The sequence below is a fragment of the Pan troglodytes genome, chromosome 13 (assembly GCF_028858775.2).
Source record: "Pan troglodytes isolate AG18354 chromosome 13, NHGRI_mPanTro3-v2.0_pri, whole genome shotgun sequence".
Classification (NCBI taxonomy): Eukaryota; Metazoa; Chordata; class Mammalia; order Primates; family Hominidae; genus Pan; species Pan troglodytes.
The window spans coordinates 139,790,096-140,078,453 of NC_072411.2; the positions used below are offsets into that span (position 1 = coordinate 139,790,096).

At 45.5% G+C, this 288,358-nt stretch overlaps 3 protein-coding genes and 1 non-coding gene across 48 annotated transcripts in view; all 4 read left to right on the forward strand.

The window, feature by feature from the left end:
- Positions 1-9,165: 9,165 nt before the first annotated feature.
- On the forward strand, positions 9,166-166,135 carry LRRFIP1 (LRR binding FLII interacting protein 1). Of its 45 annotated transcripts, XM_016950804.2 has the most exons (26): positions 9,166-9,335; positions 94,015-94,101; positions 99,743-99,760; positions 103,277-103,324; positions 105,038-105,082; positions 106,278-106,328; positions 109,038-109,076; positions 113,367-113,426; positions 115,288-115,350; positions 117,841-117,918; positions 119,279-119,323; positions 120,771-120,836; positions 124,708-124,785; positions 134,183-134,218; positions 135,022-135,147; positions 137,012-137,083; positions 139,116-139,286; positions 141,884-141,976; positions 143,249-143,341; positions 144,562-144,654; positions 145,899-146,040; positions 155,763-155,812; positions 157,893-158,010; positions 158,676-158,755; positions 160,173-160,277; positions 165,242-166,135. In XM_016950804.2, the coding sequence occupies exons 1-26, from the start codon at positions 9,246-9,248 to the stop codon at positions 165,350-165,352; spliced, it is 2,058 nt and encodes a 685-aa protein (XP_016806293.2). In that variant the 5' UTR covers positions 9,166-9,245; the 3' UTR covers positions 165,353-166,135. The 45 variants fall into 45 exon arrangements, with proteins under 45 accessions (XP_016806293.2, XP_016806284.1, XP_016806294.2 ...); XM_016950805.2 differs by lacking the exon at positions 119,279-119,323 and having other exon boundaries at positions 9,167-9,335; XM_016950806.2 differs by lacking the exons at positions 143,249-143,341; positions 144,562-144,654 and having other exon boundaries at positions 9,167-9,335.
- A 15,339-nt stretch (positions 166,136-181,474) lies between these two features.
- RBM44 (RNA binding motif protein 44) lies at positions 181,475-228,520 on the forward strand. Its single transcript, XM_054679610.2, has 16 exons — positions 181,475-184,596; positions 199,313-199,403; positions 202,716-204,319; positions 204,609-204,667; positions 205,866-206,042; positions 206,762-206,945; positions 207,036-207,058; positions 207,434-207,518; positions 209,135-209,249; positions 209,986-210,114; positions 212,962-213,041; positions 213,145-213,215; positions 214,929-215,214; positions 219,703-219,848; positions 219,984-220,129; positions 227,556-228,520. The coding sequence occupies exons 2-15, from the start codon at positions 199,328-199,330 to the stop codon at positions 220,105-220,107; spliced, it is 3,159 nt and encodes a 1,052-aa protein (XP_054535585.1). The 5' UTR covers positions 181,475-184,596; positions 199,313-199,327; the 3' UTR covers positions 220,108-220,129; positions 227,556-228,520.
- Positions 228,521-245,295: 16,775 nt separating this feature from the next.
- RAMP1 (receptor activity modifying protein 1) overlaps positions 245,296-288,358 on the forward strand; it is a 51,424-nt gene continuing 8,361 nt past the window's right edge. Inside the window, exons 1-2 of the mRNA XM_516183.8 lie at positions 245,296-245,458; positions 263,231-263,369. Coding sequence (XP_516183.2) covers positions 245,407-245,458; positions 263,231-263,369 — 191 coding nt within the window. The 5' untranslated portion in view covers positions 245,296-245,406. The remainder of the gene's footprint in view (positions 245,459-263,230; positions 263,370-288,358) is intronic.
- Positions 255,602-255,680, forward strand: LOC112208481 (small nucleolar RNA SNORD55/SNORD39). Its single transcript, XR_002942959.1, has one exon. It is a non-coding gene; the product is annotated as a small nucleolar RNA SNORD55/SNORD39 (small nucleolar RNA).

Here is a 288,358-nt window from a genome sequence, read left to right on the forward strand (position 1 = left end):
ACACGTTTTTGAGATTCATTCACATTGCTGCCTGCATTAGGGGTTCATGTTATTGCCACATGGTATGGCATCCATGATTTAGGATAATTTGCTTATCCCCTCACCTGTTAATGGACATTGGATTGTTTTCAGTTTTTGGATATTGTGAATCAGATTTCCACGAGCATCCTTGTACATGTCTGTTTACGGGCATGTTTTCACTTCTCTTGGGTAAATACTTAGGAGTTGAATGACTGGATCATATGGTAGGTTATGTTTCCAAGAAACTCCCAAACAGCATTCCAGGCTGGCTGTGCAATGTTCCACTCCCACCAGCAATGCATGAGTGTTCCAGCTGCCCCGCATCCTCACCAACATTTGGTCTTGTCAGTCTTTTTAACTGTAGACACTCTAGTGGGTGTGAAGTTATATCTTACTGTGGTTCTATTTTGCATATCCCTGATGATAAAGATGGTGAGCACCTTTCTTTATATCTCCTTGGCCATTTGTATATTTCCTTATATGCGGTGTCTGCTCAAGTCTCCAAGTCCTTTGCCCACTGTCTAAATGACTTGTTCATCTTTTTCTTGTTGACTTTCAGGAAGTCTTTATATATTCTGGAGACAAGTGCTTGATCACATCTACATATTGTGGAGATTTTCTCCTGGTTTGTGGCTTATGTTTTCATTTTCATAATGGAGTTTTTTAAAAGGCAGAATTCTAAAATTGTGATGAAATTCAAGTTATCAATTTTGTATTTTCTGGCCGGGCGCAGTGGCTCATGCCTGTAATCCCAGCACTTTGGGAGGCCGAGGCAGACGGATCACCTGAGGTCAGGAGTTTGACACCAGCCTGACTAACATAGTGAAGCTCCGTCTCTAAAAATACAAAAGTTAGCTGGGTGTGGTAGAGGCCCCCTGTAATCCCAGCTACTTGGGAGGCTGAGGCAGGAGAATCACTTGAACCTGGGAGGTGGAGGTTGCAGTGAGCCTAGACCATGCCATTGCACTCCAGCCTGGGCAATAGAGTGAGACTCCGTCTTGGAGAAAAATAAATAAATAAATAGTTGTATTTTATGATTGTGCTTTTTGTTAATTGTCCAAGAAATCTTTGCCTACCTCAAGGTTCCAAAGATATTCTCCTACATATTCTTCCAGAAACTTAATAATTTTTGCTTTTAAGTTTAGGTCTAAACTTAACACTGTACACAATAAGTATCCTGATTTACTTGTTGTGTACAGTGTGGAGTAAGCATCAAAGTTCCTTTTTGTCATATAATGGTCCTGGCTTCATTTACTAAAAAAGACTTTTCTTTCTCCACAGAATTATTTTGGTGCCTTGTCAAAATTCAGTTAACCACTGTGGGATCCTGAATCCCTGGAACCTGTTCTTTTAAAAAATATCGTTTCTTGGCCGGGTGCGGTGGCTCACACCTGTAATCCCAGCACTTTGGGAGGCCAAGGCGGGCGGATCACCTGAGGTCAGGAGTTCAAGACCAGCCTGGCCAACATGGGGAAACCCCGTCTCTACTAAAAATACAAAAAATCAGCTGGGCATGGTGGCGGGCGCCTGTAATCCCAGCTACTCGAGAGGCTGAGGCAGGAGAATCTCTTGAACCCAGGAGGCAGAGGTTGCAGTGAGCCGAGATCACACCATAGCACTCCAGCCTGGGCAACAAGAGTGAAACTTCATCTCAAAAAAAAAAAAATATTGTTTCTCCTGATTTCAACTATTCAGAATTGTGAAAGTTTTTATTTATTTATTTATTTGTTTATTTTTTGAGATGGAGTCTTGCTCTATCACCCAGGCTGGAGTGCAATGGCGCGATCTCAGCTCACTGCAACCTCCGCCTCCTGGACTCAAGTGATTCTCCTGCCTCAGCCTCCTGAGTAGATGGGATTACAGGTGCGTGCCACCATGCCTGGCTAATTTTTGTATTTTTAGTAGAGACAGGGTTTCATCATGTTGGTCAGGCTGGTCTTGAACTCCTGACCTCGTGATCCACCTGCCTCAGCCTCCCAAAGTGCTGGGATTACAGGCATGAGCCACCATGCCCAGCCCCAAAAAATTTTTTAAAGAAAAAAGTTTTCTCCTCTCTGTCCAGTTTGGGTAATTTTTTTGACCAGGCCTCAAGTCCACGGATCCTTTCGTCTACCTTATCTGACCTGTTGTTAATATTATTCAATAAATTTTTCATTTCAAATATTGTAATTTATAGTTCTACAATTTCCACGTTTGCAATTCCCAGATCTCTGCTGACATTCCCTATCTCTTCATCGATTATATCCATCTTTCCTATGGTTATTTTATATGACTTATCTGCTAATTCCAACATCTAGGTCATCTGTGAGTATTTCTCAGTTGACTATTTTTCCTCCTGCCCCAAGTCTCATTTTCCTGATTCTTCTTGTCTAGGAAGTCTCTGCTGTGCTGGACATGGTGGACAACACTTTACAGGGGATCTGGACTCTGGACTCTGTTCTTTTCTTCTGAAGCGTGTTGAATTTGGTTCAAGCAGGCAGTTAATAAATATACCTCCATCATGCATCTTGCCTTGATCTTACTGAGACTTGGTTCTAGGTTTGTGCTCATTTTGTTTTGTTTTGTTTTGTTTTTCTGAGATGGAGTCTAGCCCTTGTCGCCCAGGCTGGAGTGCAATGGTGCGATCTCGGCTCACTGCAACCTCCACCTCCCAGGTTCAAGCGATTCTCCTGCTTCAGCCTCCCAAGTAGCTGGAATTACAGGCGCCTGCCACCACACCTGGCTAATTTTTGTATTTTTTAGCAGAGACAGGATTTCACCATGTTGGCCAGGCTGGTCTTGAACTCCTGACCTCAGGTGATCCACCCACCTTGGCCTCCCAAAGTGCTGGGATTACAGGCATAAGCCACTGCATCCAGGCCCATTTTGGTTTTTCTGTCATAGCCCTTAGTCCTATGTCTCACTATTAAGGCACAGTCTTCTGAGATTTCAATGGAAAGACTCTCTAACTTGGTGGGACTTGAATTCCTGACTTTATCTCCCCAGCACTGGGCTGAAATCTTGAAGTCTCCGCTCAGCTTTTTCAGGCTTCCAGCTGTTGGCTCCTTCTGCATTTCCTGGCATCTCACCTCACACATGCGTAGTTCGGGACTTAGCCATGGATTCTGGATAAGTTAGTATGCAAATCTTGAGGCCCAACCTTCTATGGTCCCTCTTCTCTGGGATCTTCCCACAATTTCCAGCTGCACTTATAGCCCCAGACCCAGACATCTAACTCCTCGGTCCAGTCATTCTCAAGGCCTCCCAATGTGCCTTGCAGGCTGGGGTATGTCCTCTGGGAAAGCAGACGTCTTCTTATTTACTTCTCTTTCTTCAAAGGTTGTGTCCACTCCAGTTCCAGTGTGCATTTGTTTACTCCCCACGGCCTCCAGAGGGCTGTTTTCTAGACTTTGTTTGAGGTTCATGATTGTTGGAAGGAGGGTTAGTTTCCTATAACGTTTATCCCCATTGCTGAAAGTCCTGTAGCTGAAAGTCCTGTCACTTTTTTTCTTAACCAATTGAATTAATAGTTAATAAATCCCACATTAGGTGAAAATTGATTACATTGCTAGTCAATAAGTACCTACATTTGCATCATTACTCTTCCCCAAGTAAAAAGAAAATTGGTTTTCACATCCTGTTTGATATAGTACCTTAAGAAAGGACTCTTCATTCAGTCAAGCCACATTTTCTAAGCATCCAGAATAAGGCTCTCTGAGGGACGAAAAGGCAATCTTGGTCCCAGCTCTCAGGAAGCTACCCTAAGAGAGCTACTCGAAGGTGCTCTAGGGGTTTGGCTACAGAACTGGCACTGTGTGCCAAGGACCCACCACCCTCAGCAAGCTTCCCAGAGGTACACATGGCATGTGATCATCCCAAGCCTGACATCTTCCTACCAGGCACTTTCCTGCTGCGAAATTCCTGGCACCCAGTAGCACTTAGTGAAGGTGAAATTTTATGACAATAACATTTAAAGCAAATAATCTCACAAACTTCAGCACTGTGACTATCACTCATCACAAGCGAACTGATGCATTTCGCACCTGCTTTTACCCTCCAGAACTGCTGCAGCAGCCGCCCTAGAGCCATTCTGCAGTTCTGATGCACAGCATGATGGAAGCGTATTGCAGAAGATTATTCTGGCTTTTGTAGATAGTGGATTAAATTGGGACAGTGTAGAATGGGAATTCAGATAGCCCATGGATGGACTTCAAAATATCACCCTCTAAAATTGGACTCAAATTTCATGTTCAGATGCCCGTTTTCCCCACTGCAAGAGGAATCCAACTTTCATCAGATCCTTGCATCAATTAAACTTTCTTTACTGCAAAAAAAAAAAAAAAAATGAATTCCTGGTCTAGAACCCTTTTTTTTTTTGAGAGGGAGTCTCGCTCTGTCTCCCAGGCTGAGTGCAGTGGCGCAGTATCAGCTCACTGCAAGCTCTGCCTCCTGGGTTCAAGCGATTTTCCTGCCTCAGCCTCCCGAGTAGCTGGGATTACAGGCGTAAGCCATGGCACCTGCCCTTAGAACCCAGATGTTTTTGATAATGGAAATGATCCGCAAGTATTTTTAAACTCCCACAAGTATTTGCATATTTATGTATAAATTATGTTCCTAGTCTATCATCATTAGTTAATACATAAAGGCACAATATCCACTTAGAATGAAGTTAATCATTAAAGATAGGAAATGTAAATTAATGTTTAAATAGTTTTGATGGTTACTAAACGTTCTTATCCTGTCTGATAACCTTATACTGAGGCCAGTGAAGACCTCCTGCCTGAACTAAGAAACGAGTCTCTCATTTTCTTGTTTATTTGTGGCTTTTGGGAATCTTTTAAATCTTTTGAAGCCATTTATCTACTCTTTGAGTTTTAGTTAAAACTAGGTTAGGCAATCCATAAATCCTTTTAACCTGGTCCACCGAAATACATCAAAATATGCGGAAAATGATGTAATGAGAGAGCACGCCACTGCCAGCCCCTGAAATGCCTTGAGTGAGTGACCGCTTGAAATGAGCTTATAGATCAAAAATTAGTAACATTGGATTTCTAATTTTTAGTTGAAGATATATATAACAGAAATTCTATATTTGCTTCCCCTACCCCATAGATTGTCTCAGACACCCTACCCTGAAGACACCAAGTCCAGAAGGTGACTTATGCTAGTAATCCACAGATGAGGGATAAGGGGGACCAGCTGCAGAGCTTGGTGGTATCAGCAAACATGCCAAAGGAGGATCAAAATGATCAGATAGAGATGAAGGAAAAGACCAGCTGGGTATTTGATCAGATTTAGTAGAGAAAGGAGAAAGGATTTCAAAATGGTTCCAAAGTTTTTACTCCAAAAAACATGAAAAAGTTACTGGAAGTGATGGTGTCCTGGGAAGGAAGAGGCATTTATTGGGGCAGGCATCATCCACTGATTTATTTTGGAAGTGCTGTGATTGAGCTACTGAAAGATGCACCTGAAAACGTCCAGCAGGACAAAGGAGACACCATTCACCTCCTGAGCATCACATAGACCCTGACCTCAGCCAGCCCCACTTCTGGGCAGGGTGCTGGCTCCAAGCTCCATGCGCGAGAGATGGCTCTCCTCCACGGGTCCTTCAGCATTCCTGGGGAGGGCTGCAGTTCTCCTGCCCTGCTCCAGCTGTAATCCAAAGCAGGGCTTTCCATCCTCTGGGAACTGGAAGCGCAAGGCTGGAGTGCTGGTGAAAGAGGTTTGAGGTAGGCCCACGCGGATGATGCTCTCAAAGGACCCAGAGTGAGTCATGTTATGTCCCACATCATGGCTCAGATGGCTCTCTGCCTGAGAAGCTCTGAGTCCTCATGCAGACTGGACGCCCCTCCGTAGCTGCTCATCAACTTCCTTTCCCAGCCAGCCCCCAGGGCTTGCCCACTGAGCTCCTGAACCAAGGCAAACCTGCGCTGGGGATGGCACCGCTGTGTGGTTTCCCTTGCCAAGGCTTCCCTGGCTGCCTCCACTTTCTCGTGGAGGCTTCCTGAAGGTGGCATCTGTATTTTTGTGAAGGGACTTGGTACCAGGCTTGGAGATGAACATGTTAATTCTCTGGCCCTGGACGTCAGATCTGTGATATAGTTTCTCAATTTCCTGCTCTGAAGTAAGCCCTGGTGGGTAGTGTCACCATCTGGAACAGGAGAAGGGCTACATGGGAGGGGTCAGTAGTGCTGGTGGCAGAGGCCAGTCTTCTCAGTGGAAACAGGCTCATGCACTTCCACACAGGGAGGGCCGAGGGTCAAGGGTGGAGGAAAAGCCACAATTTTTCGGTGAACCCATGGATCAGCATGATGGAGTCTTGCAGGTCTTTATCTTCCTCCAGGAGGCACCCCAAGCACGGAGAAGACCCACCAAGCTGCCTGATATCTCTGTCTACCTCCCCTCTGCCCAGACAGGAACTGCTGTTCACCATTCATTCCAGACCTGGGCCTTTGAGGACAGGAGCTGTAAGGATGATTGATCGATTGCCTGTGTGTGAAGCCCTGGAAGGGCTCTTGCCTAGAATACTGTCCCTACCCTGACAAGGTAGAGGCCATGGTCTGGATGGCGGTGGCCCCCCCATTCATATGTCGAAACCTAACCCTCAATGCAAGGTGGGGCCTGCAGGTGACCAGGTCCTGAAGCAGAGACCTCATGAACGCGATGAGTGCCCTTACACAAAAGCCTGGAGGGAGCCCGTCTTCCACCATGAGATGACACACAGAAGTCACCATCTGTGAGGAATGGGCCTCAACCAGACACTGATTCTGCTGGAGGCTTGATGCTGGACTTCCCAGCCTCCACAGCTGTGAACAATACATTTCCGTGGTTTTATAAATGACCCTGTCTAAGGCGATCTGTTATAGCAGCACAAAGGAACTAAGACAGTGGGCACCCGTATTTCCATTTAGAGGCGGAAACTGACTCTGAAGTGAGAACCGGTCCACTCTGAGAGCACATCGCCAGGGGAAGAGGACTGTAGCCAGGAAGTTGTTATGTCATGGGGTCATGGGAGGACCCAGCAATGTTGTTTCTGATGATTTCTGAAAGGCGGCTCTTTTCTGGAAGTGGACAGATGATGGGGGAGGGGCAGGAAGCTGAATTCACCACAGTGTCCGAGAACACCGTCTACCAGCGGGAGCTGTTCAGACACACCTCTGGCCAGTCCCCACGGCAGTGAATCTCCTGTCTCTGGACAACAATCCAACAGGGAAAGTGGGGAGGAGGGTTGGGAACTGAACTCTGTTCCACAAGTTCAACCACTGCACTCCACTAAGCAACTGGCACAGCCAGTCCCTGGTGAAGGCTTAAAGATGAGGAAGATGGGGTCAGCGCCTGCCCTCCTGGCCTCAACACATCAGGATGGAGGATTTAGGTGTTAGCAAAAAGTGGCTCAAAGTTCCAATGAAGGACAGGGAGCAAAGGGAGACTTCTTTTAGAAAGGAGACGTTGGAACTTGGATATGGCTTTAGTTAAGGAGCTCCAGGCATCTCAAGTCAGCCCTGAGAGGCAGCGGCCGTGTCTGCCTCTCGGACAGCTATGCCCCAGCCTCCAGCTCAGCAGCTGGCAGGCAGCAGGTGTGGGTGCAGGAATGAGTGAACTCACGGGAACCAGCCTCGGCAAAGACGCACAGTCCCCACAGTGCCCCAGGGGCTGGGAAACAGTGAGCAGCCACCAGCAAGACCAAGGCAGCGCAAGTGGCCATGGCTCAAGGTTTCCCCCAAGGAGGACTATGTCACTTAAGGAGTATGGCCTCTGAAGTAATGTAAATATGGCCTGGAAGATTCAGTCAACGCCTATTTCCTTAGTGCCTACAATGTGCAGGTGCAGTATCTGCTCCCGGAGTTCAGTCATGAACGATGCCACAGTCAGCCCTGCCAACCCACCTGCATCAGCTCAGGCACCCAGAGCAATGTCACCTGGATCTGCCCTCCCTCCCATGTCACTGGACTCGCTGTCTTTTCCCTGCAATGAAACCTCCAACAGCTTTCCCTGCCACTGTGGGTGGAAGGGCCCTCTTCCTCTTCCCACCTTCATACAGCTTCCAGGCCACCTCCTTAAGAATCCAAAGCAATCTGCACACCACTTGGTGGGAAATACACCGAAATGTTAACTGTCCTTATCACTGGGGGAAAAAAATCACAGGTGACTTCAGTACAGCCTCCTCTCCTCTACCATCACTACCCTCCCTCCCATCCTTCCCCAGGTCCAGCCACACTGAAGTTCTCCCCATACCCCAAACACACCAGTAACTTTCCCACCCGGTGCTCCTGCCGTGCCCTGGGCAGGGGCTTTTAACCCCTACCTAATCCTCCGATTTGCTTTACTTTTAAATCCACCTCTAGAGCGTAGACCGTGAGCTTCAGAGAGCACAGGTAAGTTCATTACTTTTTCAACAACTAGGAGAGAGCTGCGACGCACCTGCCGCGATCCTAGAGGCTGGGGACCCACGAGAGAAGTGACAAGTCCTTGATCTCAGGGGGCAGACAGCGGGGAGAAGGATGGATACTAGCACGGAGAACACGCGTGTAAAGACAGAAACGCACACATCCACACCATGCCGCTGTGAAGCCGGCGCCCAGGAGGCTGGCCAAGGTCACAGGAGCGGCGGTGGCGGGCGGATCCGAGCACCTCTCGGCCTGACCCCACAGCCTAGCTCTCACCCCGGCGAGGGACTTCCACCCCGACTCACCGCGGAATGGGGAGCGCCAGGCTGAACCAAATCCTGTGCTCACCCCTCCGTGCAAACCCCTCAAGGCAACCCAGGCCCCTGAAAGCCTTCCTACCCCCAGCTCTCCGCTCAGGTCCCCACTCAACCGGTGCCCACCGCCCTGCCGCGCGTCGCTCCGCGATTACCGGCCCGCCAAACAGTCCCCGCAAAGTCCACCCTCCGGGGCTCCCGGTCCCTCAGGTCCCGCGTGCCCGGCCCTGGGCATCCGCAGCGTCCCCGTGGTATCGGACCCCCATCGTCCCTGACACCTGGCGTCTCCGCCCCCCGCCCCCGTCCCCCGCCCCGCCGTCCCTGGCCCCTGCAGTCCCTGGCCCGCGCTGCGGACCTCCGGCTCTGGCTTCCCCCGGGTCCCCGCGGCCCCCGTCCCCCCGCGTCCCCGCGTCCCCGGCCCAGCGCCCGCTGACGCCATGACGCCGCGGCGGAGGGAGGGGCCGGGGCCGGGGCCGGGCCGGGGCGGCGCGAGCGGCTGGAGCAACGGGCCCCGCGGCAGCTGCGGGCGACGCGGTCGAGGGACATGGGCACCCAGGGATCGGGGCGCAAGCGGCTCCCCAACCGGGAGCGGCTCACGGCGGAGGACGACGCGCTCAACCAGATCGCGCGGGAGGTGAGCGCGCCGGGAGGGCAGCCGGGGGGCGCCGGGCGGGCGCGGGGGCCGGACGGCTGTCAGGGTCTCTCCGGCGTCCGTCTGTCCCGCTGTGCGTCTGTGCCACTGCGCGTCCGGCTCCAGGCGGGTGGGCCGGGCAGGCGCGCGCCGGGGCGCTGATCCCCAGGCGCTGCGCCCCGGCCCCGATCTCGGCGGCCTGCGGACCCCGCACCCGTTCTCCAGCCCCGGGCCCAGCCCGCGACGCTGCGCGCCCTCCCCCACCCCGGCCACCGTCGGCCGCTGCGCCCTCGGGAGAGGAGCCGGGCGCCGCCAGCGCGCGAGGTGGCCCGGGCTGGCCGGGCGGGGGCGAGCGCCCCGCTTTGTTGTGCGGCATGGGAGGAGGCGGGGGCTTAGGCCCGACCTGGAGGCAGTGGACGGTCGCCGGACGCCACATGGCCCTGCTGAAATGGCCGAGTCGCTCAGGTGACCATTTGTCATCCATCCATCGATGTCACTCAAGGTGCAGCTCAGAGATGAACTTGGGGATCACTGTGAATTTTCTTTCAGGACTGAGCCTGGAAACGGGTCCAGGCACACTGAAACGTCTTCATTAAAGTTTCCTGGGCAGAGTTTATTGTAACTAAGATCATGTTTGGTGATGAACTTTACCTGTGACAAATTGAAGGCGCACTAGAATGGGTATTTGTACAAATGCCTTTTTTATTGTAACTAAGATCATGTTTGGTGATGAACTTTACCTGTGACAAATTGAAGGCGCACTAGAATGGGTATTTGTACAAATGCCTTTTTTTTTTTTTCCTTCCGCAAGGATTCTACCTTAAGGCTAAAGAATGTGCATGACATCCAGAAAGCCGTACAGGGACAGAGAGCAGCAGCTTGGGAAAAGGGGAGCCAATAGATTGCGGCCCCAGGGGGACAAAGGAAGCTTAATTTTTGACTGTGTTCCCTTTGTACCATTTGAACTGTGTGCCAGGTGGGTGTATGAATGCAAAGAAAGTCTCTGCCTTGTAACCCGCCTCACAGGTTCTTTTCCGTGTTGGCTTTTCCACATGTGATTCTTCCCACAGGAAACACCTCCAAGCCATTTGGACTGTGGTGTCTGGCTGTACCCGTCAGATATTCTGGGGGAGCTACTCTGTAACCAATCCTTAGGTGTTTGTAGTTGTAAATACCTGATTTTGCTCTTACGGACATGTGGCAGTCACTCAGGATTTGTTGACTACTGAGTGAATAAAGACTTCTGTTTTTCTCTGTATGATACAGAAAAGGGCTTTCCAGGCAAACCTTTATTCATTCCTGGAAGCCCACTGTGACCTCCAGGAGACCTTCCAGACTCAGCCCTCTCACATCGCACCAGGCCTAAGTCTCCCTGGCTCCACGGCCCTCCATGGCATGCCCACACCTGGCATGGCAGTCAGGATACCTTATCATTATTTGTCCACCTGTAGAAGGTGACACCCAGACAGGAAATATCTTACTTTTGTATCCCAAGAGCTCAGCACAGAGCCAGGCACACACTAGGTGTTTGTCTATGTCTGTTACATTAATTAATAAACAAAAGAAGTACAAGGCATTTAAAGGACCTTTGGCTAAATATAGACATTTGCTAAATATAGTAGCTTGAGTATAACTCCCTCCTGTGAAGACAGTCACTTATGTATGCATTTGACCACAGTGCCTAACAAGTGTTCCCTGCAAGGGCCAGAGGTGGCCAGTGAATCGCAAGCCTTGTCTTGATGTCAGTGGTTATGGGGCAGAAGAATGAGAAGAATGAAAATTTCCAGAGTTTGCCTTTTATCCACTGGTGTTTCTTTCTTGTTTGTTTGTTTGTTTGTTTGTTTTTTAACACAGTCTCACTCTGTTGCCCAGGCTGGAGTACAGTGGTATGATCTCGGCTCACTGCAACCTCCACCTCCCAGGCTCAAGAGATCCTCCTGCCTCAGCCTCACCAGTAGCTGGGATTACAGGCACGCACCACCACACCCGGCTAATTTTTGTATTTTTAATAGAGACGGGGTTTCACCATGTTGGCCAGGCTGGTCTCAAACTCCTGGCCTCAAGTGATCTTCCCGCCTTGGCCTCTCAAAGTGCTGGGATTACAGGCGTAAGCCACTGCGCCCAGCCTATCTGCTGGTTTTTATAAAATAGATTGAAAAGGAAGGCAAGGGAACACTCCTTGGGTTGAGAGCCCTGAGGTCCTCCCTCCCACCGAGGGAGATGCAGTTGGAGTTACAGAGATAGGCTTGTGAGTCAGAGCTGGGCTTTGAAATGACATAGTTCTTAGCCAGCTGTGCCATCCTAGGAAGGTGAGTTACTCACTCTCCTCTGGGCCTCTGTTTTCTCGTCTCTAAAATGGAGAAGAAGAAATCTCCCCTGGCTGTCAGAATTAAAGAAAGTGGGTAGCAATGTAAAGTATGTAACTAGACGGTGGGTAAATATGAGAGCTCCTTACACGCCCCTCCCCGTAAAACCCAGCCGTAGGTGCAGCTGTTACTAGTGCTGAGTAGCACAGATTGATAGGGTTGGAGGGAGCAGGTGTGACATCTTATGTTTTAGTACAAATTAACTTCTATTTCTCAACTGTGAAAATGAAAATCACTATTCAAATGGCAAATATCTATTCCTTGAATTCATCGGGGTTCTTATAGAAATTAACAAAATCGTCTTGGGTTCAGTACTTTCTTATTCACTCATTGACTCAACAGATACAAGCCATGGTATCCAAATTCCTGTCCTGGGGAGACTGGAGAGTCAGGGAGGAACCCGACGAGGACCTGCCTACCCTCCAGGAGTTGGGTCAGAAAGGGGTTGACACCTGTAGATCAATAATGCTAACCGAAGACAGGAAGGGATCTGATATAAAAAGGGCGTAGACAGTGTTCTGAAGGTTTGGACATGAGAGAGAAACACAGCTGGCCAGTGGTCTCAGAAGTGGCTTCCTGGAGGAAGTGGCATTTTGAGTTCTTGAAGGCTGTATGTACCAGTCAAGATGCTTTGGCTGCTGGGACAGAAACCCTGACTGGACTGACATTGACAAGGGGAAGTATATTGGCTGGAGCACAGCAAGCCCGGAGGCAGGGCAGGATTCCCCGCCAACCTCACCAGTGGCTCCGGCCTCTTTTTCCCACAGCACCTGCGCAGCTGGTTGGGCTGGGCCATCCTCTGTGGGTGGCCTCATCCTTAGGCTGACTTGCTTCATGGAGGCCAGCTGGCCTTGGCTTTCCCGGGCTGCCACTGTGGAGCCCACACACCGTCTCTTCTGGTGGCTCTCTCCAGAGAGCTAGCAGTATCTCCCTGGTAAACTTCCATGAGTCTGTCTGGCCACTCCTGCACCAAGCTCTTTGACAAGGACCATGGACTTAGGGGCTCAGTGCCTGTGGCAAAGGGGGGTGGGTCTACCCTGTGACCTGTCAGACTCATCCTGGGACTGGGGAGAGCCAGCCTCCCTGAAACACTTGGGAAGGTGGGGGCCTGAATGGAAACTGGGGAGGCTTCAAGGAAGTGGGAGGGAGTGGGCTGCCACTTGGGCCTGGCACCCAAGAACATGCCTTCTGGAGAGTGAGTGGAAAATTCTGGGCTGAGGTCATTGGGAAGCCTGAGTCACCTGGCAGGGACGTGGGTTCCAGTTTGCTGGAGCGAGGGGAAGAGCTAGGCTGCCCTGTGCAGGGCTTTGCACTCTTCTGGGTAGAAGCAGGACTCGTGGCGGGGGCAGCCTTTGGAGGGTGCATTTCTGCTTCTGCAGCCGGTGTCCTGCTTCCATGTGATGGTTTAAACTCTAGGCAAGCGTGTATAGTAAAGGGAGTTATTTGCAAATGCTGTATTATCGCAAGTCGATTATTTCTCACTCTCTTGTTGCAGTGGAATTCAGGCGGGATGTTATCAGGAAAAAGGTTTAGTACGCACTTGCAGAAGCTCATTAGCACCAAAGGCATGACCTGCGCCTCCCACTTCTGGGGAGGGGTGTTTCCAACGCAGATAGATTTTCCTCTCCTACAGCGTTTCACATTCTGCTGGTGCATTTTGGTAGCATCCCAAACTTCTCATTCAGCACTCTGCAGCTGAGTAAAGCGATACTGGTCTCACCATGCAATTCAAAGTATTGCTCTCAAATGAAGAATGTTTTTCCCAACAGGAACAGTCATTTGCGCAGGCTGCATTAGGAACTCACCGTGGGGCCTTGAGACAGTGCGGTGAGCTTATTATCCCCTCGTGGTGCCATAGGTACCCCTTCCTCACCCAGCAGGACGGAGGCCCTCCCCCCATAACTGTTTCTGCAGCTTCCTCTCCAAGCTGGCCCCTCTGTGGCCTGCGGCCTCGGGCCCTGATCCATGGCAGGGGCACTGCTGCCCCACCCGGCTGCTTCACCGGCCCCAAGTTGACTCGTGGGCCTGCGGGTGCTGTCGGTTCAGGCCTCACAGCCACACAGGAGTCCAGTTGTGGAGAAGGGGTCGCACTGCCCCCAAGGAGTCCAGTTGTGGAGAAGGGGTCGCACTGCCCCCAAGGAGTCCAGTTGTGGAGAAGGGGTCACACTGCCCCCAAGGAGTCCAGTTGTGGAGAAGGGGTTGCATTGCCCCCAAGGCAGCCTGCAGCCATCAAGTAACCATTTTGTGAGGTCACAAAATGTCCCCCAGGCTTGTTTCAAGATGCAACCAATTCTGTGGTACGTTTCCTGCTCCGGAGCTCTCTGCGGGCCAGGCTGAGGCCAACTCCTGCTGAGACCACCTTCCTCCCCAGCCCTTCCCTGACTGGCCTGCCCCCCTCATGCCCCTGCTGGGACAGGGCTCACATCCAGTCCTGCCATGGGCTCTGCTTCTGGAACCCAACATAAAGCCATGCCCCTTGTTTCGGGTAGTTCGTAAATATCGGGTCTTTTCATCCTAAGTACCCCTTTCATTCATCTTTTCTCCCTGTCCTTCCCAAATAGCCCTCCTATATCAACCTGTGCGGAGGGAGCCTGTCTCTCTTCTCCTCAAGGCTGTTGGAGAACCAAGCTGGGGATGGGGTGCACGTGTTCTTTTCCAGAACAGCCCAGAAATGGGGTTCAGTGTGGAAACTTCGCTCTACCTCTCTCCAGCACTAACCTGACCTGGCTCCTCTGGGGTGGAGAGTCCAGGACTGAGCCCAGCTGCCAAGATGCAAATCTGGGTCCCCAGTGCAGTCCCTTGCCCTCTGGTGAGGTGACCCTGGGGCCAGAATTCACCTGCACGCAACCAACATGTCAGACTTGTCCCTAGGCCTATTTCACTTGATTTGAAAGTGAATTTCATGACTTTTTTCTCTATGAATTTGCTTTTCTGAGGCTGGCCAGCAGATTGCACACCAACTGAGTGCTGCTGGACACTGGTTTGCCATTGGGGCTGGGCCCTGCCCCTTTGTTCCACAGGAGTTGGGAGAGGTGCGGGGCGTTCAGTGCCCGGCAGGACACAGGACTGTCCAGCCTGAACAACATCCTACCTCCAGCTGGAACCCAGCCGCAGTGGAGTCACTGAGGGCTGTTCTGCAGCTGATTCTCCTAAGCCAAACACCCATCTTGGCAGATCGTCTACAAGGTTTTAGGAATGTGACAAGACTGGTGTTCCAGACGGATTTTTACCAACAGTCTGAGCTGTTGGAGGGCGCGAACAACGTGCCTGTGACCTTGGGCTGTTTGTGCGATTCCCAAAAGATGCTTCTGGGTTTCTGAGTCCACAGAAAACTCAGCTGTGGACAGGCCTGCTGGTCCCCAATGGCCCTGGGCCCCACCCCACAGCTATTTTTGTCAGAGGGCCAGCTGTCTCCCTTCTTCCTTTTCTGGGTGACTCTTGAGCTACTCGTTGGCCTGGTACTCAGGGTTGGGATGTGTGTGTGGAGAACATGAGAGGCGGTGTGGATGAGGGAAATCCAGGACCTGGCTTCTAGCCCTGCCTGTCCCCTGTGAGCCCTGCCCGTCCCCAGTGAGTGTGAGACGGGAAAGGAGAGAGGGGCGAACGGAGGTTGCTTCTAAGACCCGAGGTGTGCCAGGTACTCTGGAAGCTTTACTCCCATAGTTTGTTTAAATCCTGTGAAAAGAGTTCCGAGTCTCTCTGTTTGACAGAGAGAAAACAGACTCAGAGACACCATGGGACATGGCTGAGGCCACCTATTAATTAGGGGCTGCCAGTTCATGGCCCAGGCTGCTTCCTGGATCAGCCCCTCAGCTCCCTCCAAGACCCCATTCAGGCTATGTCCTGCAGGCAAGCCACCTTCTTCCTATCCCTGGCACATGTTGTCCCCCACTGACCTCTGAACCACCAGGGGTGACATTTCAGGAGAGAGAGTCCCATATCTGTCTCTGCCTTACTGTATCTCTCATCTTCTTTTTCCATCCTTTCATCTTTAAAAAATTGATTTTTATTTCATCAGAGTAATATATGTTTTTACCCATATTCTCAGGCCGTTCCCCACACAGTAGGCTGGGCAGTCCTTTTAAAATATGTCAGATCATGCCACTTCTCTGATAAAAACCTTCCAAGGATGTCTTGTATTACTCCGTAAAACCCAAGTCCTTAAACAAGCTACAAGACCCTCGATGATCTGGTAATGATCTCCTTGTTTATAAATAACATACATATGTATTACACATTAGTTTATCAATTGCAGATGCTGTCAGCTGGCTCCTGCATTGAAGGACGGGACTTGGTGTGCATGGGCCCAGTTCAGGCCAGCTCCCTACTTTCCTTCTCTGCATCACACTATAGTTCATTGTAGTGTGGGGCTAAATGAATATTCACTGGCAGGACAGACTGCTTAAGAATATGGGTGCTAGAATCAGATTTCCTGGGTTCAAATCCTGATTCTGTCCCTTATACCATGACTTAGGGCAAGTTACTTATCAACTTTGTGCCTCAGTTCCCCCATAGGTAAGATGGGAAAGTTTTAGGAGTATACTTCACCCAGGGCAGTTATGAGGGTAAATGAGATCTTTCACAAAAAGACCTCTGAACAATGACTGTCACATGGTAAATGCTCAGTAAATGCTGGTGATGATGATGATCTTGCCAGCTATGTAAATAATGTCAATTGCAGAGCCAAGCAGTGTACTATAATCTTTCTTTCCTTATACAACTTTCTGCTTCTTCTAGAGTTAATGATTTATTTTCTTTTTCATTGCTCATCTGCCTACATATATAGCTTATCTATCTATATATCTACATATCTCCATAAAGTTTTCAATAGAACCCATCAAAATGCTATGTTCTATATGATTAAACAAAGCAGATAATCTATCAATTCCATTTTATTCTCCCATGGAAATCTACCCACTAGAGACCTCTGTCCTCTAGATCCAGTCTGGTCTGGATGTTCTCCTCAGGGTTTCCTGCACCTGCCATTCCCTCTGCCACCATTCTGAGAATTTCTTTTACCCCCTTTTTATTGTTGTTGTTAGGTCCCTATTTTCTGGATTCCATATTATCTGCCTTCTTGGATTGCTGTCTTATTTTGCTGTAACACATCCTTCAGTAGCTTTCGGAGCAAGAATGCCTTTTCTAAGTATTCACATGTCTGAAAATGTCTTTATTCTACATTCATACTTGATTGATACTTTGGTTGTGTATAGAGTTCTAGGTTAAAAATAATTTTCCAAAAAATGATGAACTCTGTGTCTTCTTTGACATAATTTCCAGTAAGTATTGTTAATTGGAAAAAGTAATATACAGAAAATAAAGATAGCATGCTGTTCCTTGTGTGAGAAAGGCTGCAATGTTCCTGCATTTGAATAAAAATCACTGCCAGAACACAATGAAAGGAGTGTGGGGATGGAGGTGGAAGCAGGTTGTCAAGTGCCACTCTTCATGCTCTTGATATTTGAACCATGTGACTGTATTAACTAGTCAATAAAATAAACTAATAAATATCAAAAAAGTAAAATTAGGAGCCAGGCATATGGCTCACACCTGTAATTCCAGCAACTCAGGAGGCTAAGGTGAAAGAATAGCTTAGGACCAAGAGTTCAAGTCCAGCTTGGGCAACAAAGTAGGACCCTTCCTTTAAAAATATATTTTTTTAATTTAGCTGGGCATGGTGATGCATGCCTGTAGTCCTAGCTATTTGGGAATCTGAGGCAGGAGCATTGCTTAAGCCCAGGAGTTCAAGACCAGCCTGGGCAACATAGTGAGACCCCCATCTCCACAAAAAAGAAAAGAAAAAGTGACTGGGTGTGGTGGCTCATACCTGTAATTCCAACACTTTGGGAGGGCAGTGAGTGGATCACTTGAGCTCAGGAGTTTGAGACCAGTCTGGGCAACATGGTGAAATCCCTTCTGTACTAAAAATACAAAAATTAGCCAAGCATGATGGCTTGTGCCTATGGTCCCAGCTAGTTGGGAGGCTGAGGTGGGAGGATCACTTGAGCCCAGGGGACAGAGGTTGCAGTGAGCTGAGATCACACCCCTGCACTCCAGCCTGGGTTGACAGAGCAAAACTCTGTCTCAAAAAAAAAAAAAAAAAAAAAAAAAAAATTTAAAAGAAAAAGTTTGGAAACTTTTAGGATCTTCTCTTTATTCTCAGAATTCTGGATTTTCACCCCACTTATTGAGCATTCATTGGGTTCATTCAATCTGGAAACTTGTATCCTAAAATTCTGGGAAATTTTCTTGAATTTTTTCCTAGCCCCATCATTTTTTCTGTTCTGTCTTACAGTAATTTCTGTAAGACAGAACAGAAAAAGAAGTAATTTTTCATTTTCCTTTCTTTTTTTTTTTTTTTTTTTTTTTTTGTCTTTTGGTAATACTTCATGGAAGATTCTTCAACTTTACCTTCCACTCCTTCTACTAAGTTTACCTGTTTTATATTGAATTGCTAAGTTTTTTTATTGTTCTTTATCTCTTCTTTATAGCATCCTTTCTTGACTCACTAATGCAGTACCTTTTCTTACTACTCTAAGGATATTAAGCAAATTCACTTAATTTGGGGGTTTTCCTGAAAATTTTTTTGTTCCCTGCGTCCTGGTCTGTTTCTTTTCCTCCTTTGTGTGTTTTGGCCTCTGTCATCTTGGAGCCTTTCTCAGATGTGTGGTGATCCTCAGCTACCCTTTCATATTTTAGAGGGAGGCACTAAACATGGTGACTACAATTTGAGCAAAGGCCAGGAAGAGAGATGTCACAAAGTGTGAACAGGAAGCCACACAGGGCGGCTGAAGTGTTGGTACCAGACAGTGAGTGGTTCCTCAGGCAGGGGCAAGCAGCTCTGATTTGAACCCAGTCTCTTGACTTTGAGGCCAGTGCCCTTGACCACCATGTCAGTGTTAGGAGGAAACATTGCTTAATATTAACCAGTCAGACTTCTCTAATTTGGTGCCTGCAGGTGGAGTTTTGTTTTTGATTAAGGGACTAGTAAGGCTGGAAAAGAAAGTTGAAAATTAATCTGAGACATACACCAGGGAAGAACGGCTAACCTCTAGTGTCTACACAGCTCAAACAAAGGAACCCATCATTATGGTATTCTTTTACTGAGAGCGAAATAAAATGTCAAATTAGCTGAGCAAATAAAGATAGTAAAACAAAAAAATATGAGATTTTCATAGCTTCAGGCATCAAGAATTGGGCTGGGCATGGTGTCTCATGCCTGTAATCCCAGCACTTTGGGAGACCAAGGTGGGTGGATCACCTGAGGTCAGATGTTTGAGACCAGCCTAACCAATATGGTGAAACCCCATCTCTACTAAAAATACAGAAATTAGCCAGATGTGGTGGCTTGCACCTGTAGTCTCAGCTACTCGGGGGGCTGAGGCAGGAGAATTGCTTGAACCCAGGAGGCAGAGGTTGCAGTGAGCCAAGATCACACCACTGCACGCCATCCTGGGCAATAGAGCGAGACTCCATCTCAAAAAGAGAAAAAGAAAAAGACAAAAAGCAAAGGAATAATTCATTTATTTGCTTGGAAAGTTCTCTAAGATCTGAGATATACTTTCCATAAAGCAAATAAAATACCTGGAGAGTTTAGGTAGGCAGAATGTGATATGGCCTTGGCAGCAGGTAAACTCTTGGATCAGCAAGTCTCTGAGAGCCAGATCTGTTCAGAGCCTCCACTGGCATATTATATTACAAACTCTCCATCCACTCTTGGCTTGGGGAGTGAATGAAAAATCACATAGTGGTCATGATCATATTTAAACATAAAGAAATCAGGAGATCTAAAGTTGTTCATGTATTTTTAACCTCCATCATGTAGGTTTATCAATTTTGCCCTCATTGTCCTTGATTTCTTTCATTTTTATTTTTCACTTTCTTTGATGACATTCCTTAGGCATCTGGGAAGATGTGGGGTTTTCCAGGTTGACACTCACTGGGGTTTCCATGCTGACCAAACAGCTAGCATGGCTCCACCCTGTCTTCCCTAAGACAGCAGCCCCCAATCTTTTTGGCACCAGGGACCAGTTTTGTGGAAGACAACTTTTCCACAGACCAGGGTGTGGGGATGGTTTCGAGATGATTCCAGCACATTACATTTATTGTGCACTTTGTTTCTATTATTGTTACACTGTAATATATAATGAAATAATTATACAATTCACCATAATGTAGAATCAGTGGGAGCCAAGAGCTTATTTTCCTGCAACTACACGGTCCCATCTGGGGGTGATGGGAGACAGTGACAGATCATCAGGAATTAGATTCTAGTAAGGAGCGCACAACCTAGATCCCTCACATGCACAGTTCACAATAGGTTTCGCGCTCTTAAGAGAATCTAATGCTGCTGCTCATCTGACAAGAGGTGGAGCTCAAGTGGGAATGCGAGTGATAGGGAGTGGCTGTAAATACAGATGAAGCTTCGCTCACTCACCCGCCTGCCGCTCACCTCCTGCTGTGCGTCCCAGTTCCTAACAGGCCATGGACTGGTACCAGTCTGTGCCCCAGGGGTAGGGGACCTCTGCCCTAAGATATTGCTTTAAATTACCCCCAGCATATTTTTAAAATACCCAAAGCTGTGCTGTCTATAGGACTCTGTGCTCTGTGTCTGTGCAGTGCACTGTGGTAGCCACTAGCCCTCTGTAATTACTGAGCACTTGAAATGCGGTTAGTACAGTTGAGGATCTGCATGTCAAATTAACTTCACCGCAGTGCATTTAAGTGTAAATAGCCACAGAAGTCTTGGGGCTGCCGTGTTGACCAGTGTAGCTCCGGAGCAATTCCCTTGTGGAAATACATTGCAATAGAGGTATGTTCTGCAATGTGGGATATTTATTGACTGCTTACACATGGGGCTGCATACCACTCATGACCAATGCAGGTGGACTGGACTGATCGATGGACTGATCTATTGCAGGTTGGAACCTTTGTGGGGCTGTGGCCTCAGAGACCTGTGTGTCAGCCTTTTTAAGTTGTGTGACCGTAGGCAAGTGAATGCAGCCCAGTCTTCTTTTTTTTATCTGAGAAAGAGGAATGCTATCGTGTGGGGCAGTCATGGTAAAGAGCTAGAGCCCACAGGCTGCAGGGCGTGCTGCCTGGCACCTGGTAGGTGGCAATTAAATGGTGGTGGTCGTTTGCTACCTTCAGGTGGCTGTGGTTAGCTCTAGAAGGAGGCAGTCGTGTTTCTTGACTGGTTGGGATGTGCCCCAGGGCTGAGATGGGGGTTGGGTGGAGCATGTGAGAAAAATATAGGAAAGATGATCTCCCATGCCCAAGAGGGACACAGACGGCCCTTGGGACTGTTTAAATGAACTCAGAATAAAAGCGCGAATGGCTGTCGCTGTAAATATGTGTGTCTTTAGTGTCAGCGTCCCTGGGGACTTCTTATAAGTTTGAAGCATGTTACCATTCTTGGCATTGAGACAGTCAGTGTCACTTTTACTTCTTGGTCTTGAATTCAAGAATCAAAAGTAAGATACCATCAGATTTTTCAAGCCGCTTCACCATCAAGCAACCTAGCCTTGGTGCCCAGGTCTTTGGTTGGCTTCCCAGAAATAATGGGCCACTTCACCCCAGCCTTGTTCTGCACTGTTTATCTTTGGGCTTATCTGACCTCTTAGAAGCTACTAAATTACCCACCTATTTTTAACCAATGCCTAGAGCCAGCTCCAGAGGAATTGCCACATGAGTTGAGATGAGGTGATGACCACATGGTCTTCCAATTCTTCATTTCAACATCTGAAGTTTTTTCTTTCTTTTGTCTTGTGTTAGGGTTTCTCAATCTGGGCACTACTGACATTTAGGGCTGGGTAATTCTCTGTCCTGGGGGGCGCTGTCCTATGCATTATAGGATTTTGCACAGCATCCCTGGCTTCTGCCCAGTAGGCGCCAGTAGCTCCTCGCTATTCCCAGCTGTGACCACCAAACATGCTTCCAGACATTGTCAAATGGCCCATGGGGAACAAGATACCCAACTGAGGATCTCTGTGTCAGGGTTCCCCTGCCACACTGCTGGGTTTGTACCTTGAGCTCTGAACCACTCCCCTCAGCTAGAGAACTCTGAGTCTGACAGTGACTACGACTGTTTGCCCTCCTGCAAGGAGGGTAAAAAGCCCTAGCTGACCACATTACATTCTTGGCGTTTCCTCCATTTAAACCTCCTGGAAATTAGTACAGAGGGGGCCACATACCCTGGAAGCTGAGATGGGGCCATTTTAGAAGTCGGCTGCAGGCTCAGGGAATGGAGACATGAGCTGCCAATGTGATTACACTTTGCTGGCTTTGGAAGTGTGCTTGAGCTGACAGTGGGGCTGGGGACCGTCTATAACAAGATACCACAGACTGGGGGCTTTAGCATGGAAGTTGATCTCTCCCTATTCTGGAGGCAGGAAGTCCAATATCTAGGTGCCGGCACATTCAGCGCACACCTCTTGTCTGCATCTTCAGATTACTCAAAATCCAGGTGTGGCTGCAGGAGAAGGGACAGGGAAGACCCTCAACTTTAGTCTCACCTGTGGGGGTGGGGCTGGAGACCCAGTCGTCTTTCACCCCCCAGGACCACCCCCCAGATGAGAAGGGGGACTGGATGTTGGACAACAGAAAGGTCAGTGACTGCCACATTTCCACAGGATTAAAACCGTCCCCATATCTCCTGTAAAAGCACATTGCTGAACTTCTTAAAATAGATGACCAGATCATTGTCCTGTTCGGAATCCCTGCTGCATCAGCCCCGGGTCTCCGCAGCTCTCTGCATGATACTCTCCTCATCACCTCTCAACTGATCTCCAGAAAGTACTGTGTGGCCCCCGCCCCTCCACTCCTGTTCCCAGCGAGAGAACCCCGAGAACCTGCAGTCTCTATCCAAAGACTCCCCCTTCCAACCCCTGGGCTCTCTTTTCGCTTGGCCAAAAGGCGTGCATCTCAGCCTGCTGGGATGGGACAGGAAGGGACCATTAACCATGTGAATGTTCCAGCATATTCACCTCTGTGGTTTCTACCTCTTGCTTCTGTTTTTATGTACAATTTGCAAAGGAAAACACACACATACACTGTCCCTCTCACTAATTGAAAATTCAGCTTTAATATTCCGTTTGGTTTCATCAATAATATTCTTTTAAAAAATGGTATTCCTCCCAGCACTTTGGGAGGCTGAGGCAGGAGGATCGCTTGAACCTAGGCGTTTGAGAACAGCCTGGGCAACATAACAAGAACCCATCTCTATTAAAAAAAAAAAAAAAGGCCAGGTGCAGTGGCTTACAACTGTAATCCCAGCACTTTGGGAGGCCAAGGCAACTGAGTCACCTGAGGTTAGGAGTTCAAGACTAGCCTGGCCAACATGGTGAAACCCCATCTCTACTAAAAATACAAAAATTAGCCAGGCATGTTGGCAGGTGCCTCAGGAGGCTGAGGCAGGAGAATCGCTTGAACCCAGGAGGTGGAGGTTGCAATGAGCTGAGATTGTGCCATTGCACTCCAGCCTGGGCAACAAAGTAAGACTCTGTCTCAAAAAAAAAAAAAAAAAAAAAATTGTGTTCCTTTTGGTTTAAGACTTAGTCAATCTTTTCTCCTTGGATTTCTGTTTTTGTGATTGGTGTTAAAATTTCAATCTATTTTTCTTTCCTAAATATCTTTTCCAATTTTTCCCTATATAGAACATGATAGTTAATAAATTATACTGAATATACGTGTGGTGGGAGGACTGCCTTGCAGATCCACAGGTTGCACTCTGTATTACCAATAGCTTGTTTTTTTAAATATGATTTTTTAAAATATGTTAAAGTATACCAGGTGAAAATAACATATAACATGCACAATATATTGTACAGTTTTGTGTCTTGCTTTTAAATTTTTTGAGTTATTTCAGATAAGGATACTCCTGACACTTGGGAGGACTTCCAGGGCGTCGTCTTAGATGGCTGTGTGCTTCCTTTCTTGGGCCCTTGCAGAGTTCGGGTTTCTGTTGGTGTGAAGTTTTCCTCCTAACTCCCATGACTGGAGACACTTCGCATACCCATGAGAGAATCTTTGGGGTACCCAGGGAGAGTGTGGTGTAGAGGGTCAGCATTGGGTGCTGCGGCCAGGCGACCTCCTCAGACAAGCGACAAGCATCTCTGAGTCTCAGTGTTTCCACCTGGCAAGGGGAGGCGATACTGGGTGGCTGTGAGGAGTCTATGAGGCAATGCAGACACGAGGCTTAGGATGGGCCTTCAGGGAATCATGCTGGCCAAGGACCGCGTGTGTGCAGTTGCTGCTGTCTGCCACCTGTGCTCAAAGACTTTCAGACTCAGAGGTCGAGGCCTGGCTTCTGTCCCCAGCTTCACTCCAGGTTCTAGGCTGCACGCCTGGTTCCAGGCTCCAGGCCTCAGGTTCCCAGTCCCAGGTTCTAGGCTGAGGGTTTTGGTTCTGGGTTCCAGGCTCCAGGTTCCAGGCTGAGGGTTTCAGGTTCCGGGTTCCAGGCTGAGGGTTTCAGGTTCCAGGTTCCAGGCTCCAGGTTCCAGGCTGAGGGTTTCAGGTTCCAGGTTCCAGGCTGAGGGTTTCAGGTTCCAGGTTCCAGGTTCCAGGTTCCAGGCTCCAGGTTCTAGGTTAAGGGTTCCCAGTTCCAGGTTTCAGGCTCTAGGATAAGGCCTCCCAGTTCTAGGTTCCAGACTCCAGGCTTCAGGTTCTAGGTTCCATGTTTCAGGTACTAGGCTAATGGTTTTGGTTCCAGGTTCCAGGCTCCAGGCTTCCAGTTCCAGGTTCCAGGCTAAGGGTTTCAGGTTCCAGGTCCCAGGCTAAGGGTTTCAGTTTCCAGGCCCCAGGTTTTAGGCTAAGGGTTCCTATTTCCTGGTTCTAGGCTCCAGGCTTCAGGTTCTGAACTCTAGGTTTTCGATTCTAGGCTCCAGGTTGCAGGGTCTGGACTCATACACCAGCTCCAGGCTACCTGGAGAGGGAAGGAAGGGCTGCAGGGCCAAGTCCGCTTCCGTTTTACCACCTCCTCTATAAGGTGGGATAAATCCGCCTGCTAACCTCACAGAGTTCACATGAGGTCCCGATGAGGAAACATTTGAGATGATGCACATAAAGCCTAAAGGGCTTTGCAGCTGTGAGATGGTGGTGATATTATTGTCAGAAAAGTTTAAAATAAATTCTTAAACACTCAGATGTTTCAGGCTAGTTTGTAACTGCTTCTGAACGTGCAGCAGTGTGCTCATGGGCCACAGGGCCGCCGCGCACTCGCTACACCTCTTTTGGCAGTGCTGTTGCTTTCCTCTCCAATTGGAGGAGAGCTACACCACCCAGAATTTGCTAGAAATGCTGGGTCTTGAGCCCCACCTGTGCTACTGACTCAGAACCTCTGGGGGTGGAGCTGGCCATTTGGGCTTCTGACACACCCCCGGACGATTCTGGCGCACCCTCGCCTTCAGAAGTTCTGCCTTCGGTAGACGGATGCCACTGGTGTATCTGGCTATACAGATGGGAGAATCCATTTACTCTGATGTTCCTGATTAGCAGAGGGTGGCTTTTTCCTGCTCAGATGGCTGAGGAGTGAATGACTTCGGTCATAACTGTTACCATTGCTGTGACCTTCCCGCTGGGCGAAGCTGCTAGTTGAGGATCTGCTCCCTCTCATAGGCCTCCCTCCCTTCTCCCAGGGGAGAGCCTGGCCAGGGCCCCCAGCCCGGTGGGTCTGCACTTGGCACACAGCAGACCCTGGATCACTAGCGTTTAGTGGCAGAAAAGTGAGTGAGTGAATGAATACAGGAACAGATGAATGAATGAATGAATGGATGGACTTAGCTTGACTTCACATAACATTTGGAAATTCTGATTGTTTTCAAACTAGAACAAGATTTGAAAAGGCTTGTCTTACATATACATATACATATACTTATATGTAAGAAATCGCTTACATATAAGTGAAGGTTTAAGGAAGCAGGATTTAATTTGGCCAGGTGTGGGTTCTCAGAAATGTTCTTTTTGATTCCCCTTCACTCTGGCCAGGGTGGTTTGCGACCTTACCCCTCCTTCATGTAATAAGATATAGAGGGGAAAATTAAAGCAAGAAACCAAATCCTTTTCCTGTTTACTCCTACAGTTTTTCCCTCTTTCCAGTTCCTTGTTTTTACGGTTTTTCCTCCCTCGTGTTTCTCCGTTGGCTTTTGTTGCAATGTATGCACTTGGAAAAAATCTTCTGAATGATCCTAGTGATGGGGCTTTGGCCTCATTGGGCGTTGTGTGCACGATCGGGTTGCATTGCACCCTGCCGGCGCGATGAGCTCGCACTCCCTAAAAAGGCAATCATTGTGTCCAGGAAAACTCTGCTAGGTTAATGGCACATGCCCAGGGGCTGAAGTCACTTGGACCAAGGTTTGTAGAACATGCTCCGTGTGGCTTTCCTGTTGGGGCAGGGGGATTGGGCCAGAGGAATTTAGGTGTATTAATACACCCTGCCAGGTGCAATAAATAGCCACCTTTGCCTGACCTTAACCTCACCTAAGCGCCATGCTCCTCAAGAGCCCTGGGCACCCCAGGAGTAACTGAAAACCTCTGGAGGAGAGTTACGCTGGTGTTCTTGGGTTAGAGGCGGGTGGCAGGCTGGAGAATTAGGATGGAAATAAAAATGAGTCAGTGTTGGTGATGCGTTTTGTGAAACCGGAAATCTTAGTTAGAATGATAGAGAATACGTAACCTGTTCTCAGCAACTTTGTTTTAACTGACAACAGGATTTTCCCAGTTTTCCCACTAATGTCTCTTTTCTGTTCTAGGATCCATCTGGGATCCACATTGCATTTTGTCATCAGTTCACCTTGGACTCCTCCAATCCATGACGATTTCTCAGTATTTACTTGTCTTCCCGACCTGGTGCTTTTGAAGAGTAGCTGTTAGGTATCTTGTAGAATTTGGATTTGTCTGATTAGACTGAAGTCTTGGATTTGGGGGAAGAATCGCACAAAGGTGAAGCGCCCTTTCCCTCACATCCTACAGGGACACACGGCACCAATGTGGCTTCTTACTGAGGATGCTGACCTCGATCACCAGCCTGAGGTGGTGTCTGCAGGTTTCTCCTCTATAAAGTTACTGATTCTCCCTCTCCCTGCTCTGGAAGCAAGTCACTAAGTCCAGCCCACATCCAGGGAAATGGACTTAGGCTGCCCATCCTGGCAGGAGGAGGATCAAAGAATTAGTGGTCCTGAGGTTAGAACCATCACCATCATTAGTAAATTTGGAGAGAGATACTCAGAGGCTATGCAGATATCCTGTGTCACCCTGACGTATTCATCCATGGATAGGTCATTCTTCTTTTAGTGTGAGTATCAAAAGCAGGTTATTCAGTGCAACCAGTGAACTTGAGAGCAGGGACTGGGAAGCCCTGGAGTTGTCGTGGCTCAGCCCCGTGCCCCTGGCTGTGTTCCTTCCCTCCTCACTGCCAAGATGCTGCTGAGCCCTGGTCTCACAAACACCTTTGAGTGGTCTGCTCACTGCTGGGGACATGGACTCCGACACCTTCCTACCCCTCACCGTTCCCCTCTCCTCCGACTTGCCACCGCCAAAGCCAGCAGTGACAAAGGAGGTGCCAGGGGCAGCTGCTCCAGCAGGAGCTCTCTCTGTACCCTGGACCCTGACATGGATGAAAACAAGATATGCTTGGGAGATAATTCTGTTAACTTTGTCTTCTTTTGGGAGGTGTGGTGGCTAAATACTTGAATGAAGGTTTTATGATGGGTGGAAAGAGTAACAACTTTCTTCATCCTAACTCAATGTCACTCTTCATGATGTACTCAGTTATTCCCTTTTAGAAATTATCTTAAACAAGGGTGAGCAATGGAATGTGAGAAAGATCAAAGAAATGCAGAGCAGACTAAGAAAGATGAAACATCTGGATTGCAGAGAAGGGTGACCTTTCCCTAGAAAATATCAACACTAAATCTTTACAAAGCCCTGTCCACTGGGTTCTAGGGAGCACTGCAAATGGACTGGTCCCTAAGCTCTGGCCTGCTTCTCCACTCCTGTGAGACAGTTAACTTTTTTCTTTTCCTTAGCTCTGTTCCTCGCCGTGGGGACTCTGGATAACAACAGACAACAACAGAGCCCATGGTAGCAGCAGCGAAGGAGTTAATATGCACCATGTGTCTAAGCCCTTTTCATTTTACTTCTTTATAAATTTTTAACGTATTTATTTAAAACATAAACATCGATATTCTGATTAGTTCACAGGAACAATTATTGTCATTAGGGAAGATGGAAATTTACTAGCTATTTTCCTCCTTTCATTTTTTTAAAAAAATATATATGTATTACATTTTTTTCTTCAACTTTTATTTTAAGTTCAGGCATACATATGCAGGCTGTGCAGGTTTGTTGCACAGGTAAATGTGTGCCAAGGGGGTTTGCTGCACAGATCATCCTATCATCCAGGTATTAAGCCCAGCATCCATTAGCTATTCTTCCTGATGCTCTCCCTCCCCACCCCACCCTCCGACAAGCCCCACTGTGTGTGAGAACATGCGGTGTTTGGTTTTCCTATTCTGCGTTAGTTTGCTGAGGATAATGGAAGCCCTTTCCTTAACTCATTAAATGGGTAAATGTTTGCCCCCACAAGCCCGCATTCGTATTTTGAAGCCCTAACCCCCCGTGTAGCTGTATTTGGAGATGGGGTCTCTAAGAAAGTAATTAAGGTTAAATGAGGTCATAAGGGTGGGGCCCTGATCCAATAGAATTATTGCCCTTGTAAGAAGAGACACCAGAGAGCTCACTCTGCCTCCACATGGGCACACAGTGTGGGCCGTGTGTGCACACAGCGAGAAGGTGGCCGTCTGCAAGCCAGGAACTTGCTGGCACTTTGATCTGGAATGTTCCAGTCTCCAAAGCTCTGAGAACATACATTTCTGTTGTTTAAGCCACCCAGTCTGTGGTGTTTTGTTACAGCAGCCTTAGCAGACTGAGACAGGCAGATACCATCATTCCCATATGAAAATTGAAGAGACTGAATCATAGAAAGGGGTCGCTTGCTGTATTGCTCTGTTGATTTTTCCTTCTAATAGTTTTGCTTTCTACATTTACTGTAATGTTCAGTTCATCAAGGCTCCTGACCATGATGGTTTGTTGTAAACTTCCCCACTTAACAGTATCCTCTGCTTCCTTTTTCCTCATTTGACGTTTTTCACTTTGAATTCTCCTTTCTCCAATGTTAGCATCTGAAACCCTTTGTGTTGGGCAGGATAGGCCAAGTCTGATGCTGTTACAAACATCCTGAAGACCCATAGGCCTACAGTGACCACAGCGTCTCTCTTGGGCACACTGGAGGCCATCGGCGGTGTGCAGGGCCTCTGCTCACTGTAGTCTCAGTCCCTGCCCAATGGGACGTGGCTCTCATGGCTTCTGCTGTCAGCACAGACTCATTCACTGGCTCTTAACACTTCTGCCCAGAAGTGGCACAGATGGTGGAAAGGTGCCAGGTGGGCTCCTCTAGCCAATGTGAGGGCCTTTGTACAAAGGAGAAAAGGGGAAAAAGAGCCCACCCACTGGTGCAGGGCTAGGAGAGTACAGGGTGTCCCTTCCCTCAGATGGGTGCCCCCCCACCCTGCAGCAGGGTTGAGGGAGCAGAAGCGGGGTCCTGCCCTGTTGCCTGGTGGCCGGGCACTCGCTGCAGGCAGGGCGGAGGGATAAGGAGCAGAGTCCTGCCCTGTTGCCCAGTGGCCGGGCAATCACTGCACGCAGGGTGGAGGGAGCAGGAGCAGAGTCCTGCCCTGTCACCCCGTGGCCAGCCACTCACTGCAGGCAGGTGGAGGGAGCAGGGGCAGGGTCACGCCCTGTCGCCCTGTGGCTGGCCACTCACTGCACGCAGGGTTTTGCCGTCTTTATGTCTTCAGGGCATTTCCATGAGAAGTGGGGGCTGCTGCCAAGACAGCATTTCAAACCATTCTTGAAGCAGGAACCACATCTGCGTGTGAATTTTTCCAGAATCTGGGGGAAGAACTTACTTGTTTCTTTGATATTCTAAATAATCAGTACAGCTTCCGACAGTAGTGGCCTCCAAACCTGAAATAGAGGCAGTGTATGAGTCCACGGGTCTTTTTGCTTGGTTTTGCTTTGCTTTCTTTACTTGGATTCTGACACTCCACTCGCGTGTTTCCACATTCAATTCCATTTGAATGACTTTGGTGCTTCTCAGCCAGCTGTGGACCCAGGCAGCCCTGAGCCCTAGCCCTTCCCCTAGCAGCCAACTCAGCACCCGTGTTCTAAGGACGCAGGAGTCTAGAAATAGCTGCGATTCAGAGCATGTTTTCCCGACAACTGCTAATTCTCTCCTGACACCCTAATGCTGCTCTTTCCCTATTTTAGGGATTGTTCTTTGCTGAAATTACGTGGCACACATCAAAAGTGTTTTACCAGTGTCCAGGGTGTTCATTGTAATCTGGTATAACAAGATGCCTCACAGCCAGGTGCCGTTGGCTCCTGCTTGTAATCCCAGCGCTTTGGGAGGCCAAGGTGGGAGGATCCCTTGAGGCCAGGAGTTTGAGACCAGCCTGGTCAATGTAATGAGACCCCCATCTCTACAAGAAAAAAAAAAAGATACCGCAGTTCACGCAGTTCAGGTATTTGTTCTGTGAACTTGGGGAAGTCATATAAACTCAACTTTTCTTTGTCTCTCTTGCCTGTGATGAGTAACAGAAACCATCTTCCCAGAAACTATCACCACCCACCCCCAGCCCAGCCCGAGCAGCCCAGATCCAGGAAGGAGGTCAGAGCCTGCGTGACTGTGTGGCAAGGATCCCCCTCAAAGCAGGCAGTGATCCCCCTCAAAGCAGGCAGTGATGACCAGGCTCCCCAGGGGAAGGAAAAATGGTTGATTACCCCACCTCACTTTCTCAAGTTCCTGAAAGCCTCCCATCTTTTCAGGATGTTTTCCTTCTGCTTCCTTTCTGGGGTGATATTGCAATGCATGTGTCAGTCCCATTGTTCTAGCTGCCTTGAAGGAGTTCCAGAAACAGGCATGGCTGGTGAGAGAGGAGGCGTCCTTGTCACCATCCTTCGTTGCCTCCCATCTGTGGTCAGCACGGAGGCTGCCCTGGGTCTTGGCCGGCCCCTGGAGCTGGAGGAGGTGCTGGGCCATGGTTTGGAAGCTCCCGTGGTCCCAGCCTCAGAGCCCCGTTCGCTGTGACCTGGCTGGGTCAAAGCCTGGCCCCAGAACAGCCCCTCCCTCCCCAACCACAGCTGTGCCCAGCTAAGAACACTGTAGGCCGGGCGTGGTGGCTCACACCTGTAATCCCAGCACTTTGGGAGGCCAGGGCGGGCAGATAACTTGAGGTCAGGAGTTCAAGACCAACCTGGCCAACATAGTGAAACCCCATCTCTACTAAAAACACAAAAAATTAGCCAGGCATAGTGGTGGGTGCCTGTAATCCCAGCTACTGGGGAGGCTGAGGCGGGAGAATTGCTTGAGCCCAGGAGGTGGAGGTTGCAGTGAGCCAAGATTGTGCCATTGCACTCCAGCCTGGGCAACCAAGAGAGATTCTGTCTCAAAAAAAAAAAGAACACTGTGGTGTGAGAGGCAATTGTGGGTCAGCCTGAGGGCACACCCAGTGTAACTTTCACAGGTGTTTTGTTTTTCTGAGAAGGTGACTTTTCCCGGTTGCTGTCCATGCAGACTGTGAGGGATGTTCACATGTCACATTTCTCACCAGAGTCCTCGTCCCATCGCCTCCTCTCTCCCTGCTGCGGTTCGGAAGCTCCACGGGGGCCAGTGTTGTTCAGGCCTCACCAGTCCTTGGTCATGCCACTCGGGCTGAGTTCATTTACCTGCTCATTCATGTATTCACTTTTCCTCCGATTCAACAAAAAAAAATTGATTACCCCCGGCATGTCCTAATATACTGCAGCCTTCGAAAGAGATGTAGTCCTCATCTGAAAGGTCATCCTTTCAAGTGTCCATCCATCCACTGGGCAGATTTTTACTTAGCACATTCCCTGTGCTGGGGACTTCCCCGGGCACTGGGGACACTGTAGTGCACAAACCGAAGTCCCCACGCTCTGTGACCCTGAAGATAAACTGCTGAGCAGACAGCTCTGTAACATGCCAAGTGTTGGAAAGGGCTCCAGAGGAAATAGGGTGGAGAGAGGAACAAGAAGGGCAAATGGGGAGGTTGCTGTTTTCTGTGGGGTGCCAGAGGAGGGCTCCTGGGCAAGGTGATGTTCATGGCAGTGGGAAAGACAGCAGGTGCAACAGTGGAGAAGGATGCCAGCCTGACCTGTCTGACTCTCAGCATGGGGGCTGTTGTGGCTGAGCAGAGAGATCCGAAGGAAGAGTGGGGAGAAATGAGGGAGGGGAGACAGCTGGGGGCGAGACTCCCTGGGGCTGTGTAGGCAGCAGTAAGACTTGGATTTTCCCCCTAGCAAGAGGGGTGGCTATTGGACAGCTCAGACAGAAACCTGGCTGCTCTGGCCTGTGTTAAGAGGATTCTTCCTCGCACTGTGTGGAGGACAGCCCTGGATGGCCGGGCAGGTTACGCACTGCAGAAGCCCTGGGAGCACCCTTCACACTGACTCCTGTGTGAATGACCATCACAGCCTAGGCGGGGCTGGCTGTAGGAGCAGCAGACCAGCAGGGGCAAGAGCAGAAGCCAGAGACCAGGCTGGATGTTGGCACAGTGACCGCAGGAGAGAAGAATGTTGCCAGACCAGAGTGGAGCCAGGGGCTGCAGGGGTGGAGAAGTATTTGCATTCTGCATGCCTTCTGCAAGTAGAGCCTGTGGGGTTTGCTGATGGATTAGAATATGGGATGGGAGAGAGAGGGAGATCAAAGATGGTCCCGGGGTTTTCCCCTGCATGACCAAAGTGGATGTTGAGGATTGACCTGTGCCAGTGTGGGAAGCTGGGTAAATGTCGGGTTCTTGGGGGGAAACCTGGTTGCCTCTGCTGGGCACTCTGCCCTCAGGCCTCCACATCCTCCTTGAAATGCATATCGGGTCACTCTGGGGTAGGGGTTTCTGATTAGGGGAGTTCAGAGGCTTATTCACAGCCCCTAAGGTATAGACTAAAATTAATTTATGTAACATGTATCATACTCTTTAAGTTGGAGGTTTTAAAAATGAATTTTAATTTAAAAATTGTCAAACATACCCCAAATTAGAGAGGCTAGTACGAAGAACACCTATACATCTGTCACCCAGATTCAACAAGGTTTTACCGTATTGCTTTACCTGGCTCTTTCTTTCTTTTTCTGGGTGTCTTTGCTCACAGTATTTTGAAGCACATTCCAGGTGCAGGGTCACCTCGCTCTTCAGTGTGCACGTCTAAAGCAGCACTGTGTTCTCACACAACCACAGTGCTTTCACGTCTAATCAAATTCACTTGAATTCCTTGGTATCATCTAATATCTAAAACATAATAAACTTTTTTCCAATTATGTCAAAAAGTGTCATATTACAATTGGTTGGTTTGAATCAGGATCTAGAGAGTCCACGCATCATGTCTGGGTGTTCTGCCTCCTACACCTCCTTCCATCTGGGAAGCTCCCTCCCTGCCATGTTGCTGTGGAAACCAAGGCACTGGATCAGTAGAGCACCCTACAGTCTGGCTGCTTGCTTCCTTCCAGTGTCATTTCACTTGTTCCTCTCTCCTCTGTATTTCCTGTAAGTGAAAATTAGCTCTAGGACAGTGCTGTTAGAAATGTAATATGAGCCACATATGTAATTTAAAATTTTATATTAGCCACATTTTTAAAAAACGAAATGCGTAAAATCAATTTTAATAATATATTTTATGTAAATTGATAAATCAAAAGAGCATTTCAGCATGTAATCAATATAAAAAATTGTTAATGAGAGATGTTACACTCTTTTTATTGCATTAAGCCTTTGGAATCTGGCATGTACTTTGCACAGGTAGCCTCTCAGCTTTAGTTCACAGGCTTGGGTGCTGCCCGTGGCTGCATTGGGCTGTGCAGCTCCAGCGGCTCCACCCGATTCTGGCGTACCTTTTGCTCCTAGGTGGTGCTGTGTGCTTCCTGTTGTGTGGCACTGGGAGGCCCTCAGTGGTCGTCCCATGTTTAGTGAAAAGTAGGTGCAGGTGGTGACGGCAGATCTTTCCATCATAAACTTGTCCATCATGAAAGCAGTGGCGCCCCCACTCTCTGGATGGAGAAGACTGGAGAGAAGTCAGGGAATTAAAAGCCCCAACTTGCACCTTACCTTTCAAGTTCCTATTTGACATCCACAGGGAAAAATAAACTACACAGTTGGATCTGAGTCTGGAATTCAAGATCTGAGCTGGAGATATAAATTTGGGAGTTGTCAGTGTGTCAATGATGTGAACACGGCTGGATGAGATCACCAAGGGCACCAGGGCCAGTGCTGAGAGGTCACAGAGATGCAGAACCAGCAAAGGGAGTTGGACATTGTCCCAGAGGCCAAGTGAGATGAGAAGTGCCCAATGGATATAAAGGTTACAGCAACCTTGATGAGAGCTGGTTCAGTGGAGTAATGCGGTGAGCACCTGGCTGATGTAGGTTCAAGAGAGGAGATTCCTCAAAAAAGTGAAATAGAATTACCATATAATTTGGCAGTTGTACTTCTGAGTGTTCACCCAAAAGACCTGAAAGCAGTGTCTCAAAGAGGTACTTGTACAGCAGTGTTCATAGCAGCATATACACTAGCAACAAACTATCCAAAAAAGAAATCAAGAAAACAATCTTGGCTGGGCACAGTGGCTCACACCTGTAATCCCAGCATTTGGGGAAGCCAAGGAGAGAGGATTGCCTGATCTCAGGTTGAGAATGCTGTGAGCCATGATCGTGCCACTGCACTCCAGCCTGGGCTACAGAGTGACACCCTGTTATGTGGTTTGGCCCTGTGTCCCCACCCAAATCTCATGTTGAATTATGATCTTTGTGTTGGGGGAGGAGCCTGATGGGAGGTAATTGGATCATGGGGGCAGATTTCTCCCTTTCTATTCTTGTGATAGTTCTCCCGAGATCTGGTTGTTTAAAAGTGTGTAGCACTTCCCCCTTCACTCTCTCTCTCCTGCCGCCATGTGAAGGTGCTTGCTTCCCCTTTACCCTTCCACCATGATTGTAAGTTTCCTGAGACCTCCCCAGCCATGCTTCCTGTATAGCCTGTGGAACTGTAAATCAGTTAAATCTCTTTTCTTCATAAATTACCCAGTCCCAGGTAACTGTTTATATCAGTGTGAGAACAGAGTAATACACCCTGTCTCAAAAAAGAAAAATAAAGAAAAGAATCCCATTTACAATAGCTACAAAAAAAAAGCACTTTAGGATTAAATTTAAACAAGGAGGTGAAGGATCTGTACATTAAGAACTACAAAACATGATGAAAAAAATTGAAAGAGACACAAATAAATGTGAAGATATCCCATGTTCATGGACTGGAAGAATTAATATTGTTAAAATGCCCATGCTACCCAAAGCAATCTACAGATTCAATGCAATCCCTATCAAAACTCCAATGACATTGCTCACAAAAATAGAAAAAATAAAATAAAATTTGTACCAAATCAGAAAAGACTCCAAATAGTCAAAGCAATCTTGAGCAATAAGAACAAAGCTGGAGACATCACACTACCTGATTCCAAAATCTAATGCAAAGCTGTAACCATCAAAACAGCATGGTACTGGCATAAACAGAAACAGGTGGACCAGTGGAAGAATAGCGAGCCCAGAAATAAATCCACGCATTTCCAGTCGATTGTTTTTTGACACAGTTGCCAAGATCACACTATGGGGAAAGGATAATCTCTTCAATAAGTGATGTTGGGGAAAACTGTCCACCTGCAGAAGAATGAAATTAGACCCTCATCTCATTCCATATAAAAAAATCAACTCAAAATGTATTAAAGACTTAAATGTAAGACCTGAAACTATAAAACTAGTAGGAGAAAACATAAGGCGAAAGCTCCATGATATTGTTCCAAAAACAATGATTTTTTTGGATATGACTCAAGAGCACAGGCAACAGAAGAAAAAACAGACAAACGGGATTGCACTAAACTAAAAAGCCTCTGCACAGCAACGGAAACAACAGAGTAAAATGACAACCTAACCTACGGAATGGGAGAAAATATTTGTAAACTGTGCATCTGATAAGGGGTTAATATCCAAAATAAGCAGTAAATATAAACAAATTAATAGCAAGAAAACAAATAACCTGGTTTTAAAATGGACAAAGGACCCAAATAGGCATTTTTCAAAAGAAGACATACAAATGGCCAATAGATACATGAAAAAAAAATGCTTGACATCATTAATCATCAGGGAAATGCAAATTAAAACCACAATGAGATATCATCTCACACCTGTTAGAATGGCTATGATCAAAATGAAAAGAGATAACAAGTGTCACAGGAAATGTGGAGAAAAGGGAACCATCGTACACTGTTGGTGGGAATGTAAATCAGTACAGCCATTGTAGAAAACAGTATGGAAATTCCTCAGAAAATTAAGAAGAAAACTACTATATGATACAGTGATCCCACTTCTGGGTATGTCTCCAAAGGATATGAAATCAGTATGTTGAAAATATTCCTTTTTTTTTTTTTTTTTTTTTTTGAGACAGAATCTCACTCTGTCACCCAGGCTGGAGTGCAATGGCGCAATCTCTGCTCACTGCAACCTCCGCCTCACGGATTCAAGTGATTCTCCTGCCTCAGCCTCCCGAGTAGCTGGGATTACAGGCACCTGCCAGCATGCCTGGCTACTTTTTGTATTTTTAGTAGAGATGGGTTTTCACCATGTTGGCCAGGCTGGTCTCGAACTCCTGACCTCCAGTGATCCCCTGCCTTGGCCTCCCAAAGTGCTGGGATTACAGGCATGAGCCACCACTCCTGGCCTGTTGAAAATATATCTACACTCCCACATTCCCTGCAGCACTATTCACAATAACCAAGATATGGAATCAACCTAAGTGTCTAACAACAGATGAATAGATAAAGAAAATGTGGTATCGAGACACAATGGAGTACTCTTCAGCCTTCAACGTGAAGGAGATCCTGTCATTTTCAACAGCATGGAGGAATCTGGAAGACACTATGATATGTCAAATAAACCAGGCACAGAAAGACGAATACCACGTGATCTCACTTCTATGTGAGATCTAAAAGTCACAAAGAAACAGAGAGTTGAATGGTGATAACCAGAGAATGGGGCGTGGCAGGGTTGGGTAGATGTCAGTCAAACAGCACAAAATCTCAGTTACACAGGAAGAGTGAGTTCAAGAGATCTATTGTACATCATGTTGACCATAATTAATAACAGCGTTATTAATTATAACAATAATTACTATTACTAAATAATTATAACAATTATTATACTTGTATCCTTGAAACTTACTGAGAGTAGATTTTAAATGTTCTCACCACAAAACCGATAAATATGTGAAATGGTGCACATATCAATTAGCTTGATTTAGCCATTCCATGATATATATATATCAAGACATTATGTTGCACACCATAAAAATACATAATTTCTTATTTTTAATTGAAAATAAAAATAAATTATTTTAGAAAATTGAAACCTAGGTCTCAAGGAGATATTTATACTCCAACGTTCATAGTAGTATTATTTGCAATGGCCAAGAAGTAAAAACAACTTGACAGTTCAGATTGTCATCACTGGAGAAGTAGATAAACAAAATGTAGTATATACATACAATGGAACATTATTTTAAGAGACAGGAAATTCTGACACATGCTACAACAACGATAACATTATGCTAAATGAAATAAGCTAATTACAAAAATGCTGCATGATTCTACTTATAGGAGGACCCTAGAGGAGTCAAATTCACAGAGACAGAATGTAGACTGGTGAGTGCCGGGGGCTGGGGGCAGGGAGGGGAATTAGTGTTTTGCAGGGACAGAGTTTCAGTTTGGGGAAGATGAAGAAGTTCTGAAGATGGATGGTGGTGAAGATTGCACAACAATGTGAATGGACTTAATGCCATGGAATTGTACATTTTAAAATAGTTGAGGCCGGGCACAGTGGCTCGCTCACACCTGTATCCCAGCACTTTGGGAGGCCAAGGTGGGTGGATCACGAGGTCAAGAGATGGAGACCATCCTGGCCAACATGGTGAAACCCCGTCTCTACTAAAAATACAAAAATTAGCTGGGCGTGGTGGCGCACACCTGTAGTCTCAGCTATTCGGGAGGCTGAGGCAGGAGAATCACTTGAACCCGGGAGACGGAGGTTGCAGTGAGCCAAGATCGCGCCACTGCACTCCAGCCTGGCAACAGAGTAAGACTCTGTCTCAAAAAAGAAAAAAAAGTAGTTGTGATGGCCAATTTCATGTTATGTGTATTTTACCACAGTTTTTTAAGGGTTGAGGGAAGAGTGGGAAACTGAGGCAGAGTTGAGCTGTAGGGACAAGGTGGAGAGCAGAGTCTGAGTCCCAGATGGGAGATGAGGATGAGGAGCAGGGACCAGAAAAAAATGTGAAAAGGAGAGAAGGGAGGAGTCATGCTGTGAAGAAGTTTAGCTGTACAGGAGATGAAGGGCCAGACATGTAAAAATGTTACACAGTTAAGAAAAGAGCCAGGTGGGGTGGCTCACGCCTGTAATCCCAGCACATTGGGAGGCCGAGGTGGGCAGATCACCAGGTCAGGAGATCGAGACCATCCTGGCTAACATGGTGAAACCCCGTCTCTACTAAAAATACAAAAAAATTAGCTGGGCGTGGTGACAGGCGCCTGTAGTCCCAGCTACTCAGGAGGCTGAGGCAGGAGAATGGCGTGAACCCAGGAGGCGGAGGTTGTAGTGAGCCGAGATTGCACCACTGCACTCCAGCCTGGGTGACAGAGCGAGACTCTGTCTCAAAAAAAAAAAAAAGAAAAGAAAAGAAAGCAATTGTTTTTGGCTACTTCACCATGAACTTGGAGGCCTCAAAAAACTCCAGCAGACTCTTGATACAGTATACCTTTTAGGCAAGGCTGAAAGTACTTCCAGGGAGCAACTCTACAAAACAGATCATACAGAACAGATTACATAAAACAGACACCTTTGGGTGATGGAATGTTCTAAAATTAGATGATGCTGATGGTTGTACTGCTCAGTAAATATACTAAAAATCTTTTAATTATACATTTAAAGCAGATGAATTTTATGGTATGTAAATTATATATACCTCAGTAAAGCTGTACACACACACACACGCATACACACACACACTCCTGCTTCCCTGTAACCCTACTTGTCTCTTACTCACAGTCTCCCTGCCCTCTGCCAGCTGCCCCCATTTCACCATGAAAAGAGCAATTGAAGTGTTGGAGCTGTGTCACTGGCAGCGTCATCTGTTCAGGTCCTGTCATAATTTTGGAACTTGAAAGCATTTTAATCTAGACATGGTGACCTCATCGGAGATGCTCCCCAAGTGGCCCAGGGAGGCTCCGCTGTACTTATGGGATTCCCCCAAGTTAGGGGCCATAAAAGCGACTCCAGCAGATGACAGGATGCCGGCTTCCAGCCACATTCACTGCCTGTTCACTGCCTGGTGGAGCGAGGATGGGAGGGTGGCCTTGTCTCCCCGGGCCCCCGCCTGCCACTCAGGACCATCTTGGGGCTCACATTTCTATGCGGCTGCCCATGTCTTCTGCAGATGGAGGAACAGCTGGCTGTGCCCAGGCTTGAGTCAGCCACTAGGAACTCACACGGCGGCTCTGCCAGCCAAGGGTATGGGCCTTCTCCAGAGGAGGGGCCTTCAGACGCTGTCTGCCTGGAAATAGCTCTGAGCCGGGCTTTTTGTTTTAGATTCACTCATCACCTCATTCCTTTGGATTTTGTCACGCGGCCCGTGGCTGCCATGAGGGTGTGCTGGACTTGGTGGCCTTTATTAAGCGGCACATTCTCAGGGCAGGCATGGCAGAGGCTGTCCCTTCATTTAGATGGGCTGGGGAGGTGGGGGGTGCCGTTTGGGACTGGATGGAGAGCAGCTGTTATCTGCCAGGGTTTGACTCCATGAAAGATCGCACATTAAAAAGGCATCATTGGGCTGTCTGCTGAGATCAACAGGGACAATTGCTAAGTGCTTTCCAAGATTAATAACCTTAAATAGGACAGTCGTAAGGAAATTATTTATCTCTATCCCGTTTCCGTTATTTGAAAATGAGACTCAGATGGGTCTGTGACTTGCCCAAGGTTATACAACTGCTTTGCCAGGACTCAGGCTTGCTCCAAGTCTCCCGGCAGGACATGGGGCAGAGCCGATTTCATACATCTCCGTCCTCAGCCCTCTCGGCCCCACACCCTCTTCCAGATACTTCATTCAGTAGGTTCTTACAATCTGCTGCTCTTTAACTTCAGCAAGTCATGTCTGCTCATTGCAGAGATCATGTACACATTTATAATAAAAGCAACTGAACAATTTTAGGAAATCAATGTATGCTTGTGACTCACAGTGGAAGTAACATCGTTAAGTCTAGAGAGAAGTTGATTGAGATAAAACTGTGTTGGCCCAAATAGACTGTGTTATCCACATCAGTCTAGTAATTTTAGGTATTTAGTTGGTTTTCAGTGTTTACCAGTAACAACTTTTTTAAAATCATGGGTATCTGGCACATAAAAAGCATTTTAAAATGTTAGTCATTATTTTGCAGTGTGAGTCACTTAATTTGAAAAGCAGCAGACTGTGGCTTTGAGACACCGTCCCTCTGGGAGAGTCGCTCCTGGGAACCTCATACTCAGACTGCTTCCTAGGTCTCTCCCATAGGGCTTGAGCATCCGTATGACTGAAAAACATATTCTTACGCACAGATCTCCAGAGGAACTACTATTTTAGGGCAGAACAATCAAACATAATTTTTAAAAAATCACAATTGCGTCTGGGCACGGTGGCTCACGCCTGTAATCCCAGCACTTTGGGAGGCGGAGGAGGGTGGATCATGAGGTCAGGAGATCGAGACCATCCTGGCTAATACAGTGAAACCCCATCTCTACTAAAAATAAAAAATAAAAAAAATTAGCCGGGCATGGTGGCAGACGCCTGTAGTCCCAGCTACTCAGGAGGCTGAGGCAGGAGAATGGCACGAACCCGGGAGGCGGAGCTTGCAGTGAGCCGAGATCGCGCCACTGCACTCCAGCCTGGGCGACAGAGCGAGACTCCATCTCAAAAAAAAAAAAAAAAAAAAAGACTGAAGGCAAACCTTGCCTTCTCAGTGTCACACTTTTTTTTTTTTTTTTTTTTTTTTTTTTTGAGACAGAGTCTCTCTCTGTCGCCCAGGCTGGAGTGCAGTGGCGCGATCTCGGCTCACTGCAAGCTTCGCCTCCCGGGTTCCCACCATTCTCCTGCCTCAGCCTCCCGAGTAGCTGGGACTACAGGCATGCATCACCATGCCCAGCTAATTTTTGTATTTTTTGTAAAGTTGGGTTTCACCGTGTTTGCCGGGCTGGTCTCAAATTCCTGACCTCAAATGATCTGCCCACCTCAGCCTCCCAAAGTGCTGGGATTACAGACATGAGCCACTGCACCCAGCCGTCACTCATCTTCTAATGGAAAGAATTTGCATTTATAAAAGAAGGATTGACATTTGTAATTTTTCTAAGAAATGGAATTTATGGTGCCAATATAGATGACTCTCAAATCTCACATCGCTGAGTGCTAAGTGAACTTCCTGCTGCTGTGAAAGTTAGCTACAAATCTGTCATATTTGAAGTGAGTTAGAAAGCACGTGGGGAAGATTGACTACATCTCCTGAATCCACTAAAGCTGATTTGGGTGCTCGTTTTGTGATTGGATATATATAGGACATCTTTTTAACTCCCTAATATGATATAACCAAAACCAGTTCTCTGTATTCTCTGTAGAAAACAACACGACAGGCCAGTGTTGACTGAAACCCAACCACATGAACAAAAAGGGCAAAGCCCAACGCTGTTAACCCTCAATGGAGATAATTAAAGACAAAACAAGAGAAATACTGCTTTATTTCTTACTAGGCTGCTAATGAAAAAGACTCACAATTCCACAAACAGGGTGGACATCGCTTTCCGGTTTACTCTTATTTTTTGAAATGTGAGTTATTGGTTCCCAGTTTGAGATTTATTCACTGAATCAACTGTCAGTCTTTTCATTGGGGTTATTTTCATTTTGTTTCATTTTGATTTTGACCTTAACTTCTGGAAACTATAATTGGGGAATAAAAGGTAAGGGGTGTCTCCTGATAGGAATTACATATGTAACATAAATATATAGATACATCTATCTATCTATATATAAGGTGGCAATGCATATATGTATTTAAAAACTAAATAAAACAAAACCAAGATTGTCTAGGCAAATCAGTGCTATGTATAGAATTTCTCTTTGGTTATTTGGGATTATAATCTTGTCTTTATGCAATTCAGGATTACACTGAGAAAAATTAAAGAAAATGTCAAAAGCTATTATACTGGGCAGGGGTAGGGCATGAGTTTAAAGATATTTGAGTATTTTCAATATATCCAAATCATATGTATGCATTTGTTTCTGCCCAATTTGTGAAATATATGGTTTATCATGTCTATCGAAATACTTGCTGAGGAAGGTAAGTTAACTAGTATTTACTGAGCAACTGTATAGGCAGGATTTTGTCTCAATTTCCAAGCAGTGGTTCTTGGCTGTGGCCCTGAGCTCTCTCAAGAACATGGTGCCTGGTATTCCTGCGTGCACACTGAGCATTGTCTAGGACAGAGCACCAAATATTTTATGGAATATCCATGTGACTCACGTATGATTATTCATAAATTACACATTAACTACCACAATAGAAGTTAATTCATTGTACAATATAAACAAAAGTAAATTTAAAGAGGCAAAAAATATAATCAGAAGAGCATGCATTTTATTTCAGAGAACTAGACAAAAATTAAATGTGCCTTGTGTCAGTATGTATTTTTACTTTTTAAACATTTGTAAGTACTATTTGTGATTAATAAAATGCAACTGCTCCTAAAAACATTACTGAATTTATATGTCAATGGAAGTTCACTAATATAATGTGACATTCTGTGGAATTTTACAATGTTACGAAGATAACATAATTCATGATAGAAAAACACTGTTCTAAGATTTTCATCTTCATCAAAGTAAACTTACCCATGCAGGGGCATTTTCTGAAAAAGAGCCCCCAAACCCTTGTTTGCAGTGGTGGAAAAAGGCTGGCAGTGGTAGGGGCATCCCTTGTACCATTTTGGTTTCAGTTACAGTGGAGCTGAGGTTGGATGAAGAATCACAGAAACAGGTCAAGTGTGAGGATGCACGTACCAGCCAGGCAGGGGAGCGAAGACAGAAATGGGAAACATGAGCAAAATGAAACAGAAATAAAGAGAGGAAAAAAATTTAACAGTGAGTAGACAGGCAAAGGCAACATATGTAAAATTGGAGTATTCTAAGAGGAAAACCTAAATAAATGGAACAATGAATATTTTTACATATGAATTAATAAGGCATTCCATAAAGAAGAGTCGAATCTCCACCATGCCCCAGAAAACATAGAGATAGTACAGTCACTACTGAAACAGTCTAATCGTGTTTTCAGATGGCCATGATAAAGAGGTTCTTGAGAAGACAGGCAAAAAACAACAACAACAACAAAAAATCAAGATCAAATGGGAAGATATCCAACCTGGCCTCAATTTCTCCGTGGCAACATTCACTATTAGAAGAAAGTTATGGCAATGCCTACAAAGCCTTAAGGAAAGAAAGCGTGACAGAATTGTTCACGCTTCAAACTGTCATTCAAAAATAAAAGAGGAAAAAAAATGTATTTGTTTATATAGGCATATAATTCCCTAGAAGGATATGTAAAAAAATGAAATTCCATTTTTAAAAAATGCAAGGTTTCAGGAATATCGTCCCCATAATTCCTTCTTGAATAAACTATTGAAGACAATGTCTTCCACCTGACATTGTTCCATGGAATCACTGAGATCCTTTATGAACCTGTAGGCTCAAACCACAGCCCATATGAATTAAATTAGAAGCTCGGTGATAGCACTGAAATATCAATACTTTTTTAAACCCCAAGGTTCAGAACGAGTGCAACCAAGAGATAAGTGAAAGAAGTACACAAGAGAACTGGCAATGAGCGTTATTTAATTGTGGGACTAAGACAAGCATGGAAGTCCTAAAACCAAGGAGAACCACCTGAAAAACTGTGACAAACAGTACAAGGATTTCGGAAGGCAGCTGGGTATAAGCTACTGCCCAGAAATCAATAGCCTCCATATATTCATGCAATAACCAGTTAGAAGACAGAATGGAAGAAAAGGCTTCATATCAATAGCTATAAAATATATAAAATACCAAGGAATAAGGTTGGCATGAGTGCAATTTACATAAAGAAATCTTTAAAACACTACTGAGAAACCAAAACTTTCAACAGCAGAAATGGCATACCATGTTCTTGGATAAGATGAGTTAACACTATAAAAATATCAAACTTCACCAAGTTTATCTACATAGTGCAGGTCCCAATAAAAATATTAATAGAATTTCTTTTGGTACCAGATAGCCTGGTTCTAAAACTTGTATGGAAAAATTAACAAGCAGTAATAACCAAGAAATTTTTTCAAAAAGATTAGTAGGGGGCTGTGCATTAATCTGTTTTCGTACGACTATAAAGAACTGCCCAAGACTGGGTAATTTATAAAGGAAAGAGGTTTAACTGGCTCACAGTTCAGCATAGCTGGGGAGGCCTCAGGAAACTTAAAATCATGGCAGAAGATGAAGGGGAACCAAGGCACCTTCTTCACAAGGCGGCAGGAAGGAGGAGTGCCGAGTGAAGGGGGAAGAACCCCTTATAAAACCATCAGATCTTATGAGAACTCACTCACTATCACCAGAACAGCATGCGGGGAACTGCCCTCCTGTTTCAATTACCACCACCTGGTCTCTCCTTTGACATGTGGGGATTACGGGGATTATGGAGATTACAATCCAAGATGAGATTTGGGTGGGGACACAAAGCCTAACCATATCAGTGTGGTTAGCCTGAAGGTATGAAAATATTATAAGTCTGTAATTAATAAAACTATATGGTACTAGCACATCTCATGAACAGGCAGGTCAATGGTACAAAACGGAAAATGCAGAAGTAGATCCAAATAAATGATGAACTTTTATATACAGTAAAAGGGGCATTTCAAACCAGTGGGAAAAGATAAGTTATTATTATTATTATATCTTTTTTTAATGAGACAGGGTCTCGTTCCCTCACCCAGGCTAAAGTGCAGTGGTGCCATCACAGCTTACTGCAGCCTCAGATTCCTGGGCTCAAGCAATCCTCCTGCCACAGCCTCCCAAGTAGCTGGTGCTACAGGTGCACACCACTACACTCAGCAAATTTTTTTTTAATTTTTAGTAGAGATGATGTCTCCCTATGTTGCCCAGGCTTGTCTCAAACTCCTGGCCTCAAGCAATCCTCCTGCCCCGACCTCCCAAAGTGCTGGGATTACAGGCAAGAGCCACTGTGCCAGGCAGAAAAGGATATGTTATTAAAGAACAGTTTGGGGACAGAGAGCAAACCATGTGGAATACACTAAGTTAATGCTTCATACCTCATACCAAAATAAATTACAAGAAAGTCAAAAGCTGGCAAATGGAACCACAAAACAACAAGAAGAAATCAATTTTTATATACATATAAATATATCTATTTTAGAGACAGAGTCTTGCTCTGTTGCCTAGGCTAGAGTACAGCGGTGCGATCATTGCTCATCGCTGCCTCGCTCCTGGGCTCAAGGGGTCCAGCCACCTCAGCTTCCCAAGTAGCTGGGACTGCAGGCATGTGCCGTCACGCCCAGCTAATTTTCATTTTTTGTAGAGATGGGGTCTCACTATCTTACCCAGCCTGGTGTCAAACTCCTGGCCTCAAGCAATCCTCTCCCCTCAGCCTCCCAAAGTGTTGGTATTACAGGCGTGAGCCACCGCAAGTGGCCGAGAAGTTTAAGATAATATTGGAAAATATTTCGTGTAAGTTACGAATCCCATAAGTTACCCCAGAAAAGATGTTTAGATTTGTCTTACATAGACATTAAAATATTTATAAAGGCAAAAGCCAATGTTAAGGTCAAAAGACAGCAAACAGGGAAAAAATATAATATTTGCAACTTGTGTCACTAAAACTAATTTTCACAAGAGGAACTCTAAAAAGTTATTAAGAAGGCCAGTGATATGCGAGAAGGCAAAAGAAATAAAATAGTTTGTTAAAAACAAAAGGAACTACACATGGCTCTAAAACAGAAAGAAGTCCAAACTTCACGCATATTAGAAGTATTCATTAAAACTACTCTAGGTTACCATCTGCCCACCCCACGCCCCAGCACACTAGCAGGGATTAGGAGACGGCTTGGCAACTCACTGCGTTGTGTAGATATGGGGACATAGGGACCCCTGTGCTGATGAGAGAGTCCACAGCAGCTATCTCCACAGAGTACAGCTGGCCAGTGTAGGTTTGGGGACATAGGGACCCCCACAGTGCTGATGAGAGAGTCCACAGCAGCTATCTCTGCAGAGTACAGCTGGCCAGCATCTGTCCACTTCAAAAGGCACATGCTGTTTAACCCGGAAGTTCTACCTCTGGGAATTTATCTTGCACCTCTACTCCCATGATATGAAATTCCAAGTCATTTGCTGCAGTCTTGCTTGTAGCAGCAAAATGTGGAAACAAACAAATTTGTCTGCCATAAAGGACTGGTCAAACCTGTTGCCATCCATACAAGGAGTGCCACGAGCTCCTGTGCACCTGTGGAAGGAGCTCTGAGCTAGATTGTTTAGCAAGAAAAGCTTCAACACACAAGTTCAGTGAAAAAAGCAAGGGCAGAACAGCCCACGGTGCTACATGTCTGTGGCAGAAAAAGGGAGAAAAGCATGCGTTTTTGAGTTTATATATTCCATCACCTTCAATATACAGCGTCGGGACACCAGACCACCTGCAGGACCCACTGTCATCCTGGGAGAGGGAGGAGGAAGCTCTCAGATCTCTTGTGAAAGAGGCGAGATTATTGCTCAGCCTGGCTCCAGAGGCACGCAGTCCCTGTGCCCCGAGAAACTAACATGCCATCTCTGCTCTCCCACCGCTTCCTGGGTTGGGCTGCGGGGAGAGGCCTTGCTACAGTGGGTGCCTCATCAGCACTGTGAACAAACAGGGAAGGATATCTGGGGCCACGCAGGGAGACCCTGGGGGATCCTGGACAGAAGCCCCTGAAGTGATTGAGCTGTTTCCTGGGCCCTCTGATGATTCTCCCTCTGCCTTGGAGGCTTGGCTTCCCCTGGCTGCTGCTAATTCTGGAGGACACAGTGGGGTGGGCCACATAATGGAGGCTGGACTGTGTGTCCAGTCCACCCAGATGCCACCATGCCTGCCAGTCCCTCTCCTCCTTAGAGCACAAGCCCTCTGATGCTCCCAGACCGTGGAAACTTTTTGTTCCCCAAAGCCCTCCAGCTGGCCGGGCTGCCCTCCCCAGACTCCCTCCTTCCTTCCAGATGTGAGCAAATCCCTTTCCTTCCACCTCGCTCTCGGCCTCTGGTTCACCTTCTGTTCCTGCCCAGGGCAAACTGCCCTAGGTGCATCTCTGTCCTCATCCATGAAACCATCCTTGTCCTCACTGTCGATGGAATTTTTCAGTGATACCTGACATCTGGCCCAGAGCCATGCACGTTCAGAAAGCACATTCCAGGGGGACAGTTGTGTCCCTGGTGCAACACGGGAGTGGGCACACATTCTCTGTGCTGTGCATGGGGACAGCTCCAGGAAGAGAGAGGGCACTGTTTTCCTGTTTCCTGAGTCAATCCGCTATAGTTCTGTGGCCCAGCTGAGTGGCATAGGCTCTCCTGACCCAGGTACCTATCAGCCCCCAAAATAGGTGTTGCCATGATTCCTTTGGAGAAAATGTAAAATCTGGCTGAAGACTGAGTCCTCGTGCACCTAGCGTGACCCATGACAGCATGCAGGTGTTGGTCTGTAGGGATGCCATAACAAAGTGCCACAAACTGGGTGACTTAAAATAACAGAACTGTATTCTCTCACAGTTCCGGAGACCAGAAGTCCAAAGTCGAGGTATTGGGCCAGGTGGGTTCCTTCTGGAGGCTCTGAGGGGAAGGTGTTCCAGGTGTCTCTCCAGCTTCTGGTGCTGCTGGCACCCCTCGGCCCTCTTTGGCTCATAGACGTATCACACCAGGCTCTGCCTCCGTCTCCACGTGGCCCTCTCCCTGGGTATTTGTGTCTCTGTGTGCAAATTTCTGTTTCCTTATAAGAAAGTCATTGAATGAGGGCCCACCCTAATCTAGTACCACCTCATCTTAACTTGATTGTACACGCAAAAAGCCTATGTCCACGGGTTCTGGGTGGACATGAACTTTTGGGGGATGTTACTGAACGCAGTGCAGGGTTCTTACATTCTCACCATCACGTATATGATTTTATTCTTCAGGGTGCTAAGGTGTGGTGTGTGCCATGTGCTCTTAACCCCTTAGAAAAATAAGGAAAATTTTTTTTTCAGGTCCAATGTCTGAATGTATTTTTTTTCTTTCTCTTAGGATTTGAAGATATATAACAATATGTCATAAACTGACCTGAAATCCTTGTTTGTTCCGCAGCGAAATCCATTAATAATCCCTATAACTGGGACAGTTTTATGTTCCCATTCTCGGTGTGGCTATTTATAGTGAAACCTCACTTTCCCTGTGTTGGTTAACATTAAAAACTGGAACTGCTTCTGAGGTAGGAGGCGGGACTTGACTCCAGAGGCGGGGCTTGGACACTGGGCCAGATTGAGGACTAGCTAAAACAGGCCCGGTGGGGAAAGCAGTCTTCAATCAGGCACGCCCACCAGCGCTATGTCAATTTACCGTTGCCATGACGGCACCCAGGCATTACCGCTCCTTTCCATGGCAATGACCCAGTGATTACTACCTCTTTCTTGCATAAACCGCTCCTTAATCTGCATGCAATTACAAGTGAGTATAAACAGGACTGCAAAACTGCCCTGAGGTGCTGCTCTCTGCCTGCGGGGTAGCCCTGCCCTGCAGGAGCCGGCAGGGAGCTGGAACACTGACACTTCAGTAAAGCTGTTTTCTTCTACCTATGACTTGCCCTTGAATTCTTTCCTGAGCAAGGCCAAGAACCCAGATGGGCTAAGCTCCACTTTAGGGCTCGCCTGCCCTGCATCAGTTTAACTAAACTATTAGAATTTTTAATTTAAAAGAAATGAGTAAGATTGTGAGCATTCTGTGAGATGCGGAGTGAAAGAAGGTGCTGTAGTCTGAAAGTTTGTGTCTCCCCTAAATTCATGTATTGAAATCCTAACCACCAAGCTGACTGCATTAGGAGGTGGGGGCTTTTAGGAGGTGATTAGGGCATGAGGGTAAATGAGATTAGTGCCCTGATAAAACAAACCCGGGGAGTTTGTTCCCCCCCATCCCCCATGTGAGGACACAATGGGAAGGGGGCCCTCACCCCTTCTATGAACCAGAAAGGGGGCCCTCCCCAGACACTGAATCTGCTGGCACCTTGATCTTGGGCTTCACAGCCTCTGGAACTGGGGGAAGTTAATTTCTGTTGTTTATAAGCCACCTAGTCTATGCCCTTCTGCTACAGCAGCCTAAACAGCTCAGCCTTAATGGACGAGGCACATGGAATGACTTCCGGGCCTCTGACAGGGTGCTTGGGGAGGATGGTGTGATGTTGCGTTATCACTCACAGACACTGTGGAACTGACTGGGTTGGTGGAGCGGGGACCTGGGGAAGAGTTCAGTTCTGTTCTGGGAATGTTGCCTTGAGGCAGCTGAGCACTACCCACATGGAAAGGTCTGGCAAAGGTTCACGTGCGTTCGCCTGGGCCATAGGGGAGAGGGGAGCCGTCAGCGGTCAGGGTGGTCAAAGCCACATAGTTGCATGAGGTCTCCTAAGTAGGTCAGTGGAGCAGAGTACCCAGGGTGGAGCCCCGGGAACCTCAGAAACAAGGAAGAGGTGAGCAGAGGAAGGGTCGCCCTCAGGGCACTGGGAGGGAGGAGCAGGGTGAAGGGTGGGGGCAGAGGGGAAACAGCGGTGTCCATGCTGCAGAGAGACCCAAGGGAGACCCGGGGAAGAATGCCACTTGCACCTTGCCAAAGGGAGGGTCCTGGCGGCCTCAGCCAGAGCCGTTTTAGTGAAGTCATGGGGAGAAGGACCACAGAGGCTTAGTCCTGGCTGGGGCCGCAGTGGGACTGGCAGTGGAGAGGAGGGGGCCCAAGCCAGGGAGATTGAGTTCTTGGCAAAGAGGCCGGCGGCGTTCTCCACTGCGTTTCCATCCGCAGGTGCGCCTGCCGCCTGGCCTGTCCACGCTGTGCTGGTTGCTGGTATTCAGTTCTGGATTGTACCTCTGACTGGACTGAGGTCCATCAGCAAATGACGGGGCCTCGGCGGTGTGGCAGTGTGTTCAGCTGCTGGCATGCCGCCTCGGGAACAGAAAAGTCACGTTGTTGTGTATACGGGTAACAGCTCCAGGGAGGCGTGAAGAGAACTTCCTGGCAAGAAGTGCTGCTCCAAGACTGAATGGACTTTTTTTGAAGTGCAAGGGTCTGGCCTCTGGAAGGGTGTTTTTGCTGCCACCTTTGAACTTCTCTGTGAGTTTTTAAATTTTGAGCAAATCGCCTTTTATAATCATTCTATATGTACTTTTTCTACCCAACGGCTGCATAGTGTTCTCTTCCCACAGCTGATGTACTTAAGCCCCATCCTTCTCTGGTATAAAGAACGTTGGGATGAACATCCACTGGCAATCATCTTCCTACTCATCTTTGATTGTTGCTAGAAGGGAAATTGCTGGGTTCAAAGGATGCTGACCACTTGTTAAGACTCCTGGAGCACCCAGATTTCCATGCCTTCTTAATCTCGTGTTCCATTACATCGCAGAATGTAGTGACAGCCAAGAATTTCCATTCATAAAACTGAATGTAGGGTTTTCTTTGGAAGCTAACAAATGACTTCAGGCTTGTCATCAGACCATTGCACTGTGCTGACTCTGAAGAATTTGTAAGTTCTTCACATCACTTTAAGAATACTTATAATTTTACTTATTCATGAAAGCATTTAAATAAGCTTCTTGCTATTAAATAATTTGTTATTGTGAAATAAACCATTTACTTCATTTACTTATGTTTTTTAAAATTAATGAAACTAAAATTCTAAGGTTAAAGAAAAATTCTAAGGTTAAAGTAAAATACAATAGTAATTTAGTTTAAAAAAAAGAAAAAATGCTGATTTTCTTATTTACTGATGTGAATTCTCAAGATGTTTTTATATTACTTATTGAAATAATGTTAATTTCTGAGCCTGTGATTTTGAACAAAACATGTATAATTGAAGTAATCTATAATCTATGAAACAGATATCTCAATTTTTCTCAAAGGTTTTAATTAGAAAGTCAGGGTTGGAATCCACTCTTCACGTAAGAATGAGATGGTTTCCAGAGATACCAACAAGCCAACACATCTTAATTTGATGCCTTTTTATTATCAGCAAAATATTTAAAATTGGGGTTTTATTCTGAGTAACTTATTTCATGCTATGAAACTATCAAAAACAACTACAAAAATAAAATGAATTTATGTTCTTTATAAAATGTTATTAATATGAAAACCGGACACTATGTGAAAGTGATATTGTGTTTATGTAGGGAGAGTGTGTTAACATTTTTTTCAGCATGGCTGAGTTGGCTGTTTTTGAATTTGAAACTTCTGCAGTCTGGGTAGACAGTGCCACCTCCCTGCAGCAAACATGGGCGTCCCTTACTGTTCTGAAGACCCTCAAGCTGCAGTCAACACTGGGGTCGTTTGTGGAAGGATTCTTTCTTGCTGTCTTGATTTGCAAGAACACCTCTGAAGGTCTTTGAATAGTAAATGCTGTTTCCATGGCAACTGCAGTCTGGCTTCAGTGATCCCTTAACCTGTGTGCCTTTGGCTCAAAGCACCCAGGAGCTCACGGCCTTCCCCAGGGGCGTCCCCCCCCCCCGCCCCCCCCCCCCCCCCGTCTTGTTCACAAGCATGGACTCTGGCATGGACGGCCCCACCCTGGCTGCACCACCGATTGTCCACATGACCTCAAGCAGGTTATTTGGCCTTTCTGTGCCTTCCTTGGAAAAATGGGTCTAATTTGTGGGCTTGTTTTAAGAATTAATAAGAGAATTGGCACACAGCACTCGGCACAGTGCCTGGCACATGGAAAGCTCTTGAGTCGGGCTCCATCCCCCAAATCGAGCACCTCAGTTGTCTGTAAATGAGCACATTGGCAGTCCTGTGCAGCAATGCAAGATATTCTTGGTTTTTGGTTTCTTTTAAATTCTTTTTAGGTTTCTTTTAAAATGATCAGCAGTCCTTGATGATTTATGAGCCTGTGATTTTGAACAAAACATGTATAACTGAAGTAATCTATAACTGTGAAACACAGGGATCCCAATTTTTCTCAAAGGTTTTAATTAGAGTCAGGGTTGGAATCCACTCTTCACCTAAGAATGAGTTGCTTCCCAGAGGTACCAACAAGCCAACATGTCTTTGGTATGTTATTCTTCTTGCTCCTCTTCTTGGGTGTGGGGATTTTCATCTCTTCCTGGAGACAGGGAGGCCCTGAGAGGTCTTGGTGGTGAAGGGTTGCAGGCAAGAGGAGTGAAGCAAACCCTGCTGGTACTGCAGAAGCCACACGGAGTGAAGAGACATGTCCTTGACGTCATAGAGTGGAGTGCGCTTTCTTTCTTTTGTTCTTTCGTTCTTTCATTCTTTCATTCTTTCTCTTTCTTTCTCTCTCTCTGTCTCTCTTCCTTTCTCTTTCTTTCTCTTTCTCTTTCTTTCTTTTTCTTTCTTTCTTTCCCTCCCTGCCTTCCTGCCTTCTTTTTTCTTTCTTTCTTTCTTTCATCTTTCTCTCGCTCTGTTTCTTTCTTTTTTCCCTCCCTGCCTTCCTGCTTTCTTTCTTTCTGTCTTTCTTTCTTTTTCTTTCTTTCTTTCTTTCGTCAGTTAAATCCATATCACAAAGCATTTTCACAGATAGCTTGTTTCTAGTTGTTTTTTTTTTTTTCACTTTAATTTCTGGGATAGGTGTGAAGAACATGCAGGTTTGTTACATAGGTCTACACGTGCCATGGTGGTTTGCTGCACCTATCAACCCATCATCTAGATTTTCAGCCCCGCATGCATTAGGTATTTGTCCTAATGCTCTCCCTTCCCTTTCCCCTACCTCCTGACAGGCCCTGGTAAGTGTTGTTCCCCTCCCTGTGACCATGTGCTTTCACTGTTCACCTCCCACTTATGAGTGAGAACATGTGGTGTTCTGTTCACCATTCACTCAGAGGACATGTTGGTTTTCTGTTTGTGTGTTAGTTTGCTGAGAATGATGGCTTCCGGCTTCATCCATGTCCCTGCAAAGGACATTAACTCATTCTTTTTTATGGTTGCATAGTATTCCATGGTGTATATGTGCCACATTTTCTTTATCCAGTCTATCATTGATGGGCATTTGGGTTGATTCCAAGTCTTTGCTATTGTAAATAGTGCTGCAGTAAACATACGTGTGCACGTGTCTTTACAGTAGAATGATTTATAATCCTTTGGGTATATACCCAGTAATGGGATTGGTGGGTCAAACGGTATTTCTGGTTCTAGATCCCTGAGGACTCCCCACACTGTCTTCCACAATGGTTGAACTAATTTACACTCCCACAAACAGTGTCAAAGCATGGAGCACACGTTTGTTCATTCATTGACCGTTCCCTGTGTGTGGCTTTCATAGTATTCATTTGGGATCCTGACGTGAAATGGCCTAACCAGGGTGGAGTGGCAGTTGTGTTCCCGGCACAGGACTGGCCCAGCCCCCGAGCCCTGTAGCTTCCCTAACACCATTCACTCAGGCTCCGTCAGCCTCTCCCGGGTTCCTGGGCTTCTCTGCTTGTTTTCATGAGGTTTGCGCCTTTCTCCTATGCCAATTTACAGTACACCGTTTAGCGGTTGCAGCCACATTTGGCTTTACAACCCCTGGATGCCCTCATGTCCTGCCCAGACCCTTCTTTTGAACTCCACCTGACAACTTGACACCCCCCTTTCCCCAACACTTCATCACCCTGCCAGCAGCTGCTCCTCCTGCATTTCTCATCCCCCCACCTCAGAGCTGCCTGAGCCGGGGCTCCCCCAAGCATGTTCCCCTCCCCTCCTCGGTGAAATCGTGAAGCTGGCTGAGGCCCCTCCCCTCACACAGTGACCTCGGCAGCCTCCCAGTCCATCTGCTTCCAAGATTGGCCCCACCACACCTGCAACTTCATCTTGGTGTCCTAGTGATCCTAGGACATGCCAGCCTTGGGATTGAAAACAGCAGCCTCTCTCCCCGGGACAAGGCCCCGTCACAGCTGTCCCTGTGCCTGTCGTCATGGCCCCCTGAAATAAAGTCTGCCTTACCATCTTCACAAAAGGAGAAAGAAAACACAACCCTCATGCTATGGTTCCCCGCCTTACCATCCTTAACGACTCCCATAGCTTCCAGGATACATTTTAAACCCATATGATGGCACCAGGGGCCTCTTAGCCGCCTCCTTCCTGCCTCTCTCCCATGGGGGTCTTACACTCCAGTTGTACCAAGCTACTGAACAGCGTTTCCCATCATTTTCCATCCTTCCAGCCGCAGTTCCCCCTCCTCCAGGAAGCCCTCCCTGACTTCCTCGGCTGGGGTAGGAACATTCACACTAGCTGCTTATTATCCTCACAGCATTTTTCCTGAGGTTTAGCTTACAAGAAGTCTTTCTGTTAAATAAATGAAGAAATCAGCAACAAGGGTAATTGTTGCTGAAAGAAAATATTTATTATATTAAACGTAATACATGTTTATTATAGAAAAATAATAAGGAAAATTCAGGCAATAGTAGAAAATAAAAATTATGCGTCATACTTGACCAAGCATAATACCTGTTAACATTTTGTTTTATTTTTCTCCATTCTTTTATCTGTGACTTTTTTTTAACATAGTCTCAATTATGTGTCTCTAAATAGCGCATTTTTAAAATCTCCTTTTTTTAAGGAAAGAAATAAGCGTAACTCTTGTATCAAATGCTCTGTAAAAATGTTTTAATGGCCACAAAATATGGCTTTGGGGATGCACCATCACGTCCTCACTTCCGTGTTGCTGGACACTGAGGCTTTTGTGTTTGTTTACTGCGGTGAATAGCATTGCAGTGAACAGCTTTAAGACTGAGGTTTTTCTACTTCAAATTATTTCCTTAAATTAGAATATTAGAAGTGCAATTTAAACCCCAAACCTACAAACACGGTTAAGGACCTGGAGCTTTGCTTTCCTGAAAGGGTGTATCAGTTTACACTTGCATTTGTGTTGTCTGAGAGTGTCTTGTTCATCACAGGATTAAGTACTGTGATTATCTCAGCTTTGTAAATTTGACAGCTAAAAACTGGCAGCTAACTGATTCTTAGTTATCTCAAGTTCTTTTTCAAATCGTCAAAACGTGTCTTAGAGTGAGTGTTGATATTTTCTTGCTGATTTGTGGATTGCTTATTAACCTTTTTCATAGTTGTTGCAAATATTTTTTTGTCAGTTTAGATTAGGAACTGAATATCTTCCTCATGTCTTTAAAGAAATATGCCTGACCAGGTGCTTGATAACCCTAAATGGAGTTTTCTGCCGGGCTTTCTCTTGTATGATGTTGAGGCCATCATGGTTTGTTGAGCAGAGGAGTGAGTGCTAAAAGCTGGAGTTCAGCAGAACCACAGTGATGCCTCCACCCCGGGTAAATGCTTAACCACACTCCTCCCTGTAAAAATAACAGTGTCATTAAACATGGACCGGCTGTTCCATGAGCTCATTCCTAGGAAACAGTGGCTGAGTAGCAGAAGCCTGACAGGTCTCCATTTCCGCCCAAGTGTGGGATGTGTGCACGTGGCATAAAGCCTCGCACATCGCTTTTGGGAGAATCAGCTTGAGTCAACTTCTGGCAAAAGATTGGGACCGTCTTTGGACAAATTTGAATATTAGACACCATATCATCTAATGAAAACCAGCTGGGAAGAGTCAGTTTTCCTGTGTTCTTGGGCATTTGACAAATGGTGGGAGATAGTTCTAATTTTAGAAAGGAAAACGTAATGCATATTCTCATGATGATTTGTCAATTGGATATTTTGCAGAGACGAAAATGTCTGAAATGTCCCAAATAAAGCTATCTGCTGTCATGAGAACACAGCTGGCAGGGCAGAAAGCAGTATCGATCAACGGGAGGTTGTCCTGCACCAGGACGTCAGTGCCCCGACACCTCGGTGTGTCCCTCGGCTGTGTGGCCTTGGGCAGGTCACTGGTCAAGCCTGAGATAATGACATTGGTCTGCTGGGGAGCAGCGGCCCTAGGCCAGATGTACTAGGAGGCCCCTTCCTGGCTGTGATTTTAAGATGGAGGGGAAAATGTTTATTTGTTCTGTGAAAGCCAGGGGTGGCGTAGGACAGAGCCAGCAACACCGACAGCCCATCATGCTGAGCCGGAGGTCTGCTGAGCTGAATTGAAGCTGCGTCAACTACAGTACATGCCTCACCGAGCCTCAGTTTCCACATTGGTGCTGTGCAGATGATAATACAGACTTTGCAAGGCTGTTGAGACTTACCTGCACTAAGACATAGAAAGTGCCCAACACAGCGCCTGCAGGGCCAGCACTCGGTGGCAGTCTAAGGAATGTCTGTCACAGCGCTCCCAGATGGCAGGTCCTGCCTGCCTGGGTCCAGCTCTGGCTGGGTGGCTCAGGACTATGGGACCTCTGCAGGCTGCGTCCCCTGCCTGCCTCAGTTTCTGCATCTAAGGTAGAAAGCATGATTGTTCCTCCCCATGGGGCCGTTACGAGAAGCAAGCATATGGAAGCGTGCCAGGCATTTTCCGAACGTCTGGAACATCCTCAGCGGCAGGGTCTCCTCCTCCCTCTCCTCCTCCTCACTTAGAAATATTTTCCCTGGGAGTCCCACGGAGGTCGTGAGGATGGCAGAGGCTGCTGGCACTAACAGCTGTGTGGGGCGGCCCAAGCCCCTACTTTGAAAGTTCCATTCCATCCCTCGCATTTCATCTGAAGAGCGCTATGTTCTCCCTGGGGAGAACTGGCCTGTTGCATATGAAGAGTCCAGAGATTTTGAACAAGGGAACCCCTTCAGCTTCGAATGACCATTACCGTTGATGATCCCAGAAGTTCCCTTTCCAAGCAGTGACCCATGGACTTGTGTCCCTCGTGTGATAATCTGCACTACACACATATCCTACAAGTGTCCATAGGTGGTTATAAGCTGCCACAGCCATACTGTTCTGAGAGCCAGAGGCCTTTCAAACCAGCTAAGGCTCTGAAACACTTCAACTCCACTTAAGAAAACAAATCGGAGCACATCCGTGATCCCACAAATGCTAGTTTGCTTGTCACACATCAGAAACCCAGGAAGGCACAGAATAGATGCTCTCTTACTGGCTTATAGGTTGGGTACTTTAAAGTTGGAGATGTTTAAATCAGAGATGAACCTATTGTAACAATACATTTCATGTCATGTGAGCCTTTTGTCTTCCAGCAACTAAAGGGAACTGTGGTAGGATGAGCTGGGGTCACAGGGACAAGGAAGACAGGTAAGGGGACGGAAGCCGGGGCAGCAAGGAGTGGCTCAGGAGCTCTCACCCTGCAGTGAGCAGCTCATCACCCCTGCTCCCCGTGTCTGTGTCCCTTCAAGAGAAGCTGGCCAGGGACCGGGCCACCACTCATAGACAGCTCCTCAGCCTACTCAGCACTGCTTTATGTGTCTGTGTGCACACACGTGTGCATGCCTGTGTGTGTGCAGGTGTGTGTGTGCCTGCATGCATGTGTGTGTCTGTGTATTCCTTTTGAAACATATTAGATGCCCTCTCTAAGTAAATCACATTTAACTGCTGTAACTAACCCGTCTGGCAACATCTTTTCTTAATGCTTTTTCACTGTTCACCGGGTTGAGGGTTTCTTTTCCTTATTTCGGCTTCTGCTTCTTTAACGAAATTATATGACTTGATACAGTATCATTCTTTTCAAATTCAGTGTTTCAGTAAATAGTTCTTTTCAGCAGACAATTACTTAGGCAGAAGTAGTTTAACATAGCATTTGTCTCTGAAAAAAATGTTTTTTTTCCTTTCTGTCTAGATCCTTTAAAATATATAATATTGCATCATATACAATATTGGCCTGTACCAAGCACCTGTATCCAGAAAAGTAAAAAAGCTAACTGGCTTAAACCACAGCAGAACCTGCCTTGCTGGGTCACCTTCCTTCAGTTCCTTCTCATGGTTTCTAGAATTCCTTGAGCGCACACAGCAAGCTAGCTCTACAATCACTTTAGAGAGTGAGGATCGATGCCCCAGCTTCTTGTTTTCTTAGTGGCTTTTTAAAAAATAGTAGACAGTATATAGCTATCTACTGGCAATAGGAATCTCTTAAAATCAAGGTGAGAAATGTAGTTCTTTTGCAAGAGAGTCAGAGTTTTGTGTTCAATGAAAATTTAATATTTGAAAAATAAAAGATCTTAAAACTATTAGTTTTCCATTATGATCAGATGGCTCTGTCAAAATGGAAAAAAGCAGGGAATTTTCTGTACTCCTCAACACAAAGTTTATCTTGTTCCTGAAAAAATATTGAACCATTTTTTCAATATTTGTCCTTGCCAGGATTTCACCCTGGCACCCGCTGTTGGTGTGTTTTAAATTTGGTTTCCTTCTGATTCTTCTAAGAGAATATCTACTTTATCATATTTTGAAATAAGACTTTACAGTATCCAAATGTGGATGATATATCCTTTTAACTATGTCCCTGATATTGAAACTCTGAACATAACCTCTCAATTTGAGTCATCTGTGTTTCCAGGTATTGCTATAGCTAAGCCACAAAATACTGAATTTTGGCGTCTTATATAAATGGTTGCAGTGTTTCCATTCTTCACGAAGCATGAGGAATTCTTTTACAATATGACGACCGTTCTCCGTCGTTTTAGGCGAAGAACAGACTTACCACGCACTGTGCTTTCTCTCACTTTGTGAGATGGTGAAGGAGGGACCTTCTCTTCAGGTGAAATGAAACCCCCACACGGATTAGCCTAACTTCTTCAGCTAAGGGCTGGGCCTTCTTTTATTACAAATACCGTTGCATCTTTATACACCGTTTCACTGAAAAAAAACAAACATGGCAATTCCCTTTCCAAGGCTCTAAGTCACCACCAGGCGGCATAACAGACCTCTGTGTCCCTGGTCTGTAGGAGATGGGACAATGCGGGGACAGTGGTGGGAGGGCCCGCAGGCAGCAGGATGCCAGGGCCTCACCAGGAAGCCTTGGTAGGCGCCCGGGGGGAGTCTGGATGTTACCCCATTCTCAAGGTGAAGCCTCGCCAGGGTCTCGCCAAGAGAGCTGAGGGGTCAGATTCACCTTCTCCCTGCACCTCTGCACTTCCCTCTGGGTTTCCTGTCTGTACATCCAGTGCCGCGCGTGGCATGGGGCGTGGCATGGGGTGGTTCCTCACAGTTACCCTCACTGGGTGTGCGGTTATCTGACATCAGTCCTGCCCAGAAAGTGCGGCTGCCCCCGGTCGGTCGTTCTGTCTGTAGCTGGCGTGGTATCTGGCACAGCGGAGGCCCTGGGTCCGTGTTTGTTGATGGAATGAATCAATGTGTGAATGAAGGAAGTCACATTGGCAGCAGTGGCGGGGAGGGTACCGTTTGGGGACAATTCAGATCATTCTGAGGAGACATGCTGAGGCCTGCTCTAAGACAGCAGCTGTGGGAGGGCACGGAGTGGCATTAAGAGAGGAAGCTGACTCGATGACGGGCGGAGAGGTGGGCGGAGGCTGTCTCAGGAGCGCCAGCAGCTGGCAGTGAGTGGTGGGCGTTTCCTGACACTAAGGCTCTGTGCAGAGCGTGTCGTCTACAAACACTGTCTATTGTCTCGTTTCATCCTCACAACAACCACCCCTATGAAGTTGTCACTATTATTGTCTCTCCTTTACACATGAGTCTGGGCACAGGGACTTCAAGTGAAGCCTGCTAGGAGGCACTGCTGCTGCCCCCGCGGGAAGGAAATGCAGGGAAGGGACTCAGGGGGCAGCAGGAATTCTGCTTTGGATCTGTCACATTTGAGGTGCCTTTGGGGCTTCCAGGAAGAGGTGTCCAGACGGCAGGGGCTGAGGCTTGGAGGAGTCAGGATTGGAAATATGAACTGGGTGCCCATCAACATCTAGGTCATGGTCAAAGTGGTTGGTGGGGTATTACAGGAAAGAGCTCTGCAGCCCCCCAGAATTCTAGCCTGGGCCCGCAGATGAGCAGGGGCAAGGACGCAAAGGCAGTTGTGCATTTTCCTTCTTTTCTGTGGCATTCAGAAATAGGCAAAATGTGATACACTGCAAAAGTGACTGTTTGCTATCTGCAGGAGTGGCCATCAGTGTTAGTTAAATGAGAGCTGTGCAGAATGGCATGTGTTTGTCCTCTTATTATTTTTGCTTTAAAAACCTGTTTTAAAACCCTGGTATCAATGGTCAATTATGTGACTTTCAAAAGCAAAAATTAAGGAAGACAAAAGAACTGCATTTGACACCTTGAAAGGCCCAGAGGGATTCTTAACCTTGGGTCCAAGAATTCCCCCAGGGGCCTTTGGATAGATTTCCAGAGATCCCCGAAACTGAATAGGAATAAAAGGGTAGCATTACCTTCCATTATGAATGCGGGCAAAAACCTTCAGTAGTATTAGAAGTGTGACCTCAGCACCAACAGAAACCACAGGTATTTCTCCGTCACTTTCGGGGTGTTGCTGAGAGCTGGGGAAATGGTTTCATGCATCACTGTCAGTATTTGGTGGAATAAGGACGTGCACGCACGTGCTGGCTGTTTAACTGTTGCCTCTCCACTGCAAACCCTCCCTTCCTTGCTGCAGGGCCAGAGCTGTGCCCTATCGGGCCCTGCCCCCAGAGAGAGCCTGGGCAGTGGGAGGAGGGAGCCCGGAGCACGCCGCTTCCTGCCTGCTTCCTGTTTCTGTGAGCCTCACCCCAGCAACGGGATTTCACCCTGGCTGCAGTTGTTGGTTCTGTTTCTAGTGTTTTTCACAGGCCCAGACACCACCCTCATCAGTCCCTCCTGAGCCCCCGCTCTGAGGTCCGGGTCCCCACTCCAAGCCTTCTGGGACCATCACCCCGGTCTTTGTCTCCAGCCCTAGCTGTTCCTGAGATGACGCCTCTGTGGTATGAGGCCTCCTTTGCTTTTTCGGCCATGCAACACCTGTTTAGGGTCTGCCTGTATTGCTTCTATTGAAATCACTGCTGTAATTTCTTTTTCTCCTGACTTGGCTCTGATTGATACACTGTATCAGGATTTAAAAATATTTTTTGACAATGTGTTTCAGAATAATCGTTTCCTTCGTAACCCTATGTTTCGTTACATGCATTTAAAAATATTATTCCAAGAATGCTCCACAGGCTTCACCAGCCTGCCAGGGGGGTCCACTATACAAAAAAACAGAGAGCTGAGAGCAGTTGCCAGCCTGATTAATTGCCGTTTCCTGGGCTGGGTTTAAATGCCTCTAGGAACACAAAACATAAAGGGTTTTCCTTCTGTTCTTCCTCCCTTTCTTTTCGAATGAAGTTATGGAAGAAAATGAACTTTGTTATTTTCCCCCTTTAAAAGTAGTACCTGCTCATGGAAGAAAAAAGAACACTGGAAAAGAAAAGTAAAGAAAAAAATATCTCTATCTTCCTTGTGACATAAAAACACCCATGGCTCCATTTTGATGTGTTTCCTTAGGGCCTTTGGTGTTGTTTATTTTTGCAGAGATATAATTGTCATAATCTTTGTCATAAGCATTTCCAATTCTACTTCATACTTGTCTTAAACACTATTTTTATAGCTGGACAGGATGCTGTAAAGCAGTAGGTTGACCTGGCCCTTTTCTTATAATGTAAAACTTTGAACATAATTTTATTGTGATAAAATATTTCTAAGATTTACCATTTTAACCATTTTTAGGTGTAAAGTTCAGTGGTTTTAAGTGCGCTAGTGTGTAGCCATCACCATCATCCACTTCCAAAACTTTTTCATCTTCCCAAACTGAAATTCTGTACACATTAAACACTGACTCCTCAAATTCACAGAGCTGAAGGTGGAGTGGGCATTGCTTTCCCCAGCCCTTGGCAACTCCCATGCAACTTTCTGTCTCCATGAATTTGATTAACATAAATTTTTACTACTGAGCTTCGCTTTTCCAATAAAAGTTCAAGGTACACAGTTTAAATGTACGCACTTTAATGCAAGCAGTATTGCATGACACCAGCCTGCCTTCTTTCGTCCTTTTTAAAAAATTAGACCAGCAACTGTTGTTGAATCCCATGTTGCCAGTCCTGATGGTTATCTTTCTAGTGAGACCTGAAAATTCACGTGGGGACATGACAGCTTTCCACTTTCATGAATTTCAAATGTGGAGGGCTCATGGTAGGGAGATGGTTTTATTTTTGTGGGTTTTGTTTCGTTTTGTTTTTTGAGACAGAGACTCGCTCTGTCACACAGGCTGGAGTTCAGTGACACGATCTCGGCTCATTGCAACCTCCGCCTCTCCGGTTCAAGGGATTCCCGTGCCTCAGCCTCCTGAGTAGCTGGAATTATAGATGGGCAACATACCTGGCTAATTTTTGTATTTTTAGTAGAGATGGGGTTTCACCCTGTTGGCCAGGCTGGTCTCAAACTCCTGGACTCAAGTGATCTGCCCATCTCAGCCTCCCAAAGTGCTGGGATTACAGGCGTGAGCCACAGTGCCCGGCCCAGGAGATGGTTTTAAAACAGAGATGTGCCCTGGTTGCCTTCTCTGAAAGTTTCTCTCCACACAGATCTCCTGACCTTTGGTGTGGCTGATTTCACGTGGAGTCTGTTGGATTCGCACCATCTGGCTCCTGTTTTCTGGGGAAACTCTGCGCTGGCTTTGGTCTTCCTCCTTTTGTGATTACATAAACAAAAGGGTAAACTGTTTTCTTAAACGTTAGTTTTAAATTGTGCTAAAATACACATAACAAAGTTTGCCATCTTAACTATTTTTAAGTGTACATTTCAGTGACATCAAGTATACTCACCCTCTTGTGCAGCCAGCACCACCAGCCATCCCCAGAACTTCTTCATCTTGCAGAACTGAAACTCTGCCCCCATTAAACGCTGACTCCCCATTCTCTTCTCCATCCAGCCCTGGCACCCACCATTCTACTTTGTCTTGATGAATATATGAGGTACCTCATCTAGTTGGAATCATACAGCATTTGTCCTTTTGTGACTAGCTGATTTCACTTAGCATGATGTCCTCAAGGTTTTCTCACATTTTAGCAGATGACAGCATTTCCTTCCTTTTTAATTCTGAGTTAAATTCCACTATGTATCTATACTACATTGTGTTTCTCCATTCAGCCATCAGTGGACACTTGGGTTGCTTCTACCTACAAAAGACCAAATTATTTTGTCCATTTAATATAGGTTATTTGAAGGCCAGGCACAGTAGCTCATATCTATAACCCTAGCACTTTGAGAGGTCAAGGCAGGAGGATCGCTTAAGGCCAGGGGTTTGAGACCAGCCTAGGCAACATAGCGAGAATCCAATCTCTACCCAAAAAACTAAAAACTACATAATTAATAAAATGTGAATTATTTGAAGTTTCAATGCAGATCCCTTCTTATCACTGTATTATCTGATATTATTGAGCCACCATGAAACCTCTAGCACAGCCCACCTGTGGTACCGGGAGGCCACCCTCCCAGTCACATCGGGGTCTGCCTGATTTCTGCTTTCCTCACTGCCCGGGTCCCTTTGCCTTCCCCCAGAGACAAAGATGCTGCAAGTTAGACTTGGAGCTCTAATATTGTATTCTAAATGTAGGGCATATATTTTAAATAATCGTAGAGTGTTAGAGCTAAAAGGGTTTAATATGCTTTATATTAAAAACATATTTATCTTGTTAATACTCTGAGTCCATTGCGTCACCTCGGGCGGATCATTTCCCCTTTTTCTAAAACCTACACCATGGGAGGGTCTCTTTGCCAAAAAGGAGAAGTTCATGAGCTTCCATTGCCTAATATCATTCTTTGGAGGCACAGTCATAGCTCCTTATCTGGCTCTCGAAGTTCAAGTCCAGCTGTCTAGATCATAACTTTCAACTAGGAAATCACCAGGTGCCTTAAAAAAATAACCAGCGCAAAGTTCAGGCCTCTTGTTCTAGAAAAGTAGTAAGGTTACTCCTACTAGAGCCACGGGATGTAGAATTCCAGTTACTGTTGGGGTTGTGTGTGTTTTAACAGGCACACCTCTTTCCCTGCAGCAGGGGGTACACAGCAGGCTGTGCAGAGTAGAGCAAGGTAGAAGCCCTGGGGTATGCAGGAAGGTGGGTGGGGAGGGGCTGGTGTGTCAGGGACAAATGTCAGCTCCCACATCCCTTGGTAAAGTGTGACTGGGTACATCAGATTTAGATTAAATTATCCTGAAACTATTTTTTTTTTCTTTTTTTGAGACAGAGTCTCACTCTGTCACCCAGGCTGGAATGCAGTGGAGTGATGTCAGCTCACTGCAACTTCTGCTTCCCAGGTTCAAGCAATTCTCCTGCCTCAGCCTCCTGAGTAGCTGGGATTATAGGCACCTGCCACCAAGCCCAGCTGATTTTTGGATTTTTTTTTTTAGTAGAGACAAGGTTTCACCATGCTGGCCAGGCTGGTCTCAAACTCCTGACCTCAAGTGATCTGCCTGCCGTAGCCTCCAAAAGTGCTGGGATTACAGGTGTGAGCCACAGCACCCCGCCCCTCAAACTATTTTGTAGCTTGCATTATATAGATCAAACACCTTCATTGCACTTACATCTCTAGTATTGTATTTACTTAAATAATGATTATCAATAGCAACTCATTTAATCCTTATAAACCCTGGGAACTGGGTACCATTATCCCTCCCATTTTACAGATGAGGAAACTGAAACACAAAGAGAGGATATGTAACTTGCCCAGCGCTGCAGACTCCCACCAGGCACAGCGTGCCTAGAATCTGTGCTCCCTGTCACCACAGTAGACAACTGTACTCCAGCATCAACAATGAAAATCACTTTTCACTGACTTAAGTATTATTCCTTCTCCAAGTTGATCTTCCATTGGTCTAACTTAGATTCTAGCCTTTAGGCAAGAGTATCTTGTTATGAGACGTGTAATTTGTTTCCTTTCAGGTGCCTTGCAACACAACTCTGTTTATCTCATAAGCAGTTTTAAATGCTATTTAAATTCTGACAAGGCTGAGTCCTGTACTGTGTGATTACAGAGCAAGCACTAACTCACAAAGCTACTGTGTCCTGATTATTTCTCTAATTGTAGAGTAATTTAAGGAAGAAGGAATATATCAGCAATAACCGTAAAATGATGATGATAATGGCAGTTCTGATGTTCATACCCAACAAAGAAATCAGCAATATAACTACTGAAAGGGTGTAGATAAAATTTGTAAATACTTGCGGATTATGTATATGTCTAATCCAAAAAGTCAGTCTCAAACTGAGAGTTCAGTAAGATAGTTTGTAATAACAGAAACAAAAAACCAAAGCATTCCTATATCCTACCATAATGATTTTTTTTTGAGACGGTGTATTGCTCTTGTTGCCCAGGCTAGAGTGCAATGGCATGATCTCGGCTCACTGCAACCTCTGCCAACTGGGTTCAAGTGATTCTCCTGCTTCAGCCTCCCGAGTAGCTGGGATTGCAGGTATGCACCACCACGCCTGGCTAATTTTGTATTTTTAGTAGAGACAGGGTTTCACCATGTTGGTCAGGCTGGTCTCAAACTCCTGACCTCGGGTGATCCACCCGCCTCGGCCTCCCAAAGTGCTGGGATTACAGGCATGAGCCACCGCGCCCAGCCTGATTTTTTAAATAATGGAAAAAATGCTAAAATCTCACTCAATGTTGCATGTAGGAATAAAGAAAAATGCAGGGCCTATATGAAGACCATAATAATTTACTGAAGGACATAGTCAGTTGAAAAATGCAGAGAGCAATACCTTGTCTCTGAACAAGAAAACTCCACATTAAAAAGACACGGATCCATCCCCAAATAAATGATAAATACAGTTGGCCCTTTGTGTCTGTGGGTTCCACATTCATGGATTCAACCCATCTCAAATCAAAAATATTTGGGAAAAAAAAAGGCTGGGTGCAGTGGCTGGCCAGGCACAGTGGCTCAGGCCTGCAATCCCAGCACTTAGGAAGGCCAAGATGGGAGGGTCGCTTGAGGCCAGGAGTTCAAGACCAGCCTGGTCAACACAGTGAGGCCCCATTGCAATAAATAAATAAGAAAATATTTGGGAAAAAAATGGATGGTTGCCTCTGTACTGAACATGTACAGACGTTTTTCTTGTCATTATTCTCTAAACAATACAGTCTAACAACTATTTACATAGCATTTACATTGTATTAGGTATGAACAGGAACCTAGAGATGATTCAAGTACACAGGAGGATATGCACAGGTTATATGCAAATACTCCACCATTTATGCTCAGAGACTTGAGCATCTCCAATTTTGGTATCCCAGTGGTTGGAAGGGGTCCTAGAACCAATGCCCCTTGAATACCGAGGGACAACTGCATAATGCATTTCAAATAAAATCTCAGTTTAGAGGGGAAGGTTGGTTGAAAGCTTAACAAATAGACTCTAGGCCAGCGTGGTGACACATGCCTGTAATCCCAGCGCTTTGGGAGATTGAGGTGGGCCCATCACTTGAGCCCAGGAGTTGGAGACCAACCTGGGCAACATGGTGAAACCCCATCTCTACAAAAATACAAAAATTAGCCAGGCGAGGTGGCACATGCCTGTGGTCCCAGCTACTCCAGAGGCTGAGATGGGAGGATCACTTGAGCCCAAGAGGTGGAGGCTGTAGTGAGCCATGATCACGCCACTGCACTCCAGGCTGGGCAGCACAGTGAGACCCTGTGTCAAAAACAACAACAACAATGACAAAAAGAAAAAAAACAAATAGACTCCTGAGTTAATCTGGAAGAATAAATGGAGAGGCTGGCCAAGAAATTTTTGAAAAAACATAACAGGGGTGGTTTTCAACTTTCTTGTAGCCCACAGCTTCTTTATTCAAACACAATCTCACCTCCCTGTTCAAATACTTTCAGTGGGTCCTTTACTGCTTCCTGAATAAAGTCCAAGTTCCTTAACCTGCGTATTGTAAAAAGAGCATTCTGACAATATCCAAGGGTGTTCAAAAAGCAATGTTGACAACTCCCACAGTTCTACCACTTCGGCAGAGCAGCCCTGTGTTTATTCTGCATGTCCTTCTGGTCTTTGCATGCCTATGTCTTTTACACAGTCCTATTCTTTTTTTTTCTTTTTTGAGATGGAGTCTCGTTCTGTGACCCAGGCTGGAGTACAGTGGTGTGATCTTGGCTCACTGCAACCTCCGCCTCCTGGGTTCAAGCGATTCTCCCACCTCTGCCTCCTGAGTAGCTGGCATTACAGGCCCATGCTACCATGCCTGTCTAATTTTTGCATTTTTAGTAGAGATGGGGTTTCACCACATTGGCCAGGCTGGTCTTGAACTAGTGACCGCAGGTGATCTGCCTGCCTCAGCCTCCCAAAGTACTGGGATTACAGGTGTGAGCCACCATGCCCGGCCGCAGTCCTACTCTTAATTGTGTTCATCTGAGGACTAAGAACTCCACAAGCTTGGCTTTGGGAATAGCAGTAAAGCAACAACACAGTGCTGGGCTCGAAGACGGACAGCTGCCTGAAAGACGGCAGAGCTCCCTGAGTGTGCCAAAAGCACTGATGAAGGTTTAAACCTAGTCCAAGCTAACTGAGTGACGCTAGACCTTCCCGCAACTTCTCTAACCTGGATGTAAATTGTAATTCTAGAGCCCCTTGTTTTGTGGGGAAAATAATCTGTGTATGGTCAAATAGCAGAGGGAATGAGCTGCCAGACGGAATCTTTTGCCAGTGCAACAGAACAAAGTACTTGTTCATGCCAGACTCAGGTCCCCTGTTACTTGCAGTCCTCCGGCCAGTCCTGTCTGCTGGCTGTCTCTCTCCCTGCTTTACGTAGGAAGCTGGAAGACGTCAGGGGATTTCCTTGAAATTACAGGCTAGTGAATGGCAGAACAGGAGCTCAAACCTGATTATCTGCTAAACCTCTGCTTTGGAGCTTTGAGGGCTTCTGCGCAGGCCACCTGCCTTCTCTGTGTAGGGGTGCAGGGTTGCTTTCTCTCCCATCGGCTTACTCTTGGATTGGGCCTTCCCAGAGGTGCCGAGAAGCAAAACCCAGTTCTTTGATCTTCTCACTTCAGCTGTTCTTTCTTCCAGCCAACTTCCAGGATTACACCCCTTGGTGTGACCACACCACATCTGAAATCTCAACTCCCTACTTCCCACCCAGTGACCTGCACCTCCTGTCTTTCAGTGCTCTTGGCGCTGACTTTCTTGCCGTCCTTGACAAGCAGCCCTGCCTTCAAGTTCTCACTGGATGAAAGAAGAAGGCAACAGATGTTAGATGCTGTGTGCACATATTCCCATCTTGACCATTCTTTCTGTGCATGCTTTGCTGTGGAACTGTTGGGGCCCCATCCAGCTGTATAAGCTGAGACGTGAATGTGCTTCCACAGTGTGGGCACCTCGGATGCAGGTACAGGCCCCTCTAGATCCAGGGCCACTTGGCAATGTCTGAGATATTTTTGGTTGTAACAGCTGGGGTGGAGAGCGCTGCCAGCATCTGGTGGGTGGAGCCAGGAACGCGGCTAGCCATCCTGCAATGCACAGGACAGCCGCCCACAACAAGGAACTGTGCAACCCCAAACGTCAGGGGACCCTGCTCTTTATCAATCCTAGGGTTTCCCAAAAAGCCCGACACCACATTTGATACAGATGCCACCAACGGGGTGGAGACAAGGGGCGGGGGCTTCAGTGGAATCTCAGCAACTAAAATCAAGCCGACGATCAGGTCAGAGAAGCGTTTGGAAAGCCTCCAGTGCGTTTAGGGGACCACACCCTCTCATCATGCCAAGGCAGCTGCCCAGTGAGGTACAGGGTATAAAGGTGACGTGGTCAGGAGTGGTTATTTGATCTCCAGTTATTCCAGAATTTCCACTCTCGTGCCAAGCATGTCTCTCCAAATGGCTGCTCTCTGGCGTTCCTCACACTCCCCCTGAAGTTCATCTAAGATCTTCATTCTTCAGAGGTGAGGCTTGTATGTTCTATGTCCAAGTCTTCTCTAAAGATATCCAATTTGTACACATGGAGAACATTTTTTGTAGTCGAATAGTTGATGACTTTTCTTTGAGCTCTCTCTCAAGGGCCAAAGTGCAAAAGGGCAAAACCCTTCTATTAGAGTGTGGGTCTATGTTTTTAGTGTTATGCCGAAGTGTGTTTTAGCCTTTATTTTCCTTTATGGAAATTCATTTTCTTGGAAAGATCATTTTGGGGATGCTGTTGTAGGATTTCTGTACCTTCAGCTGGAAGGATGCTCACCGTTCCTGATGTTTGTGTCTGCCCTTCAGTCAGGCAGTCTGCAAGCCAAGTTGCTTAGTGGCAGTGCTTTACTTTTAAGCCTTCGAATACATCTTGAGTACCTTAAACTTCTCTGTATGCTATGGGTACTGTTTAAATTCAGATTATGGAGTCCTATTCTCCCCACACTTCTTTTTTTTGTGAATGACATTTATCAATGACATTTGTAGCATGGTGGATTCTGAAGTTTTCAGCTAGTAGCGTAAAGATTTATTTCATGGCTCTGACTGTCAGGAATATTCTCTTTTCTAGAATGTTAAACTCATAGGCAGGATTACTGAGGCAAAGCCACATAAATGAGGGAATCTCTGGAAAAAATACATTGCTTTTATTTTGTACTAAAATTGCCATTTTTTTTTTTTTTTTTGGCCAAGTGTAGTGGCTCACACCTGTAATCCCAGCACTTTGGGAGGCCGAGGCGGGTAGATCTCTTGAGGCCAGGAATTCAAGACCAGCCTGGCCAACATGGTGAAACCCCATCTCTATTAAAAATACAAAAAAAATTAGTTGGGTGTGGTGGCACACACCTGTAGTCCCAGCTACTTGGGAGGCTGAAGCAGGAGAATCACTTGAACCCAGGAGGCGGAGGCTGCAGTGAGCCGAGATCACACCACTGCACACCAGCCTAGGCTACAGAGCAAGACTATCTCAAAAAAAACAAATTGCCATTTTCTATTCCTAAGTATAGATTGAAGCATTTGATTTATTTCTTCTCAGTGGGGTATACTGTTAGCTGGTGAATGCAGTTGTTGAGGATGAAGCTTATTTTCCCATGTCAGTATCTATTCTGAACATTTTAAATGAACTATTCTGAGAGCATGTATAGATTTTTTTTTCTTCACAGGAGAGCTGCCTTAGGAGGACTTTTCAGAGTTTGTGCCTATAAGACTGAGAAATACATAATGGATTTTAGCTGTTGTGTTTTTAGAAGGTAATTGGTAGATATTTGCAGTGCATTGTCTTCATGAAAAACAAAACCGGGCCTGGTGCGGTGGCTCAGACCTGTAATTCCAACACTTTGGGAGGCCAAGGTTAGTGGATTGCTTGAGCCCAGGAGTTCAAGATCACCCTGGGCAACATGCTGAAACCCTGTCTCTGAAAAAAAAAAAATTAGCCAGGCGTGGTGGTGCACACCTGCAGGCCTAGCTACTTGGGAGGCTGAGTTGGGAGGATTGCTTGAGACAAGGTTGCAGTGAGCCAAGGTTGTATGTAGTGAGCCAAGATTGTGCCATTGCACTCCAACCTGACACTCAACAGTGTGAGACCTTGTCTCCCTTACCCCCCCACAAAAAAACCCCAAAAATCAGAAGTGGTTTTCTTAGAGATGCTTTACTGGAGGTGTTTGTGGCCATTTCCTTGGCTACTGTGTATAGAGGAGGTTTCTGTGGTCACTCTGGTATGGACTTAAAAAGCATCAATTCTGTGGAACACACTGGGAAAGCGGATACATTTAGGATTGCTATAGACTTATTCCTAGACACTTTTTGAGATGAGCTTAATTCCAGAGTAAAATACATTAGAAATTATTTTAAGTATGCCTCAGAGTGTATCACAAAGCAACATTTAATGGTGTAATGTAACGCCATGGAAGGGCTCTGAGCTCAGGTACAGTGCACCTTGAATGGGACACATACAGCTCTGAGGCAGGTCCTTCAATATTGGGTCCTCCTGCTCCTTATCCTCCCTCAACTCTGCCATCCACTCTTCCTGCACAGGAAGCTCTGCTTCTAGTTATCTGCCCTCTCCTGGCCACTTTGGTGTCCTCATTCCCATGGAGCTCACAATCGGATCAAATCCTGAGTCAGTACAAGATGCCAGTGCCTGCAGCTCCCCTCCCCACTCCCCACACCCAGCCTTTGGTCGGCAGCCCCTCAGGCCTTGCCCCACCCACTCCATCTTTTCTCACTGTCCTTTCAGCCTCCAGACAGGCTCACATCTCTTCCATCCTTAAAAACCGACAAACCATGAATAAATCTCCCCCATGCAAAGCCTTTTCCTTGGTCCCGCCTTCCTTCAAGGCTGCCGTCTACCATTTATTACACATGCACAAATCACAGAAAATGTTTAATTGCCAAATTTTAATGGCAGAATGTAATGACCAGTGTTTTTCTAGTTGCAAATTAAAGTCTTTCCTGACCTTGCTCTCTTCACTCTGTGGCTTCCAGGAGATGTCTCTATTTTCTGACTCTCTAACTACCCCTTCTCTGTCTTGACTTGTTCTTACACACCTCTTATCCTTCCCATGTAAGTGTCTCAAGGTTCCTTCCTTCAGGCTCCTTTCTGTTCTGTGCATGCTGCCTGATTTTATCATCACCTTTAACTAATCGGTAGTGTGTGCTGAGGTGCCTGTTAGACTCCTCCACTGAGGCTTTCTGCCTCCAATTCAAATTCAGTTCAATCAATAATCAAACCCATCACCTTCCTTAGAAAATCTAAAGGGATTTAAAAAGCAAAAACAATAAAAGCCCTATTAGATGAAAAATAAGTGTGATGAATTGCTGGGTGCTAGGTAGTTATGAAAAAAATATCCTAAAGACATGTCATTTTTAAAAGAGTTTCTATTCCCAATTGCTACAGAAGTATAAAATACTGAAGATCAATGAGAATTAATGACAACTCATCAAAGTCCTCCATTTTGTTAGGAAAACCATTCATCCATCTATCCATCTACCCACCCATCATTTATAAGGCACCTACCATGTTCCAAGCAGTGAGAACATGCTTTTAATCAGGAGAGCCCATTCATAACCTGGGGGTGGGGGCTGAGGGAGGTGGTGGGAGAGGTTCAGTACCCAGGTCACAGGGCAGCTGTGGGAAGGCTGCATGCTGCCATAGGTAAGCCCGGCACTGGAGCTGTTGTGGATGCTGGAGACAAGCTCACTGTTGCTTTCCAGATGCTCTTGCTCTTCTGTCCACCGGAGGCAGTCAGGACCCTGGCCTGAGGGCCAAGAATACTTTGTGCCTGAGCTGGACCAGCTGGCCGTGGGGTACCACCTTCTTTGCAGACAGCAGGCAGGGTCTGGCTCCCCTGCTTGATGCTCCTACCAATGCCCCTAGTCTTACTGGGAGATCCGGCTCCTGGCATTGACCTGGGTGTGTGCCCTGCTTTGCCAGTGCCCCTGGAGTGGGAGGTGTGGTCACTGGTCCACCAGGAAGACAGCTAAGGGCATTCGTTGAGTCCACGTGATGACTTTCTGCTCTGAGTGAGGCCCCTGGGTGGCTGGGAGGAAGGGAGCAGCTCTGCGTCAGGCGGCGTGCCGCTGGTGCATTCCGTCATCATGTGCTAAGGGCTGAGGGGACCTGGGTTGAAAACCTAGCTTCGCTCTTCCAACGTGCATCTGTGGACAAGTGCTATAACCTCTGTGAGCCTCAGTGTGTGGATAAAGTCTGTTGTAAACTGAAAGTTGCTGTGTAAATTTCAAGTGATCATTTCATGGGCCACACGTATAACAGATGTGTTTTTAGATATTAGTCAAAGGGATCCAAATAGGCCAGGTGTGGTGGCTCGCACCTGTAATCCCAGCACTTTGGGAGGGTGAGGCGGGTGGTTCACTTGAGGTCAGGAGTTCGAGACCAGCCTGGCCAACATGGTGAAACCCCATCTCTACTAAAAATACAAAACTAGCTGGGCATGGTGGCGCACACCTGTAATCCCAGCTACTCAGGAGGCTAAGGCAGGAGAATTGCTTGAGCCTGGGAGGTGGAGGCTGCAGTAAGCCAAGATCACGCCACTGCACTCCAGCATGGGTAACAGAGCGAGACTTCATCTCAAAAAAAAAAAAAAAAAAAAAAGAGGTGATCCAAATAAAGCAGTAACATGAATGTAAGCTCATGGTTTGTAGAAGTAATTTACTGACATTTATTCTGCTGTCATGAGTATGGCTAGTGATTCACGTTCATGAAAAACAGATGTTAGGGCTCTGATTTAGAAAAATGACTTCATGTTAGTTATCTGACTAATGGGGAGGCTGAGAGCCACTGTGTCCTCCCCGTCTGCCCTCAGCCTTGTGTTGTCATCCCTGTAAGGGTTTGTCTCTGTAGCCCCAAACCACAGCGGGAGGCGCAGCTAGTGAACCTTGCAACAGACCAATACCATGGAGACAAAGTAAACCATGTTTGGGTGTGGCCCCAAATTGGCTAACTGTTCTGGCATTTTCTGGTTAGCTATGATTCTGATGTTCCTAGAACAAAATTAGACCATGCTACTGGCCTTTCGTTCTTTTCTCAGGAGTCTCCTATACTTCTGAGAATGGATTTTTAGATTTCAGACATGTAATTTTCATTGAGAGGGCACAGAGGAAGACAAAGTTATATCACAGGCCTGGCAACTTTTAAGGATGCCCTCTGAGGCAGTCAGACCTGTCACAAAACCCAAAGTACCCTCTCAGTGCAGAGATTCTGGGCTTAACCAGTGATGTCAGGAGGTCAGTTCTGTGTGTCTACAGGCCATTAACTGCAGTTTGGAAGGGGCCATAAATTCCAAGGCACTTGTTAGAAGGGGCTGTCCCTGGATCATCCTTACCAAAAGAAGGAGGAAGTCAAGCCCTGGTCACTGACCTCTCAGCTCTTTAGTTAAGACCCTGGGCCCCATGCTGGTATGGTCCAGATGGACCCCCTTTTTTTTTTTTTCTTTTTTTTTTTTTTTGAGACAGAGTCTCACTCTGTTGTCCAGGCTAGTAGAATGCAGTGGCATGATCTCAGCTTACTGCAACCTCCACCTCCTGTGTTCAAGTGATTCTCATGCCTCTGCCTCCCAAATAGCTGAGATTACAGGTGTGCACCACCACACCCAGCTAACTTTTGTATTTTTAGTAGAGACGGGGTTTTGTCATGTTGGCCAGGCTGGTCTCGAACTCCTGGGCTCAGGTGATCCACCCTCCTCGGCCTCCCCAAGTGCTGGGATTACAGGTGTGGGTCACTGTGCCTGGCCCCAGATGCACCCTCTTCCGAGGAAACCCCCCACCCCCCTGCTCAGACCTTTCCAAGGTGCCCTCGGGGTTTTAGTTTTGTCTTCGAGGTGTATGATTTAACGTTACTCTGCCAAGCCATCTTTAGAGCTGTGAGTACTGGGATGAACATTTTGTGTATCTCCATGTTGCTATAAAATGCCACCTTTCAGAGCCACACTCACAGCCTGACTTCTGACCCGGCCTTCCCAGTGTCAAGTTTGTGGGTTCCAGTCACCCATTCACCACCCTCACAACTGACCTTGCTCTACGTTGAAAAAAAAAAAAGACTGGGGGTGGGAGAGGGGACTACCTCAGAAGGGGGCTTCAAGAAGGGGACTTTAAAGTTACCTGTATTATTTAGGTTGGTGTAAAAGTATTGCATTTTTCGCTGTTAATTTTAATGGAAAAACTGCAATTACTTTTGCACCATCCTAATAAAACTGGGAGGCAACTGTGGATCCTCTGCATTTTATTCCTGGGGCTCTGGGATCTAAAAACACCAAGAAAGATGTATTAGCATTCAACTTACAGTATAGACTTTGCTCTTGAGCTGGGGATGGTTCTGAGACTTCCACCTCACAGGACTGGCTGTGCTGAAACCCAAGTCAGAATGTAGCATCCTCTCATCTAGAAGGGTGTCAGGATGGCAGTTTTCTTTAATATGCTACTACTTAGCAGAATCAGAAACCAGCCATTATTTTATTGCTGGTAATGTTCATTTGTTCCTGGGACTAAGACTCATCAGCTCGCTGCTTCTTACTCCGTGAGTGTTCTGGCATGGTCCCCTCCCTGCCACCTACATCCTCTGCAGCAGCCCCTTCCCACAGCTGTTGTGGCAGGCAGTGGGTTTGTTCTCTTTCCTGGGCTGCCCACAGTCTTGCTGCCTGGCCCATCCCAGTTCTTGGTCTGGTGCCCAGCTTCCTTCCTGCTATGGAGGAGGAGGAGGAGGCCTGGGCACCTTGAGTCAGGGCACCTACCAAGGGGACTCTATCTGGAAAAGAGGGGACTCCAGAGGCAGCAAGGCAGGTGCTGGTTTGCTTTTACTGGACTCCCAGGACACTAGGCAGCAGGCTAGCAGGGCAGCTCACCCTGACTGTGCCCAGCGGGATCCCCGTGTTAGAGCCTTTGGTCCTCACCCTCACAGCGGGCACTGTCATTATCACCGGCATGTTTTGGGTAAGACTCCAGGCACAGAAGCTAAGTAACTTGCTCAATATCCCTTAGTGAGTGGCAGGGCCAGGAACTGAACGAGGTGGCTTAATTCCAGAGCCCACTTCTTAATCCCTTCCCTGTATGGTTTTCAGAAGCTGGTAACTAGCAATTGACTGGCAGCCTGGGGGTTAGGAAAATGCGTCTTGTGGCAATTACAGGTGTCTTCAAGCATTGCCTCAGGGACAGGCCAAGGGAACGGAAACCAGTCCCAGTACCCTGCTCTGGGAGATGTGGTCACAGGGTTCGGGGTGTTGAGTAGCTTTAGAATCTGCCTATCTAGATCAGAATATTCAAAATCAAGTCTCAGAAGAAGAGGGCTGTTTTATTACTGGGTTATCATTCTCATCGGTGAAGTTGTGGCCACTGGTAGAAGTCTAACTGCTTTCTACAATCAATTCCCAGAGAACATTTAAAATTATTTTCTCCAAATAATTGCACTTTAAACAATCAAGAATTGTGACAGGCCAGGTGCGGTGGCTCACACCTGTAATCCCAGCACTTTCGGAGGCCAAGGCAGGCAGATCATTTGAGGTCAGGAGTTCGAAACCAGGCTGGCTAACATGGTGAAACCCCGTCTCTACTAAAAATACAAAAATGAGCCGGGCATGGTGGCAGGTGCCTGTAATCCCAGCTACTCGGGAGGCTGAGGCAGGAGAATCGCTGGAACCCCGGAGGCAGAGGTCGCGGTGAGCCGAGATCGCGCCATTGCACTCCAGCCTGGGCGACAGAGCGAGACTCCATCTCAAAAAAAAAAAAAAAAAAGAAAGAAAGAAAGAAAGAAAGAATTGTTATAACAACATTTAAATAAGCGTTACAGGGAGAAAACAAGCTATTGAAAGGTAGGCATTTCATTATCTTTGAAAGTTGCTTTTGTGAGCCTGAGATGCTGTCAATCAAAGACAGCTTGGCCTCTGTTCATCTTAAGTTCAACGTTTCTTCCCCAGCGGTTCTCTAGGCCTTTGCTCGGCCCCTCTTTTCCTTCTCCCCTAACCCTCCCAAGTCGTCCTCCGGCTCCTCAGCACCCATTTTCCCTGCTGCACACCCTCCTGACAACTCCTGCCCTGAAGCCCTGGGCCCGGGTCACGGCGGGAAGGTGAGTGCTCACAGGCGCGAGCTCACGTTACCAAGTTGGGTCAGCGTGCAGAGAAAAGGGAATTGGGAATTGGGGGGCTGTAAAATGTAAATGTGCTTTAAATTTTACATTTCCTGGCGTGGCCAGGACAGGCTGACCTTCCGATTACAATCCGCGTCATCCCGTCGCTTCTGCCTTCAGCCTGGCGAGGTCGGGAACCGTTTCCCGCAGGACTTTCATTGGGAGTTACGAGGGCGCCCTGTGCCTGGAGGTGGCGCGGGCTGGAGCCCTCCCGGAGGAGACCGGCGCCTGGCAGGGTCCTCGCGGCCGCAGCCTGGACGGTGTGGACCCCGGGTTCTGCGACGCCAGATCGGCCCTAGCGGCCCGCACCCGCACCCTGCAAGCTCGTTCTCCCCTGCGGGCCGCCGCACCCGGCCAAGGGGGGCTGTGTGCACGCAGCTGCGTCGTCCTGGAAGTCGGCCTTTCTCGGGATGCCGCGTTAGTGGGGTGCCCGGCCGGCAGGTGCAGCGGTGCTGGGGCCTAGGCTTCCGCGTCCAGGAAGCTCAGCGTGGCCTGAGGGTTATGGATGTGGGGGAGCCGGGAACTCAGCCCTCGCCCAGCCCCGGGCAGGTCCCCCCCCGGAGGGGACCCCCTCTTCGGGTCGACCCCTACTGGGCGCGGCATCCTCCCCGGAGCGCCCGCTTCCCACGGCCCCTGCGGGTGGAGCTGCGGCCGGAGCCTGAGGGGTCTTTTCCTCCAGGTCCTCTTTCCGGCGGGGGCCGGAGGGGTGGTGATGGACAGCCCGGGAGGGGCGGGGCAGGACCAGGAAGATCCCTCCGAGACGGAGCGCGGGGGGCGGGGCGGGGCTCGCGTTAAGGGCGCGCGCAAGGGCGGGACAGGCCGTGGGGCGGGGCCTGGGTGGGGCGGAGCCGGTGGGGGCGGGGAAAGGGGCGTAACCGGGAGGGACCCTCCGAGGCGGAGCGGCGCAGGGGGGCGGGGAAGGCGGGTCATGGGGCGGGGGCGGTGGGGCGAGTCATGGGGCGGGGACGGGGCGGGGCGTAGCCGGGAGGGCCCCTCCGAGGCGGAGCTGCGTGGGGGACGGGGCGGGCCATGGGACGGGCGGAGGCGCCCGAGTCCCGCTTCCCCGGCGCCCTTCCACCCCGAGCCCGACTCAGCCCGCGGCCACCTGCGCCCCGCCCCTGTCGGCCGCGCCCGAGCCCGAGCCCGAGCCCAGCGCCGCGAGCCGCTCCCCGGCGGGCTGGCTCCTGGCCCCGGAAGCGCGAGCGTTCACTTCGCGGCGAGTGGCTCCGTCTCCGCGGACAGAGCGCGCGCCCCCTGGCCCGGCCCGCAAGGGGCTCCCGGCGCGGTCCCCGAGCATTTCCCGCCGGGTGGAGCGGGCCGAGCCCGGCAGGATGACCAGCCCCGCGGCCGCTCAAAGCCGGGAGATCGACTGTTTGAGCCCGGAAGCGCAGAAGCTGGTAAGAGGAAAGCGCTTCCGAAACTTTCTTTCGTGACTGCGGCGGGGTTTCAGGGGCTTCCAGCTCGTTCCGAGGTCAATGGCAGGCGCAGGTGCCCGGGAGGCGTGGGGTGGGCTCTGGCGGGACCCCAGCGCGGTGGGAGCGGGCGCAGTGGGCGCGGGTCCGTGAGTGGCCCGGCGAGCGGCGTCCCTCATGCGCTAGGAAGCACGCTTTATTGTGGGACGCCACCTCCAAGGACGAAAAGGCACATGGTCTCTCCCCGCCCGAGGTGATGGTCTGCAGACAGGCTCTGACCAGGTCTGCGCCCGGCCTAGAGTCACAGGGAGCTGCTAGTTTGCTATTTTACAAAATACAGCATCAAGGACCGGGTGGCCAGAGCCGGTGCCCTCACCCGCTGTTGGAACCACCGGGGAGCGGCTGGGGTGCTTTGGAGCACTCAACCCGCTCAGCACCTGGGGACCACCTCCGCCGAGGACCCCAGACGCCAAATCCACTTTGGCTGGTCTCCCGGGTCCGCCCAGCCCGGACAGGATCCTGCCTCTAGGATTTTGTCGTTGTCCAGCTCAATATGCAGTCGTGGGGCTACGGCTGTAGTTTGGCATTAAAATTGGGCAGGGGATGAGGCGGAGAGGGTTTGCAAATACACATTTTCATGCAGCTTGTGGTTGAACATGAATGGGAATAAAAGTGAAAGGGTGCACTTTGGAAAAGAAATATAAAACCCTAGCTTTCCACTTAATCAGGTGTTCGTGGGATCTTGGTAAAAGTATGAGCCCCAAACAATCACTCTTTCATCAGGTAGAAATTAATCATCTACTGGGGATGTGTGTAAGATTTAAGATGAATCAGACTGCCTTGACCTTGGGAGAGCTTATTAGGAAATGCCAGAGAGAGGTGTAGAAGCAGAGTCTGATGAACGCATACTGAAAAGCCAGTTCTTTGCTTGTCAGATGGTTGCTGTTTTTTAAATGTCCATTTTAGTGTGGTTTTTCTGTGACTTCGTTTAAAACTCTGGCAGTGGGCCAGCCCTCTGGAGCCGGTTTTTACCCCTTCAACTAATTAGTTCCTAGGGGCCTGGGAAGAGAGACCCTTGAATCACCATCAGGGAAGGGTTCTTGAAAGAAGGAAGGGTGGGAATGTGGCTGAGCGGTGCCGGTGTTCTGAGGAGCAGCCTGGGACACCATAGATGGCAGGAGGAGGATGGAGGTGAAGAGCTGCCTGCTGGACTGAGAGTCCTTGGAGAAGGGAAGAGTAAACGTTGAGAACAGGATGTGAGGAAGCCAGGGACAGGCTAATCAGAGGAGTAGGTAGAGGCACACCTGGAGCAGCTAAGGCACTGGCTACAGGGTCTGTTACTTAAGGCTGGGAGCCTCCTGGGCGGGTCTGGGTTCAGATGACTTCGAGATGCTGCCGGGAGGAAGGGAGAGGAAAGTCTGGACTGTGTCCAACTGAGTAGTTATGTGATCAGCCCAGGCCCACTGTCCCTCACCCCCAGTTCCAGAACCCAATAAGCTTTGAAGACCGGAAGGTTTGTGCTTTGTTTTGTTTTTATAAGTTTGTGGCAGAATTTTGGCAGTGAGACTTGCCCTGTCCAATGGGGGGCTAGTTTTGGTCTTCATTGATCCCTCTGAGTGTGAATTTTCTTACGTTTCTCTGCAGTCTTGTTGATGTCTTTGATTAAGGGCTGCTACTCTGGGTTGTACCAGAATATATGGTGTATGCATCTTACTACGTTTCTAATGTCCAAAAATGCTGAATTCTGAATCATGGCCCCAAGGGTTTTCAGAGAGAGGTTGTGAACCTGTAGGAGCTTTTCTTGGTAAATGGTAGCAAAAACTGTATCAGAGTGAGACATGGTGAGCAAAAGCAAAATGCAGTTCCTGTTAAGAGGCTAATGTTCAGGTAGGGAAGGAAATGTGCTGAGTGGTGATGGGAATTGGGGGTCATCATGGGTGGGGGGTAGGGCGTCACCCAGCGGCTGCCCTGGGCCATGGGCTGGGTATACGCACGGGAAAGTGGTTGTGGGTGTTTCACACTGGTTTGTGCCAGTTCTTGCTCTGCATTGTGTCCGTGGGTTCAGGGATGGGTCTCCTGCGGAAAGGAGGGACTGGGGGCCGCACCCATGCAGAGGAGAGCCGGGATGGTCAGAGGAAGTAGATTTGGCAAGCTCCACCTCAACTAGAAGACAAAAGCAGGATCTGAGTGGGAGCCTGGGCTTCTTCAGCAAGTGGGCACCAGCCCTGGAGCTGTAGGAGAGGGTCCGATGTGGACAGTGGAGACACTGTGCATTTCTGCAGCTTTTGTAACTTCCCTGTGTTTGCGATGGCTTGTGTCACCCCGCTCTCTTTCCACATACTGATTAGCATTCAGCCCTTCTAAATGACCAGCACTGTCCCAAGAAAGGGCTGTTAGGGGAGAGCGTGAACACACAGTCTCCCAAGTCCCATCTCATTATAGGTACCTGGGCCAGGGTCCCCAGGTGTGGGAGAGTGGAGTCTTGACCAATATGGGGATGAAGTTGGCACGAGGCGGGCTGGCCCTGCTCTAGCTCAGTCTGAGATGGTGGAGCGTGGAATCATATGGTGTGTGTTTTAGGCATGTCATTTCCCCGGGCAGGTAAGACATAAATATAGTAAGGTAGGTCTTTTCTAGTAGTATTGAGAGTGTCCTACTGGGGCAAAGATGGAGACTAAATTTCCCTTTTTCTTTAAGAGTCAGTTTCTGTTCAGCCTGAGTTAATATCCCACAGCGGAAGCCTCCTTAGCAAATTTCAAAAAACCCTGCAGTCTCAACTGCCACTTATGCTGAGCACAGGAAATCAAGTTATTTATAGTTGCAGAACGGTGTTTCAGCGAAGTTGATTGGAGGGTTACCTGATTAGAGTGAGATTCTTATCCAATCCCTACAGAATTGTGAGACTAAATGTTGGTGCAGCGTGTTTGCTCCTCAAAAGGCAATGTCCAAGAGGAACTTCTTATCCCTGAAAAATCAGGCTGTGTGACTCAGCAAAGGAATTGTTTATGACTGGTTACTCATATGCCAGTGCTTCCAGAATATCTGCTCATATTTAAAGGAGTGATCTTGGAGCCCCAGAGGCCATAATGTTTAGATTACCAACCTCTTCACCAATCAGTAAGTCCATTACATCTCACTACGTGTTAGACATGGGACAGGAGAAGAGGATTTTTATTACCTCACTGTTATTACTGGAGGCCGCCCAAATTTGTTTTTTGTTCTTTTTTTTTTTTAAATAAAGAAGCTTGTTTTCATGGAATGGACTTACTAGAACTTTTATTATTCAGACTACCTAGATAAAATTAAGTAAATTCGTTTCTTTCTCCCAAATTAAATATTTTGACTACATGCAAGATTTAATCATTCAAAATTGCCATGTATTTGATTATAGACCAGTAGTATAATCCCCCTGCCCCAGGCCAGATTCCAAAACAATAAACCAAAACACACACACACACACACACACACACACACACACACAGACACCTGGCAACAGAAATGATATGTATTCCGAGACTCATTCATTCATTTTGGAAAGGGCCAGTGTTTCCAGTGGTTTCTCCTTGGGATTGTAAGTTTACAACTTTAAAACTAGGTAAGTAGTTTTCCCTTGAATCTAAAGTATAACTACTTTGTAGTAGAGAAGTAATTTATCTTAAATCACTATAATGAAGATTTACTCTTAATTTTAACCAAAATGTTTCATTTAGTTGTTTGTGTAATGAAGATGATCAAAGCAACACCACCTGTGATCCTTCTGTCTTTTTTACTGTATGTGGCACATGGCTGTGTGATTTTCCTAGGGAAAGGAGTGGGCTTTCCCTGTGGGTTGAGAACCTCTGTCCCCCTCCTCTGAAGTTTCCCCAGTTTTTCCTGCTTCTCTGCTAGGTGGGTGCCTTAGCATGCTTGTCTTCTCATCGTGCTTCTAAACTTCTCTAAACCGGATTTATACTCTTAGGTCAGTAGCTGTCAAAGAAGACACTAAGTAGTGAAAGTAGCTAATATTTACCAAACCCCTGCTGCGCCCACCTGGTGTTTTATGTGAAGGTCTTCTCTAACCCTTGCTGTAACCTCATGGGGAGCAGATCGTTTTCTCTCAGTTTTTCAGATAAAGAGGAAACTGAGGCTCAGAAAGGTCAGGGACTTTCCAAGCCCTCACAGCTAGTCAGCAGTGGAGCCAGTTCAGACCCAGGCCTGCTGACTTGGAACTGGTACTGATAACTGTCACCACTGTATGCAATGCTGCAGGCAGGGGCTGGCAGGTAGTAAATGTGCAAGATATAGCTGTGGCTGCCACGGCTGCTGCTGCTGCTTTTGTCGCTGTTGTCAGCTTTTCTTTGCAGCCCTGCTGTCTCATACCCCAGTATTGGGGCTGAAGGATTTCTTTTTACCAAAGCTGCCTCTTAGGACAGAAGTCCTTGTCTTGAATGCATACTGAGAAGTCTTCACTCTGTCAAACTTTTCTGTTCTCTGCCTGGTAATTTCCAGACAGAAGAGAACATTCAAAGAACGAACTTACTTTCCTTCTTTTTTTTTATTGAGACAGTCTCACTTGATCGCCCAGGCTGGAATGCAGTGGCACGATCTCAGCTCACTGCAACCTCCGTTTCCCAGGTGCAACCGATTCTCCTGCCTCAGACCTCTGAAGCAGCTTGGACTACAGGTGCCTGCCACCTCACCCGGCTAATTTTTATATTTTTAGTAGAGATGGGGTTTCACCACATTGGCCGGGGTGGTCTCAAACTCCTGACCTCAAATGATCCTCCCATCTCGGCCTCCCAAAGTGCTGGGATTACAGGCATGAGCCACCACACCCGGCCCAATGAGCTTTACTTTTCTACATAAGGAAAATAATGGTAGAAATGAAATAGCTGTGAAACTTGTTTTGCTATTTTTGTACCATGCTAAAATGTTAACTACTGCTTACGTGGGCATACACCTGAGAGCTGCTGTGATTTAAGCCTTTTTATTTTTCTGGGTATGATGTAACTCCTCCCCTACCTCATCCAAGTAGATAAGTTCATGGAGGATAAACATGACAGCTGCCGTTTCTTTTATAGCTGGTTCCAGGGAATATCCACTGAATATAGGAAGGATTGTCAGTTGCTGTGTACTGCCCTGGTGCTGGTGGAGCTTTCAGCCTTCTTCTCAGAGGAAACAATTTAAATGTTTTTGTGAAACCCTAAAGGTCTGGGGTTTGTAGGACAGTCTTGAGCAGAGCAGGCAAAGGTGAAGGGAGTGGAGCCCAGATGTGCTGCCTGGAGGGAAACCTGTCACCTGGAGAGGAAACGGCACAGGGGAGGCCCAGCCGCCCTCGCCTCTCAGTCCCGCACGTCTCTGTTAGTGGTAGTCATGGTTCTTGTATTTCCATCATGTTGAGGCAATTGAAGGAAATATGAAGATTCATTCATCTCAGGAAAAGCAAGAAATGTATTAACAGCAAGAGTAGAAGTTCACTTGCATGGAAGATACTGTATAGCGTATTTATTTCTTAGCGCCAGTGGGGGTAGCTGCTAAGCCCAAGATTGTGTTGTGAGGTTTGAATAGGTCAATGTGTGAGTCATCAATAAAGTAACATCAATCATTTTGTTCCCGATTAATACGTTTGCTATTTTAGGATGCGAAGTACTTTAAAGAAGCTTATTATTCTGAAAAGCAAAGCCTGGAGATTTCCAGTAGCAAAACAGACACAGTCTGTGGACAATCTCAGTGTACAAATAATTCACCTCTGGCGTGAACCCAAAGAATTTCAGAGGGGAAGGAAGCTCTTAAAGATTACGTCCCCTCCTACTTCTTTAATGAGGGCTGGTGTTCAAAAACCGAGCAACTTATCCAGGCTCACATAACTGTAGGTGACAGAGCCCAAGCTGGAGGCTATGGCTGGGTCTTCAGACTCCTTTCTTGACAGTCTGCACCTGCATAAACTCAGACCTTTACTGAGAACAGTGCAGCCATAGTTGAGAGAAGCGGTCGGCACCCAGCATTTCTTGGACTTGTCTGCCAGGTCCCCCGAGTGCAGAGGACAGTGTGCTGGCTCCTGGGGCCTGTGGGCCCAGCCAGGAGCAGCCTTGTAAGCTAAAGCCTTCTTTGAAGGTGGCCGTCTTACCGTAAACTTTCATGGTAATTTCAGTCTACTCCATAATTTGTCTGAGTTAATTTTGATGGAAACATAGTGTTTTAAGTAATCAGTTAGGCTTTGATCTCTAACTTTATGCCATCCAAATCTTCATGATGGCCTGAGCACCAGGCACCCAGACCTGTGCTCTGAATTGTGCCGGGGCTGGTTCATACAGTGTGATGGAGAGACGACAGATCCACACTGGAGTTCTGAAGCTGTGGTTCTCAACCCTGTCTTTTTACGAGTTCCTTAACTTCCTTGCTAACCTGAAATGAAATGCATAGGTGAGAAAGTCAACCAGCGCACATAATTTCGAGTCAATATAACATTTCCTTAAAAAATAAAATACAGGTAGTTTATAGTAACATAATAAGAATTTTGATATAGAAATACTCAAGACCAAGTACACCAGCAGTTGAATGCAGTGATGAGACCTGCACACACCTGTGCCTGGCGTCACAGGGAGGCCGACACAGGTGTGTTGCACTGAGACCCACACACCACCCCTCATGTTGCTGTCTATGACGTGGCATTCTACAAAGTTGACTAACTCTCAGGAAAGTTCTGAACAAAGCCAAGTATCATCATCTTCCCTCAATTTCCATGTCGATTGCATTCCTGGAATAGTTAATGTATATTTGAACTGTGTAAAACATATTTTGAGTTTATATGTAAGTTGCAATCAGTTTGTAAATCGAAAAATTAAAAATAGTGGTTTTTCTTTTTTTTTTTTTTTTTTCTTTTTTTTTGAGATGGAGTTTCGCTCTGTCGCCCAGGCTGGAGTGCAATGGTGAGATCTCGGGTCGCTACAACCTCCGCCTCCCGGGTTCAAGTGATTCTCCTGCCTCAGCCTCCTGAGTAGCTGGGATTATAGGCATGCGCCACCACGCCCGGCTAATTTTGTATTTTTAGTGGAGACGGGATTTCGCTATGTTGGTCAGACTGGTCTTGAACTCCTGACCTCAGATGATCCGCCTGCCTCGGCCTCCCAAAGTGCTGAGATTACAGGCGTGAGCCATCGCACCCGGCCAAAACAGTGGTTTTTCTATCTTCCTGAGCAGTCAAGGGAAAAGTTCTTCCCATCGCAGGCGTGTCTGAATGCGGGATGGTTGGCCGACCTGGCCCAGCCCCCCCGCCCCAATACCCTCAGCTTCTTCCCAATCTTTTTGACATCCCAATCCCCCCAACATTTCCAAAATGCCCTCTAAGTCAACACTCCCGCCACTGCCAGCTGCCACCCCAGAGTGCCCTGTGCCTGGTAACAATCGTTCTCACAGTCATGGCCGTAGGGAAGGCTCTTTGTGGTTCCTGGGGGACTTCGTGAGATTGCCCACATGACATTTCTTTTGGAACTGAGATACAGTGCACATCGCCTCTGGGGGACATGGGGTGGTGGGTACACGGAGCCGAGGTGAGCCTCCCTTGCGTTGCGGAGGTGCTAGCCTTGTGCCGTCCGTTCTTGTCCATGTCTGTGCAGGAGAACATCACCCGGCCCACTTGGGTGCTGTGAATAGCAAACTTTAGAGGCCGCTGCATCTGAGGGTTGGGGGGTTTGCAGAGAAAACAAAAGTTGGTGGCTGTGGCTACTTCCTATAGCAAGGTGGCTCAGGAAAGGGATCCCGTGTCACAGCCTGGGTACACCACTCCCTCCAGGAGCTTGATTCCCTCTTAGCTCAGGGGAAGAATCGCACAAGGACAGAGGCCCCTGCTTGTCTGTGAACAAACTGGCCTTTGTGGCCACTTCAGGCTTCGGCTGCATCCTATTCCTGTCACATTCACGTGAGTGAACTTGAATTACATCCTTAACACTTTTCCAAAAAGGTTATAAACTAGACTGGTGACGTATCATGGGGCCTGGAAAAATAATGCTGCTGCTTTTTCACTTCTCTGCTTGACGCTAAAACCTGGAGGCGAAAATGAATGTGTGTAATTAATAGGAGAATTTCCTCCTGTTTGCAGAGTGCTTTACAGCTGCCAAACGGCTTCTCTCCCCGAACAGCCCCGTGGGGCGTCATTTCCATCTGACATCTGAGGAGAGCTGCTGTTCATGGTCCAGTCCTCTGTCCATTGGCCCACTGGGTGTCCCTAATATGCGCTAACAGGCTCCTGGCAAACGGCGGGCATGGCAGCCACGAATCTGCACATGAGCTGTATGCCCTGGGTCTCCCCTGGGCTCTGCGGGGGGCGGTGGGAGCCGCCTCTGGTTCACATGCGGTGCTTTCCAGGCTGCAGGGCCTTCTCAGCCTGGATGGAAGGAGTGACGTCAGAGTATTTCTCAGGAACTGCCTGCCCTAAAGTTGTGGCTCATAAACCCCTTCCAGCTTCTGTGTAGAATTCTGGATCTCTAGGGTATCACCACAGAGTTTAAAAGCAGAGTAAGAACATTTCCTGTGACTGTAGGGTGAGAGGCCCTGGGATCTGTAATTCTACACTAGGCTGGAATCCCAGAAAAGCTTCAATGCTCAGGAAATGTACGAGCAGTGCCAGGATCCCCTGAAGGAGTGTGGGGCTTTTGAAGCAAGCTGCCCAGCGAGCCTCCCGCGGCACCTGCTGTCCCTTTGCCAGCAGTCAGGGCCCCTGCCCCACCAGTGTTGGTTGTGTTTCTGTTCTTTGAGGAGACCACATGATGATCTTCTGGTAGGAGCCACAAGAAGGATACAAATGCCATTAGAGCTGCTAGAGCCCCAGATGTCACTGGAATTGGGGTTCAGGGTGTTGGGCTGTCCCCACCCTTAGGCAGTACTCCCACTGCCTGCAACACCTCCAGCGCAGGCTGAGGCCATGCAAGGATGGAAGCACATGTGGGCTAGGCCAGGAGGGCATGCGGGAGGGCTCTCCACTCTGCGCTCTGCTGGGGTTTCTCCTTGTGTCCTGGTCAATAACTTCTTCTCTCTCTGGTTCTCCTTGGCCTCAGCCCCCAGCCTGAGCCGGGCTGTCCCTGAGTTCCCTGACCCGGAAGAAGGGACGGCCATTATCTTTGGGTGACTGTCTTCTTGCAGCTGGGAATCTCTGGGGCTCTGAGCGGGAGGCCCATGGGGAGCCCTGGAAGAACAGGCGTGGGTTAGACTGTTTACTTCACTGCCCTGTGTGCCCTGCCCCGGTAGAAGCCATTTCTGCTGTGTGGCTCTGTCTAGAACTAGAGCCCCTCAGGGCCCTCTGCATGCCGTGGGGTCCCTTTGCAAAGCACCTCCTAACATGTGCTTTTATCTGTGGCTCGGGATGGGGATGGTGACTTCTTCACGCAGTCTTCTGCAGGCCTCTCCAGCCTGGCTCCCGAGATGTCACGCATGGGTCCGTGCAGCCCAGAAAAGACCCTGCAGGGGGAGAAGGGTCACTTTGGTGCCTGTCTCCCCAGCTGGCCTGTGGGCTGGGTGCCTGGCAGATGGGGCTCCCAGGGAGGTGCCCCCATAGACTTGGGCTCCACAGCAGGCTGTGGGGCTGGCATCGATGTGGCTGGGAGAGCCTGGCTGTCTTTTTAGCCATTTGTTTCGGAGGCCCTGGGGGTCATACTTGTGCTTCCTTGTGTATTTTTAGATCTCTTATCACCGTACACACCACCTCCCTATCAGAGGGCTGTCATCTTCACATATGGTAAAATAAGACGCAACAATAGAACTCGAGTCGTGGTTCGGCTTTCTAGGATTAGGACAAGGAGGCAACTTTGATAGTAAATGGAATCTTTTTTTCCCAGCCATCCCCACCCTCAAAGAGTATCTTGCTGTAAGACCTAGTTCCTGTACAACTCTGTCTGTGGGGTCCCTGGCCAGGATGGGTGGGATCCCAGGGAAAGGGCCAGGCTGTGTGTTCTGAACAGGAATGGTTCTGGACCGACCGTTGTGGGCGTTCCTGGGAAGCCAGGGAGCCTGGATCATGTCAGAGGGGCTCCTCCCTCTGCTCCATCCTAACCCCGCGGGCAGCAGCAGGAACTGAGAGAGGACACGGTGGGGGCAGCGCTGCAAAACCCAGCAGCAGGGCCACCTTCCAGCAGCAGAAAGCATGAGTTTTGGTTTTGGGGCTCTTTCATTTCCTTCCTTCTTTTCTTTCTTTTTAAATTTTTGCTCTTTATTATGAAACAGCAGCCAGACCGAGCTATGCATGGCCTGCTGCACAGCGGGGGCCCTTATCTTGAATGACTCCACATACTGGGCAAGGAGGGGGCAGGGGGAGGGGCCTGTGGGAACCCAGATCTGGGATGGGACTCAGCCAACAGTTTAAAGAGCCCTGTGCCCCCACGACCCAGCCTCAACAATTGTTAGCTTATAGCCGTTTACACCCCACCCAGGTTATTTGAAGACAAGTCAGAGGGAGATAATTTCACTGTACTCCTAAATGTTTTAGTATCTCAGCAAAGATTGTATGGGCAGAGAAAGGAGGCTTCAGGGTGTAGGACCCCAGGAGCAGGCGAGGGCTTGCTCTTTCCCTGTTGGCTCCTGTAGGGTGGGGACAGACCAGCCCCCATGGACCCTAGCAAGGGCCATGCCAAGAAGCCGCTGTTCTAATCTAATCAGTGGAGGATCCAGCAAGCTCGGATGGGGGTGAAAGAATGACTCAACCTGCAGGCCGTTTGGGGTATGCGCAGTCTCGTCTCCTGAGTTCTCTGAAGCCCTTTGCAGTTTTTGCTTTGTATCCTAAACTCCACAGGCCCGAACCCTGGCACTGAGCTTGATCCGCTGCAGCCCAGCCCGTTCCTGTCCCCATGCTGGAAGCAGCCTCTCAACTCACTTCCTTGGTTTCCTGTTGCTCTCCCCACCCCGTACCTGCTCCCCACCCCATACCTGCTCCCCACATTTCTCTCAGAGCCCTGTTTCTAAAACAAAAGTCAGATTCCGCTGTGTTCTTAAAACCCTTCAGTGGTTCTGAATTCTTTCAAGACGAGGTTCCAGATATGGAGGCTGAGGGCGAGGGTCTGCACCCCAGGCGTCTGCACTCCTTGTCACCAGCTCCTGGTCGCAGCCACCCCGGCTCTGCTCGTCCTGTTTCAGGGTCCGGCTTAGGGCTCCTGTCCTGCGGATGCCTTCCCCAGCCCCCCGGGGTTGGGTCAAGTTCTCCAGAGCAGCCCCCACCCCTGCCACACGTTTCTTTCCCCATGTGGTCCTCATCACATGTACATTGTCACCAGGCGCTTTGCCTGTTTCCCGGGAGACTGGGCACCCAAACCGCATTTCAGAAATCCCTCCCACTGTCTCAAGCAGTGCTGAGACAGCGTGGCGCGTTCACAGCACAGTGCATTTCTGTGGCCTCCCCGGGCCACGGTCAGCCCACAGGCTACTCACAGAAAGTGACAGGCCGTGTTCGGAAGCTCTTCAAGCAGTCTGACGTGGCTGTGGCCCGTCATGAGATTTTATGTTTTACAAAAGTGTCAGTCGATAAAGGATTTGTCCTGCGCCACCGGAGCACTGGCCTGAGGTGCCCTGATCCCCGAGAACCCCTGCCTGCACAGTCAGCGCTCTCCCCGATGTCTGCCATCTGCCGTGCCCTGTCAGGCTGCTGTGCCATTCTTCGCAGTGTCTCTGTTTGGGGAAGAATTTTGTCGAAACTCTGCAGATGTTCTTTTTCTTTTTTTTTTTTTTTCAAGGCAGTCTCTCGCTCTGTTGCCCAGGCTGGAGTGCAGTGGCGCAATCTTGGCTCTCCGCAACCTCCACCTCCCAGGTTCACGTAATTCTTCTGCCTCAGCCTCCCGAGTAGCTGGGATTACAGGCGCCCACCACCACACCCAGCTAATTTTTTGTATTTTTAGTAGAGACAGGGTTTCACCATGTTGGCCAGGCTGGTCTCAATCTCCCGACCTCAGGTGATCCGCCCACCTCGGTCCCCCAAAGTGCTGGGATTACAGGTGTGAACCACCGCGCCTGGCCAACTCTACGGATTTTCTTTCAGGCATCTTAAGCGAGTGGCAAGAGTTATTCTGTGGCTAAGTGTGTAGTTTTGTGTTCGTGAAGATGGTCATGCATAGGTTTTGTGCCAGTTTAAATGCTGGCTCATATATTTGTTGGTGTTGAGTTAGGCAGATTCCAAGAATTGCCTGTAAACTAAGTTGCCACTTCCAGTATTGCCAGCACTTTGTTTTCCACATATGAGTCATGTGAGGATCGTAAGGGGGGTAGATGTTCTAGAAGGCGGGGGTTGCAAGGATTTGGAATTGTATTCAGTGACAAATGGACTTCTTTCTGAATTCTAATGTAAGGTGGAGATCGCCATAGTTGACCTGTCTTGGAGGTGGGCTTGCGTGTGTCCCCATGAGGAATTGATGCCCTAACATGATTCATCCATGGGGTTCCTTTATCAACCCAAGCCCATGTGCCTCCCAGCAAAGGTCATTGTTTTTTAGTCTTTAAATGTCATTATCCCCAAGTGAGGGACAGGGTAGACCTATTAGGCTGAAGGTGGGCCATGATGGGAACCTTTTCCTGGGTGGAGGGCAGACCCCCGAGAGCAGTGGGGTCTGACAGGGCATTGTTTTGGAGGCCCGCAAGTCTGGAGCAGGTGCAATACTGCACGCTCAGGCAGGCGAGCTCTGCAAGGACCTTTGGCCAGACCCAAGCAGAGCTAAGCTGGAATAGGGTGGGGAACTGAGCAGGCAGGCGGGGAAGTGGGTGGGCGTGCAGGTGCCTGGGACCCCACTCAGCTCACAGAGATACTCGCCCTGTGAGAGCAGGAGTCACCTCAGACCTCCTCTCCTTCTGTTATCTGCTAGTGTGTAATAAATATCCACAATTCAGCGGCTTAGAATAACACACAGTTATGATCTCACAGTTTCTGTGGTCAGGAGTCTGGGCACATTGGCCAAGCGCAGTGGCTCATGCTGGTAATCCCAGCACTTTGGGAGGCTGAGGCAGGTGAGTGGCATGAACCCAGGAATTCGAGACCAGCCTGGGCAACACGGCAAAACCCTGTCTCTACAAAAAATACAAAAATTAGCTGGGTGTGGCGGCACCTGCCCCGTAGTGCCAGCTACTCGGGAGGCCGAGGTGGGAGAATCACTTGAACCTGGGAGGCAGAGGTTACAGTGAGCTGTGATCACGCCACTGCACTCCAGCCTGGGCGACAGAGGGAGACCCTGTCTCCAAAAAAAAAAAAAAAAAAAAAAAAAAAGAGCCTGGACTCAGCCTCTCTGGGTCCTGTGCTCAGGTCTCACGAGGCTGCAACCAAGGGGTCGGCCAGTCTGGGGTCTTTCTGGAGTTCAGGCCCCTCTTCTGAGCCACATGTTTGTTGGAAGAATTCAGTTCCTTGTGGTTGTAGGACTGTGGTCACTGTTCCTGCTGGCGTCAGTCAGCCAGGGGCTGCTCTCAGCTCATTGAGGCCCCCTCCCACTGGGCAGCTTGCTTTCTCAAAGCCAGCAAGGACACTGACTTCTAGACCCTCTTTTAAAGGGCTTGCCTGATTAGGGCAGGCCCATAGGATAATCTGTCTTTTGAGCAAGGCAGTCAACTGACGAAGGATTTTAATTATTTTTTTAATACTTTTTGCCATGTAATACAACCTAATTACAGTGGTATCATCCATTATGTCCATGGTCCCACACACTCGGTGGGAGAGGGGTATGCAGGGCAGGTACACTAGTGGTGGGAGTCTTGGGGACCAACCCAGAATTCCACGTTCCCATACAGTGGGAGAGGGGTATGCAGGGCGTGTACACCAGAGTCTTGGGGACCAACCCAGAATTCGGCCGACTGCAGTTGTCTCTCCCTCTGTTCCCTTCTGGTGGCCCTTCTTTCCCCCAACCCTTTCCTCTTTCTTACATCTCACCCCTCTGCTCCTCTTCTTCTTCCTGCATGGCCTCCCTTCTCTTTTCCCGGCCCCTCCTCTCTGTTCCTCCGCCCCCCAACCCCCAAGCTGGTGGGCTATGGCTGCTATGAAACCTCATACCTGCTCTGTACTGACTTAGAAACTGAGCCAATGGCACAGAGCTACCTGCCTTACCAGGAAGGGCTGCACTTGGCGTGGCCTTGGTCACTTTGCTGGCCCATTGGTAGGGCTGTAGGACATCACTCTAATGCCTTTCCTTCTCTGTCTCCTCCCTCTTTGCTTTTGTGTAGACCCAAGACTCCTTTCTTTTGTTTGAGACAGGGTCTCACTCTGTCACCCAGGCTGGAGTGCAGTGGCACAATCACAGCTCACTACAGCCTCAACTTCCCAGGCTCCAGTGATCCTCCCACCTCAGCCTCCCAAGTAGCTGGGACCACAGGTGTGTGCTACCACACCTGGCTAGTTTTTGTATTGTTGGTAGACACAGGGTTTTACCATGTTACCTGGGCTGGTCTCGAACTCTTGACCTCAAGAGATCCTACCTGCCACCGCCTCCCAAAGTGCTGGGATTCCAGGCCTGAGCCACCATGCCTAGCCTGGCCCCAAGAGGCCCTTCACACCATGTAATATGGTCTTGGAAATTGAAAATGGCAACAAGGTATCAAAATCCTGATGCAGTTGTGATTTTTGACACCCCTTGATTTGAAAGACATGGGGTGGGTTGATAAAGGAGCCAAGCGAAAAGAACAAATTCCTCATGAGGACACAAGCCAGGCAACCTCAAGACGACAGATCAAGTGTGGCTAGTTTGCAACTTAGATTAAAACTGAGAAAGAAGGTACATCTGTAATATAGTGTAAGTCTAGGATGGGAGAGATGGACGTCCCTGTCAGGACCGCCCCCATGCCAGGAGCTTGCTGGCCACCTCGGAAGTCCCATTTTAATATTATCTAGGAGCCGGTTGTGGTGGTGCAAACCTGTAGTCCCAGCTACTCAGGAGGCTGAGGCAGGAGGGTTGCTAGAGCTCAGGGGTTCCTGGCTGCAGTGAGCTGTGATCACACCTGTGAATACACACACACACTGCACTTCAGCCTGGGCAACAGAACAAGACCCCATCCCCAAAGGAAAAAGAAAAAAAAAAAAAGGAAGAAAAAAAGGAAAAGATTATGCAAGACGTCTGAAAACTGTGTTTATAGAACCATTGGTGGAAGGATTACAGACGTATTCTCAAAAACCACTTCAGTAGAAAGAGGGTGGGGTTTGTTTGATACCAGAAAACCTGCATTCAGTAACACTTACGCCATCGAGCTTACTGGGCTGTGGTATCACATGAAGCAGTGAATACGCATGCAGTTTGTAAAATGACTTGTAAGTTGTTTGTAGAAACAGTTCAGATGCCACGCTCGATAGCATCATGTCCATTCCTGCTCAAGCATTTGAAACGTTCTCACGGAGCAGAATGTGGCAGAACAGCTACAAGCTGAAAAATACTTATATGGAGGCTGATTTTTTAGTGCAAGGAAGGACTCCAACAGCTAGAACCGTTCTGCTATGATCTTCATTGTGTTGGGAAAAGGTGGACTCCCAGCATGGCTGTGTTTTAAGGGGAAGCTGAGGGTGCATGTGTGCTGAGAAGTGACTGGACAGGAGTTCGCTGGGATTAGTCCCAGCTCCACGCCAGCCAGCCCTGTGACCTCAGATGGGTCTGGCAGCTTCTCCAGGCCTTCGCTTTCTGCTCTGTAAAGCGAGGGGTTGAACTGGAAACCTGGAGTAGCATCCAGCTGTTAACAGTCCGCTCCATGCATCTGTCAGAGTTCCAGAAGGAGGCTGACTGCCCAGCCCTGCCACCTACAGGCTGTGTGACCTCAGACAAGTTACTTACCCTCTCTGTGCCTTCGTTCCCTCATATTTAAACTGGGGATGGTAACAGTCTCGGCCTAATGAGGCTGTTGCAAGGAATACATGGCATCATATCCATAAAGCTCTTAGAAGATTCCTGCCTAGCATGTGGTAAGGGCTTGATAAATGGTAGCAGTTCTTATAACTATTTCTATTGCTCCTGACCACCCTTTTACTCTGTGAATCTGGAATTTATTGCTGTATATCTGTTAAACTCTGAACAAGATTTTATTTCCGCATCATCACTGCTGACCCTGTACTGGGAAGGGGCCCGCTGCTCTGTCCTCTAATAAGATGTCCTGTCCGTTTCAGGCGGAGGCCCGGCTCGCTGCAAAACGGGCGGCCCGCGCGGAGGCTCGCGAGATCCGCATGAAGGAGCTGGAGCGGCAGCAGAAGGAGGTAACGCTTGGGGCTCCTTGTTGGGTCTTGTCACAGTGATTTGCGTGCTGGGCCCAGGGTGCAAGTGCAGGCACCTGTTGCTGCAGACGCACCTGGCTGTCTCACGTTGCTCACGGTCAGAGTGCGTTTGCGCCTGTGACTTCTGCACAAGGTCAGGCCAGGAGTGCGCATAGCACGGATACCAGGCGTGCCTGCTCAGACCTGCTGGCTCCTGAGAGGGGCTTAGAAGCCTCTTGCCTGCGAAGATCGTCGTTTCTAGCTGCGAGGAGCCAAAATGTTCAGGGTCTGAGCTTTAAGGTCTAACTGTTGTACTAGAATCTAGATCCTCTGGATTAAAGTGGAAAAGAACAGATTAATGAGTTTTTAAACTGGCCAAATTGTTTTATTTAAAAATATGTCCCCCGTGGTTTGTACAGTGTTGATCACACACGAGCTCCAGGTTTCAGGATATCTAGAGCCCGTGTGTGATAGAGAGACGGGAATGAACACATGGATGAAACAGCCAGGGAAGAAATTCCTCCCTGGGAAAATGGCTAGCAATGTGTTGACACACCTGCTCAAGCCATTTGCCAGTTATTTTCATCATCTTGAGCTGGAGCTAGGAGTCATTTCTGACAGCATAAGGGTTCTTTAACTCACAGTTATGGTGTGACTTTTTCTGTGACCTCAGAGACATAGAAGCTGAGACCCCCACTCAGTCCGTGTTCTCCCGTGGGCCATGCCCTGTGGGGCCAAGGGACCATCCACACTGAGCCCACCCCCAAGAGCTTTTCTTCTTAAGAAGATGTGAATTTATTTTGTTAGACAGAAGTAACCAGCTGCCTTCCCCAGGGTTGATTTTCATACACAGGTTCTTGTTTGGCTTACATAGCCAAATTTAAAAAGGCGAGCCAGTGTTTAAAACCAGTGAGATTTCGGATAAAAATCTGAATTTCCAGATTCTCTTATGGTGGTTGTAGATTCCGCCACATTCCCAGCAAAGACCAAGCTGGCCACATACCCTGCAGGGTCGGGGCCCTGCCACAGGTCTAATGTGCTCATTGCCCTCCGCTGCTAGGAGTTTGCCGCTCCATGTAGAAACCTGCATGCAGAGGCTAGGCAGTGTCACCGAGCCCTGGAACCATCCTGCACACTCAAGCTCTGGTATCCATAGTGGTGCCAGAGGCCACTAGAAGGAATAGTGCTTTTATTCTGAACTGGTTTTTAAATATGTATATGTATAATTTTTTTTTTTTTTTTGAGATCAAGTCTTGCTCTATCGCCCAGGCTGGAGTACAGTGACATGATCTCTACTCACTGCAACCTCCACCTCCCAGATTCAAGCGATTATCATGCCTCAGCCTCCCAAGTAGCTGGGATTATAGGTGCGCACCACCATGCCTGGCTAATTTTTGTATTTTTAATAGAGACGGGGTTTCACCATGTTGGCCAGACTGGTCTGAAACTCCTGATCTCAAGTGATCCTCCCGTCTTGACCTCCTGGCCTCCCAAAGTGCTAGGATTACAGGCATGAGCCACCACACCTGGCTTAAATATATGTATTTTAAATGACAAAATCTCAGGTGCTTTTTCACACTGCCCAGTATCAGTGTCTCTGTAGAATGTGTCTGTTCATACAGACACATTTAGATAAAAACGTATTGATTGTATCCTTTTTTTTTTCTTTTTTTGAGACAGAATCTTGCTTTGTCGCCCAGGCTGGAGTGCAGTGGCATGATCTTGGCTCACTGCAACCTCCCTCTCCTGGGTTCAAGCGATTCTCCTGCCTCAGCCTCCTGAGTAGCTGGGACTACAGGTACCCACCACCATGCCCGGCTAATTTTTTTGTTATTTTTAGTAGAGATGGGGTTTCACTGTGTTAGCCAGGATGGTCTCCAACTCCTGACCTCGGGTGATTCCCCCGTTTCAGCCTCCCAAAGTGTTGGGACTACAGGTGTTAGCCATCACACCGGCCCAATATTAGAATTGATTTAAATATATACATATTGATATAAGATATAACCAATTAGAATTGATTTAAACATATACATATTGATATAAGCAGCTTGTTACAAAGTTGTTGGGCAAAAGTTCTTGATTTAAAAATAACTAAGATGAATTAAGGCAAGCAGTCATCGATTTGAATGGCCCCCTTTAAAAGCAAAGCATCCCTTTATTCCTTTGATTGAAAGGAAGCCCTTTTCTGTTGCATTTTAATTGTGCAGTTTAAGAACCATCTGTTGCTGGACTCCCACGTCTCTGTTGTAATATTCCCAGCCACACGAAAAGAAAAATAAAAAATAAGCCAGGCGTGGTGGCATGCACCTGTAGTCCCAGCTACTCAGGACACTGAGGCAGGAGCATTGCTTGAGCCCAGGAGCCTGAAGCAATGATCGGGCCATGACTGTCCCTGTGTGTAGCCACTGCACTCCAGCTGGGGCAACATAATGAGACCCCTATCTCTTTCAAAAAGTAAAAAAATAAAAAGTAGTTGCTACTCCAGATGGGAAACCAAGTCTTGGGCATTTAATTTTAGTATCATAAAAAAGGGGTGCCGGGCAGCCCTCACTGATGCTTCTGATGAGCACAGGCCTTGCAGAGAACATCTGATGAAATCGGGAAGTCTGATGTAAAACGCCATGGTTTGCCTTCTTCAGCATGAGTACAGATGTCATTTGCTTAGTAGATGGTATTCACATTTTGAAATTCTTCTCCCTACAGCATGGTTTTATCATAAAGATATTTCAGGGGGTCACAGGGGTCAAAATATCTCGTCCTGTTGCAAATTCGGTGGAACATCCGCCACTGAGAGTGGTGGTTTAGGTCTGTGCTCTCAGACAGCAGGGACCGGAGGAGGGGGTGGTGTCCCTTGCAGGCAGCACCTTTGGCCAACGTCACCTTTTGCACGGTCCTCTGTGGATCTGCAGTCTCAGCTTCCTCATCACCGATGCCTGCACTTCTTCCCTCACGACCGTGGCTTGCGGCTGTGACACAGGGCGGGCGTCGTGGGCGCGGCTGTGGACTCCTGCCTGGGGTTGGTCACGGGCCAGGAGCCAGAGCCACCCAAATGTACCAGGTTGTGGAATGAGAGCCTGGGAAGGTGGGGGACATGTCAGGAGGGGCAGAGAAATGCACGTGGCCAAGATGGTGAGTGAGGACACCGAGTGAAGCAGCTCTACCGGGGGGTGGGGAAGCCACTGTTTGTGGCAGCAGAGGATGACATGGCAGACAGGAAGCTGCCCTGGGAGACGAGAGCCAGACGAGGAAGGGCCAGCCCAGTCAGCCCAGTGCAGCACGCGTTCCTAACGGCGGCAACGGTGCCTTCATGAATTCGGGGTCTTTGCAAGGCGGCAGCATTCCTGTTTAAAGTTTATGTCTGCTTCTTCAAAAGAGGGATCGAAAGATCTTAAATAAGATAGATGTGTATTTCGTGACTAGTCGGAGAAGCCTGGGGCGGGGGGACATCCCAGAGCCCCTGCCGTGTGGCAGAGCTGGGCTTGGTGCTGTCACCTACCATTGGTGACGGGCATCTTCCCAAACTTTACAGGTGAGGAAAACAGGCCTTAGGGAGATGCACAGTTTTCCCCAAATCCAAGAAAATAGCCAAGCCAAGATTCAAATCGGATTTGACCAGATACAAAGCCTGTGGTCTTCCTAGCACACCCCTCTGTCTCGAAATCAGTTCTGTAGCCAGCAATAAGAGTGGAGGATGGAGTGAATCCGTGGACCATGGGGTTGAAGTTCGTGTTGAGGACGCTGGCACGCACAGCAAAGGGGGAAACAGAATGATCCACATAATCCTAGTCACTTTCCAAGTGGAAGCATGCCTTGAAAAATAAAGTTCTCCTTGGTGTGGAATTTGAGGCACAGGAATATGAAACATAAAATATACAATTGTCTTAGAATTTTCTATAAATACAGAATCAGTAGCTTTCACCTAGCTGTGCTTTTGTGTGACCCAAAGGGTGGGGCAGAGGCCAGGAGGAATGTACTCGTGTGTGCGCACGCATTCGTGTGTGTGCGCACGCATTCGTGTGTGTGCGCACGCATTCGTGTGTGTGCACGTGTGTGCATGTGCGCTCACACACGTGAGCATCTGTGTATGCATCCAGAGGGAAGAGTGAGTCGAGCTAGTGGGGTCTGAGCTTGCACGTCTTCGGGCCGTGCCTGGAGGATTTGGGAAGGTGCACTGACGACACCTCCCTCACGCTCTTCTTTGCATATCACATCTCTGGGCCTGGCTATTATTAGAACCAGCTAACACAATTTGAGGTTATACAATCTGGTAGCTTGGGGCACTGGCATTTTAAGTTGTTGATTAAGGGGAAATGAATACGTTTTGGAAGACCAGTGTTTAAAGGGTAGGGTTGATACTTTGGTGTAAAAATTGAGAAACCTGATCCCTGTTTTCATCTGGGTCACAAGCCATCCCACCTGCATGCAGGCGTTTCTGAGCAGGCTCAGGGTTTTCTTGAGGGGGCCGCTCTGAGAACACCGAGAAGGGCAGGAAGCTGACCGGGGTTGGTATCCCCCAAGGGAAGCATGGAGCGTGTACGGAGAGGGGAGGTGGCGAGGAGACACCAGTGTCGGGGGCAGCCCTGTCCCCACAGCGTTATCAGACTCCAGGCCAGCTCTAGCCCACCCTGAGCTCTCTTTCTTGAATGGTTCTTTTCAGCACACAGACGGCGAGAACCCACTACAGCTTACTCTAGCCGCGTTCCGGGGTCTGTTTAAAAGGATATGAGCTCTTTTTTAATGGATTTGTTAGGGGAGAATAATGTACATATTCTTGGGAAATTCAAGTGAACCTTGAACTTCTTAGGGAGAACCTACACTGATAGAAGAAAATGGTGATCATTTCTCTTTTCTTGCTGCTGACTTGATAAACATTTTGGTTAGAGATGCTTTGTTTCTTACAGTCATATTGTTGGATATAGTCACATGTGTTCCCCCATATAAGACTAGAAATGCCAACTTCTTGGTCTCGCAGTTTTGGCAGTGCCTTCAATAATGCCTGATATGACAAATGTCTTAATGAATGAATGAATGAATGAAAATGAGTAGCTATCTCAGTTTTATCTAGTGATTACTACAAAATTAAAAGAAACCTCTGAAGCAAACGAATATGTCAATGTATGATAATAATCTCTTTTAGGAATATTTCTGTTATATTCTAATGATCACTCCATGTAGCTGGAATTTTCCTGTTATTCTGTGTGTGTCTGTGTGAATCAGAACATCAAAGCCTCTTTCTTCATTATTTGTGAATTTGACCAGTTAACTTTCCAACTAAGTTTCTGCACTTTTTGGTTAAACTTTTATTACTGCAAAAAGAAATGCTGAATTAAAGATGAAGGAAGTACTTTTTCTCATTGATGGCAATAGGTTATACAGACTTCTGTATTAGAATAATAGCAGTATTTTTGGTAAGATTCGTGTGGCTATGCCCCTATTTCCCCAATGTATCTAAAATGAAATGTAAAGTAAGTGATAAAATTACAAACTCTTGTCAGTGGGACCTCACCTGTTTTCTTATTCACATTTTACTGTATTCGTTGTGGCTTGATTCATATGTCTAGTTACTTACAGAACCTTTCATTCTGATGTTACTGCTTCTTTAATTGGATTTTACATTTCTTTTTTCTTTTGTCCTTCTCTATAGATCTATCAGGTCCAAAAGGTAGGCTCTTCTTTCTTTATTTTCTAACTTGCATGTACTGTTTTTTCCTTGCCAAGGGCCTGGTCACCTTTCAGAAATAACACCTTGCACTGAAGATACATAGAAGTTCTTACTGTTTATTTTACTACTTTGTGTATGAATTTGTTTGAACAAGAATGCCTGGATCCTCATCTTGCCCCCACTCAAAGCAACAGTCAGACACATTTCTGTGTACTGAATGCTTTTGTCATCTGCATTTTCCTCAAGAAATGTAAAAATTGTTTCTTTGAGAAGAAAAGTAATTCTAAGGCAAAATTATATTTCAGAATGTGGATAGCCTTCTGAAATTATGTATGGAAAGAAAAAGATGATTTTATTAGAAAACTTAAAAAATTCCATACAAATTACCACACATTGAGTTAAAAATCTGAGTAAAAGGACAGTGGTGATATAAAATGAACCTGCCATTCATCCCTAATGCTCAGAGATCATAAAATAACGTGCCTCTCTGTTTCCTAGTATTTTGTAGAAGCAGCTGAGGTTTAGAAGTAAATACACTGGGCAGGCCAGATACAGAAAATAAAGACAAGCAAGTCAGTGATTCAAGATCTAGCAAAAATGAAGTCAGAAGTGAGCGAGTTCCTTGAGAATTTATAGAATTTGTATACACGGGAGTCTTTCCCATAAATGAATTTAGTTTGATACTTAAAACATCTGTGATAGTTTCCTTTTATAAATTTAGTTTCTAGACAACAACTGTATTTTTCTCTTAGAGCAGATGAGAAAATCAGAATAAGATCACTTAATTTCGGAGGTTAGAGCACACAGGCCTCGGAATGCACGGGCAGTAAATTTAAGAGCCTGTTGTGTTGGATTCCTGTGCTGGCCATGATGACGAATCGCCTTCCCTGCCGGAGCCTTGCACTCTGCATAGCTGCTGTCCCGAAGAGTGCAAAGAAATTTGTTAAGTAGATGCCAGAATCTCTTGTGCTTGACTAGTGTTTCCAGGGCCCAAGTGTAGAAGTGGATATTGCAGCTGGCGTTCCTGGTCGTCCTCAGAGAGCCTCGGGAAGAACTGGACAGGTGCAAGGCCAGGCGGGGAGCCCTCCCTGTAACTGACAGCAGGACGCTCTCATCCAAAACCTGGAAGAGGGGCTCTATCTGGTCGTTTCCACTTGCATTCATGCCTTTCTTGTGCTAGGTCACATTATTTTCTTTTTACTAACGTGCCAGGGATACATTGTGAGAACTTTGTGAGAATGTGAATTTGTGTAGAATGTGAAGCTAGAAGGAGCCCCGGAAATCTGCAGTGGAGGAGCAGAGGCACAGTTTTGTAGTAAAGGTGTGCCCAGGGAAGGGAAGGCTTTCCTCATTGCTGAGATGTCTGGGGAGGAGAGGAGGCGGCGATTGCGCCTCCGGCCCAGCCAGCTGCTTTGCGGAACAGTTACTCTGGAATCAAAGCTATTTCTGAAAGTAGCGCGGCTCCTGCTTCCCTCCGCATGGCTTCCGGCTCATGGTAGTGATTGACATTTGAAATGTTTGCCCTTTCTGGACTTTGCTGTGCTAGTGCTGCTGGCTAACCCAGGAACTACTAGTTAATTGCACTTGCTGCTGGCTAACCCAGGAACTACTAGTTAATTGCACTTGCTGTTACTAGGGGCCTTCTCTCCCCAGGAATGACATGGAAATGCAGTTACAGTAGCCACCTGTAAGACCACCCATGAACGAGGTGAAAGATTTTCAGAACTGGTCCTTTGTCATGAAAAGAGCAAGTTAGAGTGTGCAGATATAATGGGCAAAAAGAAATCTATGAAAACAGAAAAACTGACAGTACAAATTTCTTTTGGAATTTAAATAATTTTGTTGTGAATTTATATAGCCCCCATCCTTCTAAAAACATATTTTGCTTCCCTCTTTCTAGTTAAGCCAAAAAATAAGGGAGGAGTGATGGCATCATATTTTACTTGTGAAAAATCTGGAACTTGGCAGGTGCTAACATTACTTGAATGCAAAATAGCTTTAAGCTGATGCATTTCCCTGACATTGAAGTTAAAACATGACTTTGGGATATGTTTGTTTTTATTTCCTTTCTGAATTTATATTCCAAGGGAATAACCTACAGAAAAAGATATGGCTCATGTCCTTTTTGTCTTTTTTGTCCTTTTTGTACTCATGTCCTTTTTGTATTATTGAATTTTTAAAAGTATTGTTAAATTCTCCCTCCTAATTTCTGCTCTTCCAATTTTCTACTTACTGTCACCTCTAAGAGAAAGAGATAAGACTGTCTGAAAACTGCTTATTTTTAAATCTGGCCACCCTTCGAAATGAAACAAAACCAAACATAGCAACAGCATGTTTTTGGTTATTGTAAAACAATTTCAAAAATGGTCTTGTATTTCTAGCACCTGATTTTTTCTCTTGATTATAAGATTTTAATGTATGAAGAGAAAACTCACATCTGTGTTATAATGATACGGAAGTTTGCTTAGTTGTTTCTTGATTTTCTTACTGGAAATTAAATAAAAAGGAGAGAAGCAAAACCCCATTATTTGGGCCCATGACCTGGCTTCCCACCTACCTTTGGGATTCCCCGATTGAGTGGCAGCAGTAGCCGTTCTGAATCTGCTTTTCTCATTTTAACTTGGACTACTGAACAAGATAAAAACGTGGAAGTATGAGCTAAAGCAAGCTTGTCCAACCTGCGGGCCACATGCAGCCCAGAATGGCTATGAATGCAGCTGAACACAAATCGTAAACTCTTTTAAAACATTATGAAATTTTTTTTGCAATTTTTTTTTTTTTTTTTTAGCTCATCAGCTATCGTTAGTGTAGTTTATGTGTGGCCCAAGACACTTCTTCCAGTGTGGTCCAAGGAAGCCAAAAGATTGGACACCCCTGAGCTAACGTCACCTCCAGACATACATAACTTGTGGGTCTGCATATTTTTCTTCTGTACAAAGACCTCTTGTGTAGGTGGCAGTCATCTCTCCATCCCTGCTACAAAGACATCAAAGTCTATGAATTCTCACAGGCCTAGACTCAGCATAGACATCAGGCAGCTAGAACAAGCGTCAGCATGCAGTTTCTCCCCTTCTCCTCTCAGTTTCCCTGAGGTCCCAACACCGGAATGGCTCTGAGCTTCTGCTTCTCTTCGATGGTGTTTTATTCCTTCATCGCGTTTGCTTTGAAGGCATGAGCAGCCTGTTGGAGGGGGCGTGAAGGCTGCTGGGCCGGCTTTACTGTCCTGCTCTCCCCCGAGGCCCTTCACCTGGGGAAGCTTCGTCCTGGGCTCTCTTGCTTTGCCGGGATGGGGTGGGCTGGGAGGATCTCTCTTCACAGCTCACAGCCTGCATGACTTCACGGGTGGCTGTCCCTGTGGAGAAGCCAGGCCTGGTGCTGACTGCTTTGCCTTGGCGTGTTACCTTCACCACACGGCTGGATGGCGGTTTGGAAATGCATGTCAGAACAGTGCCTTAGACAACTGCCTTTTTAAGAAATTTCACTTCTTGCCTAATTTTCTTTCCCTTCTGTCTATAGAAATATTATGGGCTGGATACAAAATGGGGTGACATCGAGCAGTGGATGGTAGGCCTTGAATATAATTTTGTTTTTACTCTTCCCTCCCCACTTGAATACAGTGTTGAGACTTAAATGGTTTATAATGTAATTCTTACGCAGTTTAACTATGTAGATAGATTCCTATTGCACCATAATTTAATACTGAGAGATTTTCTTCCGGGGATTTCTGCATCTGGTCTCTGTTTACATCCCCAAATGCAGCCTGCTTAGAAACAGTCCTGGTCTTGCCTGTTCAGTAGCCACTGACTGCTGATGTCTCCTGGCCAGCAGTTTGGGGAGGTCTCCACTACCACAGCCGCCCTGATCTCCTCGAGCACAGGGCTCTCCACCAGGACTCGGGCTGGGCATGCGCCCCTGGCTTGAGAACTTTCCAGAGAACATTCCCATTGGCTTCGCAGCTCACCAGGCTCTGGTTGGAACCTGAGGGGTACGTTATGCTCCATTTCCTTCACTCATGATTACGGCCAGCTGCCCCGTCACCCTCATTTAGACTTTAGCTGCATTTGCTGTTGGGTTCTCTCTTCATCTTGTCCTCTGTGCCTGCCGAAACCACTGGTCTTTGGTAAGAAAATTCCTTTACCTTCTCCACCTGCTTCCTAGAACAGCCCCTCTGCCTTCCTGTGGATGGAGAGCTAGCCCGCCCCTGATGATACTCCTGTCCTTCTGGCTTTCTCAGGAAGCAGCGGCACCCACATAGGGAGGCTGCGGAAGGGGCACAATCTGTGTGCTTTCCACTGGTCCCGAGAGAGCGTGGCCTGGCCCTTCTCGTTAGTTCCTCTACCCGAGTCCTTCTACCTCTTCCTGTCCCTTTTGCTTTATTGCCTGGCCTCGTGGACTTCATCACATGCTTTTAGCATTTGAGAACCTGGCCAGGATGGAAATGTCCTATTAAATGTTCCTCATACATAAAATGATCTGAGGAAAATCCAAAATTATTTCCTAACATCTTACGTACTGGGTATAAAAGAGGTTCGCTCTTCAAATATACAGAGCACACACTTACTCTATTGAAAATATGATTACATTCAGCCTAGGCAAACCATCATTTCAGGCTTACATGACATAAATGTATTTTTGTTAAATCTTAAGACATTTCTGTCCACAGGCATGGTGATATAAGAAAGAGAAAAAAAGAAAAGTAATATTTAAAAAATCTTTACACATTCTTTGAAGTTGTATCATTGTTTTATATACCACTGAGAAAGAAAAAATGCTAATTATAACTGAGCAACTTGGATTATAAGATACATCCCCAGCTTCAGAGATGTCCAAGTGTGAAAAACCGTGTGTGTCTTAGAATCCACAATACATAGTAGAAAGAGTGACATCCTTTTTGGATATTGTGTGGAAATGATTTATCTTCTGATTCCCGAAGAGAGTAAGGTTCTGAAAGTAAGGGGAAAAGTAGATTGATTTAAATGGATCAGATGATAGAGGTTAGAAAAAAATCAAGACCCAGCTTCTGCCCCAAACACGGTTTTTACAACAAAAATGAAGTATGCAAATTATTTTTGTGCTTAAGAACCTCCCACCCCAGAAAAAAACATTTTTACCCACTGGTTTAATTAAAGCCTTTAAATGAAGGCAAAGAAAATATTTATTTGACATTTAGATCAGAACTGCTGTATTATGTTGCAGTGGGACTACCTAAGCTTTTTTAAAGCACTTTTCCTGTGTCCATCTGTCTCTAACCTTTTCATACTGTTTCTTCATTGTTAGGAAGACAGTGAGCGCTACTCTCGTAGATCCAGAAGAAACACATCGGTTAGTACCGTGTTCATTCATTACTTGGGCAGTTTGATTGAATTCTAATTTATGCTTGCAGTGGCTGAAGTATATATAATATATACAATCTCTTAATGATGATATCATCTCTTAAAGAAATTAACTAATACTATTAATGATAGAATACTGATATTATTACCTAAATAAAGACTATGAACTTAGCTTTTAGCATTTTGACCTAAATTTGATAAGGAGAGTGTGTTTGAGAAATTTTTCAGTATTAATATATTCATGACAGCTGTAGTGCTTTTTGTGCCATTGAATACCCATAAATAATTTGCATAGTAATATACACCAATGCTGTGTATTTATATTACCCGTGAGATAGAGAATACTACTTGGATGAAATTACTTTTTTTTTTTTTTTTGAGACAGAGTCTTGCTTTGTCACCCAGGCTAGAGTGCAGTGGTGCGGTTTTGGCTCACTGCAACCTCCACCTCCCAGGTTCAACAATTCTCGTGTCTCAGCCTCCCAAGTAGCTGGGACTACAGGCACCTGCCGCCACACCTGACTAATTTTTGTATTTTTGGTAGAGACGGAGTTTCCCTATGTTGCCCAATCCGGTCTTGAACTCCTGGGCTCAAGTGATCTGCCCACCTCGGCCTCCCAAAGTGCTGGGATTACAGACATGAGCCATCGTGCCTGGCCCTGAAATTACTTTTTTTTTGAGACGGTGTCTTGCTCTATTGCCCAGGCTGGAGTGTAGTGGTGCAGTCTTGGCTCACTGCAACGTCTGCCTCGTGGGTCCAAGTGATTCTCATGCCTCAGCCTCCTGAGTACCTGGGATTACAGGCACGTGCCATGACACCCGGCTAATTTTTGTATTTTTTATAGAGACAGAGTTTCGCCTTGTTGGCCAGGCTGGTCTCAAACTCCTGACCTCAAGTGATCTGCCTGCCTCGGCCTCCCAAAATGCTGGGATTACAGGCATGACACCACACCTGGCCCTGAAATTACTTTAAATCCATATTGCCCATAAGCAGACAGAGATCCACAAAGCCCATGCTGTGGAGGACCTAGACTGGTGTCCCCTGAGATGTCCAGGGGCGGCTGGCCCCCCCCCACTGCTGTGGGTTGGGGTCAGTTCCCAGCATCCCCCTGAAACTTGGGCACTGGTTCTTCATGTATGTTGTATGATTCCTTCACGGTTGTTCTCGTCCTTTCTTTTAATAGGCTTCTGATGAAGACGAGCGCATGTCAGTGGGTAGTCGTGGAAGCCTGAGGGTCAGTAACCAGAATGATGGAGTTTGCATGGCACAGTTTCTGGTCCAAGCCCTTTACTTTCTCATCTCCGCATTCTGATTTCTTCTTCATTATCCCCGTGGTCTGATAGTCAATGTTTAACCGATGAGATGCTTACTTAAAATCAAATCAATGGGGGATGTTTCTTTGTTGCTGTAGAGAGATGATTAATATGCATAGGCACGTTGGTTGTTTCTTTCTCCCGAGATGAAGTCATCTTTTTTTCAATACTTATCCACATCACAAAGCTCCCAAGCCTTGATTAGAACAGTTGTCTCAGCACATTGGTGTTCCACAGGAATGCAAAGGCGCATGTGCCCTTTAGTAAGTCTGTATCCACTGACACCCATGCTCCTGGTAAAATCGGAACCTCTATTAAAGTAGCTGTAAGTTAATTATTATTGAGCAATGTTTTGGCATAGCCTCTATAGACTGCCTGCTGAAAACCTGGACCAGGACTGGATCCGTAAGGTCTGCCTTCAGCCGCTTTTCCTTGTATCAGTTATAATTAGATCTCTTCACCACTGATAGACTTAATGGTTAATCCACACAAATATGGACTTTTCCTTAAACATTCCAGAAACCTTAATAATTATACTTGAAAAAAGTGTGAGTTTGGGGGGAAGTAAAATAGAAAAACTATGTTTTGCTCAGTGCTTTAAATCAGTGAATTAACCTGAGCATGTCAGTTTCTTTTACTGCAGGATTGAAATTACATCTCACCGCTAGTAATAAATAAATCTCAAAGCAGCCACTCGCTTTATTAATCCTTAGGGACCACATAGAGCTGAAGGCTTGTTTCTCTTCACTGTGGCAATTAAATCCTATTATTCCTTGACTTCTTATACATGCACTGAGTGTGCGTGTAATTTGGCCCTTCCCAGTGATAAAATGCAGAGGTGAAACACGGTTGCTGTGCTGTGAAGCCACTCTGTCCTTGTCACTGTCCTTTTAGTGCCAAAAGCAGATCCGTAGTGATTTTGCCAAAAAACTGTGGTTCAAATGTGAGGCCCCGTGAGGGCTTCCTTGCTGTTTGAAACCTTCTCCTGAGACGTAGCCTCAGGGATGCCGTTGTAACTGTTACCTCGGGACCCTCTGACACCACTCACCCCAGAAGAGGGAAGATTTATGGATCCAAAATAGAATAAATGCAAAGCTCAATTGACAAAGTCTGTAGACAAGGCCCAGACATCACAGCTGTTGAGCAGGCCCAGGAGAAGCTTGAGTCCTTGAACCCAGTGAAGAAAATGCTGTTTCAGGGATGAGGGGGAGTGACCGAGAGAGGAGGAAACTCAGACTTAGCGGTATAGAGGATGTCAGTCACTTTGGCAGGAGAACTTTTCACGGAAATATTGAGGGCAAAACCTGGTTAATATGCGTTCAAGAGAGAACAGGAGGAGAGAGGCACAGAATCCCAAACTCTCTCTCTCAAAAGGCATCATTTTCAGAGCCACACCCTCCTGAAATTGTAGGCAAGATGTGTGCACTTACATTTTCCTGCGAAAAGAATGTTCAGTTTCTTCAGATTCTCAGAGGGTCTCCTGACCCTGAAGAGTTGAAAACCATTGCAATATGAACGAGTATTATGGTGTTATGTAACAGCATTCACTTCATTTTCAATGATTTTTAACCAGAAATAAGTCGCATCTTTCTGCTGGACACCACTCTTTGCCGAGATATCAAGTATATTTGTTTTAAGAGCTGAAATTTCCTGTAGGATGTTCACCATTAGGACAGTACATAAGATGGGGGGGGAAGAGGGTGGGATTTTCATTTTCAGCCACACGACACTTTCCCGTCAGGTACTTGATCTAAAGAAATATATTCCTCAGAACTTAAGAACTTGGATCCTGGAGATGAGAGTCAAACCTCCTAATGTTTATAGGCACCAAACAAGCCCAGAGTGGTGAAGAGGCCTGCGTGGGGTCACAGTTCTTAGGAACAAGGCCAGTGCCTGCTGCTCAGGGCCCTGGTGGGCTGCGTGCCCTCCGTGCGCTGGGTGCCCTGGGCTCTGTGCTTGCCCCTTTGTACCACCGAACAGGGCACTCCTCAGAGTGAGGACTCGCATCTCGCTCTGTTTCTATGCAGGGCCAGTTTCTACTGTTTTTATGTATTTTAATATTATGAACTTTTTACATTGTTGATTCTAAGATCGTATCTTTTATTTATTGACTCTGAAAACACAGGCCTTCTTCATTTAACTAGAAAAGATGATAAACCCTTAAAAAGGTGGGGAGGTGATTTATACTATTCTGGAATTTGTATGGATGCCTCCTCAGAAAGTCTAGATTTTGGATTTTCTAGAATTTCTAGATTTTAGATTTTCTGGAAAATCTAGATTTTTAATTTTCCTTTTTGAAAATTGATGACAGTGCATCTGTTGACCTTTGCCCTTTTGTAACTAAAATGGATTATGTAGAAGAGGAAATAAGATTTATCAAACTGTTTCAGACTTTGTGAATTATAGCAGCCTTTGCCATGGAAGTTTATTGAGTGCTACTGGATTCTGTGGTAGCTACCATTCTGACATTCTTTTTGTAAATACATATTAGATCCTAGAAATTATGGAAAAATGCATTTTTGTTAAGATTTTAAAGATTGCTTGTATTTATGTTTTACTTAGCATTTAAATTTACTTTTGGCAACTCTCTTTGCTGTTGTTTTTTTTTTCTGCCATCTTTCTTCTGACAGTCGCAGCCTGACTTGGAGTATGGGGGTCCTTACGCCTGGGTGAGATGGTCGGATATACTTTGCTGTGTGACCTTAACTGTGTGGTGTGACCGTAATAACCTGTGGTATTTCCACGAATCTCATGGGTGCTTTGTCTCCAGTTTTTGCCTGGGGGGCTATGAGGCCAGGAGGGCAGGCTTACCCTGCAGAGTGAGCAGTCTTCCTCCTGGGGCCTCCAGGGTGCAGCCCTGATCCTGCCGGAGGGGAGGAGCCCAGGCATCTGTGCATGAACACTCCCTCACCAGATGGCCTTTGAGCACCAGCTGTTTGCCACGCCTTGTGTTAGCAGCTGTGCATACCAAGATGAAAAAGATAGTGTCTGCTTTCAAGGAACTCAAATCAGATCAAGAATTCCCAAAGCCTCTACATTTCCTTTAAAAGATTAAATGTAAAGCCATTTTACCTAATGAAAAATCCATTATTTTCCAATCTATATCCATTCAAATTAAATGTACAATCTGACTTTTTTTTTTTTGCCAGAAAGTATTCTTTGAGAAAACCCCTAACTTCCAGTAACAAAAACTGAGGCTTTAGACATAAACTCAGAATTACTTCTTATATGTCTCTGACAGTTTCTGTGCCTTATGCTTTCTAAAAGTCTGTCAGTGTTATACTTCAAGGAAGAAAAAGTTCTCAGAAAGCACAGCTCAGCATTAAAGTGATTCGATACTGAAGTTATTGTAGCATATTATGTACTATTTCACCTGAAGGACTTTACCTAAAAGCATTTTGTGCTTCATTTGCTCCAGTGCATTTCAAAATTATTTAGTAAATTCTTGTTTTAAAAATGTATTTTTGTGTTTGCAATTATAGTGAATCAATAGTAGCATACATCTGCATAGCATATTTGGTGCCCTGAGCCTCCTGTGGGGCGGCTGTTCTGCTCTTAACAGATACAAGAGCAGAGGCTGGAGTGAGTAGCTCGGGAGTCAGGACAGGGGAAAGCACAAAGACAGGGCGTTAGATTCAGAAAGCGCTCTTCACAGAGTATCTGTTACTTACCTACAGAGCACTGCAAGTCGCTCTGGCAGGTGAGGGCATTTCTGTGACACTGTAACTCCAGCAACTCTCCTGTTCTTTAAGGAATTCCATGTGTTAGCAACATATTTCTAGATTATTGCTCTTTTTATGTTAAATTCAAAGTAAATTTTGTTTAAGAGCTAGCCCCCAGTGGGATAAATGTATATGTTAGCAATGGTCAGGAACACATTTTGGATTTTTTTTTTTCGGTCTTAATTCTTTTTTAAAATTCAATAGAATGCATCAGGGATCGAACTCAAGAGTTTTGACGTCACCTTCCTTGTTTCCTTTTCCATCTCTAATGCCCTTTACATGTGCTCTGTCTTTTGACTCATGTAGAAAAGACATCTAACATTATTCATCCAAAAAGTTGGCAGTGGACTTTTGCGTGGTCCCATGGGAAGTCACAGATGCTTTGATAACACTGCGTGGTAGCCATTAGCATTCGGACTAGTCACAAGTTACCGATTTCATAGGGCATTTACCCTTGTATCTTATTTATCCTGTATTAGAACATACTAACTTATGTGTGTCCTCTTTATTTTATTCTCTCTTATGGCAGTGTTTCTGGAGAGCTTGTTAGAATGCATGTTCCTGAGCCCTTTCTGTAGGTATCCTGATTCCCTAGGCAGCGGCCCATGCTTGTGGGAAGCATGCCAGCTGACCAGGAAGCAGGTGTGACACCCAGCCTGGGAGCATGGAACCAGCAAAGTGAACAAGCCTGTGTACCACTTAAAGCCACACAGTACAATAGAGCGAAGCTTGTTGAACATCAGAGACCCAACTTAAGATGAAGTTAATATGCTGTCTATGGACTTTTTGTTCTAATATTGTTCAGTTAACTGTCAATGCCCCTTGCCCTCTTATGCCACGTAAAAACAGCCCCACCCATCTAAATACAACACAAAAAAACACCATCCAAGAGGAGAAAGTTAGCAGTGTTCTCTAAGAAGGTCAAAGTACTTCTCCCTATGGAGGTATAGTCACCAAGATCCTATAGATTTGGGAATACATTCTAGGAACATAGCCCAGGAATATGTTCCTTATGATAGAATTCCATTACCACAGACCTGGTCATGGAAATTGCTTTGCAGGCTTTCCTGCAAAGTAACAGTTTTTCCCAGGTTTTCGTAGAAGGCTGTAAGTGGAAAGGTGACAAATGGGAGGATACTGTCATGCTTCCAGCTTGCCCAGCCTTCTGCTCCGTCGCTGCAGGCTGAGCTGGAGAACTACAGTGCAAAGGACAGGGTTCCGCCGCAGAGCTATGTATTTCATAAGCAGCAGTGGAGAGCCAGAGGCCTTGCTTATGTCATACATTTCTCTTCCTCATTTGTTAGTAAAGTCAAAGTCATCTAAAATTGATTAACATTAGCCTTCATTATTATATTAATTTCTTCTGGAATCTAGTTTCTGAAGAGATAACAAGGGATTGAGATCTAAAATTTGCAAGTCCTTGACATGCATTTTCATGTCAAATAATCTTGTTGCTGAAGACATGAAAGGAAATTAGTCTGAGTGAAACTCTTGCCAATCTCCAAAGATTTTTACTATTAAATTTATTTCAGAAATGTTTTAATGTTACTCATAGAGTTCTCAAATTTAACGTGGAAGGATTTCTACACTCCTTTTGTTTCAGAACTTCAAATTGATTTCTTGATTTGTTTTGAGTTGCAGCAAAGATAAATATATAGTTTGATAGTCAAAGTTTTATGAATCTGGATTTATAATCTGTCTGGAAATTCAATTTTTTTTTCTACTTTAATGTCATGGCTGCAAAATATGTGCTATACAGCACCCGTCCCCCGGATAAGGAACCATGTTTAGCACCTCCCATATGCCAGGCCCCTTCCATGTGGATTCACGTATCCGCCCAGTCAGCAGGTGCTTCATGAGGGCACTGTTCTAGGTGCTTGAGATACTCATTTTCATCTCGTTTAATCCTCACGATGGCTTTGTAATGTATTTATTATTATGCACATTTTCACGGCTGAGAAAGCGGATGTTCAAGTGGATTAAATAATTACTTAAGGTCACGTGACGGAGCTTCTATGTGGAATTTGGACTCACGCCCAGGACCTGATGGCGTCTCCTTCCATTTTTACCAGTTGTGTAGACTGCTCCTCCTTTTTCTGTCCCGAGAGCTGGTTTTGTCTCTGATGCTTGACAGCTCTATTTTGAATCAGCAGAAATTTCCTTATAGATGAATTAAGGGACATTTAGAAAGCCCATGCTTTGACTTAAGGGAACCTGGGCTGGGAACTGAGAAGAGAGGGATGATAGGCATGCACTTAGTAGAATCATTCTCCTTTATTCTGGAGGACACATTATGAAATTATTAAATATGTGTTCAAATTTCATTTTGAAAAATAAAGTAGGAGGGCTGGATGAATAAAAAACTAGTATAGAGGATATACCCCACGATGAACTTTTGCGTTTAACTATAGATTGACTAGAAATAATTTCTGAGGCCGGGCGCGATGGCTCACGCCTGTAATCCCAGCACTTTGGGAGGCCGAGGCGGGCGGATCACGAGGTCAGGAGTTCGAGACCAGCCTGACCAACATGATGAAACCCCGTCTCTACTAAAAATGCAAAAATTAGCCGGGCATGGTGACGCACGCCTGTAATCCCAGCTACTCAGGAGGCTGAGGCAGGAGAATCACTTGAACCAGGGAGGCAGAGGTTGCAGTGAGCTGAGCTCACACTACTGCATTCTAGCCTGGGTGACAGAGCGAGACTCTGTCTCAAAAAAAAAAAAAAAAAGAAAGAAATGATCTCTGAATCTTCTGAATTATGGCCCATAGCATCACAATGTGCCATAATTTTCAAAGACCCTGAACCAGGAACTGAAAACTCATTGACTCAGGCTGAATCACTACCCATCGGCCTGGCATGTGGCTTCTCACAAGCAGAATGTCCACAGTGCCACCATAAAACCAGAAACAGCCTGACAAGGAAATGGCCACACCAAGCCCAAATGTTCCACCTCACGGAGGGACTTGGTGCCACTTTAAAACTAAGAGTGGCATGTGACATGAAGCCTACTGACTTGGTTAGCTTGACTGCTGTTCCCTCCTGAGCTGCGGGGGAGCAGATGGGGGCAGGGATGCAGTTTGGGAGCTGCCAGGACTTGTACTGTCCTGGACTGGTCATTCATCCGCTCCACCAAGAAAGGTCACCTTATACCTGGCTGGTTGGTCCCTGCTGATTTGTACCTGTGAATTCATTTGTGTACTGATGTCAGTTTTTCTCTTTTCTTCATTGAAACAGACAAATGGTTATGATGGAGAATTGTATGGATCACAGTCCCTGAATAGAAGATCTGGCAGGGTTAGTATAGTAAATTTGCATGGCTCAAAATTCAAATAGGTTGTTTCAAAGCTTCTAGAACTAAAAACTAATTGCTAAATTTAAATTTAGCTTCTTTGCTGTTTTTAAATGTTGAAATCGGTCTGTCTTTTTTTTCCTAGCACATGATGGAATGAAAGATAATGTTTTTCAACTAGCAAACATTCTGAGAATGTTAGCCCTCCAACATTCTGATTGTTAGTATAAGGGGTAGATATTGATAAGAATCTCAAGTTTTAAAAGATCTGAAATTAAAGATTAACTCTTTCATTACTGTATTCCCCTGGGTGTATGTATATAATGTGTGTATTAAGTATATTCAGCTTTCAAAGATACTAAATCCAACATTTTCACAGTCTCCACATCTGTCATTTGTAATTTTAATGTTTACCTTAAAGGCATGTGTACAAGCACCTGTGTTTTTCTGGAGAGGAAAAGGAGAATAAAACAATGCAGATGCTTGGAAGGCTCCCAGTTAAGGGGTGGGAGGCAGGAAGGAGCTGGTGGAGGGAAAGGGTGATGCTCTAGGGGGAGAGAGAGGGAGTGGTGCCAGCGGCAGGGGCATTAGGGAGACCGGGCGGGGGTGGGGAGGGCTTTGGATTAATCAAGGACAGGAGGTCATTGGGGATTTTAGAAGGTTACACTGGATACATTTCCATTAAGCTTCACAATATCCCACAGGTCCATTCGGTGTGAAATGGTCTAAAAATTTCCTGTTCTCATGCTTCATGTTTTTCTTTTAGTAATATTCCTAATTGTGTAAAATAGTATTTCTTTTCATTTATCTTAATTATGTTATATTAAGATATCATGTGTATACTTAAATTATACTTTTGGGCTTCAAATGAGTGACCCCACCCAGACCTTCTTCCCTCTCCCCGACCAAACCAGTCTTTAGCTTTCTGAAACCAGCTGATCAAGTTGTTTTTACTTGCTCATTCCTATTTACCTATTTAGCATTGCATGCACTTTAATTATTTATTTTTTGAGACAGAGTCTCGTGCCCTCACCCAGGCTGGATTGCAGTGGTGCTATCTCAGCTCACTGCAACCTCTGCCTCCTGGGTTCGAGCGATTCTCCTGCCTCAGCCTCCCAAGTAGCTTGGATTACAGGCATCCACTACCACACCTGGCTAATTTTTTTTGTATTTTTTAGTAGAGGTGGGGTTTCACCCTGCTGGCCAGGCTGGTCTCGAACTCCTGACCTCAGGTGATCTGCACACCTCGGCCTCCCAAAGTGCTGGGATTACAGGCATGAGCCATGGCACCCGGCTGGATGCGACATTTTAAAAATGTATACTCAAGACACGTAAAGATGGCCTGCAGGGCATTTGCACTCTGTGGATAAGGGCTCTCCAGTGGACGGGTGGCAGCAGGCTGTCACACTCCACCCACCTTTCTGGCACCCCAGGGCTGAGCTATAGCCCGCAGGTGGGCTGGGCTGAAGAAAGATTGAAAATTTTGCAATAAATGGAATTTTAGTTACCTAAGGAGATAAGTAACAAGGATAGTTCAGACAAGGAGTTTACTGACAACACAGTGTGAAACTCAGTAATTACGAATCGTGCTAGGGATATGAGATTGTGAAAAGCAGTACTAGATACACCCCTGGCGTCACCAAGACACAAACGCTGAAGGTGAAAATACAGCTTAGAATCTCCAGTTGTTAAGAATCTCTGCTGTACTGTTTGTGCCTCGCGTCTTTAGATAAACTAGCGTTCCTGGGCTCCTAGTGTTGGCTCGGTTGTGCTGTTCCATGTTCACCTTTTGAATGGGATGGGGGTGCTTTTGGAGTCGTAAGGAAGTGCTTTTCACTTAAACGTGTTTTCTTCTTTGGTGCTCAGAATTCCAGCTACAGCGGTGACAGCAGATTCTCTACTTTGTCATCATCCAGGGAGGAGAAGTTGGTTGGTTTCCATTTAAATCTTTCACATTCTCTTCAGAAACCGCAGGTTTTGTAGCATGCAATCTTGTGTGTGTGGATTCAGCTCTATTTTTCTCTTTCGGTGTCTGTTTGACGGATTTTTGTTTGGGTAGCTGTGTTATTGACGTGAAAAGCAGCAGTTAACATGAGCTCCTTCATTCAGATGTACTCCAGTGTGCTGCGTTTGACCACACCAGCTCGAATGTGAATTGTGGCATTCAGCTGGCTGCAATGAAAGGACGTGTTTTTGTGTATATTTTCTAATTAGAATTAATCAAAAGGAAAAAAATAATTAGAAGAATGCTTTTGAATTCTTGAGAGTTTCTGAAAACAGAACTACTTTGAAGAGTACATGCAAACTTTGTGGTGGTTTCTTGGGCATGGACTAGACTTGGAAGGAAAATCCAGAGTCTCATCCAAATCCACATGTTTACACAACAGAGTTCCTTCCCATTCTCTACAAACATGCATCGGTCTTGATAAACATAATTTCTAAATTGTTTAAGAGCCCTAAAATTGCTAAGGCTTGTTGGTGTTTGTTTAGGTTCAGATTTACTCAGCAAAATTGGGACTAGTTTAGGTAGGAAAATCAAGCAGGCCCTGGGATCACAAAGCTAAGCAGAGGAGGTGGGTGCTCTCCAGGCACTGACATCTAGAACAGAAGCCACCGGCACCGGAGACCAGTACAGTAGTGAACAGATGAGTAAACAGAATGAGAGGGAGACACTGGTTTTGCCAGGAAATGTCACAACAAAAGATGTGAACTGAACCTTAATAAATAGGAAGGGCCGGGTGTGGTGGCTCACACCTGTAATCCCCGCACTTCGGGAGGCCGAGGTGGGCAGACCATGAGGTCAGGAGATGGAGACCATCCTGGCTAACACGATGAAACCCCGTCTCTACTAAAAATATAAAAAATTAGCTAGGTGCGGTGGCACATGCCTGTAGTCCCAGCTACTCGGGGGGCTGAGGCAGGAGAATCGCTTGAACCCAGGAAGCAGAGGTTGCAGTGAGCCAAGATTGCACCACTGCACTCCAGCCTGGGCGACAGAGTGAGATTCCATCTCAGACGAACAAACAAACAAACAAATAGAACAAATGAAAAGAATAGGAACTAACCAGGTAGAGCCTAGAGGGGAAGCTCTTCAAGCTAAGTAGCCATTTGAGCAGAGCAGAGGCCGCGCAGAATGGGCAGAACCCAGGAGAGGTGCCATGTGGCTGAGCACAGGGTGCTGTTGGAGCTATTCTGTGAAGCTGGTGACGCCAGTAGCAGCTCCCACGCTGAAATCAGAAAATGAAATCTATGCAATTCCTCTGCAATTTCCTTTACCCACTCCCATGTATCATTGACCTCATTAAAATGCTTCTAGAAGAAATAGCTCTGACCCTTCCCCGCCCTGTCCCCAATTTCCAGCCCCTATTCTCGTTTCCCTCCCGGGGGGTTGGGGGGTATCTTTTTCTTGCCAGGACACTTCTTCCTCACCTCTTCAGCCCTTGTCCACCCCCTTCATGTCCAGGGAGACTGCAGAAGGTGCTGGCAGCTCCATGGCGCCCACTGCTTGCCACCTTTCTCAACCCTTCCCATAGTCCCCCAGTCTGTAATAAATCCCCCCACTGTAAGCTGATGGCCCTTCTGTCCCCCAGTACGTGAATTTTGACTCAGTATGTGATCAGCTGTGAACACCAAAGCATTGGTGGGTTTAACACCTTGAAAAAGGCTTTGGGCATTTTCTTAATTCAAGAGATTTTGCTGTTGCAGAGAGCACTTAGTCATTAAGAAAACTTCATTTCCAACTCATTTTTGATAAGCTGAGTTACTTGCTCTAAAATAAAAGGTGGCAATAAATATCTCATCTTTGGATATGAACGATTCACCCAAGTTCAGCCTGCATCTGACTCACTTCAGTCCATTTAAGAGAAATAACCCACATCCAAAGGGTTAAACATCAGAATGAGAGCTGACTCATTCAAACAGGGCCACATCTGAACTCGCCCTGAGCCCTGTGTGCCCGTGATTTGCTGCCCGAGGGCTCTTGTACTCACCCACCCTCAGAACCTTCCTGGAAATTGTGCTCTGTAGACATCTATTGGTGCCCAGTACGTGGTGCATTTAATTATATTTAAATATAATAATGGAAAGGTATCAGTGTAGAATGTAGTATTGATGACTCTTCCTAATATCAATTAAAATTTATTTCAATATTTAATATCAATGAAAATTAAATCTTTTTTTCTGTGCGTGAACTCAAAAGTCCTAATTTGGCCCCATCTCCTAGTTTTGTCAGTTGCCTGGCCCAGCCGTCTTTATTTCCTTCTGACCCTCGTTCTCTCCCTCCCCCGTGAGTGCATGCCTGTTACTGTTTTGGTTGTATAAGGTAATCGTCTCTGAACTCACTGGACTGATGTACCTTTGCGATGCTGTGAGGGTGTGAGCCTCTCTCTCCTCTCTGCTGCCCATTTGCTCTGATTACAGGGACTCTCCGGCTCCAGCCTTGGGCTTCCCGGTGGTGGCCTGGCTCCCATGCCCCTGTCTGCCCCAAATGGAAACTGGGTCTGTCTCCTTTTCACATCACTTTGTCGCTCCTTCCCTTTCCTTCTGTGCATCACTTTAATTGCTGATTACATTTAGTGGATAGTTCAGCCTCCTCTACACAAAGTCATAAGAGCAAAGCTTAGCAACTGTTTTAATGGGCTTGACTAGTTTGCTAAGACTTTTGTCAATCTTTTAGAAAAACCATGTCAAATCATTTAGAACCTATATAGAAAAGGAGACTTAAGGAAAAGGAGGGTTTTATTAAATGCATATTTTCAAAAACTCGAGTCCAAAAAACTGGTCTCTTGGGTCTCTCCTCCTTTTCCAGCAATTGTTCCCCATTTGGGGTTTCATTTGTTTTTTTAAAAATATTTTTTCTCTTGTAAATGTGTCCAGGAAGCAATTTGGAAGGTTTTTGTGCCTAATCTGCCTCCTTGGTCCCTGAGAAGTGGACAGAGCAGTGTTATTCCTTTGGCTGGGTCTCCCCGCTGTTTCCTGTTTTTACAAGGTCAGGTTCAGGTCCGGCCCTGAGGTGCTTGGCCTGTTAGCTATAGGTATCGAGTCTTATTCTAATCCAAGGAAGTCGGTGTCAGAGGTGAAAGTACACGTCCTATTTGGAGGTTGAACTGTCCTCTCCCTTGCATGACTGGAGCTGCTGAGTGATCACCGCCTGGCCGTGCACCTTGCCTGACTTGCTCAGTGTGCCCTGGAAATGAGTCCAGATTCTGTCCCGTGGCACAGTCTCTGGACACTGGGAGCTGCCCTTGTGTCCCAGCCTGTCCCTTCACCAGCACTGCCTCCCCCTGATGTGTGTGCTAGGCAGGATTCTCCTTTGACAGGGCTAGACCACGGCTCCTCTGGGGGTGCCTCCCACACCAGCTGAGGCAGCCTTGCAGTGACTCCCTTTGTGTCTTGAAGACTGTCACTGAGCCCCTGGCATAGAAATAAAGACTCTTCCTGCTCCTGTCTTCACGTGTGGACATCTGCGTATTGAATACTGCCAAGTGTGTCGTTAACCTTGGATTTGAACTGTGGGTTTTGTTGCTGTTGTTGTGTTGACCTTGTCACCATTCTGTCTCATCCCCTGACCCTTTCTTCCGGGAATGCCTGAAATGACTAGAAATTATCGTGTTTTAAAGATGCTGGGAAGTTTACTGTTTTAAAGTTAAAAATCATCTCAGTTATCTTTCTTGTAAATTTTGGATTTGCATCTATCAAATTTGCAGAAAACACGGTGCCTCGATCGGTTTGTTTCCATCTAACCACTGTACAGCAGTTGGCTATGGTGAATGCTGAAACTAGCGTGATGGCCTTTTGCTGTCATTTGTTGCTGTTTTTTCAAGGCTTTTAAAACCTGCCATTTGCTTTCATCCTCCAGCCCTCCTGTCTGTACAGCGCTGCCCGGCCTTCGGGGAGTTACCGGGTGCGTGTGCTGCCCACCCTGCTGCCCCGCACCCCCTCCCACTGTGCATGCACCGCCCCCACCAAGCCCAGAGCCGGGGATGTGCCTGTTCCCAGCCCCCTGGGGGAAGTTGCACCTTCACGTGGAGCTTACATGTGCCCGTGGGGAATGTCTGTCCCCTTTGGCCAGATCTGGGTTTTCTCTCCCCCGATTGTTGACTGTAGCTGCCACACTGCTCTGTCTCCAGGAAGCCTTGTGTTTGCTGGGATCGTTAGGCAGGAATGGAACAACAGCAATGTTTACTTTACCTATTGGCGGAAAGAATGGTGGCTTTTTAATGCTTTGGTAACCTGGACAGATACTAATCCATGTTACTATATTACTTGGGAAATTTCCAGTTTTAAATATAAGTACTTATGCTATGCAAGAAACATAAAGTAAATACTCAAAGTAGCTATATTGTCTTGTTAATAACCTTTTTTTTTTTTTTTTTTTTTTTGAGACAGAGTCTCCCTCTGTCACCCAGGCTGGAGTGCAAGGGCAGGATCTCGGCTCAATGCAACCTCCGCCTCCCGGGTTCAAGTGAGTCTCCTGCCTCAGCCTCCTGGGTAGCTGGGATTACAGGCACGTGTCACCACGCCCAGTTACTTTTTGTGTTTTCAGTAGAGATGGGTTTCACCACGTTGGCCAGGCTGGTCTCAAACTCCCGACCTCAGGTGATCTGCCTGCCTCGGCCTCCCAAAGTGCTAGGATTACAGGCATGAGCCACCACACCCAGCCATTAATAACTTTCTGAATTTCCATCAGATTGCATACTTATGTGTTTGATATATTAATAAATGGCTGAGCAAACTAGTATGTCCTCAAGGGAAAATAGGGAAATTAAAGTTCCTTTATACCGGGCAAAGTTTGACATCACCATTTGTGGCAGTGTAAGCTCCTGTTTACCCACGTTGATTAATTAAGTAGCATTTTCCAGTTAACCAATTACTCTTTCTTCTACTTAGCAACTTTTAAAGGGTTATAAAATATTTAACATTAAAACTATAATTAACATAATTTGATATTTTATCCCAAAGTCACTTCACATAAGAGTAATTTTCTAAGCATCAAGTATGAGAATGCCATGACAAAATTCAAGATGTTCGAATTATCTGCTCATTTTAACCTGGATTAACAAGTTTTCACTTAGGCCTGGAATGTTTTTCAAAGTAATAGATTTAAATGGTCTGTTGGAGATTACATTGCACACCTCCTGACAATGACTAAAACCTGTCTCTCCTCATTTCCTTGTCGCACTCTGCAACCCTTTGAAGAGCTGGAAAGGTGGTTCTCAGCCTCCCCTGCATGCTTTTTCAGATCTTGCTCCTGGCACGTGTCAGTTTTTCACAGCTCACATTTTCAGCACTTTCTGGGCACCCTTGGAGAAAGGAAGAGCGCCCATCCTGACCGTCTCTTTTGGTCGCAGGCATCTGTGTTGGATGAAGGCAGCTTCGGTGGGGCCCGACGGGGCAGCACCTCCGGCTCCCGTGCTGTAAGGCGCTTTCGGTGATACCTCCTTTCCCCCGTGCCTGCTGCATGGCCTGGGGATGCTCGCTGGGCAGGGTCCAGCCGTTGGGGGTGACTGGCCATTCTCAGGAGGAAGCACCGAGTCACTGGGCTAACCGCCACCTTCCATTGTAATGAAGGTCACGAATAATGTGAATCGGGAAACCTCTGGTTGTTGGTTTCATGTCCTCACTCATCAGGGAGACTAACTTGCGCTGAGTTTCATCTGCTGTCTTGGCAGCAAGCCAACAATACTAACAGGTCGTGAAATCGTCTTCAGTTAATAAAAACGGAAAAAGGGCGACTTGACAGGCCACACATCATTTTCGTCCCCGAATAGTTGAGGAAGAGGAACAAATTTTAAAACTTGGAATGTTACGCATATTTCATTCCCTGTTTTTATTTTGTTGTCTCTCTACCTCTTTCTTCAATTTGAAATGATAGGCTCAGCTATGAGGGTAAAGATGTAATAGGTGCACAATAAACATTTGTGAATGAATGCATGAGAAAAGCAACAAGGTAGAAAAATGAGATGGAATCCGTGGAAGTGGGGAGACGAATTTGCGTGTCCCAGGGACCTGTGGAAACGGAGCGTTCAGTGCTAATCGGTGCTCCCTGGCGGTGGATGTCCTATATTCAGAGGCTCCTCCCCAATCCTATCAAAATGTCTTCAAGCCCTCCAGGAAATAGAAAGGTTTACTAAGAAATACTTGAAATGCTTTTATAATTTTGCTTTTGAAGTTTATCAGCTACTTACTTGACTAAATCCAGTTTTATGACTTACTATGCTATTTGTCCAGCCATCGTGGATATTCATGAATTCTTATGGTGTAAGCCAGTCTAACCTAGTTTTCTTTAAAATGTAATTTATGAATATTAAATCCAGTAGTTGAAATAGCATTCGTTTTTGTCGACAACTGATTACACATTTATCAATTTTTATATTACATAAGTTGTTCAGTATTTTGCAGCCCACTATATAACATTTTTTTCCCAGTTGGTAAACATTTTCATAGGCCATTAGAAAGCTCATAAACCATGCGTGAAGAATGAAATAGCCCTGCCTATGATGTGATGGATAAAGCACAACTAATGATTTTCTTTTGTCAGAAAAGAGGGAGAATACTAATTCAAGAGAAATTTCCCCCAAGCACCAGGTGGTTTTCTGGTGGCTTCAGTAGAGAGTCTAAGATCTGGCAGGACGGAGGACTCCTGATGCTCTCCAGATGCTACTGTGTCACGTCTGAGATGGGCTTCGGGAGTCGTCAGCCCTAGATCCTTGGCCCTCATTGCTCTTCTGCGAGCAGTGATTTCTGTGCTTTTAGCCCCCACAAGAATTGCCTTGGAGTGATGGCCTTAGAGAGTTAAGAAAACAGAAGGTCATCTTGTCCTGACAGCACAGCTGCCTAAAATAGGGATGGTCAGCTCTGCTGTGAGCAGCAAATTAGCACCGTGAGGAAGACGGAAGGGACAAGGAGGTTCCTGACCTCCCAACCTCTGCCATCTTTTCCCTGGAACCCTCACAGTTCCCCTCCAAGTGGATACTCCGTTCCTTATGTTTACAGGAGGGCCTTGGGAGAGAGCCACCCCTGCTCTCGGTCCAGCGTGTAGGGAGGTTATGGCCCAGGACGGTGTCCAGAGCGGCCCTGGCGCCCAGGCCTGAGGTCCCAGCCCCAAGTGGTCGTGACCTCAGGGTCCAGGCTTCCCCCAGGCCTGCACAGACAGCCCTGGTCCTACTGTGGAGGATTTGCCCTGCCCCTGGAGGACCAGGAATTGCCCCCGCGCAGCTCCTGAGTGTGAAGTGACTTTCTTCGGTGTTGTGACAAAGCAGGGACGTAGTCATCACCAGTGGCATTGTCTGATCCAGGAGCCGAGGAAGTTGTTTCTGGCAGAAAGTGGAAATAGAGAAGAAGCCCAACATGTACCCCCTTTCCTAGTCCTCAGCTCCTCCATTTGGCCCACGTCCTTACTTCCATGTCACAGATGCCAGGCTAAGGAACTTCCACAGCCACGTGGCCAACAAGAGATGGAGCCATGATTCAGACTTAAAGCTTTCTGACTTCTGCACATTAGCCACATAACTCCTAAACATAAGGTGCACGTAGACCATGGCGATATAGACTTTCACTTTGTTCTTTTCTGCGTGATTAGGTCGAGTTGGAAGGTTTGAGAGCTGCTTTTGCTTAGGGAAGCTGGGGTGGGCAGTAAGCTCTATTCACAACAGTTCACTGTGTCTTTGCACCATAAACCAGGGCATGAATGGCATAGGATGGAGAAGGATTTGCTGCAGGATGAAGTTTTCCTCTCTCTTACATCAGGAAACTCTCAGGCAAAATTCTTCTGCTTTAAAGTGTTGACATTAAGTGTTTTCCTTTATTTTCAACAAGAATGCCAAAAAGTGAGGCTAGTAATACTGGTGATTTTCTTGTATATCTCAAATGTGGCATTGATGCTTTACATGTGCTGTGTACACAGCAGTATTAATCTGTGAATCTGAAACAACGTCTTGCCCCTGAGTGTAAGTGTATAGTAAACATTTATCAAATAAAATAGAGGTGGATGGGTCTGGGGAACTTGCCCATCTTGTCCACAGCCCTGTACAACATTTAATGCTTTCAATTGACATTTGATGGTTATTTTAGTCTACAGTTGAAATCATTCGTTCATTCAACAAGTATTTCTTGAGTTTGCCAGGCCTCATCTGGTCACTAGCCCTGGTGAGGAAACAAACTAAGAGATGGTATTTGACATGAGATCATGAGCACCCCTGAAGATCTGTATGAGATCATGAGCACCCCTGAAGATCTATATGAGATCGCAAGCACCCCTGAAGATCTGGATGAGATCATGAGCACCCCTGAAGATCTGGATGAGATCTTGAGCACCCATGAAGATCTGGATGAGATCTTGAGCACCCCTGAAGATCTGGGCTTCCTTATAATTCGCAAGCAGGGCACTTCGGCAGGTCCCCAGCAGAGCCTGTGAGGCCAGCAGAGGGTTCTGTGCCCAGCACAGTGCAGGGTGTCCAGGGGCTGGAATGGAGGGGCCTTCAGCAGTGGCGAGGCTTGCTATATGGTGCTGCATGGGTCTCTCTTGAAGATGCTCCTCAGGACATGTCGGGATCCTAAATAGTGTTCAAATCCTGTCCCCGCCCCACCATGCCTTGCTCAGGAAGAATATGAGAATGTTTATAATAACGTGAAAATGTATCTAAGACTAGCAGATGTGAACATAAATCAAAGTTACAAGGGTGTAGCTTCCAGATAATCGAGTTGCTGGTATTTTCCTTTACCAGAAGTGAGAAAGTTCAGGTAAATGGATAGACAGATGTGTACATAGCAACCACCCAGGTAGAAGGTAATCTGGCAATTTAAAAAGCCATACATAATTTTGTATTAACCCTAACTCTCATTTTGCTTCCACTTGGAAAGATAGTGGAGAAGCAAAATTTATGTTCCCTTGCTAAAGTGCCAAGCGCCCTGTCCAAGTCTTCAGTTTCTGTGCCGGAAGGCAGCTTAAGTTCTCAAAACAGTCATTTCCACATCCACGGGGTGACTTTCTGTGTCTACACTAGGTGTGACTGCACACCCAATTGAACGGGTGCTTTGTGTTATTTTCTTCTTCCTAACTGAGAAATTCTGTGTTCCTCTGATAATGTGATTGTTTTTTTATTCTTAGCGAGCACTGATTTGAATATGCATTTGCTGTCTAACCCTAACTCTCTTTTCCTTGCCGTGCGTGGCTAACCTCACCACTTACTGCAGCATGTTTTCGGTTGGCCTCTATTCTCCTTGCTCCTTTGCTGACCCTGTTCCTTTGTTTCTGGCTGCGTGTCCTGGCGGTGGCTGTGTGGGCAGCCCTCGGAGTACAGCGGCCACCTCAACTCCAGCTCCCGCGCCTCCTCCAGGGCCAGCTCGGCCCGGGCCAGCCCTGTGGTAAGTCGGCCTCCTGGCCTTGCTCCTACTCAACATCACCCTCCCTCCCCCTTCCCTTATCCTCCTCTTCCAACGTCTCCAAATTTAGAATATTACTCTGCGGTGATATTATTAGGATTACATTGCTCAACTTTTCAAGGACCGTAAAAGAAATTGTTAGCTGTGCTTAGAGATGGGGATCTTAGAGGAGGGAAACTTTATACAAAGGGAGAAAATAATATAGCCATGTGCACGGATGTGTGGTTTTCTTTTTATGATTTAAAAATTTGAAGTATTGGCCGGGCGCGGTGGCTCACGCCTGTAATCCCAGCACTTTGGGAGGCCGAGGCGGGCGGATCACGAGGTCAGGAGATCGAGACCATCCTGGCTAACACGGTGAAACCCCGTCTCTACTAAAAATACAAAAAATTAGCCGGGCGTGGTAGCGGGCGCCTGTGGTCCCAGCTACTCGGGAGGCTGAGGCAGGAGAATGGCATGAACCCGGGAGGCGGAGCTTGCAGTGAGCCGAGATCGCGCCGCTGCACTCCAGCCTGGGCGACAGAGCGAGACTCCGTCTCAAAAAAAAAAAAAAAAAAAATGTGAAGTATTGACTGTTAATGCTTTGCTTGAAGTGTTACCTGTGATCAGACCTAGACAGTGTTTAAGGTAAAGCGTGGCCTGTAGATCCCGGGACGCTCCCAGTTCGGCCCCAATCATTCGTTACCCTCCTGGTTCTCAGATCCTTCGAAATGTGCAGATTTGCAGCCCTGCATCCTGCTTGTCACTCAGCGTGGCCCAAGTTTTGTTTCAGAAAATAGGAGCTCTGTTAGGTCATCCCCAGCTTGTTACGTCTCATTATTGTGTGTTTTCCCCTGGGTTGTCGGAATTTGACACAGTTTTACCTGATGCGATGCTTGAAGGCGACCCTATGACTCTTTTTAAAGGAAGAGTTTGCAGGACGGTTTTGGCCTGGGGGTTGTGGGAATGGAGGAGGGGAGGTGGGCACATGGCCGGGGAAACGGCTCCAGGCTGCACCAGACCAGCGTTCCCACCCTCAAGAGCCAGTGAGAAACCTTGGGGAGAAAAAGCAAAGATGGGCAAGGCTTCCCTGTTCGTCTCCACTCATATCAAAATTTCCAGCCTGAGCTGGGTGTGGTGGCTCACATCTGTAATCCCAGCGTCATGGGAGGCTGAGGCAAGAGGATTTCTTGAAGCCAGGAGTTGGAGATCAGTTTGGCCAACATAGCAAGACCCCCCATCTCTAAACAGTAAAAAAAAAAAAAAAAAAAAAAAAAATTAGCCAGGTGTGGAGGCACGCATCTGTAGTCGCAGCTACTCAGGAGGTTGAGGTGGGAGGATTGCTTGAGCCCAGGAGTTCGAGGTTGCAATGAGCTATGAGTGCCACTGCATTTCAGCCTGGACAACAGAGTGAGACCCTGCCTCTAGAAAACAAAAACAAAAACTTCTCCCAGCCATCGAGAAGTTAAAATGTGGCTCTTAAGTTAGTTACTGAACACCATACTTCAGCGTGCTGATCCCTACAATTTCGGTAACGTTCCTAGTAATCAACCAAGAAGTCGCAGCGCTGAGACCTCCTGCTTGCGTGGATGTACCTTTTTTGGCGGGCTTTTCCTATTGTGGTGCTGGTGGTTTGTTTGTGTTTTAAATTAGACGCAGTCTTTTAAAACTGTGAGGTTTCCTACCTCGCACCTGATACCTGCATTCAGGTATCAGCAAATGCAGGTATCAGCTTCTTTGGGGGAAGAAAACCCAGGATCTCTGACCACTGACTCTGAGGCTGCCTTGCAGAACTGCACAACCTCCACCCCACCCACTGTTTTCATGACCCCGAGGCCACAGCCCAGGTGCCATTCATCACTGTGCAGCATGGCTTTCCTGTGCTAGAGGAATGTTTATCTCCTCTATCCAGCCACGGAGAGCAGGAAAATAGAGTTCAATACGGGTGGGCATTGCAACGCCAGTGCCTCTTTCTCTGGGGGAAGACTCTCCCCTCTGTATAAGTTGCAGACACCCACTCTTGTCACACATTTGGCTCTGCCCACCTGGCCTCACAGACATTTGAGTTTGTGTTCCACCCCTCCCCATCCCAGAGCCCAGCAGTCAGCAGTGAGAGAAGCCAAATGTGTGCAGGGAGTGCGAGGCGGCAGCTACCATGCAAACTCCAGGGGCACACCGCCCCCCAGTAATCTCTCCCCAGAGTGCATCAGGCAGTAACAGGAAGATACTCAGCTGTTCATTATGACATGATTTCCCATTTTCAAACCTGACAAGTTGGTCTTGGTGCTGTTATTCAAATAACTGAAAGTAAATGGTTGTGAACAAGGAATTTCAGATCACAGACTCAGTAAGCCTGGCCAGCCCCCACGGCTGTGTGTTCCTTAAAGTTGGCATCTCTGTATTATCTCATACTCTATAGTAGAGCAATAAACATAAGCTGACTTATGTGATCACTTAAAACTACCAGGAAGAAACATTTTCCTTAATAAATTTAATGTAGGATTGCTTTGTCTTCTCACACTCACTTTTCAGAAAAGAAAATATAAGTATTGCCAGGCGTGGTGGCTCACACCTGTAATTCCAGCACTTTGGGAGGCTGAGGCAGGTGGATCACTTGAGGTCAGGAGTTGGAGACCAGCCTGGCCAACATGGAGAAACCCCGTCTCTACTAAAAATACAAAAATTAGCCAGTGTAGTGGCGCATGCCTGTAATCCCAGCTACTTGGGAGGCTGAGGCTGGAGAATCACTTGAATACAGGAGGTGGAGGTTGCAGTGAGCTGAGATCGCACCACTGCACTCCAGCCTGCGCGACAAGGCAAGGCTCCGTCTAAAAAAAAAAAAGAAAAAAGAAAAAAAAGAAAGAAAAGAAAATATAAGTATTTACAATTGACAGAAGAATGTTGTGGCTTTACTTTCAGTGAATCCCAAACACGCTTAATGCCCTCTGTACCCTCCGCCTGGTTCCAGTGAGACGTGACAGTTGGATTTTGTTAAGCATTGTCTTTATTCAAGCATATGATGAAGTCTCAAAATAACAGGGCTCAATATAGCCACTTAGAGATTGAAATGACACAAATTTCTTTGTCATATGAAATTGACCGAAGAGACTGAAATGATACAAATTTCTTTGTCATATGAAATTGACCGAAGAGACTGAAATGATACAAATTTCTTTGTCATGTGTTTTCTAAATTTGTAGAAAATTTACTTACGGGTTTATTAGATGATCATAAACAGAAAGATGTGAGTTCGGCCTTCCTGGGCATCCTGGGACCTGATGGGGGTGGGTGATCTCCTTGTATCTGCTCTTCCTTCCCAGAATCGATTGCTCAACTAGCAAAGGTCAGTTGATTGCGGGCTGGTTGGCACGCTTAGGGAACAAAGGTCAGTCCCGCAGTGAGGGCAAGGCTGTCCCCCATCTCATCCTGGGTGCCTTACATCTGATGAAACCTCCCGTATGTGGTTCTTAGAATGCAGAGAGGTCTCTGTAGAGTGCAGGGCAGTTCCCTCGCGGATGTGGTTACGTTATCCCTTGATTGATCGTGTCGAGAATAGAAAGACGGTGAGCACAGGCAGCATCCCTGGTATCTGAAGAGAGCCTGGGAGACAGAACTAAGCTAGCTCATTTCCATAATTTCCAAAACTCATGGTCCTCTAATACTAAATTGACTCCATTTCTGTTTTCTGTCTTGGGACATTTACACCATTGCTGGTATATTTTGGATCTCCTGGGACAGCAGAAAGTGCTAGTGGGTGTGTTTGGCCTTGTTGATGGGAAGAAGCCAGGAGAGCCTGGATGGGACTCCCCGGTCCTTCTGCCTGGGAGGGAGGAGCAACAGGTCTTGGGCAGGGCCTGGTGTAAGCGTGGTGGCAAAGGTGAATGACCCTCCAGTCTGGCCTTCCTTGAGGTCACATGGAGCAGGCAGTGCTCTGAGGCAGGGAGTTTCAGAACCCGGGTTCAGATGTCACAGCTCTCATTCCTGGCTTGGGACATCTAGCTGGGCACATAAACTTCTTGTGCTTCCCCTGGAAAGAGGGGTCATGATACCCTTAAAAAGCAAAAAGAAAACCCCCCAAAAAACAAAAAAAAACCATGTGGTTACTTTATTTCTCCTTGGCTGGGGTTAGCCAGGGATGGGATACAGTTGTTGTAGCGAGAGCTCATGGGAAATGCTCCCAGGCCGGGGACTTCGTCAGGAACACGTATCCAGGGCCAGTATGAGTGAGGACAGAGGACAAGAAAAATATGAAGTCAGGGTCAGCCCTGCAGGCTCTGTAGGGAGTCCCGCCCTGGGTTTGGGAGATACAGGTGCACAGGTGAGTGTGTCACACCCATCAGAGGGGAGGGAGGGAGGGTGGTGCTATTAAAGGGCAGTAGTAACCAGAATGAAGGAAGTGAGTGCTTGTCCCACTTCGAGAAAATGAAAATGTTTCAGTGTCCAGAGACCACCACCAGGGACAAGACTTCAAGTTTTCTCCACCCACTTGGTCCTCCCAGGGTCCTTGGGAAAGCAGAGAGGGCATGGGCCCCATCTCAAGACAGACATAGAATACTGTTCACCTCATTCTCATCTTCTCCCATGCTGTGGATGAGCTCTGTTTTCTTCCTCTCCAGCACGGCCAGGATCTTCTCCTTGAGGAAGTTGTTTCACTCATTCATTCAGTGTTTATTGAGCAGCTAGAATGTTCCAGAAACAGGGCCGTTGTATGAGCAAATGCAGACTTGCCCCAGCCCTCATGGGACGCACAGACAGGGGCAGACAGATGCTTGTTGGGTGATCACACGTTGTGAAGCCCAGCAGCGGATGTGTGAGTGGAGGCAAAGGTGCCTCGAGAGAGCTGGGATCCAGAGGTTTGACGGCCAGAGCTTGGGCCACACCCAAGCAGAGTGACTCCACCTAGTGAAGCCAACAGATCTGGGTCATCCAGGCCCCAAAATCCCACTGGGAACCTGGTGAAGCCATCACGTTTCTGAAACATCCATCAGGAATGTCCCAAGGGGAGCCTGGGTCCATATCTTCCCTCGTGTACTCAGAGAAGACAGGAGCAATGAACTCAGATCTCTGCCCATTTGAACTAGAAAAACAACACTATTTTGACTCATGTTTTTTGTTGCACAAAGAGGCAGGGGCAGGGACCAGGTGGAAAAATGGGTCTTGAATTACAAACACCAGAGTTCAAAGATAAGTCATTCAGGCTAAAGTAAATATTATTGGATTTAAAACCAAAAACCGTCACCCTAGTGGTGGACTGTGCTATCATTTGAATGTGAAGGAAAATTACCCTTAAAATGGGTGTTTTCTGAGCTGTGTGTCTCAAGAAGGACCTCGCAAGGATGTTGCTTCGGTGATCCCTTTTTCCATCCAAGTCTGGTATTGCCTGGCTGGGTGTTGAGGACAGGTTCCTTTTGTACCTGGGCCCTTGAGTAGGGTCTCTCTGGGTACGTGAACAGGTGCCACATATTCTTTCTCTAGGAAAATGGACAGGCAGCTGGAACATGGAAAACTTAGCGTTTTAGCCTCACCAGGCATCGTGTGTACAGGAGCCTAGATAGCAAACTCCTTTAGACACAGTGTTAGAAGGTTGGAATTAATAAAATATTTAACGTGCTCCTTGAAGTGTTTGTTTTTGAAAGGAAACTTGACATAAACTAAACTTCCACAGACGTGTTTTAGAAGTGACTGTTTCCAGTAGATTTTCAATGATGTCTGTATACACTCAGCTGTGGCTGTAAAATACAACACACATACTTTGTAAACCTGTTAGTGTGACGTTTTCACCCTGACCTGAAATGTTTAGTATCACTCAAGAATACGAGAGTCATGAAGCTAACAGGCTGCAATGTGTTCGGCGCTGTCACCCTTCCCGTGCAGGAGGCCACTGTCTGCGGGGTCCGGTGCTTTCCCATCCTGGGCTAGGGTGGGTGGGCAGAGCAGCCTGGACCGTCTGCAGCCACCGTGTCCTCTGGACCCCTCTCTGCACCATGCCCACCTCCTCCAGGCCCCCACACCATGCCATGCAGTGGCCGTGACAGTGTTTAAAATCCTTTCTTGTCTTCCATTTCTTCGTCATTTTAGGGAGGAAGTGCTGTGCTTTATGTCAAGATGAAACACAACATCTGATTCCTTACCTGGCTCTGCTAGGGCTTAGGAAAGGGGGCTTGGTTAAGGTGGACTGTGCTGCCTGCGGCTTCTGTCCAGGCCCGGCCCCTGCCGCTGTGACACACTGCCATCTGGTGGACACGAGTGGGGCTGCGTGGCTTTCCACGGGGCTGAATAGCCTTCCTGTGTTTGAGGAAAGCTGACAAATCCTTTTTCATTCGGAAGACACACAAAATGAAATTTACTCTACTATGTAAAATAGAGATAGGTTAAACGTTCCTTTGCCATCACCTTTCAACAAGAGCTTAATTTTTAGTTTTTCTCTGCATGGTCTCTACTTAAAAATATGCCCAGATTTTATTTTGAGTCCGTTGTGTTCTTCGGAGCAAGGACTTTTTTAAAATGATAAAAACAGCAAACTATGGTTTTTGGGGTTTTTTCCCTTATTTGATATTTTACAAATTATAAAAACAAATGATGTAGACGGTTACAAGCAAAACCATGCAGAACAAAGATGTGTTAAAGCCCTGCCCCCACAAAATCAAGGTTTGTGGACCCCGTGTGTTTTCTTTCTCAGCTTTCTTGCAAGAAATACCAGAAAGAAAAAAAGACTTGGGTGGGCCCTTCTTTTACGGTCTCAGATATCTTTGTAGGTAAACGAATGCATTCCTGGAGCTTCATTTATTTCTCCACAATATTTATCCATTGCTGACCAGCAGCCAGAAAACATACGTTTTACACCGTGGAGCAAACATGCCACAGGCTTTTCAGTGGTAGTTTGGCAGTCTATTAAACTGGATTTTCATATCCCACCAAGAGTTAAACTAGCCTCTTTATTTTCATCTTATTAATATTTGTTCTGCAAACTAACTTATTCTAAGGAATAAAGGCTTTGGGCCCAGGAGATTTAATGAATTTATTCTCCAGCACACTAAGTGCTAGATAGATAGTTCACATTTCCTTGTTATTTGACATTTTGTTTATTTTATTTAATTTATTATTTTTTTGAGACAGAGTTATACTCTGTCGCCCAGGCTGGATTGCAGTGGCATGATCTCAGCTCACTGCAACCTCTGCCTCCTGGGTTCAAGAGATTCTCCTGCCTCAACCTCCTGAGTAGCTGGGATTACAGGTGCATGTCACCACACACAGCTAATTTTTGTAATTTTAATAGAGACAGGGTTTCGCCGTGTTGGCCCGGTTGGTCTCGAACTCCTGACCTCAAATGATCTGCCCACGTCAGCCTCCCAAAGTACTGGGATTACAGACATGAGCCACCGCGCCTGGCCTTGAAATTTTGATTTGAAAAACATTTCAGGAATAGTTTTATTTCCACGTGAAGATAAGAACCACACTTGAATTGCTCCAGTCATCCTCACAACTCAGAACATGGTTGCAGGGCTTCTGGGGCTCTGCCAGATGAGATGGTGCCCATCTGATCAGAGTCTGCCTTCGTACCTGTCTCATCGGAGTCTGCCTTGGTACTCATCTTATTGGAGTCTGCCTTGGTGTCTCCAAGTACACAGTTAGGCTGATGTGGCATGCACATCTGAACAAATAACTCTAGATGTGCATTTCAACACATCAGCAAATGCAGATGGTATGGGCTGCAGATGGTATGGGCCACAGCTGGAGAGAGCCGTCTTCACTGCGGTATAGCTGGGCTGCACCCAACGTGAGAATGGACATCAGGGCAGAGAGCCGTAAGCAGCTGGGATTGTGGAAAGCGCCCGTGAACACATAGTCTTGAGAGGGCCTCGGGTGGGTCCTTAGCAGCTGTGGCTAAGTGGGCAGAGGGACCACCCCACCACCACCCTGCCCAAAGGGCTTATTTAGCAAAGAGGGGAGAGAGGCCAGCCTGCCCCTGACTGCATCCCACTGGCCTGAGGGATGTGGCCTCTCTGCCCCCATTTCCGCTTCTGCTCTTGGGACACAGGAGACTGGTTAGATGAGAGTAGAAAGTTTTATTTTTGAAGACCTGGGTGTGGGGTGGCTGGGCGAGACCATGTGATGGCTTTGGGAGCCAGGCCGCAGGGTTTAGCTTGGATCTGTTGAGTAGGAGACCCTTAAACATGGCCACCCTGAGCTAAGAGCTGGTCTTGGATTTTGCTTTCTTTTGGATTAACCGAGTATTTTGTGGGATTCCATTTGATCCCTTAACTGGCTGACCAGCTATAACTCCTGGTTATGTTGTTTTAGTGTTGCTCTAGGTGTCGTTGGAGGAGAAGTTGAAGGCACAAGGAGTTTGCAGGAGGGAAGGTGGCAGTTAGCCTTCCTGGTGGGACCGGATGGTCAGGGCAGGGGCATCTGGCCCAGCGTGGACTCGGGCCATAGATGGGAAGTGGTCATTTGGAGGTCACCATCTCTCTGACACCCTGACCATAGCACCTGCACCCCTGTGCTGAGCTGCTGGTCCCCAGCACCAGCGTCTGTGCAGCTCAGGTGTTGCTGAGCCGTGGCCTCCGCAGCTCTCCATCAGGATTTCTCAAGCTTCATTCTGAATTATCTCTGTGTGAGCTCACAACGGTGACTGCAGAGTCCCAGGTCATCTCTCAGATCTTCTGAATCAAACATATGGTCTGCAGTTGCCGCGCATGTCTTTGGCCGATTTTCTGACAATCAAAGTGAAGAAGTTCTGAGCTACGGGAAGTTGGGTTGAAGACATGATGGGGAAAACATGATTAGTTGACAGCTTTTCCCAGAGAGTTTTTAGACAAACTCAACCTTGGTAACCTTCTCAGTGGGCTTATGATAAGAACCTTCAATGTGCCAAAAAATAAAAAAAGCTGCACTCCAGGTAGTTAATCTTTGTTTAAAAACCCTTCCCCCCACCCAGCCCTGCAAACAAACAAACAAACAAACAAAAAAAGGAGAAAAAAAGAAACCTGTCTTTTGTTGGATGCTGAGCCAAGAAAGAAGTAACACCACTGCCGGCCTCTGCCTCTTGTCCCGAGACACCCTCATGGTGCAGGGCTCTCTCCAGGGTCCGTTCCTCATGTGCACCCCCTCTTGTAGTTCCACAGCCCGCTGTGGGTCCCACTGAGACTCCTACCCGAGGACAGGAGAAGAGGGTCCTCAGGGACTTCCAAATGAGGACAAGAGAAGAAGGGGCCTCACAGACATCCAAATAGGAGAAGTGTGAAAAGCTAAATTTGGAGGGTCCCATTTTTCTGCTTCTAAATTACAAAGGAAGCAAGTGTTTTGTTTTGTTTTGTTCTTTATCATTCTTAGCCCCATCTTCATGTTATCCATTTAATGCTTTTAAAGTATTTAATATTTTGTCTATTTTCCTCTACAGGTAGAAGAGAGACCAGAAAAAGATTTTACTGAGAAGGTAAGGAATCGTTCATAAACCTAGAGGGTCCCAAAAGTTGTGGATGAAATTGATAAGAAAATATGTTGCTTGGTCTTTTTTAATAAGGATGTTCCCCAGTGAGGGAACTGGACTAGAAAGCGGCCCACCTAACCTGGCATCACCTCCCCGGAGGTAGGCCACCGGGAGTCCTGTCCGGTGTGCGTTAGACCCTGTAGAGCAGGGAGGCGTTTATGATGGGCCCCACCATGGAGTTTAGGGTTAATCCAGCTAATCGCAGAGCATCCAGGAGGTGCCTGGAAATGATCCTCTCCTTACAGTTTACTATAAGCCCGTGAAGAGTTTCCAATTTGGAAATGGAATTAAAGTAACAGTCCTGTGATGTTAGATTTATATGCAGTTTTGGTTTTGTCTGAAATCGCATCTGTGTTAGTCCGTTCTCACACTGCCATAAAGAACTTCCCTGAGACTGGGTAATTTACAAAGAAAAGAGCTTTAATTGACTCACAGTTCCGAATGGCTGGGGAGACCTCAGGAAACTTACAATCATGGTGAAAAGGGAAGCAGGCACCTTCTTCACAAGGTGACAGGAGAGAGAACATGTGAAGGAGGAACTGTCAAACACTTACAAAGCCATCAGATCTCCTGGGAGCCCACTCACTATCACGAGAACAGCATGGGGGAAACTGCCCCCATGATCCAGTCTCCTCCCACCAGGGCCCTCCCTCGTCTTGTGGGGATTATGGGGATTACAATTCCAGATGAGATTTGGGTGGGGACACAGAGCTAAACCATATCAGCATGCGATCCTCTCAACGTTCCAGGGGTCTCGTAACATGCCGGGCCTGTCTGCAGCCACGCTGGCCTCTCTGGGTGGGACTTCCTCTCGGAGAGGCAGCGGAGACACCTCCATCTCCATCGACACCGAGGCATCCATCAGGGAAATCAAGGTGAGATGCTCTCCTCTTACTGACAACTTGAGAGAACCTTTTGTAAAAATCAGTCTTTAGATTAAAAAAAAAAAAAGAGTTAAGTCATAAAGTTCTGGATCTTTCTTCTTGGTCCGCTCTCCCTCACCTCCCCTAAAATACGGTGTTCTCCTAACATCAAGACCCAGCTCAGATAGTGTCTCCTGCAGGAATCTGATCCTACCCACTGACCCCCCAGCAGGGCGGACCGTGTGCCGGCCCCCTGCGCCCCTCAGCACCCGGGGAATACCTTAGTGAGAGCACTCGGCACGTTGTGTTGATGCACTTGGTCGTCTCTGTATGCTTGGTCTGCATAGACATTCAGTCCACAAGTTTGGACACCAGACGGCTTTACCTACTTTCACACAACCCCTCCCCGCTAAGTATGTTCCCCTTCGGCCTAGAACTTGCCCTTTCCTTTCTCTTTGTAATGTGCCTTTAGTAGCCCTCATCTTTGTATTTTAATGATTTTTTTTATCCCACTGTAGTGTAGGTATTATTCTCTGCTCTATCCTCAGCACCCAGGACAGTGCCAGGCATTTGGTAGTATTCTGTGTGTGAAAGAGAAACACGGTGCTATTTGTTAAAGTAACTAGGGACAGTGCATCTGAAAACCTGAAGACTGGAAGGGCAGGTGAGGTGACTAGACCTGTGTCCTCCAGGGAGCAGAACCAAGACAGAAGCAGCTGAAAGGAGCCAGAACTGACTCAGATTCTGAATTTTCTAGTGCTTTAAACTAGGTTTAAAAGGGAAGCAACTCCCACTGGGGATGTCTGAGCAGCTGGATGGCCGTTTGCCAGGGAGGACGGAGAGGGATTTAAGCATCCACCAGAGTTTGGCCAGGGTCACCTTGAAGATGCTTCCAACACCTATGTTTTATAAGTTTACAAAACCAGAAGAGCCATTTCCCATGTGCCACCCCTGGGCCACCTGCAGCTCCTTGTTACTTCCCTTTTTTTTCCTTTTTCTTTTCTTTTCTTTCTTTCTTTTTTTTTTTTGGAGACAGAGTTTTGCTTTTGTCACCCATGCTGGAGTTCAATGGCACGATCTCGGCTCACTGCAACCTCCACCTCCCAGGTTCAAGTGATTCTCCAGCCTCAGCCTCCTGAGTAGCTGGGATTACAGGCGCCCGCCACCATGCCCGGCTAACTTTTGTATTTTTAGTGGAAACGGGGTTTCGCCATGTTGGCCAGGCTGGTCTTGAACTCCTGACCTCAGGTGATCCACCCACCTCGGCCTCCCAAAGTGCTGGGATTCCAGGCGTGAGCCACTGCGCCTGGCCTGTTGTTTCTGTTTCTACAGCAGAGCAGCAGAGTTGGCGGCAGTCCTGATGTTTCTCTGCCCTTAGGTTGTGCGTGCCATTCATTTGTTCAAGTACTTACTGAGAGGCTGGCTCATGCCAGATGCTGTCCCCGGCACCAGGAATTTGGCAAAGTAGAGACTTGGAGCTCCATAAATGCAGGGAAAAAGTGCTACTGATTTTTGCCTCTAGCATCTTACTGTATGTTGCACGGAGTAGGAACTCCTAGTGCTTGAATGAATTACTAAATAGGAGTTGAAATAACCTGTACCGTTTTCCGAAGCTCTATTTTGCCTGTTTTTTAAACTGTGTAAAATCATATGAGATACACTAAAATTGTGTAAAATCATGTAAAAATATCATATGGGATACACCTGAACTTTAATCTTTAAATATTGAAGTTTATTTTCCTTTAACGCTTAATAAAAGAAAAAAGAAAATTGGGTGCTCAGACTACCCAAATAGAAACTACCCTGAAGTATAAAAGATTTAGGGAATCACCTGTTTTCCCTTGACATCATCTGCCTTTTTTGCCATTTCCCCCAGGAACTCAATGAGTTAAAGGACCAGATTCAGGATGTAGAAGGCAAATACATGCAGGGATTGAAAGAGATGAAGGTACCAATTCACAGACATGTGGTCTCACGATATTAACCCAACTTAACTTAAGAAAAACAACATCCTAAAGAAGAAATTCAAAGTGCATGCTTACTGTAAAGAGGCTCCGGGTTGTAGAAGAACTCACAATGGCAGGAATGCCAGCATGGGTGTACACTCACCATTCTCCCAAATGCATTGTTTGAACCAAGATTGAAAATGTAACTGCCCAGTAGAAAAGGTTACTAACATACTCCCTGACGCATGCCTCATACTTACCATCCTTCCCCCAGGCTTAAAACCAGTTTCTCATTTCCCATAGGCGTGTGCCAGACACTTGAAGAAGGTTCTTGGTTTTCTTCACTTTTTGTAGTAGTTGTATACAAAAATGCTTAGGTTGATTTGCTTCTCAAAATATCTGATGTCTACTAATAAGGCCGTCCTCACATGCCACACTTTTGAAACATCCCAATTATTTGCACCCTGTAAAATGCTACTAATTGAAGTAAAAACTGACTATGGCATTGGCTTTCTTGGAGCACGTGCACACTGCTTTTAGAGTGTGCAGTGACTTCATTGCACCAGCCAGGAGATGTGGTTGCCCTGTTCCTTGACAGTAAGGTGAGCAATCAGTGACTGTCTTCCTTAGGCAGCAGCGGATCGTGGATCTGGAAGTGGGTGGCATATCTGTTACTTCCTTTTCAGCCCCCTAGAAAGTACCTGCAAGATCATTTGAATTTAATATGAAAGGGCACCAGACAGAGGAGGTGACATCGATCATGACTAATTCACTATCTTCATATCTGCCACCTTTCCTGAAAGGGGGAAAAATAAGACTCTGGCTTTCAATTCATGCGAAAAGGAGCCACTTGGCCAGGCGCGGTGGCTCACGCCTGTAATTCCACACTTTGGGAGGCCGAGGTGGGTGGATCACCTGAGGTCAGGAGTTTGAGACCAGCCTGGCCAACATGGTGAGACCCCGTCTCTACTAAAAATATAAAAATTAGCCGGGTGTGGTGGTGCGCACCTGTAATCCCAGCTATTCGGGAGGCTGAGTCAGGAGAATCACTTGAACCCGGCAGGTGGAGGCTGCAGTGAGCCAAGATCGTGCCACTGCACTCCAGCCTGGGTGACAGAGCGAGACACTGTTTCAGAAAAAAAAAATGCTGCTGGGGAGCCACTGAACCAACCGGACACCCGCTGGTCCCACGTGAAGCAGCTGTCCTGGTGTGGAGGTGCAGAGCTAGACCAGCACTGGTCCCTCCAGCCCCCTCGTAGCCTCTGCTGCACCTGAACCGGCAGCTCTTGCCTCTGCCTTTAGCTCTGCATGTATGCGCCCTGAAGGTTCTGCTCTCTCTGTTCTGGAATCGCCTTCCGCTCCTCATGTTTGGGGACCTGCAAGGGTGTGAGGCACGTGAGGGCATCGCCATGCATATTTTACAGGCCTCTTTCTCTGGACTGTCCTTCAAAGGGAATGACCTTTGTCTTTCCAGGACCTACCCAGTGAGATCTGCCTGCCATTTTCCTATGGGTCAAAAATCTGAACTCACTACTGCTCCTTTCCTGGTTCATAAGCCAGAGTAGGGCTGGTTGGCAGTCACTGGCTTGTGGCCCTGTGTAATTATCTCAGCCATCACACACTGGCTCTTTCACAAGGGCTGGTCACACGCCGCAAGTGATTCTTCAGAAATCTGTTGAACAGCCTGACACCCAGCCCTAGGACACCGTGCTGGGGGGATTCCCCAGCTACTGAGTGCGGCCAGAGACTCTACTGCCTCTGTGACCACATCCCTTTCCATATTGGTGTCTCGTTTGTTCTGATGAGTGTGTCCATTGCTTTTAATAGTGAATTTTCTGAGCAATGAGAATTTGACCAAATTGAAAAGGGGGATTTCCATGCATTTGAAGTTGCCATGTGTTTCTTCTTCTGATCCATTTGCTCTAAGAAATATAGTCTAAGTTTAGGACTGAGGGTTTTTTTAACAGAATACTGAATGATTCTTTGTTTTGATTTTTTTATTGCAATTTCAAAAATATGACCTGCTTTCCACAGGACTCTCTAGCAGAAGTTGAAGAGAAATATAAGAAGGCTATGGTTTCCAATGCTCAGCTAGACAATGAAAAGACAAACTTCATGTACCAGGTTGATACCCTAAAAGATATGTTGCTGGAGCTTGAAGAACAGCTGGCTGAATCTAGGCGGCAGTACGAAGAGAAAAACAAAGTAAGCATTAGTATGATACAGAATATTAACAATAGGCTGTGTGCAGTGGCCCATGCCTGTAATTCTGGTACTTTGGGAGGCCAAGGTGGGAGGATTACTTGAGCCCAAGAGTTCGAGACCAGCCTGGGCAACATGGCGAGACATCATTTCTAAAAAGAATTAAAACAATTAACCAGGTGGTATATGGCTGTAGTCCCAGCTACTTGGGAAGCTGAGGTGGGAGGATCACTTGAGCCTGGAAGGTTGAGGCTGCAGTGAGCTGTGTTGACACCACTGCACTCCAGCTTGGGCAACAGAGAAGACACTGTCTCAAAAAAAAAAAAAATGGGAATGGTAGGGTGTGTGTGTGTGTGTGTGTGTATGTATGTGTGGATATATCATGTGTATGTATGTATATATAATGTATAATTTACATTATGTATTTTTATATTTTTAAACAATGGCTCTCCGCTTGTCCAGGAAATCCAAACATCTGAGAATAAAAGTACCATACTCTTTGCCAAGTGACTTGAAATATTGATACGTATAATTTCAACATGTAAACTGGAGACAATTTTTCTAGGAGAACATCTAAGCTAAAAGCAAAACCATGAAAAAACATACCTATGAAAGAGCCACCATGCTCAGATAAGGTGCGATCAGATGCTTGAAGATTTTCCTATTCATATGTATTTTCTGATTTTTATTTTGTTCTCTCTTAACACCATAGGGAAATAGTTATGAGTATCAAAGATTTTAAGAAAATTATATTATTTTCTGCTGATTGGGAAAAGACACAGTTACTCTACTTAAGAATTAAATATATCACCAAGCTCAGAGAGAGATATAGTCTTATCTGAGCTTTCATTAAGAACCACTGGAACTAGTTTGTTAATAGCTGAGATCAGATATAATTTCTATTGAGAGTCTCAAGCATGAGTCATGTGTTAAGATAAGTAATGACAGCGGACTGATTCCATGAAGGCTGGGCTTGGATGTTCTTTAGATAGAAAGCAAGGAATACTTTTTTCATACTTTTAGGAATTGTCCAATTTTTCAGAGATTCTGAGAAAAACAGAAAATGTAATGTGTGAGTGTCGTTGTTGTTGTTGTTTTTAACTGGCTATTATCCTCTAAATCCAAAGGGTTAAAACCAAGGGTACCCTTGACAACCTTCAGGCCTGCTTCTTTGACTGCTATAGAATTGAGTTGGAAGCTGAAGAACATTTTACGCACAAAGTTCCTTATAGCTGAACTCTGAAAGAGGGGAGCTTTTCACAAGACTGATGTCATGTGGGAACGGAGGAGTGGAGAGCACAGCCCAACCCCCCTTCGGGTGGGGGCCTGTAATGCATTTGCAGTCCTCCTGGAATGCTGTCATTAGGCATCATTCAGTGGACTGAAAACTCCCGAGTCTCACTCCAGAGAAGCTGGATGGTGCTAGAATGCTGTCCCGAGATGGACACAGGGGCCATGCAAAGCCCCACAGGAAGGCCCTTGTCATAGCCAGGAGGGCACCAGCCACCCCCAAGCCAAAGGAAGTGGGTGAACAGAAGTGCCAGGGTGAGCAGAAGCTCAGGCCAGATCCCATCTCAGATCACCCGCCTGACAGGTCTAGGGTAGGAGCGTCCTGCAGGCCTGTAAGCTGTCAGCAAAGTGAGTTCGGTCTCAGGCCGTCACCAGGGATTGCGCTGCTGTGACTGGGCAGGAACACAGCAGAGCTGAGCTGCCAGCTTCCTGGGCTGAGCCTCAGGAGGGGACAGGCCTGAGGAGCAGCTAGGTTTTGCAGGCTCTCCATTTGCTCCCCCAAACTCTCCTGTTTTTGTCCCTTAAGGGGCAGCCCTGAAGCACAGAGCTGGCCACCAGCTGTTCATGAGAGATGCTTTAGTAGGCCATATTTATCTCCTTTTTATCCCAAAGAGTCTTCCTTGTCATATTTCAGCAGGGGCCATTTTATGGTAAGTCCTTGCAGGGCAGCCTCACCCAGGCTCTCAGCACAGTGCTGTGGAAGGCACCAGGCTCCCTGGGGGGCCCTTCCGCGGCTCTTGCTTCACTGTAGATAAGAAATCAGAAAATCCTTGTTGATTGCATCAACTCCTCAGGTTAATTTGACAGTAAGTCATCAGGCATCATCTATAAAGTCCAGAGGAATCTGTTTGTGTTGTTTGAAAGGCCTTGAAGGCCAGGTGCGGTGGCTCATGCCTGTAATCCCAACACTTTGGGAGGCTGGGGCAGGTGGATCGCTTGAGGTCAAGAGTTTGAGACCAGTTTGGCCAACATGGTGAAACCCGATCTCTACCAAAAATAGAAAAATTAGCCAGGCATGGAGGCGGGCACCTGTAATCCCAGCTACTTGGGAGGCTGAGGCAGCAGAATCGCTTGAACCCGGGAGGCAGAGGTTGCAGTGAGCTGAGATCGCACCACTGTACTCCAGCCTGGACGACAGAACAAGACTCCATCTCAAAAAAATATATAAATAAAAAATAAAAGACCTTGAAGATTGTGATGATGTAGTAGCAGGTGATTTGTTCCACAGAAACTATAAATCGTGAGAACCTGAACTGGCATGCCAGAAACATGGGATTCCACTGCTTTAGTGCTGTTTTTCTCCTTTACAGGAATTTGAAAGGGAAAAACATGCCCACAGTATACTGCAATTTCAGTTTGCTGAAGTCAAGGAGGCCCTGAAGCAAAGAGAGGAAATGCTCGAGGTAGGTAGCATTCTCCTGCTTTTCTTTTCCTTTTTTCCCTTTGGAGCATTTTGTCAGGCCATGACTATCTTAGCTTAGGCTGCAGTAATAAAATACCATACAGAGCGTGGCTTAAACAACAGAAATTAATTTTCTTACAATTCTGGAGGCTGGGAGTCCAAGATCAAGGTTGGGTTCAGGTGAGGCCTCTCTTCCTGGCCTGCAGACAGCCAGCCACCTTCTTGCTGTATCCTTCCTCAAACGGTGGAGAAAAAGCAATGTCTCTGATGTCTCTTCGTATAAGGGCACTAATCCAATTTGATCAGGACCCCACTCTTATGACCTCATTTAACCTTAATTACTTCGTAAAAACCCTATCTCCAAATACAGTCACATTGGGCATTAGGGCTTCAACAGATGAATTTAGAGGGACACAATTCATTCCATGGCAATTACTAAAGTTTTCAGTTTTCTTAAATCTGAGAGTTTAGGCTAACTCTCCGTCCCTAGATTTATGAAACAGTCCCTCTCATTGGTGAACATTCCCGTTCTTTGGTGATCTTGTATTTGTTTGGGGAGGTGTGGTAGACAGAATAATGGTCCCCCAAAGTTGTCCTACATCCAGATCCCTGCAAACTGTAAATATGATGCCTTACATGGTTAAAGGGCCCCTGCAGTTGTGATGAGAGACCTTGAGAGAAGGGATTATCCTGGATTATTTGATGGAACAAGCGTCCTTCTAAGAGGAAGGCAACTCAAAGGCAGAAGTAGAAGATGTGACACAGGAAGCTGAGGTTGGAGCGATGCGAGAGAGGGGCCATGAGCCAAGGAAAGCAGCTCAGTCTTAGAAGCTGAAAAAGGCAGGGAAACAGATTCTCCCTAGAGCCTTCCAGAAAGGCTTGATTTTAGCCCATAAGACTCATTTTGGACTTCTGACCTCTAGAATTGCAAGAGAATAAATTTGTGTTTTAAGCTGCTGAATTTATGACGATTCATTACAATGGCAATAAGAAACTAATACAGGGTTGGTTTTTAATTTTTTGACTTAATCGGTTCTTTAACTGCTGCCTTGAAGTTAGAATTTCACCCAAAGCAGGTTTTCTTCCTGCACTTCTTGAAGCTGGAAGTAGGACAAGGAAAAAAATCCTAGAATGCTGACGATGAATTCAGGGTTGATGAGGTGAAAGGGTGCTTGCGGCCTCACTCACTGTCCCAGCTCTCAGGTTATCTCTCGGGCTGGGGTTTTTCTTCCTCTTTAACCTTTATCTGCTTTCTGTCTGTTCCTTTCCTCAGGAAATCCGACAGCTACAGCAGAAACAGGCGAGTTCTATCAGGGAGATTTCTGATCTTCAGGAAACAATAGAGTGGAAAGACAAAAAGATAGGGGTAGGATTCCCAAGTCTTGAAAATCTACTCAAATGGGCAGCCCGCTTAGCAAATAGAGTTTTTTCTGAGTCTTTAGTTTGCAAAACCGCTTGTCTGGGTATGCATGCAACTCCCACGTGACACAAAGTCGTATTAATTTATTTAATTTTATTAAGTAGTGAATACACTAACTTATCCAAATTGATATGAACTTGGATTGTGACACGGACTCTCCATGGAGGGTCTTGTGAATGCGTAGCTGTGTGCTCTGCCTGCCCCGTGGGTGGGCCGGGCCGCTGGTTGTTGAAGCAGCTGGAGTGAGGAGGACACTCTGAGGAGGTCTGATGTGTGCAAGTCCAGACGTCTTGGGATTATCTGCCTGGCGGTGCTTTGAGAAAAAAAAATCTAAGCACCACCAGGCAGATATCCCCACCTTGAAATCTTCCCCAGGGAAGGTCTCCACATACCCTTCTCCCTCCACAAGAAGAAAAGAGGCAGTTCTACCCTTAGAATTGAAGGATAGGGGGAACAGAACCCCACAAAGTAACTGTCATGATTGGTAACAACAAATGGTTTCCCCAAAATAGTGATTCATACACATAGCTCTAATAAAGACGTCGAGATACCTGCACAAACCAGCGGCACGTTGACTCAACAAGCCACACTGTGTTTCCACTGTCATGCTCATCAGCACTTAGGAGTGTGTGTGTGTGTGTGTGTGTGTGTGTGTGTGTGTCTGTGTGTGTGTGTGTGTGTGTCTGCATGCACGCACACTTTAGGACCACTTCGTTTATCTGAGATGATGGATACCAAGAATCAGTGTATAAAAATAGTCTAAATGGCTACAACAGCTGTCCTGGGAGGTGCTTAAGCAATCCCTTTTCTTTACTGACCCCTCATTCAAGTGGAGACTTTGCTTAACTCTAACGCAGCTGTGAACACGCAGACAAAGCTAGAAAGTGATGCAAATATAGTAACCTCTGGGGCCCCGTGCTGTGTCCGTGTGCTTCAAGATGCGCATGTCTTTCATGGAGTATGAACAGTAACATTTCTTGGATTATATATACTAAGCGAAAAGCTTAATACTTGGATTTTGTGAGTATCTTTAGGCAGAGTCTCTTTAATGTCTAGAGTCCACTAGTGTTTTAGATGGTAGAAGCCTCCTTCTGGTTCCTGCTTCTGAAGTAACTTGCTCATCTGTGCAAATCTTCTTCTTTCTCTTGGCTCTGCTGCACACTCAGGCATTAGAGAGGCAGAAAGAGTTCTTTGATTCCGTAAGGAGTGAACGGGATGATCTTAGAGAAGAAGTAGTCATGCTGAAAGAGGAATTAAAGGTATGAAGCCAAAGTACAGTTTTATTTAAAAAAAAAGAAAAAAAAAATCCAGGTGACAACAGCAAATTTTGGGATGCTGTGAATATGTGTGTACATAATTCATTTTATGTCATTTAGTTCTGTTAATAATTCATATATTGGGTTAACTGACAGCGATGAGATGTAAAATAAATGTAGGTTCAGTGGGTGGTGCCCAAGGCCTTTTGATGTTAATAAACGTAGCCAATCTTGAATGCAAGAATTTTTTGATACATTAGCTAAATTTTTCTCATACTCACTAGTAAATTCTCCAGGATATTACTCAGACTTAGAGAATTAATTTGCCTCTTTATATTAAAACCCCCAATTTAAGGACTTCTCTAGAGGAACAGTGACTTGGGTAAGTGGTTTGGGCAAGGATCCCTCTAATTAGACTTTGAGACCTACTAGATTACAGGTGGAAGACGGTTCCCTGTCCTTGGTGGGCCACGCCAAGGCGTCTTCAGCTGCTGCTTGACACAGGTGAAGCGCCAGTGGCAGCACTCTGGGTGGGCGGGTTCCTGAACCGTCACCATCTGCTGCTTGGCCTCCAGGGTCAAAGCCAGAGCAGTGAGCCAGCCAGCTACAGGCTTAGAGCTAAGATTCGTAATTCTGCTCCTCGAAGAGGCGATCAGTTCAGGGGAGTTCCTCACACACAAGGGAGAGAGAGCCGCAGGCGGCAGGAGGGCATGGGTGAGTGATGTCTGTAGTTGGGAAGTGCTGCTGTTTTCAGTGAATTCTGTTTCTTTTGAATATACTGAACATTCTAGCCACCTCTGAATTCCTTCTGTAACATAAGTTTCATGTGTCTCTTTCAAAACATGTATATATTTCTTTCTTTATCTGGTTCCTTTTTTTAAAGAATGCAATCAGGGTTTTAAAATGAAAGGTCACTTGGCAGTGACGTGCTTACTGCTCCACTTGGGGGCAGCCCACAGGCCACTACCTGTAGTTAAAAAGGATGCCTGGTGGAAGTAGCTTGTCACCAGCAAATGAAAGCATGGATTGGAACATCTGAGAAAGAAGTAGCCTTTGGAGGACGATATCCCAGATTTGTGTGTGTTGACCGAATATTTACGAGTGCTGCACCCTAGCATTTCTCTTATCTCTGTGGAGTTACCCTGTACTTCAGGAAAAAATGGTTTTCTTTTTTATTATTGCATTAAAACAGAGTTTAACCTAATATCACTGAGTAAATATTACGATGAGCCTATTTTTGTTCCCAGAAACATGGAATAATCCTAAATTCAGAAATAGCTACCAATGGAGAGACTTCCGACACCCTCAATAATGTTGGATACCAAGGTCCTACCAAGATGACGAAAGAAGAGTTAAATGCCCTCAAGTCGACAGGGGATGGGACCCTAGGTAAGTATTTGCTTTCCTTCGGCTCCTCACACCTTTCCACTCAGCGTTGGTTCACCCTCCATGCACTGCTGGGGTTGGAGCCACCGTCACTGATGGGTTAACAGTCACCAGCATGCCATTTGTTTCATCACTTCATGGTAATTTCCTTGCCACCCGGTGTGGTCACCCACGTGTTGTCTGGCATGCATCTCTGTGTAGTGCACCATCAATGGCTCAAGTGAACCTTTTCTTTTGCTGCTCAAAGCTACCAAGCAAGACTGTGAAGGCAAAAGGAAAATAGTCTCAAAATTAAGTAACAACGTGGAGAGTACTATTTGGTTTTCCTCAGACACATATATATCTGTACCTATAGAGTGTGGCTTTTTAAACCGATTCTATGACAGAATTATCAAAAGATAGAATAGTTGAGGCCGTCAAGTCAGTTGGCCATATTTGCAAGCCAATGTCGACATCCTGGGCAGCATTCAGCGTTTTGAGGGTACGGGGTGCCTGTGGACAGCAGGTCCGTCTGTGTTGCCGTTTTCAAGCCACCACTCGAGGTGGGCAGGCAGCCGTGGTAGTGGGTGTGGCAGTGCTGAGAGTCTGAGTATGCCCACCTTTGTCAGAGGGGATCCTCCTTTGTATGCCACGTGTTTGCTTCTGAAAGAATATAAAACTGGGGAATCCAGTAGATCAGAGGAATATTTTATACCACTTTCAATGATCTGATTTGTCATACTTTGTCATAAGAGTTGGCTTTGGGAGAAACCTTCAGATTCTGGCGTGCAGCCTGAAGTTGCAGCGTGCAAGTGAGGCCTCATCTGTCACTGGTCACCCTCTGCGTTCCAGTGTTTTACAGAGAGGCTGGAATAAGGTCAGGGTCCATGACTTTTCATTTTAATTTAGAAGCTTTCATCTTATTTCTTTTTATTTATGGAAATGTAGACACCTCCAGGCCCCATCTTCTCAGGCCTCGCATTCCAGGGAGGTACCTCATTCATTATCTTTATGACTATTAAAGAAACACAGCTCTTTTCAATTGTGTAAAAAAAGTTGTGGCCAAGTGCAGTGGCTCACACTTCTAATCCCAGCGCTGCGGGTGGCCAAGGCTGGAGGAGCACTTAAGACCAGGAATTCCAGGCCAGCCCGGCAACCTAGCAAGATTCCGTCTCTAGATATGTATATAATATCTATATACCATTGTTGAAAAAAGATAAATTAATTAATTTCCATCATACCTTTATATGAGCTACCCGAACAGCTAGGAATCTGATTATGCTGCTCTTACTCAAATATACATTTTATAAATCTTTGATAACCATTGTGAAATGTTTTAAGAACCAGAAATGTCAGTTTTGAAAGTGGCCTTCAAATGACTTTTGATCACATATTCCTTCAGCAAAGAATTGTAGGATCCAATATGTATGTTTATTTTAAATCTATATATGTATACTATTTCATTAATATAAAATGTACGTTGTAAAATATATGCAAAGATATGCAAAGAAGTTTTAGAGTAAAACTCTAAATAGAATTCCTAATATTTCCCCCATTTTCCCTGGGATATGGGCACCCCACCATGGAGATCACTGGGCTATAAAATTGTCTAGCTTTGACTTTCAGTAACATAGTACCGTATCTAATCTGCTGGGGTTTTGTTTGGAGAACCCAAAAATTCCAAAACAGTTTGATGTTCTTTAGACGATGAATAATTTATCATTTAATTTAGTGGTCATCTTGATCTTGAACATTTGCCTCCTGCTGGTCCTCTCTCCCTAGTCCCTTAGGGAATGGAGCAGAGGTATCAGGGCATGGACACCGGGTGTTTTCTCAGGAAAACAATGGTTGAGTGGCAGAAGATAGATTTCTTTTCATATGAGCTATTTCAAAAGCATCTTCCTTGAGACTGACCTTGAGGCTGCATTTCTAAAAGTGCACTGAATATTCTTTTAAAAAATTACTTGAAAGCTGCTTTTAGGGCTGTGTGACATGCAGTGCGGTTTGGCAGCTGCAGAAGTACAAGTTGTCAAGTTGTTCATTGAGAAGTGAGAATGGGGAATTGAACCTTCAGTCTGTTCCTAAACCCATCATTGTGGATTGTTTGGCTGCCTGATCCAGAGTTCTTTCTATTTGTCGAAACTTAACGTCACCTTTAAAAATCTGTCCACACAAGATGGCACCAGCAGCCACTCTGGCCTTTGATGTGGTGGCAGTGGCCCTCACTGACCCAAAATTTACTAATGCAACTGCTGCTTTGCCGCACAGAACTGGCAAAGGCTTGTTTCTCATGACTCTTTGATGACTCTCTCTTTAGGAATAGGGGTGGGTGGGATTTAGAACATGTGTTTACATTCTAATGTAAATTATGTGGCCACCACATCATGGGGTCCCTTCAATTTTCTCAATGGTCTTTTAGGAAGAGCCAGTGAAGTGGAGGTGAAAAATGAAATCGTGGCGAATGTGGGGAAAAGAGAAATCTTGCACAATACTGAGAAAGAACAACACACAGAGGACACAGTGAAGGACTGTGTGGACATAGAGGTATTCCCTGCTGGTGAGAATACTGAGGACCAGAAATCCTCTGAAGACACTGCCCCATTCCTAGGAACCTTAGCAGGTGCTACCTATGAGGAACAGGTTCAAAGCCAAATTCTTGAGAGCAGTTCTCTACCTGAAAACACAGTACAGGTTGAGTCAAATGAGGTCATGGGTGCACCAGATGACAGGACCAGAACTCCCCTTGAGCCATCCAACTGTTGGAGTGACTTAGATGGTGGGAGCCACACAGAGAATGTGGGAGAGGCAGCAGTGACTCAGGTTGAAGAGCAGGCAGGCACAGTGGCCTCGTGTCCTTTAGGGCATAGTGATGACACAATTTATCAGGATGACAAATGTATGGTAGAGGTCCCCCAAGAGTTAGAGACAAGCACCGGGCATAGTTTAGAGAAAGAATTCACCAACCAGGAAGCAGCTGAGCCCAAGGAGGTTCCAGCGCACAGTACAGAAGTAGGTAGGGATCACAACGAAGAAGAGGGTGAAGAAACAGGATTAAGGGATGAGAAAGCAATCAAGACAGAAGTTCCTGGTTCTCCAGCAGGAACTGAGAGCAATGGTCAGGAAGCGACAGGTCCAAGTACAGTAGACACTCAAAATGAACCCTTAGATATGAAAGAGCCCGACGAAGAAAAGAATGACCAACAGGGAGAGGCATTGGACTCATCGCAGAAGAAGACAAAGAACAAGAAAAAGAAAAACAAGAAGAAAAAATCCCCAGTACCCGTAGAAACCCTTAAAGATGTTAAAAAAGAGTTAACGTATCAGAACACAGATTTAAGTGAAATTAAGGAAGAAGAGCAGGTAAAGTCTACTGACAGAAAGTCAGCAGTGGAAGCCCAAAACGAGGTGACTGAAAATCCAAAACAGAAAATTGCAGCAGAAAGCAGTGAAAATGTTGATTGTCCGGAGAATCCTAAAATTAAGTTGGATGGAAAACTTGACCAAGAAGGTGATGACGTACAAACAGCAGCTGAGGAGGTACTAGCTGATGGAGACACATTAGATTTTGAGGATGACACAGTTCAATCATCAGGCCCGAGGGCTGGTGGTGAAGAATTAGATGAAGGTGTTGCAAAAGATAATGCTAAAATAGATGGTGCCACTCAAAGCAGTCCTGCAGAACCAAAGAGTGAAGACGCAGATCGCTGCACCCTGCCCGAACATGAAAGTCCCTCACAGGACATTAGTGATGCCTGTGAAGCAGAAAGTACAGAGAGGTGTGAGATGTCAGAACATCCAAGTCAGACCGTCAGGAAATCTTTAGACAGCAATAGCCTAGAGAACGATGACTTGTCGGCACCAGGAGGAGAGCCAGGGGACTTCAATCCAGAAAGCAGAGAAGATACCAGAGGAGGGAATGAGAAGGGCAAAAGCAAAGAAGACTGTACCATGTCCTAAGCTGAGGCAGGCGGCAGGCGCGGTGCACAGGAAGTCTCAGTGTGAAGGGGTCTTTTCTCTCCACTGCCAATGTAAGTAGAATGTTCTAAATTCATAGAGAGGCACTGTGTGACAATTACCAGGTGCTCTACTGCTTTAAGTTATAGACTGTTACTTGTAGATTTCCATGTAATCATTGAGGTTATCACCCAGATTAGAAAGACATATTTGTTATCAGTGTACGTTCTAATTGAGAGCATTCCAGTAGTATCAAACAATAATGTCTACTGTTTATAGTCCACTTAATAAAAATAGAAGCATTTACTATTTGCCTTAGGCTGATAGGAATGTGGGTTTTCTTGACCAAATATATCAGCATCTAATTGAAATGACCAAATAGCATTCTTAGACTTCTGTATTATGAATATAATTGATATTTAAATTAATGTCTTGTTCACATATGTGTACTTTCATATTTGATTTTAAAATGTACATTATAACCTGTATGGTATTTTATTTAAAGGAGATAAACAGCCAAATAGCAAATAGGTCACTGAATGATAAGATTTGCACCTTAGAACAATAATCATTTTAAGGATAACAAGTAAATGTCTGAAAGCATGAGGGTCTTTATTTGCCTTTACCTCATATGAGTCTTTGATCTTGAACCGATGCTTTTGGATCTCATTGTTGATATACCTGAATTTACTTTGTAAGAGATTTTAACTTCACTTCATGCTGATGATGTATCAAATTCATTTTATAGAAAGATTTAAAGTTTTTTTCTGGAAGTGATATATGTCAAATTACATTTCCTACTGCAGTATTTGAGCAGGGACAGTCATTTTTTAAATGTTTTTGGCCGGGCGTGGTGGCTCATGCCTATAATCTCAGTACATTGGGAGGCCAAGGCAGGTGGATCACCTGAGGTCAGGAGTTCGAGGCCAGCCTGGCCAACATGGTGAAACCCTGTCTCTACTAAAAATACAAAAAATTGGCCGGCCGTGATGGTGGGCGCCTGTAATCCCAGCCACTCCAGAGGCTGAGGCAGGAGAATCACTTGAACCTGCGAGGCAGAGATTGCAGTGAGCCAAGATCAAGCCATTGTACTCCAGCCTGGACAACAAGAGCGAAACTCTGTCTAAAAAAAAAAAAAAAAAACACACACACACACACACAACAGAATGTTTTCATGCCTGTAAACCTAGCACATTGGGAAGCCAAGGTGGGAGGATTGCTTGAGGCCAGGAGTTCAAGGCTGCAGTGAGCTATGATTGCACACTGTACTCTAGCCTGGGAGACAGAGTGAGACACTGTCTCTAAAAAAAAAAAAGTTTTTGAACCTTAAAATACTTTGTTTGAATTTCTAATCATCATTCAAAAGAGCAGTAAAAAATGGTTACTTGTTCTTGTACAAGCTACTAATTAGACTATAGTAGGATATTTTAAAGAGCTGAATCACTTTTGGTATTTTGGTATAAATATTTTCATTTGTTATGCCCCAGTATATTCTTACTGGAAAATTCTTGTTTTGATCTGCCTGAAGAAAATATCTGTTTTCTATATTTAAAAAATTTTAAAAATAATTGTAAAGTTAGATTTAAAATTGTAAAATATAAAATCACAAAGAATGTACCTTATGAATGTTGTTGACATTTTATGAAATTATGTGGATTCATATTACTGTTACAAGATAGAATCGAATGCAAAAAGACCAAAACCTCAATAAAATTTGAGGAAAACGTAAGTGTTATTATGTAATTGAAATAAAAACATTTTATAATTGTACAAGCCTGTGGTTCCACTCTTTGGGCTGCTTGAAGTCTGAGTCTGACTACTGTTGTATGTAATACCACCTTTGAGTAATATCTGCTTGGGGGTTGCCGATTCCTATTGGGGTTCTGTGGAAGACCCACGCCTGATGCCCTCCCTCAGTAAGGAATGCACTTCCCTCCTGGCATCGAGCCTGGGGCTAGCATGGGCATTACTGGGAGAACTGAGACGATTGTCACGCACCATCCCCTGTGATCTGTGGTTCTGATGTGCAGCCTCAGTTGAAAACGGTCTTCATCTGTGGCTGTGCTTACATGCGCCAATACTTACAGTGTTTTGAAGAGTAGGATGAAAACGGCAAAACCCTTGACTGTTTCTGCTCAAGTGTCCTGAAGTAGAGGATGGTGGGGATGACAAATGCTTGCTAGGAAATAAGTCCAAGGGCTCTGTAGGACTTCACAGGGTTTTAGTTTATGTCTCTAACTTGAGCAAAGCTGCATTCCTATTGGAATGCATACTGGAAACAGCTCTCGCTCCTACCTTTAAAGGGCTCTTGGAAAGCAGTTTGACAACCAAGGTCACTAAATGGTGAGATCATCAAGCCATTTCAAGTTCTTTCTCATGTTATTCACCAGCACCCTGCAGGACGTTGGACACACGTCACATCCCTCAGCTCAGCCATCCAGTCGTCTCAGTGATTCACCACTCATTTGCTTAATTAATAGACAGGTGTGATCACTTTGTACATGGAAGGCACTGTGCCAGTGAGCAGGCAGTTGGACCCAGCCCTCCAGCAGGGAATGGACAGCTGAAAATCCATGAGCAAGAAAGAAGGAAAAAGAAAGAGTTCTGAGCAGCCAAACCATTTCTCGATGATTTCAGAGCCTTCATTCTGAGCATCAGTTATATGCTCTCCAGTGTAATGACTTTATAGCCAAGCACAGTAATTGATATTACTGTGAAGGCCCTTAACTTATCGAGAAATGGTTGAGGCCGGGCACATTGGCTCATGCCTATAATCCCAGCACTTGGGAGGCCGAGGCAGGCAGATCACTTAAGCCCAGGAGTTCAAGCCCAGCCTGGGCAACATGATGAAAGCCCATCTCTACAAAAAAAATATACAAACAATTAGCCAGGCATGGTGGCATGTGCAAGTAGTCCCATGTAGTCCCAGCTACTTAGGAGGCAGAAACACCTGAGCCTAGGAGGTCGAGGCTGCAGTGAATTGTGCTCACACCACTGCACTCCAGCCTGGGCGATGGAGTGAAACCCTGTCCCAAAAAAAAAAAAGAAAAAGAAAGTTGACTTAGCTATACATATAAGAAGGTATAGAAATATATAGGGCAATTTAGAAAGATTATAGTGTCAAAAGATTCAAACTCAGAAAAGAATCGAAAGGTTGCCTGCCAGCCATATCCCCAGACGAACCTAGAGCACTGGGGTTTCACTATCATACAGAATAGAGAAAAACATTGGTTACTGACACCTGAAATCAAAAAGCTTGGATATTTTTCAGTCCCAAACCAGAACATAGCTCCCGTATATAAATGTAAATCTTCCTTCAAAAGTATAATTAAGTATAATTATGGGTGTATGTCAAAAATATAGAGGAAGATGGATTTTTACTTATAGGTTGTTATACAAAGTTTGGACAGCAATCAAATTTTTAAACAGTTTTCAAGAATGTATGACCTTAAAAGAAATGTGTGACCTTGATCACTTTCCATATTTGTAATTAACAGGAGACCTAATGGCCTGAACACTTAAGTTTCCACTATCACTAGGACCCTGAATGCTAATTCTGGGGAGTTTAGATGGTTTGGGGTTCCTGTTTTCTATTCATAGACTCCCTTTCTGGGAGACCACCCCCCAACCCTGTACAGCATACCACCCGTGGCCACCAGCCAAGGGAACACAACAGTAAGATTTGTTCTAAACGTCTGGGCCCCTAAGGGAAAGGGAGGGGTGTTTGTGTGTGCATGTATTATGTTCAGAATACGTACTTGTTCAGTGTGATAGTTGTACATGGAGAAAACTTTGTCTTTCAAGAGGAAAATCCTTTTGTTCTCTTTGTCCCTATCCACTGCCTCTCTTAAATATTTTTCAACATGTGAATGGCTGGTGGCTGATACAGGGAAAAATTTCCCAGCTATACAGACACTATAAGTCTACCAGTGATGTGCCACTATTTATTCAACAGTATAGACTTGGTGGTTTTTAACGCTATGAAAACTAGTACTCTTTATTTTCTTCATGTCAAATTATTTTGCTTCATTTCTTTTTCCGTTTTCTTCGAACTCTTTCGTTCTTGTTTTCTTGTCCAAGTCTCCTTTAGAATTTCTCTTCCTGAAAAGTTTCTTCTCTATTTATAATGTTCTCACTATACAACTAAATGTCAGATTACCTATATCAATTTTGCTTGCACTCTTATTACATTTTAACACTTATTTTCTAGTGCTTATGTAGAATATTTGAAGTTTTCTAGAAGAAAACAATAACAATTGTACAATAGATACTTGAGCTTCAAGATCACATTCTGATGTATTCAGTGTTTCTTATGATGCCTGTAGTTTTTGTATGTAGGAGTATTAAAACATGTAAGAAAATGAAAAGTGATATTGGGCAAAAGAATCAGGTTTATAACTGCAAAAATGTTTTGTTTCAATGTTGGGTGGGTTATGGGGGGGAGCGAGTAAAACATCTGTCAGAAGTAATTTGACTGTAAATTAAAATAGAACTCAAAAGGATGATAAATTTAATTTATATTGTGCTTAACATCTGGTGTTTTACTGTGCCTTTCAAAACAACAACTTAGGATCTTTGGAAAACATAATTAGAGAAAAATGTAACTTGGATTAGCATGTGGCTAGATGATTTTTTAAATGAAAATGAAGATGCATTTTATATGAATTATTTTTTTTTCACATGGCTAATCAAGGTTAGTTTTTCATTCTATGAAGAATCTGGAGGTAGGCTGCATGACAGCAGTGCCCTAGTGAGCTAAGAGCTTTGAGTCAGGGTCTGACTCAGACGTGTGAGTTTAGATCTGGAGAAACAGTGGGTGCAGTGTTTAGGGGAGTGTTCCTGTGGCTGGGCCGCAAGGCCTGAAGAAACTTGCTTAGTGGTTCTGGGCCTCTGAGCCTCATCTATAGAAGGAGGCTATAATGAAGCCTACCCATAGGGCTTCTGGGGCTGAAACGAGCTAATGATGTCGAAGCTGCTAGAACTGTACCTGTGTCAGAGTGAGTGTGCAGCATACGTTATCATCACTGTCATCACTCCAGCATTCTGATTGTGCCTTTAAACTAGTGTGGGATTTTGCCCAAACCTCTAAACCCTCCCCTAGCCGTGGTTTCCCCCGCAGTCTGAAGACTCTAATACTTGACACTCCTTCAGAGAGATGTTTGGGGAATTTATAGACACTTAACATTTATGCATCCTTATATATCGGGGGCGGGAGGAATTACAGACACTTAAACCATTACTGCCTTCTTCCTCAAAAGAATAACAGCTTTGATAACTGGGTTAGCAGAGGTGTTAGTGGACTTAGGGTTGTAAACAGATACTCACGGCACTGACATCGATGAGTCTATGAGGGAAATTAGAAAGATAAATACATCTGGGATGTAAACTCGGAAAGGCGAGTCTGTTCAAAATGTTGGTGCTATTGAATTGTGATTCTCAGTGTTTGTACATTGCTAATAATGTTAAACCATGAAGCCTGTGAGATCTTGTGTTGCAGCGTGGTTTGGCCCTAGCGTTCTTGCATGCTAACCTAAGGTAGAAGATTAGCAGCCTGTTTGCATGCAGCCGGATGCTGCCCCTGACGTGAAGCATGTTCTGGGAGGTTGACCCAACCTCCTTTGGCTGTGGCCTCATTCACCCCGTCCTGTCTGTGGCCTCATTCACCGTGGTACGTGTATAACTACTTCCATCATTCATTTCACTAACCTGAACGATCATTCTTCAGTTTAGCAATGTGCTGAAAGGCACGGCACGCGGATTCACCTAAACCTGTGTGTTTGTGATTTCTTTAGATATTAGGTTGAAAAAGCTGGTTGATGAACGGGAATGCTTATTGGAACAGGTAACAATCTTTTTATTACTTTACCGGTTCATGAACAGGGCACCTGAAACCACCTGCCCATCCTTCCTTCTTGCTTACTCAGAAAACCCCTAAGTTAATCATGCCTGAAAGTCTTTATCAAGCCAACTGGTGTTCTTAAGATTGTTATCCAAATAGAACATCAAAGTTAATATTTTCATCCAAAGAGAACATCCTGAGTCGTATGAGGTTTAATAAGGATGTCTCAAAGACCCAAAGCCGTGGAATTGAATTTGGTACACTTTACTGAATTGCTGCTTAAAATAAATATAAATGTTGATTATTAATAATATTAATGATTAACTGTTGAGAGACAAGAGCATTACTGAGTCATTCCAAATAGCACTTCTCTTGTCCATATGGGTTGTTTGTCCATAAAAGTCAGTTTTGTACTCTTGGTGATCAGCACCCCTCTCTCACAGGTGTTTCTTTGTTACAGCTAAACAAAGTTGTTTTAACCATGTTTATCTTCATTGCTCTCTCCTACCTCAAGAAATAGCAGGCCAGGTGCAGTGGCTCACACCTGTAATCGTAGCACTTTGGGAGGCCGAGGCAGGCGGATCACTTGAGGTCAGGAGTTCAAGAGCAGTCTGCCAACATGGTGAAACCCCGTCTCTACTAAAAATACAAAAATTAGCCGGGTGTGATGGTGGGCGCCCGTAATCCCAGCTACTGGGGAGGCTGAGGCAGGAGAATCGCTTGAACCCGGGAAGCAGAGGTTGCAGTGAGCCGAGATCGCACCACTGCACTCCAACCTGGGTGACAGAGCAAGACTCCATCTCAAAAACAAAGAAACACTGAACAGTTATCCTATCTGATCTTTTTATATGCGGGATAGTGATTAAATCACTCTACAACCACTTTCCTCTAATTTCTCCTCATAAGCCTAATCAAATGTATTTGCCTTACTTCCTACCATTCTGTTGAAGATTCTCCGAAAATTGGAGAAAGCACTAAATATGGTAGGAAGATTCTCTTGAAGTTCCTGTGATCTTTTGAAACTGCATTCCTGAGTTCTATCCTTACTTCCTTAAAGCAGCGTGCACTTTTGGTTTGTTGTTAATCAGGGGTCTCCTGTGCTTGGTGTGTGGGGTAGGAAGGCAGGTGATCACCTGCAACAATTCTTCACAGATTGGAAGTTAAACATGAAAAGCCCCCGGAGACCCCACCAACTAGATGCCAGAAAGTTCTGCAGTCATTGACTGTTAACTGCAATTCCAACTATACGGTCAGCCCTCCATATCCATGGGTTCCATATCCGTGGATTCAACCAACATGGATTGAAATATTCCAAAGAAAAAAAAAAACCCATAAATTCCGCAAAGTTCCAAAAAGCATAGCTTGAATTTGCCCTGCACGGAGTCCTGCACTGAATCCACACAAATGAAGTGAGTTGTAGGCGTTGGGTATTAAAAGGAATCTAGAGGTGATTTAAAGTGTACAGGAGGATGCAGGTAGGTTTCTGCAAATACTGCACCATTTTATATCAGGGACTTGAGCATCCACAGATTTGGTGTCTGAGGGGTCCTGGAACCAATCCCCCCCCCCCCCCCCCAGATACCGAGGGACGACTGGACATGTTTCTGTCTTGCTTAGAGAGGGGAAAGCTAGCTAGAGACCAACTCCCTGAAAGCTGGCAAACCGCCTCTGAACACACCTGCAGCTTGCCTGGACGCTGAGAAAGCACTCGACTTTTGGGGGACTTCATTACAATATATTGGAGCCCAGAAGGTTCCAAGTGGCCCTTTCTGGTTTCTTAGTAAATAAAAAGTGAATAGCACGGTGACTTACTGAGTCTTAAACATTGCAGGTATTTCATGTACAGTCTCCTCCTGAGTCCTAGAAGACTTTCACTTTAGAAATGACTTTTCTCTCAGAGTTACAGTGTAATTCATTTTTCATTCATTGTACATTGAATTGTGTTTCTGAGAAGAGTACTGATGGACACAAAGTTCCTTCTGTCATTTGACATGCTGCTTCCTTTCTGATGGGCTCTAACTTCAGCTTTTCGGTCTCATTCAGAATAGAGAAATTAACAGATTTTACTGGTGGGTGTTTTCAGATTAAGAAACTCAAAGGGCAGCTGGAGGAGAGACAGAAGATTGGCAAACTAGACAATCTTCGATCTGAAGATGATGTCTTGGAAAACGGGACAGACATGCATGTAATGGACCTACAAAGTAAATGTCAATTCTTGTGTAGAAGTAAATGCTTTCACATGTGCTGTTTTAGTATACTTGTGCTGGCAGAGAAAACTGTCATGGCAAAGAATGCCCTCATTCCCTCACATCCCCACAAAAGCCCTTAAAAATAAAAGCACAAGGAGGGGTAGGTAGACAGAACAATGGTGTTTCTCTCTGAGCCTATGAAATAGAACAGGTGCCCAAAAACGTGCACCAAGATACCACCACATGTTGTGCCGATGGAAACCACATTTACTTTGCTGGATACAGCAATCTTTCGATCTGTTGATTGTATGAAAAAAAAAATGAAAGGCTTTTTTCATGCTAATAAACTAGAAACAGTCTTAAGGGAGATAAAATTATGCCCAGTCTCTCTCCCCCCTTTTCCCTACCCCCTACCATCTCTTTGTCTTCTTCATTCATAGGCACTCTCTTGCCTGAGGTCTCCTGCCCCAAGCACAGGGGCGGAAGGCACTTTCCCTGGGTTCATGGGGAGAGAGTGCCTTCTCCTACTCTCAGCTCTGGGAGGTTGTGGAGGCAGGGCCAGAACTAACAGATCTGTGAGATGATTACAAAGTAAGGGCTTGGTTCCCAGTAACTATTGTTTTAATATTTGAAAAGCCCAAGAGCTTAACAGATTTTCCTTCTCTTTCAACCTTTAGGGGATGCCAACAGACAGATCAGCGACCTCAAATTTAAACTTGCAAAATCTGAGCAAGAGATAACTGCATTAGAACAAAATGTACGTGTAAGCAACAACGGGCAGAACTGATGATTGACTGGAGTTTTACTTGCTAGAAATAGCCCTGAAAGGCTGAGGACCAAAAAAAGCCGAGATTTTTAGAACCAAGAAATGTCCTAAGAGGGATAAGTTAAGACAGCAAGTCTTTCCATCCGTTTCTTACAGAGAACAAGCAGGAAGGAAAGAATTCTTAGAATTTAAGGTGTTATAGTAGATACTAATCCTTTATCAACAACAGTTAGTTGTAGAAAATAGCTAATGTGGCTTGGGAGTGTTTTAAAATTTTGTTCTTTAAAATTAATTTAGTTAATTGGCCGAGCGCAGTGGCTCACACCTGTAATCCCAGCACTTTGGGAGGCTGAGATGGGTGGATCACTGAAGGTCGAGAGTTCGAGACCAGTCTGGCCAACATAGTGAAACCCCGTCTCTACTAAAAATACAAAAATTAGCCGGGCATGGTGGCAGGCGCCTGTAATCTCAGCTACTCAGGAGGCTGAAGCAGGAGAATCGCTTGAACCAGGGTGGCAGAGGTTGCAGTGAGCCGAGATCACGCCACTGCACTCCAGCCTGGGCAACAGCAAGACTCTGTCTCAAAAATAAAATAAAATAAATAAATAAATAATGTAGCTAATTAAAAAAACACATCATACTGGGACGTCCCTCTTGCCTGGGCTTTTAGCCTTTCTCTTGCAGCGAGGCCAGCCCTCCCTGGTGTCTAGACATGGGGCACTCCTGCCTCTAGCACCCTGGGCCCTGGGGCAATTTGTGTTCTAGCCAGAAAGAGAGAAAAAAAAACAGGTACTGTTTCCCCCTCCATTGTGGGTGTACTTGGCTGGAACTTTTTGGAATGTTTATAGAAACAAAAATGAGAACAGCACAGGTAGAGACGATGTGTGCTTTTGATTGCGGCAGAGTGAAGGTGTCCAGCAGGCCTTCGCTGCTGCCGTCTTTCATCTCAGAACCTTGGCTGGGGAATGGCATGCCGAAGCCGCCTCCTTTCACTCCTCGCCCTGTCCTTTCCTCCTCCCACCTCCACCACCCCAGGAGAGATTAGACTGGAGCTGAGGTCCTGGCTGAACACGTCCCTTACCAGCACCATTCTGCCTGTTCCAACAGAACAGCCCCACGCAGCGGGAGAAGAAGCAGGCAGCAAGGTGCCAGCACTGCGGAAACCATCCTGGTGGACGGGGTCAGAGGAAATGGGTCCCCATCATGTCAGCACAGGGTCGCCCAGAAATAGTAACCAAGAATAGCTTGCTTGGCTCAAACCCACACCATAGTCCAAAATGTTATAAGTATTTACATGGTGTATTCTCCCATTTTATTAAATCACACTCTTTGATCTCAAAGTAAAGAAACTGAAGAAAGAAAACAGGCTTATCAATTTATACATATGGTTTTTTTTTCTACCTTTTAGGTAATAAGGTTAGAGAGTCAAGTATCACGTTACAAATCAGCAGCTGAAAATGCAGAAAAAATAGAAGATGAACTTAAGGCAGAAAAACGGAAACTCCAAAGAGAGGTAAATTTCCTAGGCAATTTCTAGGAAGAGAATGGCTGCCAGTATTTCTCTAGTGGGGACAGTACAGAGAGGATTTACTACTGTGACATCTGCCCCTGGGCCGGTCATTGTCAGATCATCCCACACCACTCTGCAGTGCCGGTGTCTTAATAAAGGAAGGCATGGCGCAGCCAGTTAGGGCTTAGGGCCGGACCCTTGCTGGCATCAACTAGTTCATCTGTCAGTTTTGAGCATCTCCTATAGGTCTTGTCCATAAATGTCAAGGGAATGAGATAAAGGAGTAGCCAGGCCTCTTATGCTCTGAATATTTTTTGTGTCATGCAGAATGAGCCCAGGTAGAGGACCAGGAGCCCATGGGCCTGCTGTGGCCAAGAGCTGGGTGTGGCACCAGGGCCAGGCCACAGCTGTCTCAGGTCACCCTATGGAAAGCGCCCTTAAGAAGCCGAGCTGCTGTTACTCCACCTGCTGGTCACACTCCCAAATTACCATGCTTGCCAATTAAAACACATACTTTACCTTACTGAAGACACTTGGCAAAGTTGTTTGTTCAACAAATATTTACAGCACCCGTTGCATGCCGGGCACGGGTTCAGGTGCTGGAGATGCAGCTGTGACCTTACAGACAGGAGTCTCCGCCTCCATAGAGCCTGTGATCTGGAAGAGGGAGGTCCATAAAAGTGACCACAGTCAGGAGAGGGGCTGGGGTGCGGAATGGCCCAGGCCAGGGCAGTTCTAGGTAGGTGGCCAAGGAAGACTTTCCTTCTTGTGGCACATAAGGACAGGCCTGAACAGCCCAGGAGTGAGCCAGGCAGAACTGGGAGAAAGCCTTCCGTGCAAAGGATCAGCACATGCAGGGGAGCTGGGGGCAAGGCACTGCCTTTGTCAAGGAACAGTCAGCGGTGAAGGCCAAGTGAGCAGGGGGTGAGGGGGTGGAGGGAGCAGTGGGAGCACCCCAGCCCGTGAGGCAGGGCCCTGGAGGCCATGGACAGGACTTGGGATCCTCCTGTGCATAAAGTGGGAGCTACTGCAGGGTTTTGAGCAAAGGAGTGGCTTATGTTGATTTATGTTTCAATAGGATCACTCGGGCCGGGCGCGGTGGCTCACGCCTGTAATCCCAGCACTTTGGGAGGCCAAGGTGAGCAAATCGCTTGAGCTCAGGAGTTCCAGACCAGCGTGGGCAACAGAGTGAAAACCTGTCTTTACATAAAGTGCAAAAAAACTAATTAGCCGGGTGCGGTGGCCCGTGCCTGTAGTCTCAGCTACTGGGGAGGCTGAGGCAGGAGGATTGCTTGAGCCTGGGAGGTGAAAGCTGCTTTGACCCATGAGTGTGCCACTGCACTCCAGCGTGGGGCGACAGAGTGAGACCCGTTTTCATAAAAAAAAAGGAAAGAATCACTCATTTTATATTTAAACTGTAGGAAAGGGACTGTGGAGGAGAAACCAAAGATGCCATTTCTCTCCTCTTTATTTTATTTATTTATTTTATTTTATTTTATTTTATTTTATTTTATTTTTTTGAGACGGAGTCTGACTCTTGCCCAGGCTGGAGTGCAATGGCGCCATCTCGGCTCACTGCAACCTCCACCTCCCAGGTTCAAGCCTCCCACCTCAGCCTCTCGAGTAGCTGGGATTACAGGCACCCACCATCATGCCTAGCTAATTTTTGTGTTTTTGTAGAGATGGGGTTTCTCCATGTTGGCCAGGCTGGTCTTGAACTCCTGACCTCAGGTGATTCTCCTGCCTTGGCCTCCCAAAGTGCTGGGATTACAGGCATGAGCCACCATGCCTGGCCCATTTAACCTTCTAGCCTACTTTTGCTATGGTCAGAGAACATGGTCCCTGTTATACCTGGTCTTTGAAATTTCTCAATACTTGCTTAATGGCCTGATACATGATTCACTTTTGTAAATGTCTCAAATGTGCTTAAGAAGAATGTGTAGTCTCTGATTTATGGATGCAAAATTCTGTATACTTCCACTGATCAAACTTGTGAAGTGTGCATTCAGATCTGATTTCTTTTGTCTGCTTAAATTCTCAGTAGCTGATAGAGATTTGTCAAGCTCTTCCAAAAGATGATGGTGGATTTATCTCATTCTCCCTATTTCTCCTATATATGTTGAGGCTATTGATACTAGATGTTTAAAATTCTGATATCTTCTTGATGAGTTAAACCTTTTATCACTTTGTAGTGAACCTTTTGGTCCCTGCTGCTGTTGACCTTGTCGGGTATTCACGTGGCCGCATCAGCTTTCTTTTGGTTAGTGTTTGTCCACTTCTGATTTTTCCATCCCTTGGCTTCCAGTCTTCCGTGTGTTGTTATGCGTTAGATGATCTCCTTCAGATGCATATAGCTAGGTGGCTGGCGGTGGCTCTTGGTTGAATCTGAAATCTGCGGATCTTAATAGAGCCTTTAGTCCACTGTTATTGGTATATTTGGACTCGTTTTCACCATCTGACTGTGGATAACCATTTGTTCTGTCTTTTGTGTGTCATTTTTCTCTCGCCAAATTTAAATTTTATATTCAATTTCTATTCTTTTCAGTGATCACACATGGGGTATTTTTATTTAACTTAAAAAAAAATTAAAGTTGAACACTATCTTTACTCCCCTCCTATAAAATAGAAGGACTTTTGAGCACTTTAGCTTCACCCTCCTGCCTGACATGCACACCTTCACACATATGTGTATATGTGTATATGTATATGTATATGTATACACGTACATCCACACATAAATACTTTTGAGCTTCATAAATCCCACTTATCAGATAATACTATTGTTGTGTTGTTGTTGCTGTTGTTTTATATTGCCGATGTTTGTTTGACATAACTACATATTGGCCATTTTATATGTCTGTCCTGTTAGTGTCTCAGACTGTACTAGAATCATTTTCCTCCTCCCTGAAGTACATACTGTAGAAATTCTTTTAGAGCAGACTTCTTGGTGGTGAATTCCCTGTTTTTGTTTGTACATGTTTTTGTTTCATCCTTGTTCTTGGACAGTAGTATTCAGGGACATGCAATTCTGTGTGGTGGTCATTTTCCTCAATGATTATAGCGATTATGCCACCATCTGCTGGCTTCCATTGAGCTGTTGAGAAAGCTGTTGTTGTAATGGTCGGTCCTTTGTAGGGACCTTTTTTTTTTCTTCTCTAGTTTCTTTCAGGTTCTGTTTGTCTTTGATTTTCTACAGTTTTACTGTTAGATGTAGTTTATTGGAATCTTTCTGCTTGAGATATATAGTGTTTCTTGGATCTGTGAAGTCTTTTTAAAAATTGATTTTGGAAAATATTCAACCATTAACTCCTTAAATAATTCCTCTTTTTTAGTCTCTCCACTTTCCTCTCTGGAACTCTAATCAGAGGATGTTAGAGATTCTCATTGTCTCCACATTTTTTAACCATCTCTCTTTCATGTTTTCTATCTCCTTACCTCTCTCTGTTGGATAATGCCTAAAGTTTTTGCAAAGATTTTCCAGTTCACCATTTTTTTAAAAAAGTGTCTTCATTGTTGATAGTTTCTTGCCGCATGTTCATGTATGTCCTCTTTTTAAATTGTATTCTTATTCTTTAAATATTTCATACACAGCTGTTTGGTTTTCTATATCTGACAATTGAAACATGCTCAGTCTTTGGGGGTCTAATTCTGTCATTTATTGCTTCTGTTGACTCTCACTCAAATGGTTTGTCACCTTAGTGTTTTGTGAGCTTATGCTTGATTTTAATTTGCAGGAATACTCCAGGCTTAACTTGTGGAAACTTCCTGCAAAAAGGGCTTGCTTCTGCCTCTGCTGGTGAGGTGGGGTCGGGACTTCTGTCCCAGGACCCAAACAACCTTCCTTGAGTGTTTTGGGTCGAAAGCAGAGCCATAGACCCTGTTCTTGTCACCCCTCCAAAACCATGTTCTCCCAGCTTAGGGCACCCCCACTCTGCCCTGCTGCCTGTGGGTCCAGATGATGCCCTGCTAATGTGGCTTCTGCAGCTCGTCTTCTGCCTGACTCTCAGGCTCCATGGCCCTGGCTCCCAGGTGTGGCCGTCTTGGCCTCAGGCATTCCTGCCTTGGACTCTGGCTGCCAGGGCTGTGGGGACCACCTTCTCCATGCAGTCCAGGCTCAGCTCTTGTTGTTTGTGTTTGTTTACCTCATGCCTCACTTACCTCTTGTGAAACCATCAGGATCCCCACTGGGCGTGTGGCTCACGCCTGTAATCCCAGCACTTTGGGAGGCCAAGGTGGGTAGATCACCTGAGGTCAGGAGTTCAAGACCAGCCTGACCAACATGGTGAAACCCCATCTCTACTAAAAATACAAAAAATTAGCCGGGTGTGGTGGTGTGCACCTGTAGTCTCAGCTACTCAGGAGGCTGAGACGAGAATTGTTTGAACCCAGAAGGCAGAGGTTGCAGTGAGCCAAGATCACACCATTGTACTCTGGCCTGGGTGACAGAGCGAGACTTTGTCTCAAAAAAAAAACCAAACAAACAAAGAGGCCGAGCGTGGTGGCTCATGCCTGTAATCCCAGCACTTTGGGAGGCCAAGGCGGGCAGATCACGAGGTCAGGAGATCGAGACCATCCTGGCCAACATGGCAAAACCCCGTCTCTACTAAAATACAAAAAATTAACTGAGGGTGGTGGTGCACACCTGTAGTCCCGGGAGGCTGAGGCAGGGGAATCGCTTGAACCCGTGAGGCGGAGCTTGCAGTGAGCCGAGATCACGCCACTGCACTCCAGCCTGGGCGACTGAGCGAGATTCCATCTCAAGAAAAAAAAAAGAAAACCATCAGGATCCCCAAGAGTGTTCCCTCTCTGGAGTCCAGTTGTTTCAGAGGAGGAAGGGCATCATGAGGGACCAGGGTCCAAGTTATCATTTTATTTTTCAGTAGGATTGGAATTTTGGTAACACAGAACCCTGTTATGTTTGGAGGAAACAAGTTCCTTAAAGCTCACTGCCTTTCCTCTCTTCCCAGCTCCGCTCTGCGTTGGATAAAACAGAAGAGCTTGAGGTGAGCAACGGCCACTTAGTGAAGCGTCTGGAAAAAATGAAAGCAAATCGGAGTGCGCTCTTGTCCCAGCAGTAAATTCCAGCTCTGAACAGGCAACTGGTTGGTGACTGGAGAGCATTGTTTCATAGGCTTTTCTCTGTCCTGTCTGGGAGCGCTGCTTCTTCCCCTGCCTTCTGAGAGACGAAGACCGTGGCGAGCTTGGCGCTTAGGGGCTCCCGTGCCATGGCTCACCCCAGGGAGCCCCAGCAGCCACCAGGTGCCTCTGTCTGCAGACCCCTGGCCCGGGCTCGGGCCAACGCTCAGAACCTGCAGGTACTTCATAAGCACACAGGGGCCTCGAGGGAGCTCTGTGTCTGACCGCACAGCAGCCTCTGAATGCCACAGGAAATGATGATCACAGTAAAGATTCAGTTGGGACTTGAGTTTCTTTTTTTTTCATGTGTCTTGCTGAAGATTAAGGGGAAATGTTACAGTGTTGGGACTTCCTTTCATGGCAGAATCTACAATTTGAGCGACTTCAGTAGTATCTCTTAGTCTACGCTTTTCATACACGAAACACTGTGGAACCACAAGCCATTACCAAGCAAAACTCTTTCACTGGAAACAAGGGGGCAGTCTAGAAGTAAAAGTGACCTTAAGAAGACTCTTTACAGGCAACAAATGAAGCTTTTCTAAGGGATTTTTGCATCAGTTCAGTCATAAGGATACTTTTTTCCAGGGTAATTAGGCAATAGCTTCACTGAAAATGACAGCTTTTCATTTGCATTATTTAATCCTTATATTTGGAATTGAAGTCGTTAACTTCTTTTAAAGAATGTCCTATTAGAAAAATTAAAAATGAAATGTTGAGAGACTCCAGCAATGTGGTTCTAATTTTTTTCCACTGAGAAAGAAGATCTTTAATTTCATATTAATGGTTCTGTATATTTTGGGTCATCTTTTTATTTTTTAAGAATATCAAGTCAATTCATTTTTCTTTCCCTATTTTAAAAAAAAGGTGTTTTCACAGAATGAGTGCACTTAAAAAGTGAAGTGAAGGAGGAGGTAACAGTACAGATGATGGCAATATCATCAAGGACAAAAGTGAAAACGTTTAGCTACCTGCTGATTTTTAGTGACTGTTCATATGTGTTGTATTTCAAGTATGGCTGGTGAAGCCAGTCAGCTTTTCGGGACATTAGCAAGTGGAAACCGAGTCAGTATCATCCAAAACCATATCTAGTCTTAACACATGGAGAATGCTGGAGTGAGGGTTGTGAGTTCAGGGTGTATAATCAAGAAAACCCTCCCAGCATAATGCTAGGGGTCACCAGTGTCCATCCCCCAGAACTGTATGGATCCAGGATATACACAGCTGCGTTGCATTAAGAAAGAGATGAAATCTCTATTAAAATACACAGATTTTTGTATCTCCTTGTGCAGAGGATATTTGCCACTGCCCATTGGGAAGCAGACAAGTTATAGGGGGCTGGGGGCCAACACTGGCAAGTAGGAAACCATGGGTCAGGACAGGTGAGCAAAACGTGCTGGCAGGTGGGCACCACTGGGAGACCCACACTGCACACCCGGGCACCATATGAACAGGAAAGAGGAAGGAAGCTGGACGAAGCCCCTCAGGGACCCTGTGCTGACCATGCTGGGCCCACCGGCAAAAGGGAGATGTTCAGTTCATTGTCTCATCCTTAAGGTTTCTTCCACAACATCTGAATACAAGCATGTTTAACCGGGAAAATGTCTATGTCATGCATGAATAACACCAGCAGCAAACACTCACACAGCACGCAGACATGCCCGGCAGCATGCTGACGCTTTTAGGTATTTTTCACTCATGCAATTTTCACATATTTTCACTCATTCATTTGCACGGAAATTCTATGAGGTAGATGCTGTTATTAAATCCACATTACAGATGAGGGAACCAGGGTCCAGGAAGGTGAACTGGCAGAAGTCTCCCAGCTGGTAGTACAGGGCTGCAAGGCATCGATTCCCAGGTGTCTCACAGCCCTGAGAAGATGGCGTTTTCCCTATCAGTGGCTCTGAGGAAGTCAAGCCTTCAGTCTCTACCTCTCCCACCAATTCTTTTGGAAACAGCAAACCAATGTTACACACACTTCCTAATCCAGAGGAAGCTAGAACACGATTTTTAAATTTATTTAGTAAAATAAAACTTTTTTTGCAGATGTAGCTAATGGAAATTGGTTGCTGGCTTTTTTCATCCCTGCAACCCAGCATTTCTCAGCCTCAGCACGACGGTCGTCTGGAGCTGGGTCGTTCTTGGTGGCTGGGGTGGCTGTCCCCTGCACCGTGGGATGTTGAGCAGCATCACTGAACTCTACCAACTCATTGCCAGTAGACCCCACTCCCAGTCATAACACACAAAAACATCACCAGACATTGCCAAATGTCCACTGCGGGGGTGAGGGGCGTGTAAAAGCGCCTCCCATTGAGAACCACTGCTGTAACCTGAATTAGAAGATTTGGAAAAGAAATGGTTGTAAACCCAGACCAGGATCCCTGTTGTATGTTTCCTATGAATGATTTTCATTTTTAGAAATGAAATAACATCTAGGACATAAAGCAAAACACTCAAAACACATCATAAATGGATAAATAGATAAAAATCCAATGCAGTTCAGAATTACAATCAAATGTTATTTTCTCTTGTGTTTTAGAATTCCTCATTTTCATAGTCAAAATATCAACTAAAGCATCAAAAGTTCCTGTTGATATTTTTGAAAATGTGTTACTACTTAGCAAATTTGGATTTCTGGTTTGTACAGTGCTGAGCCCTTGAGGAATACCAGAAGAATGCACACCTTAAGGAGGCTGTGGTCTTCAGGGAGAGAACAGCCATGCATGAGGATGGCCATAGCAGAAGGCGGCGGGGTGGGGAAATGCCAGCTGTTAGCTATGTGGAGCCAGCCAGTTGCAAATTTTCAAACCGGCAGAAGCATCTGTTGTGTTTCACTAAATGACCCGAGCCAGATGTGGCCCACGTGTTCCCGAGCCTGCCTGGGTATCTGAAGGGGATAGAGCTGATGTCCACTGACCTGCCTGGCTCCCTGCACCTTCAGCCACATTTGGGAAGCACTTGCTACCCAGTGTTAAGGATGTGCGGAGGCTTAGAGGATTCCAGCTCTGTAGTCAGGGCCTTTTACCCTTGTGTCCAGGAGCCTCCAGGGCTAGCTCCCATCACTCAAGGACTGGACAGTTGTCCCTGAACCCCAGCCCTGTACTTGCTGCCATGCCTCTTGATGCTGCTACCTAACCACTTGCTAGTGTGTATCTCCATGTATGGCCATCCCCCCACCCCTGCCAGTTCCCCCTTGCTTGCTTCTTTCCCCTCTCTGCCAGAACACCTCTGATCACCACTTGTGGATGGCTCCTACCTGGTCCCCAGGTGCACTAAATGCTAAGCAGGTCCTGAACTCCACTGGCCCTGAATGAAGTTGCACTGTCTGTGGCTGGATTTGTCTCTTCCAATTGTCCATCCTCATGGGTGGCATAGAAACAAGAACATCAGAGACTTGGGAAGAGAACTCTGAGCTAGAAATATCTGTTGGCTGGGTGCAGTGGCTCATCCCTGTAATCCCAGCACTTTGGGAGGCCAAGGCGGGTGGATCACGAGGTCAGGAGATTGAGACCATCCTGGCTAACACGGTGAAACCCCATCTCTACTAAAAATACAAAAACAAACTTAGCCGGGAGTCGTGGCAGGTGCCTGTAGTCCCAGCTACTTGGGAGGCTGAGGCAGAGAATGGCATGAACCTGGGAGGCAGAGCTTGCAGTGAACCGAGATCACACCACTGCACTCCAGCCTGGGCAACAGAGTGATACTCCATCTCAAAAAAAAGAAAGAAAATATTTGAAGTTTATGTTAATACTTCCTAAATCCCAGGGGGCTGCTGTATTAGTCTGTTTTCACACTGCTGATAAAGACATACCTGAGACTGGGCAATTTACAAAAGAAAGAGGTTTATTGGAAAGTGAAAGGCATGTTTCACATGGTGGCAGACAAGAGAGCTTGTGCAGGGAAGCTCCCTTTTTTTTCTTTTCTACTTTAAGTTTTAGGGTACATGTGCACAATGTGCAGGTTTGTTACATATGTATACATGTGCCATGTTGGTGTGCTGCACCCATTAACTCATCATTTAACATTAGGTATATCTCCTAATGCTATCCCTCCCCCCTCCCCCCACCCCACAACAGGCCCCAGTGTGTGATGTTCCCCTTCCTGTGTCCATGTGTTCTCATTGTTCAATTCCCACTTATGAGTGAGAACATGTGGTGTTTGGTTTTTTGTCCTTATGATAGTTTGCTGAGAATGATGGTTTCCAGCTTCATCCACATCCCTACAAAGGACATGAACTCTCATTTTTTATGGTTGCATAGTATTCTATGGTGTATATGTGCCATATTTTCTTAATCCAGTCTATCATTGTTGGACATTTGGCTTGGTTCCAAGTCTTTGCTATTGTGAATAGTGCCGCAATAAACATACGTGTGTATGTGTCTTTATAGCAGCATGATTTATATTCCTTTGGGTATATACCCAGTAATGGGATGGCTGGGTCAAATGGTATTTCTAGTTCTAGATCCCTGAGGAATCGCCACACTGACTTCCACAATGGTTGAACTAGTTTACAGTCCCACCAACAGTGTAAAAGTGTTCCTATTTCTCCACATCCTCTCTAGCACCTGTTGTTTCCTGACTTTTTAATGATCGCCATTCTAATTGGTGTGAGATGGTATCTCATTGTGGTTTTGATTTGCATTTCTCTGATGGCCAGTGATGATGAGCATTTTTTCATGTGCCTGTTGGCTGCATAAATGTCTTCTTTTGAGAAGTGTCTGTTCATATCCTTCGCCCACTTTTTGATGGGGTTGTTCGATTTTTTTCCTGTAAATTTGTTTGAGTTCATTGTAGATTCTGGATATTAGCCCTTTGTCAGATGAGTAGATTGCAAAAATTTTCTCCCATTCTGTAGGTTGCCTGTTCACTCTGATGGTAGTTTCTTTTGCTGTGCAGAAGCTCTTTAGTTATGTTAGATCCCATTTGTCAATTTTGGCTTTTGTTGCCATTGCTTTTGGTGTTTTAGACATGAAGTCCTTGCCCATGCCTATGTCCTGAATGTTAATGCCTAGGTTTTCTTCTAGGGTTTTTATGGTTTTAGGTCTAACATTTAAGTCTTTAATCCATCTTGAATTAATTTTTGTATAAGAAACTCCCGTTTTTAAAACCATCAGATCTCGTGAGACTCATTCACTATCATGAGAACAGCGCAGGAAAGACCAGCCCCTATAATTCAATCACCTCCCACTGGGTTCCTCTCACAACATGTGGGAATTGTGGGAGTTACAGTTCAAGATGAGATTTGGGTGGGGACATAGCCAAACCGTATCAGCTGCTATACTGGATTTAGTTGTAGGAGGCAAGAATAATGGTGGAGGAGGCTTCTTTCTGTTTGTGTTTAGCCTTCTGGACCCACCACCACCACCACAGGCACTCAGGGGTCCCACCGAGTCTGCCTTCTGAAGACAGCTGATACTGTGATCTTGAACAAGTTGTACCCCACAGCTAATTGAGACGTGCTGAGTTTTTCCCCTGCTTGAGTTGCTTTCATTTAAATTTCCCCAACCACCAGCCTGCTGCCCCAGGGAAAAGCCACTCAGCTTCACCACTCTGGCCTGCTTGGACTTTCTTCCTTGGATTTTCCTAGGCTGCCTTAGCCACACTGGAATTTTGTAGCAACTAACAGCTGTAGTTTTTCACCCACCATGGTTTTGTTAAATGTGGTTTTAAGGTAATGTGGCATAATATTTCCATATCAAAAAATTTAAATCCACTCTCTTTTAAAAATCTAGGTCTAACTCCTAAATCTGGGTCTAGATGCCATAAAAGAACAAAACAAAGATGGTTTCCTCTCTCGTGGACTATATGGGCAGCCTGTGGGGTAAAGAGAGAAGCTGTCTGTTGCCCTAAGTACCACAATTTAGCACAGGCGAGATTTCACATGGGAGAATGCAAAGGTAAATACATTCATATTACAGCAGGAAGGCAAGTTTGAAAACAAAATTTGTGAGAAACCCTGACTTAAATCTGCTAAATCTTATCTCAGAAAAGGCAGTTGCCTCGCTCAACGTGAACACCTGAAACAGCTGAGTCAGGGGAAGATACAACTTCCAGAACAGGTTCCTAATACCCAGGAATCTCGTTGTGTTAGAAGCAGATGTCTTGTCTTTACTGTGATTTTTAAAATATATTATTTTTGTTCTTACCCTAAATACCTCTGCGTGTGTCTGTTTCCATGATTTTATCAAGAGTGACTTTTCAGATTTCCTGCAAGTTGGCCTCTCTAGAGTTTATTAGAATAACTCTTTAAATATTGATCAAGTACTTACTCAAGCACTAGGGGTTCAACAGTTCTATTCCAGTGGGGAATGCAGACAATAAACCTGTACGTAAGTGAGTAAGATTTTGGATAATGAAAGGTACTATGAAAAAAGTTGAAAGCAGGTAGTGGGATAGAGAGTGAGCTAAGGTACATGTGGTCAGGAGTGTGTACGTTTGGGGAAGTTGCTGCTTAAGTGTCTGGTTAGGAAAGGCTTCACAGAGTAACATTTAAGCTAAAACCTGAGGATGAAAAAGTCCTGGCCATTTGAATGTCTAGAGCAGCACTGTCCAATAGAAACATAATATGAGCCATATATGTAATTTTAAATTTTCTAATACTTATATTTAAAAAAATAAACAGATGAAATTCATTTTAACAATACACTGTATTTAACCCAATATATCTAAATTATCATTTTGCCATGTAATACACATTTTAAAATTGTTAATAAGATATTTTATGTTTTTTAATAGCAAATTTTCAAATCAGTATATATTTTGTATTTACAGCATATTTCAATTCAGGCAAAGTTTTCATGATAAATACTTGATCTGTGTTACTATTTCATAAAATTAAATAGAACACAAAAAAATCATTTTTCTTTTTTTTCTTTTCTTTTTTTTTTTTTTTTTTTTTTTTGAGACAGAGTCTTGCTCTGTCGCCAGGCTGGAGTGCAATGGCATGATCTTGGCTCACTGCAACCTCTGCCTCCTGGGTGTTGGGAAAAGTTGAGGCAGGGCTTGCATGTCTGACATAATGTAAAAGAGTCTTGGAACATGTCCTGGGTCCAAACCCCTCGTGGCCTTTGGAACAGCAAGCTCTGTGTGCTAAAGAGTGGAAGGCTGCCCTGCCGTACCATAATCTAAGCTCAGGGCATAAAACCCCTCGTGGCTTGGATGGAATCCAGGGCTCAGGGCATAAAACCCCTCGTGGCCTCTGGAATGTGTCTAGACTTGCTGGCTCCTTGCTTCTAGCACTCCCAGGCTCATGGATTGATTGTATCTTAAACTAGAAGAACATGTTCCCCATGATCTCAAGTAGCAGAACATGTTCTATATGCTTCAAAGGGAATGCTAAACTGTCACAGCTATAGATCATATGCTTGATGCACCACTACCATTCAACCCCCACATCCTCACCACCTGTTTCTTTGTTTGATCACCAGTAAGTAGTGTGGGCTTCCAGAGCTCGGGGTCTTCACAGCCTCCATACTAGCGTTGGCCCCCTGGACCCTCTTTATGCACTCCTAACTTGTCTCATTCCTTTGACACTGCCAGACTTTGTAGCCCCCACAGCCTGGTGTTGGGTCTGGCCACCCCAACACCTGGGTTCAAGCAATTCTCCTGCCACAGCCTCCCAAGTAGCTGGGACTACAGGCATGTGCCACCACGCCCAGCTAATTTTTGTATGTTTAGTAGAGACAGGGTTTCCCCATGTTGGCCAGATGGTCTCGATCTCTTGACCTCATGATCCACCTGCCTTGGTCTCCCAAAGTGCTGGGATTACAGGCGTGAGCCAACGTGCCCGGCCCATTTTTCTTTGATAATTACACCCATGTTGATAAAACTGGTTTATGTTTTTCAGAAGAATTGTTTGACTTTAAAGCAAAAGCAAATGTTTCAAAACTACATCCAAATTAAGTAAATCCATCAACTCTTGTGTTGATTCAGGATTCTTAACATCAAGTTCAAAGAGATATTGCATAAATTGAAAAGCAACTCTAAATTTATCAATGTCAACAAAGTATTCTTCAAATTTTTCTCGTAGTTTTTGGAACTAATTATATACCTCTGTTGATTATACTTAAAATGATACACATATTGATGCATGTGTTAAAATCATTATTATTGATGTGTAATTTGAAAATTTCCATTTCAACATAAATCCTTATACCTGCTTAGATCAATTACATATAAGTGTCTTCTTGGAGCTTCATATTTAGCTCACTTATATGTAGTATAATATTAGTGAAAAAACATAAATCACATTGCCAATTTCTTTAATTGTTGAATATTTCACAAGTTTCTTTTCATTTCAAGAAAATTTTGAATTGAAGTTAACAGAAAGCAAATCTTTGTAAAACTCATGACTTCACCAATGAGCACTGGCAAAGAGTGCAAGTTCATTAAATTCATTGTCTTCTATTTCCACAATATATATTTTTTAAGAGACAGATCCTCTCTCTGTCGCCCAGGATGAAGCGCAGTGGCACAATCACGGCTCACTGCAGCCTCGACCTCTGGGGCTCAGGTGATCCTCCCCCCTCAGCCTCCTGAGTAGCTGGGACTACAGGCATGTGCCACCATACCTGGCTAATTTTTTTGTTTTACTTTTTGTAGAGATGGGGTCTCGCTATGTTGCCTAGGCTGGTCTTGAACTCCTGGACTCAAGCAATCCTCCCACCTCAGCCTCCCAAAGTGCTGGGATTACAGATGTGAGCCACCACACCCAACTATTTGAACAATTTCATAAACTGGTGATTCATAGCATTTGTCTGTGTATAGTGAATGATTTTAACAATCATCTCCATGACTCTTTATAGAGACTGCTTTAGAAAACTAAGCACAAATATTTTCAATATGTATCATACAGTGAAATGGAGCAATAAAGGAAACATCAATCTCTCATTTTAAAATGCCAGAAAATTTGTATTTTTGACCTAACATATCTGGAGCATCATGATAGAAACTAATGTTTTCATATCTCATTTCATATCTAGCTGAAGTTCTTCTTTGACAGATGTAAAGATTTTTAAATAGGCATATCACAAGTTCAGTTTTTTAGGTCGAAAAATTTACATTTCTTTGTAAGTTTGGAAATCCCTTTAAACAGAATATACCCAAAGTATTAATTGGATTATCTTTCTTACATTAAATGACTCATCTGAAACTAAAGAAATAATTTTGAGTCAATTGATCTTTGGTATTGTTAAAAAGTTCTTGTATTATACAGGCAATTGTATGGTGGCTTAACTAGAGATTCTTTACATGAAATGTCTTTTAGTTTTCCCCTCATAACTTTCTAACAAAATGTCCCTAACTGAAATAATTTTTATTATATCTCCATCTAAAATGATTTTCCTTTTTGTGCAAGGATCCAAGCCATTTTATTGTTGGCCAAAATTACAGACTCCGATCCTATAAAACATCACTTAAAAATTTGTGGGGAGGGGGTGCCAGGTGCAGTGGCTCATGCCTGTAATCCCAGCAGTTAGGAAGGCTGAGGTGGGAAGATGACTTGAGCCCAGGATTTGAGACCAGCCTGAGCAACATAATGATACCTCATCTCTACAAAAAATAAACAAAAAGTAGCCACGTGTGGTGGCACATGCGTGTAGTTCCAGTACCAGGGAGGCTGAGGTGAGAGGTTCACCTGAGTCCAGAGGTCGAGGGTGCAGTGAGCCAAAATGATGCCACTACACTCCAGTCTGGGCAACAGAGTAAGTCCCTGTCTCAAAAAAAAAAAAATTGTTTTAAGTTTTTGGACATTTAATTATAAATTCAGGTTACTAATTTTGTCAATTCGATTTGAACTATTGAGAAGAAACTTTTTACCAAATTCATTGTGTAACATGTATTGTTGTGTGACAAATTAACCCAAAACTTAGCCTCTTAAACAACAAATGTTTATTATCTCACACAGATTCTGTGGATCAGGAGTCTGGAAGTGGTTTAGCTGGGTATTTCTGGCTCAGGGTCTCTAATCAATAAAGCTGTCAGCCAGGGAAATAGTCATGGGGACGGTTCACTGGGAGTGGAGAATCTGGTCCAAGCTCTTTTGTATCGTTATTGCCAAGCCTCCTCATTGGCTGGAGATCTGAGTTCCACATCACAGGGACCATGGACCTCTCCATAGGCTGCTCATGACCTGGCAGCAGAGAGAGAGAGAGAGAGAGAGAGGAGAGAGGAGAGAGAAAGAGGAGAAAGAATAGGAAAAAGAGAGACAGCATGCGTGAGAGAGGGAGAACCCAAGGTGGAAACCAGTCTTTTAAAACTTAATCTTGGAAGCAACAGCTCATTACTTCGGATATTCAAGGGGACAGAAATTCAGAAATTAGCTCCATTTCTTAAGGAGAAGAGTATGAAAAAAATTTCGGACATGCTTTTTAAACCACCACACTATTTGCTGAAAATGTCTCGTCTCTTAATATTTTATCTTAATATTATCCTTGAACATTTTTTATATCACAAACCAACTACGTTTTCATTTTGTTCTTCCCAGAAAACTACAATTGCTATTCATTGTGGAATTTGTAATGTACCTTCTCCCAGGCTTTTTTTTCTTTATTGTTCCAGTCAGCGTTTGCTTCTATATCTCTACTTGATTCTACATCAGTAGCATGTCTTTGTTTTAAAGCTATAAGATTATCCAGAGTTATTTTTGAACTAGAAAAATAATTTAATTATGGTCAAAATAAACCTAAGTATTCCAATTTCAATACCACATATAATTTAATGTGTTTTACTATAACTTGTGCTGTCTGCATATAATATTCAAATAAACACAGTGTGATGTTATATTGGTACACAGAAAAAAAATCTGCACTGAATCAATCCTTTGACACCAAATAGATGTGTTTATGTATAATAATAGGAATGACAGACATGCCTGACTCACACACTACAATATACAGTAAAGTCGTACATGATGCAGCAGTGAAAGTGAAAGTGAGTGTAGTCCCACCAAAACAATAAAGTCAAAGAGGAGGGCCAAAGAGTTCTGTTTAGGCCACATCAAGTTTGAGAAGCTTATGAAACATTAAAATGGCTGTGCCATGAAGCAGTAGGCACTACCCTGACCACCCTATCTAAAACTGCCAGTCCGGCCGGGTATGATGGTTCATGCCTGTAATGGCATGGTGGCGCTCACCTGTAATTCCAGCTACTTGGGAGGCTGAGGCACAAGGGTCACTTGAACCCAGGAGGCAGAGGTTGCAGTGAACCAAGATTGCACCACCTCACTCCAGCCTGGGCAACGAAGTGAGACTCTGTCTCAATAAAATAAAATAAAATTCCAATCCTTCAACAATTCCTGTCCCTTTTCTTGATGCGCTTTTCTCACCTTAGCACTGTCTAACATACAATAAATTTCCCTTTACTGCCTGTCGTCCCCTGCTGGAACGGAAGCTGCATGGTCGATGGTAGGGAACTGAGTGTGGAACTCAGGGAATAGAACCAGGTTGGAAATGTAGATCAGGAGTCGTCAGCAAAGATGCAACTTTCAAATCTTGAGACTAGACTTTCTTAGGGGGAGGGTGTAACTAAGTAGAGGGCACAGGAAGCACCTAGAACAATCTAAAAGGGATTAGATAGAGGAGGAGAGGCCAGGAAAGGGCACTGAGGATGATGGCAAAGGGTTACGTATTAAGAGACGCAAAAGGCAATACAGAGTGTAAAAATACAAAACGAGTGCAGCTTACGAAGCCAAGGTTTCTGACATAAAGTGAACCGCGTGCCTCCCTCCCACCTGCCCCCACCAGCATGCTCCTCTTCCCCAGATCCTCGGTAATACAAGCGCACCTTCATCTATGCCACCAGCCTGGTCAGAAGCCTCAGTGTTCTGTTGGCCCTTTCCTCTCCCTCATCCCCCCTCCACTCTCATCCTATCAATTCCACTTCAGATCTCCCATGTCTATCCTTTTCCCATTACCATCTCCAATGCCCCTGGACCGGGCCATCATCATTAGCAACCCATCCTCCCTGGTCTTCACAGTTTCAGTCTTCTTCACAGTTCCCATGAAACTCAACTTGTAAAAAACCTGATTATGTCACTACCCCCTCTCCAACTATAATCATTTTTGTTCTTTGCAATAACTCATTGAAGCGGATACTCTTATACCTCCATTTTATAAAAGAGGAAACTAAAAAAATTAGCTGGGCATGGTGGCACACACTACTTGGGAGGCTGAGGCAGGAGGATGGCTTGAGCCCAGGGGTTAGAGGTTACAGCAAGCGATGATTGCCACTGCACTCCAGACTGGGTGACAGTCTCAAAAAAAAAAAAAGAAGATGATGATAAAGAAAGAAAAGAAAAGAAATAAAGGGGGCACAATGGAGGGTCCTACAGTAATATTATTTTGGCCCTGGTCGTAACCACTCTACTGCACTGTGGGGTCAGGAGCCATGTCTGTCTTGCTCAGCACTGTGGCTCAGTGCTTACAACACTGCCTGGTACACGATGCTCAGGAGGAGATAGCTGGTGGTTTGTCTTCGTTGTCATGACAACTAATATTACTGTCAGTCATGTGTTTCCCAACCTGTTTTATCATGAACCACTAATTTCTTGGAATGTTAGGAGGGGTTCTAAGTAAATAGCTCTATAAACAGATAGCCTTTGGTAACAGTTAAACAGGTGATGAGTTTACTCATTGAGAAGCATCTGTCATTGGGATTCCTTAACAGGGAGACAGATTAGGTAACATTTCACAAACTTTGAACATGGAACCCGTTTCTTCACAGAGCCTTCTGGGATCAGGGCTCTGCAGAACACATTAGGAAATGCACTTCTAGCCTCAAAGTCAGGCACAAGCATTTACGCTCCTAGCCTGAGTTCCTATTCCCAAGCCTGCCTCCAGGGAACCCCCACTATCCCTCCCTGCAATGTTGTTCCGAGTCCAGAGAGCAAAATTCCATTCTCCTCTCACTACAGAAAGCCCTGGAAGTTGCAGATGTGGGCATGTGAGGCACATGTCTGCTTAAGAGGATGAACCCAGGAGGGTCTTCAGCTGTTCTTTAGGTGTGGCCACTATGTTTCAAGACGACCAGCAAAACTACAGCTTCATTCACTGAACCACTCATGCCTTACCTCTTCATCAAGGTTTCTTTGTTCCACCATTTTTCCTACTTTTAGAGCCCTATGTTCTTCTCTCTCGGGAGCTGGTTTATCCAAATATATGAAGGTAGAAGCAGAAGGGTTGATTCGCAAACTTTCATAAATGAGAATAATATATTCGTTACGTTATTGATTTGGTTGGTCATAGCCTTCAGTATGTTTTTGACCAAACTAACTAATATGTCTATGGGGGCTGGGGACAGGGTAAAGAACAGGAAGAGTTTTGATGGTCTGCTATCTGCTGAAGTCCAGCCTTACTTATCAATATAGATGGGAAACTATAGATCCTGAAAAGATTTCATAAAGACAAAGTAGACAGAAATAGAAGGGTATTTCTGCAATATTGTTAAAAATACTATCTCAAACAGTTAACATCACATGTGGTAGAAAAACAGCAAATTGACACATGTACATTTAAATCCAGAAGAAAAAAGATGCCTTGAAGCCCTAAACTTTAGCACTGTTGTAAAGTTTCAGACAGCACAGCAAAACACAAAATAGTAATAAGATATAATATTGGAAAACGGGCAACATAAGTATTGTACTCAATTGCAAAACTACAGATGATGTAATGAGAATTCCTTAAAATACTAGGATATGTGATCAATATTCAGAAATGAATAACTTTCCTATATATCAAAACTTACCAGTTAGATTTAGAATATCTAACTAAAGATTAGTTCATTAGGATCTCATAATCACAAACAAAAACCACCCAAAAGACTGGGTACGGTGGCTCATGCCTGTAATCCCAGCACTTTGGAAGGCTGAGGCAGGCAGATCACGAGGTCAGGAGATGGAGACCATCCTGGCTAACACAGTGAAACCCCATTTCTACTAAAAATACAAAAAATTAGCCGGGCGTGGTGGTGGGCACCTGTAGTCCCAGCTACTTGGGAGGCTGAACCTGGGAGGCAGAGCTTGCAGTGAGCCAAGATTGTGCCACTGCACTCCAGCCTGGGGGACAGAGTGAGACTCTGTCTCAAAAAAAAAAAAAAAAAAAAAACCCACCCAAAAAAAGCCTCCCACACAAATTGAAGCAATAATAATAATCCTAAGAAACAGAAGAACCTACATTAGGAAATCTATACATTCTGCTGAGATACAAGACACGAAAAACTGTAGAAAGATGTATGGTAAGAATAAATATCATAAAGATATAACTTTCACGTTTATAGATTTAATACATTTCTTATTTTTATTTTATTTTATTTTATTTTTTTGAGATGAGTCTCGCTCTGTCGCCCAGGCAGGCTGGAGTGCAGTGGTGCGATCTCGGCTTACTGCAAGTTCCAGCTCCCGGGTTCACGTCATTCTCCTGCCTCAGCCTCCTGAGTAGCTGGGACTACAGGTGCCCGCCACCACGCCCGGCTAATTTTTTGTATTTTTAGTAGAGACGGGGTTTCACCGTGTTAGCCAGGATTGTCTTGATCTCTTGACCTCATGATCCACCCGCCTTGGCCTCCCAAAGTGCTGGGATTACAGGCGTGAGCCACTGCACCCCGCCAGATTTAATACATTTCTTATGAGAACCCCTTTGAGATTTTTGGGGAGGTAATCTCACAAAATTATTATTTTTTTTTCTTTCTTTTTTTTAAGAAAAGAAAGATCTCACTCGCTCAGGCTGGAGTGCAGTGGCATGTACTGCAGTACACGGAGCTCACTGCAGCCTCAAACTCCTGGCCTCAAGCAGCCCTCCTGTCTCATCCTCCAAAAGTGTTGGGATTCCAGTGATCCACCATGCCTGGCCAACAACAAAATTATTCTAATATTCACCTGGAAGTTTTAAAAAAACCAACATTGCAACTAGACTAGATGATTTTGATAAAACAACAGTTGAGGGGGCCTCTGCCAGGTATTTTCACTGTTACAAAGGTGCAAGGATAGGTCCCTGCAATGGGGCGACCCAGCCTTGCTCAAAAGGGCTCAGCTACTCTGCTCTGCCTTATTTTCTGCATTCCCTGAGGATTCCCAGGGTGTGGCTTCCATGCTATTGAGACTGCTCTACAAACACGCCGCCCTTTTCTGCATCCTATTCCACACGTGTTAGCCCCCACTAAGTTGTGTGGTATCAGTTAGACTGTACGTTCTTCAAGAACTGCTGTAAGCTTTTCATTCCATGGCCTGCCTAATGCAGAGCAAGACCTCAGTAGGTGTTTGCGGAATAAAAAATTTTAACGGCTCCTGAATAGAGAGGTTAAAAATGTAGAAAGGCATCACAGTCCGTGTGGGAGAGTAGCTCCATGGTTTCTCTCTCTAGATAGCTCCCCGAAAACACCCACAGTGAGGCTCTGTGAGAAACGGGATTATAGGAGATTTCTATTTTCTTTTTCACCCTTTCCTGCATTTTCTACATTAAACACATGTGACTTTAATAACGTTAAATATTTCAAAGTTATAAGCAAAAAAAAAAAGTGTAAAAAATCAAATCATAAAAGGCACAAATCAAAGTTGTGTGGCTGGGCATGGTGGCTTACGCTTGTAATCCCAGGACTTTGGGAGGCCAAAGCGGACAGATCACTTGAGGTCAGGAGTTCGAGACTAGCCTGGCCAACATGGCAAAACCCCATCTCTAAAAAAAGGTAGCTGGGTGCGGTAGTGCAAAACTGTAATCCCAGCTACTTGGGAGGCTGAGGCAGGAGAATGGCTTGAACCCAGGAGACGGAGGTTGCAGTGAGCCGAGATCGTGCCACTGCACTCCAGCCTGGGTGACAGAGTGAGACCATGTCTAAAAACAAAAACAAAAACAACAACAGAAAATACTATTGTACGAATATGATTATTCTGAACTTGAGCTGGAGTAAGCATCTCTAATATCACTGAAAATAAATGACAAAGAGACTGATGGATTTCTTTTTTTTTTTTTTGAGACGGAGTCTCGCTCTGTCACCCAGGCTGGAGTGCAGTGGCGCGGTCTCGGCTCACTGCAAGCTCTGCCTCCCGAGTTCACGCCATTCTCCTGCCTCAGCCTCCCGAGTAGCTGGGATTACAGGCGCGTGCCACCACGCCCGACTAATTTTTTGTACTTTTTAGTAGAGACGGGGTTTCACCATGTTAGCCAGGATGCTCTCAATCTCCTGACCTCGTGACCCACCCGCCTCGGCCTCCCAAAGTGCTGGGATTACAGGCGTGAGCCACCCCGCCCGGCCAAGAGACTGATGGATTTCATAAAAATGTAAAATTTCACATCAAAACAATATAATCCCCAAATCAATTACGTAAGTCCAAACGTGGCAGAGCTGCCTGGCAGAAAAGGCAGAACCACTAGCTCCATACACAGACACAGGAAACTCTGACCAAGAGGAGCAAGGGTCCCATGCCCTAGGGCCAATGGGGAGTATCTGGAGACGGTGTCAAAAAAAACTCAAAGAGGCCAGGCGCGGTAGCTCAAGCCAGTAATCCCAGCACTTTGGGAGGCCAAAGCGGGTGGATCACTTGAGGTCAGGAGTTCGAGACCAGCCTGGCCAACATGGTGGAACCCCCCCCATCTCCACTAAAAATACAAAAATTAGCTGAGCGTGGTGGCAGGCACCTGTAATCCCAGCTACTGGGAGGCTGAGGCAGGAGAATCGCTTGAACTGGGGAGGTGGAGGCTGCATTGATCCGAGATTGTGCCACTGCACTCCAGCCTGGGCAACAGAACAAGGCTGTCTCGAAAACAAAACAAAACAAAACAAAACACCTCAAAGGCCCCAGAGGAAGGCAAAACAAGGACACTGGATCCCACAGTTAAACAAAAACAGCTGAGGTCACTTAAGTGGGAATGTTTCTTCCCCTTGCAGTAGCAGGAGGCTTGGTGTGTCTCATGCAAACAGCCCATTTGCCCTTCAACCCGCCTCCCTGCCAACAACCGGCAGCCCCTCCTGCCACCTGCTCAGTGGCTTGCCTGTAAGCACAGCATCACTGTCTGGCACAGCTTACCTTTTCTGTAGCCTGGTGACACATGTGATGTCTGTGCTCAGCCCATCCACTCATAACACAACATTTCATCTCTATTCCCTGAATCCCAATAATCCTCCCTAAGGACGGCATGATCACTGTCTTCGATGGTTTAAAAGGTTGATAAATGAAAGATTTGACTCTTTCTGTGTTGTACCCACCCACAGGGTGGAGAGGAGACTAACAGTGAAATGAGCATTTGGCAAATGGCTGTTCAGAGAGGAATTTCTCAAAATTCTAACTGTGGTGGAGCAGTCAAAGGAGAAACGCCAAGGGTCTAGAGTAGAACGTGGTTTCCAGCTGTCTTGACATCAGGGCTGCTGGCCCACAGACACACTTCCAGAGCCACCCCTTCCAGGGTCACCATGGCCCAGTCCTGCTCCAGATGCCATCTGCCCAGCAGCCCAGGGGAGAGTGTCCAGCCTTCTAATGTGAGCCTCAATCTGAACCCCTTTCTATAACAGAGGCCAGACCTCATAATCTCATCAGCAGCTCTGGCCTGCTGCTGCCGTGGCCGCCCTCTCCAGCCACTGGCGTTAACTTCCAATAACATAGGGACTTCTAAATGAAATCCACTGTAAAAGGACAGGCCATATCACTTTAAAAGACATTTGAAAACACTTTTGGTAATGGCAAGATTTGCAATAAGTGTATTACATTATCCCAAGATCCATGCTCACCGTCCACTGTCCACCACTGCCCCCTCAGCCCCTGGCCCCTGGCAGGCCAATAGCAATCTGCAGAATGAATGAATGAATGAATGAATGAATGAAGTGCATTTCAGAGACTGCAGCCTCATTTGAGGGGATAATTTGGGGGTAGGCGCAGTTTTAGAGCCCCTCCTCTATCTGCCACCTATCCAAAGTCCTCAAGTGCATGTTTAGACTAATAAGCAAATGAAGCCACCTGCAGCTCTATCCTGTCCCCACCCCTTCAGGACTGTGTCATTTTATACAGGTTTAAATTCCCTATCAAGGATAAGACTAGGCACAAAACATGGGGGGTGGGGGAGGGGATGCAAAAACTCAGTAATCTTTTAATGCAATCTTTTAAAAAATCGAAATTAATGCCAAAAATCCATAATAAAATATTCAAATTTAATTTAATTTGATTTATTTATTTTGGGACGGAGTCTTGCTCTGTCTCAGCTCCCTGCAACCTCCGCCTCCTGGATCCAAGCGACTCTCCTGCCTCAGCCTCCCGAGTAGCTGGGATCACAGGCGTCCACGACCACACCTGCCCGGCTATTTTTTGTGTTTTTAGTAGAGACGAGGTTTCGCCATGTTGGCCAGGCTGGTTTCGAACTCCTGACCTCAGGTGATCCACCTGCCTTGGCCTCCTAAAGTGCTGGGATTACAGGCGTGAGCCACCGCGCCCGGCCCAGAATATTCAAATTTTAAATAAAGACAGGACCAGTAACAATGTACCCTGTGGAGCCATTTTAAGAGTCTGAGGCGAAAGGAAAAAATAGGACTGAATTTTTTCATTACTTTTGACTTTTTTTAGAGACTGCATTAAAATATTATTTATCTTGATTGCTATTTTGGCAGCCTCTGAAATCCTGTGCTCATGACAAATGCCTCACTGGCCTCACCCTAGTCGCGGCCCGACCCTGCTAACGGTATTTCTAGAAGATGGGCAGAGGACAAGCCAAACCCCGGGAGGGACCACGCGGCCTGGGAAACAGTTCGGCAAGGAGGCCGGGCCCCTGTCCCGCCTCTGAGGGCGGAGGACTCGGCCTGCACCGGACCCAAGCGAGGGGCAGTCTGGCCTCTGCTGGCAGAAGCAGCGCTTCCAAGTATTTTCATATGGTGACTTTGCAGAGCTGCGCGGTCCAGACGAGGGTTTCAGGCTGCAAAGCGGGAAAGTCTTGGGGGCCGCTCTGCGCTCCAAGACAGACGCCCACAATCTCTTCTACGTCGTGCAACATTCAAGTAGGCGGCCTCCTTCCCGCGCTTTCGCGCCCACACGCTGGGCCAATCACAGTGCCGCACTTTTCATACTGCCCGACAGGCGGTGGGCGGGCCGTTGGTGACTGTTACCCAGCAGGCGCCGCGGCTGCTCTGGTGGCGCCACTGGCTCGCAGGCGGCTGCGGAGAGCGGGGCGCTGGCTCGAGGAGGCGGCAGCGGCGGCGGCTATCTAGCGGATCCGAGGTGCGACGGACAGAGACGCGGGGCGGCAGGTCGGGCGGCGAAGCCGGCGAGGGCGAGGCCATGGGCTTGAGCGGTTGGGGTTGGCGAACCCCGCGTGTGGCCGGTCCCGGCGGCGAGGCCCGTCCCGCTGAAGCACGCGGGGACTCCGAACGGCGGTGTAGGCGAGGCCAGCGAGGCGGGCGGGGGACTGGCGCGTTCCTTGGGCGGCACTGGAGTTCTGGCGCCCTCATAGCGGGCGCCGACACCGCAAAAGTCGTTCTCGAACGAAGTGGCGGGGCCGGTCTCCCAAACTTGGTTATGTCCCCGGGGAAAGCTAGAAATTCGCACATATGCTTATTCTTGCCATGGAGACTGTTGGAGCCTCTGCTGCGGGGCGGGGCGGGGACTCTAGCGAGAGGGGGACGTGAAGTTCGTTCCGTTCTCAGGCGTGTGTGCCCCTGACCCACGCGTAGGACGCCCTGGAGGACGGCGCCAGCTCCTGACCTAGTGTGAGGTGCCCGGACGGTTTCCCTAAGAAGCGCGTATTTAAGATGAGATCTGAAGTTGAGCGTGAATTCAAGGTGGGGTAGCGGGTGGGCAGGCGAGAGAACGCACAGGGCCTGACTTTTTGCATTTTTTTAGTAGAGACGGGGTTTCACCATGTTAGCCGGGATGGTCTCGATCTCGGTCTCTATCTCCTGACCTCGTGATCATCCCGCCTCAGCCTTCCAGAGTGCTGGGATTACAGGCGTGAGCCACCGCGCCCGGCCAGGGCCTGACTTTTTAAGGAAATGGAAAGGAGGGTGTATCTGGAAGACACCAAGTGCCAAGGCTAACACAGAGCCCGGACGGTTGTAGGGTTTTACAGGACTTATTCAGATTTTAATCTGTCTGAAAACAGTGACAGTCCGTTGCTGAGTTTTAAGCAGGAGCGTAACTGATTCGATAAACATTTTAGAAAGATTATTCTGGCCAGATGTGAGGTGATTGCCTGCATAGCTGTGAGAGTCAGGAGTTAAAATTGACAAGACCTCAGGGATAAGGGAGGTGTCAAGGGCGAGTCCTGTGATTTCTGGCGATACCATTCCCTGGAGTTTGGTGCACTGGAGGAAATAGTTTGGTAAGTGAGAACTCAAAGAAAATAATAAAAATGGGCATGTACCTAGGAGTGGAATTGCTGGATCATGTGGTTGTCTTGTGTTTAACTTTCTGAGGAAGTGCCAGACTTCTCCAGAGTGGCTGCACCATGTTACATTCCCATCGGCAATGGATGAGGGTTCTGATTTCTCCATGACGTGCTCAACACTGTTATTGTTATTGTTATTGTCATCCTAGTGGGTGTGAAGTGATATCTTTTGGTTTTGATTTGCATTTCCTTCATGACTCTTGATAAATTGAGCATATTTTCATGTGTTTATTGGCCATTTGTATATCCTCTTTGTCAAGTCATTTGCTCATTCTTAATATTGGGTTGTTTGCCTTTTTATTGTTCATTTGTAAGAGTTTTTTCTATATTCTAGATAATAGACCTCTATCGCATACATGATCTGCAAGTGCTTCCGTTTTACTAAAATTTTCTCTTTGGCAAACGTTTTTAACTTTGGGTGTCTTCATATTTAAGAATGAAGCTTGCAGCACACTGCAGATTTCATTAAATGCAGATTTGAGTGTAGAATCAGATGTGAATGAGAATCCAGCTTGAGATAGTGTTGCTCTTCTCACCAATTTTTTGAAAATATGTTTTTAATTTAAAATTTTACTTAAGTAATGAATGTATTTTCTATGAATAAATTAATAAATATTTGAAAATGTTGCTTTAATTTCTAATATGGTAAGTATTGATGGATATTACCGAAATAAAAAAAATACTCCTTGGGACTCTCAATCCTTTTTTTTTTTTTTTTTTTTGAGGCGGAGTTTCACTCTTGTTTCCCAGGCTCGAGTGCAATGGCATGATCTCGGCTCACTGCAACCTCCGCCTCCCAGGTTCAAGTGATTCTCCTGGCTCAGCCTCCTGAGTAGCTGGGATTACAGGCACCCACTACCACGCCCACTCTATTTTTAGTAGAGACGGGTTTTCACCGTGTTGGCCAGGCTAGTCTCAAACTCCTGACCTCAAGTAATCCACCCACCTCGGCCTCCCAAAGTGTTGGGATTACAGGTGTGAGCTACTGCGCCCAGCCGGGGTTCTCAATACTTTTTAAGAATATGAAGAGCAGGCTGGGTGCAGTGGTTTATGCCTGTAATCCCAAAACTTTGAAAGGCTGAGGTAGGTGGATCCCTTGGGCTAGGGGACCATCCTGGGCAGCATGGTGAAGCCCTGTCTCTACAAAAAAGTTATCCAGGCATGGTGGTGCATGCCTATAGTTCAGCCATTTGGGAGGCTGAGGTGGGAGGATCACCTGAACCCAGGGACGTTGAGACTGCTGTGAGCTGTGTTGCTACCATAGCACTCCAGCCTCCAGCCTGGGCAACAGCGTGAGACCCTGACTTAAATATATACACACAATATTTTGAACAATCAAATGTATCAAATATATATGTATTTGAATTATCTTGGCCCGCTGCAACCTCCATCTCCTGGGCTCAAGTGATCCTCCCACTTCAGCTTCCCAAGTAGCTGGGAACACAGGCTCACACCACCATGCCCAACTAATTTCTTGTATTTTTGTTAGAAACAGGGGTTTCACCATGTTGCCTAGGCTGGTCTGGAACTCCTGAGCTCAAGTGAGCCACCTGCCTCGGCCTCCTAAAGTGCTGGGATTACAGTTGTGAGCCACCGCACCTGGCCAGACCAGTTCATTTTTATACATAATAACTCTAGTTATCTTATAATCTAAGAAGAAGGAATGACTCTTAACTTGGAGCCATTCCATATTTGTCCTCTTAAATTGGGATGCTCTATGCCCTTCTCTGCTTCTTCGTAGCCTGGCTAGCCCCTACTTGACCATCATTTATTTTTTTGATAAGTTTTTCCTTACCTTTATTAATGCAACCATGCTATACAATTATTGTCTACTTAACTGTCTTATTTAACCCCAATTGTCTTATTTAACTTTGTGAATCCCAAAGTAGGTACAAGTTATATTTTTCTTGGTCAGAATTTTAGTTTTTAATTGCTTTTTTTCCTTTTTTCTAGCAAGGATTTGAACATAAAATTAATTGCTTTTTAAAAACAACTAGCAGTTTGAAAAACTCCAAATATATTTTTGAGCATGTTACATTTTATCCTTTCAGTCAAAATCAATACTAAATGAGTCCTACCCCCAATGGCTAACTCTTACTCATCATTCAGATCTGAGGTTAAGTAACTCTCTGAAAAGCCTTCACTAATCCTTAGACTAGGTTAAGTCTTGTATGTTTCCCATACCACCTTGTGTTTCTCAAAATATCCAGATTGTAGGAATTACTTAGGGCAGGGGTTCCCAACCCCCAGCCTGAGCTCTGCTTCCTGTCAGATCAGCAGCAGCATTAGATTCTCATAGGAACTCAAACCCTGTTGTGAACTGTGCATGTGAGGGATCTAGGTTTCGTGCTACCTATGAGAATCTAACTAATGCCTGATGATCTGAGGTGGAACAGTTTCAGCTCGAAGCCACTACCCTACCTCCAATCCTCTGGTCTGTGGAAAAATTATCTTCCACAAAACCGGTGTCTGGTACCAAAAAGGTTGTGGACTGTTGTCCTCGAGTATTGTTTCTGGGCCCCAAATTAGGCTGTTGAATCTATATTTTTAATGAGCGCCCCCAAGTGATTCTTATATCAGGTAAGTTTGGGAAAACGTACTCTAAATTTATAGAAGATTTATGTGCATCCATCCCCCTTTTGGAAATTGTATGCCTGTTGTGCTTCATAGAGCCAGTGACTGATCACCTCTCTGTCCTCAACACTTAACATATAACTTAGAAAACAGGCTCAGTCATTACTGAATAATATATTAAGGAGTGATTCTCCAAAGAAAGGTATTCATCCCTGAAACTGGAAATGTAATTGCTTGGTAATAGGGTAGACATGTATTTAACACCATTAGAAATTGCCCGGTTTCCAAATGGTTTTAACAAATTGTATTCCCTCAAGCAATGTATAAGAATTCTAGTTTGTCCACATCCTCACCAATATCTGGTGTTAGCACTCTTTTAAAAGCCATTTTGGCCAGGTGCACTGGCTCATGCCTGTAATCCCAGCACTTTGGGAGGCCGAGGCGGGTGGATCACTTGAGGTCAGGAGTTCAAGACCAACCTGGCCAACATGGTGAAACCCCATCTGTACTAAAAATACAAAAATTAGCTGTGTGTGGTGGTGTGCACCTGTAGTGCCAGCTACAAAGGAGGCTGAGGCAGGAGAATCACTTTGACCTGGGAGGTAGGGTTGCAGTGAGCCAAGATCACACCACTGCACTCCAGCCTGGGCGACGGAGCGAGACACACACACACACACAGTCTCTCTGTCTCTGGGTGACAGAGTGAGACACACACACACACACACATACTCTCTCTCTCTCACACACACACACACACAAATTTTAAGCCATTCTAATGAATGTGAAGTGGTACCGTGGTTGTTTAAATTTGCATTTCCCTGATGACTAATGATGTTGAGCATGTTTTCATACCTATAAGCAATTTAAAAAATCTATTTGTACAAGTTATTTATGTAATCTGAATAAGCGTCTTCTTTTGGATATATGGATTGTGAATACTTTATTCCAGTCTTTGGCTTGTGTTTCCATTTTTTAAGTAATGTCTTTTGATGAGGAAAAGTTTCTTAATTTTGCTGAATCCCAATCAACAACTTTTAAATTAACACCTTTTGTGTTCTAAGAAATCTTTGCCTATTCCAAAGTCATGAATATATTGTTGTGTTTTGAGAAACATTATAAATTTGGTTTTCACATTTAAAAATATGATTCATCTCACTTTTATTGTGGTGTGAGGTGTGGGTCCAGGCAATTTTTCCCTCTAGGTAAAAATCTAGATAGTAGAAATATACTTGTGCCAGTACCATTTATTGAATATGCCTTAGACCTTTTTTTTTTTTCTTTTTTTTTGAGACAGAGTCTTGCTTTGTCACCCAGGCTGGGGTACAGTCACGCAATCTCAGCTGACTGCAACCTCTGGGGTTCTGCCTCAGCCTCCCAAGTAGGTGGGACTACAAGCGTGTGCCACCATGCCCAGCTAATTTTTGTATTTTTAGTAGAGACAGGGTTTCACCATGTTGGCCAGGCTGGTCTCAAACTCCTGACCTCAGGCGATCCACCCTCCTCGGCCTCCCAAAGAGCTGGGATTATAGGTGTGCGCCACCACGCCTGACCAATACCACATTTTCTTTACCTGGTCTACTACTGATGGGCACCTGGGTTGATTCTATGTCTTTGCTATTGTGAATAGCACAGTGATGAATGTACAAGTGCATGTGTCTTTTTGGTTGAATGATTTATTTTCCTGTGGGTATATACCTAGTAATGGGGTTGCTGGGTCAAATGGTAGCTCTGTTTTAAGTTGAGAAATCTCCAGAATGTTTTCCACAGTAGTTGGACTAATTTACATTCCCACCAACAGTTCCCCTTTCTCCACAGCCTTGCCAGCATCTGTTGTTTTTTGACTTCTTGATAATAGCCATTCTGGCTGGTGTGAGATGGTATTAATTACATTGTGGTTTTGATTTGCATTTCTCTGATGATTAGTGATGCTGAACATTTTTTATATTTGTTAGCTGCTCATGTTTTCTCTTGAGACGTGTCTGTTTATGTCCTTTGCCCATTTTTTAATAAAGTTGTTTGTTTTTCACTTGTTGATTTGTTTCAATTCCCTATAGATTCTGGATATTAGGCCAGAATCTATAGGTAGCAGATGCATAGTTTGCAAATATCTTCCCCCATTCTATAGGTTGTCTGTTTACTCTGTTGATAGTGTCTTTTGCTGTGCATAAGCTCTTTAGTTTAATTAGGTGCCACTTGTCTTTTTTTTTTTCTGCAATTGTTTTTGCGGACTTACACATTCTTTGCCAAGGCAAACCGACAGCCAACATTATACTGAATGGGCAGAAGCTCGAACTATTCCTCCTGAGAACTGGAACAAGACAAGGATGCTCACTTTCACCACTCTTATTCATTGTAATACTGGAAGTCCTCGCCAGAGCAATCGAGCAAGAGAAAGAAATAAAAGGCATCCAAATAGGAAGAGAGGAAGTCAAACTGTCTCTGCAGACTATATGATTCTATACCTAGAAAACCCCATAGTCTCTGCCTAAAAGCTCCTAGATCTGATAAACACCTTCTGCAAAGTTTCAGGATATATCAATGTATAAAAACCAGTAGCATTTATATACGCCAACAATGACAAGGCTGAGAGTGAAATCAAGAACATAATACCACTTACAATAGTCACAAAGAAAATGAAATGCCTAGGAATACAGCTTACCAGGGAGGTGAAAGATCTCTACAAGGAGTACTGTAAAGCACTGCTGAAAGAAATCAGACAACACAAATAAATGGAAAAACATTCCATGCTCATGAATAAAAAGAATACATATTGTAAAAATGGCCATACTCCCCAAATCAATCTACAGATTCAACACTATTCCTATGAAACTACCAATATTATTTTTCACACAATTAGAAAAAACTATTCTAAATTCATATGGAACCACGAAAGAGCCTGAATAGCCAAAGCAATGGGAGAAGGACTCCCTTATTCAATAAATGGTGCTGGAATAACTGTCTAGTCATTAGTCATATGCAGAAGATTGGAGATAGACCTCTACCTTTCACCATATACAAAAATTAACTGAAAATGAATCAAAGATTTAAATGTAAGACCTCGAGGCCAGGTGCAGTGGCTCAGGCCTGTAACCCTAGCACTTTGTGAGGCCAAGGCGGGAGGATTGCTTGGGCCCAGGAGTTTGAGACCCGCCTGGACAACATAGGGAGACCCTGTCTCTACAGAAAATTTTAAAATTAGCCAGGCATGGTGTTGTACACCTGTAGTCCCAGCTACTCAAGGGGGTAGGTGGGGGAGTGCTAAGGTGGGAGGATCACTTGAGCCTGGGAGGTCAAGGCTGCAGTGAGCTCTGATGGCACCACTTTACTCCAGCCTGGGTGACAGAACAAGACCCTGTCTCAAAAAAATTAAAACAACAACAACAACAACAAAAGAGTAAGACCATAAACTATAAAAATCTTAGAAGACAACCTAGGAAATACTCTTCTTGACATCAGCCTTATTTATTTCTTCTTGTATTCATTTTGGAAGGTGGTTTTCAAGGAAGTTTGTCCACCTGAGTTGTAGAATTTGGCAGATAAAGTTGTTTATTATATCCTCTGTAATTTTAATGGCTGTAGATCCCATAATAATGTTCCTTTACTATTCATGACATTGGTATTTTGTGTTGTCTCTTTTTCTTAGATAAGTCTAAGAAAGGGATAAGAAGGGTTATAAATTTTGTCAGTCTTTTTAAAGAAACAATTTCTGGTTCTATTAACTTTTATCTATTCATCTATTTTGTTTACTTCTCCTCTTTTATTATTTCCATCCTACTTTCTTTGGGCTTAATATTCCTGCTTTTTCTAGTTTCTTAAAATAGAACCTATATGAGAAAACTGTTATATGACACAGTGTAGGACTGTGATTTCTGAGAGAAAGGAAACACCCAGCGTGAGTCCTATGATGATAGCCTGGCTTCCTGCCTGGAAGCACATTGCAGACCATGGAAAAAGAACAAGGACTTCAAGCAAAGCAGAGGTCTCCCTGAGTTGAGACAGAGATTGGAGTTCAGAAAGGCTAAGGCGTTAGAAATTGCAGGACAGTGTTCCTGAGAGAAGGGAGATATATAAAAGAAAAGCTCCAGAAATCTGCAGGGGGACTCCCCCTTGAGACTTGTCAAACACTAATATGTGTATTTGTACTTACAGACTGATGAAGTTATCCCATGCCTTGACCTTAATGTATATTTCTTCTACCCAGAGCATTCTGCTCAGAAGTTGCCCACCTGGCAAGGAGTTTTGAAAATGGGTGGGGGGGTGGTGCGGGGAGTTTAGTAAGTCCCACTGTCACTGCCACAATATCTACTTTTTAATATTTCTCAATTTTATGAGATTGTTATCTTTTTCATAAGTTCTCCAAAACTGCATATTTTCATTTATAAGTAGCTAAACGTATCATTTTAATAGTTTGTCTTTAAATCAAGAGATTTCACTTCTGTCATGTAAGAACTTCATTTAAGTTTTTAATAATAAGGATAATGACAGGCTAAGTAATTCAGGCCTCTTATTCACTGAAGGCAATTTAAACACCTAGGGAAAAAAAAATTTGAGATGGAATCTCGCTCTGTTGCCCAGGATGGAGTGCAGTGGTGCAATCTTGGCTCACTGCAACCTCTACCTCCCAGGTTCAAGTGATTCTCCTGCCTCAGCCTCCCTAGTAGCTGAGATTACAGGCACCTGCCACCACACCTGGCTAATTTTTTATATTTTTAGTAGAGATGGAGTTTCACCATGTTGGCCAGGCTGGTCTCAAACTCCTGACTTTAAGTGATCTGCCACCTTGGCTTCCCAAAGTGCTGAGATTACAGGCCTGAGCCACTGCGCCCAGTCCTGGAAAAATATTTTTTAAAATCTTCTCAAAAGCATCTGAGAACTAGTCAGATAAGAAGTTACCAGGTCACAACTTGCAAAAGAATGGGAACCTTAAGAAGTAAGCCTAGCATTACAAACAACTTTTGCCCTGAAAATATTTGCAAATTTAGAAGAAATGATTTGAGAGGATAGGCTGTGCTTTTGACAGCCTTAGGGCAGTAAGAGGACAAAAGTCAGAGTCTTTCGGGTGATCAGAGGTGAGACCCAAGGAATAGATTATTTGGCTTGGGATCCAATGTGCTTAGGTTCCCAGAGGGCTGTGCCTTACAATTAAAGTAAACCAGCCCTTCCTCAGACTATACTTTTCTGGGTAGCCTAGAACATCTCAAATTTCAGTTAGAGTAAAGAGATTCCAGATTACTAATTCCCTATGGCACCTAGAAGTAGCAAACAAGTTCTCTCTGAGGGACAATAACATCATTTTTAGGTTCAAATTATTTATATATACAACTTATCAAATATAGTTCTAGAACATAATTAAAACATCACCAGACATCCAAAATGACAAGACATAATGAGTCAGAAAACAATAATAGACAATACAAACAGATCCACAGAGATTCCAGTTACTGGAGTTACTAAATACAGACTGCAAAATAACTATATTTACTGTCTTTCAGGAGAAAACAGCCAATGTTAAAAGTTTTACTACAAATCATACATTTAAAATGGCATTACAGGGCCTAGTGCAGTGGCTCAGGCCTGTAATCCTAGCACTTTGGGAGGCTGAGGCGGGCGGATCACTTGAGACCAGGAGTTCGAGACCAGCCAGAGATGGCAAAATCCCATCTCTACAAAAAAATACAAAGATTAGCTGGGCATGGTGGCTTGCACCTGTAGTCCTAGCTACTAGGGAAGCTGAGGTGAGAGGATCACTTGAGCCTGGGAGGTCAAGACTGCAGTGAGCCATGATCGCCCCACTGCACTCCAGCCTGGGTGACAGAGCAAGGCCCTGTCCCCTCACCCTCTCCCCCCAAAAAAAGCATAACAGAAAAAAAACTAGGTAAAAATTCTAGAACTAAAAATTTCAGGTAAATTAGGAACTCAGTGGATGGGTTTCACATCAAAATTAGTTAGAACTATAGAAAGAATTTGTGAAATGGAAGGTTAAACTATCCAGACTGAAGCATGGGGAGACAAAAGGATGGAAAAATACAGAAGCAAGGTAAGAGATGTGACAGATACAGTGAAAAGGTCTAACATAAGTTCAACTGGAGTCTTATAAAGGAAACTACTTCTAGAAATCCCCAGTATTTTATAAACATTTTCCATATTATAAATAAAGATCTACCTCTTTTGTTTTTATAAGCTGCATGATAGGTATTCCATTATATTAAAACGCTATACTTTTTGATGCAATCCCCTTGGCTGTTTTAAAATTTGTTACTAAAAAATAATTCTTCAGTGAACATAATTGTGCATATCATCAAACATATATGCCAGCTTTCTTCCATAGGAATAGTCCTAGAAAAAGCATTTCTAGGTCAAGGAATATGTACCCAACATTGTCAAATCATCTTTCAGAAGGTTGGAAGAATTTCAATTCTCATTATATATGAATGTCCATTTCATGACCCTTAATAATACAATGTATGATCAGCCCCTACCAATTTGATAATCAAGAATCCATCCATTTTAATTTACATTTTTGACAGTAACTAGTCTATATATTTTTTTTAATATAGTTGACTCTTTCAAGTCTTATGAATTGTCCAAACATAACTTTCATATACTTTTCTTTTGGTATATTACTAGTTTGCAGGAGTACTTTATGCATTAGGTCTATTACCTCTTTGTTTGCAATAATTTTCCTGAGTTTATCATTTTGTTTAATCTTTTTCTTGGTTCTAATTATTTTTTAAACTTTTTTCTTGACCCCCTGACTGTCTCCTTTCTTTGTTTCCCTTTACAGCAAAAAATTTGAATGAAATGTGTATACTCAGTGTCTCTAGTTCTTTGTTTTACTTGTAAGTCTACTCCAGACAGGCATCTTTCAATATTCCATGTCTGCATCTATTGGTCTTTCTCCTACCACACATATTGCTCCTTCTCACTCTCCTTTGTTGGTTCCTCTTTATCTCTTCAACCTTTTTCAACTTTGGAATGCCTCAGTGCCTAATTCTTGAGTCTCTTCTCTGCCTGTTTCTATATTCAAGCAGTAGGTAATTACATTCAAGTTCATAGATTTAAATCTGTATTCTGATGATTCCCGAATTTGTATCACTAACTAGGTCAGTGCTATTCAGTAGCACCACAATACAAGCAATATATGTGATTTTAAATTTTCTAGTAGCCACATACAGTGGCTCATGCCTGTAATCCCAGCTACTCAGGAGGCTGAAGTGGGAGGATCACTTTAACCCAGGAGTTCGGGGCTGCAGTGAGCTGTGATTGTGCCACTGCACTCCAGCCTGGGTAGAAGAGCAAACCCCTTCTCTTTAAACAAAACAAAATAAAAAAACCTTTTTGACTGAAGAATAAATCAAAAATGGCAAACCTTCATGATAATATTCCAGCCCCTTTATTATTTTTTAAAAAGGCAGAAAGAGGTGAAATTATTTTTTAATTTATTTTATTTAACACAGTATATAAAAAATATTTCAACATGTAATCAAATAAAATGTTAATGATATGTTATGTGTTTTTCATACTAAGTCTATGAAATCTGGTATGTGTTTTACACCTACAGAACATCTCAATTCAGATTAACCAGATTTCAAGTGTTTAATAGCCATGTGTGGCTGCTGGTCAATGCAGCTCTAGGTAATTTTGCTGATCTCCAGACCTTTATATCTCCATTTGAATGTCAAATAGATATCTCACAATTAACCTGTTTCTCTTATAATATGCATTCATTTTAACAAAAACAAATCCTCTTGGTTTGAACCTCAGTAGAGCCAGTATCTAATCACTTTTTATCTCCTCTGTTGCAGTCACTGTGGTCCCAGCTATCACATCCTGACTGGCTAGGTATCTGCATGGTTCTTTTCTTCTCTTTCAGTCATTTTTCCAAGTCTCACCTTATCAGAGAAGTATTCCTTTGTTACTGGCCAGGTCCAGGTCTGTTATGCCTATGCACAGTAAATCAATCACTGTAACACAAATTTTGCAAAACAGAAAAGATTTATTTGCAAGGGCATTGAGCAAGGAGGAGGGAGGGAGAAGAGCTCTCGAGTCTGCCTCCCTGAAGAAGATAAGGCTTAGGGATATTTATGGGTTAGGGAAGTAGAGTGGTCTAAGGCATGGGGAAAGGTAATTGGCACGGAGGAAAAAGGAAGTAACAGGTTTATTCTGCACAAACCTAGCCAGAGTTCATGGCATTTCATAGGATGCTTAGGAGGACCTGAGGGTGGCATTTTTGGCCCTCCAGCATCAAAAGGCCACCTCTCGGGCATTTGCATTGGCCCAGTTGAAGGGTCTGTGGTCTCAACCAGTTTGAATTGGACAGGAGCTGGCCCAAGTTTGAGAAACCGAAGCAACCATTACTGTGGTGACCTTTGAACATTGTCTGTAAAGTGGCCAGGGAAGGTTAAGTTTGAATGTCACGCCCTTCAGCTGCTGCAGCCTTCAACTTCCAAAGAAAAGGAAAAAAATGACAAGACGCAAGCTACCAAAGGCAAGGAGGGCAGGCAGACCTGATCAAATTAACCCCTCAGTTTCACCTGGACTACCTTATTTAAAGTATAAACCTCTCCTCCTCACATACAAATACATATCCACAAAAATCAGTATTCCCTTATCCCTTCGATGCTTTATTTCTTGTGTTAATTTTTAAAGAATTACTGTTTCTTTTTTTTCCCCTTAATACTAGGTTTCCAGTTGCCCAGACAGGAGTGCAGTGGCATGATCATAGCTCACTGAGCCTCAACCTCCCAGGCTCAAGCGATCGTCTCACCCCAACCTCCTGAGTAGCTGGGACTACAGGGGCAAGCCACCATGCCTGGCTAATTTTTAAATTTTTTGTAGAGTCGGGGTTTTGCCATGTTACCCAGGCTGGTCCCAAACTTCCTGGGCTCAAGTAATCTGCCCACCTTGGCCTCCAAAAGTGCTAGTGTTACAGGCATGAGCCACCGTGCCCAGCTACCATTTCTCTTTGCTCCATGGTTTGATAGGAATTGATATAAGATGTATCTTTGATGGCCTTTTCATTTTTTTTCATGGTTGATAATGCTGTTCACCTGCTTCTGATTTTTTAAAAAAATAAAAAACTTTTCCTAGAAAATTGCCTATTTTTGTTAAATTTTAAAATTATCCTTCAGTGGCATACATGGCATTCTCAATTTTTAAAAGTACCTCTTTATTGCTTGCTAAAATGCTCCTTTTCTCAATGCTCATTTTTGTTTCAGTCTTCTCTTAACGAGATTTGTCTTGTCTTTTATCTACTTTTTCTTTGGAGTCTCGCGCTGTCACCCAGGCTGGAGTGCATTAGTGCAATCTCAGCTCACTGCAACCTCCATCTGCCGGGTTCAAGTAATTCTCGTGCCTCAGCCTCCCAAGTAGTTGGGACTACAGGCACATGCCACCACACCCAGCTAATTGTTTGTATTTTTAGTAGAGACAAGGTCTCACCACGTTACCCAGCCTAGTCTCGAACTCCTGAGCTCATGCAATCCACCCACCTCAGCCTCCCAGAGTGCTAGGATTACAGGCGTGAGCCACTGCGCCCAGCCTGTTATTTACCTACTTTTATTAGTCTTTTAAAAGAATAGCTCTCCATTTTAGTTACCATTTTTACTATTTTTAAAGTGATCACTTCTGTTTTTGTCTTAACTAATTACATTTTAAACTTTTTTGGCTTATTTTTAGTTCTTTCCTAGATTCTTGAGAGTTGACTGTTTAATTCATTTATTTCTAGCTTTATTTAATAATAAGCATCTAAAGCTGTGACTTCTTTTGGATGTAACTTTGACCATGTCCCGTAGATTTTGGTAGTCTGTATTCTTATTGTCATTAATTTATTTTAATTATCAAAGTCCACATAGCTTACTAAGTGGCAAAGTCAGGATTCAAGGCTGTCTCCATGACATGAGATCTGCTTTTTAATATCTTCTCCTTGTAGAACAGAGACAGTACATTTAGATGATTTTTTTCAGGATCAGTGATTGAAATAATTCAGAGTTAAAACAAAATGAATTCCTTTTTTTCCCCAAATTCATCAGGAACCTTCGTAACACTTGATTACCAGAATTCTGCTGTAGATACCTCAGCTTTTAGGGGTATGGACAGTGACAATAAGTAGGGGACAGAGGCTCAAAATGATTTTGTGAGTTGGCTGGACTTCCTTCTGCTTGTCGCCTCTGGGATCATTTCATGTGTCCATTGGGATATTCTACCAGTAATTAGCTTGGGCTGCTTCATGTGGCAGCTGGGTTCAGAGTCATTATATGGATATCCCGATTACCCTGAGTTGATTTTATGAATGTACCAAATTCTTGCATGTACCCCCAAAATATGTACATCTAATATGTATTAATAAAAAGTCATCATTATTACCTTTTTAAAACAGTTTTTTTGAGTTATATTTTACTCATTTCAGTGATTTTTAGTAACCTTATCAAGTGTTGCAACCATCCCATCATAAACCCGTCTTAGAACATTTTTATCCCCCATGCCCATTTATAGCTAATCTCTCTTCCCATCTCCCACAACCTATCCCAGGCAGCTACTAATATACTTTCTCTATATACATTTTCTTGCTTTGGACGTTTTACTTAAATGGAATTATGCAATAGGTGATCTTTTTTATCTAGCTTCTTTCATTCAGCAAGTTTTTGATATTAACCCATGAGGTAACATATATCAATAGTTTATTTCTTTCTGTTGCTGAAAGATTTTCCATTGTATGGATTTGCCAAGTCATTGGTTTTTAGTAAGTGTACAAATTGTCTTGGAAACTTTTTATCTAGGTTTGACATAAATGGGGTGATATTATGGTCTTTAAGACTCTATTTTTTAGATTTAAACTTCTTTTAGTGACCTAACGCATTGGTTTTTTAAAAAATGTTCCTTGGAAATTTTAAAAGAACATATCTTTCTGTCCTTTATGTAGTTGTCAATTTATGCTTTTTAAGTATAATAATAGTTCAATATTTATACCTTTTCTAGATTATATATCTTTGAATGATGCAGGCCACTGCAGTGGTGGAGACAGCATCTGGTAAAGGCTACCACAGTAATGGAGGCAACCTCCAAAAAGGTAAGGGTCTAGTCCACTTACCCTTATTCTTGGTGGGGAAGGGTGTTGAATGTATTGTGCCAGACAGTTTGCCCTTCAGGTTGCTGCTTTTTAACTCTTCCTCCCTCGAAGGTGGTAAGACTCAGTATATTTTTAACTTGCCAAATTGACTCAGGTGATTTTTGGTGGATCAGGACAGTCTAGGCAGGACCTTTCTTTAGGAAAGGGAAAGTGAGCAGGAAGAAAGGATTTCTGTCCAGCCAGCCTTTCAAGAACTGCTGACAGGTATAACTGCCTTCAGGGTGATAATCAGAAAGTGAGCAGGTTGACTTCTGCTGCCCAAGTTGTATATGTTTTCTTCTTCCCATAAATCTGAAATGTAGTTTTCCTGGGTCATGGCAGAAAGAAAATAAGAAATAGCAAGAGTCTAAAAAGCAAGATGACTAAACTTTATGTGCTTATGACTGTATGTAGCTTAAACTATTAAGATATATATATTCTAGATTAAAACAAAAACTCTACATTGTTCGTGAGACATATTTAAAACAGAAAAGAAAGGTTTAGGATAAAAGGATGGACAAGTTAAACAAATTAACTTAAAAATTTGGGGTGATAGTAGTAAAGAGCATAATCAATGCAGAAAGCATTGTAAGACGATTAAGAGGGTCATTTTAAAGTGATAAAGTTATACAATGAAGATGTCAGTCATGAACCCTAATGGAATAAACAGTATACTTTGTATTCATACATTAAATGTTGGAAATCTAGGGAAAGGCTGCTGGAGATTGGACATGATAATGGTTCTCTATCTCAGTAAATCCCAATAGGATATTTTATGCAATTCAAAATGGTCCCCCAAAAATAAACTTAAAAAAATCTATTGAAGAGAAGGTAAAATAAATTTTAAAATACAGGAAAAAACTTACCAGATATAAAAATAACCTGTGATACTATAATAATTAAAACAGTAATACAGTCATACAAAAAGATAATAGGTTAATGGAGTGGAATAAATAGAAATAAATTCTTAGAAAATCATGAAACAGAAACAGGAAGACTTCAGAATATGATAAAGATGTTGTTTCAGCTCAGAAGGAAAACAATGGATTATTTGGCAAATGGTATTAGGACAATTGACCATCCATTTTGGAAGAAAGTTAAGTTAGAGTTCTACCTTATGCTAAAGAGGAAAATAATACTCTGTGTAGTGTAAAAAGACTAAGTGTTAACCCCCACCCCCCCCACACACACACACAATTAGAATAAATTATAGGAGAATATTTTTATAATTACTTGGTAGAGAAGACCAAAGACACAAAACCTAGAAGTTACAGAAGACTGATGCACTTAACTAAATAACCTGGAAAATTCTGATATGACAAGATACTATAAAAAGTTAAAGCCAGGCAAGCTACTTGGGTGGCTGAGGCAGGAAGATTGCTTGATACAAGTCTAGCACCCAGGCAACATAGCAAGACCCTGTCTCTTAAAATAATTTTTAAAAATTAAAAGATAACAATAAGCTAGGAAAATTCAGTTATATTACAAATGTTAAAAAGAAAACAAAGAATTAGTATCTAGAATATATAAAAGACGCCTAAACAACTCTGTCATCTCCAACCACATATTTATAACAGCTTACTGGACAGACATTCACATCTGGGTGTTTTATTACTAACCTCAAACTCTACTTGCCCAGAATTGAACTCATTATCCTCATCGTCCTCCTCATTTTTCCCTTCTACCTTCTAATCTGCTCTTCACACAGTCCCTATCTCTTTAGCCCTGAATATTCCCATTCAACTATAGTACCAAGTTGTAAACATGTAAGCATTATCTTTGAGTGATATTTAAGTGAGTATTTATTGGCCAATTGGTAAGTCATAACATCAGTTTAGCTGATTGTGATGAATTTTTTTTAAAGAAATGGAATAGAATAAAATAGAAAATACAAGAATACATTGGACATGGGTAAAATTTTTGTTTTACTTATACACATACATATATGTATGTGTGTACTGGGTCATGATATGACCAAAATGTAATTCCGATTATGATCTTAGTAAAAAAAAATCTTTTGAAAACCACTGCTCTCTCTCTTCCTCTTACTATCATCTCTAATTGGCCACCAAGACATGTCAATTGTGGAACTTCCATACCAGTCTCTTCTTTAGTCCCACCTCTGTTTTGGTACCTGCCTTTTTTCTCCTCTTTCAAGTTTTTAGTCTTTCTGTTGCCAGGAATGACTACAACTCAATTCCAGTCACATGACTACCCTTTAATGAAGTTTTCAGTGGTTTTTGGTTGCCTTAGAATAAGAGCCAAACTTCTTAGCACATCATAAAGGGCCTTTTTCAGTTGATAATTCCTGTCACACTCGTAAGAGTTCTTTCACTACAGACAAGTCTTACAATTTCCTGAAAATGCCATGTTCTTTCACACGGCTAATTGTACTTGCGTTGGATTTGCCTAAAATAATTTTGTCTATTTTGTTTCAAAACACTTTTTAAATACAAAGTTTTTCTGAAGTCTGCTTCCCTTTTTTTCAAAAATTTACCTGCTCCATCAACACAACTCTGTCAGCACTGTTTTAAAATTACATTTTTGTGTGCTTACCTTATGACCCTATGAAAACTATAAGCACTTGGGGACAGCATCCGTGTCTTCTTTTTCTTTGTTTTTACAGTGCCTAGAGCTAGCACTGGAGGCACCCAAAGATTTATTAAATAAATTTATAAGAAAAAAGTTTCTTATTAGACCATTTTACAAACAGTGGCTGCCCTGTAAACAGTAAATTTCTTCCCATCGAAAGAATTCAAGAAAATCTTAGCTGTTGTCTTAGGTCAGGCTGCCATAACAAAATACCATATAGTGAGTGGCTTAAACAACAGGTGCTTATTTTCTCATAGTTTTGGAGGCTGGAAGTCTGAGATCAAGGTGCCAGCATGGTCAGGTTCTGGTGAGGGGTCTATTCCTAGCTTGTAGATGGCTGCCTTCTTGCTGTGTCCTCACATGAGAGAAGGGGGAGGCAAGCTCTTTTGGTCTTTTCTTGAAAGGACACTAATCCTATAATTAGGGTCTTGCCCTCATGACCTCATGTAAACCTAATTACCTCTCCAAGTCCCCATTTCCAACATATGGGTCTGGCCTTCAAGGCATCATTTGGGAGGACATGGTTCAGTTTTTAGCTGCTACTGAAAGGGATATTTTTCATGGATGATGTAAATTGTAATCCTGCATTGGGAAGAGCTTAAACCAGATCATGTCTAAGGTTTTTCTAGTGTCTAGATTCTATAATGTTGCTGTTAATGTTTTTATCCTTTTTTTAATCAGATAAACCTTCAAATCCAAAGAAAGAAAATTTGTTATTATCCTCCAATGGTTGTGATGAAGTCAAATTGACTTTTCCTGATGATGACTGGGATTCTTCGACACTAGAGCAAAGAGCTAATAATAAAGAAATCAGCAATATTGACAAAATGGATTTATTAGAGCCATTTTTTTCAGTGAGTCAAGATACTAACACAGAGAGTACTCAGTTTCAGTCAAGTGAACTTGAAGACAGTACTGACTATGCTTTCTTGAATAAAACATATTCTATACCTTATTCAGAGTCAAAACTAAAGAAGGAAAGTCTTACTCCTTTAAGTTCAGAATTAGATCCTGAAGTGCAGAAAAAAGAGGAGGTTTTTTTTTATATTTTGGAACATCAAGATAAGACTGTTGGCTTGGAAAGAATCTACAATATTTCAGATGCTAATTATAGAGAAAGTGCTGAAGATACACAAAAGCATGATACAGATGAAGACTCACAGCAGGAATATCACAGTGCGGAAGAACAAGAATACATAAGTAACCATTTATCTTTTGACCAAACAAAAACATTAGGTATATCTAATCCAGAAGTTGTTGAATTAGGAAATTCGGGTTATGAAGTTAAATGTGCTAGCAATGTAGAAGATAATCGTGTTAACTCGGGAAGTGGTTCTATCATCTCTTTAGATTCACTTGATGTTTATGGACAAGAAGAGTCACTTCATGTCTCCAAATTTCGGAATTCTGTTATGTTAAGAGAATATCATGACCTAAAGCATGAAAAGTATAAGGAACAAGAGACTAGTTCAATGTACCACACTGTATTTGATGGCAGTGTACTAAGAAGCAATTCTCCAGGAAACCAGGAATCTCAATCTAAGAGGGGTTCCTTGAGCCCTCAAAAAGTATTAAAAATGAAAATTTATACTGAAAACATGAAATCTCAAATAAATGAAAGTAAAGATTTGTGTGGAAATAAAATTGTTGAGGACAAAATATTACTGCACCTTGAAAATCCTAGCACATTACCACAGGATAAAGCTTTAGAGACATTACCCCAGCCCTGTAAAGATTGTCAAACTTCCTGGACCTCTGTTTTTGATGATTCAATAATTTCTGCCTGTGGATATTATGAAAGCCTACAAAACACCGCTGACTCAGCCTTAGATTTTTCTGCTATGCTACCAAAGATCGCAGTCAGAGATAATCAGGCAATAGAAGATAATACTTCCCTAAAAGTTGCTCATAGCAGTACCACAAAGAAAACATGCTTTCACAATATAGGAGAAACGTGTACTAAATCATTGACAGATGCAGCAAGTTGTACAGTCACAATTAATCAGACAGTGGATGTTAGCACTGATTTTAGGGCTTGTTTCACAACCAGCAGGGCAACAAGTGCAAGACCTTCTGTAGTATCTACATCAAGCAACACAGAGATAACAATGATGAATAAAAAACGACCTGATGAATGGCAAAATGAGAAACAAAAAAGTGTGGCTTGTAGTACAGATTGGTCATACAGTGAAGATTGTATAGATACACAGATGGCTATAACAAAAGGATCAGGAAAATCTCCCTCAGTTGACAGTTTAAAACCTAATGGAAATTTTCTAAATAAGGTAAAATCAATATGAGTAATAATAAAATTTAGACTTTATAAAGAGACAGTGTATGCTAATGTAAGTGTTTTTGGTTCGTTGAATTAAGGCTTTTGTGAGAAGATGCTAGATGAGGGGAGTAAATTAAAAAGGGAGTAAATTAAAAAAAAAGATGTGTAAATTACCACCAGTTCTATCCTCCTCTCCTGGCAGCTGCTCCCACAAAATCCATTAGAAATTGAATTGTACATTTTATTAGTTTGGAATTTCAGATATAACTTTTAAATTTAATTTTAAATCATATTTTCAGGATTTCCTGGAATTAAGAAAAGCATGTGGTATCACAGACCTAAAGAAACATCCTGAGAGGTACATCATTTATATATGCTTACAGATACATCTGGAAGAAAAAATCAAAATAGTATTTGCTTTCTGTATAGCATACTTACCCATATAGAAAAATGGACTTTAAGAAATCATCTGTTTCAACCGTTTGCATTCAAATAAATATTAAAACAATATAGAATATTAAAGCTCTTCACTTATTGAGATTTCAGTCTCAATTTCTTCAGAAACTCGTGGCATCTAATCTTTACTTGTTCAACCCAAATCCATACTGATTTAATTTTCCATTTCCTTTCACTTTATTCACCTGTAGGCCAGAACAAACTAGCACCTTTGGAATATGTCATTTATTTGGAGAAGTAAATAGCTACTTTCACAGGAGCATTTTCATCTTGATTTTCACTCATTGCATAATTTGCTTTGCATTTATCAGATACTCTTGTAATTCAGAACACAGTGAAGAACCAGGAAGTGGGAGGGAGAGAAACAGGGAAGGTCTAAGAAGCCAAATTAGTTATCATACTCTGAGGTCATTTACTTTTTCCTTCACTTATTACTCATTCTTCTAACATGTTTAATCTGGCGTTTCAGTTCTATAAAATTAAATTATTGGTTTCTAGAAGCAGAACTATTGAGAATAGCTAGAAGTGGCAATTAGTAACAAGGGAAGACCTCCAAAAACTACTAATACTCAAAAAAAATAGTGATTTGGGGCTTTTTGGTATAATAGTACATCAAAATATTTGCTTATATTAATGATCCTTAATTATTAAGAAATATTTAAATTATTTTCTGTTAAAAAGATAATATGTTTTAAGAATAATTTTCATCCAAAATGCTTATAACTTTTAAAAATCTTGGCCAAAGTTTGATTTAGATTGAAAGAAATCCATTGATTCTGGATAAATAAGGTCATTACCAAAATTAGAGAATAAGCAATTCTCCAGAATAAACAATTCTCAAATTCATACTTCCTTTTTTGGTAAAAGAAAGTATGAATTTGAGAATTGTTTACTTCCTGGACCTCTAGAATGAATATATTTAGCTTTAACTTCTTGTTTTCTGAAGTTGTTATATATTCCTACAGCCTCTTCATCTTTAGTATAAATTGATTTAAACTTGACAGGGAAATATAAAAAATTTAAAATCTGTTTCTGGAGGCATGTTATTACTATAGAAAAATGTTTGGAATCTTACCTGATCCTATCTTTTATTTTTAAAGGGAATCTCAACTTTTTAAAGATACAGAGAAGGATTTGCCATCAATGTGCTGTCAGAAGATAATGCAGAGAGCCATAAAAGCAGAGCTGCACCTTTTAAATGTTCACTATCAGATGTGTCGTCGCCATTGTTGTGATATTTACAAACTTGTAATGGAAAATAGGGAAGGATTAAATATGTGTTTATTAATTTCAAATCTGTTTTTTCTTAGAAATTTGTCACTAGCTTTAAGTTTATTCTAGAGAGTTTCTCTAATTTTCATTTTTGAAGAGTAAAATGAGGAGTAGATTGTTACTGGGTTTGTTAGTTAGCCTAAGAGTAATAGAACCCTTGAGTTTCATGGAGGGGCCACAGTGCATGGTTGGCGTGATGAATCCAGTGAAAACATAGATTTGTTGTTTCTTTATAAAGTTCAAGTAAGGATGAACTTAGAGAGTTTTTGCATGACACGCTACCACACTTTCTCTGGCTTATGTGTCAAGAGTTGTTTGTACTGCCTTTAGAAAAACACATTTACTGTGGTTCATTTTTTTCTTTTACTCAACATTTAAAAGAAAATATTTAGAGTTCTAGTAAAATTAGAACCAAGTGGGGTTGGGCAAGGTGGCTTGTGCCTGTAATCCCAGCACTTTGGGAAGCTGAGGCAGGAGAATCACTTAAGGCCAAGAGTTCAAGACCAATGTGGGCAACATAATAGGACCCCCATCTCTACAATACATTTTCTTACAAATTAGCTGGGCATTGTGGCACACATGTAGTCCTAGCAACTTGCGAGGCTGAGACAGGAGGATTGCTTGAGCCCAGGAGTTCAAGAACCAAGTGTATAATATAATATTAGTGTTAAATGGATGACTTAGGCCTAAATAATTTAGTTTTGTGCACTCAACTTTTGAACAGGAATTTATCAAGTAATTCTGCTAAGAAGGAATTGCGATCAGCACTACTGTCTCTTTTGGGGGACTTAAAAGTTAGATATGTGACTTTGAAAGAAAAAATACACAAAGGCATACCACTGGAAGAGCTGCCCCCACTGTCACTAGAATCAAAATTATTATCTACCTTCTCTACTTTTGCTTCCAGGGTATGTATATATGTTTTAGAAATAAAAAATTTTACTTCATTTAGACAAAACATTTTAAACAAAGATTTTTTTCCTTTTCTCTCTTTCCAGCTAATGAAAAAAGAAACACATGTGTGAGTTATGGTTTCATTTGATTTATAATTCATTAGATCCTAAAAATTGCTTAATTCAGTTAACTTTAAACTTTGTTTTGTTCCCTATTTAGAACATTGATGAATGTTTTAATGAAGTGTTTATCTTTTTTCTTAACATTTAATATTGTACAAATGTATGGGGTACATGTAATATTTTGTTGCATGCATAGGATGTGTACTAATCAAGTTGATATTCAGGATATCCATCACCTTGTGTATTTGTCATTTCTATGTGTTAGGAACATTTCAAGTCCTCTCTTTTAGCTACTTTGAAATATACATTGTAGTTAACTATAGTCACCTTACTCTGTTATCAAACATTAGATCGTATTTCTTCTGAAATGTTCTTTTTAGCTTTTCAGAAGCAGATGCTGAACAAGATGATCAAAGGGCTCATGATGTTGATGTTTCTTCGAACCTAAAAAAGACACTCTCTCAAGTAAGGGTCCTTGAAAGTTCATCAATGCAAATCTTTAATTGTATGGTTTACGTAAAGTAAATCATAATTTTCAGAAACCCTGACATCCTTCTTTTCACTCAACTGGCTTACTTTGTGTACTACCATTTGAGGGATTTAACTGATTATAATGATATATTTATGTCGAATCCTGATCAAACAGATGTCAACCATATATGTTGAGTAGGGTGACCGTATAATTTACACCACACCAGGAGACTTGAGGTTGAAAGAGTGTAATGGTAATTCTCTACAACAGTCGGTATAAACATGGACTGTCCTGGGCAAACAATAATTTAGTGCCATCATCATGTGAAGCCAGTGCAATTAAAACTAACATTTTGTACGTTCATCTCATGAGGTAAAGTAATAATTCAGTCATTTTAGACAGGGAAAAGTTATAATTTCTTATTTACTGAGATGATGAAAATCATTTTTAAATGCCTGTCATAGGTTTTCTTACTCTTTCTTGTTACCGCAAGAAAGTGTTTGTCAGATGACAACAAAGAAGGAAGATTTAATCTATGTAAGAACACTCTGAAAATTACAAAGTGTTATGGAAACATTGGTTATATTCTATTATTGAGCAGGGAGGCAATTGAATAGGAAGGCTGGGGTTTAGTCTGCTTTTCTGACCTTGGTTTTAACCCTGAGGTTTCTTTATTTGAGTAATATGAATCCCCCAAGATGAATTCCAAAGTTAAAAGTGAAATACTTGATTGAGTAAAAGTAAATTACTTTAACATTGTCTATTCCATTGTTAAATTCTTTTTTTAAAAATCTCAGTTATCCACAAAGAATTAACAGGTCAAAAACTAGATTTTTTTGGATTTAATGGTAGGAATGGTATAACCTGTTTATTTAGGGAGAACAATAAATTAATTTTTAAAGAACAAGATGAAGATATAACGTAGTTTTTTATAATCTTGGTTTTGGCTACAAAACAATATTGATTTTAAGTTGAGATTTATTTTAAGTTGAGATTACATTTTAATTCCTGTCTCATTAAATTAACTGGTAATTCATGAAACTCAGTATAGTGTTTCTAAATTTCAGCTACTCATGTACCATCTTCACAATTTACCGTAGCCCTGTATTACCTATAATGTTACTTTGTCTTTAAATGATTCTCCTTTTTACATAAATTTAAATGTAAACAATAACTATTACATATAGGAAAGAAATATTGCTTCTCGTAAATAAAATATACACATAAGCATACGCTAAATTAAATATATAACTGTTAAAGGTTAATGTGATAAATATTTGTGTGTATATATAATATATATATATATACCTCCAAAAATTATCTCGATTACTTCTCATGTGTGTATGCCACACTTTGCCAAATAGTAGTGTTAGCACAGTCATTATACACAGACTGGATTCAAATTGTAATTCTTGTTAACTGTGTAACATGAAGCAACAAGTTACTTAGATTCTGTTTTCTCACATGTCAGGTCAGGTTGATAATGTTTTCCTTTCAGAGCCCTCATTACTGTAAAGGCTGAATAATGCCAGTGAAGAGTACCTGTCACATAGTAAGAGCATAATAATTATTTGCCCTTATTTATTGTTTTTATTATCTTAATCCTCAGATGTCTTTATCATCTCACAATAGTCATGCTACACAAAACATATCACCCAAGAAAGATGACTTTAAAAATGGTGATATAAATGCAGACTTTAGTCAACTGAAACTTGATGATAAAGGTTAGTATAAAAATGTGTTATCTTGTATAGTTGCTGGAAAACAAAATAAGGTTTAAAGTATTGGTAGTGTTTATTCATTAAATAAAAATAAATTTTCTTAATTGATGGAAAGGCATCATTCTGATTATAAATGTCAAGTATGTTCTTATTATTGCTACTTGACATCTTTAAGGTTGCCTAATATAGCTGACAATGCTAAATAATAATATGGACTCTTATTCTTCTGGTTCATGTTTTTAGTATGAAAATTCTCTCTTGTATCTAATTTGTATCTCTGTAAATTGTGTGCATTTTTAGCACATGAGAAGAGATTATGATCATTCCAAAACATTATTAATTTAATTGTAATGAAATAAAGGGCTGCAACGCTGCTTAATTCTTTCAAAGATGTTTCGTGTTATTGCATATATAAAGATAATATGTCTTTTTCACTAAAGTACAGTTCAAAATGCCAAAAATTAAGGGTTTCAATAAGCTGGGAGTAGTGTTTTAATTAAAGGAAAACTAAGAAACAGATCACTCAGACTGAAAGCAACTTTTTATTCCAGGACTGCTGAAAGTCTCTTCTCAGAGAATCTTTTTGCTTGGTTCTCTTATTTTGCTAATATTTATCTTTAGATTTATACATAAAACTCTAGTAGTCATCATCATACTGATTCATCCATGGTTTTAAGATAACTTTTCAGTGTGTTGGACATTATATGTCATTCATAGCTCATTGTGTTTAATGTCTTAGACTGCAGACATTACCAAGAGATAAGTGAAGACTGGTCTGATGCCAAGGAGAACCTGACAGGAGTTGACATCTCAGGAACACAAGAAAATCAAATAGAACAAGACAGATGGAATTTGGATCTTACAGTAGGTTGGTTCTCAAGAATTTACTGAGAAATCCTAACCTAGATTATTTGTAAAATAGTGCTTACCTGCTTCTGTGTTGTGTTGGGCAACTGAGTTGTTTTAATATTTTATTCCTGTTTTGGCTTTTCTTTATAAATGAAAAAAATGAGGAAATTGTTCAGTTGGAGGTCAGTTTTTTAAAGAGGAAAAAACTGCTAAAAGCTTAAATCCAAGATTTAGTTAACAGGTAGATACCCGCATTCTTCCTCTTGCTCTAGGCCAACATCAGCACTCCTGCAGGGCATCATTTTCCTCTTTCCAGGCGTGGGTACATGGTGAATAAGACCAGCTTCCCAGTTACCACCAGGCAACCAGTACTAATTTGTCAAATTGGTGTTAATGATGAAAACTATTTGCTTTCTCTTATTTCAATAATTTTAGGGATGTTTTCATTTTTAGATAGTCCTTAATTGCTTAGAATAGTTATAATTTTCTCTAGTACCTGTGATTATTGCCCTTCTGTCATTTCTAGTTAAGTTTATGCTACCTTTCCTTATTTTTTCTGTATCTTCTATGGATTTTTCTTTTATTTTCCATGTCAGCATTGGTTTTATTGTTTTTTCCTGCTTGTCTAAATAATGCTTATTATGGTTTTTTTAATAAAATTTAAAAATGTAGGAAAATTAAAATTAACTGGTTTCTCCAACCTGCAGTAACCACTATGAATATTTTAATGACCATTTTTATGCATTTTCTTATGCATATCTTTAATATACATATACAATTTAAAGTAAATAGCATTATGTCATCTAGTTTTGGGGTTTTGTTGTTGTTGTTTGTTTGTTTTTTGAGACAGAGTCTCGCTCTGTCACCCAGGCTGGAGTGGGTGGCACTATCTTGGCTCATTGCAACCCTTCACCTCCCGGGTTCAAGTGATTCTCCTGCCTCAGCTTACAGGTGCCCGCCACCACACCTGGCTAATTTTTGTATTTTTAGTAGCGATGGGGTTTCACCAGGTTGGCCAGGCTGATCTTGAACTCCTGACCTCAAGTGATCCACCCACCTCAGCCTCCTGAAGTGCTGGGATTAGAGGCGTGAGCCACTGCACCCAGCCCCATATCATCTAGTTTATTCTGTTTTTTCTTCCCTTGCGTTAGTTTTCTTCATGTCACATATCACAATACTGTATGGTTTGCTTACTTGATATATTGACTGCCTTCCCATCCTCTCATTAGCTCAGTGAGCTCAGGGATTTTTATGTGTTTTGTTTACTGCCTATCTCCAGTGCCAGGTATGGCATGCAGCCCATTGGATATTCATTAGCTATTTTGTGTTGAAGTAGTGAAAGGTGAGGTGATGGGTATAATGTATGTCTTCTGATTCTTATTTACCCTTTTTTACTGTACTGTAGCTCATTATTCCCTCCTCACTCCAGTGTAAAAATATAAAGGTAGGTGGTTTTGCTGTTTTCTCTATAGAATACATCATGATTCAAAGAGATTAACAAATGAAATAAGTTAATGAAGGTTAGGTATTATTACCTAAAGATGACAAACTCTGCCTGGATTCCAGCACCACTACTTACTATATTTGTGACCTAAACTCCTGAGACCTCAGCATCCTTATCTGTAAAATGAAAATAATAATAGCTACCTTGTGGCATGGTTGTGAGAATTACATGAGATGATGTGTATAAAGTGCTTGCCATATTGCCTGGAGCATCAGAAACATTGGATAAGTGTTAGGCTACTCTTATATATTATTTATTATTATTTAATGAAAAAAATAAAATTTCCATATCTCCCATTACTATATAAAAATTATAAAGCATATAAATAAAAGCTACTTTAAGGATTTATTCAGCAAATATTTGTGTACTTCCTATGTGCCAGATATGGGATTTGCTAGTAATTTGAATCTCTATTCAGTGGATCCTTTTTGGTTTCATGTTCTCTTCACAATAGAGACTATGAAAACATACTCTTAAGAATTTTGAAATTTTTTATCAAGAAAAAAATTTATCTATAATCCTAGTATTTGTAATTTGGAAAATCATGCTGTCTAACTCAAGTTGTCTCCCCCCTTTTTTGTGTGCTCTTACCGTTATTACAAGCTATATATTATAATACCTGCTATTGATCCTTGTCCAATTAAAAGGTTTTCTTGGTGTGATGTTTCCCTAGCAACGGAATGTGCATAATGAGAGCTCTCAGACCACTAGCTCTAACCAGCATTAACACTAGGGAGTTAAGATCCTGTGTGTGTCCACTGTTCTAGATAGCACTTCTCTGAACCAAAGACAAAGACTATCAACTGCAGATTGAAAATATTTTTTAAAAGCCTGTACTAAACATGTACAGACTTTTTGGGAGGCTCATTATTCCCTAAACAATACAGTATAACAAGTATTTACATAGTATTTACATTGTATTAGGTATTATAACTAATCTAGAGATGATTTAAAGTACACAGAAGGATGTGTGTAGGTTATATGCAAATACTGTACCATTTTACATAAGGGACTTGAGCATCCTTGGGGTGTCCTAGAACCAGTCCCCCAGGGATACTGAGGGACAACAATTACAGTAATTGATTACTTTGTTTAGATGTAATTTATCCATTTTTGAGCTACAAGAGACTTAACTAACCCAGCCTCTTTAGTTTTTAAGATGATGTGATTAAGGCCCAGAAATCTTAAAACTATATTGCAGGCTCTTAGTCCTCAGTCTAGAAGTGCTGATAGTTGCTGATAACTTTATAATAAACTCTGGGTTAGTAGAAAGGAAACAAAATATTTAACAGTGTTCACATTTTCTCTGAAACATATCAGTACAATAAAGATCATTTCTGTTACATGTTTTTCTCTAAGCAGAAATGAAGAATGTTGAACCCTCACAAAGAGATAAAGGTTATTTGATACATGTTGGTGGCCTCTGCCCTTCAGTATCTGAGGTATACCAGGATTATTTTTTTGAGCTTCATTTTCAAATTTATTAGTTCTTCATATTTGTTGTTTTTTTCTACCTTTCACAAACTTTTATTTCTCTTCTTTTAGGCCGATTTAAGGTCTCATTTCCAAAAATACCAAGTTTCTGAAATTTCAATTTATGATTCTACTAATTACAGGTGTGTTTCCCAACTTTAATCAATGTGCATTATTATGTGTCTGCTGTTTGCCAAAGGTTCTATACCAGATATCAGCCACAGTGGTGATAAAGTCAAGGGTTATTCTCACAGGGTTTCACAGGCCAGGAAAGGGGACATAGGGACAAATAGCTGCAATCTTGAGTTGATACTGTTCTTAACCAGATCTTTTTTTTCATTATACTTTATAACTTGTTAATGGTATACAGGAGAGTTATTGATTTTTGTATACTTTATCTTGCTACATGCCACTTCATAGGGGAAGCAGAGCACATTAGGTAAAAGAACGGCTTCCAGAAATAGATAACATTGGTTCAATTCCCAGCTCTGTCAACAACTTGGTTAATAAATTTAGGCAAGTTACTTAACCTTTCTGTACCTCAGCCTCTTTGTCTATAAAGTGAGGATAATAATACTAACTTCACAGCATTGCTGTGAAACTGTTAGAAGTAAAATATGTGAAACACTAGGAATAAAGCCTGGCACATAGTAGGTGCTCAGAAAATTGTATTTCATTTCACTGTTTCTGATTTCAATTACTTTTTAGTTGACACTTTTTATATATTTTAGGTAGACAGCTACCTCATTTACATGTAGTCAGTTTGAGTATGTATGTTGCTACTTTCTGTTTTGTGACATTGCCAGATCATTCAAAAGTATTAAATAACAATGGCGATAGCTTAATGGAAATTTTTTTACTGTTTCATTATTAAAAGTGATAGCTGTTTATTTCAGATATAAAATTTTTATCAATTAAGAAAGGATCCTATTTGTAGTTGGGGTTGCAATTTATTAAAAATGTGTGTCTTAAATGAAGTCATATAATTGTAAGATCATTGTTCAGCTGTAATTATTTGACCTGTTGATACGATGTTAATACATTTCATTAAAGTAGTATTGTAATCCTAGGATTATTACTTGATGTGAAAACTCTTTTAGTATCTTGTTGAATACTTTTTTAAAGCTATGTTTTTTTCTTACTCGAAGTATTTTGCGTTCTGTGTAGCAATTTAGAAAGTACAATTAAATGCAAAACTACAAGGAGTTTATAAAAATGTATCCATAGTCCCATCATTTGAAAACAGCCACTCTTCCCGGGATTTGGTATATATCCTTCCATTGACGCTGTCTAGGGCTGATGATTTTATAGGAATAGCTATTGCCCAACTTTCTTGTATATATAATTAAAATTCTGATTAGATTTTCCAACTCTTTGTTTTTGTCTGTATATTTCCCCACTACAAGGTCATAAAGATACACTTTTGCATATTCTGCTAAATATTTAAAATTTTGCCTCTCACATTTAAGCCTTTAAGTTATCTGAAGTTTACGTTTATACGTAGGGATTAGTTTTAGGTTTTTAAGTTATGGATAACCAGTTGTCCCCAGACCACTAATCTCTGCAACTCTATCATATATTAGCTTCGTAAATATTTTACATTAGATTTTAATATGAAATTAATAGGAGATAATGTGTAAGAAATACTTTTCTTCTATTTCCCATCTTTAACTTGGTTTTTCTTTAGTTATCCTAAATAAATATTCTTCTTAATCCCAAGGTAAGTACAGCAACCTTTTTATTTTTAAAAGCAGTTACGCTTGTGAAAAATGTATTTGCATCAGTAGTTGCAAAATTAAGTTTGATGTAATTTGAAGTCATTAACAACCTTTTGGTTTTCTGCTCTTATGTTTTAGATATGCATCTCTTGCTTTTACAAAAAACAGCGATGCAAAGATAGCTGTGAAAGAAATGAATGGGATAGAAATAAATGGAAAGTCAGTAAATGTGTGGCCTGTTAAAATTCTTGGAGAATATACATCACCACTTTCCTCCAAAAATGGGAATAGAATTAGTTTGAATAATTTAGAGAAAAGCACCAACAAACAAATCCACTCAGAATTCTCCATTTCTAGATTGCCCAGAACTAGGCCACGGCAGCTGGGTTCTAAGCAAGACAGTGAGGTTTTCCCTTCCGACCAGGTTAGTGTTTTTGATAGATCCCTTAAATGGTCTTTGTACGTCATATTGCTGTAAGTAGCTTTGTAGAATAAATAACTTCAATATGCAGTCTTGAAATGGGAATGACAGCATTAATCTGAATTGTTTTTAACCTTGAATCCACCTCAACCTGCTTTTGTACAACTCCAATTGTTCCTGGGGGGAAATCTAGCTCTTTGTAGACCAAGCTAACAAAAAACTCGTTTTAACTAGGCTCTTTGCCAATCTTTCGCAGTCTTTTTATTACTACTGTATAAGTAACTAATTATAATTTCATCTTTATTTTTCTTTCATAGCTAACTTTATCTCATAATTGTTAAAACCATAAAATGTAGTCATTGTATTTTCATATATTCTCATGTCTCTCTTATGGAGGTAAACACTCTGTGAAAAGTGGTAAAGTTTGCCTTGTTCAGTCTTTTCTCTCCACTGCTCAGCAAATTGCCTGGAGTCCCATAGGCATTCCACAGATTTTTTTAAAAAAATTACGCACAGTAAAATTCAATACTTTTTGGTGCCTATAGCTTTAGACAAATGCATATAGGCAAGTCACCACCACCATAATCAAGATTCAGAACAGTTCCATCACTCCAAAGAATTATCTTGTGCTCTGATCTGTTTCCTATTCTTAAAACTTGACCTTTTTCAGAATGTTATATAAATGAAATTATACTATATAGCCCTGTTAGCCTGGCTTCTTTCACTGAATGCATTTGAGATTGATCCATGTTGTTGTGTATACTGGCATTTTATTCCTGCTTATGTTGTGTCCATTTTTATTCAGTTTATTTTATTATTGAATTTTGATTTTTTAATATTCTGATTTTAAGTCCTTTACCAGATAGGTGATTTGCAAATAATTTTTCTCACTTTGTGCCTTGTCTTTTCATTCCCTTAACAGTGTCTTTCTCAGAACAGGGATTTTTTTTAGTATTTATGAAGTATAATTTATTAATTTTTTTCATTTATAATGTATGCTTTTAGTGTTGAAGCTAAGAAATCTTAGCATAATCCAAGGTCACAGAGATTTTGAGTTAATTTTTATATATTGTTTCAGGTATTTGTTGAGGTAATTATTGTTTATTTGCATTTGTTTCTGTTTTGCATATGGAATAGTTCCAGCATCATTTGTTAAAAAGATGATCCTATTTCTGTTGAATTACCTTTGCACCTTGGTCAAAAATCAATTGACCATGTTTGTGTGAGTCTATTTTTAGACTGGAACTGTTTCGTTGAACTGTCTCTTTCCACCCATAGTACACTGTCTTCATTACTGTAGCTTTATAGTAAGTTTTGAAATCAGGTGGGATGAGTCCTCTAACTTTATTCTTTTTCAGAGTTATTGTAGCTATTTAGTCTCTTTGCCTTGCTGTATACTTTTATAATTCACCTGTCTATCTACAAAAAAAAATCCTACTTGGATTTTTGCTGGGATTATTTTGAATCCATAGATCAGCACAAGAATAAATACTTGTTGAATAAATGTATCTAATTTTTTCCCTTAATAAGATAAAGGGATCTCTTCTAACTGTGTCCTTTATCCAGTCCTTTCCTCATTCCTGGAGTTATCCCATTCCTTTTCTGTACTATTAGCAACTCCACTTCCACTCACAGACCTTCGCCTGTACTCGAAGTCAGGCACAGCCCTTCCTAATCCTGACAGGATTTTCACTTGACTTTGCATTCCTTTAACTTTACCATCCTTATTTGTCCTTTTTTTTGGGGGGGGGGTTGTTTTTGTTTTTGTTTGTTTTGTTTTGTTTTGTTTTTTTGAGATGGAGTCTCATTCTGTCGCCCAGGCTGGAGTGCAGTGGTGCAATCTCAGTTCACTGCAACTTCTGCCTCCTGGGTTCAAGCAATTCTCCTGCCTCAGCCTCCTGAGTAGCTGGGATTATAGGAACCTACTACCTTGCCTGGCTAATTTTTGTGTGTTTTTAGTACACATGGGGTTTCACCATGTTGGCCAGGCTTATCTTGAATTCCTGACCTCAAGTCATCTGCTCACCTCGGCCTCCCAAAATGCTGGGATTACTGGCCTGAGCCACCATACCCAGCCTATCCTATGTTTTTATTGCCAAACTTCTCAATCAAGTAGGTTATATTCAATGTCCGTTTCTTTGCTTCTCTTTTGTCCTGACAATCTGACTTCAGTCTCTAAAATTTTACCTCAACGGCCCTTTTCATAAGGCACTAGTGACCTTTTATTTGTCTTTCCCTCATCTGCCTTCCTCTTTACTACTTTACCTGTTTGACACTGTTCATCCCTTTCTTGGAACTTTTCCTTTCATCTCAGTGACCCTTCATGTGTGGGATTGATTTGTTTGGTACATAGCCTCAATCTACAGCAGGAAGGAAGGAAATAAAGTGCAGTGAAGCTGCGTGGGGTCCTGAGCTGGAGGTTTGGGAACTGTGGCTCTCCCTTTCTTCTCTCGTGTAGCACATGTGGTCTCCTGCCTCTGCTCTCCCTGTGTTCATTCCCCTTATTCCCCTCTCTCTACAGACTGCTTTTCTCTGCTCATGACTGCTTTCTTCCCCCATTTGGCTTTGTTTTGCTTGATTCTAACTCTGTATTTTCAATTCAAGTCCCTGTGATTTGAGTAATTCATTTGCTTCATGTTCTAATTTCAGTCTTTTTTTTTTTTTTTGAGACAGGATCTCACTCTGTCACCCAGGCTGGGGTGCAGTGGCACAACCACAGCTCACTATAGCCTTGAAGTCCTGGGCTCAAGCAATCCTCCCACCTCAGCCTCCCAAGTAGCTGGGACTGCAGGTGTGTCATCATGCCCAGCTAATTTTTGTATTTTTCTGTAGAGACCAGGTCGTGCTATGTTGCCCAGGCTGGTCTCAAACTCCTGTCCTCAAGTGATCCTTCCACCTTGGCCTCCCAAAGTGCTGGGATTACAGGTGTGAGCCACCACACCCTGCTAATTCCACATGCTTTAGACAGGAAATTGAATTGATCCAGGCTGTGATTTTGATGTTCATTAGCTCAGGCAGCAACACTCTTGGTCCTGTCAGCTGTGGCAGTGGGCCATGGGGTTGGGAGAGAGACGTTATAAAGAGGGCCGTACAGGCTGTTGGTAAGAGTATGTGGATAGGGAAGCTCCTGTAACCATCTTTGTTAAACTATACTCCAAGTTCTCTTTCCTTTCTGGCAATTTCTTGTTCCCTTGTTCTTTTTCTGATTCTCAACATTATTATTTATTCTATTCATTTAGAAAATATTGATTGTCTACAATGAGAAGCAGAATCGTGGTGATTAATAAAAACTCTTCGATTCATAACCTGGCTCTGCCACTTACTCACCATGTGACTCTGGAAAACTAATCTAACCTTTCCGTTTCTGAGCTTCCTTATCTTAAAATGGAGATGAGAGCCATTACCTCACAAATGTTGATGAGCTTAAATAAGCTTAATACAGAAAAAATTTTTAGAACGGTGCCTACCATGGAAGATGTACCCAGAAAATATTAGCTGTTGTTGTTATTACTTACCAATAATTTGGCTTCTTTCTTGGAGAGCACTTAACTTCAACTGTCACTTAAACTATTGTATCCCAAACTTTTTATTTATTAAACAAATAGTTATTACATACCAACTGTGTACACTATTCTAGGCACTGGGAAAGCAACAATGAACAAAACAGACAAAAATCTGTACTCTTAAGGAGCTAAAATCTAGTGAGGGAGATAAGGCAATAAACAAGCAAGTGAAAGATACAATGTTCTGATATGAAAGGTCCAGTATATCATGTGTCTTGCCCTGACTTTTCATCAAGGCTTTAAAGTCTGAGTCCTTCCTTTGTTGAACTTTTATGGGATTTACAGTGGTTTTCTACAATTTATAGCCTACTTGCAGTGTTAACAGTAACTAATTGGTCATTTTAATTTTGTCTCTTCGCAATAGAGGGTTCTGTTTTATATCACTATAGTTTTTCCCCCACAGCATATAGTGCGCTTCTGGGCATACAATTTGTATTCATTAGATACAGCATATAGTAAATACGATGTAAAATATCTCTAATTACTGTGTAGCCTTTCTTAGGTTGGTTAAGAGAATTAAGCCTTAATGCCCTAAGCCTAAAACATTTATTTAATGAATGAATCTCTCTCCTGTGCATCCAAAATGAAACTAGTTATGTCCTATCTTTGAGAGAATTGAGAAAGTAGTTACATCATTTTCTGTGTTCTATGGTTCAGATGAGGAATCTGGTTGAGAAAGCCTTATTTAGACATAGCCTCCTATAGTTTATCAGTAAGAAAAAATGTTGGGTACGTTTTGTACTACATGGCCCTGAAACACAGCTCAAGTAAATGCAATTGGTATAAACAATCCCAAGTTAAAGTAAATTTTTAAGGAATTTTTATTTTATTATTTTAATTTTCAAATATATTATTGTTGAATAAGCGGTATTATCTTTATGTAATGGTCCTTACTGATTTTAAGAAAACTTTTTAAATGCTTATTTAGGGTGTCAAGAAGAATTGTAAGCAGATTGAATCTGCTAAATTATTACCTGATACACCCGTTCAATTCATACCTCCAAATACATTGAACCTTCGTAGCTTTACCAAGATCATAAAGAGACTGGCTGAACTGCATCCAGAAGTCAGCAGGTAATAACCAAAATTATATTTTAACTGCTTTAAAACTTCTGTGTAAAAATATAGTTCAAGTTAATAACTTAGATATATTCAGAATGTATTCCTTTGGAAAAGACAAATACTCACGTATGTTTTCCTTTTTCATAGAGACCATATTATAAATGCACTTCAGGAAGTGAGAATAAGACATAAAGGTTTTCTGAATGGCTTATCTATTACTACTATTGTGGAGATGACTTCATCTCTTCTGAAAAACTCTGCTTCCAGTTAGGAATTCAAAAAACAATAAAGAGGTAAAGTAATCATATTCTTTCATATTTGAATATTACTTAAAATTTATAAGCTATTGATTTCATTTTCTTTTTACATAAAAAACATATTAAATTTAAAATAATAATATAATCACAAAATAATATGAAATTTTAAAACAAGCACACTGTAATTAGTTAACTACTAATGCAAAACTAATTACCCTAAAATTGACTGGCTTAAACAACACTCATAAACTCACAGTTTGCAGATCAGGATTCAGGAGTGACTTAGCCGGGTAGTTTTAGCTCAGGGTTTTTCATGTTGCAGTCAAGACGTTGGCCTGGACTGTAGTCATTCAGAGGCTTCCCTGAGACCAGAGGATCTGCTTCTCAGGGGGCTCATTCACATGTCTGTTGGCAAGAGGCCTCAGTTCCTCACCACATAGGCCCTTCCATAAGGCTCTTCAAATGTCTTTGCATCATGGCAGCTGGCTTCCCCTAAGCAAGAGAGAGAGAGAGCAAGATGGAAGCTGCATTGTCTTGTATTATCTACCCTCAGTAGTCGCAGATACTGCAATTTTTACATACCAAAGGTTTGTGGCAACCCTGCATCAAGCAAGTCTATCAGCGCCATTTTTCCAACAATGTTTACCCACTTTGTGTCTGTGTCACATTTTGGTAATTCATATAACATTTCAAACTTTTTTGTGACGCCTGTATGGTGATTGTGATCAGTGATCTTTGTTACTATTGTAATTATTTTGGGGCACTTTGAACTGCACCCATATAAAACAGCAAATTTTATAAATGTGTGTGTTCTGACGACTCCACTCACTGGCTGTTTCCCCATCTCTTTCCCTCTCTTTGGTCTTCCCTATTCCTTGAGACACTATATTGAAATTAGGCCAACTGATAATCCTACAATGGCCTGTAAGTATTCCAGGGAAAGAAAGAGTCACATTAAATGAATCTTAAAAGAAAGAGCTCACTTTAAATCGAAAGCTAGAAATGATTAAGCTTAGTGAGGAAGGCATGTCAAAAGCCAAGATAGGCTGAAAACTGGGCCTTTTGTACCAGTTAGCCACGTGGTTCATTGTCGTGAAGCCAATGAGGAAAAGTTATTGATGGGATTACAAGTGCTACTCCAGTGGACACGAGAATGATAACAAAGTGAAACAACCTTATTGCTGATATGGTGAAAATTTTAGTAGTCTGTGTAGAAGATCATAGCAGCCACAACATTGCCTTAAGCCAAAGCCTAATTCAGAGCAAGGACTTCTTTTCCATTATTTGAAGGTGATGAGAGAGGGGAGGAAGCTGAGGAAGAAAAGTGTGAAGCTAACAGAGGGTTGGTTAGTTCATGAGGTTTAAAGAAATAAGCCATCTTTTTTTTTTTTTCCTGAGATTTTGGTGCACCCATCGCCCAAGCCCTGAGCAGTGTACACTATACCCAACATACAGTCTTCTATCCTTCACCCCACTCCCACCCTTTCCCTCAGTCCCCAAAGTCCAATGTATCATTCTAAGAAGTCGTCTTTCTAACAAAAGTGCAATGTGAAGCAGCAAATGCTGATGTAGAAGCTGTAGCAAGATGCCCAGAAGATCTAAGTTAGATAATTGATGACGGTAGCCACGCTAAACAGCAGATTTTCAGTGTAGAAGAAACAGCCATCTACTGAAAGAAGATGCCATCTGGGACTTTCACAGCTTGAGAGGAAAAGTCAATTCCTAGCTTCAAAGGACAGGCACGCTCTCTTGTTAGGGGCTAATGCAGCTGTTGACTTTAAGTTCAAGCTGATGCTCATTTACCGTTCTGAAAATTCAAGGGCCCTTAGGAATTACACTAAATCTACTCTGCCTCCACTCTGTGAATGGAACAACAAAGCCTGGATGACAACACATCTGTTTATAGCATGGAGGTTTTTTGGGTTTTGTTCTTTTTTTAGAGATAGGGTCTTGCTATCACCTAGGCTGGAGTGCAGTGACACAATCATAGCTCACTGCAACCCTAAACTCCTGGACTCAAAAGATCCTCCTGCCTCAGTCTCCTAAGTGCTAGAACTACAGTAGGTGCACGCCACCATACCCTACTACTTTCTTTTTAAATTTCAACCTTTCAGCCAGGCACAGTGGCTCACGCCTGTAATCCCAGCACTTTGGGAGGCCGAGGCGGGTGGATCACAAGGTCAAGAGATCGAGACCATCCTGGCCAACATGGTGAAACCCCGTCTCTACTAAAAATACAAAAATTAGCTGGGCGTGGTGGCGTGCACCTATAGTCCCAGCTATTCGGGAGGCTGAGGCAAGAGAATCACTTGAACCTGGGAGGCAGAGGTTGCAGTGAGCTGAGATTGCGCCACTGCACTACAGCCTGGCGACAGAGCGAGACTCCGTCTCAAAAAAAAAAAAAAAAAAAATTAAACCTTTTGTAGAGACAGGGTCTCACCTATGTTGCCCAGGCTGGTCTCATATTCCTGGCCTTAAGCAATTCTCCCACTTTAGCCTCCCAAAGTGCTAGGGATTACAGGCATGAGCCACTGAGCCCAGCCTGCAGCATAGTTTACTGAATCCCTGGACTCAAGCAGTCCTCCTGACTCAGCCTCCCTCAGTAGCTGGGATTAGAGGCACATACCACCATGCCAGGATAATTTTGTTTGTTTGTTTGTTTTAGAGGTTGGGTCTTACCATGTTACCCAGGCTGGTTTACTGAATCTTTTAAGCTCACCATTGAGACCTACTACTCAGAAAAAAAATATATTTCTTTCAAAATACTATTGCTCATTGACAATGCACTTAGTCACCAAGAACTCTGATGGAGATGTAGAAGGAAATTAATGGGTTTTTTTTTATGCCTGCTAACACAACATCCATTCTGCAGCCTATGGATCAAGGAGTAATTTTGACTCAAGTCTTAAATATTTAAGAAATACATTTCATAAGGTTATAGCTGTCATAGCTGATTCTCTAATGGATCTGGACAAAGTAAATTGAAAACTTTATGGAAACGAGTCACCATTCTAGATGCCATTAAGAATATTTATTATTCATGAGAGGAGGTAAAAATATCAATATTCACAAGAGTTTGGAAGAAGTTGAATGCAACTCATGGATGACTTTAAGGGGTTCAAGACTTCAGTGGAGAAAGTAACTGCTGATGTGGTAGACATAGCAAGACAATTCAAATTAGAAGTGGAGCCTGAAGATGTGACTGAATTGCTGCAACCTCATGATAAAATTTGAATAGATGAGAAGTTCCTTATTGTGGATAAGCAAAGAAAGTGCTTTCTTTTTTTATTATTTGTTATTTTTGTAGAGATGGGATCTTGTTATTTTTCCCAGGCTGGTCTCAAACTTCTGGCCTCAAGCAATTCTCCCACTCAGCCTCCCAAAGTGCTGGAATTACAGGTGTGAGCCACTGTGCCCAGCCCAGAAAATGCTTTCTTGAGATGCAGTCTACTACTGGTGAACATGCTGTGAACATTGCTGAAATAACAACAGAGGATTTGGAATAGTACATAAACTTAGGTGACAAAGCAGTGGCAAAGTTTGAGGGTGTTTAAAAAAAAAGTTTAAGGAAATTGACTCCAATTTTGAAAGAAGTCCTACTCTGGGTAAAATGCTATCATACAGAATCTCAAGCTACAGAGAAATCTTTTGTGAATGAAGGAGTCAATTGATGCAGCAAACTTCATTGTTGTCTTATTTTAAGAAGTTGCCACAGCCACTCCAGCCTTCAGCATGACATGAGTACATCAGAGAAAAACTGCTTGAAAAATTAAAGCCTATAAGAACTATAAAGCAGCTGGAGGGAGAAAGTTTACCTTAAGAGTGCAACAGTTAGATTCACAGCTGACTCTCAACAGAAGTCACCAAACAATTCTCCAAGCCCAAAGCTCTAGACCCAGGAAGAGAGCCTTCAAAAATAAATGTAAAATAACTAATTATCATGCAAATTAAAAAACTAAGATAATTTGTTACTTTAGAAGAAGCCCTACTCTAAAGAAAAATACCAGAATGTTCTCTGGGGAAAAAAGTGATTTTAAATGAAAGGTCAGAGGTACAGGAGACATGAAGATCAATGAAGATTAAATATGTGGTAGGTCTCAATCAATATTGACTGTAGAAAACAAAAATAATGATGTTTTATAGGTTCTAATATAATTAAAATACATGAAAATACTAATACATAAGTTGAGAGGGGATTAAGTATTCTTACTAAACACCTTGCAGTTTGGGAAGAGAGTAAGATGTTCTGTGTTGGGGGTACTCAAGACCACCCCAAGCTTCATTAAGCTTCATTATATGCTAGGAGGACTCACATTACTCAGTATATAGATGTATTCATGGCTATGATTTATTACAGCAACAAAATATGAAGCAAAATCAGCAAAGGGAAAAGGTACATAAGGTGAAGTCTGGAGGAAACAGGGTTCCAAAAGTCCTTTTCCAGTGGAATCACACAAGATGTGCTTAATTTCAGTGAATTGTGACACCTATAAAATGTTGTCTACCAGGGAAGCTCATTAAAGACTCAGTGCCCAAGGATTTTACTGGGGGATGGTCATGTAGTTGCCCTCTGCCTAGCACATACTGTAGCTCCAGGCTGTCAGGGAGCAGCAATTCAACATAAATCACATTGTTTGTATAGCAGTTTTAGTATAGTGAGGCACTCATCATTTCTGGAAATGGTGGGAACCCCCACCCCAAAATCCCAAGTTCCTAGATACCAGCCAGGGGCCAACCTTGCAAGCAGGTCTTTCTAAGGATGGCAGTCTCAGGCCTGCTACTTTAACTCTTTTTCTACATATGTGCCAGTTGATATCAGAACAACGAATCCATGTTGTAAATCTGGGGGCAACTACTAAAAGAACAATTTTCTTTTTTTGGGTGTGGGGAGGGGTTTGTTTGTTTTTGTTTTTTGTTTTGAGACGGAGTCACTCAGTCGCCCAGGCTGGAGTACAATGGCGTGATCTCAGCTCACTTGCAACCTCCACCTCCCAGGTTCAAGCGATTCTGCCTCAGCCTCCCAAGTAGCTGAGACTACAGTCACGCGCCAACACGTCCATCTAATTTTTGTGTTTTTAGTAGAGACGGGGTTTCACCATGTTGGCCAGGATGGTCTCGATCTCTTGACCTTGTGATCCGCCCACCTTGGCCTCCCAAAGTGCTAGGATTACAGGCATGAGCCACTGCGCCCGGCCCCTAAAAGAACAATTTTCAAAAGCATGCAGAAAGTGAAGTTGGACCTTTACCTTACACCATATCGAAAAATCAACTAAAATGAATCAACAACTTAAACATAAGAGTTAAAATTATAAAACTCTTAGAAGAAAACGGTGGAAAACTTTTGCAGTATTGGATTTAGCACTGATTTGGATATGACAACAAAAGCATGGACAACAAAAGAAGATACATATATTAGACTTCATCAAAATCAAGAACTTGAACATCAAAGGACACTATCAAAAGAGTGAAAAGGCAGCCCATAGAATGAGAAAATATTTATAAATCATATATCTGATAAGGGGTTAATACCCAGAATAGGCTGGGGAGGGGGTGGCTCACGCCAGTAATCCCAACACTTTGGGAGGAAGGCAAATCACTTGAGGCCAGGAATTCAAAACCAGCCTGGGCAACATGGTGAAACCCCATCTCCACAAAAAATACGAAAATTAGCCGAGCATGATAGCACATACCTATAGTCCTAGCTACTCAGGAGGCTGAAGTGAAGGATCCCTTGAGCCTGGGAGGCAGAAGTTTCAGTGAGCTGAGATTACACCGCTGCACTCCAGTCTGGGTGATAGAGCAAGACTCTATCTCAAAAAAAAAAAAAAAAAAAAAAAAAGGGCACACGGCACATAGACCAATGGAACAGAATAGAAAACTCAGAAAATAATGCACACTTGTAACAATCTGATCTTCAACGAAGTCAACAAAAACAAGCAATGGAGAAAGGACTCCCTATTCAATAAATGGTGCTGGGATAACTGGTTAGCCATATGCAGAAGACTGAAACTAGACCCCTTCCTTATACCATATACAAAAATCAACTCAACATGGATTAAAGACTTAAGTGTACAGCCTAAAACTTATAAAAACCCTTGAAGAAAACCTAAGAATTACCATTCTGGACAGTAGGACAATTACATTCTGGCCAAGATTTCATGATGAAGATGCCAAAAGCAATTACAACAAAAAAATTGACAAATGGGACCTAATTAAACTAAAGAGCTTGTGCACAGCAAAAGAAACTATCAACAGAGTAAACAGATAACCCACAGAATATGAGAAAATATTTGCAAACTATGTATCTGACAAAGGTCTAATATCCAGAATCTGTAAGGAACTTAAATTAACAAGAAAAAAATAACCCCATTAAAAAATGGGTGAAGGACATGAACAGACATTTGTCTCAAAAGAATACATTCACATGGCCAACAAGCATATGAAAAAATGCTCAGTATCACTAATCATTGGAGAAATGCAAGTCAAAACCACAAGATACCATCTTATACCACCCAGAATGGCTATTACTAAATAAAGTCAAAAAATAACAGATGCTAACAAGGTTGTAGAGAAAAGGGAATGCCTATGCACTGTTGGTGGGAATGTAAATTAGTTCAGTCATTGTGGAAAGCAGTTTGGTGATTTCTCAAAGAACTTAAAACAGAACTACCATTCGGGCCAGCAATCCCATTGTTGAGTATATGCCCAAAGGAATGTAAATCATTGTACCATAAAGACACATGCATGTGCATATTTATCACAGCACTATTCACAATAGCAGAGACATGAAATCAACCTAAATGCCCATCCGTGGTAGACTGGATAAAGATAAGTGTATGTATACACCATGGAGTACTATGCAGCCATAAAAAAGAATGAGATGATGTGCTTTGCAGCAGTATGGATGGAGCTAGAGGCCGTTATCCTAAGCAAACTAATGCAGGAACAGAAAACCAAATACCGCGTGTTCTTACTTATAAATGGCAGCTAAACTTTGAGTACACATGGACAAAGAAGGGAACAGCAGACACTGCAGCCTACTTAACGTTAGACGGTAGGAGGAGGGTGAGGATCAAAACACTACCTATCTGGTACCATGCTTATTACCTGGATGATGAAATAATCTATACACTAAACCCCGCAACATGTAATTTATCTATATCGATATAACGAACCTGCACATATGCCCCTGAAACTAAAACAGAAGTTTAAAATAAAATATCTTATTTTTCTTTATTAAAATAAAATGAGAGGCATGTGAAAGAAATATTAGAGTTAAAATGATTGCTAGATACAAAGACATGACACAAAAATTAATTGCAATCTCACTATCCATGATGTAAGAAAAATGAAATTTGTTAAAAGATATTCTAGTACCATTAGAAACAATCAAGTGTCTAGGAATGTACTTAACAAAAGATACTCAACAATCATTGTTGATTTCTCCTTTCTTTGATTCTAGAACTTCCTTGGAAAGTGTGTTTCCTCCTTCAGAGAATGTTCTACAGCACTTAGGAAAAAGTAGTAATAACAAGATGATGTAATTAAATAGGCTCTATAAATGGGCTAAGCTGTTAAAATATTCTACTTTATATCCCTCCTTTAAAATCTAGCAACAGTTGTCTATACAATATTAAGATCTTCTCTATATATTTAAAGTTAAAATATAATTTTAATAAGTCTTTAAATTTTTTTATTTCAATTTTGTTACTTAGAACATTAAGATGCATATTTGTGATCTAAAGAAATCGTCTTGTCCATTTTAAAAACCTTTATTAAGTCACTTTTAAAATGTATTGACCAAGAAGGAGGTTTGTTGTTACATCAATGTTTGTGAAATGATTTCCATACATAAAAAATGTAATTTACCTGAACTTTGTCTTAAGACTCTTACATTGGATTATAGGATAACAGATAAACAAACTGTATAGATACATTCAGTATCATACAACATTTTGGAATGTGTATGCTTTCAGGCTTCCAAGATAATTAAATTACTGTCATGATACATTTCATGCATTTTTATGACTTCAGTATAAAACATTCAGGTGTGTTAGCCTTCCCTGGGAAGGGTAAACTTGTATGTGCTTTGGTAAAGTACTTAAATTCCAATGTTCCCTATAGTGCTTGCATTCATTTTGTGAAAAGTTTTGTTGTATTGTTAGAACAATTTTCAAAGGCTAATTTTATGCCTTATCTGATAGAAATATAGAATAGATAGTTCTTTAATTGCTTACTTTTTAAAAGTAATATAATATTTAAGTTGCATTTTTATTAATAGTAAGATTAACATTTAAGTCTGCATTTTCTTTAAATGTCTGAAATGTTTATAGCATTCAATGTGTAGTTGGTTTTACTTGACTAAAAATTAGCCCTTTAACGTTTATATTTGATGTATTTATATTTAATAAAGGCATCTAATCTTTAGTACCACTGTGAATTTAATGCTTTCTTCAGGTTCAGTGGCATTTTCTTTTTTGTTTTTCCAGAATAACAAATATTCTTTATTTATTTTATTTATTTTAATTGCCAGATAGTAGTTGTACATATTCATGGGGCACGTAGTAATGTTTTCATATACATAATGCATTTTAATCAAATCAGAGTAGTTAGCATATTTATCATCTCAAACATTTATCATTTGTTTGTCTTGGGAACATTCAATATCCCACTTGTAGCTATGTGAAATTATATATTATTGTTAACTATAGCCATCCTATAGTGGTACAGAAAGCTAGAACTCATTCCTCCTATGTAGCTGTGATTTTGTATCCTTAAACAAATCTCTCCCTATCTTCCCCTTCCCAGTCTTTAGTATCCTTTGTTCTACCTTTTATTTCTATGATATCAACTTTTCTTTAGCTTCCACATGAGTAAGAACATACAGTGTTTAACTTTCTGTTCCTGGCTTATTTCACTTAACATAATGTCTGCTAGTTCCATCCATTGCCACAAATGACAGGATTCATTCTTTTTTATGGCCGAATAGTATTCCACTGTGTATATATACCACATTGTATTTATCGATTCATCTGTTGTTGGACACTTAGTTTAACTTCATATCTTGCCTGTTGTGAATAGTGCCATACCACTCTTTTTTTTTATACTTTAAGTTCTAGGGTACGTGTGCACAACGTGCAGGTTTCTTACATATGTATACATGTGCCATGTTGGTGTGCTGCACCCGTTAACTCGTCATTTACATTAGGTATATCTCTTAATGCTATCCTTCTCCCCTCCCCCTACCCCACGACAGGCCCCGGTGTGTGATGTTCCCCACCCTGTGTCCAAGTGTTCTCATTGTTCAGTTCCCACCTATGAGTGAGAACATGCGGTGTTTGGTTTTCTGTCCTTGCAATAGTTTGCTCAGAATTATGGTTTCCAGCTTCATCCGTGTCCCTACAAAGGACACGAACTCATCCTTTTTTATGGCTGCATAGTATTCCATGGTGTATATGTGCCACATTTTCCTAATCCAGTCTATCATTGATGGACATTTGGGTTGGTTCCAAGTCTTTGCTATTGTGAATAGTGCCGCAATAAACGTACATGTGCATATGTCTTTATAGCAACGTGATTTATAATCCTTTGGGTATATGCCCAGTAATGGGATGGCTGGGTCAAATGGTATTTCTAGTTCTAGATCCTTGAGGAATCGTCACACTGTCTTCCACAATGGTTGAACTAGTTTACAGTCCCACCAACAGTGTAAAAGCGTTCCTATTTCTCCACATCCTCTCTAGCACCTGTTGTTTCCTGACTTGTTAATGATTGCCATTCTAACTGGTGTGAGAAGGTATCTCATTGTGGTTTTGATTTGCATTTCTCTGATGGCCAGTGATGATGAACATTTTTTCATGTGCCTGTTGGCTGCATAAATGTCTTCTTTTGAGAAGTGTCTGTTCATATCCTTTGCCCACTTTGTGATGGGGGTTGTTCGATTTTTTCTTGTAAATTTGTTTAAGTTCTTTGTAGATTCTGGATATTAGCCCTTTGTCAGATGGGTAGATTGTAAAAATTTTCTCCCACTCTGTAGGTTGCCTGTTCATTCTGATGGTAGTTTCTTTTGCTGTGCAGAAGCTCTTTAGTTACGTTAGATCCCATTTGTCAAATTTGGCTTTTGTTGCCATTGTTTTTGGTGTTTTAGTCATGAAGTCCTTGCCCGTGCCTATGTCCTGAATGGTATTGCCTAGGTTTTCTTCTAGGGTTTTTATGGTTTTAGGTCTGACATTTAAGTGTTTAATCCATCTTGAATTAATTTTTGTATAAGGTGTAAGGAAGGGATCCAGTTTCAGCTTTCTACATATGACTAGCCAGTTTTCCCAGCACCATTTATTAAATAGGGAATCCTTTCCCCATTTCTTCTTTTTGTCAGGTTTGTCAAAGATTAGATGGTTGTAGATGTGTGGTAGTATTTCCGAGGGCTCTATTCTGTTCCATTGGTCTACATCTCTGTTTTGGTACCAGTACCATGCTGTTTTGGTTACTGTGGCCTTGTAGTATAGTTTGAAGTCAGGTAGTGTGATGCCTCCAGCTTTGTTCTTTTGGCTTAGGACTGTCTTGGCAATGCGGGCTCTTTTTTGGTTCCATATGAACTTTAAAGTAGTTTTTTCCAATTCTGTGAAGAAAGTCATTGGTAGCTTGATGGGCATGGCATTGAATCTATAAATTATCTTGGGCAGTATGGCCATTTTCACAATATTTATTCTTCCTATCCATGAGCATGGAATGTTCTTCCATTTGTTTGTGTCCTCTTTTATTTCGTTGAGCATGGTTTGTAGTTCTTGAAGAGGTCCCTCACATCCCTTGTAAGTTGGATTCCTAGGTATTTTATTCTCTTTGAAGCAATTGTGAGTGGGAGTTCACTCATGATTTGGCTCTCTGTCTGTTATTGGTGTATAGGAATGCTTGTGATTTTTGCATGTTGATTTTGTATCCTGAGACTTTGCTGAAGTTGTTTATCAGCTTAAGGAGATTTTGGGCTGAGACGATGGGGTTTCCTAAATATACAATCATGTCATCTGCAAACAGGGACAATTTGACTTCCTCTTTTCCTAACTGAATACCCTTTATTTCTGTCTTTTGCATGATTGCCCTGGCCAGAACTTCCAACACTATGTTGAATAGGAGTGGTGAGAGACGGCATCCCTGTCTTGTGCCAGTTTTCAAAGGGAATGCTTCCAGTTTTTGCCCATGCAGTATGATATTGGCTGTGGGTTTGTCATAAATAGCTCTTATTATTTTGAGATACATCCCATCAATACCTAGTTTATTGAGAGTTTTTAGTATGAAGGGCTGTTGAATTTTGTCAAAGGCCTTTTCTGCATCTATCGAGATAATCATGTGGTTTTTGTCTTTGGTTCTGTTTATATGATGGATTACGTTTATTGATTTGCTTATGTTGAACCAGCCTTGCATCCCAGGGATGAAGCCAACTTGATCGTGGTGGATAAGCTTTTTGATGTGCTACTGGATTCGCTTTGCCAATATTTTGTTGAGGATTTTTGCATCAATGTTTATCAGGGATATTGGTCTAAAATTCTCTTTTTTTGTTTTGTCTCTGCCAGGCTTTGGTATCAGGATGATATTGGCCCATAAAATGAATTAGGGAGGATTCCCTCTTTTTCTATTGATTGGAATAGTTTCAGAAGGAATAGTACCAGCTCCTCTTTGTACCTCTGGTAGAATTCGGCTTGTGAATCCGTCTGGTCCTGGACTTTTTTTGGTTGTCAGGCTATTAATTATTGCCTCAATTTCAGAACCTGTTATTGGTCTATTCAGGGATTCAACTTCCTGGCTTAGTCTTGGGAGGGTGTATGTGTCCAGGAATTTATCCATTTCTTCTAGATTTTCTAGTTTATTTCTGTAGAGGTGTTTATAGTATTCTCTGATGGTAGTTTGTATTTCTATGGGATCAGTGGTGATATCCCCTTTATCATTTTTTATTGCATCTATTTGATTCTTCTCTCTTTTCTTCTTCATTAGTCTTGCTAGTGGTCTATCAATTTTGTTGATCTTTTCAAAAAACCAGCTCCTGGATTCATTGATTTTTTGAAGGGTTTTTTTGTGTCTCTATCTCCTTCGGTTCTGCTCTGATCTTAGTTATTTCTTGCCTTCTGCTAGCTTTTGAATGTGTTTGCTCTTGCTTCTCTAGTTCTTTTAATTATGATGTTAGGTGTCAATTTTAGATCTTTCCTGCTTTCTCTTATGGGCATTTAGTGCTATAAATTTCCCTCTACACACTGCTTTAAATATGTCCCAGAGATTCTGGTATGTTGTGTCTTTGTTCTCATTGGTTTCAAAGAACATCTTTATTTCTGCCTTCATTTCGTTATGTACCCAGTAGTTATTCAGGAGCAGGTTGTTCAGTTTCCGTGTAGTTGAGCGGTTTTGAGTGAGTTTCTTAATCATGAGTTCTAGTTTGATTGCACTGTGGTCTGAGAGACAGTTTGTTTTAATTTCTGTTCTTTTACATTTGCTGAGGAGTGCTTTACTTCCAAGTATGTGGTCAATTTTGGAATAAGTGTGATGTAGTGCTGAGAAGAATGTATATTCTGTTGATTTGGGGTGGAGAGTTCTGTAGATGTCTATTAGGTCCGCTTGGTGCAGAGCTGAGTTTAATTCCTGGATATCCTTGTTAACTTTCTGTCTCGTTGATCTGTCTAATGTTGACAGTGGGGTGTTAAAGTCTCCCATTATTATTGTGTGGGAGTCTAAGTCTCTTTGTAGGTCTCTAAGGACTTGCTTTATGAATCTGGATGCTCCTGTATTGGGTGCATATATATTTAGGATAGTTAGCTCTTCTTGTTGAATTGATCCCTTTACCATTATGTAATGGCCTTCTTGGTCTCTTTTGATCTTTGTTGGTTTAAAGTCTGTTTTATCAGACACTAGGATCGCAACCCTTGCTTTTTTTTGTTTTCCATTTGCTTGGTAGATCTTCCTCCGTCCCTTTATTTTGAGCCTATGTGTGTCTCTGCACGTGAGTTGGGTCTCCTGAATACAGCACACTGCTGGGTCTTGACTCTTTATCCAATTTGCCAGTCTGTGTCTTTTAATTGGAGAATTTAGCCCATTTACATTTAAGGTTAATATTGTTATGTGTGAATTTTGTCCTGTCATTATGATGTTAGCTGGTTATTTTGCTCATTAGTTGATGCAGTTTCTTCCTAGCATTGATGGTCTTTACAATTTGGCATGTTTTTGCCACGGCTGGTACCGGTTGTTCCTTTCCATGTTTAGTTCTTCCTTCAGGAGCTCCTGTAAGGCAGGCCTGGTGGTGACAGAATCTCTCAGCATTTGTTTGTCTGTAAAGGATTTTATTTCTCCTTCACATATGAAGCTTAGTTTGGCTGGATATGAAATTCTGGGTTGAAAATTCTTTTCTTTAAGAATGTTGAATGTTGGCCCCGACTCTCTTCTGGCTTGTAGAGTTTCTGCCAAGAGATCTGCTGTTAATCTCATGGGCTTCCCTTTGTGGGTAACCTGACCTTTCTTTCTGGCTGCCCTTAACATTTTTTCCTTCATTTCAACTTTGGTGAGTCTGACAATTATGTGTCTTGGAGTTGCTCTTCTTGAGGAGTATTTTTGTGGCGTTCTTTGTATTTCCTGAATTTGAGTGTTGACCTGCCTCGCTAGGTTGGGGAAGTTCTCCTGGATAATATCCTGAAGAGTGTTTTCCAACTTGGTTCCATTCTCCCCATCACTTTCAGGTACACCAATCAGATGTAGATTTGGTCTTTTCACATAGTCCCATATTTCTTGGAGGCTTTGTTCATTTCTTTTTACTCTTTTTTCTCTAAACTTCTCTTCTCACTTCATTTCATTCATTTGATCTTCAATCACTGATACCCTTTCTTCCACTTGATCAAATCGGCTACTGAAGCTTGTGCATGCATCCGTAGTTCTTGTGCCTTACCGTCAGATCATTTAAGGACTTCTCTACACTGTTTATTCTAGTTAGCCATTCATCTAATCTTTTTTCAAGGTTTTTAGCTTCTTTGTGATGAGTTCGAACATCCTCCTTTAGCTCAGAGAAGTTTGTTTTTACTGATCGTCTGAAGCCATCTTCTCTCAACTCATCAAAGTCATTCTCTGTCCAGCTCTGTTCCATTGCTGGCGAGGAGCTGCATTCCTTTGGAGGACAAGAGGCGCTCTGATTTTTAGAATTTTCAGCTTTTCTGCTCTGGTTTCTCCCCATCTTTGTAGTTTTATCTACCTTTGGTCTTTGATGATGGTGACGTACAGATGGGGTTTTGGTGTGGATGTCCTTTCTGTTTGTTAGTTTTCCTTGTAACAGTCAGGGCCCTCAGCTGCAGGTCTGTTGGAGTTTGCTGGAGGTCCACTCCAGGCCCCGTTTGCCTGGGTATTACCAGCGGATGCTGCAGCAAACATTGCAGAATGGCAGATGTTGCTGCCTGATCCTGTGTCTGGAAGCTTCGTCTCAGAGGGGCACCCGGCTGTATGAGGTGTCAGTCAGCCCCTACTGGGAGGTGTCTCCCAGTTAGACTACTCGGGGGTCAGGGACCCACTTGAAGAGGCAGTCTGTCCATTCTCAGATCTCAAACTCCATGCTGGGAGAACCACTACTCTCTTCAAAGCTGTCAGACAGGGACGTTTAAGTCTGCAGAAGTTTCTGCTGCCTTTTATTCAGCTATGCCCTGCCCACAGAGGTGGAGTCTACAGAGGCAGGCAAGCCTCCTTGAGCTGCGGTGGGCTCCGCCCAGTTCGAGGTTCCTGGCCACTTTGTTTACCTACTCAGGCCTCAGCAATGGCGGACGCCCCTTCCCAGCCTCGCTGCCGCCTGGCAGTTCAATCTCAGACTGTTGCGCTAGCAGTGAGTGAGGCTCCGTGGGCGTGAGACCCTCTGAGCTAGGCACGGGATATAATCTCCTGGTGTGCCGTTTGCTAAGGCCTTTGGAAAAGCGCAGTATTAGGGTGGGAGTGTCCCGATTTTCCAGGTATCGTCTGCCATGGCTTCCCTTTGCTAGGAAAGGGAATTCCCTGACCCCTTGCACTTTCCAGGTGAGGCGATGCCCCACCCTGCTCCGTGGGCTGCACCCACTGTCTGACAAGCCCCAGTGAGATGAACCCGGTACCTCAGTTGGAAATGCAAAAATCACCCATCTTCTGCGTTGCTTACGCTGGGAGCTGCAGACTACAGCTATTCCTATTCAGCCATCTTGGAACCTCCATCTGGCATTTTCCAAGTATAAATTAGCCTACCAGTGTTGACATGGAATATACATGAATGGTAAGGCAATATATGAAATGACTGGATTTCAAATGTTTCCTCTTTTATGGGATTTATAAAAGAATTGAATATATTTGAGAATAAGGTTTTATTTCATATATTAATTTGTCTCCAGTTATTATCAGATCCACTCAAAATGTCCACCAGGAATTGGGTTCCAAAAAGTAATAATAATAATAATAATAATAATAATAATTTAAAAGGACTATATTTGATGAAACACAAAAATCATTGGCTTTAGCCATATATCAAATTAGTAAAATCCTAATTTTACTAATTAAATTACTAATTAAATTTTACTAAAATTATGGATATTTTTCCTGTATGTTAATTTTATGGTTATTTATATTAAAAGGCTACATTCAGAGCATGGAATAAAGTAGCAACATGGAATAGGTGTTATTTTCAACATACCCATAGAAATAAGAAGCATACCTCTAATCATTTGTTTCCCAGAGGAATGATGAAGTGGAATTCCATTCTAGAATACATAGAGACAAAATTACTGCCTTTGATTTGGGGAAAATATAGAAAGAGTCACTTGAAATTCTAATTTTCAGCACCAGGCATGGTGGCTCACACCTGTAATCCCAGCACTTTGGGGAGGCCGAGGCAGGTGGATCACGAGGTCAGGAATTCGAGACCAGCCTGGCCAACATGGTGAAACCTCCTCTCTACTGAAAATACAAAAATTAGCCGGGCATGGTGGCATGCACCTATAATCCCAGCTACTTCGGAGCCTGAGGCAGGAGAATCGCTTGAACCCGGGAGGCGGAGGTTGCAGTGAGCCGAGATCCTGCCACTGAACTCCAGCCTGGGCAACAGAGTGAGACCCCATCTCAGCGTGGTGGGGGTGGGGAGGAAAGAAATTCTAACTGTCTCACGTGTCCGTGTGAAGAGGTCACCAAATAGGCTTTGTGTGAGCAACATGGCTGTTTATTTCACCTGGGTGCAGGTGGGCTGAGTCTGAAAAGAGAGTCAGCAAAGTGTGGTGGATTATCATTAGTTCTTAAGGTTTTGGGATAGGTGGTGGAGTTAAGAGCAATGTTTTGTGGGCAGGTGGTGGATCTCACAAAGTACATTCTCAAGCGTAGGGAGAATTACAAAGAACCTTCTTAAGGGTGGGGGAGATTACAAAGTACATTGATCAGTTAGCTTGGGGCAGAAATAAATCACAATGGTGGAATGTCATCAGTTAAGGCTATTTTCACTTCTTTTGTGGATCTTCAGTTGCTTCAGGCCATCTGGATGTATACGTACAGGTCACTGGGAATATGATGGCTTAGCTTGGGCTCAGAGGCCTGACACTAACTTTCAGGTTTTTTGAAGTAAAGTCCTATCCAAAAGCTAAAGGTAAAGATCAGGCAGCTTTCGTAAATTAAAGGGCTTTCAGCTGTGACCAGTAAATTGCTAGCTGTTATGAAGCTTCCCAAGTTAAATTTAGAAACTAGAGTTATTTTTCATGAATCTTTTGGAACCTCAAGTGAAAAATCTCTGTTTATCTTATTCTGTGAAATCTCTAACTTGATATTAGATAATTGGATAAAATTATTGTAGAATTTTAAAAGACTGGTCAAATTGTCCCAAGTTTTCATAGATCTTCACTAGCAAAAATTTAGATAATTTAACATACATTAGTGCTCAAAATCAATTTTCTTTCACACTGTTGTATTAGATACCAAAGAGCACTCAGCTATATCAACTAGAATATATAGATAATTAATATGTTTGGAGATAACCAGAGATTTGGAAAATTGTAAATACCATAAGACAATCAGCAAAAACAGTGGAACTAAAAATTCCCAATTGGCTCTGCCTGATGCCAATCTATACTGGTCAAAGGAGATCATATGTGTGACTCAGAAGCTCAGTGTAACAGGTAATTTCTCTTTTAAAAAATAGATCTCAACCAGTAATCTCTATACATGGGCTTAAGTACTGCTTTTTTCAGTATTGACCATTGTTACGTATTATCAAATACATATGTGGCACGTAGTAGTAACATATTTTAACGTGGGCAGGACAGTGACCTTCTAAAATGTCCTGTTGTCATCTGGATCCTGTGATGTGTTGTACATGACAAAGAGAATTAAGGTTGCAGATGCAAGTAAGATTGCTAATTAGCCGACTTTTAAGATTAGGAGTTTATCCTGGATTATCTGGCCGGACTCAATCTAATTACATGAGTCCTTAAAAGTGGTAGAGGAGGCAGAAGAGAGAACCAGAGAAATGGCATTGTGAGAACTCAACACGCTCCTGCTGGCTTTGAAGACAGAATGAGGGGCCGAGAGCCAGTGGACAGCCCCCGGAAGCTGGAAAAGGTGGGAAACAGGGGCTCCCTAGAGCTTCCAGAAAGAATGCAGCTTTGCTGAAACCCTGATTTTAGTCTAGTGAGATCTGTGTCAGACTTCTTTTTTTGAGACAGAGTCTTGCTCTGTCACTCAAGCTCGAGTGCAGTGGGGCAATCTTGCCTCACTGCAACCTCCACCTCCTGGGTTCAAGCAATTCTCCTGCCTCAGCCTCCTAAGTAGCTGGGATTACAGGCATCCGCCACCATACTCGGCTAATTTTTTTTTGTATTATTATTATTTTTGTTTGAGATGGAGTCTCACTCTGATGCCCAGGCTGGAGTGCAGTGGCACAATCTTGGCTCACTGCAACCTCCGCCTCCCGGGTTCAAGCGATTCTCCTGCCTCAGCCTCCCGAGTAGCTAGGACTACAGGCATGCACCACCACACCCATTTAATTTTTGTATTTTTAGTAGAGATGGGGTTTTGCCATGTTGGCCAGGCTGATCTTGAACTCCTGAGGTGATCCACCTGCCTTGGCCTCCCAAAGTGCTAGGATTACAGGCATGAGGCTTTTTTTTTTTTTTTTTGTATTTTTTAGTACAAAAATACAAAACGGGGTTTCACCACATTGGCCAGGCTGGTTTCAAACTCCTGACCTCAAGTGATCCGCCTGCCTCAGCCTCCCAAAGTGCTAGGATTACAGGCATGAGCCACCATGCCCGGCTTGGTTCATCTTTAATATCAGCTATTTAAGAGTGTCTGAAGGGCTTTCTTTAAAGCTTTACTGCACAGGCCTAGAGTGAAGCATTTACCATGGTGTTTGGCACAGTCAAGGTTTGCTGCTGCTGCTGGTGGTAGTGCTGTCATCTAGCAGTGTGTCATGGTGCATCTTTGTTAGTAACCTTACCCTGACTTTGTTGTAATAATCTGTTGTTTTACTTCATTCTTTCTTAATTTATTTTTATTCCTCTTCTATTAATGTCTGTAACCTGCTTCAGTATTTATTAGAATAAGGCAGACCATAGGTTGGCTTGCTAGTCAGGGGACACTTGATTGCAAATAATAGAAACATAAACTAGCAAAAGTACAAGAAAATGGAAATGAACGTACATAGTTGAATACTCCAGAAATGAATTCAGGTGAAGCTGGATATGCTTTCTTCTGGGTTGGCATCAGGCTCCGCACACATGAGGGCAAAGATGGTCGCTAACAGGTTTATCTAATTTATGTAATTCTCTGAGTTACTAATTCGAGGAAAAAATCGTGTAACTCCAGCAAAACCCCGGGGAAGACTCTGATGATAGGCCTGGGCTCCACAAATACCCATGAAGTGAAGAGTGGCCAGAGAACAGGAAACCTGATTCTCCAGTGAGAAGCAGAATAAGCAGGAGGCATTTTTCCCTCATTTTATAATACAAAGGCTTTGTTATACAGACTTTCATTATGTTTGTATACATAAACATATGCCGATATATATGTATACCTACATTCACAGTAAGGTCACTAGCTTTGGCTTTCTAAATGCTTCCAACACTGTCAGATGCTTCTGATGTGAAGGATTCGTTTATGCCTCTCTCAAACACTCACATTACCCTGAGTAATTAGGAATGGTTTCAGTGTTCACTAAGAATTACTGGGAAGTAGGAACACAGGCAATGTTAAGAGTTGGGTATATGACTGCTTATTTGACCTTTTAATTTAGGAGTAGTTTTATTGCTAATATATTAGGTATATACGATCTTTTTATTTAGTCTAAAATATAGTCTATATAAGTCTTATATAAGTCTAAAATAGTTTTAGACTTACAGAAAAGTTGCAAAAAATACCATAGGAAGTTAATGTCTGCCATTCATTCCACTTCCCCTAATGTTAACAACTCCTGTAACCATAGTAAAATTATCAAAACTAGGAAATTAACACTGGTGCAATGCTATTAACCACAAATCTTACTCATTTTTACCAATTTTCTTCCTAATGTTCTTTTTCTGTTTTAGGATCCAATCCAGTAGCCCACACTGCATTTAGTTATTGTGCTTTCTTCATCCTCCATCCTTCATCTGTGACAGTTCCTCAGTATTTTCTTGAGTTTCATGACTATTGTCATGGTAGTGAATTGTTTTATCTTGACATTTGATGAGTATTAATTGGTTATTTTGTAGATTACCTCTTAATTTGGATGTATCTGATGTTTTCTCATGATTAGATTGAGCTATACGTTTTTATGAGTACCACAGAAATAACATCTCTTTCTTAGCACATCATACCTGGGGATAATATCTTTTACAGGTGATGTTCTCCTTGATCACTTGGTTCAGGTGGCTTCTGCTGGGTTCCTGCACTAGGAGGTTAATGGTTTTCCTTTGTAATTGAAGGAGCTCTTTGAGAGTACACAAATATGCTGCTCCTGAAACATTTGGTCACTGGTTCTAGTATTCGTCAAATCTTGGCTGAAGCAGTTATTCTTGTGGTGTTTGCTTAATGATGATTTTGTGTGTCTCTCATCCCTTCTATATTTATTACTTGGAATTTTTCTGTAAGGAGGAGCCACACCTTGTCCCCTGTTTATTCAGTGTTTTATATCAGTATGCACTCGATGTTTATTTTGTTCTGTGCATTACAATACTGTTCTTTTCTTACTTCATTGCTCACATTATTCCAGCATTAGCCATTAGGAGCTTCTTCAGGTTGGGGTCTGTGTCCTTTTGAAAAACTCATTCTTTTTTAAGTACTTATTTTCTGGCATCACAGGATATTTTTGGCTCATCTTGTACATTCCCTGCCCCAGCACTGGACTCCACCACTTCAACAAGCTGTTTCCTTTTATTGGAGAATAGTATTTAGAAACGAAGACCTGGTCAGGAGGTTTGCTTGTTGCTGTTGGAGTTGGTCTTAGGCTCTCTCGGTAGATATAGCTGGGAAATATGTGCGTGTGTATTAATCCAAGCAAACAGACACACTTGTATTTTGTCCCTGTATTTACAGCTAGTCATCAGCACCATATATCTGTGTGTGTTCATACTGATACTTTGAATTTCTGTCCCTTATTTCCACCTTATACCAATAGTGAGAAAACTGGCTCACGTTATTCACAATTTATTTATGTATTTATTTGCTCAATCCTACTATACACGTAAAGTCATTACAGCGTTGCTAAACCATGGCCCTGTAAGAAACAGATTTACTAACTGGAGTACGTCATTTGTGTACAGTTCTTTTGTCTTTTGCTCTTTTGTCTAAACGTGCTTAGGTTATGTCTTTTATTCCTGATCCGCCCAGGGTGGCTATGTTACACATTTGTAATATAGTCTCCTAGAGGTTAGGGGTTCCTTCAGGTTGTATGTCTGACATTTCATGTCCCGGTTTTCTGCAGTAGCTCTAGATGGACTTGTCTCTTGTTTGTCTCTATGGTATTGGGGTATTTTAAATGTTCACGTCTAGAGTGTTAAGAGCTTGTCTTTCTGGAGATTGTTTCATATCACCCGTAGGCCTGTTCATCAGCCTCCCTCTTGGCTCCACGATTTTTCTCAGTCTGCCTTTGCTCACACTAAGCATGTGGCTGGCTGAGGGTAGTATAGGAGTGTGAGTTGTGTAGTGGGATTTGGTGGGAATTTTTTCCCTGTTACTGAGTTCCTTTGCAGTTGGAAAATTCTCCAAGTAATGCTGAGGACAGTTTTATATAGAATTTATTTTTCACTTCTTGTTTTTTGTTTGTTTTGTTTCTTGGGGGAATAGGGAGATAGGCAACTTCTGTTCTCAGCTACTTGCAAGTGTTTTGGTTTTAACAGTGGGACTTCCTGCAGGACTTGAAAAATGGATAGTTGATGAACCTGAGTTCCCTGAGATACTGCTGTTTTTGTTAGTGTTTATCCAGCAATTGCACGATTTAAACAACTCACAGAACTAAGCTGTTATTGCTTATGAGCATGTTATCTTCAGAACCACTGATTCATTATTGATAATGATTGAAGTTCAGCCTTTAAATTGCAGGCCTGATAGTGAGGACACCAGTGGAGTCTTCCCCTTCATATCAGCAAGTTATTGAAAAACTATCTGTAGAATATTTGATGCTTTTTTTCCTTCCAGTACTTAAAAACGTTCCATTGTTTTCTGGTGGCATTATATCCCATGAGAACTCTTCTGTCACCCTTACCTGTGTTCTGTACATCAGCAGTCCCTAGCCTTTTTGGCACCAGGGACTGGTTTTGTGGAAGACAGTTTTTCCATGGGGTGAGAGGGGGATGGTTTAGGGATGAAACGGTTCCACCTCAGATCATCATTCTCATAAGAAGCACAACCTAGATCCCTTGCATGAACACTTCACGGTAGGGTTCACACTCCTATGAAATCTCATGCTACTGCTGATCTAACAGGATACGGACCTCAGCTTCACTAGCTCACCCACTGCTCACCTCCTGCTGTGAGGCCAGGTTCCTAACAGGCCATGATCTGGTACTCCTGTGGGGTTGGGGGACCCCTGCTATACGTAATGTCTTCTCTCTCTGGCTGCTTTTAAGGTTTTCTCTTTATTACTGGCTTTAGGCAATTTGATCGTGATGTGCTTTCACATATTTTTCTAAATGATTTTTGTGCTTGGAGTTTGGGGATGTTCTTGGCTCATGGGTTAATAGAAAATGTTCCACATAGTGGTTTTTCACATATTTCCCACCCACCTTCCTCCAGGGGCTCCAGTTACACCTTAGAGTTGCCACCTGGAGTTGCCTCATGGCTCTCTGATGCTTTGTTCTTTTATTGTTTTTAAGTTACGGGATGTAATAGCTACTTGGAAATCATTTGCTCCTGTTAGTTCTTGCTTTTAAGTTTTGTTAGGCAGCACCAGAATAGCCTTTGTAATTTTTACTGACTACAGAGAGGGACTTGCCCTTCTAATTATGCTCTGATGTTCTGTGTATTTCAAGATTTTTCCACTACGGTTGGTGGGAACTGGAACTATTCCCAGCTGGGTGTGGGCTCTTAGACTCTTTTCCCTTGGGTAGTGTCCTTAGATGTGTGGGCTGAGACTCAAGTGGGACCCTCTGTGATCTCTCAAGCGCATTCTTTGCGCAGCTCTTTCCTCTCCGGTACTATGCCCTGCCAGCGTTAACTGCCTGGCTTCCCCAGACTCTCTTTGGGTTTCCTTTCTCCATCTGTGGTCTGCAAACTCCAGGCAGTGAGCAGTTGTAGCACTCACCTTATTTGTTTCCCTGCTCTCAGGGGTCCCTGCACTTCTTGTGGTCCACTGTGACAACTGTTGTTTCATACATTTTGTCCAGTTTTTTAGTTTAAGATGGGAAGGTGAGTCCAGTCCCTGTAACTTCATCTCGGCTGGAAGCAGGAATCTTATGTTAATAGTGAATTTTTAGCAGTGTTGACCAGGCTTTGATTGTATCTTTAGCCCTACTGTGTATGCAGTAAAGCACTTGGCCATTTTCTGATCTCTTCCATTGTTTAACCTAATGCCCCTCTAGACTGAGGTACCCTGGGAGAGGAATGATTTTCCATGCTACCTCTGACCAGTTAGAAATACAGATACATCAGACTACAACTTCTGAAGACGGGAAGCCCACAGTAGTTGCTAAGGAATCTCTTACTTAGACCCAAGGTACACACAGGAAAATCATTAGGACAGAACATGCCTCTAGGTGTGTGCCTTACTTCAGCATTCTCCAGAGAACTGTGAATTTCTAAAGCATGTGAACTTGAGAAATAGGCTTTGTCTTCTTAGGAAAATGTATCCTTTAGGGGGTGTTGAGAAAACAGCAGTGACAGGGGCCTCTGGCCTTGCCTCCTTGCAGTCAAGCTTCAAAGAGAAAACGTTGGGAAGGAAGACTCCTGCTGAGCCTGATGAAAGAGGAGTCCCAGTTGCCAACCAAAAACATGCAGCCAAAGTCCACAAGCTACAAGTAGAAAGGGTGGCTCAAGCCAGAGTCCCTGGATATGGAGGGCGAGTGATGGCTGCAGAAAGATGCAGGTTCTTCTCCCCTACTATGACTGGCCATCGCCTAGTGCAGGATGTACGGTGGCCCTGTCCCAGGGCTGCGCTGGCAGCCACCCTTCCCCACTAGCTGTGCTGCTCTCACATGGCACGGCCTCTGGCTGCCAGGCCTGTGCTCGGGCCTGCGTTTCCCTTGTGCCCTTCTCTCCACCCAGCCCTCAGGACTGCCTGGGCTGCATTTTGTCCAAAGTCCTTTGTCTCCTTGCTTGCACTGCAGCTGAGGCAAGTGTCCCTTGTTCCGGGTGGCTCCTGTATTGTGGCGCTCATGTTATTGAGAGTTTTAGAGGTCACCCCCTAGATTCACCAATTGAAGGGCAGGGCTGGTCGATCTAACAGTGTCTTGCACATAGGGACACAAATGTCTGTTAAATGAAGAAAGTAGGGATGCCAGGCCACCCAATGGGGTGTATCTCCTAGGGTTCAAGAACAAGGGCTAATCAAGTCAAGAGAATGTGTGCCCTCCCCCACCATCTCACCCCTCACTCTCAGAACACTTGGGGCCCCTGCACAGGTGGTAGGCATGCTGGCCCTGAGTGCCCTCGCAGCCTGTGTTAGAAGAACCAGTGGATGACCTCGCTGTCGGCTGTCTCCCCTTCTCTAAGCTTACTGCAGGTGGCAGCAGCCTCTCAGCCACAGACTGTTCCCTTTCCTAGGAGAAAACGTTGGTCACTCAGCAATGCTGTGCACTTGCAGCTTCCACCACAAAAGAGACAGCTGTGGCCGCAGCACCAGGGTGGTGATTCTTCCCCCTCCAAGGGCAGTGGTGCATTCCTTAGCACAAGTATAAATTTACTGTTGCTAAGAGTTCTCGGAACAGGATAATACAAGAAGGAACCACTGCAAGTGAAATCCAGCCACCAGTAATGCCGAGAGGCCAGGCCTGTGCCTCCCAGAACCTGCTCCTCCGTAGGCTTCCCCGGCCCATCTCCAGAGCGCCCTCCTCTCACCACTTTACATAAACGAATGTACCCAAGATCCCCCATCAGTTTTCCATGCAGCTGCCAGAGTGCCACCAAAGCAAACCTCATCTCAGGACTCTGTGGCCAGGCCCTCACAACCTCCTGCCAGGCTCTCGCTACCTACCCATCAACGGCAAGACTCCCAGGCCATCTCAATCCCCCCAAAGAGCCCTGTTCCTCCAGCCCCACGGCTTCTGTTCACCTGCCGTGCTGTCCCCGCCTCTGCCCACCCACTCATCCTGCAGATCTGGAGCAGCATTCCAGGGCCTGGTAAGTGTGCGCCATTTTGGGTTACTACGGGTCTCGCCAGGCGCGGCGGCGAGTTTTGCCCCCCACGCTCCCCAGCGCCTGCACCTGGGCGGAGAGGTAGATAAGGCTGGGAGATCTTAGCCTTTTGCAAGGCAAACACCAGGCAGGAACGCCCAGAACCTCGGAGGAGGAGGAGGGGAAGATCCCCAGGTGGAGACCAAGGTGCCGCTCACGCTGAGTCGTCTAGGAGACCCTCCCTAGTTTAAAAAGTGTTTATTTGCTGGGAGAACATTTCAGGAGGCCTTCCTGGGACCCCAAGTGTGCCGCCCCCCGGGAGGGGCCTGGAGACGCCCGCGCGGCCCCCCTGCAAGGTTTTACCGGCCCTGGGCGCCCCCGGCCCTGGCACCCAGCCGGGGAGCCGCAGTGGGCCGGGCCGCGCGGCCGCCGCCTCCCACCGCTCCCGCGCCCGCTCCCGCCCCCGGCGCGTCTCCTCCGGGCCCGCGCCGCGGCGGGCTCAGTCCTCAGCGGGGCGCGTGGCGAGCGGACTCGACTCGGCACCGCTGTGCACCATGGCCCGGGCCCTGTGCCGCCTCCCGCGGCGCGGCCTCTGGCTGCTCCTGGGTGAGTAGGGCCAGGGGTCTCGGCCGAGCTCCCTTCCCCTGGCCAGCCGGTGTCCTCTAGGGGAGAGGAGGGGAGCGGGTGGGGGCGGACGCCGCGGGCGCACAGATCCGCTGCCCTTGAACGCGGGCCGCCCCGGTTCCAGGCGGGAGGCCCCAGGGTACAGGGGAGGCGGAGGGCGCGGACCGGTGTTGCGCTTCTCGCCGGGGAAGGGACGGCTTTGGGGACGTCGGAGAGCGGGCATTCTGGAAAGCGTGGGGCGAGTCAGCCCTGCACACTGGAGAAGTAGTTTTCAGAAGGAAAAACAGGACGCGGGATTCCCCAGCCCCGCACCTCGTTTCTCAGGCTGTGCGCCGCGGTGACTGCCAGCGCAGGCTCCCTTCCCTAGGCCGTCCCGCGTTGCAAAACCTGCAGACAGGCAGCTTGCAGAAGACGCAGTGTTCGGAAATCAGAACCACAGCCGGTTTGTATGGAAATTAGTCAACACTGACAATCTGTCGCCTGCAGCAGTTGCTTGTTTGCAAATCACGTCTTTTGCAGAAATGAGGCCAGCCCTTTTCGGGACATTTCCATCGCTTTTTTTCTTTTTTCTTTTGGTTTGCTTGTTAACTTGGCACTTTTGGCTAATAGAAATTTAAAGAAGGACGGGTCCCTTGGTGAAGTGGTGGAACATGTTTGGCTTTCCACTTGGAGGGAGAAGTGGAGATTAGCAGCAGCCCCATGGCCACAGGAACTGGCCACACACTCGGCAAGAAACGGTGCTGTTCACTTCCCTTGTCTGTAATGTGTTCCTAAAATGCTAACTCAAGCCCCTTCTAAACCGCTTTGGTTATTGCATTATTCCGTGTATTTAGCTACCTTTTAACGGAAACTGTGAATAGGTTACTGGCGTGGGAGAACCCAGTGTCCCTGGGAAGGCCGGAGCAGTTGTTTCTGGTATGTGTGGCCTTTCCCCGGAAACAGTGATGTTGGTCAGAGGCACCTGCCGCACAAGACCTCTTCGGCGCTGGCACTGGGCAAGCAGGGACCACCGGCGCTGTTGTAGCTGGGGGAGCGGTTCGTGGCCCAGCAAGGAGAGCGGCCAGGGCTTCTTGGGAGCCATGGATTTCTGGTCCCTATTTGTAAACCTCTCCAAGGGGTGGCAGATCTGCATAGAATCCTCAGAGGCCGATATAATATAATCTGAAAGCGGATCTTGCCACTTTAGAGTTTTGGCTGAAGTTACGTGGAAAGCAGAATCTCGCAGTAATTTTATTCTCTCCATTTGGCTTGACATGGCCTTCACTGTTTTCGTTTCCTAAGAAACAAATATTTCTTTGTTAGCAAGGCAGAGAGCTGGGTTGTGGAATATTTTTTACATAAATAACCAAATAAATAAACGTTCTTTACTAGTGTCCAGAGGCTGAACCCTCTAAAGCTTGTGTAAATAAAGCACTATGTCACGATCACATATAAAGACCTTCCTTGTTTACCAAGAAAACTATTCATGTTCTGCCGAAAGTCCAAAGTCCTGTAATTTTAACGTTATTTTGAGTGGCCTGGCTAATGTTATATCTTGGAAGAACAAACAAAACTTTATGAGGTTATCAGCAAATTAATGTCATTGGAGCCCAGCTGTAATTAGTAGAATTACTGAGCACAGGCTGTTTCCTTCCCAAACTGTAGCACTAGCCAGGTCTCCTTGGTGATGAAGATTTTGCTACCCAGAATGGCAATGTGGAATTTTTTTAAGTACTCTAGTTTACAGGTTTAAGAACTTATCTGTGACAATTTTACAATCAAGCTATCTGTCTTAGGTAGTTATTAAGAATCTCACAATCCGGCCAGGCATGGTGACTCACGCCTGTAATCCCAGCACTTTGGGAGGCTGAGGTGGGTGAATCGCCTGAGGTGAGGAATTCGAGACCAGCCTGGCCAACATGGTGAAACCCCGTCTCTACTAAAAATACAAAAAAATTAGCCAGGCATGGTGGCAGGCACCTATAATCCCAGCTACTTGGGAGGCTGAGGCAGGAGAATCGCTTGAACTCGGAAGGCAGAGGTTGCAGTGAGCTGAGATCATGCCACTGCACTCCAGCCTGGGTGATAAGAGTGAAACTCCGTCTCAAAAAAAAAAAAACTTAGGATCCATATATAGTTCTTTTCCCTCTGAGCATCCTGTGTACTCTTCTGTTTACTGGAGACTCTACGTGCATTCTGAAAGGTTTGTGTATAGACACCGAAAAGCTGTTCGTTAATCAGGAAAGAAGGATGCGTTAGAAGCCCCTGGTTTTTCGCATCCATCTTCACTCAGGGAATGCTGGCTGGTGCTGTCACACATGAACTCAGTCACCTGTCCTAGGAAACGCATGCCTTCCTTGGCTGTCACGTGGGAGCCAGGGTTTTTTTTAATGGCTGCAACATTAATTGAAATATATGACTTTATATAAATACAAGTAGAATTGGAATGATGGGGACATCACAGGAAATGCTATGTGACTGCTTCAGATTGCCATGCGGTTTTAAATCTGGACACAGTTCTCATGCCAAAGTCCAAATCTGAAGGATTCTTATTTGCTAATCAACTCAGTGTGTTTGTTTACCCTCTCTGTGTGTTTAGCTGCAGGAAGAAATTTCTGGATTTTTGTCTTCCTTCCATAGGCGCATGCCTGTCAGTGTGCTTATTACCAGTCCGAGGCCAGGGCTGTTGAGAAACATTTATATCCACAGTGCAAATGGTAGATTCAGCTCCGGGAAATGTTTTAGGTGGAATCTTTACTTAAGGCTAGTTGGAAAAGTCTGTCCTGATTTTTTTCCCCAGAATGCGCCCATTTCATAGCTTCAAATCAGTTACAACTGGCGTCTGGCTGACTGTGTGATGCAGGTGCCATGTGTAGTGTGAATTCCAGCGGAAATGCTGAGCCCAGAGAGTGAAGCCCCTCGGGCTTGCCTACCAGTGCCCCTGCCAGTGCCCCCGCCAGTGCCCCCGCCAGTGCCCCCACCCCCAACTCAGGCCTAGAACCCCTCTTTCCTGACGGTCTTTGTGGTATGGTGGGCTAGCCCTCAGTGGTCCCTGAGCCAGGCCTGGCCATCCAGATGGTCCCAGGGAGGAGACTGGCCGCAGGCTGGACAGTCAGTGTTCTGCTGGAACCACGGGGAAAAGCTGCGTCTTTCCTCCAGGCTGGATCTGAGTGGGGCTGCCACAGTCTACCCTGTGAGCCATGGGGGAGCACCTGTCCGTGACATAGAGCACTCCTGAAGCCTTTTGAGCCCCTAGATCGAGCTCATGGGGTACACATTTCCATCATGTGACCCATAACGTTTGAGATGGGTGTCTGTCCCTTGCAGGGACGGCAGGCTCAGGGGGCTCCCAGAATGTCGTACCTGGGGGACTGTGGGAATCCTGCCCAAGAGCCTCCTCCTCCACTGGGGACCCAGGGAGGCCTCCTGAAAGAGGAGGTGCTGCAGCCAGGAAGACAGTGGGAGCTGGGAAGGGGACAGGGGAGCCCGGGCTACAGTGGCCCTGGTGGCTCCAGCACTTGCTGGACCGTGTGCCCACTGCCCCAGCCCACCAGTTTCTTGGTGGCAAATGAAGAGGCAGAGACGGTGCTGCCAGGGCACTGTTCAGTTCCCAGCCTGCCATACCCCCTGCCTACCTCTGACACATCCCACAGCAGACATATGAAGCCCTGGAGGGATGTCCTTGTCCCCAGTCCTCTCTGCTCCGGAACAGGAGGACCCTCAGCTGGGTGATGTTCCTGGAGGACCTGTTTCTCCTTGGTGAGGAGGATGCGTCAACACGGCCACCATAGGAGGGCTCCCAGCCCAGACAAAATCGTACTCACTTCACCGAATGACGTTATTCTGTTCAGGAAAAATATTTTTTTCCTAAGGTGGTTTATTTCAGTAATTTCTGGGGCATCCAAAAGGCATCACTTTAACCATCTTTTAAATCACGGCTTCTGGGTGGCTTTGTTGGAGCAGGGTCCAGGGGGACACACTAGCCAGATGTGGCAGGAGTGCAGGGCTATGGGCCTGAGTCACAGCACCACCCCCCCTGCATTCTCAGCTCTCTCGGTGACTCCTCGCCGTGCTCCGAGAGTGCTTCACTCCCTCCCATGTGCAGTCACACGGTGGATTCTCTGGGACCGAGAACCAGAATCCCAAAACCCCAGGCCCCGGCCATCCACTCTGCCCTCCGCCAGGGTTAGCACCACCTCCACCCCTCACGGGGACAACTGCCCAGCCTCCCAGAACCGCCACCCCACCCGCCACCCCAGGGACAGGGGGTCTTCCTCTGTGCCCCCAGCAGACCCTCAGGGTACGTTAGTGTCACCCCCACACGTGCCATGTTCAGGCCCCCAGGCCTTGGCTCCGGGGAAGCGGCTCCTGAATTAGCTGAGAGTTCTGGGAAACCACGGGGGCAGGAGGGGAGGCAGAGTGACCTGGCCCGTGGCCTGGGCCAGCTCACTCCAGGGGGTGGGGTACAGCTTGCCCAGGAAGCCCTGCCCCCTGTTCTCCCGGACCACGTATCCCCACACGAGTCTCAGGAAGGACTGTCTTGAGTCTGACACCACCTGGGAGGAGAAAAGTCAGTGATTTGCCCAACCATGCGAGTGTTTGCTTCGTAAGGCCTGCCCCTGTCGGGTACCCTGGCCCCAGGCCGGGAGGGGAAGAAGCCTAGAAAGCATTGCCTCTTCAACGGACACTTGGTGACTGACACCCGGGTTGGCTCTCTCTGCAGGGATTTTCTTGCCTCTGGAGGAGACAGTTGTGAGAGGGAAGCGGGGGAGGTGGATGGATGAGGGAATGCCGGGAAAGCGCGGCACCGTTTCTCCTGGAAACACCCATCTGCCACCTCACACACAGGACACCCAGGGTCAGGACTCGGAGGGGGCAGAGGACAGGGGTGCAGAGCAGCCTGCTACGGTAGGGTGTCCTACACAACCCAGGGCAGCTCCCCCAGAGGATGACCCCACACCAAATGTCCATAGTGCCAGGGTGGGGCAGCCCTGCTGCATGTCAACCATGTAGACATGTGGTGCTACTTAAATGCAGCAGGAAATAAACAGGAGACCACGGAGCACAGCCCTGAGGAGCAGCGGCAGCACAGTCCAGAGGGCAGAGGGCAAGGACGGTTGTGCAAAGGACCTGCTTTTTGGAAGTTCCTGGAAGCCTTTTTGTCTGAAGCATGGTGGGGAAGAGGGCTTTGAGCCGAAGCTGGTGCTGGAGGAAAGACCCATTCTCTAAGCATTCAGATCTCATTCCTAGGGCAGTGGGAAAACCTTGAAGGACATTAAAGGGGGTGACAGGACAGAAGGTGTGGTTTAAAGGAGCCCTCAGCTGTGGCCCCCAGCATGGGCAGGAGGCCAGGCAAGGATAGGAGTGGGAGGGTTCCAGGGAGTCCTGGAGGCGAAAGTGATGGACTCCAGTCCCTGGGCCTGGATGCAGGAAGTGAGGCAGCGCTGAGGAATGAAGAACAGCACCTGGCAGAGCTCCTGGGGGAGCAGGGAGGGCAGGGCAGGGGAGAAGAGAGGAGAGGAGGGGAGGGGAGAGCAGGGGAGAAAAGAGGAGCGGAGGGGAGGGCAGGGGAGAAGAGAGGAGGGGAGGGGAGGGCAGGGGAGTAGAGAGGAGAGGAGGGGAGGAGAGTGCAGGGGAGGGGAGATGACACCCCAGGCCACAGCCAGGGCTGCCAGGAAACATGGGAGCCCCAGGCAAACTGGAATTTCAGATAAACAAGAAGCATAAGCCTGTCTCATACAGTATCGGGGACATGCCTCAAAAACCACCGTTTCTCTGAGATGCAGATTTTGCAGGGCCTCCTGTCATTTGCTGCACCTGGCAGCCCCGTCCTCAGCAGCCACATGGGGTTCAGCGTTCCCCTTGGATTCTGAGGGGTGATGGTATGTAGACAGGAGTCTGTGCAAATCAAGGGTTCAGAAAGAGGTATGGCCAAGAGAAGTGTTTCTGGTGGCAGCAGGGCCTGGACTATGTCAGATCCTTGCTTGGAGGGGTGACCAGTAAGAGTGGGTAGAAACAGGCCCAGGCTCCTTGTGAGAGGCCAGAGAGGACGATCGGGGAGGACAGAGAAGGAAACGGGCCCCAGGCACCACTGGGCACCTTGACATGATTGGTGGTGGGGGGAGGCAGATGGCAGGGTCCTTTGCAGGAGAGGCGGCAGCGAAAGCTGCCCTTAGGAGGCAGCGAGGAGGTGAAACCAGAGAGCATGCCTGTGTAGGTTTCCTCCAGTGCCTTATGGTTGTAAATACACAAACCTTTGATGCATCTGGAATTTACCTTAATTTCCTAGCAATTTTTATCAATGGCTAAATATTTGGGGGATTTTCGTGGTAATTGCACTGAATGTATTAACTGGTCAGGGAGGATTAAATCAAGACCACCGGCTCGAGAAACAGCAGTCTGTTCCACCACCCCCACGTCTGCATCCAGGCCCTTCCACAGAGATCTCATTTCTCCTGCAGATGACTCATTCAGTGTCTAGGAATCCGGTGCTCTGTGGCCACTACCGAGAGTGGGATATTTTCCCCCATTTTATTTTCTAGCTGGTCATCGCTGGGCTAAGAGGAAGCTCCTCTTCTGTGTGTTTGTTTTGTGACTGTTGTCACCCTGTGCCTGTTTTTTATTTTAGTTTTTTTGCTTCCTGCTTGGTTCTTCAGGCCATTCATAAGGTCACCCGTAACCTAGGGTGGTCCTACCACCTCTTAACAATTTTCCCTGTTTTGTTCTCCAGTCGTACTGTGTTGGAGAGTGACTCACTGCTGAGTAGGGGAGTGACAGCAGCTGCCTTCCTTTGCTGCTGGCGATGGCAATACAAGTGACCCTTGAACAACGCAGGGGTGGGGCGCCGAACCCCCACATGGCCAGAAATTCGAGTGTAGCTCTTGACTCCCCCAAAGCTTAACGACTAATAGCCTACTATTGAGCAGAGGCCTTACTGATAACATTATCTGTCAGTTAACCCATATTTTGTATGTTACATGTATGTATACTGTATTCTTCTTTTTTTTTTCTTTTTTTGAGACTGAGTCTCCCTCTTTTGCCCAGGCTGTAGTACAGTCCACCTCCCGGGTTCAAGTGTTTCTCCTGCCTCAGCCTCCCCAGTAGCTCAGATTATAGGTGCCCGCTACCATGCCCGGCAAATTTTTGTATTTTTGGTAGAGACGGGGTTTCACTATCTTGGCCAGGCTGGTCTCAAACTCCCAACCTCAAGTGATCCACGCATCTTGGCTTCCCGAAGTGCTGGGATTACAGGCGTGAGCCACTGTGCCCGGCCTATACTGTATTCTTATAATAAAGTAAGCTAGAGAAAAGAAAGTGTTATTAAGAAAATTAGACCCAGCATGGTATCTCACGCCTGTAATCCTTGCATCTTGGGAGGCCAAGGTGGGAGGATCGCTTGAGTCCAGGGGGTGGAGGTTGCAATGAACCAAGATCACACCACTGCAATCCAGCGTGGGCAATAGAGTGAGATCCCATCTCAAAAAAACCCACAGAAAATATATATACTTTTCATTAAGTGTAAGTGGATCATCCTAAGGTCTTCATGTTGAGGAGGCCAAGAAGGAGGAGCAAGAGGAGGGGTTGGTCTTGCTGTCTCAGTGGCGGCAGCGGCAGAAGAAAAGCTTCATGTAGGTGATCCACACAGTTCAGAGCCATGTGGTCAAGAGTTAACACCTTAAACCTTCTGTCTTTCTCCTTTGGGGCCAGATGCTTTTTTATTGTATTTTTGTGGGGGTGGGGGTGGGAGAGGGATGGAGAATGCATCTTCTTCCCGTGTGTAAAGTAAGCTTTTGTCCTGTGAAGGAAGAACCGTTCGATGTGACACAGCAACCTGCCCAGCTGGACATTGTCTCAGTGCTGGCAGGCCGCTGGAACTGGCGAGGCTGTGACTCAGGAGAAGTGGTCAGAGGCTGCGAACCTACCGTGTTTCTGGGATGAATGGAGTGTTTCCTCATTCCTGTGCAGCCTTTTGGCAGTCTCAGGTGTCTGTTGGCCACTGTTTGTTCTGAGTGTGGCTTTGTTCTTCCTGAGTGAGCTTGCTCTGTACTTTACCTTGGGAGTTTTATTACCAGCATTGGGTTTTCTTCCCAAGATACAGGTTGTTGACCCTTATTCTTTCCCTGTGTGCTAGGATAGTCAGGATGATGGAAATAAGCAGTTCTTTGAAGATCTAGAGGGTCTTCATTTTCACCTGCAAAACCACCGGGGCCAGGCTCCTTTTCATGATGTAGAAAATTGGCAACCTTTTCAGTATCTTTCTGGTGTTATTGGTCCCCTTGGGTTTTCTGTCTTTTTTTTCTTTTTTTTTTTTTTTTGGTTGGAGTCTTGCTCTGTTGCCCAGGCTGGAGTGCAGTGGGGCAATGTCAGCTCACTGCAACCTCCACCTCCCAAGTTCAAGTGATTCTCCTGCCTCAGTCTCTCAGGTAGCTGGGATTACTGGTGCCTGCCACCACGCCCAGCTAATTTTTGTATTTTTAGTAGAGATAGGGTTTCACCATGTTGGCCAGGCTGCTCTCGAACTCCTGGCCTTCGGTGATCCACCCAACTCAGCCTCCCAAAGTGCTGGGATTACAGGCGTGAGCCACTGTGCCTGGCTGGGGTTTTCTGTGTCTTGTAGCAGTGATGTTGTTTTACATTTTCCTCTGAAGTTGTTCATTTTATCCACATATCATTATGTGAACAATTATTTTTCTAATTCCCTCTACATCTGTGAACATCTGTCCTTTTTAGTGCAATTTTGTGAATTTGTATTTTCATGTTATTTCTTGATCAGAATGGACAGTGGTTAATCTGTGATTAGTCTCTTCCCCACTGATTCCCTCCCCCCGCCAAAAAAAAAAAAAAAAACAGTTCTTGAGTTTACTTACTCTACACTTTTTCTTCAATGCCTAACGCATTTCTTTTTGTTCTTTGCTGGCGTGGGAATGAAACGTCATCGGTTCTCTGCTTGGCAGCTTGGCTGGATCCCCTGAGTTTGCCTCTGCCTTGTGCTCATGGTTGATATTTTCTGGATTCTCTGTATTTGTGGTTTCTGTTTCCTCTTTAGCACGTGAATTGTTTGGAAGCAAGTTTTTACAAATCTCAGGGGCTCCGGCTTTTTGGTTTCTCTCCCGATACTCATTGCTAGTTTATTGCACTGTGGTCGGGGCCAGAGCGGGAACCACAACCATGACTTAGTGTGCATTGCGGGTTCTTTCTTGGTCTTACAAATTTTTCGTGTTGTAAATGGCCCATAAGCCCGTGGGAGGAGTGTGGCGTTTTTATGTATCCATTCCGGTCATCATATTAAATTTAATACTTAGGGCCTCCGTATCCTTATTTTCATCTTCTCCATCCATGCGCATTGTGTGAAAACCCTGCACTGCGTTTGTGATCCTGCCTGCTTTCCCTGGGCACGTGTTGCTGCGTGTTCGTGCAGGGGAGAGGATGGGGAATTCCATATGTGACCCTGCCAGTCACAGCTGCATGGTGACTTCTTATAGCTCTGTCCCAGTCATTGCTTTTTTAATTTTAATTGCAGTAAAGTATACACCACATAAAATGTACCATCTTACCTATTTTTAAGTGTACAGTTCTGTGCCACTAAGCACACTCACGCTGCTGTGCAACCATCGCCACTATCCATCCCTAGAAGTTTTTTCATTTTGCAAAACTGAAACTCTGTCCCAGTTAAACACTAACCCCCTGCTGATTTACCACCTCCCCCAGCCCCTGGGACCCACGATTCTACTTTCTGTCTCTGACTACTCTAGGAACCTGTATTAGTGGAATCATACAGCATTTGTGACTGGCTCATTTCACTTAAGGTTCTTCCGTGTCGTAGTGTGAATCAGAATTTCCTTCCTTTTGAAGGCCAAATAATATTCCACTGTTATGGATAGACCACACTGTGTTTATCCATTCTTCCATGGACACGTGGGTTCCTTCCACTTCTGGCTGTTGTGAATCAGGCTGCTGTGAACGTGGGTGTTCAGATATCTCTGTGAGACCCTGCTTCCAGTTCCTCTGGGCATATACCCAGGGCATATACCCCGGGTCATCAGGTGCTTCTGTGTTTAATGTTTTGAGCAGCCGCCACAGCGTTTCCCCAGTGGCTGTGGCATCGTGCGTTCCCACCAGCCGTGCACAAGGCTCTGGTTCTCAGGGGCCGTGTGAGGCCACCTCTGCCACGCTGCAGGCTCCCCAGCACGCGGTGGGGAACCCCACCTTGGAGAGCCGAGCCGGGGAAGAAAAAGTGTCTCCACAGCCTTGGCAACACTTGTGATTTTGTTTTCGACGGTAGCCGTTCTAACGGGATTGAGGAGCCATTCGTTACTTCACAGGTGGACAGCAGCAGCTTTGTCGGGGACAACATTGTGGTTTCTCGTTGTCTAGTCTTTTGTCTGTGTCATGTCCCGCCACCCACCTTTCGGATGTTCCCCGGAGTCACTTAGCTCTTTGACCTGGTTGAACATCTGGTTTTCTTGTGGATTTTAATGTTGTTTACCAAATCCCAGGGCCTGCCCCGAGGGCCTGGTGACCCTGGGCAGGCCGTTTCCTGTCCTGTGCAACTCTGATCTGCAGGATGGGGTGGTGTGGGAGCACCCAGGTCCCTGCCTGAGGACTCTCCAGGCCTCCGTGGGGGCGGTAGCAGGGCCTGGCCCATGCAGCGCGCTGGTGCTGCTCACCCGCCTGGTGCTGCTCACCCGCCTGGTGCTGCTCACCCGCCTGGTGCTGCTCACCCGCCTGGTGCTGCTCACCCGCCTGGTGCTGCTCACCCGCCTTTCTGGCTTTAAGAAGTATGCTTGGAGCTCATCTAACACCTTATTTTCCATTTTCTGTTTCTTAATACTCACAGGGGCTTCCCGCCTTTTCTCCAGGTCTGTATTTTCCTTGTTCTTCTCTGGTAATTTGGAAGGTAGACAGTCAGTTTTTAGTTCAACCTGTGTTTTATTTTATGACTTAAAAAAATGAGGATTTCTCGGCTTGTCAACTTCAGAAATGAAGAGTGCCGGTTGACAATGTGTAGAGTTTTACTGAATGGCAGTCGGGGGCAGGACCAAGGCTGGGGAGGAGGATGGAGGGTGCTGTGTGCAGTCAGGGGTCTCCCACCAGGTCCCTAAGGTTGGAGGTGAGGCTGGAGGCTGCCACAGTTCTCCAAGTGAGGACTCGGAAGGGCCTGGGCACTTCCAGTAAGAGTGAGCAACACGGATGCAAGAGAGGGACAAAGAACTGTGCACGGCACCCCCATCCGGCACAAAGCAGGCTCTTCGTGGGGGTAGAGGCTCTGAGCCCGAGAGAGGGGACAGTGGGCAGGAATGCAGTGCTTTGCTGTCTTTGAGGACCAAAATCAGATGACAGGTGGAGGAGAAGCTACTTGGTGGAGGCTTTGGCGGGGTAAGCGGCTGTGTGGGTGGGAGAGGAACAACCCGGCCCTGGCCCACGGCCCCGAGGACCTTTCCTCTTCTCACAACCGCCCCTGCACTGGCTGCTCAGAGGTGTCAGCGGATGGCGGGAGTTTCTCAGCCTGGACTTGAGAAGTTGGAATGAGAGGGTCTTGCCAGAGAAAGGAGAGCACCTTGGGGCTTCAGCCAGCTGACCCCTAGAGAGACAGGACTTTAGACAGAGCAGGGGCAGGGAGAGGAGGAGCTCAGACAGCTGAGTGCTTTCACTCTAGAGGATGTCAAGTTTGACCTGGAGGGAAGCAATGGGGAGATATCCCGGCCACACAGGAAACGCCAGGCCATGGTTGACACCTCACGCAGGCACTCGCATGCCTGAAACGGACCAGGCCATGCAGGGAGCAGACGCTCACCGGGGACAGAGGCCTCGTAACCCACCAGGGACAGATCGTGGCAACTGAAGGGACCCTGTTCAGGAGAGCTAGATGTCAGGGAGGCAGCAGCAGGCGTTCCTATGGGCTGGGGAGCTCTGGGTTCCTCCACCGCCCCCCTACCCCAACTCCCTTGGGCCCTGGGCAGTTCTACCCTCTGGGACAGTCGTCCCCAACTCTCTTGGTCCTGCCCCTGCCAGTAAAATAATCTGGACACGCTCCTCCAGGATTTGCTTATAAATTAGACCCCTGTGCCACTGCGCTATGTGTTCTAAAATGTATACAAAAATAGGCTTCTTTAAGCCCAGGAAGTCAAGGCTGCAGCGAGCCAAGAGAGCACCAGTGCACTCCAACCTGGGCAGCAGAGTGAGACCCTGTCTCCAAAAAAGGAAGAAAGAAAACCACTAGATACGGTGATGGTTGTACACCTTAGTGAATTTACTAACAATCATTGAATTGTCTATGTAAAATGGGTGAATTTGTGGTATATAAATTATACTTCAATAAAGGCGTGTTTTAGAAGAGAAAAAATATAGGCTTCTTTGAAAGGAGGGATGCTGAGAATAGTTTACTACAGTCACGACCATCTTTCCACCCTCCTGCGATGGTATCGTCCATGCCTTAAGGACATTAGGGGTTCTTAGCGGGGGCTTCAGGATTGAGTATGGATCGAGCCTGCGCTTAGATGGACGATGCCAGCCCCTCAGCCAAGGAGGGCCTGGCACGGGGAGGAGAGGCGGCTCGGCAGCCTATTCTCGGCCTGCCCTGGTGCTGCTGGGGGCACCTCGTGCTCTATCCAGTCCATGCCCCTTTGCCAAAGTCATCCACTCAGTGACGGTGATGATGGCCACACATCCACTCTCCCAGGGCCCCTGTGCTCTTGGGCATTAGTGTGGGGTGGCCAGGTGACTGCCCAGGTCGTGGGACTCACGCGTGCCCAGTGAGAGCCCCCGAAGCCTCTCCTGGGAAGCCTGAAGGAGGCAGACACCCTGAGGAAGCCCATCTGCAGCCGGGGCTCCTGGCCACGGGTCTCCACAGACATGGGTCACCCACAGCCTTTGGGGCAGGTGTTGGGGTCTCCACAAGAGGTCTCTGACCTCACCATGCCTCCTACATGTTCTGAGATGAGTGTGCCAGGGATTGCATCCAGGCTCTACCACTCCTGGGCTGTGTGACTCTAGGCAGGCTACTTAACCTGTCTGAGCCCCTCTGTCCCTGCCATAATGGTTATTTGCAAGGATTAATAGGCTAATGGTGGCCAGGCACTGTGGCTCACGCCTGTAATCCCAGCACTGTGGGACGCTGAGGTGGGACGATGCCCAGGAGTTCAAGACCAGCCTGGACAACGTGGGGAAACCCCATCTCTACAAAAAATAGAAAAATTAGCTGGGTGTGGTGGCATGTGCCTCTGGTCCCAGCTACTTGGGAGGCTGAGGTGGAAGGATTGCCTAAGCCTAAGGAGGTCAAGACTCTGCAGTAAGCCACGATTGTGCTGCTGCACTCCAGCCTGGGCAACAGACCAAGACCCTGTCTCAAAATCAAATAAAATAGACAGGCTAATGGGTGTAAGGGGCTTAAGCCTGGACTTGGCCTGTGAGCTGCAGCTACTAGCATCCTGGACTGGCTGGTGGGAGGGGAGCAGGGAGGCTTCAGGAATTTGCATGAACTTGACCTAGAACCTGACCTGCACTCTCTGTTTAGCCACCACTCCAGCTGGGAGGAGGACAGTGATGGGGTCTGAGATTCTCTCTCTACAAACCTAAAATACACAGCTACAGAACTGGCCTTTCCTGCCCCATGTGGCACAGACCAAACACAGGCATCAAGTGCATTTGCTGAGTTTGAGACCCATCAGCTCTGTGCCTCTTGTCTCCTTAGAAAGCCCAAACACCTGATGAGCAGTGTCCAGGGGTCCCCTGTGGGGGGCCCGGCTGCCCCGTCCTTCTGTCCCCACCCTGTCACTTTGCTTGAGGGGCCCTCCACCTTTGGGGTGCCTGCTATGCATGCTTATTTCAGGAGCGCTGTCCTGCTGTGGAGAAGGAAGCCGTTGCTCTGAACCCCCCCAAGCAACACTGAGTTCCTAACTTACGCACAGCTCGAGGGAAGCTTCCTGTCTTAACACGCCGAGGGCCGAGTGAGGAACGCAGCTGTCTACCCAGCAACCTCTGCACGTGGCTTTTGAAAGACATGAGTTATGAATGATTACATTTGCAGTCACACAGAGGAATGGAACCCATTTGGCCCTGAATGGCTTGTTTTAAAACTTTGGCAATTTTATCCTATTTTAAAACTTTGATGTTACCTCTCTCTGCAAGGAAAGAAACCACATCAGGCTCGTTTAAGAAAAACCCAAGCATTCTTCGCCTGTACCTAAAAAATGAAACTGGTTTCCAGATTTGCCTGAACAGCTGCCCCTGGCCTCATCCCAGCTGTGGGACTCTGGGCTCCCATAGGGCAGGAAAGAAAGGGCAGCACTGGTCAGGGAGGGCTCTGTCCCTAAGGAGCAAGGGACAATGGGCTGGGTATGGCAGTCCCGCCCCTTGGGAGGCAGAATGGCTCTAAGAGAGGTGGGGGATGCAGCATCCAGGAGGGACCAGCCCAGAGCCAGGCCAGGGTCAAGGCCACCAGACCAGCCCTGCAGCCAGACCAGGACAGGGGGTTGCATGGGTGGTGGAAGCTAGAACTGGCTGGGCTGCAGGATAGGAAGGCCCAGTAGGTTGGGGGCAGGCCGCTGCTCTGGACAGCCCAGGGGACAGCAGGAGATTGACCTGAATTTGACAGGGAGGGCCACCCTGTGGCCTGGGGTGAAAGGACCACTGTCATTTTTTCTGGCCCCTGCACCTGCATTCCCTTCACTTGTTGGAGACCCCACCAGAAGGAGCAGCTCGGCCTCTGCACGGCGACTGGCTCTGCAGGGCGGTTGTGCAGACCCCGCTTCCCAGACCCTCCTGGGGACTTGGGAGGCACCAGGGTCCCTTTACCAGATCCTCCACTGCTCACACCAGCCCCAGTTGGTTTCTGTTGCACGCAGCCAAGGATCCCGACTCAGGCACAGACATGCCTGTTCATCTTCATTTGTCCTAAAAGCGGCTCTTCCAAAGCAGGAGGGGAGTCTGCAGTGGTTCATGACCCTGACACCCAATCTTTCCACTCCAGGCAGGATAGCCTGAGGCACGCTTGCTTCACTCCCAGGCAGAATGGCCACTGAGAAATCCGGGTATGGCCATCTTATTTGCTGGCTCATTTGACAAATATTAATGTGCAAAGCTGCTGGGTGCCAGCGTGAGTCAGAAAGGAGTAGGAGATGAGAGGGCAGCCAAGAGGGTTCTGAGAAAAGAAAGAGACCCTCCACCAGCCCTGAGTGAGGCTCTGAGGAAATGGGCTGGGGGGCAGGTTAGGGGGCAGGCTTCCCATAGGTAGGATCAGCCGGGGGCCTCTTGGAGGACAGGGCAGCGGAGGAGGGCAGGTGGGACTGGGACCCAGGACTCACCAGAGAAAGGCAGTCGGGGGCGGGATGCCAGGAGCAGTGAGGGATAAACAGAGGGACGATTCTCCAATTGCAGCTGGACAGGCAGCCTGGAATTCCTTCCCTGAGTTGACAAGTCAGTGTCTGAGCCCTCCTGAGCTCCTGGGAGCTCCTGGGGCATCACTGTCCACAGTAGGTGGGCTTTCCTAGGGGGCATCTTGATGGGGCAGGTGTCAGAAATAGCCCCTTCCCCAAGGCTGCCCTGACTGGGGGTGAAAGAAGCCCCCAAGGTGGGGGGTGCATCCATAGTGGGCCCAGCCAGCCCCAAGGTGCACTCACAGTGCTGGTATGGACATGGTGGGGACACACCTGTGCTGTCGGGAAGCAGCATGGACTCAGGTGGGTACAGAGCCTCCTGAGGTGTCCCCGGGGTGCCGGGGGGAGGCTGTTCTGCCCTCAGCCTTCCCAGGGGCAGATGCAGCTCCCTCTGTGGCCACAAACTCCAATTCTGGGCACTCATGCCAGGGGTCGAGGGTGGGTGACCCACTGGAGTGAGGTGGGGGGACTCTGTCTCGCTTGCTAGCAGGTCCTGTCCTGAGCTCCTCCGTGGGGCTTTTTCCAACTCCCAGCCTTCCATGCAGGCCCGACTACACCCACATCACTCCCTGGCTTCTTGGGCTAAACATCCCTGATTCAACACACCTGGCTCTTTGGGACCCACTCATGGCCTCAGCCCGGTGCAGGGCTCAGCCTCTCTGGTCAGCACTCTGCTCTCTCTAGCAGCTGTGGGCTGGGCCAGTGCCCAGGTGTGCAGTGTGTGGGATCCGTTCACCCTGACACACCAGCCATTGGGCCTGGAGTGGTGCTCTGCGACGGCACCCCCACCCCACCCCTGCATGGCCACCTGCTCACCCTCCCCCAGGTGCACCTCCAGGGACATCAGGCCATTCCCTGTACTTCCTGCCTCCCATCTGGTGCCCAGCCCCACAGCCCCAGAAGCGGCCAAGTGCTCTCTGGTCCATACCACTTCCGACCATGGGACCTGGGGCCCAGTTCTGAACCCTGAAGCCTCAGTTCCCCCATCCATAAATTGCTGATCGCAGTCAGATCCACTTTGAGGCGGCTGTGTGTGAAGAGCTCCAGGGTGCCCGGCGCATCGGGGCAGCTCCAGTTCCTCTGCGTTTTACTCAGCAGTCCGAGGGGCCCCTCGAGCTCACACCCACCCCAGGCCACGTGCCGGAGACTGGTACTCCAGAACCCCTCGCCCAATCTGCCTGCCCAAGGGCAGCCACCTCTCCTTGGGTGGGCTCCCTGGGCCTGAGGCTGCAGGGGGCAACTTGGTGTCCTCACTCATGAGGCCCAGGGGGCCAGGCAGTGGGCTGCAGGGGCTGGGTGCCCCCAGCGTCTCCCAGGGCAGCTCTGGCCTCCCAGTGCCAAGCTCCTTCCAGGAATTTGGAAGGGCCAGGCCGGTAGGGGTGGGGCTGGGGGTCCCCCCTGGGCAGAGGATGTGGCCTGGGGGGAAAAGGAGGGGGACCTGGGGACAGTGGGAGGGCCAGGAGCCAAGCCCTAAACAGGGAATGCAAAGCCCCTGCCCCCAGCTGCCCTACGAGGTGGCCAAGAAAGAGAGGCTCAGCCTGAGGAGGAAGAAGAAGCCTGGTGGGTGGGGGACCAAGGGCCATGCTCTCCCCGCCCCCCCCCCCCCCAAGCCAGCAGTGAGCTACAGGGGAAATCAGTCAATCCTGATTCTGTGCGGGGCATCGCTGGGCAGGTCACTGTTGCTCTGGTGTATGGCTCGAGGCAGGAGGAGGGAGCACAGTTCATGCTTCCGTTTGTCAGCTCGGTTCATAGCCCGCAGATATTCAGACAGGAGATGTGCCTGCAGCTCCTGGGCTGGGGGGCACAGCCCAGCCCAGCCCATCCCCAGGTACCCGTGGAACAGGGGCAGCCAGAGACTGTCTCCGGGCCCCTCTCATGCTGCCCATGCCTGGGGCAGCCCGGTGGCATAATTGTGGGATGGAAAGTGCCCTGGCCCAAGCTGGCATGGGCACTGAGGGCCAAGCCACCCTTAGCAGGCAGGGAGGGCCTTTGCCAGGTCACAGAACAATTGATGAAGAGCGTCCACTTGGAGCCACAGTCGCCCTCTCCAGGGGTTGCTCAGAGGCCCCGTTCTCCTGGAGTCCGGGCTGCAGGGGGCGGGCGGGCTGGCGGTGATGCCCCTAGGCCTCTGCTGCAGCCCATCATCTCTTCATGGTCATGTCTATTTCAGCCCATCATCTCTTCATGGTCATGTCTATTTCAGCCCATCATCTCTTCATGGTCATGTCTATTTCAGCCCATCACCTCTTCATGGTCATGTCTATTTCAGCCCATCACCTCTTCATGGTCATGTCTATTTCAGCCCATCACCTCTTCATGGTCATGTCTATTTCAGCCCATCATCTCTTCATGGTCATGTCTATTTCAGCCCATCACCTCTTCATGGTCATGTCTATTTCAGCCCATCACCTCTTCATGGCCACTGCCTGCCAGGAGGCTAACTACGGTGCCCTCCTCCAGGAGCTCTGCCTCACCCAGTTCCAGGTAGACATGGAGGCCGTCGGGGAAACGCTGTGGTGTGACTGGGGCAGGACCATCAGGTGAGTCCCATGGCCCCTGGTGGGCAGGACACGGTTGGGGAGGGAGAGGGGGCAAGCGGAGGAGGAGTGGACCACGTGGGGGCTGTGGAAGATCCTTTCTAGACCCCGGAAGGGTTCTTCCCCCAGTGGTGGGGGCCGGGATGAAGACAGAGGAGGGAGCCAGTAGCAGGTGGACGTGAAGAGTGACGGTGGGAGGAGGCCATGTCCTCAATAATCTGGTCTGGGGATGGAGGGTTCAGACTGGGCCATGTCCAGCCAGAGATGCCCGCGGCCTCTCCAAGGGCAGGCGCCTGGGGAATGACTGAGAGTAGGGTCTCATGCCCAGGGTGGCCGGGTCTCTGACTGGAGCCTGGCTTCAGGGACATCCCTGCTGATTCCCTCTGTCCCTGTGGTCAGGCCAAAGCTGTCCTTCCTGGCCCCACCCTGTCCAGGGCTCAGAGCTTCTGGTAATGGAGCAGGCTGTCACCACCCACAGCCCCCAGCAGGACGGCTTCAGCCGAACCCTTCCCCGCCTGGCCCGATCCTCCTGCCCAAGGGCCCTTCTTCCCGCTTGAGGGGCTCCCTCATTGCCTCCCTCAGCCTCCTGGGTGCTGGGCCCCCATCAGCAGGCCTGGGGGTTCTCCCCAGCAGGCCCAGGCTCTTCTGCCTCCAGAGCAGGGATCAGAACTCGGCATGTCCACAATCGACTTTCAAGTCCTTGTTTCTGCCTCCGTGGGAGGCGCTGGGGTGTCCTGGGGCTGCAGTGGGTGAGTAGCGGGGTCAGCAGTGCATGCGTGGAGCTGAAGGCCACCGCCTCCCTGCCATGCAAACTTCGCACAGAGATCTGTCTGTGGGTTCACAGCGCAGCACAAGTCCTGGTGCCCCACCGATGACAAGCGCTTTCCCCAGTGCCTGAGAGAAAGGGAGCCCTGGGGACTGGTGGGGAGGGCCAGGGGCACGGAGGAGGGCCTCGGGAGGGTCTTCACGGAGGAAAGTTTGCACCAAGGTCACACACGAAGAGTACCTGTGGCTGTGGTGTCCCCTGAGGGTCCAGACACACCCGGGCACAATTCTGTGGGGTTGAAGACCCCTAGTTGGACTCGTCACCCCTCCCCTGTGGGTTGCAGGCTGGCGTGGGCACAGGGAGAAAGCCCACGGCTGGGAGGCCCTGAGGCTGGGTGGCTCCCACTGCCCCTCTGAGCCTGGGTTTGGGCCTCCCTCTACCCTCAGAGACCCGCTGGCCACAGCCTGCCCTCTTCAGTCTTACTGAGGTTGGCAGATGAGTGGCCTCTGTTTTCTCCTCCCACCGGCCATGTGCTCTCTGCCCACTTCGTCCACCCCAGGGAACTCCCTCAGGCCCAGAGTCCGTGCTCAGTGCACTGTTGTTGAGGTGACTCTGTACCTTGGGAGCCCAAACTTCTTAAAAAGTAGGAAGGCATGGGGTATATGCAGGTGTGCATGCTGGGATTTAAAACAACGGAAACTCCATACCCTCTGCTCCAGTTCAGGTGGGAGAGTTGGTGCTCCCAAAGGTGGGAGGGCCAAAGTCACGGCTCCAGCCTCAAAGGCCCCTGATAAGACACAGTGAACCAGGGAGCCCACCCCAACCCTCTGGGGTCTCTGGGGGCCCTGTGCCCTCAGCAGGGTCTCCTCACTCTACTGTACTGAAGGTCTCTCCAAGATTTCAGGGCCTCCTTTTCTAAGCTGAAAAATGAGTTGAGTGGGAAGAGGTTGTTAAAAATCTGAACAGCCTGTTCTTTAGGCTAATTGGCCTTCTGCCACAGCTGAGTCATTTGTATTTAAATTAAGATTGCATTTTATTATGATCCAGGGAAGACACAGTGGGGGGCCCCTGGAGAAAAGCACTCTCCCCCGCCTGCTTTGTGGAAGTGATGGTTAATTTGTGTAGATTGATTGTGAACGGGAGGCCTGGCAGAAGACAGCAGGGTAATGCACACAGTGTTCTACAAGCAGCCATGGTGGAGTGTCCTTAGAAATGGAAGCCACCACAGATGGCTTCCTGCAGTGCCAGAGCACAAAGAGGAATAACTAGCGCTGAGGCCAGAGAGAGTTCGCCATCTTCGGAGCCGAGTGGCCATAGCTGGAACTAGAAGGAGGGGGAGTTGCTGGGAATTTTTGTTTTTTTTTTTGTTTTGTTTTTTTATTATGATACTTTAAGTTCTAGGACACATGTGCACAACGTGCAGGTTTGTTACATATGTATACATGTGCCATATTGGTGTGCTGAACCCATTAACTCGTCATTTAATGGGTTCAGCACACCAATATGGCACATGTATACATATGTAACAAACCTGCACGTTGTGCACATGTGCCCTAGAACTTAAAGTATTAAAAAAAAAGAAAAAAAATCTGACCGGGCACTGTGGCTCACACCTGTGATCCCAACGCTTTGGGAGGTCAAGGCGGGTGGATCAACTGAGGTCAGGAGTTCCAGACCAGCCTAGCCAACACGGTGAAACCCCATCTCTACTAAAAATATAAAAATTAGCCGGGCGTGGTAGCACACGCCTGTAATCCCAGCTACTCGGGAGGCTGAGGCAGGAGAATTGCTTGAACCCAGGAGGCGGAGGTTGCCATGAGCCGAGATGGCGCCACTGCACTCCAGCCTGAGGGACAGAGTGAGACTTTGTCTCAAAAAAAAAAAAAAAAAAATCAAGATAATTTAGGAACCAAGAAGGAAAAGTCCACATCACAACAGCATCTCAGCACGTCAGCCCAGGCCTGCCAGCCCCTGGGGTCTGCGTTTGGCAGAATGATGCCCCCAGAGATGTCCATGCGTAATTCCTGGAACTGTCGATGTGTCACATTACACGGCAAAGGGGATAAAGTCACAGACAAAATTGGTGACACTAATCAGGTGGCTTTGAGATGGGAGATGCGGGATCATCCGGGGGCCCAGTGCTATCACAAGGTCCCTTAAGTTGGTCCCAGCTTTGGCTACTGGAGAGCCTTCACACTGGCTTCTGTGTCCTTTCGACATTGCCCCTGGCTGTTTTTGAGCACTTTCTTTCTTTCTGGTACCACGAGATGTTCCAGGCTTATCTTATACATTTTGTGCCCCAGCCCTGAAGTCAGCCATTTCTCCAAGGAACACTGGTTCCTTTTGTTAGAGAATGGTATCTAGAAACCAAGATATATGTGCGTATGTGTGGGTGTACACACACCCCAGGGATTTAGATGGAACCCACGGAACCATAAAGGTGCTAGAAGAAAACATGGGTGAATCCCTATTTAAGCCATGGTATCGAGAAAGGCTGGGTAAAACAATATTGTTTCAAAAAATTGGCTTGCCCAATCCCAGGGCCCAGCAGGCCAGCAGGCTGGAAACTCTTGGGAGCCGACGCAGCATTCTTGAGGCAGAATTTCCGAACATGCTGGTAAGGCCTTACCATTGGCTGGGTGAGGCCCCACCGCCAGCATCAAGGATTATCCCCTTTACTTAAAGACAACTGATGATAGATGTTAACCACATCTCCCAAATACCCCCACAGTGACCCCTAGATTAGTGTTTGACTGAGTAACTGGGCACTGTAGCCTGGCCAAGTTGGCTCATAAAGCTATAATCATCACACTGGTTCCAGGGGCAGAGGTCTCTGCGCAAAGGTGTGTTCAGACAACTGGCATTGTCCCTCCTCCTACTGCCCCTGCCCATTTCTCTCATTCCTTTCACCCTGTTCCCACCCAATTCCTGTGGGCAACTTACCTCATCAGTTTCTGGTCTTTCTTTCCTGTATATCTTTTGCATAAATGAGCAGATGCCTGCATTTTCTTACATCCCCTTCTTTCTTATATAAAGGGTTGTATACTAATGACACTCCTTTGTACTTTGGTTTTTCTTCACTTAACAACATAACCTGGAAATCTCTCCTTGTCAGTGCAGAGGGAGCCTCCTCCTTCATTTTTACAGCTGTATAGTACTCCGCCGTGCAGAGTCTTTCAGCCATTTTCCTTTCAGCCAGGGCAGAAGCCAAGCGAGCAGAGGCACTTAGGTTGTGGCCAGTATTTTCCCATTTCAGCATCGACGTGGATGGCCTCATGCATCCGTGTTTTCCCAGCACTGGAGCTGACTCTTCAGAATAGATACCCAGAAGTGGGGTCGCAGGACCAAAGGTGAGAGCAGGAGGAATGTGTTAGGTTTTGCAACGTCCCTCCAGAAGGCTGATGCCAGTTTGCATTCCCACCAGCAGCGTATGGGGTGCCCGTTTCCCCAGACCCACCAACAGACTGTGTTGTCGTCCATTAGAGTTGTTACTGTCTGATAAGTGAGAAGTGATGTCTCAGCAGCATGTGAGTTTGCATTTCTGTACTTAGGAGTGAATCCAAACATCTTTCGTATGTTTACAGGCCGTTCTGTTATCTTTTTGGCAAATTGTGTCTTTTCCTATTTTCTATCAGGTTGTTTTTAAAGAGTTCTTTGTATGTTAGATGGGTTAGGCCTTTGTCTCTCGTGTACATTAGAGATTTTCTCCTAGTTTGTTGGTTGTCTTTCAACTTTGTTTTTTTTTTCTTTTGGTGTTTTTGTTGCCACACAATTTTTTTAATGTGGTCAAAACCATCCATCCTTGATCGCCTCTGGATTGGAGTCCTACTGGAAAGCCCCTCCCCACATGAAGGGAAAAGAGGGATTTGCCACATTTTCCTCTAGCCTGTGTGGTCCCACTGGTTCCATCGAAATCCTTGGCCCATCGGAGTTTATTCCAGTTTATTCTTGTGTATGGTGTGAACTATGAATCAAATGTTATCTTTTTCTGGATGCGCTACCCACTTGTCCCATTTATGCAAACGTCCATCTCTGCTCCCCGTGACCTGAGATGCCACCTTTGTCATGCACTAAGCTTCCCTGTGCACTTGGCCCGTGCCTTCTTAAATCGTCCCTTTCCCAAACCTTCCTCATCTCACCTGAATCTCATATTGATCTATTCTCCAGAACTATCAATGGGTCCTCACCGCCTGCTGAATGTTTACCTAATTATCCCTTAACTTAGTCCAAGAAACGCGTTTACTGTAGCTGGCGTTTATTACTGCGTGCTGGGCTTTGTGTCGAGCACGTAACGTACATTGGCTTTTTCAGGTCAGCAGCAGCCTGGCGGAGGTGGGGCTGTTGTGATTGCTGCTTCACCTGCCCAGGCTCGCACAGCTGGTACCCATGGCTCCCTCCTGGTTCCCGGCGGAGGTGGAGGGATGCCCTGCCTCCATATAACTGTGGCCTCCTGAGATGGGGATGCAAGCCTTCAGGTGCTGCCTCCGTCCTGGCGATGTCCCTACCAACCTGGTGAGGTTCATCGCATTGAGACACCAAGCCTGGCAGTGGGCCAAGGGCAGCCTTCCAAGGGTCTCCAGTAGCAGCGAGGGCCTGGGGTTCTAGGGTGGGCAAGTTTGTCCAAGTAACTAGTGGAGGAGAAGAGGGCCCTGGAGAGAACACGAAGGCACAAATAGGGTGAGAGGCGCTAGGCTGCCTGCAGGCAGGCCATCACCAGGTGTGGGCAGGTGGCACTGTGTCTGTTGGATGAGCGGGACCCCAAAGTGAGGCTGACCGGCAGGCAGCCAGACAGCCAGGCGGCTGGCCTCAGGGAATGCTCCCAGCCCAAGCAGGGTCCCAGCTGGTCTCAAGGACTGTGAGCCAGGCAGGTGACCTGATGGGGGACACAGGCTCTGGGAAAGGCCCCTCTCTGAGCCAAGTGCAGTTGAGGCTTGGCAGCTGGGGCAGAAGCCAAGCAAGCAGAACCAGGCAATTATTGGGGTCTGGTATGGAGGCCAGGGGATTCTGAAGGCAGGAGCCTCTGGGCCAGAGCTGCCACATGCCTGCTGCCGCCCAAGGTCATAGCTGTCCCAGGGCCCTGGGCTGGGCCTGCAGGTATCTTGGTATATGGCAGAGGGAAGCTTCCAGACTCTTCTGAAATCAGAGATCTCATTTAACAACAGCTGCGTGTCAAAGGGGACTCACCTTCCTATGAGCGACGTAGACAAAGGCGGCCGGCCAGCCTTTTGTGGGATACACACACAGGAGTAAGTGGGGGCTGAGACATGCTCGTGCCAGCTCCTAGTGCCGGCCCAGAAGTCTTGCTTCCTCTATCAAAGCAGATGGGAAGGAGGCCCCCCGTGATCCCTGCTTTACTCGGGACGTTGAATAGAAGTAAAAAGTGAATGGAAGACTCCTCGTGGCCTGGTGCAGTGGCTTTCGCCTGTAATCCCAACACTTTGGGAGGCCAAGGCAGAAGAATTACTTAAGCCCAGGAGTGTGAGAACAGCCTGGACAACAAAGTGAGACTCCATCTCTACAAAAATTTTAAAAATTAGCTGTACATGGTGTTGGACACCTGTAGACCCAGCTGCTTGGGAGGCTGAGGCGGGAGGATCACTCAAGCCTGAGAGGTCAAGGCTGCAGTGAGCCATGATGGTACCACTTGCACTCCAGCCTGGGTGATAGAACCAGACCCTACCTCAAAAAAAAAAAAAAAAAAAAAAAAAGAGGCTCCTCCTCTGCACAGGGGTCATTCCTGGGTCCCTGCCCTGGCCTGTAGGTCCACTTTTTTTTTTTTTTTTTTTTTTTTTTTTGCGCCTTCAGGGTTTGTAGCCACTGCGCTTGCCCTGGGACCTTGGCTGCCCGGCGTGGATCTGCACGCAGGTGCTTGCTGGGTTCCGACAGCCCTTGCCCTGACCGTGACCCCACTCCTCCGCTCATCCTGTTGCTTTGTTACCTGGTTGGTGGATTTTGTCAGGTTGTCTGTTGTGAGCAAGGCTTGGGGGTGATTCCTGAGCCCTTTCTAACACGTGTTGGGTGTCTTCCACTCAGCTACATGGAACAGGTCCCTGAAAAGTGGCTGAATGAGCTCAGCGGGGCCAGGCTCCCCTGCAAGCTGGCTGGGCCGTCATTTACCAGGGGTTATCATCTCATTAAGCTGCAGCCTTGGTTTGCTGATGGAGGCATAATGTGATTTAATGTATTAACTGGAGCTACAATCTAATTTGAGGAGGTATAGAAAACCTGGCAAATGTGTCATCGGGAACTCTCATTTCCAGAGACCTTCCTATGGGTGTAGGGGAGGGAGAGAGAAGGCAGAACAGAGAAGAGAAGAATCTGAAACGTGCTGGACTTGGCTATAAAACATGGGTTTTTAAAAGCCTCACGTCCGATTTCCTCACCTAAATAAGAAATGCTCGGTTGATTTAAGAGGGAAGGGGACACGCCTATTCCACCCCACCCTGTATGGCTTCAGGGTCTGAGTGCCATCTTGGGCAGGGGAAAGGTGTCCTCGGGGAAGATGCCAGAGGATGGGGCCACAGCCTTCCCAGCATCTGAGGTCACTGGGCCCCAGAGAACCAGACTTCACTTCCATACCAGCTGGGATGCCTCCGTCCCTCTGCCCTAAAGCTTCCAGGTTTGTAAATACTGACCATGGTAGCCTCAGGTCACCTCAGCTTTTGTTACCCGAGGCTGTCACTGCGGACCCTGCCCTGCCCTGCCGACCCCATGCTGGGCAATCATGGGCCCTCCCCCAGCCCAAGGAGCTGCTCAGAGGACGGGGCTCCAGGCCCCAGGGAGCGGGGCTGCAGCCCAGCGTGGTAGTTGGGGGACGCAAGACAAATGTCTGCAGTGCCTGCTGTGGTACTGCGGCTCAGCATGGCCAGCGCCAGGCATGACGCTCTGGGTCCACACGATGTTGGGCAGGGTGCACCAACACTTTGGGGTCCTTCCCAGCCTGCTGCATCTCCCTCCTGCTGCCTTCTTTGTGTCTCCTGCTAAAAGAGTCAAGTCAGGAAATTCTTCAGAACTCACCAGCAACATGGGAACAGCTGCTTGTATTTTGAATTTCAGCAGGAACTGAGAGGGAGGCTTCTTCTGAAATCACGAGGGCTGTCTGGGCCAAGGGCAGGGTGTCCTCCTGGATTCCTGCTGAGCTCGACCCCCACGAGGTCTCGGGATGGGCTGTTCACAGAGCCCTGCCCGCCGCCTGCCCCTGCCCGGAGGCCTGGCCCTGGAGCCCACCCACCTCCCTGAGGCCTGTCGTGTGCATCAGGAGCTCCCAGTACAGCATCTGGGGCTGCCTCGGTGCCCCCGTGGGTTTGTTCATGGCGGTGTCCGCCCTGGAACTTGCCACATGCCCACGAGCACTGGGACCCCTCTGTGCTCTCCCTGGTGGCTGTGGTGCTGTCATCCCTGTGTGTGCTGGTGGAATAGCGTGGGCTCCACGGAAAGGCCCTCAGGCGCGGACAGGACAGATGGCAGTGCCCAGCACAGCCAGGTCTCAGAGGATCCAAAGGCGAGCATTGCCCAGGCCGAGGCCACCCTCCCTGCCTACTGACCTCCCTGCCCACCGCCACACCATCGCTCCTGCCGTGCCCCTCTCTGTGTGTCTGCACCAGGCGTGAAGCCAGTTCTTGTGAGGAAAGCCCTGGCTAGATGTCTGTTCCCCCACCCTCTGCCCCCCCGGGTGAGAGAACCTTTCCAGGCATCTCCAGAGCACACCCCAGGGGCACGGAAACCCGGCTGCTGACCCCTGACCTCCTGGGGCCTTCAGCACTAATGGCCAGCCCGGTGGGAGGCAGAGGAGCAGGAAGAGCCCCTGGGAGCCGGGTCCTGGAAGACTCCAGGCTATGGCTTACAGAGGAGAAGGGGGCAGAGGAGGAGAGAAGGAGGTGGCTGTGCCAGGAAAGACATGCAGCTCACGCAGTGACACCAGTCTGGCTCCCCTGAGGACACCACTCCTGCGGCCTGTGCAGGCATCAGCCAGGGTGCCCGGTCCCCATGGGGACGAGCTGTAGACACAGCTGTCCAGGGCTGGGCAGAGTGGGGCAGTGGCTGGGGATATGCCGGCCCTGCCCAGGCCGCCCCACGGGGGTGTCATTCCACCTTCCTGTAGTCTCCTTGGCGCGCGTGACCGTGGTTGCGCAGGGTGCGCCTTCTGCTGGTTTTCAGCACTGGAGAAATAAACCAGGGCTCAGAGTCCTTGGCAGCTGCCCCTGGAATGTGTTCAGGTCAGGGGTTGCCTCACTTAACGTGCGCTCCATGGTGGGTTCTGATGAGGATCCCCAGAGGATCTGATGACACCTGCCTGCTGGGCTGGGGGGCTCTGGAATGGGGAGGAGGAGCCCCATTTCCCTTCTCAGAAAGCTCCAGGAGAAATGCATCTGTGAGGACCCACAGAGAGGAGCCCTCGTGTTGGGGGAGCTTGGAGGCTGGGGCTGGAGCGGGCGACTGCTGGCCTCACCCCTCCACACCCAGGGACCACCGTGTCATCCTCAGCACATCTTTTTCGGAAGTCTTCTGGCCCTGGGGGAAGGCACAGATGGAGAGACCTTGCCCAGACCCTGTGGTGACTTAGCGTGGAGTGTGGCACTGAGCCCACCATGGCGTCTTTCCCATCAGGTGATTAACTGCCTGGTTTCACATCCTCCTGAGTATGGGGATGAAATCAGGCCTGTGCGTCAACGTGAAAGGTCAGACATGGGGTGACGCTAAGCAGATCCCGGCAGTGAGTGAAAGGGTGGGCAGGTGGAACATGTCTGGTGGCGGGGGCTCGTCGTAGCTCAGCATCCACCCCCGCCTCCCCTGTGGACACTCGACTACAGCAGCCACACCCCCAGAAAGCCCTAGAACCATCCAGGCTGTGCAGACAGGACTTGGCTGTCCTGGGACACAGGCCAGTTTGTGCACACAGGGCTTCACTGAGCCCCGAAGGCGGCCTCCTGGGCTGCCCATGGGGAAGGGGTGGGGGTGGGGTGGGGGAGAGAGGATCAAGATGTGCCCTTGTGTGTGACACCTCTGGCTGTGGGTCCTGTGTGGGGAGGGCAGTGGGTAGAGGACAGAGCAGATGTCGCCTCCTAATGCTGACCTTCACTCCAGCCCCCAGGCTGGGCCATGGCATCTCCCAGGATCTATCCATTCATCACTCAGATGGTAGACATCTCCCAGGCACAGGCAGGGCCAGCAGCATTCTCAGTGCCCTGTGGGAGGGCCTCCAGGGAGCAGTGGCACCTCACAGCCTTCCCTGTGCATAGTTCGAGGACACCAAGTATCTTGCGGGACCTAAGCACAGGGTGCCCTTTGGGATGCGTCTTGGGACAGGCCTTGGGTCTGAGTCCACTCTTGTTTCAGCTTCTTGTCTCAATCAAAAAATGGAGAATGCACTTTCTGAAAAAGAGACTGAGTTTACCCTCACTGCCCAGGCAGTGGAGGCCGCCTCACTCTAGGGCAGGCCACACTGGCACGCTGTGGTTCCCTACTCCTGCTCGAGTTAAAGCCATTTCCTCGTTTTTGCTATTATGAATGATGGAGCTGGGCGCAGTGGCTCACACCTGCAATCCCAGCACTTTGGGAGACCAAGGCATGTGGATCACTTGAGCCCAGGAGTTCGGGACCAGCCTGGGCAACATGGCGAAACCAGGTATCTACAAAAAGTGTAAAAATTAGCTGAGCGTAATGGGCGCACCTGTAGTCCTAGGGAGGCTGAAGTGGGAGGATTGCCTCGGCCCAGGAGGTTGAGGTTGTGCCACTCCATTCCAGCCCAGGTGACAGAGTGAGACCCTGTCTGAAATAAATGACAACACTATAAGAACTTGTGTACATACATCCTTTGTTTTTTTAAAAAAAGATTTTGTTGTTAGACATTCCTGGGAGAAATAATTCATGCAGGTGGGCTTACTGTAGCATGTACCATGAACATTCTGTGGTTGTGGGGGGGGGGGTTTTGAGACGGAATCCCGCTGTGTCGCCCGGGCTGGAGTGTGGTGGCACAGTCTCGGCTCACTGCAACTTCCGGCTTCTGGGTTCAAGCGATTCTCCTGCCTCAGCCTCCCGAGTAGCTGGGATTACAGGTGCCCGCCACCATGCCTAGCTAATTTTTTGTATTTTTAGTAGAGACAGGGTTTCACTATGTTGGCCAGGCTGGTCTCAAACTCCTGATCTCAGGTGATCCACCTCCGCCTCTCACAGTGCTGGGATTACAGGCGTGAGCCACCGCGCCCGGCCCACTCTGTGGTTCTTGATAGATTTTTGCCAGTTGTTCCTCTAAAGAATTTTACTAATTTATAATTCTATCAGCAACATGTGAAAATGCCTAGTTCCTCATAGGCTCGTGAGTATTGAGTTTGTAGGGATTTTATTTTTGCAGGTCAAAAGGAGATTTCCTCTGTGGTTTTAATTTGCATGTCTTTGGCAATCAGGAAAGTTGAACTGGTCTCTGACAGTTATTTGGAATTTGTTTTTTCTCAAGTGCAAGTTACGTCACCATGACCTTTCCTATTTGTCCTGTGAGTCATTGCCCTTTTTTCCTTTTTTTAAGACTTTATTTTTTAGAGCAGTTTTAGGTTCACAGCAAAATTGAGAGGAAGGTACAGAGATTTCCCATATGCCCATTGGAGGTATTTTTAATCTTCTTTTACAAATTCTTTTTTTTGTTTGTTTGTTTTGAGACGGAGTCTCCCTCTCTTGCCCAGGCTGGAGTGCAGCGGCAAAATCTTGGCTCACTGCAACCCCTGCCTCCCGGGTTCAAGTGATTCTCCTACCTCAGCCTCCTGAGTAGCTGGAACTACAGGCACCCGCCACCACGCCCAGCTAATTTTTTGTATTTTTAATAGAGACGGGGTTTCACCATGTTGGCCAGGCTGGTCTCGAACTCCTGACCTCAAGTGATCCATCCGCCTCGGCCTCCCAAGATTACAGGCATGAGCCACTTTGCCCGGCCATAGATTCTTGAAGAATATATATATTAACTATTTGCCATTGTGCTCTAAATATTTTCTTGTTTCGTTTGTGTTTCTTTTGATGTTCATTTTCCACACTGTCGTTCATTAGCTAATCTGTGAACACATGGATGCTCCGATTCACCCCTCATCAGTCAGTGACCGTGTGATCTCCGCACAGCTGTAACTGTCCACAGACTCTGTCGTCTCAATTGTGAGAGTCATATGCCCACAAGATTATGTTCTGTGTCTTTGTAGTTGTTCTGTGTTTTGAAATGATATGTATCTTCTTAACACAGTGGATGGACAGAAATGTATTTCCTTCCCACCTCAATTATCCTAACAGAATTTGTTAAATAATGTCGCCAACCTCCATTGTTTTGTGTTGCTTAATTTAACACATAATAGCTTCCTATGTGCATTAGAGTCTATTTGAAATAATTTTTACTTATATTCTGGGGTCGTACCACGCCATTTAAATTACCACAACTTGACAATATTTCCTACAATTTAGAAGGCCTCTCCTACCATGTTTCATTTTCATTATATTTTACATTATGTTTTGCATGCTTTGATATATTTTCTGCCTATTTTTCCAAAAGAACTTAAGAATCATGTTGCTAAATTCCATAAAAAGTCACTGCAGCCCCGACCTCCTGGGCTCAAGCAATCCTCCCACCTCAGCCTCCCAAATAGCTGGAACTACAGGCATGTGCCACCACACCCAGCTAATTTTTATTTTTTTGTAGAGACGAGGTCTCCCTATGTTACCCAGGCAGGTCTTGAATTCTGGGCTAACGCAATCCTCCTGCCTGAGCCTCCCAAAGTGCTGGGATTACAGTTTGATGCGTTGTTACCTGATACTGCTTTTTAGCAAATAGTAGGAAAACTACCATGGACCTCGGGGACCAAGCATGCAGTGCCAAGTGGGGCCCGCCTGCAGAAACCCCGCCGGCTGCATCCCTCCTTCAGCGCTGTGAGCCTCTGTGGCCTCCCCAGTAAAATGGGTATAGAAAGTGATGAATAAGGAAGCTCCGGATTTTCCTCTTTGTGTTTCCTTAATCAGGTTTTAGGGTTAGGACCACGTTTGCCTAATGGAATAGACATGCTAGCCCACCATTAGAATCAAGGGTGGGAAATAATTTTTTTTTTTTTTTTGAGACAGAGTCTCACTGTGTCACCCAGGCTGGAGTCCAGTGGTGTGATCTTGGCTCACTGCAACCTCCACCTCCTGGGTTCAAGTGATCCTCCTGCCTCAGCCTCCTGAGTAGCTGGGACTACAGGCACTCACCACCACGCCTGGCTAATTTTTGTATTTTTGGTAGAAATGGGGTTTCATTGTGTTGCCCAGGCTGGTCTCAAACTCCTGGGCTCAAGTGATCCACCCGCCTCGGCCTCCCAAAGTGCTGGGATTACAGGCGTGAGCCACTGCACCGAGCCAGAAATAATTTGTGATGTGAGAATTACTTATTTCTTAGAAGTTCGAATGAATTCATCGCTAAGACCATCAAACCTCAGTAATTTGGGGGATTTCCTTCTCCAGTTGCTTCCTCCACTATTGATTTATTTTGACTTTCTAGCTCTTGTCTTAACGGTTATCTTCATCTGTGTTTATTTGGTCTATGTCCTTCAGATTTCTCAGTTAACTGAAACGTGCTGCATAGTATTCCTTTACGTGTTTAATATCCCTTAGACTCAAGCTTATGCCTCCACTTTTGTTTTTTCTGTGTTTCTTCTTTCCCCTTTTTTTCTTTGTTTAGATGCTATTTCATTCATCAAAAGGAACTGAGAGGCCACTGTTTAATGAACCGCACATGCCCAGTTTTGTAGTCTTTAGAAAATAGGCCACACTTCGCATCACCGTGTCTTTTCTCCGTTTTTTTGCTTTAACTTTTACCACTCACTTCCCCCCTTTTCCCTTTCTTAAAATTGCTTCTTTCCTAAGATATGATTTCAATCCTTAGTTCATCATTTTTCTCACTTTTCTTGAAAATAATAAAGGCATTTAAGGCTGTGATGTTTTTCTCTAAGGACTTTCCTCATTCATCACTTTCCATAGATTTTGATATGTCAGTTTTTTTCATTGTATTCTCTTTTTTTTTTTTTTGAGACGGAGTCTCACTCTGTCACCCAGGTTGGAGTGCTGTGGCGCGATCTCAGCTCACTGCAAGCTCCGCCTCCCGGGTTCACGCCATTCTCCTGCCTCAGACTCCTGAGTAGCTGGGACTACAGGCACTCGCCACCACGCCCGGCTGATTTTTTGTATTTTTAGTAGAGATGGGGTTTCACCGTGTTAGCCAGGATGGTCTCGATCTCCTGACCTCGTGATCCGCCTGCCTCAGCCTCCCAAAGTGCTGGGATTACAGGCGTGAGCCACCGCGCCCGGCCCATTGTATTTTCTTAACAGACAGATATTGTCTTCTTGACTTTCTTCTCAAGACAATTTTTTCCTTAGGTAACTATATTTTAAAATATACTATTTCTATTTCTGTTTGTTCTTAATCTCTTTTTTTGCCATAGGGAGGAAATGTAGCCTGAATCATTTCTGCTTTTGTATTTTTATGGAGATTTGATTTGAGACTAGTATATGATGACTTTTTGTGAACATACAATGAATACTCGAAAAAGAATAAATTATCTGTTTATTCTATTTAATCCCCACCAAAACAACCATTAATGTTACCTTGTTTTGATCTTCAGCTCCTTTATGTGTTGCTGAATTTCTTATGTAGTTGATAATGAAGTATTTTAATTTTATAATCATATTTTTATCATTTCTACTTCTTTTTTCTCAGAGATATTTGCATATATGTTTTGCTCTGTCTTTATGGCATTTAGATTCCATGTAATTATGCTGCCACCACCCATGCCTCTCATCCTGATACCTCTCCTTATCACATGTAATCATTTTTGCTCTAAATTATTTTTTGCTATATATTAACATTGGAATCCCAGCCTTTCAGCTACTTGAAGTTTACTGGTCACTCTTTTGAGTCTTTTCCTATTTTGTTTTAATGACCTGTCTTGCCCACAGCTTATTGCTGGTTTCATTTTTTCTTCTGGAGCGTGGCAAGCCTTTTAACACAGGAAATTAAGTTGTATTTTTTCAATCTTCAGGCACTCCAATTTTTGTCTTAATTGTTTATCTTTCCATGTGATTACTTTTCTTTTCCCTCAATTGTTGAAACACCATGTGTTTTTTCTTTCTTTTTTTTTTTTTTTTTTTTTTTTTTGAGACAAGCTGGAGTGCAGTGCTGTGATCATGGCTCACTGCAGCCTCAACCTCCTGGGCCCAAGAGATCCTCCCACCTCAGCCTCCCAAGTAGCTGGAACTACAGGCATGCACCACCTCATCTGCCTAATTGTTTCTATTTTTTGTAGAGATGGGGTGTTGCCCAGGCTGGTCTTGAACTCCTGGGCTCAAGCAATCCTCCCATGTTGGCCTCTCAAAGTGTTGGGATTGCAGGTGTGAGCCACCGTGCCCAGCCTGTGTTTTCTCTTCTATTATTACTGAAATATTGGCAAGCTATTTTTCATTCAACCAGCCATGAAATGTGAAGCAAACAGATGTTCTTATCTTGTATTTATTATCTTACATTGTCCAGCCACACACTTCGGCCTGCCCTGTGTGAGATGACAGGAATCTGGGTTTTGGGCTTCCTCCTCTCTCTCTCTCTCTTCTCCATCCTTCTCTCCCTCCCCCACTTCTTCCTTCTCCTCATTGATTGCAATTAATGTTCTAAAACCTACTTTTTCCTTTCTGTCTTCTATGTAATTTGGTTTTTAATTTTTACGCTGTTTTTCTGACAGTTGCACTATTTGCATACTTTTATCAGTAATAACCCTTGCTCTGATAGGGCTCTTGTTTACTTATCTTTGCAAATAGGTTGTTAATTCAAGCGTGTCTTATTTTTAGCATCATTCCCTTTTACATGTTACCTTTTAAATTCAGGCGATTATTTCAAGTAGGTCCTAGAAATAAGCCATGTGATTAATACATTCTCAGAATTCAACAATTTCTAAGGAGCTCTCTGCCGTCTTTGCAACGTGAGTGACAGCTTGGCAAGATAATAAATCTCCAAGGAGCAACCTTGTTCTGTGAAGTTCCTGTAGCTGTTGTTCCATTGTCTCTGGGTGTTTGGGATGTCATCAGAGAAGGCAGAAGGGATTGTGATTTATGTATATTTCTAAACTCTGACCTCCTCCTTCCTGGCGTGGTTGCTTGCAGTATTCTTTTTGGTTTAAACATTTTGTGAGAACTTGTTTTGCTGATGGCCTCGTTAAGCCTGCAGAGGCTTTGGTGTGCAGTGCAGTTTCCTCCTCGGACTCCTTTCTCCAGGACCGGACGCTGACATTCCCCGATAGCTGAGGTTTCCGGACGTGGTTCCTCCGGCACCCTCCTCTAGCCCCTCTGTGCTCCAGTGGAATTATTTTTGCCTTCTTTCACTTCTTTGTCATATCTTGCACTGTTTCCACCTGTACATGTTACATCCTTTTTCCAGATACATTTTTCCAGATAATCTGTTTTTACTTCCTGTAATACAAATTCTGCTTTTTACTCTTTCTAAAGTAGTTTCGGCCGGGTATGGTGGCTCACACCTGTAATCCCAGCACTTTGGGAGGCCAAGGCAGGTGGATCACTTGAGGTCAGGAGTTCGAGACCAGTGTGAGCAACATGGCGAAACCCTGTCTCTACTAAAAATACAAAAATCAGTTGGGCGTGGTGGCACGCACCTGCAGTCCCAGCTACTCGGAGGCTGAGGAAAGAGAATTGCTCGAACCCAGGAGGTGGAGGTTGCAGTGAGCCAAGATTGTGCCACTGCACTCCAGCCTGGGCAACAAGCACAAAACTTTGTCTCAAAAAAATAAGTAAAAATAAAAATACTTTCTTTTTTTTTTTTTTGAGACAGTCTCACTCTGTCACCCAGGCTGGAGTGCAGTGGCGTGATCTCAGCTCACTGCAACCTCCGCCTCCCAAGTTCACGTGATTCTTGTGCCTCAGCCTCCCTAGAAGCTGGGACTACAGGTGCATGCCATGATGCCCAGCTAATTTTGTGTATTTTTAGTAGAGACAGGGTTTCGCCATGTTGCCCAGGCTGGTCTTGAACTCCTGACCTCAAGTGATCAGCCCACCTTGGCCCTCCAAAGTCTTGGGATTACAGGCGTGAGCCACTTCACCCGGCCTAAAGTAGTTTTTAATTAGGATATTGTCATTGAAACTAATTATACTGCAGTGAATTAAAGTTTCGTTTATCCCCAAGCCTAATGGACACATTAACTCACCTCTTTACAGGGAGGCCAGATTTCTGCCATTGTGGGAAGGAGGCAGGAGGAGCCGGGGGCAGTGCTGGGGTGGGAGCTAGGCCAGGGCGAGGCTGGCTGTGGAAGGGCCCTTTGGGCAGCCGCAGGCCATACGTCCTCAGACCTGGGGCAGCCAGGACCACCAGGGAATGTTGCTGACAGGCAGCACCAGCGCCTGAATCCCCCGCCCCAGATGGACCTGGCTAGGGGGTGAGACCCCCCTGCCACCCCTCCATCCCAGAAGCCAGGCGGGGCTGAGGCTCTGTGGGTCCCCACCACACTTATTTATTGGCACCTTCATCCTCCTGGTGCACTGTGGCAGTTCCAAGGCCCAGGCTGTCCAGGTGGCTTTTGAACTGTGGAGAGGCCCCTGGACGGCTGGAACCTTCTCCCTTGCTCTGGTGAGTGTGGCTCCCCGTGGTGCACAAACACGTTCAAAGACGGAACAGAGGGACACGTGTTCATAGGAGGTGAGACAAAGCGTTGCCAGCCCTGGGGAACAGGAGTGGCCTGTTCCTACTCCTATCTGGTTGTGGTTCTCCTTCGACAAGTTAGGTGAAGGCACCTTGGTAGCAGGGTACCCTTCAGAATCCAGATACCTGATTCAGCTCAGCAGCCATTTGCTGAGCACTTAGCAGGCACCTAGCCAATGGTGCCAGCCACCAAGGGCCCAGCAGGGCAGGACCTCCCCCTCCCTCCTGGAGCCACGGCCCCCCAGCACCGTGGCCTCTGGAGCCCCTCACCCTCCCTTGAGGTCAGCCCTATGGTGGCGATTGTAGAGCGAGTCAGGAGCGAGACAGGAGGCCACGTGTTGCCTGCCTGTGTGGGGCTCCCATCCAAAGGCGGGGCAGCGCGAGTCACATGCCCACCCCCTGCTGTGCAAAGGGGTCCTGTGGGGGGGTCATGGGCTCCCATCAGAGAATGGCATGGTGGTGGCCCTCTGAGGGAGTTCTCACCACGCTGCTGCTGTGAGCCAGGGATCACTGAACCCATTTTAAAGGTGAAAACACCGAGGCTCCGTAACTGCCAACTCCTCAAAGCCCCCACAGTGAACACCCCACGTTGGGATGTTTCCTGGCCTGGCCTTTCCCCACACTCAGTGTTGCCCTGAGCTCCAAACGAGGTGAGATTGGGGCAGGAGGGCAGGGGTGGCAAGGCTGCTACCCCGATGGAGGCGGCCAGTTGGTGGGATGCCCGAACGGGGACCAGCATGGTGCAGGGCGCCCCGTGGGTGGGCAGGATGGGTCGCTGAAGGCTCGTGAAGCCCGGCAGGGGTCCCTGAAGAGTCTAGTAGCATCGGGGGAGAGTTTCTTGTGCAGAGAGGGCAAGTATGCTTTGGGCCGGCTGGCCTGGGGCTGAGACCAGGGGTGGATAGGAAGGCAGAGCCCGTCCAGCCTCCAGGCCAGCGTTGCTTCACAAGGACAATGCCCCCAGGGTGTTAGCATCCAAATATAGCGTGCCGGCTGTCATGCTTAATCCTGAGACTCGGACACATGTCACACCCATGTCCCCGTGAGGTGGGAACCCTGGGGCCTGGACAGGCCTGAGTGTGGTCTCAGCCCCATCACACACAGCTGGGCAGCTAGACCTGGGTGTCCCCACAGGGGTGCCAGGACACCTCCCAGGGGTTGTAGTGAGCCCTCAGTGAGCCTGTAGTGAGCCCTCAGCACCCGGCCCACAATGGGCACAGCTCAGCGATCTCCCAGCATTCCCTGATCCTCGGACCCTGGGACGCAATGCAACCCCTGCTCAGGCCCAGATGCAGCCAGCATAGGACAGTCTGTGACTTTGCCTGGGACACCCACTGCATTTTAAAACTGCACTTCATTTGGCAGCCCCAGGAGCCAGGGCGCTGCCCAGGCCTGTTCTCAGAGGAGGTATTATGCCCGTCCGCCCGCCCGCTGTGGCTGCTCTGTGGGGAGCCTGACTTGGCAGCTCCCAGGCTGTGTCTGGTGCCAGACCTGGCTGCACATGGAGCCAGGGATGGATTTAGAAACCTCTCGCTTCTCCCAGCATGGGCAGAGGCGCCCAGATTCCTCCCCGGCCTGGGGCCACCATAGCAGGAGAAGGGGAGGGAGGCAGAGGAAGCCAGGCCCAGGGAGGGCCCTGAGTGGAGGAGGCCAAGCAGCCCCCAGGCAGACCCCTGGACCGTTCCCCAGTCTGCACTGCCGCCTCAGGGACCTCCCCATCACCTCAGCAAGCACCCTTTTCTGTAAGGAGGGGGTAAGAACACCTGCCCTCGGGTGCTGTGAGAAGCACACTCACGCGGGGAAACAGGTCTTAGTATTTTCTTAGACTTTGTTTTGTTTTGTTTTAAGGCAGGGTCTCACTCTGCCGCCTAGATTGGAATGCAGTTGCGTGATCTTAGCTCACTGCAGACTTGACTTCCTGGACTCAAGCAACCCTCTTGACTCAGCCTCCCAAGTAGCCAGGACTATAGGCACACACCACCACTCCTGGCTAACTTTTAAACTTTGTGTAGAGATGGGGGAGTCTCTCTGTGTTGCCCAGACTGGTCTGGAACTCCTGGGCTCAAGCGATCCTCCTGTTTTGGCCTCTCAAAGTGCTGGGGTTGCAGGCGTGAGCCACTGCACCCAGCCTCTTAGACCTTTGGACAGCAGAGGGGCCAGGCCTTTAAATGTCCTGGGGGTGTGATGTGCTGTCCGTGGGGATGGTGGGGTCACATGCCCCAGCCTCAGTGGGTCCCTCTTTTACATGCCTGCAGCTCACCGGATGCTCCTGTGTGGCACTCAGCTATCATGGGGTGTGCATCCGTCCAGGTGGACCCCAGAGCCCCGCATGCAACCACGGGCCCCGCCTGGGCCTCAGCCTCCATCCCAGGAATGGGAGAACCAGCTTCACTTCAGGCCAGGAAAGAGGGAGACTGAAAGAGCAGATGACATGGGACAGGACAGAGCCTGAGGCCCAGACAGGCCATGAGCGAGGGGAGGTAAGAATAAGGCCACAGGTGGTCCCGTGTCTGCCTTCCCTGCTCAACGTGCAGAGAGGGCTGGCCATTTTCTCCGGCTTCATCAGCATGCTCTACAGTCACTGCGGGTGTTGCAGGAGGAATTGTGGCCTCCTCCACAGCAGCGAGAACACTGAGCCCCGTTTCATCTGTCTTCCTCCTGTTTCCTTGAACCCTCCCAAGATTCTTTCTTTGGTGCGTTATTCACGTTGTTCCTTTTCCTGCAAGAGAGAGGCCTTTGTCCTCCTTGTTCAGCAAGCGCCTAGTCAGTGGTAAAGTGCAATATTTAGCTGGTAACAAAGGTGTGGAATGGAATTGGCTTCCATGATTTGGCGAAGTATTTGCAAGAAGCCTGTGGTGAGGCTTCTTGTTTACAGGTCCAAGTGTCTTAGTGGAAACCTCAGAAACACATGCTCTCGTGGATGCTGTCATTCTTCTTTTTTCGTTTGTTTTGGTTTTTTTTTGGGGGGGGGGGTTGTTTTTTGTTTGTTTGTTTGTTTTTTGAGATGGGGTCTCGCTCTTTCTCCCAGGCTGGAGTGCAGTGGTGCAACCTCAGCTCACTGCAACCTCCACCTCCCGAGTTCAAGCCATTCTCCTGCCTCAGCCTCCTGAGTAGATGGGACCACAGGCGTGCACAACCACGCCCAGCTAATTTTTGTATTTTTAGTAGAGACTGGGTTTCACCATGTTGGCCAGGCTGGTCTCAAACTCCTGACCTCAGGTGATCCACCCGCCTCAGCCTCCCACAGTGCTGGGATTGCAGGCGGGAACCACTGTGCCTGGCCAGATGCTGTAATTCTTTGGAAAGGGATGGAGTTGGCATTTCCCCTTATGCTGTTGGGAAAGTGGCTTTGCTAAGATGTCAGAAGTCCCTGTTAATACAACTTAAATAGATAAACCATAGTCAGAGCCTGGGGAAAATTCCTGTTTAACATATTCATTTGCATGCAGTGATGACACTTATTTCAAAGCATTCCTGTCTCGGCAATGCAGTAGGTCAAATGTGTAGGCATCCCTGGGCTGGCACAGGTACATAGGACTTCTAATGCTTGGCCTTTTCCCTAGTTTGATTGTACTCTCTGACCAGCCTGATTTAGGAAGGGTTTGATAGTACAATATCCGTCTTTCCCTCACGCGTGCTGCCAGTCCCAGGGGGATAGGAGCAGCCACTCACCCATAGGAGTTCCAGGTGTGCACAGCTGGCTCAGAGCCTGCTGGCCCAGCACACATTTCCCAGGCCAGCACAGTGTGCTGAAGTGCTTTTCATCAAACAGTTAACAAGACTTCCTTATACATTTCCCCAGTGTCAAGAAAAACAAAAGGTGCCCAGTTCTCTGCTGCCTCCAGCAGTGCTGGGCAGAAGTGAGACAGGAAGCCAGGCTCCTGAGCTCACACACGCAGACGTAGGTGGGAAGCTACACTACGTGGGCTTTCATATCCCCAGGGCCTGGGCTGAGGCCTCTTAAAGACAAGCTGGCCCTGTGCTTGCTCCACGCCTGACGCACGCCAGGCCAGGCCACAGCGTGGCTCTCTGTCAACAGAGGAAGTGGCGCAGTAAGTGGCCAGCCCCTCCCTGCTTTGGAAAGGTCCCGCTATTCACAGAATCCTGGGTATGAGCCCTGACACCAAAGGCAGAAACCACAAGGGAGAAGCCAGCCCTGGCTGCCTAAATGCGAAATAAGCCTGTTGCTGGCTGCCACGAAAATGCCACTGCGTTCCAGTCCTAAATAGGGTGCATGCTATTGGTTTGAGACAGTGATTTTTTTTTTTTTTCTTTCAGACAGGGTCACACTCTGTCACCCACGCTGGAGTGCAGTGGCATGATCTCCGCTCGCTGCAACCTCCGCCTCCCGGGTTCAAGCAATTCTCCTGCCTCAGCCTCCTGAGTAGCTGGGACTACAGGCACACGCTGCCACACCCAGCTAATTTTTTGTATTTTAGTAGAGATGGGGTTTCACCGTGTTGCCCAGGCTGGTCGCGAACTCCTGACCTCAGGTGACCCGCCCGCCTCGGCCTCCCAAAGTGCTGGGATTACAGGCATGAGCCACTGCACCTGGCCGAGAGAGAGATTTTTATCTCATGAAGAAAATAGCTTCTTTCTGTGTTTTCAAGGTTGTGGCTTTTTTAAAATCAGAAAAGAATATTGAGTTTTCTCAAATGCCTTCCCAATGCGTATTAAAATGATGGTACATTTTTTCCCCATGGTGTATTAAAGTGTGATTTTGTAGTAACAGGTTTAAAGCATTCCTGAAATTAGCCCTCCTTTAAATAAAATATGCTATGTGGCTAGATGAAGTTTGTTAGCATTGGGTAGGGGACTTGAGTGTCTATTTATAGGTGGAAGCGAAGGGCATCTGTTCCGTCCGTGTGCGCGTGCGTTGAGACGCATGTCATGCCATCTCAAGAGGCTTGGGATCAGGGTTTGTTAACTTTTTTAAATGAACTGGGAAGCTGCACATCTTTTTCTTTCACTTTAAGAATTTGCAGTGGCTCACGCCTCCCGCACCTGTAATCCCAGCACTTTGGGAGGCCGAGGTGGGAGGATTGCTTGAGCCCAGGAGTTTGAGACCAGCCTGGGCAATATAGTGAGACCCTGTCTCAATTAAAAAGAAAAAAAAAGAATTTGAAAGAACTGCCTGGGATCTAGTGCCTTTTGAAACAGCAATTCTTTAATAACATTTGCCATTTTTCTTCTTGGAATTCCTCCTTTTTAAGTCGATATTTGATAGTTTATAATTTAACCAAAAAGTATCCCAATTCACTGAGGATTTTCCAATTTTTAACAAACCTTTTTTACATATTAATCTCTTATACTTTTTTTTTCTGTTTTTTGTTTTTTGTTTATTTGTTTGTTTGTTTAGGACAGTGTCTGGCTCTGTTGCCCAGGCTGGAGTGCAGTGGCGCGATCTCGACTCACTGCAACCTCTGCCTCCTGGGTTAACGGGATTCTCGTGCCTCAGCCACTCAAGTTAACTGGGACTACAGGTGTGTGCCACCATGCCTGGCTAATTTTGATATTTTCAGCAGGGGTTTTGCCATGCTGCCCCAGCTGGTCTTGAACTCCTGAGCTCAAGTGATCTGCCCACCTCGGCCTCCCAAAGTGGTGGTATTACAGGCGTGAGCCACCGCACCTGGCCTATATTAGCTTCTAATAATTATTGATGGACAAATTATGTGCCATTTGGAGAGATTTATTTTGTTCTTTTTAAAAAATATCTTGCTTTGGATACTTATTTTGTTTATTTTCATTTATTTTTGTTTAATAAAATAATTTACAACTATTAATTTTTCTCAGAATTCACTTTTGCCCCTATTCCATTCATTTGTACATGTAGTATTGCCGATCTTGTTTTCTTAATATTTTGTAATTGAATTTTTAAATTCTCCTGTGACTTCGAAATTATATAAATGATCTTTCATTTCTAGGAATTCCATTTTTTTAAATTTATCCTTTTTTTAAAACTGATTTTTAGTTTTCAGTATTGTAGCCTGAGAATATTGACTTATGATTTATACTCTGGGGATTTGATGAGTCTCTTTTTGCCGCCTAACACAGACCCAGGGGCCTTTGAAAAGCCGGCTGAGTCTCTGTAGAATAGAACCTTTATCAGACAGTCACTGCATCGGTTTATTAACATTATTTTTCATAATCACTTTATGCTACTGTTTATCTACCCAGCCTTGGGAGGTGTGTTTAAGTCTCCCACGTGTCTTGCGTTCCTGGCAGCTGCGGGCTGTCTGTACGCTGTGGCGCAGTGCCAACTGTCCTGGGTGGAGCATCCCCATCAGCCCCACTGATGGCCCTTCTCACCGGCCTGGGCCGGGTCTGCTGGGAAGCCCGCACCCCTGCTCACCTTCTGTCGGCGTCTCCTGGGTACATCCCTCTCTCGCTGTCTTCCTTCAGCCTTTGTTTCACTTTGCCTTGGAGGTGGCCGCTGTGCCCAGAGTAAGTGGGATTTTTGCTCTCACCCTCCCTGCCCTGGTGGTGTCTGCAGTCTGGTTGTTGAGACCAACAGTGGGTGAATAATCACATGAGTTCATGGACAGCCACAAAGTAACACCCATCTATGAAGGAAAACCCCACTTTGCTGGGGAAGCCAAATATGATTGAAGCATCCAGAAAGGCCTCTTTGAGGACGTGACATTTAAGCGAAGGGCGAGCATAGGGTGGCCTTGTGAAGATGAGGCTAAGAGCTTTCCAATTAAAAGGAACAGCATGTGCAAAGGTCCTGAGGCAGAACACTGGCCACTGTGGCTAGAGTGTGGCCAGCAGGAGGGAGGGGACCCAGTTGAGCGACCCACACAGAAGCTTCTGAATCTGGGACAGGTGTAATGGTGAGCACTGAAGGCGTGAAGCAGGGGTGGGAAGGTGTGGACAGTGGGCTTGGGCAGGGGCCAGGGTGTGGGATGTGGCCTGGAGAGCCCGTGGTAGCTAAGCCCAGCATGCAGAGTGGAGGGCAGTGGAGGGGTTTGATGGCTGCCCCTGACTAAACTGGGGGAGGCAGAAGAAGGGGTAGATAGATGCCAAGCCCCCACATACTCACTACAGAAAGGTGGAAGCTGGTATGTGAGTTGTAATAACCCATCCACCAGGACGAGTCACTTCTGCCCCATCCTGGGCACAGTGATGGGGCCTCAGGAGGGGAGGGCAGCCTTGAGGGAAAGGGGAGCCATGATAACTCAGGGGATAGGCATGGCATGGGGGCCCTGAGTCACATGTGTTCACAGCCAGAAGTGAACAGCCCAGGCTTCAGGTGGAGGAGGGAGAATGGGGAACTCACAGGTGCAGCCCAAGACCAAGAGAGAAGGAGCACTTCGCGGGGGATGCCTCTCCTCCGGGGGCTGGTAAGGGCCGGGGGGCTTCAGTGAGTGAGGATGCCCCACTGCCACCCAGAGCAAGGCTGGAGTGAGGATGAGGTGGGGGCCTGGAGCAAGGGCGAGGTGGAAGAGGGAGGAGGGGTCAGGAGGGATCGGGAGGAGGAGGAGGGGCTGGGAGGAGGAGGAGGGGCTGGGAGGAGGAGGGAGAGGCCAGGAG

Coding starts and splice junctions, on each gene's coding strand:
- RBM44 (XM_054679610.2), top strand. CDS start 199,328: ATGATGCAGGCCACTGCAGTGGTGGAGACAGCATCTGGTAAAGGCTAC. Junction 199,404..202,715: donor TGGAGGCAACCTCCAAAAAG/GTAAGGGTCTAG, acceptor TTTTTTAATCAG/ATAAACCTTCAAATCCAAAG. Junction 206,946..207,035: donor TCTCTACTTTTGCTTCCAGG/GTATGTATATAT, acceptor CTCTCTTTCCAG/CTAATGAAAAAAGAAACACA.
- LRRFIP1 (XM_016950790.4), top strand. CDS start 9,246: ATGGGCACCCAGGGATCGGGGCGCAAGCGGCTCCCCAACCGGGAGCGG. Junction 103,325..105,037: donor GTGACATCGAGCAGTGGATG/GTAGGCCTTGAA, acceptor CTTCATTGTTAG/GAAGACAGTGAGCGCTACTC. Junction 139,287..141,883: donor AGTACGAAGAGAAAAACAAA/GTAAGCATTAGT, acceptor TCTCCTTTACAG/GAATTTGAAAGGGAAAAACA.